This window comes from Papio anubis, chromosome 4, assembly GCF_008728515.1.
Source record: "Papio anubis isolate 15944 chromosome 4, Panubis1.0, whole genome shotgun sequence".
In the NCBI taxonomy this organism is placed as follows: domain Eukaryota; kingdom Metazoa; phylum Chordata; class Mammalia; order Primates; family Cercopithecidae; genus Papio; species Papio anubis.
In genome coordinates, this window is record NC_044979.1 from 140,249,015 (window position 1) to 140,537,372 (window position 288,358).

General features: G+C 43.5%; 9 protein-coding genes across 53 annotated transcripts in view; 5 read left to right on the forward strand and 4 right to left on the reverse strand.

Moving 5' to 3' along the window:
* The first annotated feature begins 25,389 nt into the window (after positions 1–25,389).
* On the forward strand, positions 25,390–37,113 carry LOC103882745 (cytochrome P450 3A7-like). 3 transcript variants are annotated; one of them, XM_021935186.1, is made up of 6 exons: positions 25,390–25,474; positions 29,016–29,078; positions 30,801–31,027; positions 32,091–32,247; positions 34,806–34,886; positions 37,095–37,113. In XM_021935186.1, exons 2-6 carry the CDS (start codon positions 29,052–29,054, stop codon positions 37,101–37,103), a joined length of 501 nt encoding a protein of 166 aa, XP_021790878.1. In that variant the 5' UTR covers positions 25,390–25,474; positions 29,016–29,051; the 3' UTR covers positions 37,104–37,113. The 3 variants fall into 3 exon arrangements, with proteins under 3 accessions (XP_021790878.1, XP_009200924.1, XP_021790877.1); XM_009202660.3 differs by lacking the exon at positions 37,095–37,113 and having other exon boundaries at positions 34,806–35,448; XM_021935185.1 differs by lacking the exons at positions 25,390–25,474; positions 37,095–37,113 and adding an exon at positions 26,212–26,251 and having other exon boundaries at positions 34,806–35,448.
* Positions 37,114–59,172: 22,059 nt separating this feature from the next.
* LOC100997059 (cytochrome P450 3A7) lies at positions 59,173–101,680 on the forward strand. 2 transcript variants are annotated; one of them, XM_003895757.5, is made up of 16 exons: positions 59,173–59,470; positions 63,306–63,399; positions 65,742–65,794; positions 67,665–67,764; positions 70,301–70,414; positions 70,679–70,767; positions 72,054–72,202; positions 73,298–73,425; positions 74,445–74,511; positions 77,111–77,271; positions 78,721–78,947; positions 80,014–80,176; positions 83,049–83,129; positions 88,131–88,418; positions 92,520–92,613; positions 101,374–101,680. In XM_003895757.5, exons 1-14 carry the CDS (start codon positions 59,400–59,402, stop codon positions 88,293–88,295), a joined length of 1,662 nt encoding a protein of 553 aa, XP_003895806.3. In that variant the 5' UTR covers positions 59,173–59,399; the 3' UTR covers positions 88,296–88,418; positions 92,520–92,613; positions 101,374–101,680. The 2 variants fall into 2 exon arrangements, with proteins under 2 accessions (XP_003895806.3, XP_009200919.2); XM_009202655.4 differs by lacking the exons at positions 83,049–83,129; positions 88,131–88,418; positions 92,520–92,613 and having other exon boundaries at positions 59,177–59,470.
* On the reverse strand, positions 80,053–168,273 carry ZSCAN25 (zinc finger and SCAN domain containing 25). Of its 9 annotated transcripts, none has more exons than XR_004183318.1 (8): positions 167,905–168,268; positions 166,242–166,371; positions 164,901–165,333; positions 163,305–163,506; positions 162,557–162,648; positions 160,962–161,085; positions 99,499–99,598; positions 80,053–80,160 (listed from the first exon to the last, which is right to left on the reverse strand). XR_004183318.1 is itself a non-coding variant. In XM_031665567.1 (7 exons), the coding sequence occupies exons 3-7, from the start codon at positions 165,285–165,287 to the stop codon at positions 80,126–80,128; spliced, it is 840 nt and encodes a 279-aa protein (XP_031521427.1). In that variant the 5' UTR covers positions 165,288–165,333; positions 166,242–166,371; positions 167,905–168,267; the 3' UTR covers positions 80,054–80,125. The 9 variants fall into 9 exon arrangements, 6 of the variants coding, with proteins under 6 accessions (XP_031521427.1, XP_021790867.1, XP_021790862.1 ...); XR_002520692.2 differs by lacking the exons at positions 80,053–80,160; positions 99,499–99,598 and adding exons at positions 114,986–116,496; positions 117,984–118,135 and having other exon boundaries at positions 167,905–168,267; XR_004183317.1 differs by lacking the exons at positions 80,053–80,160; positions 99,499–99,598 and adding exons at positions 152,898–153,858; positions 155,211–156,108 and having other exon boundaries at positions 167,905–168,260.
* On the forward strand, positions 106,723–132,492 carry LOC100997418 (cytochrome P450 3A5). Its single transcript, XM_021935177.2, has 13 exons — positions 106,723–106,916; positions 110,522–110,615; positions 112,987–113,039; positions 114,887–114,986; positions 120,151–120,264; positions 120,527–120,615; positions 121,902–122,050; positions 123,110–123,237; positions 124,335–124,401; positions 126,563–126,723; positions 128,303–128,529; positions 130,459–130,621; positions 132,282–132,492. Exons 1-13 carry the CDS (start codon positions 106,840–106,842, stop codon positions 132,375–132,377), a joined length of 1,518 nt encoding a protein of 505 aa, XP_021790869.2. The 5' UTR covers positions 106,723–106,839; the 3' UTR covers positions 132,378–132,492.
* A 5,789-nt stretch (positions 168,274–174,062) lies between the features above and the next one.
* Positions 174,063–187,958, reverse strand: TMEM225B (transmembrane protein 225B). Its single transcript, XM_003895752.5, has 6 exons — positions 187,720–187,958; positions 186,103–186,181; positions 181,585–181,795; positions 178,626–178,772; positions 177,699–177,836; positions 174,063–174,497 (listed from the first exon to the last, which is right to left on the reverse strand). The coding sequence occupies exons 3-6, from the start codon at positions 181,790–181,792 to the stop codon at positions 174,325–174,327; spliced, it is 666 nt and encodes a 221-aa protein (XP_003895801.2). The 5' UTR covers positions 181,793–181,795; positions 186,103–186,181; positions 187,720–187,958; the 3' UTR covers positions 174,063–174,324.
* Positions 174,125–220,784, reverse strand: ZNF655 (zinc finger protein 655). Of its 21 annotated transcripts, none has more exons than XR_001900307.2 (8): positions 220,439–220,565; positions 218,221–218,383; positions 206,641–206,745; positions 204,772–206,190; positions 186,103–186,181; positions 181,585–181,795; positions 177,699–177,836; positions 174,125–174,497 (listed from the first exon to the last, which is right to left on the reverse strand). XR_001900307.2 is itself a non-coding variant. In XM_021935160.2 (6 exons), the coding sequence occupies exons 2-6, from the start codon at positions 218,354–218,356 to the stop codon at positions 204,851–204,853; spliced, it is 1,794 nt and encodes a 597-aa protein (XP_021790852.1). In that variant the 5' UTR covers positions 218,357–218,383; positions 220,209–220,412; the 3' UTR covers positions 202,004–204,850. The 21 variants fall into 21 exon arrangements, 15 of the variants coding, with proteins under 15 accessions (XP_021790852.1, XP_009200902.1, XP_009200903.1 ...); XR_001900308.3 differs by lacking the exon at positions 220,439–220,565 and adding an exon at positions 220,209–220,422; XR_001900310.3 differs by lacking the exon at positions 220,439–220,565 and adding an exon at positions 220,219–220,416.
* A 4-nt stretch (positions 220,785–220,788) lies between these two features.
* FAM200A (family with sequence similarity 200 member A) lies at positions 220,789–232,433 on the forward strand. 4 transcript variants are annotated; one of them, XM_009202650.4, is made up of 2 exons: positions 220,789–220,899; positions 230,593–232,433. In XM_009202650.4, exon 2 carries the CDS (start codon positions 230,692–230,694, stop codon positions 232,411–232,413), a length of 1,722 nt encoding a protein of 573 aa, XP_009200914.2. In that variant the 5' UTR covers positions 220,789–220,899; positions 230,593–230,691; the 3' UTR covers positions 232,414–232,433. The 4 variants fall into 4 exon arrangements, with proteins under 4 accessions (XP_009200914.2, XP_009200913.2, XP_009200912.2 ...); XM_009202649.4 differs by having other exon boundaries at positions 220,839–220,949; XM_009202648.4 differs by lacking the exon at positions 220,789–220,899 and adding an exon at positions 226,172–226,479.
* Positions 232,434–245,057: 12,624 nt separating this feature from the next.
* On the reverse strand, positions 245,058–274,692 carry ZKSCAN5 (zinc finger with KRAB and SCAN domains 5). 7 transcript variants are annotated; one of them, XM_003895748.5, is made up of 7 exons: positions 274,144–274,692; positions 272,422–272,938; positions 266,361–266,499; positions 257,382–257,464; positions 256,989–257,124; positions 252,037–252,642; positions 245,058–247,414 (listed from the first exon to the last, which is right to left on the reverse strand). In XM_003895748.5, the coding sequence occupies exons 2-7, from the start codon at positions 272,833–272,835 to the stop codon at positions 246,273–246,275; spliced, it is 2,520 nt and encodes an 839-aa protein (XP_003895797.2). In that variant the 5' UTR covers positions 272,836–272,938; positions 274,144–274,692; the 3' UTR covers positions 245,058–246,272. The 7 variants fall into 7 exon arrangements, with proteins under 7 accessions (XP_003895797.2, XP_017811692.2, XP_031521429.1 ...); XM_017956203.3 differs by having other exon boundaries at positions 272,422–272,941; XM_031665569.1 differs by lacking the exon at positions 256,989–257,124 and having other exon boundaries at positions 272,422–272,941; positions 274,144–274,689.
* Positions 274,693–278,612: 3,920 nt separating this feature from the next.
* The window catches only part of ZNF394 (zinc finger protein 394), a 13,277-nt gene continuing 3,531 nt past the window's right edge, over positions 278,613–288,358 (forward strand). Inside the window, exons 1-5 of one of the 5 annotated variants that reach the window (XR_002520690.2) lie at positions 278,613–279,330; positions 280,120–280,246; positions 285,570–285,734; positions 287,709–287,799; positions 287,947–288,108. Coding sequence is in view for 2 of the 5 variants with exons in the window: in XM_021935167.2 (XP_021790859.2) it covers positions 278,875–279,330; positions 280,120–280,246; positions 284,142–285,241 (1,683 nt within the window). In the remaining 3 variants the exon portion in view is untranslated. Of the gene's footprint in view, positions 279,331–280,119; positions 280,247–284,141; positions 285,535–285,569; positions 285,735–287,708; positions 288,109–288,358 lie in introns of those variants that run through there. The other 4 variants (XR_002520688.2, XR_002520689.2, XM_021935167.2 and 1 more) reach the window with 4 other exon arrangements.

Here is a 288,358-nt window from a genome sequence, read left to right on the forward strand (position 1 = left end):
ATCTTCTAGGGGTGTTGCAATACTCTTTTTTCAGACCTCCAGAGCTGTTTCTCTGGATCCTTCTCATCTGCATAAAATATTTCTTCATAATATTTTTGAATTTACTTAGTTTATTTATTTATTTATTTTATTTTATTTTGAGATGGAGTCTTGCTCTGTTGCCAGGCTGGAGTGCAGTGGTGCAATCTCGGCTCACTGCAACCTCTGCCTCTCAGGTTCAAGTGATTCCCCTGCCTCAGCCTCCTGAGTAGCTGGGACTACAGGTGCATGCCACCATGCCCGGGCTAATGTTTTGTATTTTACTAGAGATGGGGTTTCACCATGTTGGCCAGGACGGTCTTGCTCTCCTGACCTCGTGATCCATCCCCCCTCGGCCTCCCAAAGTGCTGGGATTACAGGTGTGAGCCACCATACCCAGCCTGAATTTACTTTCATGTGGATGGGATTTTCCCCTGTGATGATGTAACTATAACGTATATTGTGTGGGTTCATTTGGTTTTGGGTCTGGGCTCTTTCAGTGGCAAAGACTATGTATGAGTTCCTTGGGTATAGCTACCCTTTTTGAAGAGGCTTTCTTAAATGTTATTTATAGCAATGATGTGCTGTGTGTGTGAGCGGTCTCACTGCCTCCTGTGGGGCTGGCATGGTGAAGGACTCAGGAAGATTATCTTGTTTCCCGGGCAGTGCACATGTGTCAGCAGGTTTTGTATCAGGTTGTGTAGTTCAACCTGCAAGACAGAAGGTGGCACTTATGGGAAAGAGCCTGCTGTGGCAAAAACAGATGGATAGACACTTTATCTTGGGTTATTGGGAGTAGCTTCCTATTGCTTCAGACTTGAGCTGGGCTGTAAAATACACAGTGACAACTCCTTGCTCAGCCCCTGAGGTGAGGACAAGGCAGGGTAGAGCTAAACTGTAAAGTCTGCCCTTTGATATCCCAATGGCAGATACAAATACCAGCCCTGATGGGGTTGTGGGAGGAGCTCCTAGTGAAATTCCCCGAAGTCTTCAAAGGAGGGGAGGGGGCTTCCCCAGCTCCCCGGCCTGGGCAGGCAGGAATGTGATTCACCTTCCTGTCATTCCTCTGTCCTGGTGCTTGCAACACTCAGATCAGTTGGACACTGTTGTCTATTTCCAGGCTGCATGTAGTCGAGCACTGGGACAGGTGCCTGTCCTGCAGGTCAGCATCAAGATGTCTTCTATGCAAGACATTCTCCCTCAGCACAAATGACACAGCTTTTTGGTTCTCCTGCTCTGTGCTGCAGAAATGCTGCTGCCCCATGTGGAGGAAGAGGGGCCATGCCTTTCATATAAGTCTGGGCCCTGAGGTCTCACTGCAAGTGGGGATGCACTGCCAGTGGGATATGCAGCTACCCTTAATAACCCTAAAATGGCTATCCTCTGGTGTGACTGTGCATCTTCGTGAGCCACCATGGCTGTGCCTGATACAGTAGCTGAGAGGAAAGAGAAGTCCTAATCTCCACTTCCATGCCCAAGCACCAAGGCTGTGGGAGAAAGAAAGAGAGATCAGACTGTTACTGTGTCTATGTAGAAAAAGTAGACATAAGAGACTCCATTTTGTTCTGTACTAAGAGAAATTCTTCTGCCTTGAGATGCTGTTTATCTGTAACCCTAGCCTCAACCCTGTGCTTGCAGAGACATGTGCTGTGCTGATTCAAGGTTTAATGGATTTAGGGCTGTGGAGGATGTGCTTTGTTAAAAAAGTGCTCGAAGGCAGTATGCTTGGTAAAAGTCATCACCATTCTGTAATCTCAAGTACCCAGGGACACAATACACTGCGAAAGGCCACAGGGACCTCTGCCTAGGAAAGTCAGGTATTGTCCAAGGTTTCTCCCCATATGATATAGCCTGAGATATGACCTCGTGGGAAGGGAAAGACCTGACCATCCCCCAGCCCGACACCCATAAAGGGTCTGTGCTGAGAATTAGTGAAAGAGGAAGGCCTCTTTGCAGTTGAGATAAGAGGAGGGCATCTGTCTCCTGCTCATCCCTGGGAATGGAATGTCTCTGTGTAAAACCCGATCATACGTTCTATTTACTGAGATAGGAGAAAACTGCCTTATGGTTGGAGGTGAGACTTGCTGGTGGCAATACTGCTCTTTAATGCACTGAGATGTTTGTGTACGTGCACATCAAGGCACAGCACCTTTCCTTAAACTTATTTATGACACAGAGATCTTTGCTCACATGTTTTCCTACTGACCCTCTCCCCACTACTACATTATTGTCCTGCCACATTCCCATCTCCGAGATGGTAGAAATAGTAATCAATAAATACTGAGGGAACTCAGAGACCAGTGCCGGCACGGGTCCTCTGTATGCTGAGCACCAGTCCCCTGGGCCCACTTTTCTTTCTCTATACTTTGTCTCTGTGTCTTATTTCTTTTCTCAGTCTCTTGTCCCACCTGATGAGAAACACCCACAGGTTGTGGAGGGGCTGGCCCCCTTCAAAGGCCACCTGGCCACTGGAGTGGGGCCATTTTGCTCTCTTGCAGAGCAAAGCACAGTGGCCCCTTATGTACTGGAAGTCACTCTCAGCCCACAAGTGGGGAGTTCTTGAACACAGAAAAGCACATGCTCTGGTCTCCTTTATCTGAATGGGATAGCCCTTGGGGTGCTGCACTCTCCTTTCCCTTACAAGTAGCACTTACTGAAGGCTAGACTACTGGGAACACTGCAAAATCCCCTGGGTCTAGCAGATAAATTTCAGGGCATTTTGTGTGTGGCAGCAAACTAAGCAGATGTCAAGGAATGTCTGCAGGGTTTATGGTGGTGTGGAGACACAACAGGTGAAGTTTCTCGGGTAGGACACTGAAGCTTAACAGAGGTGTACCACTAGTATGATGCTTGCTGCCATAGCTCAGGTCTGAAGGGAGAGCAAGTGACTCAGCCCAAGCTGGCAGTCTGGTGTAATGACCTCAAGAAATTCCATACTCACTGCTCATATCAGTGTTTGCGTTTGCAAATGATGGTTTCCCATTGTTTGGATACTGGCAGTGGTTTCAGGGTTAGGGGAGCCAGAAACAACTTCCACTTACCTTTAAAAGCTCTTTGGTTTAATTTGGCCTCACTTGTCAATTTTTGTTTTTCCTGGTCATAAGTTATTTCCCAAGTCTGGTGTCCAGAATGGTGTTTCCTTAGTTTTCCTCTAAGATTCTTTTTTTTTTTCTGAGTCTAGAAAATATTATTATTATTATTATTTTTTAATTATTATTATACTTTAAGTTCTAGGGTACATGTGCATAACGTGCAGGTTTGTTACATATGTATACTTGTGCCATGTTGGTGTGCTGCACCCATCAACTCGTCAGCACCCATCAACTCGTCATTTACATCAGGTATAACTCCCAATGCAATCCCTCCCCCCTCCCCCCTCCCCCCTCCCCATGATAGGCCCCGGTGTGTGATGTTCCCCTTCCCGAGTCCAAGTGATCTCACTGTTCAGTTCCCACCTATGAGTGAGAACATGCGGTGTTTGGTTTTCTGTTCTTGTGATAGTTTGCTAAGAATGATGGTTTCCAGCTGCATCCATGTCCCTACAAAGGACACAAACTCATCCTTTTTTATGGCTGCATAGTATTCCATGGTGTATATGTGCCACATTTTCTTAATCCAGTCTCTCACTGATGGACATTTGGGTTGATTCCAAGTCTGTGCTATTGTGAATAGTGCCGCAATAAACATACATGTGCATGTGTCTTTATAGCAGCGTGATTTATAATCCTTTGGGTATATACCCAGTAATGGGATGGCTGGGTCATATGGTACATCTAGTTCTAGATCCTTAAGGAATCGCCATACTGTTTTCCATAATGGTGGAACTAGTTTACAATCCCACCAACAGTGTAAAAGTGTTCCTATTTCTCCACATCCTCTCCAGCACCTGTTGTTTCCTGACTTTTTAATGATCGCCATTCTAACTGGTATGAGATGGTATCTCATTGTGGTTTTGATTTGCATTTCTCTGATGGCCAGTGATGATGAGCATTTTTTCATATGTCTGTTGGCTGTATGAATGTCTTCTTTTGAGGAATGTCTGTTCATATCCTTTGCCCACTTTTTGATGGGGCTGTTTGTTTTTTTCTTGTAAATTTGTTTGAGTTCTTTGTAGGTTCTGGATATTAGCCCTTTGTCAGATGAGTAGATTGCAAAAATTTTCTCCCATTCTGTAGGTTGCCTGTTCACTCTGATGGTAGTTTCTTTTGCTGTGCAGAAGCTCTTTCGTTTAATGAGATCCCATTTGTCAATTTTGGCTTTTGCTGCCGTTGCTTTTGGTGTTTTAGTCATGAAGTCTTTGCCCATGCCTATGTCCTGAATGGTACTACCTAGGTTTTCCTCTAGGGTTTTTATGGTATTAGGTCTAACATTTAAGTCTCTAATCCATCTTGAATTAATTTTCGTATAAAGAGTAAGGAAAGGATCCAGTTTCAGCTTTCTATTTATGGCTAGCCAATTTTCCCAGCACCATTTATTAAATAGGGAATCCTTTCCCCATTTCTTGTTTCTCTCAGGTTTGTCAAAGATCAGATGGCTGTAGATGTGTGGTCTTATTTCTGAGGACTCTGTTCTGTTCCATTGGTCTATATCTCTGTTTTGGTACCAGTACCATGCTGTTTTGGTTACTGTAGCCTTGTAGTATAGTTTGAAGTCAGGTAGCGTGATGCCTCCAGCTTTGTTCTTTTGACTTAGGATTGTCTTGGAGATGCGGGCTCTTTTTTGGTTCCATATGAACTTTAAAGCAGTTTTTTCCAATTCTGTGAAGAAACTCATTGGTAGCTTGATGGGGATGGCATTGAATCTATAAATTACCTTGGGCAGTATGGCCATTTTCACGATATTGATTCTTCCTATCCATGAGCATGGTATGTTCTTCCATTTGTTTGTGTCCTCTTTTATTTCACTGAGCAGTGGTTTGTAGTTCTCCTTGAAGAGGTCCTTTACATCCCTTGTAAGTTGGATTCCTAGGTATTTTATTCTCTTTGAAGCAATTGTGAATGGAAGTTCATTCCTGATTTGGCTCTCTGTTTGTCTGTTACTGGTGTATAAGAATGCTTGTGATTTTTGCACATTAATTTTGTATCCTGAGACTTTGCTGAAGTTGCTTATCAGCTTAAGGAGATTTTGGGCTGAGACAATGGGGTTTTCTAAATATACAATCATGTCATCTGCAAACAGGGACAATTTGACTTCTTCTTTTCCTAACTGAATACCCCTGATTTCTTTCTCTTGCCTAATTGCCCTAGCCAGAACTTCCAACACTATGTTGAATAGGAGTGGTGAGAGAGGGCATCCCTGTCTTGTGCCAGTTTTCAAAGGGAATTTTTCCAGTTTTTGCCCATTCAGTATGATATTGGCTGTGGGTTTGTCATAAATAGCTCTTATTATTTTGAGGTACGTTCCATCAATACCGAATTTATTGAGCGTTTTTAGCATGAAGGGCTGTTGAATTTTGTCAAAAGCCTTTTCTGCATCTATTGAGATAATCATGTGGTTCTTGTCTTTGGTTCTGTTTATATGCTGGATTATGTTTATTGATTTGCGAATGTTGAACCAGCCTTGCATCCCAGGGATGAAGCCCACTTGATCATGGTGGATAAGCTTTTTGATGTGTTGTTGAATCCGGTTTGCCAGTATTTTATTGAGGATTTTTGCATCGATGTTCATCAGGGATATTGGTCTAAAATTCTCTTTTTTTGTTGTGTCTCTGCCAGGCTTTGGTATCAGGATGATGTTGGCCTCATAAAATGAGTTAGGGAGGATTCCCTCTTTTTCTATTGATTGGAATAGTTTCAGAAGGAATGGTACCAACTCCTCCTTATACCTCTGGTAGAATTCAGCTGTGAATCCATCTGGTCCTGGACTTTTTTTGGTTGGTAGGCTATTAATTATTGCCTCAATTTCAGAGCCTGCTATTGGTCTATTCAGGGATTCAACTTCTTCCTGGTTTAGTCTTGGAAGAGTGTAAGTGTCCAGGAAATTATCCATTTCTTCTAGGTTTTCCAGTTTATTTGCGTAGAGGTGTTTATAGTATTCTCTGATGGTAGTTTGTATTTCTGTGGGGTCGGTGGTGATATCCCCTTTATCATTTTTAATTGCGTCGATTTGATTCTTCTCTCTTTTCTTCTTTATTAGTCTTGCTAGTGGTCTGTCAATTTTGTTGATCTTTTCAAAAAACCAACTCCTGGATTCATTGATTTTTTGGAGGGTTTTTTGTGTCTCTATCTCCTTCAGTTCTGCTCTGATCTTAGTTATTTCTTGCCTTCTGCTAGCTTTGGAATGTGTTTGCTCTTGCTTCTCTAGTTCTTTTAATTGCGATGTTAGAGTGTCAATTTTTGATCTTTCCTGCTTTCTCTTGTGGGCATTTAGTGCTATAAATTTCCCTCTGCACACTGCTTTAAATGTGTCCCAGAGATTCTGGTATGTTGTATCTTTGTTCTCATTGGTTTCAAAGAACATCTTTATTTCTGCCTTCATTTCGTTATGTACCCAGTAGTCATTCAGGAGCAGGTTGTTCAGTTTCCATGTAGTTGAGCGGTTTTGATTGAGTTTCTTAGTCCTGAGTTCTAGTTTGATTGCACTGTGGTCTGAGAGACAGTTTGTTATAATTTCTGTTCTTGTACATTTGCTGAGGAGTGCTTTACTTCCAATTATATGGTCAATTTTGGAGTAAGTACGATGTGGTGCTGAGAAGAATGTATATTCTGTTGATTTGGGGTGGAGAGTTCTATAGATGTCTATTAGGTCTGCTTGCTGCAGAGATGAGTTCAATTCCTGGATATCCTTGTTAACTTTCTGTCTAGTTGCTCTGTCTAATGTTGACAGTGGAGTGTTGAAGTCTCCCATTATTATTGTATGGGAGTCTAAGTCTCTTTGTAAGTCTCTAATGACTTGCTTTATTAATCTGGGTGCTCCTGTATTGGGTGCCTATATATTTAGGATAGTTAGCTCTTCCTGTTGAATTGATCCTTTTACCATTATGTAATGGCCTTCTTTGTCTCTTTTGATCTTTGATGGTTTAAAGTCTGTTTTATCAGAGACTAGTATTGCAACCCCTGCTTTTTTTTGTTCTCCATTTGCTTGGTAAATCTTCTTCCATCCCTTTATTTTGAGCCTATGTATATCTCTGCGTGTGAGATGGGTCTCCTGAATACAGCAGACTGATGGGTCTTGACTCTTTATCCAGTTTGCCAGTCTGTGTCTTTTAATTGGACCATTTAGTCCATTTACATTTAAGGTTAATATTGTTATGTGTGAACTTGATCCTGCCATTATAATATTAACTGGTTATTTTGCTCGTTAGTTGATGCAGTTTCTTCCTAGCCTAAATGGTCTTTACATTTTGGCATGTTTTTGCAATGGCTGGTACCGGTTGTTCCTTTCCAAGTTTAGTGCTTCCTTCAGGGTCTCTTGTAAGGCAGGCCTAGTGGTGACAAAATCTCTAAGCATTTGCTTATCTGTAAAGGATTTTATTTCTCCTTCACTTATGAAACTTAGTTTGGCTGGATATGAAATTCTGGGTTTAAAATTCTTTTCTTTAAGAATGTTGAATATTGGCCCCCACTCTCTTCTGGCTTGTAGAGTTTCTGCCGAGAGATCTGCTGTGAGTCTGATGGGCTTCCCTTTGTGGGTAACCCGACCTTTCTCTCTGGCTGCCCTTAAGATTTTTTCCTTCATTTCAACTTTGGTGAATCTGGCAATTATGTGTCTTGGAGTTGCTCTTCTCGAGGAGTATCTTTGTGGCGTTCTCTGTATTTCCTGGATTTGAATGTTGGCCTGCCCTACTAGGTTGGGGAAGTTCTCCTGGATGATATCCTGAAGAGTGTTTTCCAACTTGGTTCCATTTTCCCCCTCACTTTCAGGCACCCCAATCAGACGTAGATTTGGTCTTTTTACATAATCCCATACTTCTTGCAGGCTTTGTTCATTTCTTTTTCTTCTTTTTTCTTTTGGTTTCTCTTCTCGCTTCATTTCGTTCATTTGATCCTCAATCGCTGATACTCTTTCTTCCAGTTGATCGAGTTGGTTACTGAAGCTTGTGCATTTGTCACATATTTCTCATGTCATGGTTTTCATCTCTTTCATTTCATTTATGACCTTCTCTGCATTAATTACTCTAGCCATCAATTCTTCCACTTTTTTTTCAAGATTTTTAGTTTCTTTGCGCTGGGTACGTAATTCCTCCTTTAGCTCTGAGAAGTTTGATGGACTGAAGCCTTCTTCTCTCATCTCGTCAAAGTCATTCACCGTCCAGCTTTGATCCGTTGCTGGCGATGAGCTGCGCTCCTTTGCCGGGGGAGATGCGCTCTTATTTTTTGAATTTCCAGCTTTTCTGCCGTGCTTTTTCCCCATCTTTGTGGTTTTATCTGCCGCTGGTCTTTGATGATGATGGTGACGTACTGATGGGGTTTTGGTGTAGGTGTCCTTCCTGTTTGATAGTTTTCCTTCTAACAGTCAGGACCCTCAGCTGTAGGTCTGTTGGAGATTGCTTGAGGTCCACTCCAGACCCTGTTTGTCTGGGTGTCAGCAGCAGAGGCTGCAGAGGATAGAATATTGCTGAACAGTGATTGTACCTGTCTGATTCTTGCTTTGGAGGCTTCCTCTCAGGGGTGTACTCCACCCTGTGAGGTGTAGGGTGTCAGACTGCCCCTAGTGGGGGATGTCTCCCAGTTAGGCTACTCAGGGGTCAGGGACCCACTTGAGCAGGCAGTCTGTCCCTTCTCAGATCTCAACCTCCGTGTTGGGAGATCCACTGCACTCTTCAAAGCTGTCAGACAGAGTCGTTTGCGTCTGCAGAGGTTTCTGCTGCTTTTGTTGTTTACTGTGCCCTGTCCCCAGAGGTGGAGTCTACAGAGACAGGCAGGTTTCCTTGAGCTGCTGTGAGCTCCACCCAGTTCGAGCTTCCCAGCGGCTTTGTTTACCTACTTAAGCCTCAGCAATGGTGGGCGCCCCTCCCCCAGCCTCACTGCTGCCTTGCTGCGATATCGCAGACTGCTGTGCTAGCAATGAGGGAGGCTCCGTGGGCGTGGGACCCTCCCCGCCAGGTGTGGGATATAATCTCCTGGTGTGCCTGTTTGCTTAAAGCGCAGTATTGGGGTGGGAGTTACCTGATTTTCCAGGTGTTGTGTGTCTCAGTTCCCCTGGCTAGGAAAAGGGATTCCCTTTCCCCTTGCACTTCCCAGGTGAGGCGATGCCTCGCCTCGCTTCAGCTCTCGCTGGTTGGGCTGCAGCAGCTGACCAGCACTGATTGTCTGGCACTCCCTAGTGAGATGCACCCAGTACCTTAGTTGAAAATGCAGAAATCACCGGTCTTCTGTGTCGCTCGCGCTGGGAGTTGGAGACTGGAGCTGTTCCTATTCGGCCATCTTGCTCCACCCCCACCTAAGATTCTTATTGTTTTAGATCTTATCTTTAAATATTTCATCTGTTTTGGTTAATTTTTTTTGTGGTAAAAGGTAGGGGTCCAGTTGCATTCTTCTGCCTATAGGTAGCCAGTGTCCCAGCACCATTTATTGAACAGGGTGTCCTCTCCCCGTTGTCTATTTTTGTTGACTTTGTGAAAGATCAGATGTCTGTAGGCATGCAGCTTTATTTCTGGGTTCTCTATTCTGTTCCATTAGTCTATGTGTCTGCTTTTGTACGACTACCATGCTGTTTTGGTTACTTTAGCTTTGTATTATGGTTTGAAGTCAGGTAATGTGATGTCTCCGGCTTTGTTATTTTGCCCAAAATTGCTTTTACTATTTCAGCTCTTTTTTTTTATTCTATATGAATTTTAGAGTAGTTATTTTTTCTAATTATGTGAAAAATGACATTGGTATTTTGAGAGAAACAGCACTGAATCTATTGATTGCTTTGTCCTGTATGACCATTTTGATGATATTGATTCTTCCAATCCATGAACATAGGATGTTTTTCCATTTGTTTATGTCATCTATTATTTCTTTTCACAGTGTTTTGTAGCCCTCCTCGTAGAGATCCTTCACCTCTTTGGTTAAATGTATTCCTGGGTATTTTTGTTTTTCTGTTTGGCTATTTTAAATGGGATTGCATTCTTGATTTGGCTCTCAGTTTAAACATTACTGATGTATAGAAATGCTACTGATTTTTGTACATGATTTTATATCCTGAAACTTTACTGAAGTCATTTATCAGGTCTAGGAGTTTTTTTTGGCAGAGTCTTTAGGGCTTTTCAGGTATACAACCATATTTTTAGCAAAAAGAGATAGTTGGATTCCTTCTTCTTCTACGTGGATGTCTTTTATTTTTTTCTCTCACTTGATTGCTCTGGCTAGGACTTTCAGTACTATGTTGAATAGGAGTGGTGGGAGTGGGCCTCCTTTTCTTGTTCCAGTTCTCAAGGGGAATGGTTCCAGCTTATGCCTGTTCTGTATGATATTGGCTGTGGGTTTTTCATAGGTGGTTCTTCTTATTTTGAGGTATGTTCCTTCTATGCCTAGCCTCTTGAGGGTTTTTATTATAAAGAGATGTTGGATTTTATCAAAAGCTTTTCAGGAGTCTGTTGAGATAACCATGTATATATTTTTTGCTTTTAATTCTGTTTACATGGTGAATCATATTTATTGATTTGTGGATGTTTACCAGTCTTGCTCCCAGAAATAATGCCTACTTGATTGTGGTTGCTTGTCTGGTAAACATTTTATTTCGCTTTCTCTTAAATAGCCTAGTTTGGCAAGTTACAAAATTCTTGGTTGGAGTTTATTTTCTTTAGCAATCCTGGAAATGGATCCTCAATCTCTCCGGGTTTATAAAGTCCTGCTGAAAAGTCTCCTGTGAGCCTAATAGGTTCTCTTTGTACATAGATCAACCTTTTCCTCCACCTACTTTTAAGATGTTTTCTTTAGTGTTGACCTTGAATAATGTGATGAATCTATGTCTTCATGATCTACACTTTTAACAGTATTTCACAGGTATTCTCTGGATTTCTTCTATCTGAATGTCTACCTTTTTAGCAGGATTAGGGAAATTTTCTTTATTATTTTCTCAAATATATATTGCAGGTTGTTTACTTTTCTTCTTCCTCTCAGGAAGGCCATTTGTAGATTTGATCACTTTATATAATCCCATATTTCTTAAAGACTGTTCATTTTTTAAATTTCTATTTTCTTTATCTTTATCTGACTGGGTTAGCTTGAAAGACCAGTCTTCAAGCTCTGACATTCTTTTTTTCTGCTTGGTCTAGTCTTTGATAAATCTTTCCATTGTATTTTGAGATTTCTTAAGTGAGTTTATCAATTCCAGAAGCTCTGATTGATTATGTGGTAAGATGTTTATCTTCCTTCATTTCCAGGGTTGCTGTAGAAGTTTCTTTTTGTTGATATTCAAACTTGTCTTTGACCTTGCTGAGGTTCCTTGCAATCTACGCTTTGAATTCTTTATCTGTTATTTCTAAGTTTCCATTTTGTTTAGGAACCATTGCTGGAGAGTTAGTGTAATTCTTTGGTGGTGTCGTACGTTCACATTTTTCATGGTGCCAGAATTCTTGCACTAGTTTCTTCTCATCTGGAGATACTGGCACTTCTTTTGCAATTATCTTGCAGATAGGATTTTGTTTTATTTTCTTATAATATTTTTGGTTTCTCTTTCTCTACCTCTCATCAGGAATGTGAGGGCAGAGAATGTTGGATAGAGTTTTTAAAATTTTCTTTTTATTTTATTTTATTTTATTTTGAGATGGAGTCTTGCACTGTTGCCCAGGCTGCAGTGCAGTGGCACTCACTGCAATCTCCGCCTCCTGGGTTCAAGCGATTCTTTTGCCTCAGCCTCCCGAGTAGCTGGGATTACAGGCACTTGCCACCATGTCGGGGCTAATTTTTTGTATTTTTTAGTAGAGACGGGGTTTCACAATGTTGGCCAGGCTGGTCTTGAACTCCTGACCTCGTGATCAGCCCTCTTCAGCCTCCCAAAGTGCTGGGATTAGAGGCATGAGCCACCGCGCCCAGCCTAGATAGGGTCTTTTATCTTTGTTTCTATAGCCTTATGCACTTCTGTTGCAGATTTTATATTGGTACATACGCTCTTAAATGTTGTGTAGTTTGACCTTCAGGCCAGTAGAAGGCGGTATTAGGTAAGAGCCGACTGTGGCCAAAGCATCTGGGTCTATTTTTCACTGTCAGAATATCTATGTTGCCTACCGCAATGGGCTGATATGTGGAATGCACAGTAGTCTGAGTGCCTTGCTAAGCCCCAGGGACACTGGGGCCAGATAAGTGCATCTGGACTGGATGGGCCTGCCTACAGGTCCCCCAGTAGCAGACACACGCTCCAGCATCAAGGAAAATCCAGTGGGTGGCCTGGAGAATCAGAGGCGTGCTTGAGCACGGAACTGAGAAATTTCAGTTTTCCTATGTAATCCAAAACCGAAATAAGACTGCACAGGAAAGTATCTTGATAAAATGTGAGATGTTTGTTTTTTAGGGCAATTATTAAGAAGGTAAAGAAAAACCTTCTGCAGTGTGTGTGCTTTTCCTTATGGAAGGCCCCTTTAGGTCATCTGGAAGTCAAACTTGATGAAAGGGTACTTATATTTAAATCAGACATAGGAAGAGTGTGTCCAGGGTTATCAGTGTTCACTGTTATAGAGGAATGTAAACAAGGGAATTCATACCTTGAGCAGAGGACTACATGGCCCTGGGATGTGGATGTGTTTTCTGACATGGGAAAACACATGGCATGGGATGTGTTTTCTGAGTACATAGAACAAAGCAGACACAACGAAAGCCAAGAGTACAGGATAAACTTGTCCTGGAGGAATACGTTGCTTCTGTAGGTCTTTAAGATAAAAATTTTGAAATAGGGCCACAATGGCAGAAAAGCAAAAAAAAAAAAAAAAAAAGATACAGGGGTTGATGAAAAGGTTGAAGGAGAGAGTTATCATCCTGACCAAAGGAATATACCTGAGAAACTTTAATAAGACAAATTTTACTCTAGAAATGAAATTATCATTCTGAATAAAAAAGACAGCACTTTCAACTAAACAGAAAATTAAGTAGATCTCAGGACGAAATGTGGCAGGTATAGAAACTGTCTGCAGTTTCAATGATGGCTATAAAAAAATCAGATTTTAGGATTAAAAATGAAAACTGTTTGCCTTGTTACTGTCACCAAATCAATACTTGAAGAAAATCTTTTTTTTTACACACAGGACCAAATACTTTAATTTTGCATTAGTGTATTTTAAAATTTAAAATCAAACATTAGAGTTAACATAATTTTGAAAAATTATAGCCAACTTGATTGTACACAAACATTTTAAAATAAATTTCTCTTTTATGAAACTTGTCATTACTTCACCAGACTATTAACATGTTTTGACACTTTATTTATTTCTATACATTTAATAACCAATTTTTTATTCTAAGACAAAAATTACACCAGATATTTAAAAGTAAAATTATGTTAACTTTTAAAATAAAAATTCACTTCTATATTTGTAATGTTTTTACATTTTATAATTTCTTGGATTTAAAACATGTTTATTTTTTAAATCCATGTTTTGATACAAACTTAAATTACCTCTGAATTACACACAATTATCTTTTAATTAAAAGCATATTTTAGGCTTGGCACAGTGGCTCATGCCTATGATCTCAGCACTGGGAGGTTGTGATGGACAGATCAGTGGAGGTCAAAAGTTCAAGACCAGCCTGGGCAACATGGTGAAACCCTGTCTCTTCTAAAAATACAAAAAATTAGCTGGGTGTGGTGGTGGGTGCCTGTAGTCCCAGCTACTCAAGAGACTGAGGCACAAGTTTCACTTGAACCCTGGAGGCAGAGGTTGCATGTGTCTTTATAGTAGCATGATTTATGATCCTTCAGGTATATACCCAGTAATAGGATTGCTCAGTCAAATGGTATTTCTGGTTCTAGATCCTTGAGGAATCGTCACACTGTATTCCACAATGGTTGAACTAATCATGCCACTACACTCCAGCCTGGGCAGTAGAGCAAGACTCCATCTAAAAAAAAAAGCATATTTTAGTCTTTTTATAATTTTGAATTAAAAATAAAATTGTAAATCATAGTTTATATGCATAATTATATAAATGTACTAAAATTTTAAACGCTTAGTAACCTTAAGTTTTATTTAAAACCTAGAAAATAAGAAATTTTAATTTGTCTATCACATATCTGTATTTTATAGTTAAGAACCATTTTATGGTTCTTATATTTTTATATATATATATATATCTTTTTTAGTTTTTTTTATTATTATACTTTAAGTTCTGGGATAAATGTGCAGAACGTGCAGGTTTGTTACTTAGGTATACATGTGCCATGGTGGTTTACTGCACCCATCAACCCATCATCTACATTAGATAGTTCTCCTAATGTTATCCCTCCCCTTGCCCCCTACCTTCAACAGGCCCTGGTGTGTGATGTTCCCATCTCTGTGTCCATCTGTTTTCGTTGTTCAATTCCCACTTATGAGTGAGAACATGTGGTGTTTGGTTTTCTCTTCCTGTGTTACTTTGCTGGGAATGATGGTTTCTAGCTTCATCCATGTCCCTGCAAAGGACATGAACTTATCCTTTCTTATGGCTGCATAGTATTCCATGGTGTATATGTGCCACATTTTCTTTATCCTGAATATCATTGATGAGCATTTGGGTTGGTTCCAAGCATTTGCTATTGTGAAGAGTGCAGCAATAAACACACATGTGCATGTGTCTTTATAGTAGCATGATTTATGATCCTTTAGGTATATACCCAGTAATAGGATTGCTGGGTCAAATGGTATTTCTGGTTCTAGATCCTTGAGGAATCGCCACACTGTATTCCACAATGGTTGAACTAATTGACACTCCCACCAACAGTGTAAAAGTGTTCCTATTTCTCCACATCCTCTCCAGCATCTGCTGTTTCCTGACTTTTTAATGATCGCCATTTTAACTGGCATGAGATGGTATCTCATGGTGGTTTTGATTTGCATTTCTCTAATGACCAGTGATGATGAGCTTTTTTTCATATGTTTGTTGGCCGTATACATGTCTTCTTTTGAAAAGTGTCTGTTCATATCCTTTGCCCACTTTTTGATGGGGTTGTTTCTTGTAAATTTGTTTAAATTCCTTGTAGATTCTGGATATTAGCCCTTTGTCACATGGATAGATTGCAAAAATTTTCTCCCATTCTGTAGGTTGTCTGTTCACGCTGATGATATATATATATATATATATTGCTGTGCAGAAGCTCTTTAGTTTAATTAGATCCCATTGGTCTATTTTGGCTTTTGTTGCCATTGCTTTTGGTGTTTTTTTAAATGGAAGTCTTTGCACATGCTTTTGTCACGAATGGTATTGCCTAGATTTTCTTCTAGAGTTTTTATGGTTTAGGTGTTACATGTAAATCTTTAATCCATCTTGAGTTAATATTTTTATAAGGTGTAAGGAAGGGGTCCAGTTTCAGTTTTTTGCTTATTGCTGGCCAGTTTTCATTGCGGGATCTGGCCAGCAGCCCACAATGCAACGGGGCTCTCTTTTTGTTCCCAGGTGGATCAGCAGGTCGAGAAATAATAGACACATACAAGACAGTGAAAGCTGGGTCCAAGGGGGTCACCGCCTTCTGGTCCCACTGTACCAACAATGCACTGGATATGCCAGCATTTATTATTAAGTATAGTGAGGGTGGGGGTAGGTTAGTAAGGGATTTAGGGTCATTTGATTATGAGGTGAGATGGTCACATGGGGATGAAGTAATTCTTTAACATAACATCTGTATGCAGAAGTACTGTATACAGAGATAAGAATTTACAATATAGTGTGTGCATCAGTAATTTCTAACAGAGCCATAAAACAGAAACACAGTCTTTCCATAACCTATGATTAGCAAGATATTAATCAGCCGTAACAGTTGCAACAAAAGCTGGTTACAAACAATCCATAGTAACAGGACGTGAAGCTAGACAATGGGTTAAACCAGAAATTCTCAGAAGTCCGTATGCCTTAACCTAAAAGAGGCCTAGAAAAGCCATGGCAAGATGAGGGCATTTATAGCCCTATCTTATCCATATGGACAGGCGCCCCCCCATGCGTCCGTTTATAGGCTCTCCATAAGGGTTGCATTCCATTCCCAGAGCTATGAACATCTGCTTTTCTGGAATAGGAATCTTGGTGATGTGAAACCTCCCTGACTGCATGTCCATTCATAGGTTCTCTGCAGGGGGAAGCACATCACGTGCTGTTGGCTCATTCTGGCAGTCCAACCTGGCATTGTCTTTACACAATCCTGCATGCAATTTTGTATTTACAATAATCAGGAGCATTTCATCTTTTATTCCATAGCAATAGTTTCAGGGAGTCTCCCTACATTTTCCCAATGCCATTTATTAAATACGGAATCCTTTCCCCATTTCTTGTTTTTGTCAGGTTTGTCAAAGATCAATTGGTTGGAGATGTGTGGTGTTATTTCTGAGGTTTCTGTTCTGTTCCACTGGTCTATATATCTGTTTTGGTACCAGCACTACACTGTTTTGGTTACTGTAGCCCTGTCGAATATTTTAAAGTCAGATAGCGTGATGCCTCCAGCTTTGTTCTTTTTGCTTAGGATTGTCTTAGATATACAGGCTCTTTTTTGGTTCCATATGAAGTTTAAAGTAGTTTTTTCCAATTCTGTGAAGAAAGTCAATGGTAGCTTGATGGGAAGAGCATTGAATCTATAAATTACTATGGGCAGTATGGCCATTTTCACAATATTGATTCTTCCTATCCATGAGCATGGAATGTGTTTCCATTTGTTTGTGTCTGCTCTTATTTCCTTGAGCAGTGGTTTGTAGTTCTCCTTGAAGAGGCCCTTCACATCCCTTGTAAGTTGGATTCCTAGTTATTTTATTCTTTTTGTAGCTATTATGAATGGGAGTTTGCTCATGATTTGGCTCTCTGTTATTGGTGTATAGGAATACTTGTGATTTTTATTTCTTTCTCTTGCCTGATTGCCCTGTCCTGAACTTCCAATACTATGTTGAATCGGAGTTATAAGAGAGTCATGTGCCAGTTTTCAAAGGGAATGCTTCCAGTTTTTGCCCATTGAGTATCATATTGACGTTGGGTTTGTCATAAATAACCCTCATTATTTTGAGACATGTTCCATCAATACCTAGTTTATTGAGTGTTTTAGCATGAAGGGGTGTTGAATTTTATTGAAGACTTTTTCTGCATCTATTGAGCTAATCATGTGGTTTTTGTCATTGGTTCTGTTTATGTGATGGGTTACGTTTGTTGATTTGCATATATTGAACCAGCCTTCCATCCCAGGGATGAAGACTTGATTGTGGTGGATAAGCTTTTTAACGTGCTGCTGGATTCAGTTTGGCAGTATTTTATTGAGGATTTTCAATTTGATGTTTATCAGGGATATTGGCCTGAAATTTTCTTTTTCTGTTGTGTCTCTGCAGGTTTTGGTATCAGGATGATGCTGGCCTCATAAAATCAGTTAGGGAGGAGCCCCTCTTTTTCCATTGTTTGGACTAGTTTCAGAAAGAATGGTACTAGCTCCTATTTGTACCTCTGGTAGAATGCAGCTCTGAATTTTTCTGGTCCTGGGCTTTTTTTGGTTGGTAGTCTATTAGTTACTGCCTCAAATTCAGAACTTGTTATTGGTCTATTCAGGGATTTAAATTCTTCCTGGTTTAGTCTTGGGAGGGTGTATATGTCCAGGAATTTATCCATTTCTTCTAGATTTTCTAATTTATTTGCATAGAAGTGTTTATAGTATTCTCTGGTGGTGGTTTGTATTTCTGTGGGATCAGTCATGATCTGTCCTTTATCACTTTTTATTGTGTCTATTTGATTCTTTGCTCTTTTTTTCTTTATTATTCTGGCTAGCGGTCTACCTATTTTGTTAATCTTTTCAAAAAACCGGCTCCTGGATTCATTGATGTTTTTGAAGGGTTTTTCCTTGTCTCTATCTCCTTCATTTCTGCTCTGATCTTAGTTATTCCTTGTCTTCTGCTAGCTTTTGAATTAGTTTGCTCTTGCTTCTCTAGGTCTTTTAATTGTGATGTTACAGTGTTGATTTTAGATCCTTCCCACTTTCTCCTGTGGGCATTTACTGCTATAAATTTCCCTCTAAACACTGCTTTGGCTGTGTCCCAGAGATTCTGGTACATTGTATCTTTTTTCTCATTGATTTCAAAGAACATCTTTATTTTTGCCTTCATTTTGTTACTTACCCAGTAATCATTCAGGAGCTGGTTGTTCAGTTCCCATGTAATTTTGCAGTTTTGAGTGAATTGCTTAATCCTGAGTTCTAATTTGATTACACTGTTATCTGAGAGACTGTTTATTATTATTTCGTTTCTTTTGTATTTGCTGAGGAGTGTTTTACTTCCAATTATGTGGTAGATTTAGAATTTAGATTTTAGAATAGGTGCAATGTGGTGCTGAGAAGAATGTATATTCTATTGATTTGGGGTGGAGTGTTCTATAGATATCTATTAGGTCTGCTTGGTCCAGAGATGAGTGCAAATCCTAAATATCCTTATTAATTTTCTGTCTCATTGATCTGTCTAATATATACAGTGGGGTGTTAAAAGTTTCCCCCTATTATTGTGTGGGAGTTTAAGTGTCTTTGTAGGTCTCTAAGAATTTGCTTTATGAATCTGGGTGCTCCTGTATTGGGTGCATATATATTTAGTATAGTTAGCTCTTCTTGTTGCATTGATCCCTTTACCATTATGTAATATCAAAAAAGGGTCTTTTTTGATATTTGTTCATTTCAAGTCTGCTTTATCAGAGACTAGGACTGCAACCCCTGCTGTTTTTTGCTTTCCATTTGCTGGGTAAATCTTCCTCCATCCCTTTATTTTGAGCCTATATGTGTCTTTACATGTGAGATGGGTCTCCTGAATACAGCAAACTGATGGGTCTTGACTCTTTATCCAATTTGCCAGTCTGTGTCTTTTAATTGGGAGATTTAGCCCATTTACATTTAAGGTCAATATTGTTATGTGTGAATTTGATCCTGTCATTATGATTCTAGCTCTTTATTTTGCCCATTAGTTGATGCAGTCCTTTCATAGTGTCGATGGTCTTTACATTTTGGTATGTTTTTGCAGTGGCTGGTACTGGTTTTTCCTTTCCATATTTAGTGCTTCCTTCAGGAGCTCTTGTAAGGCAGGCCTGGGGGTGACAAAATCCCTCAGCATTTGCTTGTGTGTAGAGGATTGTATTTCTCCTTCACTTATGAAGCTTAGTTTGGCTGGATGTGAAATTCTGTGTTGATAGGTAAAATACTCTAATTTAAATTTAAATTTTAGTCCATTTTAAAACATAAAATATGTTTTAAATATGTTTTAAAATATGTTTTATATGCTTTATTATTTTTGATTTTTGTGGGCACATAGTTGGGGTAAATACTTATGGCATACATGAGATGTTTTGATATATGGGGATGCAATGCATGATAATCACATCCTGGAAAATGTGGCATCTATCCCCTCAAGCATTTATCTTTTTGTTTTAAAAATAATCCAATAATATGGTTTAAGTTATTTTTAAATGTGTGTTTGAGTTATTACTGATTATAGTCACCCTGTGTGCTATCAAACACTGCCTTTTTGTACCCAGCAACTATCCTCACTCTCCTCTCTACTACCTTTCCCAGTCTTTGTTTACCATCCTTCTACTCTTTATCTCTATGAGTTCAATTGTTTTGATTTTTAATAAATGTACACTGTAGAACAGATGCTGTGCTATTTCAGTATTAGCTTTAAAATTCTACCCCAAACTGTATAGGTGGGTACTCTCATCTCAGTTAGAAAGGCTTACAGAGATTAAATAAACATATACAAATGTAGGAATTTTATGTTTGAGATCACACAGAAGGAAACAAATCATATGGAAAAAGATCATTGGTTCAAAGGTGTTTCTTGAGACATCAGTTTTAAACTTTAAAAAATTGAAACACCCAAGTGTCCAAAATAATAGGAGAATTGCTTGCAAACGATGACATATGCATGATATGGAACACTATACAGACAGTAAAAATGAAATATTGTGTCAATGTCTGGATATGTGCCTAGGAGGTAGATTTTCACAGCAGAACGCATAATAGCATTTACATACAGATGACATCTGTGTCAGAATGTTTGTGCACATGCCAACAAACATAAGATGTCAATTTGGAGGGTGAAGAGAACATTTTAAGGTTTAACTTCCACCAGCTTTTCCCTGATAAGTGGCTTACATTGTTCACAATGTGACAATGAGGTCATTGCAGACAGTCACCCACTCTGCTTCTGGGCCTGTCTTTGCACCAGCAAATATTTTCTGATGTCTCTGCACATTTTAAATGTTAGAAGGGGCTGGAATTGCCGGGTAATGAAATTGCTGGAGAATCCCTCCATTGTAGGTATGAGGGCGGGGCCTGAGTGTTGTTGCTCAGGAATCGAATCTTATGTGGTGTGGGAAGTCTGTACTCTGCTAAAATGATGGGGTTGGATCCCTGGGTAGTTTCCAATGTCCCTTCAGTGTCAGGTTCTGCTTGTCTTGGAGAAGTGGAGAGGATAGAGATGTCTTTGGCTAAGGCATTTCAGAACTTTGGGAAGGAGTGTCTCTTCCTTCCCCTACATGGGCTGAGACCTGTCCAGTTGGTTTGATTTCTGCTAACCCTACCTGAGGCCTCTGCCTCCTCCTGAGTGACTTCTCCTCTCTTAAGAGGGCAGAAAGGTCACAAGCAGGCTGGGACCTGGGAAACAAACCTGGGCCCCATGGAAAGCAAGATGAGAAAACAGGTTGTGGGATTGTGGGAGGCAGGGAGAGGGAGGTGTCTGGGGACAGCAGAGCCTCATTCCCTGGCAGGTGGGCCAAGGAGGGGTGACTGGGCCCACCCTCAGCTTATTTGCAGGGCTGCTCTTGGACGCCATGGAGTAACCTCCAGTGGGTATCGTTAGAAATCAATGTGCAGTAATCGCTTGGGGTCCTGCTGGGCCCATTTCTCCTGGGCTCCAGACACACCACCTCCTTAGGTTTTTTCCACTGGAGAGTGACAGCCTTCCGAGGTTTAATTTGCACTTCTGTCTCCAGGGGAAATCTCCATAATTTCTTACTTTTCTCTTCAGTCCAGGGAATTCATCTTGTTGATTGTATGAGATCAGAACTCCAAAATTCATGTTGATGGCCCCTTTTCAAATTGAGGTAAAAATACACAAAACATAAAATTCACCATCTTAACCATTTTTAGGTAGGTCAATCAACACTGTTAAATACATTCACATTGTTGTGCAACCAATGTCCAGAACTCTTTTCATCTTTCCAAACTGGACTCCTGGATCCCTTAAGAAAAACAACTCCCTATTCCTCCCTGCCCCCAGCCCACAGCAACCACCATTCTACTTTCTGTCTCTATAATTTTGACTTCTCTGAGTACCTCATATGAATGGAATCATACAGTATTTGTCCTTTTGTGTCTGGCTTATTTCACTTAGCATAATATCCTCAAACTTCATCCATTTGTAACAGGTGTCAGACTTGTCTTTCTTTTAAGGCTGAATAACCTTCCATTGTGTATATATATCACATTTCATTTACCCATTCATATGTCAATGGACTCTTGGGCTGTGTCCACCTTTTGAATATTGTGAATAATGCTGCATGAACATGGCTTTAAAAATATCTTTTTGAGATCCTAGTTTCAGTTATTTTAGGTGTATATCCAGAAATAACATCGCTGGATTATACAGTAATTGTATTCTTAATTTTCTGAGGAACTACCACACTTTTCTATAGTGGCTGCACCATTTTACATTCCCACCAAGAAGTCACAAATGTTCCAATTCTTCCATATCTTCACCAACATTTGCTATTTCTTAGTTGCTGTTGTTTTTTTATTGTGGCTATCCTAATGGGTGCAAGGAGGTATCTCATCGTGGTTTTGATTTGCATTTCCCTAATGATTTGTGATATTGAGCATTTTTTTCATGTGCTTTTTGGCTATTTGTATATCTTCATTGGAGAAATCTCTATTGAAGTCCTTTGCCTATTTTTAAAGCCAGGTCATTTGTTTTTGTTGTTGCTGAATTACAGGATATTAACCTTTTCCCAGATATTTAACTTGCAAATATTTTCTTACATTCTACAGATTGCTTTTTCACTCAGTTGATTGTGTCCTTTGTCACACAGATTTTAATTCCAATGTAGTCCACATTCTATATTTTGTTTTGTTGCCTGTACTTTTGGTGTCATATTCAATAACTCACTGCCATATCCGATGTCATAAATCTTTTCTCCTATGTTTCTTTCTAAGAGTTTTATAGCTTTAGCTCTTATACTTAGGCCTTTGATCCATTTCAGTGAATTTTTGTATATAGTGTAAGCTAAGGGCCCAATTTCATTCTTTTGCATGTGGATATCAGTTTTCCCAACAGTATTTGTTGAAAAGACTGTTGATTCCCAATTGGTCTTGGCACCCTTGTCAAAAGTCATTTGACCATGTATACAAAGTTGATTTCAGGGCTCTCTGTTTTGATCCACCAATCTCTATGTCTGTCTTTATGCCAGCACCATACTGTTTTGATTACTGTAGCTTTGTAGTAAGTTTTGAAGTCAGGAAATGTAAGACCTCCAGCTTTTTTTTTTTTTTTTCAAGATTATTTTGGCTATTTGGGGTTCCTTGAGATTCCACATGAATATTTTTATTTCTAACAAAAAACCACCATTTGGATTTGGACAGAAATTGCATTAAATTTACCAATCTCTTTGGGTAGTATTGACATTGTAATGTAATGATATTAAGTCTTCCAATCCATAAACATGAAATGCTTTTCCATTTATTGGTGTTTTCAATTTCTTTAAGCAATGTTTCATAGTTTTCAATGTACGTCTCGTCTCTTCTTGGTTAAGTTTATTCCTAAGTATTTTATTCTTTTTTATGCTATTACAAATGGATTTTTTTCTTAATTTCCTTTTCATACTGCTCATGGTTAGTGTATAGAAACACAAATGATTTTTGTGTGTTGATTTTGCATCCTGCAACTTTGCTAAATTTGTCTTGAACTCCTGACCTCAAGCGATCCTCCCAGCTCAACCTCCCAAAGTGCCTGGGATTATAGGCATGAGCCATCATACCCAGCCATGCTAAAGTTGTTTATTAGTTCTAATAGCTTTTCGTGTGGAATCTTAAGTGGTTACTACATATAAAATCATGCAATATGTGAACAGGGATAATTTTACTTCTTCCATTCTAACTTGAATGGCTTTTATTTGTTTCTTAGTTAATTGATTTGGCTAGTGCTTCCAGTATTGTGTTGAATAGAAGTGGTAAAGTAGATATCCTTGTCCTGTGCCTGATCAAGCCGAAAAAGTTTTCAGTCTTTCATCAATGGAAATGATGTTGTATGTGGCCTTTATTATGTTGAGGTGGTTTCCTTCTATTGTTAATTTATTGAGGGTTTTATCATGGAAGGGTGTTAAGTTTTGTCAAATACTTTCTCTGCATCAATTGAGATAATCAACCAAGTAGTCTTTTTTTCCTCTTCATTCTGTTAATGTGGTGTTAATTGGTTGACTGTCATCTGCTGAATCATCCTTGCATTCCGGGAATAAATCTCATTTGGTTATGGTTTATAATCCTTTTAATGTGCTGTTGAATTCTATTTGCTAGTATTTTGATGAGGATTTTTTGCACCAATATTCATCAGATATATTGGCCCACTGTTTTTTCATAGTGTCTTTTTTTTTCTTTGGTATCAAGGTAACACTGCCCTCATAGAATGAGTTTGGAAGTGCTCCCTCCTCTTCTATTTTTTGGAAGAATTTGAAGACAATTTGGCTTTGACAATTATCCCTTTAATGTTTGGTAGAATTCACCAGTGAATCCATGTGTCCTGGGCTTTTCATTATTGAGAGGTTTTTGATCAGTGATTCAACCTCCTTACCAGCCACAGATCTGTTCAGATTATGTATTTCTTCTGATTCAAACTTGGTGGGTTGTGTTTTCATAGGAATTTGTCCATTTAATCAAGGGTAACCAATGTGTTGTTGTACAATTGTTCATAGTATTCTTTTATAATTCTTTTTACTATTGTAAAATTGATAATCATATTCTCTCTTTCTTTTCGAATTTTCATTATTTGAGTATTTTTTTCTTACTGTATCTAACTAAAAGTTTGTCCATTTTGTTCATATTTTTTTTTTGACACAGGATCTTTAACTTTATTAGCAGCTACTGAGCTACAGAATACAAACCAACTGAAAACATTAAAGGCTGCCTGAAGCAGGTATGTACAGGTATACTACACAGAAGCAAAAGCTGTATCATCCAATCCCAAAGCCACCGTGTGGGGAAGGATGACCTTAGCTATGGGCCAAAGGAGTACAGAAGTTACAATATGAGAGTCCCATCCATCCAGGAAAGCAGTGAACAACTACAGCCGCATGGGCACCAAAAATTTATCTGAGATTAGTTTTAAAGGTTCCATGAATCAAAGTTTTCAAATGAAAACAGGTACCCCTCTTTTCCTGTGGACTTTCCAGCTCACTACTCAAAAGACTTGAGTACTTCTATTAAGGCAGCTGAAAGTCCACCCTAGACTTGAATGGCAACTTGTCCTTTCTCTGCCAGTAATGCAATCCAACAGAATATGCTATGGGGAAAACAATTTCCACAGTGCCGCCCTCTGGTACAAGGGAAATACAGCACTCAAAGCAAAAAGGCCACAGAGGGCTCCCTGAGAATCCAGTACAACTAAGCGAGGCCTTCAACTGTGGAGACAAACTTTGCAACTGGATCCCGGTGGGACAGTGTCCTGCGGCAAGGAGTAGTGTATATGCCAATGAGAGGGCCCAGCTTCCAGGAACAGTTACAATGGCGTCCTGAGTCACTTTCTCTCTCCCACTTGCATTCGAGAGTGAGAAAATACACACTGTGGCCTTGATTCTCATTCACAATCCCCCTGTACAGAGAGGTTTGTTTCTAAGTCTGGAACCTCAACACGAGGCTGGGATGCTTCACGACGTGCTCTCTCCCACTGTCCAGCCATCTTTGGTGGTCTCCCCACAGTGCTTCCCCATCCTCTCATGCTCCTGTGGAGGGACCATGGGACGGGCCAGGAGGAAACCTGGGATCACTCTGACAGGAAACAGACAAGCACAGCTGCCAGGAGTCAGCTGCTCCGGCCTCAGTCTCCAGTTGTTAGTCTCAGGATCAACAGAGAACTGGAAAGCAGCAGGATCTGGAGGAGCAGGAAGAGAGCCCAGAGGAGGAGTGTTGTGCTCAGTGACAGTTAACAGATGAAACGGAATTTCATGGAGATTCTTTGTTACAAGGAGAAATTGCTCAGTCTCAACTCCCAGAATGTGAAAGTTGCCTGGTTTAAGAGACCTATGTTTTCTTTTTCAGCTCTTCAAACCTCCGGGAAAGATCATCAAAGTCAATGTCTTCAGATGCTGAGGTGCTGGCACCAGCAGATGCAGTTGGTAGTGTGGCACAGATGGCAACTCTGGTAGGATAAAGTTGTCATAGTTATCCGCAGGTCTGGAAGGAAGCTTTGCAGAGGCTTCTGGCTTGGGTCCAGGATCTTCAGGACCCGGATCCCTCCTGGCCGGCGGCTCCGGGGGCTCCAGCTGGCCCGCGGGCCCAGGCTCCACCTCCCCCATTGGCGGCCCAGGCTGCACAGGGACGCCAGGCCCGCGCGAGGGCTTGCGGAACCCTGGCAGCCTGCGCGAGCAGCCGGCGGCCCCGCCCTCCGGGGCCCGCCCTTTGTTCATATTTTAATGAACCAACTCTTGGTTTCATTGATTTTCTCTATTGCTTTTCTATTTCCAGTTTTGTTTTTCTTTGCTCTAATCTTTATCATTACCTTACTTTTGCTAGCTCTGGCTTTAGTATATTCTTCTTTTCCAATTCCTTAATGTATAAAGCCAGATTGTAGATCTGAGATATTTCTTTCTCTCTTTATTTTTTTCAGTGATAACAGATTAATTTTAATTCTATACCTGAAGGTGTACAAGAGTATGCTCTTTAAACATTCTATAAATGTTTACAACTGTGCAATACCACTTAAAATCTCAAAAAAGGAACAGACTTTGTTATGCCCAGACCGTTTGTTCCCCAAAGAAGACCACCAGAGTCCAGAGTCAAAGCCAAGCGGCAAGGATCTTTACTACAAGTTCGAACTTGGTCCCTCCATTCCACAGCATACAAGAGGGCCTCGAACAATGGGAGTGCTTGCTTTTTATAGCCCGATGTAAACAGGATATGCAAAGTTACAGGGAACAAGGTAATTCTCTCGGTTACAGCATTACAATTGGTTAACATTCTACATTTAGCATTCCTTATCGGAGATCTCCCAGGTGATGTTTTTCTGAAGTTTGAAAGAAATACGAAGGAATGTGTTTGTGCTGGGCTCAGGAAGTTGGGAGATATATGGGGGATGTGCCTCATTCCTTTCATTCCCCCCTTCTTTTCAGGTAACTCTAGAGCCAATCTTGGGTCTTATAAGTCTGACTCTGTTTCAGCGTTTACAGGTTGGTATTGGGCTCTGAGAACCATGAGCTGAACGGTGTCAAACCTTTCTCTGACAAACTGCAAAATTCTGTTAACAACACAAGGTCCTATGGCTAGCAGAAATAGTAGACTTAGCAGGGGTCCAAGGAAGGGGGCTAACAGAGAAAACAGAGGAATTCCACCATTGGTCTGCAGCTGAAGCAAACTGCCGTGTTTTTACTTCAGTGCTTAACTTGCGTAACTGTTGGACCCGGTCTTCTACAAGCCCTGATTCATTTATGTAGAAACAACAGTCTTCTTTTAGAAACATACATGTACCACCTTTTTCAGCAGTGAGTAGGTCTAGGGCCCTCTGGTTCTGCAAGGTTACCTGAGCTAGGGACGTGAGCTGCCGCTGAAGGGATGCAAGGGACTCAGCTGACTTCTCCATAGCAACGGCAAATTGTTGGTACAACTTGTTGCTTTCTATGAGGCTGTGACCTAGGGCTCCCCCCGCCATCCCGGCCGCAATGAGGGATGCGGTGAGGGAGATTCCCGCAATGAGAGGGAGAAATATGGCTCGTGCAGGTCTCGGTCTAGGGACTAGGTGAATAGCAGTACTAGTCCAGTTACCGGTGTACCCTAGGAACTCTCCAGCAGTTAGTAGAGTCAACCGGGGAACTAATGTGACAGGAAGACACAGTAGGTTGGTAACAGAGGGACTAGATAGGTCCTTAGATAATGTCCCATTACACCAGAAGAATATGCCCGGCGGAGCCCTTAGGGTGATATTAGGGGGCACTGCAGTGATGCTGCAGAGGCTGGAATTGGTTCCTGAGAAGCAGTAGGGAAACTTCTCCTGTGTTTGCTTTTGCTTCTCTAGTTCTTTGAACTATGATGTTAGGGTGTCGATTTTAGATCTTTCCTGCTTTCTCTTGTGGTCATTTAGTGCTTTAAATTTCCCTCTAAACACTGCTTTAAATGTGTCCCAGAGATTCTGGTACATTGTGTCTTTGTTCTCATTGTTTTCAAGAACATCTTTATTTCTGCCTTCGTTTCGTTATTTACTCAGTAGTCATTCAGGAGCAGGTTGTTCAGTTTACATATAATTGTGTGGTTTTGAGTGAGTTTCTTAATCCTGAGTTCTAACTTGACTGTACTGTTGTCTGAGAGACAGTTTTTTGTGATTTCTGTTCTTTTACACTTGCTGAGCAGTGCTTTACTTCCCATTATGTGGTCAATTTTAGAATAAGTGTGATGTGATGCTGAGAAGAATGTATATTCTGTTGACTTGGGGTGTAGAGTTCTGCAGATGTCTGTTCGGTGCACCGGGTGCAGAGCTGAGTGGACATGAACAATTTATCAAAAAAGAAACACAGCTATCAAAAATACAGAAATATTTAACCTTATTAATAATAAAGTGTCCAGCCTCGGTGTTTCATTCCTATAATCCCAGTCATTTGCAAGGGTGAGACAAGAGGATCATTGAGGCCACAATTTCAAGACCATCCTAGGCAAGTCAGTTTGAGACCAGACTTCATCTCTAGCACACATCAAAAAATGAACCACTCACGGTGGTGCATGCCTGTAGTCCCAGCTCCTCAGGAGGCTGAGGCAGGAGGATTCCTTGAGCCTGGGAGGTTGAGGTGGCAATGAGCCATGATTGTGCCATTGCACTCCAGCCTGGGCAGTGCAGCAGGACTCTGTCTAAACAATAAAAATAATGATAAAGAAAAGGATTGGGAAGCCATTTCTTGCTTATTCAATACATAATGTTAAAAGCAATTTCTACTTTTTCTACTTTTTATTACTAAAAAAAGCTGGACCATTCTCATAGCCTGAAATGTTTCTTACCCTCCCTTCTTCTGTCGAAACACTTCTCTGTCAATGATAATGCAAACCGTCATTCCTTTAGGAAGACTTCACCCCAGGTAGTTCCAGATCCCCTCATCTCTGCCTTCCCAGAACTCCTGGTGTCTCCCCAGTTTCCTCCGGGTGGTGAAGTACCCCCATCCTGGGTCTTGGCATGACTGCCTCTGTGAAGGTCTTGTTTCATTTTCCCTTATGGTTCTGTTCCCCTGTGTTGTGTCATAGCACTGGGCAGAGTGGAGACCCATTCACACTGATAGAGAGGGCCCATGGTTCTGGAGATAACCATGTAACTGATCAGAATAGGGCATTGAGGGCTGGGTGTCAGGCATGGGCTGCACTTGGGTGGGCAGGCCCCCTGGAAAGTCACTGGGTTTGGCAAGCTTCCTAGTAACATGTCTCCCTGGGGTCCTCTTGGAACTTCATGCAAAAATGCTGGATGCTAGTTTATTCTGGAGAGTTGGTTCATTCCTCTCATTTGATAGTCAGAGAAACTCATATCCCAACTAAAGGTCATAAAATCCAGTTTTGTAAACTGAGATAATCTCAGCTGAATGAACTTTCTGACCCTCTGCTTTCCCGCAGCCTCTCGGTGCCCTTGAAGTCATGTCAGTTCAAGCAGCCCCATGAGGCATTACAATGTTTAATTATTTCAGTGATTATTAAACCTTGCCCTGTGTTGACCCCAGGTGAATCACAAGCTGAACTTCTGACAACGACAAGTTATGATATTCTTTTCAATTACAGAAAAAGTAAGTTAATTGATAGGATGTTTTTGTTTAAAAAAAGTCACTAATTTTAAAGGTAATTTGTGCACATGGTAAACATTAAGAAGGTATACCAGGATAATGCTTTTATACTACTAAGAATAATGTTTTATCTAACTTTTTTTGGTAGATGCTTTCATCAGATTAAGAAAATTCCCTGCTATTAGTTGTTGAAGGCTTTTTATATCATAAATGGGAGTTGAATATAGTCATATGTTATTAATATATTATTACTGAACTATCAAAGGCTCTTCCTAAAACAATTGAGATGATCTTATAATTGTTCTCCTTTAATCTGTTGATGAAATCATTGGTATTTATACTTTGTTAACTATTCTTGAGCCTCAGGTTTAAATTCAACTTGGTCATGGTGTATCATCTTTGAACACTGCTGTCTCTGACTTGGTACTATTTTGTTCAGGATTTTTGCGCTGATGCTCATGAATGAGACTGGCATGCCATCTTCCTTTGCGGTCCTGATTTTTTTCTGATTTGGATCATGTGGCCCTCATGGAATGAGTTGGGCATGATGCCTTCTTTTTCATGTCTCTGGATAGATGGGACACTTTGGAGTCTCTCCAGATGGCCCTCAATGGTCCCTGCCTCCTCATTGTTAGGTCCCTGGGCAGCCCCTTCTCATTTCTGGTAGGCCCAGGAACCTGTGGGTTTTATGTTTGTTTGTTTGTTTGTTTGTTTGTTTGTTTGTTTTTGAGTTGGAGTCTTGCTCTGTCACCCAGGCTGGAGTTGGGGTGCAAAGGCCTGATCTCCGCCTGGGTGTGGCAGTGAGGTGAACACAAAGGGATGTTCTTCAGAGATTACAGTTCAGCCCTGGAGCAACAACTAGGAGACTGTTTCAGCAAGTGAGGATAGGACTGTGTGGGGTTCTATCCTCTTTATAATTTCCACTAGCACTGAAATCATGGTAGCATCCAACCAGAACCTTCTTTTGTCGTATTTGGGATAGAAGGGACTAGTTGTCTTCAAATTATTGATAGAGATTTTATATAATATAGTGTTTCTCTCCATATTTTATGAATATAACAAAAGTCTTGTGTGTGTATATGTGTACGTATACATTTGTATTGTATATATGTGTGTATATATATACGTGTGTGTGTATATATATACCTGTGTATATATATACATGTGTGTATATATGTGTATATATCGATGTGTACATATATACACACACATATATACAATACAAATCCTGCTTAGTAGCTGTTTTTGTTTGTATATATAACAGAAAGAATTACGAAGCAGGACTTTGACCAATAGTCCTTGTGTGGCACAGAGAATTTGCTTTTAATATCTCTTTTCACTTTCTTGGTTACAGACGTGTGATCTCTTTTTTGAAAGGTGACAATCACTTTGTCATATTTTATCTGATGCTAATGCTCATAGCCTTTTAGTCACGTTTGTTTCCATGAGAAAGAAAAACCACTAGATGGTTATGCTAAGGATTTCTGTCCCTGGAGTGAGAACCGTCCCGAATGTCTCCCACTTTCATAACTCCTCCACACATCTCAGTGGGCCGTGGAGCACATCAATGGGCATGACAGTTATTAAAACAATTTATGAATGTTATGATCCTTTACCAGTATGAGTTATTCTCTGGAGCTTCTAACATGTCAATAGTACTGCGTGGACTGAGTTAAAAGTTAATCCAAAATCTCAGTTTATCCAAATCTGTTTCTTTCTTACCAGGCACCACCCACCTATGATACTGTGCTACAGATGGAGTATCTCGACATGGTGGTGAATGAAATGCTCAGATTATTCCCAGTTGCTATGAGACTTGAGAGGGTCTGCAAAAAAGATGTTGAAATCAATGGGATGTTCATTCCCAAAGGGGTGGTGGTGATGATTCCAACCTATGTTCTTCATCATGACCCAAAGCACTGGACAGAGCCTGAGAAGTTCCTCCCTGAAAGGTACAAGGCCACTGGGAAAGCAGTCCTCCCTGAACCAGCCTGGTTCAAGCATATTCTGCCTCTCTTAATCTACAGGACAGTCGTGGTCTAGTACAATCATTTGCTTGTCTTTTTATTTTTAAAAGTTTTTTTTCATGAAATTGATCATTGTCACACTTTACAAACCATAGACTACATAAAAGAAAACTACAGCCACCCACAGTCCCGAAAACTTAAAATGAAGGTCATCAGTTATGTCCTTATGGGTCATAAGTGTTCAAAATATAAGGACTCTTTTAAAAACACATGATCACAATACTATTATTATGTCCCAGAAATGAATATTTTTTTCTTAATATAATCAAATATTTAGGAGTCAAGTTTGAATAAAAAACATGGGTCTAATCTTCAAAGAATTTATAGCTTAGTGGAACAGATAGACAAAGCAGTGATGATACTGCTTTGCACTGGTACAGTAGCATCATATACCCGTGTAAATTATCTGATGTCAACTATTCTATGGAGGTGTGGGGGAGAAAGAGGGAGAGATGGAGAGAAGAAGAAGGAGCAGAAGGCGGAGAGAAGGAGGGATAAGACAAGGTAGGGAGGAGAAGGAGGAGAATTAGAAAAACAAGAGAGGAGATGAGAAGGAAAGTGCAAAATAACAATTTTGAAATAGTGCAAGGCAATTTCTTCTTCTCCTTCCTCATGACCAACATAAGTGTGACTTGAGGCAGGAATTTACTTTTCCATCAGTCTCATCACTTATGTGCCTTTATAGTGTGAACACATGACCACCCTGAATATAATCTGAGTGTTTAGAAATTAATATTCTTTGCAACACTATTTTTCTCCTCTCAACAAGACTGAAACCTCCTATAGTGTAACGAGAGTAGAAAGGATCTGTAGCTTACAATTCTCATAGTAAAATAAGCATAGCAGGATTTCAATGACCAGTTCACAAAAGTATCCTGTGTACTACTAGTAGAGGAGTGGGCCCTAAGTAAGAAACCCTAACATGTAACTCTTATGGGTATTATGTCATTAACTTTTTAAAAATCTACCAATATGGAACCAATTTCAGTAAGAAGAACAAGGACAATATAGATCCTTACATATATACACCCTTGGGAAGTGGACCCAGAAACTTCATTGGCATGAGGTTTGATCTTCTGAACATGAAACTTGCTCTAACCAGAGTCCTTCAGAACTTCTCCTTCAAACCTTGTAAAGAAACACAGGTCAGTCAATTTTCTGCATAAATAATGTTTTATTAAGAATTATTTTAACTGAAGGGTCTATATATTTAAAAAAGAACACACCCATTTAATCTTCTACTAATTTGTTCTATGGGCCGAGGAATCTATTTGGGCCCATCTGTGATCTTTAAGGGTGCTTCAGTTCTGGCGGTAAAAAGCAGTAGCATTAAAAACATCATGTAACATCAATGTAGATTAGCATGGCATGACTATCTGCAGTCTTCTTGAATTTGAGCAAAGTTTAAATTCAGTTTCAAGTCAATTGGAAAGATGGGGAAGTATTTTGCACAATCATGAAGTGCAATTACTATCTTGTTTTGACTTTTGAATGGTACTATTCCTTCCCAGAACTTGTAGAAGCCCTCTCATGACAGTGGCTCCCAACCACTAGCTGTACATTGGAAACACCAGTGAGCTTTAAAAATTCATGATGCCTGGGACATCTCAGAAATTCTAAACTAATTTTCTCAGAGTGTGGCTTTAAAAGCTCCCCAATTGCTTCTCATGTGAAGCCAAGGTGGAAAATGACTAAGGTATTTCTACTGGATATGAAGGACTACCACAGTCCAAGGCCATCCTTACTGACCTTACCTTCCAGTTGCCTAGCTCTATCCAACTAGGCTCCTTTTCAACCCAATTATACCTCTGTTAATCTTCTTCCCTTTCTTCTCCTCATTCTGTTCTTATCTTTCAAGACCTAGTTCAATTCTCAAGCTCTCCAAGGTGTCTTCTCGACCTAGTCCAGGGCTCATTTACTCCTCTGCTCTGTTATTGGTTACTGGAGACTATTATCATATAATTTCATACTTTGCCATTAAATCATTGAGTTTTGTTCTCTGTATTTTCTCTGTGTCTAAGAATGTCTTCCCCTTATCTATTAACAATATCCTGTCATTTTGTTCCTTTTAAAATATCCCAGTGGTGCCTTGCAAGCGACCTAATCTAATTCAAGCATTTGGTCATTTGGTAAATGTTTAAGGAGTGATGTGCAGTTGATTGGCTTGCATACAAATATTAAGTTTTTTAATGTGAACATTTAACAAATGACATTCATGTATTTGCATGTGTGTTTGTGCTTGCACATGTGCACGTGCCTGTCTGCCTGCAGGGAAAATATATTCATGCCTTTGAAAAGTTTTAAATAATAAGATATTATATTTATAAAAAGATTTGGGATCTTTTCTCTGAAGAAATTAAAGAACAGATGTCATTTATTCATATTAAGCAAGACGCTATAAATCTTATTTCTAGGTCTCATGTATTTATTAAGCAATTCCACCCCTTAAGCAGGCTTTCTACATAGGAGAGGAAAAAGATAGAGATGATTTCCATATTACTTCCATATTCCACATTATTTGTGGCTTTAGGCCAGCTATGTAGCTATCCTGCATGTGTGCTCAGACAGGGGACGCAGCCCTGAGAGAAAGTAGTCCTCTGGCACACCTGGGATGGGAAAGGTACTCACTTGTAAGTTCCAAGCTGGCACTTCTTGATCTCCATGGCAATTTTCTTGCCCATCACTCCATGGAGATCAGAATATCACTCTGTTGTGTTCCCTCAACACTGAAGCAGTGTCTGTCTCCATAAGAATGGGGCTAAAAGTTGAGTCAAAACACTGTAGGAATTGAGAGGTTCCCCACTTGCACTACCCTTGGAAACCAAGAGAAAATGTTAAAAAATAAAATGATGATGCTTCCTGAAGGTGTCTTCCCATCTTTACACTAGATGGATTCAATTGGGAGGAATTACTGGACTCTGGAAGTTGAAGACTGTCCATATAGGTAAAATGTACAACAATTACTCCGGATTACCTTGCAAGTTTCAACATACACAAAATTAACTTTATATGACTCTTCAAAAATAGTTTGTCATCATGCCTAATAATCTGGTTTAAATTTTTAAAACTCATCCATTTTACTTAAAATTTAAATCAAAACGAACATGGATTCCCATGAATTTGTCTGAGGTCAGGCGTTGCACAGAATAGGTGCTCCATAAATATTTTATTAAATGATAGATGATGAATGCTCTCACTCTACAATCTTCACATATCTTATAGAGTAAGTATAAAGAATCCAAGATTTGGCCGGGCGCGGTGGCTCAAGCCTGTAATCCCAGCACTTTGGGAGGCCGAGATGGGTGGATCACGAGGTCAGGAGATCGAGACCATCCTGGCTAACATGGTGAAACCCCGTCTCTACTAAAAAATACAAAAAACTAGCCGGGCGCAGTGGCGGGCGCCTGTAGTCCCAGCTACTCGGAAGGCTGAGGCAGGAGAATGGCGTGAACCCGGGAGGCGGAGCTTGCAGTGAGCAGAGATCCGGCCACTGTACTCCAGCCTGGGCGGCAGAGCGAGACTCCGTCTCAAAAAAAAAAAAAAAGTGTTTAAAGAATAAAGAATCCAAGATTTATAATACTGAAAGTAGTTTTTATATGTTTACAAAGCATTATTGTTATTAATGCATTTTTTTACTTTGATGCTATACTTTCTACTTTTGCTTTATTTATTGCTACTCAATATGCTTATTTAACTGTTTCAGATCCCCTTGAAATTACGTTTTGGAGGATTTCTTCAACCAGAAAAACCCATTGTTCTAATGGCTAAGTCAAGGGATGGGACCGTAAGTGGAGCCTGATTTCCCTAAGGACTTCTGCTTTGCTCTTCAAGAAAGCTGTGCCCCAGAACCCCAGAGACCTCAAATTACTTTGTGAATAGAACCCTGAAATGAAGATGGGCTTTATCCAACGTACTGCATAAATAACCGGGGATTCTCTACATGTATTGAGCTCTCTCACAGTCTATATAGAGTGTTATACTCGGTAATATAAAGGAGATGACTAAATCAGTGCTGGGGAAGTAGATTTGGCTTCTCTGCTTCTCATAGGACTATCTCCATCACCCCCAGTTAGCACCATTAACTCCTCCTGAGCTCTGATAACAGAAAACATTTCTTAAAAACTACATCCACAATCATTAATGAAAATAAGAATTATTTTGATGACTCTAACAGTGACACTTGTATCACATGTTATATCTGGAGTATTCTATACTAAGTTTTATATTAAGCAAGTTGATAAAAACCTCTTTACAAAAGTATTATCAGATAATCTCCCACACATTAATGAGAAATCCATAGAACTGAATGACTGAGAACCAACAAGTAAATATTTTGATCATTGTAATCACTGTTGATGTGGGGCTTTTGTCAGAACTCCAAATTGATTATTAACATAGGTGAGAGTTAATCCACTATGACTTTACCCATTGTTTAGAAAGAATATTCATAGTTTAATTATGTCATTTTTGACCAAGCACAGTGGCTAACACCTGTAATCCCTGCACTTTGGGAGGTCAAGGTGGGTAGATCACCTGAGGCCAGGAGTTCGACACCAGCCTGACCAACACGGTGAAGCCCCATTTCTACTAAAAATACAAAAATTAGCTAGGTGTGGTGGCATGTGCCTGTAATCTCAGCTACCTAGGAAGCTGAGGCAGGGGAATTGCTTGAACCTGCAGTGAGCCGAGATCACAGGACCGCACTCCAGCCAGGGCAACAGAATGAGACTGCATCTCAAAAAAAAAATTATGCCTTTTTGTAGCACATATATTTAAATGAACTAAATATCTAGGAATTAGCTTAATCAAAGAAGAGGGTGATATCTACAATGAATACTGTAAAACACTGATGAAGGAAAATGAAGAAGACACAAAAACAGAAGGACATTCCATGTCTGCATATTGTAAGAATCGATATAGTTAAAACTGTCCACACTACTCAAAGCAATGTACAGATTCAATGCAATCTCTCAAAATACCAATGACTTTCTTCAAAGACATAGAAGAAAAAAATCCTAAAATTTCTATAGAACCATAAAAGACCCAGAACGGCTAAAACTGTCTTCAGCAAAAAGAGCGAAACTGGAGAAATCATATTACCTGACTTCAAATTATACTACAGAGGTATAGTAACCAAAACAGCATGGAACTTGTATAAAAACAGACACATTGACCAATGAAATAGAATAGATCACCTAGAAACAAATCCACACACCTATAGTGAACTCATTTTCAATATTGTTGTCAAGAACATACACTGGGGAAAAGATAGTCTCTTTTGGAGCTGGGAAAGCTGGATATCAATATGCGGAAGAATGAAACTAGACCCCTATATCTCACCAGACACAAAAATCAAATCAAGGTGGATTAAAGACTGAAATCTGGCTGAGTGCGGTGGCTCATGCCTGTAATCCCAGCACTCTGAGTGGCAGAGGCAGGTGGATCACTTGAGGTCAGGATTTCAAGACCAGCCTGACCAAAAAGGTGAAACCTCATCTCTACCAAAAAATACAAAAGTTAGCTGGGCATGGTGGGGCATGCCTCTAGTTCCAGTTACTCATGAGGCTGAGGTGGGAGAATCACTTGGACCCAGGAGGCAGAGGTTGCAGTGAGCCAAGGTCATGCCAATGCACCCCAGCCTGGGCAAGAGAGTGAGACTCTGTCACAAAAAAATAAAAGGGGGGGGGGGAATCAGTTCCAAGATGGCCGAACAGGAACAGCTCCAGGCTACAGCTCCCAGAGTGAGCGACACAGAAGATGGGTGATTTCTGCATTTCCAACTGAGGTACCAGGTTCATCCACTGGAGCAAGTCAGACAGTGGGTGCAGGACAGTGGGTGCAGCCCACCGAGCCAGAGCCAAAGCAGGGCGGGGCATTGCCTCAGCCAGGAAGTGCAAGGGGTAAGGGAATTCCCTTTCATAGCCAAGGGAAACCGTGACACACAGCACCTGGAAAATCGGGTCACTCCCACTCTAATACTGTGCTTTTCCAGGGGTCTTAGCAAACAGCACACCAGGAGATTATATCCTGAGCCTGACTCAGAGGGCCCCACACCCACGGAGCCTCCCTCATTGCTAGTGTGTCCGGAATTGGTGGGTTCTTTGTCTTATGGACTTCAAGAATGAAGCCGCGGACCCTCAGGGTGAGTGTTACAGTTCTTAAAGATGGTGTGTCCGGAGTTCATTCCTTCAGACGTTCAGATGCTTCTGGAGCTTCTTCCTTCTGGTAGGTTCATAGTCTCGCTGCCAGGAGTGAAGCTGCAGACCTTTGCAGTGAGTGTTACAGCTCATAAAGGCAGCGTGGACCCAAAGAGTGAGCATCAGCAAGATTTATTGCAAAGAGCAAAAGAATAAAATTCCCATGGTGTGGAAGGGGACCCTAGCGGGTTGCCTAGTTGGCTGGCTGGGGCAACCTGCTTTTCTTCCCTTATCTGGTCCCACCCACATCCTGCTGATTGGTCTGTTTTACAGAGAGTTTATTGGTCCATTTTGACAGAGTGCTGATTGGTGCGCTTACAATCCTTGAGCTAGACACAGAGTCACAGAGTGCTAGTTAGCTAGATACAGAGTTAGTTAGCTACAAAGTACCAATTGGTGTATTTACAAACCTTGGGCTAGACACAGAGTACTGATTGGTATATTTACAAACCCTGAGCTAGACACAGAGTGCTGATTGGTGCCTTTACAATCCTTGAGCTAGACACAGAGTCACAGAGTGATAGTCCTCCAAGTCCCCACTAGGTTAGTTAGATACATATTCACAAACCTTGAGCTAGACACAGAATACTGATTGGTGTATTTACAAACCCTGAGCTGGACACAGAGTGCTGATTGGTGCACATACGATCCTCCAGCTAGATATAAAAGTTCTCCAAGTCCTCATCCAGTTCAGGAGCCCAACTGGCTTCACTCAGTGGATCCTGCACCAGGGCTGCAGGCGGAGCTGCCCACCAGTCCCTACAGCACCTGCACTCCTCAGCCCTTGGGTTGTCCATGGGACCGGGCAGCACGGAGCAGGGGGAGGCGCCCCTGGAGGAGGCTCAGGCTGTGCGGGAGCCCACCGCAGGGGGGGAGCTCAGACATGGCGGGCTGCAGGTCCCCAGCCCTGCCCCACTGGGACGCAACTAAGGCCCCACGAGAATTTGAGTGCGGGGCCAGCCAGTTGGCACTGCTGGGGGACCCGGCACAACCCCCAGAGCTGCTGGCCCGGGTGCTAAGCCCCTCACTGCCCTGGGCCTGCGGAGCCAGCCGGCCTCTCCATGCATCAGGCCAGCTGCACCCATGGGGCCAGCCATGCCCATGCTTGCCTCCCGAAACTCACACCAGCCTGCCAGCGCAGCCTTGGTTCCCACTGGTGCCTCTCCCTCCACACCTCCATGCAAGCAGCGGGAGGAGGCTCCGGCCTCAGCCAGCTCAGAGAGGGGCTCCCATGGTGCCGTGATGGGTTGAAGGGCTCCTCAAGTGTGACCAGAGTGGAAACTGAGGCTGGAGGCGCTGAGAGTGAGGGCTGCTAGCAAATTGTCAGCTCTCACTAGCACAGCAGTCTGAGATCTAACTGCAAGGTGGCAGCAAGGCTGGGGGAGGAGCGTCTGCCATTGCTGAGGCTTGAGTAGGTAAACAAAGCCTTAGGGAAGCTCGAACTGGGTGGAGCCCCCTGCAGATCAAGGAGGCCTGCCTGCCTCTGTAGACTCCACCTCTGGAGACAGGGCATAGCCAAACAAAAGGCAGCAGAAACCTCTGCAGATTTAAATGTCCCTGTCTGATAGCTTTGAAGAGAGTAGTGGTTCTCCCAGCATGGAGTTTGAGATCTGAGAACGGACAGACTGTCTCCTCAAGTGGGTCCCTGACCCCCAAGTAGCCTAACTGGGAGGCATCCCCCAGTAGGGGCAGACTGACACCTCACACAGTCGGGTACCCTTCTGAGACAAAGCTTCCAGAGGAACAATCAGACAGCAACATTTGCTGTTCAGCAATATTCACTCTTCTACAGCCTCCACTGCTGATACCCAGGCAAACAGGGTCTGGAGTGGACCTCCAGCAAACTCCAACAGACCTGCAGCTGAGTGTCCTGACTGTTAGAAGGAAAACTAACAAACAAAAAGTTCATCCACACCAAAATCCCATCTGTACGTCACCATCATCAAAGACCAAAGGTAGATAAAACCACAAAGGTGTGGAAAAAACATAGCAGAAAAGCTGAAAATTCTAAAAATCAGAGCGCCTCTCCCCCTCCAAAGGAATGCATCTCATCACTAGCAACATAACAAAGCTGGATGGAGAATGACTTTGATGAGTTGAGAGAAGAAGGCTCCAGATAATCAGACTTCTCCGAGCTAAAGGAGGAAGTTCAAACCCATCGCAAAGAAGCTAAAAACCTTGAAAAAAGATTAGACAAATGACTAACTAGAATAACTTATGTAGAGAAGTCCTGAAATCACCGATAGAAGTGAAAACCATGGCACGAGAACTGTGTGGTGAATGCACAAGCTTCAGTAACTGATTTGATCAACTGGAAGAAAGGGTATCAGTGACTGAAGATCAAATAAATGAAACAAAGTGAGAAGAGAAGTTTAGAGAAAAAAGAGTAAAAAGAAATGAACAAACCCTCCAAGAAATATGGGACTATGTGGAAAGACCAAATCTATGGCTGATTGGTGTACCTGAAAGTGACAGGGAGAATGGAACCAAGTTCGAAGACACTCTGCAGGATATTATCCAGGAGAACTTCCCCAACCTAGAAAGGCAGGCCAATGTTCAAATTCAGGAAATACAGAGAATGTCACAAGATGCTCCTCGAGAAGAGTGACTCCAGGACACATAATTGTCAGATTCATCAAAGTTGAAATGAAGGAAAAAGTGTTAAGGGCAGCCAGAGAGAAAGGTTGGGTTACCCACAAAGGGAAGCCAATCAGACTAACAGTGGATCTCTTGGCAGAAACTCTGCAAGCCAGAAGAGAGTGGGGGCCAATATTCAACATCTTTAAGAAAAGAATTTTCAACCTAGAATTTCATATTCAGTCAAATTAGGCTTCATAAGTGAAGGAGAAATAAAATGCTTTACAGATAAGCAAATGCTGAGAGACTTTGTCACCACCAGGCCTGCCCTACAAGAGCTCCTGGAGGAATCACTAAACATGGAAAGGAACAACCGGTACCAGTCACTGCAAAAACATGCCAAAATGTAAAACCATCGATGCTAGGAAGAAACTGCATCAACTAATGAGCAAAATAACCAGCTAACATCATAATGACAGGATCAAATTCACACATAACAATATTAACCTGAAATGTAAATAGGCAAAATGCTCCAATTAAAAGACACACACTGGCAAATTGGATAAAGAATCAAGACCCATCAGTGTGCTGTATTCAGGAGACCCATCTCATGTGCAGAGACACACATAGGCTCAAAATAAAGGGATGGAGGAAGATCTACCAAGCGAATGGAAAACAAAAAGAGGCAGGGGTTCCAATCCTAGTCTCTGATAAAACAGACTTTAAACCAACAAAGTTCAAAAGAGACAAAGAAGGCCATTATATAATGTAAAGGGATCAATTCAACAAGAAGAGCTAACTATCCTAAATATATATGCACCCAATACGGGAGCACCCAGATTCATAAAGCAAGTCCTTAGAGACTTACAAAGAGACTTAGACTCCCACACAATAATAATGGGAGATTTTAACACCCCACTGTCAACATTAGAGAGATCAACAAGACAGAAAGTTAACAAGGATATCCAGGAATTGAACTCGGCTCTGCACCAACCGGACCTAATAGACATCTACAGAACTCTCCACCCCAAATCAACAGAATAGACATTCTTCTCAGTACCACATTGCACTTATTCCAAAACTGACCACATAGTTGGAAGTAAAGCACTCCTCAGCAAATGTAAAAGAACAGAAATTATAACAAACTGTCTCTCAGACCATAGTGCAGTCAAACTAGAACTCAGGATTAAGAAACTCACTCAAAACTGCTCAACTACATGGAAACTGAACAACCTTCTCCTGAGTGACTACTGGCTATATAACAAAATGAAGGCAGAAATAAAAATGTTCTTTGAAACCAATGAGAACAAAGACACAACATACCGGAATCTCTGGGGCACAATTAGAGCAATGTGTAGAGGGAAATTTATAGCACTAAATGCCCACAAGAGAAAGCAGGAAAGATCTAAAATGGACATGCGAACATCACAATTAAAAGAACTAGAGAATCAAGAGCAAACACATTCAAAAGCTAGCAGAAGGCAAGAAATAACTAAGATCAGAGAGAACTGAAGGAGATAGAGACACAAAGAAACCCTTCAAAAAACCAATGAATCCAGTAGCTGGTTTTTTGAAAAGATCAACAAAATTGATAGACCGCTAGCAAGACTAATAAAGAAGAAAAGAGAGAAGAATCAAATATACACACAAAAAAAAATGATAAATGGGATATCACCACCGACCCCACAGAAATTCAAACTACCATCAGAGAATACTGTAAACACCTCTACGGAAATAAACTAGAAAACCTAGAAGAAATGGATAAATTCCTGAACACATACACTCTCCCAAGACTAAACCAGGAAGAAGTTGAATCCCTGAATAGACCGATAACAGGCTCTGAAATTGAGGCAATAATTAATAGCCTAGCAACCAGAAAAAGTCCAGGACCAGACGGATTTGCAGCCGAATTCTACCAGAGGTACAAGGAGGAGCTGGTACCATTCCTTCTGAAACTATTCCAATGAATAGAAAAACAGGAAATCCTCCCTAACTCATTTTATGAGGCCAAAATCATCCTGATACCAAAGCCTGGCAGAGATACAACAAAAAAAGAGAATTTTAGACCAATATCCCTGACATCGATGTGAAAATCCTCAATAAAATACTGGCAAACCGAATCCAGCAACACATCAAAAAGGTTATCCACCATGATCAAGTGGGCTTCATCCCTGGGAAGCAAGTCTGGTTCAACATACACAAATCAACAAACGTAATCCATCACATAAGCAGAACCACCAACAAACACCACATGATTATCTCAATAGATGCAGAAAAGGCCTTTGACAAAATTGAATAGCTCTTCCTGATAAAAACTCTCAATTAACTAGGTATTGATGAAACGTATCTCAAACTAATAAGAGCTACTTATGACAAACCCACAGCCAATATCCTACTGAATTGGCAAAAACAGGAAGCATTCCCTTTGAAAACTGGCACAAGACAAAGATGCACTCTCTCATGACTCTTATTCAACATAGCATTGGATGTTCTGGCCAGGTAAATCAGGAAAGAGACAGAAATAAAGAGTATTCAAATAGGAAAAGAGGAAGTCAAATTATCCCTGTTTGCAGATGACATGATTGTATATTTAGAAAACCCCATGGTCTCAGACCAAAATCTTCTTAAGCTGATAAGCAACTTCAGCAAAGTCTCAAGATACAAAAATCAATGTGCAAAAATCACAAGAATTCCTATACACCAATAACAGACAAACAGAGAGCCAAATCATGAGTGAAATCCCATTCACAATTGCTACTAAGAGAATAAAATACATAGGAATCCAACTTACAAGGGATGTGAAGGACCTCTTCAAGGAGAACTACAAACCACTTCTCAAGGAAATAAGAGAGAACACAAACAAATGAAAGAATATTCCATGCTCGTCGATAGGAAGAATCAATATCGTGAAAATGGCCAAATTGCCCAAGGTAATTTATAGATTCCATGCTATCCCCATCAAGCTACCATTGCCTTTCTTCACACAATTGGAAAAAACTACTTTAATCTTCATATGGAACCTAAAAAGAGCCCGCATAGCCAAGACAATTCTAGATAAAAACAACAAAGCTAGAGGCATCATACTACCTGACTTCAAACTATACTACAGGGCTACAGTAACCAAAACAGCATGGTACTGGTACCAAAATAGAGATATAGACCAATGGAACAGGACAGAGACCTCAGAAAGAACACCACACATCTACCACCATCTGATCTTTGACAAACCTGACAAAAACAAAGAATGGGTAAAGAATTCCCTATTTAAGAAATGGTACAGGTAAAACTGGATAGCCATATGCAGAAAGCTGAAGCTGGACCCCTTTCTTACACCTTATACAAAAATTAACTCGAGATGGATTAAAGGGTTAAACATAAGACCTAAAACCATAAAATCCCTAGAAGAAAACCTAGGCAATACTATTCAGGATATAGGCATGGGCAAGGACTTCATCACTCAAACACTAAAAGCAATTGCAACGAAAGCCAAAATTGACAAATGGTATCTAATTAAACTAAAGAGCTTCTGCACAGTGAAAGAAACTATCATCAGAGTGAACAGGCAACCTACAGAATGGGAGAATATCTTTGCAATCTATTTATCTGATAAAGGGCTAATATCCAGAAGCCACAAGGAACTTAAACAAACTTACAAGAAAAAAACAAACAAGCTCATCAAAAAGTGAGCAAAGGATATGGACAGACACTTCTCAAAAGAAGACATTTATTCAGCCAACAAACATATGATAAAAAGCTCATCATCACTGGTCATCAGAGAAATGCAAATCAAAGGCACAATGAGATACCATCTCACTCCAGTTAGAATGGCGCTCATTAAAAAGTCAGGAAACAGCAGATGCTGGAGAGGATATGGAGAAATAGAAATACTTTTACACTGTTAGTGGGAGTGTCAATTAGTTCAATTAGTTCAACCATTGTGGAAGACAGTGTGATGATTCCTCAAGGATCTAGAACTAGAAATTCCATTTGACCCAGCAATCCTATTTCTGGGTATATACCCAAAGGATTATAAATTATTCTACTATAAAGACACATGCACACATACGTTTATTGCAGCACTATTCACAATAGCAGACTTGGAACCAACCCAAATGTCCATCAGTGATAGACTGGATAAAGAAAATGTGGCACATATATACCATGGAATACTCTTCAGCCCTAAAAATGATGAGTTCATTTCCTTTGAAGGGACATGGATGAAGCTGGAAACCATCATTCTTAGCAAGTTAACACAGGAACAGAAAACCAAACACTGCATGTTCTCACTCATAAGTGGGAGTTGAACAATGAGAACACATGGACACAAGGAGGGGAACGTCACACACCGAGGCCTGTCAGAGGGTGAAGGGCTAGTGGAGGGATACCATTAGGAGACATACCTAATGTAGATGACAGGTTAATGATTGCAGCAACCCACCATGGAACAGGTATACCTATGTAACAAAACTGCACGTTCTGCACATTTATCCCAGAACTTAAAGTATAATTAAATAATAATAATTTGGGGGCATGCAAGTAGCTGTCTTTCAGATTCTACTTTGATGTACATATTCTGAGAGAATTAAACCTGTCAAAGAAACCTTGACTTTCAATGGCAGGCACTGGATTTGACCCTAATAATGTGTTTTGGGGTAAGCCTACTTCATGTTCTCAACGTGTCTGCAGTAGTCATTATAATGTGAACTTCCTAAAGTTCATGTGCAAAGTTGAGTTCATTGTTTAATATTCAACAAGGATTATTGCAGTAAGATGGTATGAAAATATTAGATATGTGTCCTCACTGGTGGTATTATCTAAGTTGCAACACATTTTAACTGGCTGCTGATCTCACCCACCATGCCTGCATTTTATCTCTGTCTCATGGTCTGCAACCTTGGAAGCTTTGAACTTAGCTCAGAATCCTGGGCATCAAAAACATGTGGTTCTAATGGCTAGACAGAGAATGAGAGTAAAAGGATCTTGCCCATGGTCAAGTGAGTAAACGGCAGATTTGGAGGGGTGTCTGGACTCCGTGATAACTTCATTCTGACAATACTGTTCCAGTTGTCCCTTCATTTCCTCCTAATCCCATGTCTGGTCTGATCTGGCTGTTTCCCACCTTCCAATTCCTGCCTTCTCCAATGCTCCCTTCCATAGGTCACTCTGTGGCTCAGAGACCCTGCTTAACAAATGCCCAACCTTTTAATTTTTTGTTCAGTGAAATTTGAACTCATGTCTCCCCTTCTTGATAAAAAGAAAATACGTTATATAATACACGCCTACTCTATAACTCTTGTCCTCTCTCTTGGCAACTACTAAACTATTTTCGTATTGAGCAAACGTTTATGGAAGGACTGCCAAGACTCAGGTACCAGGCTTGGTAATATCCCCCGTTCTCTCTAGTCAAAGCCAGCACCAGCCAGACTTGCAGATCTAGGTCCCAAGCCCACTGCAGGTCACAGGCCAGGGTCTGATCTCCTCTGGGCTCCTTTAGGAGGGAAAGAGAATCATTAACATCCATTTTATAAATGGGGCAACTGAGGCTGAGGGGGTTTAAATAACTCATACACAGCCTACACATCAGTCATATTCTGAGGATCGCTACTTGCTCTCTTCTCTCTGCAGAATGAGAAAAGATGTCTCTGGAGTCCATAGAAAGCCCAGGGGCCTGGCTGGGTGTGGTGGCCCATGCCTGTAATCCCAGTGCTTTGGGAGGCCGAGGCAGGGAGATCACCTGAGCTCAGGAGTTCAAGACCAGTCTCGACAACATGGCAAAACCCCATCACTTCTAAAAATACAAAAAAAATTTAGCTGGGCATGGTGGTGCATGCCTCTAATCTCAGCTACTTGGGAGGCTGAGGCACAAGAACTGCTTGAGCCCAGGAGGCAGAGGTTGCAGTGAGCTGAGATTGTGCCGGCGCACTCCAGCCTGGGCAACAGAGCAAGACTCCATCTCAAAAACAAAAACAAACACAAACACAAACAAAGAAACAAAAGTAGAAAGCCTGGGGGCCACCTTTGTCAGGTTCCCAGCCACACATTTTCTGGTCCTCCTCTGTCTCTGGTATCTTCTCACAGGTTCTTAATTCTTTGTGGTTGCACAAAGTCAAAATCCCAGAAAAGTTACCACTTCACACCCGCTCAGATGGCTATTTTTTTAAAAAGGAAGATAAGAAGTGTTGACAAGAACGTGGAGAAATTGGAATTCTCACCCATTGTGGTTGAGAACGTAATACGGTGCTGCCGCTATGGAAAACATCTTGGAGGTTCCTCAAAAAGTTAAACAGAATTTCTATGTGACCCAGCAATTCTCCTCCAAGTTATATATCTAAGAGGATTAAAAACAGTTACTTAAATACATGGACTCACATATTCCTAACAGTCCAATTCACAATAGCCGAAAGGTCCAAATAGCCCATATGTCCATCGATGGATGGATAAATAAATTGTGGTCTATCCATACAACGGAATATTATTTGGCCATAAACGGAATGAGAGTACTGACACATGCTACAGAATGGATGAACCTCAAAAATATTCTATGAAGTGAAGGCCAGAAACAAAAGTCCATATATTGTATCATATAAAATATCCAGAAGAGAGAAACCTACAGAGACAGAACGTGCAACAGTGCATGCCAGGGTCTGCGGGGAGGGGAGGGTGGGGAGAAACTGCTCAACTGGTACAGGCTTTATTTTGGAATGATGGGAACGTTTTGCAACTAGATAGAGGTAGTGATTGCAGAACACAGAATGTACTGAATTCCACTGATTTGTTCACCTTAAAATGGTTAATTTTCAGTCCTCAGATTGGACAATCATTAAAAAATGGTTAATTTTATGTTATGTGAATTCTACCTCTACACATATTTTAAATCTCAGAAATATACACTAGCAGACATGGGACATGTCACCATGGTGCCTGCCAAGCCCAGTGATGTTATCTGGCGCCCCACCCAACCTAAAGCCTCTTGTTGACTGGTGGAGGGTAAAACATTTGCCCTAAAAGTATAAGATCCACGTGCTGGAATGATTCCTGGCCAGATGGCTTCTTTATTAGCAGTAATTAAAACTGTGTCAGTACAGACAGTGTACCTTGCAACCAAGAAATGACTCAACAATGATAATAAGGGTTAAGCTGGGCCATGTAGGTTTCCTGCACCCACCAACTCATCATTCACATTAGGCGTTTTTCCTAATGCTATCCCTCCCATAGTCCCCCACCCCCTGATAGGCCCTGGTGTGCAATGCTCCCCGCCCTGTGGCCAACTGTTCTTTGTTTGATTCCCACCTATCAGTGAGAACATGCGGTGTTTGGTTTTCTGTGAGAGCTTGCTGAAAGTGAAGGATTCCAGCTTCATCCATGTGCCTGCAAAGAACATGAACTCATCCTTTTTTATGGCTGCATAGTATTTCAAGGTGTACATGTGCCACATTTTCTTAATCCAGTCTATCATTGATGGACATTTGGGTTGGTTCCAAGTCTTTGCTATAGTGAATATTGCCACAATATACATACGTGTGCATGTGTCCTTATAGTAGCATGATTTGTAATCCAGTGGGTATATACCAGTAATGGGATGGCTGAGTCAAATAGTATTTCTAGTTCTAGCTCCTTGAGGAATCGCCACACTGTCTTCCACAACAGTTGAACTAATTTACACTCCCATCGACAGTGTAAAAGTTTTCCTATTTCTCCGCATCCTCTCCAGCATCTGTTGTTTCCTGACTTTTTAATGATCGCCATTTTAACTGGTGTGAGATGGTATCTCATTGTGGTTTTGATTTGCATTTCTCTGATGACCAGTGATGATGAGCATTTTTTCATGTGTCTGTTGGCTGCATAAATGTCTTCTTTTGGAAAAGTCTGTTCATATCCTTTGCCCACTTTTTGATGGGGTTGTTTGGTTTTTTCTTGTAAATTTGTTTGAGTTCTCTCTAGATTCTGGATACCCCTTTGTCAGAGGGGTGGATTGCAAAAATTTTCTCCCATTCTGTTAGGTTGCCTGTTCACTGTGAAGGTAGTTTCTTTTGCTGTGCAGAAGCTCTTTACTTTAATTGGATCTCATTGGTCTATTTTGGCTTTTGTCGCCATTTCTTTTGGTGTTTTAGTCATGACGTCCTTGCCTATGCCTATGTCCTGACTGGTATTGCCTAGGTTTTCTTCTAGGGTTTGTATGGTTTTAGGTCTTACGTTTAAGCCTTTAATCCATCTTGAGTTAATTTTTGTATAAAGTGTAAGGAAGGGATACAGTTTCAGCTTTCTACATACAGCTAGTCAGTTTTCCCAGCACCATTTATTAAACAGAGAATTCTTTCCCCATTTCTTGTTTATGTCAGGTTTGTCAAAGATCAGATGGTTGTAGACGTGTGGTGTTCTTTCTGAGACCTCTTTTCTGTTCCATTGGTCTATATCTCTGTTTTGGTACCAGTACCATGCTGTTTTGGTTACTGTAGCCTTGTAGTACAATTTGAAGTCAGGTAGCGTGATGCCTCCAGCTTCGTTATTTTTCCTTAGGATTGTCTTGGGAATGTGGGCTCTTTTTTGGTTCCACATGAAGTTTAAAGTAGTTGTTTTTTCCAATTCTGTGAAGAAAGTCACTGGTAGCTTAATGGGGGTGGCACTGAATTTATAAATTACCTTGGGCAGGATAGCCATTTTCACGATATTGTTTCTTCCTATCCATGAACATGGAATGTTCTTCCATTTGTTTGTGTCCTCTTTTATTTCGTTGAGCAGTGGTTTGTAGTTCTCCTTGAAGAGATCCTTCACATTCCCTGTAAGCTGGATTCCTAGGTATTTTATTCTCTTATTAGCAATTGTGAATGGGAGTTCACTCATGATTTGGCTCTCTTTCTGTTATTGGTGTATAGGAATGCTTGTGATTTTTGCGCATTAATTTTGTATCCTGAGACTTTGCTGAAGTTGCTTATCAGCTTAAAAGGATTTGGGGCTGAGAAGATGGGGTTTTCTAAATATACAATCATGTCATCTGCAAACAGGGACAATTTGACTTCCTCTTTTTCTAATTGAATACCCTTTATTTCTTTTTCTTGCCTGATTGTCCCTGCCAGAACTTCCAATACTATGTTGAATAAGAGTCGTGAGAGAGGGCATCCTTGTCTTGTGCCGGTTTTTCAAAGGGAATGCTTGTGGTTTTTGCCCATTCAGTATGATTTTGGCTGTGGGTTTGTCATAAATAGCTCTTATTATTTTGAGATACGTTCCATAAATACCTAGTTTGTTGAGAGCTTTTAGCAGAAAGGGCTGTTGAATTTTGTCAACGGCCTTTTCTGCATCTATTGAGACAATCATGTGGTTTCTTTCTCGTTGGTTTCTTTGGTGATGGATTATGTTTATTAATTTGCTATGTTGAACCAGCCTTGCATCCCAGGGATGAAGCCGACTTGATCGTGGTTGATAAGCTTTTTGATGTGCTGCTGGATTCAGTTTGCCAGTATTTTATTGAGGATTTTCACATCGATATTCATCAGGGATATTGGTCTAAAATTCTCTTTTTTTGTTGTGTGTCCACCAGGCTTTGGTATCAGGATGATGCAGTCCTCATAAAATCAGTAGGGAGAATCCCTCTTTTTCTATTCATTGGAATAGTTTCAGAAGGAATGGTACCAGCTCCTCCTTGTACCTCTGGTAGAATTCGGCTGTGAATCCATCTGGTCCTGGACATTTTTTTGGTTGGTAGGCTATTAATTATTGCCTCAGATCCTGTTACTGGTCTATTCAGAGATTCAACTTCCTTCGGTTTAGTCTTTGGAGGGTGTGTGTATCCAGGAATTTATCCATTTCTTCTAGATTTCCTAGTTTATTTGCATAGAGGTGTTTATAGTATCCTCTGATGGTAGTTTGTATTTCTGTGAGAGTGATGGTGATATCCCCTTTATCATTTGTTATTGAGTCTATTTAATTCTTCTCTCCTTCCTTCTTTATTAGTCTTGCTAGTGGTCTATCAATTTTGTTGATCTTTTCAAAAAACCAGCTCCTGGATTCATTGATTTTTTTAAAGGGGTTTTTGTGTCTCTACCTCCTTCAGTACTGCTTGGATAGTTATTTCTTGCCTTCTTTAGCTTTTGAATGTGTTTGCTCTTGTTTCTCTAGTTCTTTTAATTGTGATGCTAGGGTGTCGATTTTGGATCTTTCCTGCTTTCTCTTGTGGACATCTAGTGCTATAAATTTCCCTCTACACACTGCTTTAAATGTGTCCCTGAGACTCTGGTACTTTGTGTCTTTGTTCTCATTGGTTTAAAGAATATCTTTATTTCTGTCTTCATTTCATTATGTACCCAGTAGTCATTCAGGAGCACGTTGTTCAGTTTGCATGTAGTTGTGTGGTTTTGAATGAGTTTCTTAATCCTGAGTTCTAACTTGACTGCACTCTTGTCTGAGAGACAGTTTTTTGTGATTTCTGTCCTTTTACATTTGCTGAGCAGTGCTTTACTTCCCATTACCTGGTCAATTTTAGAATAAGTGTGATGTGATGCTGAGAAGAATGTATATTCTGTTGACTTGGGGTGTAGAGTTCTGCAGATGTCTGTTTGGTGCACTGGGTGCAGAGCTGAGTGGACATGAACAATTTATCAAGAAAGAAACACAGCTATCAAATTTACAGAAATATTCAACCTTGTTTATAATAAAGTGGCCGGCCTCAATGGTTCATTCCTGTAATCGCAGTCATTTGCAAGGGTGAGACAAGAGGATCACTTGAGGCCACAAGTTCAAGACCATCCTAGGCAAGTCAGTTTGAGACCAGACTTCATCTCTAGCAAACATCAAAAAATGAACCACTCACGGTGGTGCATGCCTGTAGTCCCAGCTCCTCAAGAGGCTGAGGCAGGAGGATTCCTTGAGCCTGGGAGGTTGAGGTGGCAGTGAACCATGATTGTGCCATTGCATTCCAGCCTCGGCAATGCAGCAAGACTCTTTCTAAACAATCATAACGATAATAATAATAATAATAATAATAATAATAAAGAAAAGGGTTGGGATGCCATTTCTTGTTTATTCAATACATAATGTTAAAAGCAATTTCTACTTTTCTATTTTTTTATTACTAAAAAAATCGGCACCATTCTCGCAGCCTGAAATGCTTCTCAGCTTCCCTTTTTCTGTCCAAACACTTCTCTGTCTATGATAATGCAAACAGTCACTCCTTTAGGAAGACTTCACCCTGGGTAGTTCCAGATCCCCTTATTTCTGCCTTCCCAGAACTCCTGGTGTCTCCCCAGTTCCCTCGGTGTGATGAAGTACCCCCACCTTGGGTCTCAGCATGACTCCTTCTGTGAAGGTCTTATTCACATTTTCCCTTATGGCTCTGTTCCCCTGTGTTGTGTCATAGCACTGGGCAGAGTAGAGACCCATTCACACTGATAGAGAGGGCCCATGGTTCTGGAGATAACCATGTAACCAATCAGAATAGGGCATTGAGGGCTGGGTGTCAGGCATGGGCTGCACTTGGGTGGGCAGGCCCCCTGGAAAGTCACTGGATTTGGCAAGCTTCCTAGTAATATGTCTCCCTGGGATCCTCTTGGAACTTCATGCAAAAATGCTGGATGCTGGTTTATTCTGGAGAGTTGCTTCATTCTTCTCATTTGATAGTCAAAGAAACTCATGTCCCAACTAAAGGTCATAAACTCCAGTTTGCAAACTGAGATAATCTCAGCTGAATGAACTTGCTGACCCTCTGCTTTCCTGCAGCCTCTGGGTGCCCTTGAAATCATGTCAGTTCAAGCAGCCCCATGAGGCATTACAATGTTTAATTATTTCAGTGATTATTAAACCTTGCCCTGTGTTGACCCCAGGTGAATGACAAGCTGGACTTCTGACAAGGACAAGCTATGATATTCTTTTCCATTACAGAAAAAGTAAGTTAATTGATAGGATGTTTTTGTTTAAAAAATGTTACTAGTTTTAAAGGTAATTTGTGCACATGGTAAACATTAAGAAGGTATACCAGGACAATGCTTTTATACTACTAAGAATAATGTTTTATCTAAGTTTTTTTGGTAGATGCTTTCATCAGATTAAGAAAATTCCCTGCTATTAGTTGTTGAAGGTTTTTTATATCATAAATGGGAGTTGAATATTATCATATATTATTAATATATTATTACTGAACTATCAAAGGCTCTTCCTAAAACAATTGAGATGATCTTATAATTGTTCTCCTTTAATCTGTTGATGAAATTATTGGTATTTATACTTTTTCTCTGTTAACTATTCTTGAGTCTCAGGTTTAAATTCAACGTGGTCATGGTGTATCATCTTTGATCACTGCTGTCTCTGGCTTGGTACTATTTTGTTCAGGATTTTTGCGCTGATGCTCATGAATGAGACTGGCATGCCATCTTCCTTTGCGGTCCTGATTTTTTTCTGATTTGGATCATGTGGCCCTCATGGAATGAGTTGGGCATGATGCCTTCTTTTTCATGTCTCTGGATAGATGGAACATTTTGGAGTCTCTCCAGATGGCCCTCAATGGTCCCTGCCTCCTCATTGTTAGGCCCCTGGGCAGCCCCTTCTCATTTCTGGTAGGCCCAGGAACCTGTGGGTCTTATGTTTGTTTGTTTGTTTGTTTGTTTGTTTTTGAGTTGGAGTCTCGCTCTGTCACCCAGGCTGGAGTTGGAGTGCAATGGCCTGATCTCGTCTTACTGCAAACTCCACCTCCTGGGTTCAAGTGATTCTCCTGCCTCAGCCTCCTAAGTAGCTGGGATTACAGGTGCCCATCACCACACCTGGTGAATTTTTGTATTTTTAGTAGCGACAGTGTTTCACAATATAGGCCATTCTGGACTCTTGGCCAGGCTGCTCTCGAATTCCTGACCTCATGATCTGCCTGCCTCAGACTCCCAAAGTGCTGAGGTTACAGGAGTGAGCCTCCACACCCAGTGAACCTGTGGTTTTTAAAAGCTCCCCATGCATGTGAATGCTGTGAGCATCCTGGGATGACAGCCACTGCGTGTTTGGCTGTTAAAACTGTGAGAAACCACCAGTGGGACCCTCTCCAGAACTTGCCTGCTGACGTCATAGAAGAGGCTTCTTGGGGAGATGATGCCCTGGTTGACCCCTGAAGAATGGTTAGGAATGCAGCAGATGGAAGCTGGGTTTGACCCACTCTATGCTAACGAACAACTTGTATGGACACAAGGAGACATGGACATATCATATTTGTAGAGCCTGAGGAATGGCCAATCACACCATTTGCTTAAAATATTGTGTACATTTGGAGAAGTGGACTGAGACAGGCTAAAGAAGCTGACAGTGGCAAGATGAGAAAGGGTCTTGTGTTACTTCCTAGAGATACTTAGATTTTATCCTGTAGGTGATAGGAGCATTTGGAGGGACTGAAGCCAAGGAAACATGCTTCAAGATCCATGTTTTTTGAGATGCTGTCTGGTGGTTGAGTCAGGAATTCCCTGGATAAGTCCTGCCCAGGGTCAGGCAAAACAAGTTAGGAGGTTACTGAAATAAGGAGTATGAGAAATAGTGTAGGTTTTTCTGATGTTTGGTAACACATCTCATGACGATCTTCATTTCATTCACCAATTTCCTGTTTCATTTATTCCCTTCCATGTGCTCATTTGAGATTTGCCCCACATTCTTATATTTCTCTTTGACATGTTGGTTTCATCACCTTTTACTTTTTGCTTTCCTGGAAACACAAATGATTCTGATTGCGACATGTCGGAATTATTTGCAACATTACCCTTTCTGCTGAAACCATGAACTCACTGAATACACAATTTACTGAAGTGTAGGATGCACATGTTGTTTCCATGGTCACAACTAGCTCTGTAGCATTTTATAACTACATTGGCAGTGTGCTGGGAGGTGTAGAGGGAAATATTTATCTCATGTGTGGCTGACACAACCTGCCAAGTTGTTTTAGGAGCCTCCTTGGAATCCCAGCAAGAATGCCCCTGGCACAATTTGTAATCCCAATGTCCTTCTCCATGCCCTGGCTTCATGGCTTAGTCACTTCTGAAGTCTCTTTCTAACTGTCTGTTTCCACATCTGTAAAGTATGAGTTAAATCATTCTAACACTACTCATCTTACAAAGTTTTCTTGCTGATATTAAGAGTGTTGGGAAAGAACTGTATAAATTGTGAACTGCCATGGCGGTGTTAGTTGTTACTTTATCAAGAAATAGACACTCTAGAGTGAAGTAGAGAGCAAACAGTTATGATTAGGTCCTCCTCTTCTTCGTGTTTTTTTTTTTTTTTTTATTACAAAGAAAGGTTTAATTGACTCACAGTTCCGTATGCTTGGGGAGGCCTCAGGAAACTTACAATCATGTCAGGAGGCAAAGTGGAAGAAGGTACCTTCTTCACAAGGCAGCAGGAGAGAGAGAGCTCCTCTTCTTTTTTGTCATAAAGTCTACAGAAGTGCTTATACTTCAGGGCAAGGGCAGGCATGGAGAAGAAAGGACATTGCTTCACCCCAGCCCTCACTGACAAGTTTGCTAGGGGACTTCACTTTTTCCCAGTGTAGGGGCAGGGCTGTGGCCACTACCCATTCAAAAGGCCTGGGCTGCATTGCTAGTTCCCCACTACCTCTGTGGGACCTTGGACAAAGCTGGGCCTGTGTCAAAGATTATGACCCTGGGCTCTCAAACTAGAAGATCTAAATATGAATCCTGGCTCTGCTAGAGCAATTAGTGATGTAACTTTGGATGGGTCAGTTAACCTTCCCGTGGCTTAGTTTGCTCATCTGCAAAATAGGGATCATAACAATATCAATACCATGGGGTTGTTGGACAGATTGAATCAGTTAATACAGGGCAAGTACTTAGCATGACACATATTCACTATCATTTCCTTGGGTAAGAGCTGTCCGTGAGTGGGTGTGACAATGTGTGAAACCCTTTCTCTGCAATCTCAGTTAAGAAACCAATCCAGAATTTGAAGTTCAGGGTCTAAATGGGTGGCTGTCTTCTCCCAGTTCCATCCTATCCCACCTTGCTCTTCCTCCTGCTCACAGGAGCTGTTGTCCTTGATTAGGCTGGAAGACCTGGTGGACCCTAGGTGATCTATAAGAGAAGGAGAATAGAGGACAGGGAATGTCTTCGAAAATCCTAGAGGGACACAGAGGCTGAGAGGCAGGCAGTCCTGCAGGGGTCTTCTGAAAGGGACAAAGAGGACCTTGGTCTTCATAGGCCAATTCTGGTCAATTTCCCCCATGAACAGATGAGGAAACAGGCCCAGGAATATCCAAGGTCTCACACTTTCCATCTGTCAAGTCCTGTTGATTCTGTTGTGTTCATGTCTTTCAAAGAGAGATACAGTTTAGGGAAAGAAAGGAGGATCAACTGTGTCTGACACCATTAAGAGCTTAAGTAAAGAGTTCTTTTACATTATATCATTTATCCCAATTTGTAATTCAGTATAATTTGTGTGGCTGTTTGCTATCTCTTTCTCCTATTAGAGAGCTAACTTCATAAGGGCAAGGATTCTGATTCTTTAATATTTAGTGCTTGCCACATGCCCTGAATACAGCAAGTACACAGGCTAACCAACATACAGTGGCTTCGAAGTAAGGCACCTACCTCATCCCGTACCTAGAGTACATGTCCATGGACCTGTCACTCTCCTCAACACCACCTCCAAGCATGAGGCCCAAAAGCATTAGCTACTCCCCTTCTCCAGCCACCAAAACTTAAAGGCCAGGTGTGGTGGCTCCCATCTGAAATCCCAGAACTTTAGGAGACAGCAGCAAGAGGATCACTTGAGGCTGGGAATTTGAGATGAGCCTGGGCAACATAGCTAGACCCCATCTGTTCTACAAATTAGCTGGACATGGTCGCAAGCCTGTAGTACCAGTTACTAAGGAGGCTGAGGTAGGAGGATCACTTGAATCAGAAGGTGGAAGCAACAGTGAGCTATAACCACAACACTGAACTCCAGCCTGAGTAACAGAGTGAGACCCTGCCTCAAAACAATTTTTAAAATAAATAAATAAAAACAAAATTTAGATACCACCTGGTCACCCTGACCTGCAAAATCAAGTTTGCCACTACTGAGAAGAATGGCGACTTGAGAGCTGAGTTACAGAGAAATAATCTTCCCCTTCTTTTTTTTGTTTGTTTACATCCTCAAGATCATGACCTGTGAAATTTGAATCTGATACACAAATCATTTCAGAGCAATGTTGCCTCCCCATACCACCAGCAATTCACTTGGCCACTGGAAGTCAGGACAAGCTTCCCAGAAGAGAGGTACCACTTGGGCTACCAATATAAAAGGATGAAAATATTGGAGTGACGGTGTTCCTTGCATCACTGAGTCCCTGGACAGCCTGTCCACTGATGCTTATATCTGAGCCTAGTGCTTCTCTGAATGTGGAGATTTAACTTTGACCCAATGAAACTAGACCAAGAAAGAAGAAAATTCTGTCGTTGTTGACAAGGACATTATATTTTTCATAGTTTTGTGATTATTTTTCCTTAGCTATACTATAATTATCTGCTTATTTGTCTCTTCTCCATGTGCTTAGGGTACAAAGTTGACAAAAACCAAGAATAATGTCTGAGGGCACAGCTTTAAAAAACATGATGAATGCTTTAATGCAGGAAATGAGTATGGGAGAGGCATGTGGTGGTTTCGTGTTCTTCAAATATATAGTATCTTCCTTGACACATTCAGTGCAGCTCTCAGTAGGCAAGTCCCTACATGTTAGAAGATGTTACCTTCTGTGGAATTAAGTGGCAGAACATACCTTCAATTATTTTCCTTTGCAGAACACCACCAATTGCATTAGTTAGGACACAGTGCTGGATGCATTTGAGTTCCAAGCAATGATTAGTCTATCACCATTGGTATAGACTACAAACAGTCAGACCACCTCCTGAAGTGTGTAAGGCAGGTAAATCTTCATCTTAGAATAAAAATCATCTTAGCCAAGTATGTGTTTTAGAGAGGAAAGAAGAAAACATATTCGTTTCCACAAGAGTTTTGTTTCTAAAAAAAAAAAAAAAAATAGGAAAGGCTCTGGGTTTAGGTGAGCTAATGAAGTTGTTGATAGTCATCAGATGACACTGGAATCTTTGCCTCTCTGAGTGTGTTTGTGCACCTCTCAGTGTGGGAACATAGAGAGGGAGATCCTCCAGCAATGCCACTGATATGGTCAGAAACTACATCTTTCTTTCTCCCTGTTGAGATGAGATGGAGTCCTTTGTTCTAGAAGACCACAGGGGTGCTGCTGGGAGTAACCCTTGAGACAGGAACACGAATCTTGACCAATTTGTGGTTGCAGCCTTGAGTCTCACTATTTCCCATGGTGATGCTTAGCAGGGAATGGCAGGTGCACCAGAGCAGCAGAGGACCTTCCATCTCCCTTCCTGTTAGCTTTTTATAATGTTTTATTGTGATCAGTAGCAGCTGGGAAGCTACTTGCAGTCACTGAGCCTCAGTTTCTACATCTGTAAACTGGGGATAGTAGCATGGCCCTATTTAATGTGCTCAGTGAAGCCACTGAAAGGAGACAGATATGTATCAGAATTCTCTGAACTTTCATCCTACTTATGGGGATTGTCAATCACCTTCCCATGTCTGTCCTGTGTTGGTTTGACACTTGTCACTTCTTAGGTACCTCTCTGTAGGGCTCCTTTATTCCAGGGATTCCACAGTTACGGCACATGCCTCCATCCAAGAATGTTTATGTGTCTCCTGCTTCACTAGGCTGTCCCCAAGGAAGATGTGGCTCTCAGCACACACCTGGCACAACACTATACATGATGTTCACGCACTTGGCCTAGAATCTGACACGGAATATGCATGATATTCACCCACTCATCCCAGGTGCCATGCAGCCCTGGAGGCTTAGGGGCCACAGGGATGGGAAAAGGTGCCTTTCTGGGGTGAGTATCAGTTTCTGCAGGAGGGCTGAGTGTGAGAAAGAATAAAGAGAGAAGGAAGTGCACAAGCACAGCTTAAACATCATCTGCTTCTACTGAGTTATAAGAACTCTGAGATTTTGTTTATTTGTCATGTAATCCACCATTCCTCAGGCCAAGCAGACACAGAACTTGGGTCTGAGTGATGATAATGAGCTGATATGATTTTCACTCCCTCATCACTGAGATCTCTCCCATCAGGAATGGGTCAGGGGGCTCACAGGTGGCAGCAACTGCTATTACAGGCCTCATCTCTAGCAACTCCTGGGGCCTGCTCTCCTCGCATTAGAAAATCCTCCACTTGTCAAAAAGGAAGCCATTTTCTTTGAATTCCAATTCCACCCCCAAGAAGCTGGGACCATTTATTGGAGTCCTTAACGCTGTGTGACCTGCAGTGACCGCTGCCCCATCGTTGCTGGCTGAGGTGGTTGGGGTCCACTTGGCCACCTGGGCAGCTGTTCTCTTCTCTCCTTTCTCTCCTACCGTTTCCAGACATGCAGCATATCCAGAGAGAAAGGGCCAGTCTTTGGGAAAGAACCTGTCTAACTTGCTGTCTACGGCAGGACTTTTGAAAGGTTCACAGGAAGCAGCACAAATTGATACTGTTCCACGAAGCCATCAGCTCCATCTCATTCATGCCCTGTCTCTTTTTTAGGGATCCTCTTGCCAACAGAATCACAGTGGACCTGCCTGAAAGTGCAGAGACAGCAGCTGAGGCACAGCCAAGAGATCTGGCTGTATTAATGACCTAAGAAGACGGAGTAGTCACCAGAAAGTCAGAGGAAGTGACACGCATGGGCCCAGCAAGCTCAGCTAAGTCAACTCCACCAGCCTTACTGGTAACCAACTGTGGGTACAGCACCCTGATAGGGACCAGAGCCATGACAGTGAATAAGACCAGACTATGCCCTTGAGGAGCTCACTTCTGCTAAGGGAAACAGGTGTGGAAACACACAATGGTGGTAAAGAGGAAAGAGGACAATAAGACTGCAAGAAGGGGATGGAAAGTACCCAGGAGAGGAAACGGTTAAATGTGTGTGAGGAAGTTGGTGAGGAAAGACTCTAAGAGAAGGCTCTGTCTGGCTGGGTTTGGAAGGATGTGTAGGAATCTTCTAGGGGGCACAGGCACACACCAGGCATAGATAAAAATCTGCAGGCATGGCTTGTTGGGATGAATTTCAAGTATTCTAGAATGAGGACAGCTATGGAGACAAGGGCAGGAGAGAGGAGATATAATAAATTTTATGCCAATGGCTCCACTTGAGTTTCTGATAAGAACCCAGAACCCTTGGACTCCCCAGTAACATTGATTGAGTTGTTTTTGATCCCTCATAGAATATGAACTCAAAGGAGGTCAGTGAGGGGGGTGTGTGTGTGTGTGATTCTTTGCCAACTGCCAAGGTGGAGAAGCCTCTTCCAACTGCAGGCAGAGTACAGGTGGCCCTGCTACTGGCTGCCACTCCAGCCCTGCCTCCTTCTCCAGCATATAAACAATCCAGCAGCCTCAGTGAATCACTGCTGTGCAGGGAAGGAAAGCTCCACGCACACAGCCCAGCAAACAGCAGCACACAACTGAAAGGAAGACTCGGAGGAGAGAGATAAGGAAGGAAAGTAGTGATGGATCTCATCCCAGACTTGGCCGTGGAAACCTGGCTTCTCCTGGCTGTCAGCCTGATACTCCTCTATCTGTGAGTAACTGTCCAGGCTCCTTTTCTCTGTTTCCTTGGACTTGGGCTGCTAATCAGGCCTCTCTTTCCCTTCTCTGTTTTGAAGATCAAAAAGGATGTTCAGGTCGGGTGCAGTGGCTCACACTTGTCATTCCAGCCCTTTGGGAGGCCAAGGCAGGTAGACTGCCTGAGGTCAGGAGTTCAAGACCAGCCTGGCTAACATGGTGAAACCCCATCTCTACTAAAATTACAAAAATTACCTGGGCTTGGTGGTGGATATCTGTGGTCCCAGCTACTTGGGAGGGTAAGGCAGGAGAATCGCTTGAACCCGGGAGGTGGAGGTTCCAGTGAACTGAGATCATGCCACTAAACTCCAGCCGGGGTAACAGAGTGAGACTCCATCTCAAAACAGAAAAAAAAGATTTTCAAGAAGTAGCTTAAGTGTTGGATGCTACAAACACAGGGGGGTTATGATGGATCTTTTGCAGATCTATAAAGGAATAAATAAGCATCTCCCCTGTCCATCTCTAGTGTCAAGAAGGGTTTAGGGACAGCACTGATTGAGGATAATCTAATTAACAATGGTTTGGACCCAGCTTACTAAACCAGAATTTGGATTTTACATTTTTCCCCTTAAGTTGCAGGAGAAGAGGATGAATCTTCTCACCGGTGGGATCCTGACATGCTAGGGCAGGTGGAGAGAAGAGCCACTCCCACTGTGTTTGCAGTGGAGGCTTCCCGCCTGTCACATTTTACTTCTAACTCAATTTCACTGTTATTGAGAGTAGGGAATCATGGTGACATGAAAATAGAAAATACAAACCTTGTTTTAATTCTTTCACCGAAAGGTTAGCAATTCGGTGAGTTGTGGTAACATGGTTTCCTCCTGCTGGCATTTTAACATGAATCGATATGACTTAAATTCATCCTTTTTAAAGCCAGACTTTTTTGGAGATACACTATTTCCAGCATGTTCCTCCTGGGTGATAAAAGAGAGCTATTAGTTCAGTATTGTGACAATAAATGTGTGTAAAATAACCTCACCTTTCCAAAATAACGTCAGGAATATGACTCTAACACACAAATGTATATCTCTATGACAAGATTGCATATGTCTTTTTAAAAATACCTTCCTGACAGTTTATCTTAATACCCCCATTTCAAATAAGCCTGCTTAGCAGGTTTTCTTAAACTCTCAGGACAAGGAAGTAAGCAAGACTGTGAACCAGTGAGGACAGCAAAAGCATCCAGGTAGGATCAAAATGAAGTGAGAAAATATTCCTCATCCCTCAGGGTAGAACTCTAAAGAGATATTCATGGTTCCTGCCCCCCAGTGGAGGTCACTCGAAGGGCAAACATGTTGGCATCTCATCTGCTTCAATCCTGGACACAGGGGCATGATTAGTGTCACTCTGTGTGTTGTTGGCCATGTTGTGGGAATGTCACTTCAGATTCTGGCAGTCAGGCAGACAATACCTGAGCCTTAGATGATGCCGGTACAGCCCAGTTATTCAGAAGCTATAGGGTAGACCATGCCCTTCTTAGGCCTATACAATTACATGCAATAGATGACTGACTTTTCTGTTAGCCTCTTCATTGTAACCGAAAGCAGGATTACTCTGTCAAACAGAGGGAAGCTGTAAAGAAACTAAACAGTTCGCCCAGGCCAGCCTCTGCCTTGACATGGTACCATGTGAGTCTAGACACTCGCCTAGATATGTCCTTGGGGACCAATGCTGCCGACACATTAACTCAATAGTTTGTCCTGGCCTGAGAGATCATGTAACATGTAGAAAATTTAGAAGCAGAGATTAGTGTCATTGATTTGCCATGGCTGTGACAACAAAGGAAGGAATTGGAGTGGGAAAACCCAAGGTCACCCTGGTTTTGGTAGACGATGCACACACTTCCACTAACTGTTCTGAGGCAAGGATCCAAATGCACTATTGGGCCTGGCTATGCTGCCTGTGCTGGATCCTCCAAGCACGAGCCTCCAGGCCATTTCTCAATTGTATTTTTACCACATATTATCAGAGTCACTGGATTTGTACAGAATGTTTAGAACCTATACTGCCTTATGGGAAACCCTTTAAAGAAGAGAAAACAAGGTCTTAATTCAACTGTCTGGAATATTTTATGGTTATTTATGTGGAATACTGCATCTTTTCCTATCAACAGGAAAGTACGTGGACATTAGAAGGTGCCTGTCTTTCAGCACATACATCCATTTATATACACCATACTTTTCAGCCACATTTTCCTAATTTGCCTCTCTGGGGTCAAGCTTGTGGGATTAGGAGATTCATGGTTGAATTGATGGCTGGTGATCTCTTCCATCAACCTTTCTTCTTCCTCCAGTCCTCCACCCCTCAGTAACATCAGACTGGGAAGGTCTTCAGACATCCAGAATCCCCAGTTGGGAGAGTCCATACATGACCCATCAAAGATGAGCTGCAAGCAGGCCTGCCATAGGGAGCAGCAGCCTTAATGGGTTTTCCTACAGAGATAGTTCATGTGCAGAGGCAATAAACTGACTGCCTTGTAATTGATCACCTTGGAAAAAATGAGCATGTCTGGCTGTATTAGTCTTTTCTTCCATTGCTGTAAAGAAATATCTCAGGGTGGATAATTTATAAAGAAAAGAGATTTAATTGGCTCATGGTTCTGCAGGCTGTACAGGAAGCATAGTGACTTCTGCCTCTAGGGAGGCCTCAGGAAATTTACAATCATGGCAAAAGGTGAAAGAGAAGCAGGCAGATCTTACATGACTGGAGCAGAAGCAAGAGAGGGTGGGGAGGAGGTGCCACACACTTTTAAACCACCAGATCTCATAAAAACTCATTGTCACGAGGACAACACCCAAGGGGGATGGTGTAAAACCATGAGAAACTGTCTCTAAGATACAATCACCTCCTATCAGGCCCCACATCCAGCATTGGGGATTACATTTCAACATGAGATTTGGGTAGGGGCACAGATTAAGACCATATCACTGGCACCGTGCTTATCAGGTGAATAGCACCAGTTGGAAGGCTAGATTTCACAAGAGGAGGAATGTCCTGGTTCTTAGTTGTGATTCTTTTGCACACTGTCATTCAGGGAAATATGAGTCAATCATTCTCCAAATAGCTCAAATCAACCAGATCATCTGACCACAGAGACTGAGGTGTAGCTGAAAGGTGCTCGCATTTCTATGAGGCCAATGGAAGCCTGGAGCACAGCTGTCAATCTATAGAAATAAGGACTCTGTGACTCCTCCAAGACCTCTCTGTGAATGACGGTTTAAGAAAGGCCAGATCCTAGAACAGGGTCAGAGGTTAGAGCAAAGGGAGAGCATAAAAGCCTCTGAGCAAACTCTAAAGACAGGGTCACCATAGGCTCTCAGTGACCCTCTGTGATTGAGTGGATGCAGTGACGCAAAATCTCATCATCACTGCAGAAAACAAACAAACAAAAAAAATTGTCACCCTTTCTACCTAGGATGAGAATCCCAAAATCAGAGAAGAATCCACTTACTAAAAAGACATAAGGGAAAGAAGTGCCCTGGAAGAATTCCTGCCTGAATCTCTCAGTATCATTCACATTTGAGGACATTTATCAAGTATTCATTACAGGATTGGGACCATGAAGACTGCTGCTGCTTTGAGCTAATCATTGTGACTTTTTGGGGTCTCCCAGTGGAGGCACCAAACGACCTGATGAACAAATATAATCATTGCCATCGGAGTTACTGTTATCTTTTATTGCCTTAATGTTACCTCCTCTTGAGCATTCCAGTTCCTCTGTCAGTGACTCACCAGTCCCTATATCTATAAAGTCACAATCCCTGTGACCTGATTTCTGTTTCACTTTCTAGATATGGAATGCATTCACATGGACTGTTTAAGAAGCTTGGAATTCCAGGGCCCACACCTCTGCCTTTTTTCGGAAATGTTTTGTCTTTCCGTAAGGTGAGTGTTTTTGAGCTTCCTCTTTTGCTTCTTATGATTGCAAAGAGCAGCTGAGTTCCATCAGTAAAAGTACTTCTCCTCAGAAGGAAGGTCTGAGGTTTTATACTTTCAGAAACAGTGTGTAGGCATCACCCAGAGCACGGCAAAGTTTACCCTGGGGCTCTCTTGCTAACTCTCAGGAACCTCAAGTTTCCCACAGTTGAACAGCCCAAATCTCAGGTAGATCAGCAACTTGATGTGCAGACATTGTGAGCACCATAAAGAGCATTTCCTTTTTGCTCAATGCAGGTTCCCAGGAAGGTACAGTCATACTTAGTTCGTATTAAAAGTAGGAACAGGAGCCCCTGATTGTGGCTTGTTTTCTGTGGACATGAGAGTCAAACTTTCCTCTCTGTAGCAGTAGCTCATGAGTAGCCTTTTTTCCCTTCCTCCTGCACAGCTTTGAAACTCAGTTTATTATTATTAGGGAAATCAAATATTTACCATTGGGTCATTTGCACCTGCTTGAAGCCTCTCCAAAAAATGCTAAATTTCCTGAGGATATTTCCATGGCTCTACCACAGCTCTTACTCCCCATGACATCTTTTGCCACTTTGAGATACAGAACAAAGGTGTTCCGCTTTACTTCTTTTCCTTTGAAGGTTGCATCTTGTGGGTTAGTCTGAGCAGGGAGTGGATGTAACTGAGATGAGAGAGTGGTTGTCTATTAACCTCAGATATTTAAGCACAATATGAATTTGTGGGTTCATTTTTTACACAAAGTCAGAATCACATGCAAAATCGCTAGAAAGGGGATGATTTGACAAAATTATTAAACATTTAATTTCACTAAATAGAATGTCCTATGTGCCACACGGACTGTGAAATTTGGCTGAACATTTGTGTCTAACCTTATCTGATGCTCTGTTCAGGGCCTGGTCCCTGGATGGAAAATTATGAGCTCATCTCCACAGGGCCAGCAACAGCAGTCAGCTCTCTGGCTTAGACAATCTTTTCTGCATACCTGAGGCTTGTTTCTCAGATTCTAGTTCTCCCAAGTGAGGACTTTGTTGTCTAATTACTGCCGAGAAATTTCATCTTTCTTTCCCTCTGCAAAAGCAATAATTTCCCTACTTTCACACACATCCGTGTGAGGAGGCCAGCAAACAGGCTTTGTGTGAGCAATAAAGGTTTTTAATTACTTGGGTGCAGATCGACTGAGTCTGAAAAAGGAGTCAGCGACGGGAGACAGGAGTGGGGCAGTTTTATAGGACTGGGGTAAGCAGACGAAAGTTACAGTTAAAGGTGGTTATCCATTGTCAGCAGAGGAGGGGGCCACAAGGTGCATGGTGGGGAGATCATAGGACTCATTGTCCAGAAGAAGAACGTCATGAGGTCGATCGATCGATCAGTTGGGGCAGGGCAGGAACAAGTCATAATGGAATGTTGTAAGGTTGGTCAATCAGTTAAGACAGGAGCTGGCTGTTTTACTTCTTTTGTAGTTTTTGGTTGCCTCAGGCCATCTGTATATATACATGCAGGCTTGGGCTCAGAGGCCTGAAACCCACCATTTGCCCTATGTCAACTCTTTAGTAGATGGATCCCCAAGATACACGTTCCTCAGACCTTCTTTTTGATCGTTAAAACTTCACCCCTGAAATGTAGAAAGAGGAAGGTTTACTTTTAAGTTTCAGTGCAAACTCCAAGCAAGTGTCATAATTTGCTGTGTCCAATGTGTAGAGGTGACATTCTCTCAGAACTTCCATGTTAAGCTGGAAAATTGGAAAGTGAGTCCACTTTGTCATTCTGTCACTCACTCATTTTTCACTCAGCAAATATGCCTCACACTTATCCAAATCTGCTAGACTAAAAGAGGTCCCTAGTGTCTGTAACTTTCTAATTCTGCTAGAATTCCAGAGCGAGCTCATGAAATAAATGAAAAGGATGAAGAACAAAGAGATAAAAGAGTGCACATTCCCTTCTGAAGCTCACTCACTTTCCCTCAGCCTTAGTTTCCCCACATGCCCCTGGAGGTGATCATTCAGGGATTTATGAGATTTTAGAGACAACACATGAAAAAGCAAAGAGGCATCAGAAAGACAAGGAGTTACTTAGTATTTATACACCAGGATAAGTCATTCAGTATCCACAACAGTTAAAGAAAATTCAAGAATGATTTTATATTTCCCTTTTCAAATACCTCCTGTCTTTTCTCTCCTTTCTCTTGTGACGTCTCTAAATAAGCTTCCTCTAATTGCCAGCAAGTCTAATTTCATTGGATTTGACTGTTTTCAGCCCCAATTAGAGGCAGGGTTAAGTACATTTAAAATAATAATCAAATATTATTTTGTTTCTCCTCCCAGGGCCTTTGGACGTTTGACATGGAATGTTATAAAAAGTACAGAAAAGTCTGGGGGTGAGTATTCTGGAAGCTTCCATTGGATAGACTTGTTTCTATGATGAGTTTACCTCACCACACAGAGGACAGTCTCAGCCCAGAGCTTCTTGGGATGAAACTCTTGCCAACCTAACTACAAACAGAGAAGTTTTCTGAAAGAAGAAGATATGTATTTGGAGGTAGAGTATTAGAATGGGAATCTATGTGCCATTATAAGCTATGTGCAAATTCAAGGAGGGAAAGGAAGACAAAGATGTTCCAAGGAAAATATGAGGAGGACTTCACATGGGTTTTGAAATAGTTCTCCTTCACTACAAAGATCAGTAACAAGGGTGATGCCACACCAAGTTTGGACAGGCAGTTGCTGGGCAGGTGTCCTTGCAGAAATATTTTTGTGTAAGGCTGGGATGGGCTTTCTGCAACTTTGTGGTTTCACAGTCTTTTGTGATAGTTTTGTTATCAGGCACACAAGAATGAGAATCCTCTCTTCATAGCCTTCTGTGATTTATTTGTCAGAGTTTTTAATCACACACATAGGCACACGGACACACTCACACACACACACACGTGCCATAATTTTGGTTCTCACAACGTTCACACTCACTATTGTAAAACTTTTTGAGGCTTGTCCTAACAAGGATCCCCTGTGTCACCAGGTGTTGAGGTCTTTGGTCTAAACTAGGCTGGGAGCATTGTGGTTACCACTTTTCCCCAGACTTTGGTGGCCCAGGGACTCCCAGCATCACGTTCTGTCCAGTGTCTGCCTATTCTCCTCTTCTTTTTTTCTTCCCTTGGTGCCCTTTTATCTCATGCATTGTCTCAGACCCTTCTAATATAAGCTCATATTAGCAGGGCATCATCTCCTTCCCACATTGATTCACTTTCAACTAAAAGCCAAAACTCTTCATTTATACTTTGGATTTAACGTGCTTTTGGAAGAAGGGTTGAGAGATATAGAGAAACAGATTGGGAAACCATTTATGCTCTGCTGTTTGTTTTTTTTTAACTTTCTGTGTAATTGTGGAATTTTTCATTCCGTTTTATTATTAACTTGAAGCCAAGACTTTTTAATAGAAGGATATACAAATATATCTTTGTCTATACCTTTCTGCTGAATTTGAAGAAATGCTGAATATTCTTAAACCATTGTGTTCCCTTGTGGGCTGATGGACTGTGATTTTATAAGGTGACCTCAGCCAACTGCAGCCGCTGTCAGAGGGGCTAGAGATTTGGCAAGAGCAGTGGAAGAGGTGCAGTGGCGTGTTGGTTAACTAGAAGCAAGAGGCAGAAAGCTTTGCCTCTTTGTACTTCATCTTCTCTAATCAAGTCCTCAGAAACCACAGTGCTGCCTGAAGGGTGCTGTGGACCTGGCATGGCCCACACAAGGAACACAACTGAGTAGAAAGAACACACAGCTCTGGATGTCCACGGGCCCCACAGCAACTGCCCTGGAAACACTTAGTCCTTGTGAGCAATTGATGATTTACTTGCCTTCGTTTTTCCATGGACCTAATATTCTTTTTAAAAGTGAAATATTTTAAACATATGAAACATTGTGGAGAATGGCATGGAAAATACCCACATATGCAGCACCCAGCTTAACAAATGCTCTCCTGTCATTTCTAACCATGATCTCTTTGAAGAGCTCTTTTGTCTTTCAATGTCTCCTCCCTGTTTGGCCCACATTACCCTTCATCGTATGAAGACTTGGGTGGCTCCCGTGTCAGAATCTTGCTGTGTGTAATACCTAATGAACTAGAACCTAAGATTACTGTGTATTGTACATTTAGGGTATTATGTAATGTCAGGATTAAAGTCTGGCTTCCTGGGTTGGGCTCCAGCTGTAGAATAAGGCTGTTGATGTTTAATCTCTGTTTTTTCCACACAGTTTTTATGACTGTCTACAGCCTGTGCTGGCTATCACAGATCCCAACATGATCAAAACAGTGCTAGTGAAAGAATGTTATTCTGTCTTCACAAACCGGAGGGTAAGCATCCAGTTTTTGAAATTAAAATACTCATTGATCGATTAAATTTTATTTTAAAATTCTTATATATTCATAGACATTTGCCTAAAAAATGTGCAGGAAGATTCCAGGTACACTTCATCCTACCCAACCCCCTCCCCCCCCAGTGCTGACATCTTGCAATCTTGCATAACTATAAATACAGCATATTCATGTTACGATAGTACAGGAAATTGACATTGATACAGTTCACAGAGCTTATTCAGATTTCACCAGTTTTATGTGTCCCTCATTTCTGTGTGTAGTTTTTTGTTTTTGTTTGTGGTTTTTTTCTTTGTTTGTTTTTTGAGAGGGAGTCTCGCTCTGTCACCCAGACTGGAGTGCAGTGGCATGGTCTTGGCTCACTGCAACCTCCGCCTCCCGGGTTTACGCCAGTTTCCTGCCTCAGCCCCACCATGCCCCGCTAATTTTTGTATTTTTAGTAGAGATGAGGTTTCACTGTGTTGGCCAGGCTGGTCTTGAGTGTGTGGGTAGTTCTATGCAAATTTATCACATTTGTAGATTTGTGCAATGACCAGTATGATCAAGATGCAGACCCATTCCATCTCCATACGGCTCCCTGCTGCTATCCTACAGTCACAAGTCTTCTTCTCTGAGAGAGTCTTTATCAGTGAAAATGTCTTTCTATTTTGAGGAGGCCAATGTATTAATATTTTTTTTATGGATTGTGCTTTTGGTGTCAAGTCTGAAAGTTCTTTGCCTAGCCCTCCTTCCTACATTGCCAATTTTTCTAAAAGTCATAAAGTTTCATGCTTTACTAAATGTAACTCTATTACCTAGTTTGTGTTATTTTTTGCATAAGGTATGAGATTTAGATCAAGGTTCATTTTTTGTGGCTTATGGCTGTCCAGTTGCTCCAATGTCATTTTTGGAAAGTTGGGCATATTGTTAAAAATCAACTGGGCATATTTCTTTGTATTTCTCATTTGCTATTCTGTCCCATTGATCACTGTGTTTATTCTTCCACCAATAACAAACTGGTGACTCTAGTAGCTGTACAGTAACTCTTAACATCATGTAGAGTGAGTCTTCCCACTTTTATTGACTTATTTTTTCAGATTTGTTTTAGCTCTTCCTGGTCCTCTGCTTTTCCATAAAAAATGAGAATGAGTTTCTCAGTGTCTACAAATAAGCATGCTGTTATTTTGAGAAGAATTGAATTAAATGTACAGATCAATTTAGGGAAAGTCTTATCTTTACTATGTTTGGTCTTTCAATTCATGAACTTAGTATGCCTCTCCATTTCCTTAGATTTTCTCCGATTGCTTTTTAACAATTTTTAGTTTTCAGCATAGAGATCCTGTACATGTTTTGTTGGATTTACAGCTAAAGAATTTCATTTTTGTTGGAGTGACTGTAAATGATATTATATTTTTCTTGTGTTTTCAGATATTGATTGTTGGTACATAGAAACATGCTTGGATTTTGTTTGTTGATCTTGTATCACAGAACGTTGCAGAACTCATTTAGTATTTCTAGAAGTCTTTTTGTATATTCCTTGAGATTTTATACATTGACAATTATGTCACTTGAAAATAGAGACAATTCTTTCATTTCCTTTCCAATCTGTATGCCTTTTAATTCTTTTTCCTTGTCTATTGCACTAGGACTTCCCAGTATAATGTCAAGTAAATGTGGTGAATTTTTTAATTGTTCCTAATATTAGGAGGGAGGCATTCAGTCTTTCATCAATAAGCATGATTTAGATGAAGTGGGTTGTTGTTGTTGTTGTTGTTGTTGTTTTTTTGTAGACTCTATCAAATTCAGGAACTTTCTCTCCCTAGTTTGCTGAATTTTTAACATAAAAGAGGGCTGTAAGTACTCATTATAAAACAAAATATGGTTATGGAAGATGAAAGAAAGTTTCAAGCATGTTGGCTTGATAGGATAGTTCTAAGTTGGCAAAAATAATTATCTCTTCCTTTTTTTTTCTATCCATGGAATAAAAAATTAAGAGAAAAGAATGTTCATAGAATTGCATTATTTCTTCAAAATACATTCCTAGTTTTAAAACTATTACCTACCATTTTTTAAAAATCACCACATCAAGGCACCTCTTTTTCATGTTGCCCATGGTTTAGGTGAACATAAAGACAGAGCTCGTCTGAGGCAACATACAGTACACCAAAGCCACCTGCCTCTCTGTCACCACTCTCTCTCTATAGTGCACAAGTGCTAGGTGTTGATCCTGACTATTCCACTGGAAGAACAGGTTCCCTACCATGTGGAGAATTTGTATGTAAAAGGAGACCGGGATATACAGGCTGGAGACCACATCAGGTGGCTGGGTCTCCCGAATGCTGCCCCCACACACAAATACATCCCAGGACACTGGGCATCTGGGATAAATCTCTATTGAGCATCTAGCATAGGGCCTGTCACCTAGTAGACAGTCACTAAATATTTGTTAAATATGTGATGCCTGTTTAACATTTTCTACAACCATGGAGATTTCCACAACTGAAACAGGACAAAATGTTTCTGCTTTGAACGCTAGCCTTTAGGTCCAGTGGGATTTATGAAAAGTGCCATCACTGTAGCTGAGGATGAAGAATGGAAGAGAATACGATCATTGCTCTCTCCAACTTTCACCAGTGGAAAACTCAAAGAGGTATGAAAATAACATTAGTTTTAATTAGAAACTTAAGAATGAATCAGGTGGGGACAGGTAGAAAGTAAGATCACAGTTTCTTTCCAAGGGGTAGTCTGCTGAATTTGAGTTTCCTAAAAATGGTCTTTTATCTTTATGTACAGAAAATACATCACAAAATTCTTTATAAAATGTCACTTACTGCTCCGTGCTGGGGAAAGGCATGTTCTTCTGGGACTAGAGTCTGCACATTTTACTATGGGTGGTGTTGTGTTTTGTGCTTAGATGGTCCCTATCATTGCCCAGTATGGAGACGTGCTGGTGAGAAATCTGAGGCGGGAAGCAGAGACAGGCAAGCCTGTCACCTTGAAGGAGTAAGTAGAAGTGCAGCCATGGGGTTCTGAGCTGTCATGAACCCCTCAAGCTGCCTGCCATGGAGTTGATATTCCCACTGTTGGGTTATTCCAGTCACCAGACAAAAGGAAGGTTGTGGTATTGCAACTTCAATAGGTCTCCCAAGATAGGCCCACTCCCAAGAGGAGGTGGGGTAGCTGGGGGAAAAAGGTCTTCTCCCATATGCACATGGACCAGGATTTACTTATCCATTAAATTGTCAACATAAATGTTCTGGAAGACTAAATGCATACTTTAGGGGGGGAAATGTGTGATTGCACCAAAGTTTTAAGCATGGCGTGTATGGGATGGCGGAAGGGGAAGGCACTTGGTATCTATTGGTTGGCAGTGAGTACGATGGGAAAGTTATAATGGAGAACTTTGAATAATTTTGACCCTTTCATGGTTTTTCTGAGGATATCAGTAGAATACTATATATTAAACATTCCCAACACTGATTTTTTCTCCAGTCTTAAAGAGACAAGGTCCTATAAATGCTATAGGCAGGGTAAGCCTATCATTTGCTGTCTACACTGGTATGTGCTTCAATTATGCAGGAACAACAGGTGCAATCTGCGCCTGTCCTGGGCAGACCAGAGATATGTGGTCACTCAGCTATAGGAATTTCCAAATCAATTTTTAGTGATTTTCTTTAAACCAGGACATTGCTGGTCATTATATTTTACTAAAATGATTCTGCCAACAGGGCAATCTCAGCTCACAAGAACTGGGGATAGTGAGACTTTCCAAATCTTGAGCAGGGAGTGTAGAGAATAAGGATGATATTTCTGGGAGCTCAGAACAGGGTGTTGCTGTTTTGTGAAGTGCTGAAGAAGAATCAGCTCTGGGCGTAGAGTCTGTAGTCACGCAATGTCACCTGTCTTGAGCCCCTTAGGAAAAGTGAATTTTTCTCCTCTTGTTCTGCTGAAGCACACTGCTTACACATCTTGTATCATCCACACTCAACACATGCTACTCCAGTTCTCTGATAGTGGGTCCCTGTCTTCCTATGATGGGCTCCTTGATCTCAGAGGTAAGTATAACTCAGTTCAGAGTCTCCATCACCCCCAGTGTAGGGCCAGCTGTGTCACTGGCACCCGATAACCACCATCTGATGGAGTGCGATGGGACATGATCCATTAGATAGTTCTGAAAGTCTGTGGCTCTTTGTCTGTCTTTACTGGACATGTGGGTTTCCTGTTGCACATATAGTGGAAGGATGGTAAAGAGGTGCTGATTTTAATTTTCCACATCTTTCTCCACTCAGCGTCTTTGGGGCCTACAGCATGGATGTGATCACTAGCACATCATTTGGAGTGAACGTCGACTCTCTCAACAATCCACAAGACCCCTTTGTGGAAAACACCAAGAAGCTTTTAAGATTCAATTCATTAGATCCTTTCTTTCTCTCAATAAGTACGTGGACTACCATTTCCTTTTCTCTTTCTCTCTCTTAAAAATAACTGCTTTATTGATATGTAAATCACCATGTAATTCATCCACTTAAAATATACAGTTTAATGATTTGTAGTACATTTGAAGATATGTATGACCAGCACCATTGTAAACTTTAAAACATTTTTGTCAGTCTAGAGACCTCGTACATTTTTAGTTATCAACTCCCTGCCACAAACCCTGTCGTCATATGCAACCACTAATCAATACTCTGCCGCTATAGATTTGCCTATTCTGGATGCTTCATAGAAATGATATTCATTTGTTACAGTTTTTTTTTTTTTTTAAATTCTCTAGTTCATGAATTTGTACTTTAGTCTGTATTATTTTCTTTCTTCTGCTGGCTTAAGGCTTAGTTTGCCCTTCTTCATTTACTGTGTTGTGGCATGAATGTAGATTATTGATTTGCGACTTTTTGTTCTTGTAAATTTAGACATTACAACTATAAATTTTCTTCTGAGCACTTCTTTGCCAAATACCATCAGATTCTGGCCTATCACATCTTAATTTTTGTTCAGTTCTAAACACATTCTATTTGCCCTTTTAATTTCCACTTTGACTCATTGGTTACTTAAAAGTTTATTATTTAACTTTCACATATGTGTGAGTTTCCCAATTTTCTTTACTTTGATTTTAGCTTTATTCCATGATAGCTGACCGAGATACACTGTGTTATTTCTATCTTGACTACCTGCTATTTCTTGAACAGCATAATTAATTTAAACAGCAGGTTATGATTTGGGTTATCCTAAGAGACTCTAGTTCAATAGATAAAGGCAAAGAGACTAGGGCACTGAATTTTGGTTGTTTCATCATTCAAAAGATGCACAAGGGGCTGCTGATCTCACTGCTGTAGTGGTGGTCCCTATGCATAGACCTGCCCTTGCTCAGCCACTGGGCTGTGACAGGGCAAAACTCATAGAAAGAATGGCTTCCAGTTGAGAGCCTTGATGTATTTTACTCTTCTGATGGGTAGAGAAAATTAGAATTGCTCCAGGTAAATTTTGCACGTTCACAATGGTTTCATTTTGTGGGGATTTTTTTTTTTTCCTACAGAAATCTTTCCATTCCTTACTCCAATTTTTGAAGCATTAAATATCACTGTGTTTCCAAGAAAAGTTACAAGTTTTCTAAGAAAATCTGTAAAGAGGATAAAAGAAGGTCGCCTCAAAGAGACACAAAAGGTAAAACATGGTGGCAGTTATAGGTGGATGTTTAGTTTTTCATAATTTTTTGTTAATATACATATGATTGGTGCACTTCCCTGTCTGTTTTTAGAGAAATATTTTAACATAAAGAGTACTCATGCTTAGAGCAAGATAATTGATTTGGTAGGAATGCAGAAAGCGGAGTTTGGGGAAGGAGATATGAGAACGAGTCAGAGATAGCACTTAAAATTTGATATCAGGTACCACAATTAGTATGTCATGGCATAAATATTATTCACACAAAACTTTATCACACCACTCCCCTTCAATAAATTGCCAAAGGATAAACATTACTGTTTGGAAATATATTTTACTGGTATTATGCTTTCTCTAGATCAGAGATTGCTAAAGAATCATTTCAAGTACAAGCCTGTTATTTCAAATATTCTCCAATGAAAGGCCCTATCAGGCCACCTCCTGAAGTGTAGTGTGTGTTACATTTGAGCCCTCTCACAGCCTCAAGTGAACAGGTGTCTTCTCCGGGAATTGAGGCTGCAAGGCTGGCTAACTCAGCTTTGCCTTCATCAGCCCTAGAGGCCAGCCAAAGGATGTCTGCAGGTCAGGGAGGTAGGAATGGGTAACCCAGGTATCACTGAAGATTGTATAGATTTTGGGAATGTTGGAGTATTTGAAGATGCTCCCACCAAAGCTGCTGATAAGTTCTGGAAATATCAGGAGAATAATCTTTGTGAACATTGGTGAAGAAGAAGAGAGAAGAATAAAACGTCCAGGACTTCCTCATGGGTATGCAGTTAGGACCACAGAAAAGACCAAAAAGCAATTGAACATTTTATCCAGATTTGTTTCAGGAAAACATCCTGCTTTCCAAGGATTTAGATGGATATTTTTTTCACTGGTGACTCAGGCAATACCCATCAGATTTCCAGTCTTCAAGGGGCCATATTCTCAGAAGGGAGGTTGAGGACTGCACTTCCGATTAACTTCTGACTTCGTGAGTCACTTTCTGTCAATAAAATTTCGCTTTTTGCTTCTAGCGCCGAGTGGATTTCCTTCAGCTGATGATTGACTCTCAGAATTCGAAAGACACTGAGTCCCACAAAGGTATCCAAAGAGTGCTTCTGGGGGCTCCTGGTGGGGCACTCAGAGGGAGGTCTGAAAATATACAGGAAGTATTCCAGGAAGATGAGAATTTCTGCCACATAGCAGAATGACACAGGTTTTGGATGTTATAAATGGTAGCTGGAGGCACTTTCTAGAGGCATACAGGCATAGATAGCCATGTTCTAAACTTAAAAGGGCAACCCTGAGGAAACCTGGCATGCCAGAGTCAGCAGTCTGTGAATCACCTACATAAGATCAAATGGCAGTTTCAGCCTCCTCCACATCCACAGAATTAAAATTTCTGCCTGGAAATTTATTAGGTTTCTGCAAAAGTAATTGCGATTTTTGTGATTACTTTTAATCGCAAAAACCGCAATTACTTTTGCAGCAGCCTAATGCATCTAACATCAAATCAGGAGGCATGCTGTCCTAATAAGGATGATTTTAACTGGTAATATTTGGTGAAAGTGTGTTCACCAGGTTAATCTACTACAAAGTTATTTTTTTCTTTGGAAAGGATAAGTAACTTGTGGGGAAAACCTCTGAGATCGTGTAAATATCCTCTTTGTCTTCAATCTTTCACCTACTAGTTTTAAAATCCATGTACAATTTTCACTGAAGTCATTATTACCATGACAGTGGCAAAATGATGTCCATGTTCAATTTCAAGTCACCAAGGTTTGGCAATCATGTCACAAAATTCCCGAATATTTAATCATTGGTTCCAGAGAGCAGGAGTAGGCTGACTTCAGCATACTGCTTTAAATATGTCCATGTCTACAACTACTTCTGTCTATCTATCTATCTATCTATCTATCTATCTATCTATCTATCATCTACCCATCTATCATCTATTTATCTACTTATTGATTATCTACGTATCTATCTCTCATCTGTCTATTCATCTATCTATCCCATTACAACTTGCTGTGATAAACGAAATAGCCTATTGTGTTAGTGTTTCATCTAGAAATCACTAGACACATATAGCTATTGAGCACTGCACATGTGGCTAGTGCCACTGATGAAAAATTTTAAATTGTATTTAAGTTTAATTGACTAAAATTTGATTTTAAATAATCACATTTCGATAGTGGCTACCATATTGGACAGCAGAGCTCTAAACTTTGAGATTATAGTTCAGTTTTGCATCAGTGTCATCAGGTTCATGGTAACTGAATACACATATTAGATAGTTGAATTTGCCCACAACTGCACCACAGAAATCTTCACCGGTAAATCACAGCTTTGTCGACATTTCTCACACTCCTTTCATATGGCTTTTGGTTGTGAATTATGTAGTTGGAGCAGGCGTCATATTTATTTCTGTGTTCCAGGTCTTTAAATGTCCTAATCCAGTCCTGATCAAACAGACCAATGATGGACCACCCTGAGCTTCTCTCAGGAGAAAAATCAAGGGGGGTGCCAACTTGTAATGACAGAAGCTTATGCTATTTTAATGCCATTCATCAGACTACAGTCAATCACCACTCATCTAGCTTTTTGTCCATCTCCAATTGCTGTACATCCTGAGATAGTCAATTCTGAGACCTATAGCCTAGATCTACCAGCTGATGCATCAAAGATATAAGCCATACTTCTCAAGATGGGCTATGCACACAAATTACTGCATCTTGTGAAATTCAGATTTTGAATCAGTAGTTCAATGGTGGAGTTTGAGATTTTGCATTTCTGTTTTTGTTGCTATTGTTTTGCTTTGAGACAGAGTTTTTGCTCTTGTTGCCCAGGCTGGGGTGCAATGGCACAATTTCGGCTCACCACAACCTCAGCCTCCCAGATTCAAGCGATTCTTCTGCCTCAGTCTCCCAAGTAGCTTACAGGGATTACAGGCATGTGCCACCATGCCTGGGTAATTTTGTATTTTAGTAGAGGTGGGGTTTCTCCATGATGGTTAGGCTGGTCTTGAACTCCTGACCTCAGGTGATCCATCCGCTTTGGCCTCCCAAAGTGCTCGGATTATAGGTGTGTACCACTGCACCCAGTTTTGCATTTCTAACTAGCTCCCAGATGTTTATGACCCATAGACCACACTTTGAGTAACAAGAGATGGTCTGTATTCCAATATTGGTCTCTTAAGTTCCCTCAAACATATCTACAGGAAAGGTCCTTCAATTTTCCATACATTTAACCATTAATGTTGCAATTTTTCTCAAAGTTTGTCAAGGTATATTGTAGCTAAAATGAATTACATTTTTCTTGGGAGAGAAGACTACCCCATATTAATTTACAATAAAGTACTTTTAGGATCATTGAAGGAGCACACCCATAATACTGAATATATTAGGCAGAAACGCTCTCTCTGGAAATTACCCAGCTGTGCAGGTGGCAGGGATGGCATGAGGAGGAGTGGATGGCCCACATTTCTGATGACCTCGGGGAAAACTGGATTAAAATTATTTGCCTTGTTGTGGCTCTGTAAGACACACATCAGAGTGAAGCCACCCGCAGTGAGACTCTGAATTGCTTTTCTATTTTTTTCCCCTAGGTATTTGAGGGCTTCATTTAGATTTCTCTTCATCTAAACTGTGATGGCCTACATTGACCTGATTTACCTGAAATGTTTTTCCTCTCCTTTCAGCCCTGTCTGATCTGGAGCTCATGGCCCAATCAATTATGTTTATTTTTGCTGGCTATGAAACCACGAGCAGTGTTCTCTCCTTCATTATATATGAGCTGGCCACTCACCCTGATGTCCAGCAGAAACTGCAGAAGGAAATTGATACAGTTTTACCCAATAAGGCGAGTGGATGATGCATGGAGAAGGAGGGAGGAGGTGAAGCCTTAGCAAAAATGCCTCCTCACCACTTCCCAGGAGAATTTTTATAAAAAGTATAATCATGATTGTTTCACTCACAATATGTAGGAAGGTTCTGAAAATGAAAAAAAAAAGAAACATAGGGAATTGTTGCTATTGGCAGAAGTATAAGATCTTTGTAAAACAGTCCTCTCCCTGGTTCATCTGCTTTCTATTACCACAATAATGCTAAGTAAAAAACATCCAAAAAAACTCAGTGGCATTTAACGATAAGCATATTGCTCACACATCTTGATAGTAAGCTCTGCTGATATTGGCAGGACTTGCTCTGGTCTGGCTGGGGTCTGAGGGAGCCTGGCCCTGGGTGCGCTGTGCAGGCTGACTCAGCTCTGCTGCACAGCTGTCTCAGTCAGGTAGCCACTGGTGAAGAAGCAAAGCTAGAACCAGCGTACCTGACCCTTGAGCTAAACTCTTAAACTCTATAATACTGCCTTCCAAATATAAAATCAAGTACTAGGTGCATATCAACCATACTGTTTTCAGACCTCTGCCAAAACTGGGATTCTTTGTGTATGAAGAGACAAGGCTTTTGGGCTGGCCCTCATATGGCAGTGAGGTGAACACAAAGGGATGTTCTTTAGAGATTACAGTCCAGCCCTGAAGCAACAACTAGGAGACTGTTTCAGCAAGTGAGGACAGGGCTGTGTGGGGTTCTATCCTCTTCATAACTTTGCCTAGCACTTTAATCATGTGCACTGGTAACATCCAATCAGAACTTTCTTTTGTCATATTTGGGATAGAAAGGGACTAGTTTGTCCTCAAATTATTCATAGAGATTTTATATAATATAGTGTTTCCACATTTTATGTGTATAACAAAAGCCCTGCTTTCGTGTGTGTGTGTGTACACACACACACATATATATATAATACAAATCCTGCTTTGTAACTGTTTTTGTTTGCATATATAACAAAAAGAGTTATGAAGCAGGACTTTGACCAATAATCCTTGTGTGGTGCAGGGAACTTGCTTTTTCTATCTGTTTTCACTTTCTTGGTTACAGACATGTGACCTCTTTTTGAAAGAGACAATCACTTTGTCATATTGTATTTGATGCTAGTGGTCATAGCCTATTAGTCACACTTGCTTCCATGAGAAAGAAAAAACACTACATGGTTATGCTAAGGATTTCAGTCTCTGGGGTGAGAGCTGTCCCAAAAGTCTCCCGCTTTCATAACTCCTCCACATATCTCAGTGGGCCATTGAGCACATCAATGGGCATGACAGTTATTAAAACACTTTATGAATGCTACAATCCTTTTCCAGTATGACTTATTCTCTGGAGCTTCTAACACTTCAACAGTACTGCATGGACTGAGTTAAAAAGTTAATTCAAAATCTCAATTTATCCAAATCTGCTTCTTTCTTTCCAGGCACCACCCACCTATGATACTATGCTACAGATGGAGTATCTCGACATGGTGGTGAATGAAACGCTCAGATTATTCCCAGTTGCTATGAGACTTGAGAGGGTCTGCAAAAAAGATGTTGAAATCAATGGGATGTTCATTCCCAAAGGGGTGGTGGTGATGATTCCAACCTATGTTCTTCATCATGACCCAAAGTACTGGACAGAGCCTGAGAAGTTCCTCCCTGAAAGGTACAAGGCCCTGGGAAAGGAGCCCTCCCTGAACCAGCCTGGTTCAAGCATATTCTGCCTCTCTTAATCTACAGGACAGTCATGGGCTTGTACAATCATTTGCTTATCTTTTTACTTTTAAAAGTTTTTTTTTTAATCATGAAATTGATCATTGTCACACTTTACAAACCATAGACTAGATAAAAGAGAACTATAGCCACCCACAGTCCCAGCAATTTAAGATGAAGGTCAAAAATTATGTCCTTAGGGGTCATAAGAGTCCAAAATATAAGGACTCTTTTAAAAACATATGATCACAATGCTACTATTATGTCCTACAAATGAATATTTTTTCCTTAATATAATCAAATCTTCTGGAATCAAATTTGAGTAAAAACCATGGGTCCAATCTTCAAAGAATTCATAGCTTAGTGGAAGAGATAGACAAAGAAGGCAGTGATGATACTGCTTTGCACTGGTACAGTAGCATATGCCCATGTAAATTATCTGACTTAAACTATTCTGTGGAGGAGCTGGGGAGAAAGAGGCAGAGATGGAGATTAGAGGAAGGAGGAGGAGGAGGAAAGTAGGGATAAGACAAGGTAGGGAGGAGAAGGAGGAGAATTAGAAAAACAAGAGAGGAGAGGAGAAAAGGAAAGTGCAAAATAACAATTTTGAAGTAGTGCAAGACGATTTCTTCTTCTCCTTCCTCATGACCAACATAAGTGTGACTTGAGGCAGGAATCTACTTTTCCATCAGTCAGTCTCATCACTTACTTGCGTTTTATAGTGTGAAAACATCACCACCCTGAATATAATCTGAGCATTTAGAAATAAATACCCTTTGCAACACTATTTATCTCATCTCAACAAGACAGAAACCTCCTATAGTGTAAGGAGAGTAGAAAGAATCTGTAACTTACAATTCTCATAGCAAAATAGGCATAGCCGGATTTCAATGACCAGCCCACAGAAGTATACTGTGTACTACTAGTAGAGGAGTGATCCCTAAGTAAGAAACCCTAACATGTAACCCTTAGGGGTATTATGTCATTAACTTTTAAAATATCTACCAATATGGAACCAGGTTCAGTAAGAAGAACAAGGACAACATAGATCCTTACATATACACGCCCTTTGGAAATGGACCGAGAAACTGCATTGGCATGAGGTTTGCTCTCATGAACATGAAACTTGCTCTAATCAGAGTCCTTCAGAACTTCTCCTTCAAACCCTGTAAAGAAACACAGGTCAGTCAATTTTCTGTATTAATAATGTTTTATTAAGAATTATTTTAAGAATACACTCATTTAATCTTTTAATAATTTGTTCTCTGGGCCAAGAAATCTCTTTGGACCCATCTATGATCTTTAAGGGCACTTCAGTTCTGGAGGTCAAAAGCCTCCATTAAAAACATCATGTAAATTCCACGTAGATTAGCATGGCATGATTATCTGCAGTCTCCTTGAACTTGAAAAAAGTTTAAATTCAGTTTCAAGTCTATTGGAAAGATGGGGAAGTATTTCATGCAATAATGAGGTGCAATTATTATCTTGTTTTGACTTTTGAATGGTGCTATTCCTTCCCAGAACTTGAGGAAGCTTTCTCATGACAGTGGCTCCCAACCACTAGCTGTACACTGGAATCACCAGTGAGCTTTAAAAATTTATTATGCCTGGGACATCTCAGAAATTCTAAACTAATTTGCCCAGAGTGTGGCTTTAAAAGCTCCCCAATTGCTTCTCATGTGAAGCCAAGGTGGAAAATGACTAATTTAAGGTATTTCTATTGGATATGAAGGACTACCATAGTCCAAGGCCATCCTTACTGACCTCACCTTCCAGGTGCCTAGCTCCATCCAACTGGGCTCCTTTTCAACCCAATTATAACTCTATTAATCTTCTTCCCTTTCTTCTCCTCATTCTGTTCTTATCTTTCAAGTCCTAGTTCAATTCCCAAGCCCCTCCAAGGTGTCTTCTCCACCTAGTCCAGGGCTCATTTACTCTCTTGCTCTGTTATTGGTTACTGGAGGCTATTATCATATAATTTCATAATTTGCCATTAAATCATTGAGTTTTGTTCTCTATATTTTATCTGTATCTAAGAATGTCTTCCCCCTTCCATTAACAATATCCTCTCATGTGGAGAAATAGGAACACTTTTACACTGTTGGTGGGATTGTAAACTAGTTCAACCATTGTGGAAGACAGTGTGGCAATTCTTCAAGGATCTAGAACTAGAAATACCATTTGACCCAGCCATCCCATTACTGGGGATATACCCAAAGGATTATCAATCATGCTTCTATAAAGACACATGCACACGTATATTTATTGCGGCACTATTCACAATAGCAAAGACTTGGAACCAATCCAAATATCCATCAGTGACAGACTGGATTAAGAAAATGTGGCACATATACACCATGGAATACTATACAGCCATAAAAAAGGATGAGTTCCCGTCCTTTGTAGGGACATGGATGCAGCTGGGAACCATCATTCTCAGAAAACTATCGCAAGAACAGAAAACCAAACACCCCATGTTCTCACTCATAGATGGTAATTGAACAATAAGAACACTTGGACACAGGAAAGGGAACATCACACACCAGAGTCTGTCATGGGGTTGGGGGAGGGATAGCAGTAGGAGACATACCTAATGTAAATGATGAGTTAATGGGTGCAGCACACCAACATGGCACATGTATACATATATAACAAACCTGCACATTGTGCACATGTACCCTAGAACTTGAAGTATAATAAAAAATAAATAAAATTTTTTTAGATAACTACAAAAAAAATAATAAATCCTCTCATTTTATTCCTTTTAAAATATCCCAGTGGTGCCTTGCAAGTGACCTTATCTAATTCAAGCATTTGGTCATTTGGTAAATGTTTAAGGAGTGATGTGCAGTCAACTGGCTTGAATACAAATATTAAGTTTTTTAATGTGAACATTTAGCAAATGACATTCATGTATTTGCATGTGTGTGTATGTGACATGTCCACGTGCATGTCTGTCTGTCTGCAGGGAAAATGTATTCTTGCCTTTTGAAAATTTTTAAATAATAAGGTATTATATTTGTAGAAAGATTTGGAATCTTTTCTCTGAAGAAGTTAAAAAATAGATGTCATTTATTCATATTAAGTAAGACCCTATAAATCTTATTTCTAGGTCTCATGTATTTATTAAGCAACTCCACCCCTTAAGCAGGCTTTCTACATAGGAGAGGAGGAAGATAGAGATGGTTTCCATATTATTTCCATATTCCACATTATTTGTGGCTTTAGGCCAGCTATGTAGCTATCCTGCATGTGTGCTCAGACAGGGGACTCAGCCCTGAGAGAAAGTGGTCCTCTGGCACACCTGGGATGGGGAAGGCACTCACTTGTAAGTCCCAAGCTGGCACTTCTTGATTGCCCATCACTCCATGGAGATCAGAATATCACTCTGCTGTGTTCCCTCAACACTGAAGCAGTGTCTCAATAAGAATGGGGCTAAAAGTTGAGTCAAAACACTGTAAGAATTGAGAGGTTCCCCACTTGCACTACCCTTGGAAACCAAGAAAAAATGTCAAAAAATAAAATGATGATGCTTCCTGAAGGTGTCTTCCCATCTTTACACTAGATGGGTTCCATTGGGAGGAATTACTGGACTCTGGAAGTTGAAGACTGTCCATATAAATAAAATGTACAACAGTTAGTCAGGATTACCTTGCAAGTTTCAACATACACCAAATTAACTTCATAAGATGCTTTAAAAATAGTTTAGCATTATACCTAATAATCTGGTTTAAATTTTTAAAACTCATCTATTTTCTTAAAATTTAAATCAAAAAAGAACATGGGTTCCCATGAATTTGTCTCAGGTCAAGCCTCATACAGAATAGGTACTCCATAAATATTCTGTTAAATGATTGATGATGAATGCTCTCATTATCCAATCTTCACACATCTTATTGAGTAAGTATAAAGAATCCAAGATTTATAATGCTGAAAGTAGTTTTTATATGTTTACAAAGTATTATTGTCATTAATGCATTTTTTTACTTTGATGCTATACTTTCTACTTTTGCTTTATGTAATGCTACTCAATATGCTTGTTTAACTGTTGCAGATCCCCCTGAAATTGAGCTTTGGAGGACTTCTTAAAACAGAAAAACCCATTGTTCTAACGGCTGAGTCAAGGGATGAGACCGTAAGTGGAGCCTGATTTCCCTAAGGACTTCTGCTTTGCTCTTCAAGAAAGCTGTGCCCCAGAACCCCAGAGACCTCAAATTACTTTGTGAATAGAACCCTGAAATGAAGATGGGCTTCATCCAATGTACTGCATAAATAACCGGGGATTCTCTGCATGTATTGTGCTCTCTCATGGTCTGTATAGAGTGTTATACTTGGTAATATAAAGGAGATGACCAAATCAGTACTGGGGAAGTAGATTTGGCTTCTCTGCTTCTCATAGGACTATCTCCACCACCCCCAGTTAGCACCATTAACTCCTCCTGAGCTCTGATAACAGAATAAACATTTCTCAATAATTTCATCCACAATCATTAATGAAAATAAGAATTATTTTGATGGCTCTAACAGTGGCATTTATATCACATGTTATATCTGGAGTATTCTATAGTAAGTTTTATATTAAGCTAATCAATAAAAACCTCTTTACAAGAGTATTATCGTATGCTTTCCTGCACATTAAGGAGAAATCTATAGAACTGAATGACTGAGAACCAACAAGTAAATATTTTGATCATTGTAGTCACTGTTGGTGTGAGGCCTTCATCAGAATTCCAGTTTGATTATTAACACAGGTGAGAGTTAATCCACTATGACTTTGCCCATTGTTTAGAAAGAATATTCATAGTTTAATTATGACATTTTTGACCAGGCACAGTGGCTCATGCCTATAATCCCAGCACTCTGGGAGGCCAAGGCGGGCAGATAACCTGAGGCCAGGAGTTCGACACCAGCCTGACCAACATGGTGAAGCCCCATTTCTACTAAAAATACAAAAATTAGCTACGCGTGGTGGCACATGCCTGTAATCTCAGCTACCCAGGATGCTGAGGCAGGCAATTGCTTGAACCTGGGAAGCAGAGGCTGCAGTGAGCCAAGATCACCCCACTGAACTCCAGCCTGGGTGATAGAGTGAGACTGCATCTCAAAAAAAAAAAAAAAATTACACCTTTTTGTAGCACATATATTTTGTAACATATAACTGAAGCCATTATTATATTATTAGTTTTGATTTAATATTTTCAGCCCATCTCCCCTGATATTTCTGGGAGACAGGAAACATGTTTTCCTACATCTCTTGCATTCCATCCTCAACTCCCAACTGTCTTAATGCAAACAACACTTAATAAAAAACAGTTGATTGGTCAATTGATTGGGCAACAAGGCTAAAAATACTCATTCCTGTTCTTTTCCTATTTCTTCCTTTATTTTCCCTTTCTGAATAATTTAGTCCTAGAGGCATTAGGTGGGTGGCAGCCAGATGGTGGCCACACATTAAGGTAGAGAAGAGAGTCATGGTGGTTCCAAGTCAGAGACCAGGTAGGATGAGGACAAAGTGGGTGTTCATGTGGAAACAACCTGCCTGGGTGTGGGAGTCCAGGAAAGCAGAGAAGGGGTCCATACAGAGGGGTGGCCTACAAGAGCAGCCAGAGCCTAAATATGGCATGGAGAATCCACGTGAGGTGAGGAGGGCATCCATGAGTGGGAACCAATGGGTGAGGTTTGGCTACATAAAGGGAATTGATCAAATAAGTAAATATATTAAGGACGATGGAAGCCAGGCTTCTCACCTTTGCAGAAGGGAGTCATGGATTCAGAAAGGGAGAAAACCAGCATGAATCCTATGAAATTAGATTGGAATGGATGTATTCGTGTATATTCATACCCTTCTAGATAGATAGATGGGTAGATAGGTGATAGATAACAGATAGAGGACAACATCATTAGATAGACATACATGTATGTATGTGTTTGTGTGTGTGTACAAAAAAAACCATATATTTCCTACTTCTCTTGACTGATAGGGCTAGGTAACAATGACATTTCAATACCAATGAGTACACTTAGTGCTCAGATCTTCACTTATGAATACCATTTTCTGCGGAAAGGAACCAGAGCTCTTTAGAGAAATGCCTGATTCCAGGGCCAGGGTTAAGAATGTTCAAGACAAGCCTAGGACACATTCTGTGCCAGGAAGCAAGAAAATGTTCAAATGATTTCCAAGTAATGTTTAGAAATGATATTTGAAAAAGTCTTCCAAATGATAATTCCAAATGATATTTGCAAAAACCTAAAGACTCCACCAAAGAACTATTAGGACTGATAAACATACTCAGTTAAGTTGCAGGATATAAAATCCACATACAAAAATTAGTAGCATTTCTATATGCAAATAGTGAACAATCTGGCAAAAATAAAAAAGTAATCCCTTTTACAATACCACAAATAAAACTAAATACCTAGGAATTAACTTAAAGAAGAGAGAGATCTCTACAATGAATACTGTAAAACACTGATGAAGGAAATTAAAGAAGACACAAAAACAGAAGGATATTCCATGTTTACATACTGTAAGAATCAATATTGTTAAAACTGTCCCTACTACCCAAAGCAATGTAGAGATTCAACGCAATCCCTCAAAATACCAATGACATTCTTCAAAGAAATAAAAGAAAAAATTCTAACATTTCTGTAGAACCACAAAAGACCCAGAATAGCCAAATCTTCAGCAAAAAGAACAAAACTGGAGAAATCATATTACCTGACTTCAACTTATACTACAGAGGTATAATAACCAAAACAGCATGATTCTTGTATAAAAACAGACATGTTGACCAATGAAATAGAATAGAGCACCCAGAAACAAATCCACACACCTACAGTGAATTTGTTTTCGACAATGTTGTCAAGAACACACACTGAGGAAAAGACAGTCTCTTCTGGTGCTGGGAAAGCTGACTATCAATATACAGAAGAATGAAATTAGACCCCTATATCTCACCAGACACAAAAATCAAATCAAAGTGGATGAAAGACTGAAATTTGGCCAAGAGCGGTGGCTCATGCCTGTAATCCCAGCACTTTGAGAGGCTGAGGCCGGTGGATCACTTGAGGTCAGGATTTCAAGACCAGCCTGGCAAACAAGATGAAATCCCATCTCTACCAAAAAATATAAAAGTTAGCTGGGCGTGGTAGTGCATGCCTGTAGTCCCAGCTACTCAGTAGGCTGAGGTGGGAGAGTCACTTGGACCCAGGAGGTGGAGGTTGCAGTGAGCTGAGATCATGCCAACGCACCCCAGCCTAGGCAACAGAGTGAGACTCTGTCTCAATAAAAGGAAAAAAAAAAAAAAAAAAGAACTGAAATCCAAGACCTCAAATGATGAAACTGCTACAGGAAACATTGTGGAAATTCTTCAGGACATTGGTCTGTACAAAAAATGCTGAAGTAATACCCCACAAGCACAGGAAACCAAGGCAAAGCTGGACAAATGGAATCACATCAAGTTAAAAAGCTTCTGTGCTGCAAAGAAAGCAATCAACAAAGTGACGACTCAAACCACAGAATGGGAGAAAATATTTTCAAACTAACACTCCAACAACAGATGAACAACAAGAATATACACAGAACACAAACAACTCTTCAGAAAAAAATTAATAATCCTAATAATCAAAAAATGGGCAAAAGATTTAAATAGACATTTCTCAAAAGAAGACACACAAATGCCACATAGGCATATGAAAAGGTGCTCAGCATCATTGATCATTAGAGAAATGCAAATCAAAACTACAATATCATCTCACTCCAGCTAAAATGGTTTTTATCCAAAAGACAGGCAATAACAAATGCCAGCGAGAATGTGGAGAAAAGGGAACCCTTGTACACTGTTGGTGTAAATTAGTACAACCACTATAGAGAACAGTTTGGAGGTTCCTCAAAACATTAAAATAGAGATATCATAAGATCCAGAAATCCTTGTGCTGGGTATATAGCTGGAAGAAAGGAAATCCATATATTGAAGAGATATCTTCATTCCCATGTTCACAATAGCCACTATTCATAACTGCCAAGATTTGGAAGAAACCTACATGTGCATCAACAGATGAATGGCTAAAGAAAGTACTCTACTCATACACAGTGGAGTACAATTCAGCCATGAAAAAAGCATGAGATCCTGTTACTTGTAATAACGTGGATGGAACTGGAGGTCATTATGTTAAGTGAAATAAGCCAGGCACGGAAATATAGGCATTGCGTGTTCTCACTTATTTGTGGGATATACAAATCAAAACAATTGAGCTAATGTCTGGGTCTTAGTCAATTTTGTACCCTAAGTACTGGGAGCACAGTCTTTAAAATACATGATGAATGCTTTCATACAGGAATGAATAGAGGAGAGGCACAAGGTGGTTGGGGGTTCTTCTGATGCATAGTATCTTCCTTGACACATTCAGTACAACTCTCAACAGGTAAGTCTCTTCATGTTATGTTACCTTATGAGAAATTAAGTGGCAGAACATGTCTTCTATTATTTTCCTTTCCAGACAAGACCAATTGCTGGCTGCATTTGAGTCCCAAGCAACAATTAGGCCGTCGCTATCACCACAGAGTCAGAGGGGATGACACACAGGGGCCAGCAATCTCACCCAAGTCAACTCCACCACACTTTCTGGTCACCCACTGTGTGTATAGAGCCCTGCTAGTGACCAGGGTGATGACAGTAAATAATACCAGACTGTGCCCTTGAGGAGCTCACCTCTGCTGAGGGAAACATGCACAGAAACCCACAATGGTGGTAGAGAGGAAATAGGACAATAGGACTGTGTGAGGGGGATAGGAGGCATCCAGAGGAGGAAATGGTTACATCTGTGTGAGGAGGTTCGTAAGGAAAGACTTTAACAGAAGGGGTCTGTCTATCTGGGCTTGGAAGAATGTATAGGAGTCATCTAGCGGGCGCAGGTACACTCCAGGCAGAGGGAATTGCATGGGTAAAGATCTGGAGGTGTGGCTTGTGGGGATGGATTTCAAGCATTCTGGAATGAGGACAGCCATGGAAACAAGGGCAGGTGAGAGGAGATTTAATAGATTTCATGCCAATGGCTTCTCTTCAGTTTCTGGTAAGAAATCAGAATCCTTGGACTCCTCGATAACACTGATTAAATTGTTTATGATTCCTCATAGAACATGAACTCAAAGGAGGTCAGCAAAGGGGTGTGTGCAATTCTTTGCTACTGGCTACAGCTGCAGCCCCGCCTCCTTCTCCGGCACAGAAACATTTCAGCAACTTGGCTGCAGACTGCTGTGCAGGGCAGGGAAGCTCCAGGCAGACAGCCCAGCAAACAGTAGCACGCAGCTGAAAGTAAGACTCAGAGGAGACAGCTGAAGAAGGAAAGTGGCGATGGACCTCATCCCAAATTTGGCCATGGAAACCTGGCTTCTCCTGGCTGTCAGCCTGGTACTCCTCCATCTGTGAGTAACTGTCCAGGCTCCTCTCCTGTTTCCTTGGACTTGGGGTGCTAATCGGGCCCCCTTTCCCTTATCTGCTTAGAAGATCAAAAGAGATGTCCAAGGAGAAGTAGTACAATTGTTGGACGCTACAAACACAGAGAGGTTATTATTGTTCTTATGCAGATCGTTGAAGGAATAAATAAGCATTTCTCCCATCCACCTTCTATTTTTGGTGACTAGGATGGTTTAGTGACAGCATTTTGTAGTGGGAGTGATCTGATTAGGTTAGACTTGACCTATACTAATCTATGGAAACACAGCCGAGGCAGATTACAAACTACTGAACACAATGGGCAGTGTGATCCTCATCCCCTTCCCGGGCTCTGGGGATTCTGGGGACAGGAGGGAGTGGCTTGCGTTTTTGTCGCTTTATCTTTGTTTTCTGGGTTCTGTGTCTGCTGGAAGGGATGTGCAGATGTATTGTCCCCTGTGGACCTGGTGGTTCCTGCTCCCCTCCCTTCCACCCCACGATATCATTTACATGAGGCACCAGAGAACACCAATACTTCAGGGGAAGCTGTCCCTTGGCTCTTCCCTCTTTCCCGTGCCATGCTCCTGAAAATCCCCTCCCTCCTATGACTCAATCCTCCACCCTGTCACACACAGAACTATTTAACTTGCAATGATTAATTTCTAGAGCAACGGAGACTTAGAGGAAGTTTTTAAAGATTTATTCTTTGCTTTCATCTTTTTCCTCCAGTCTCTGGGAGGCTAGGATTAATATACAGCTTTATTTCTTACCTAATGGGAATCTGCTAGCAGCCTGAAAAGGCAGGAGCCATGAAAGCCAATTTGGATTTTAGACATTTTTTCCCCTTTATGTTACAGTACAGGAGGACGAACCCTCTCACTGGTGGGAATCCTGGCATCCTAGAGCAGGTGGAGAAAAGAGTTACCTTCCACTGTGGGTAGTGGAGGCTCAATCTGTCACATTTGACTTCTACAACAAGTTTATTTTTATTAAGAGTAGGGAACCACAATGACATGAAAATAGAAAATATAAACCTCATTTTAATTCTTTCACGGAAAGCTTAGGAATTCAGTGAGTTGTGGCAACATGGTTTCCATTGTCTAACATTTCAAAATGAATTGATATGGTTTAAATTCATTCGTTTTTAAACCGGAATTTTTTAGAGATAGACTATTTCCAGCATGTTCCTTCTGGATGACAAAAGAGGGCTGTTAGTTCAGTATTTGTGACAATAAATGTGTGTAAAATAACATCACCTTTCCAGAATAATATCAGGAATATTAGTCTAATGCACAAATGTATACTTCTAAGACAGGACTGCATATGTCTTTGTAAATATACCTGCCTGACAAGTTTATTTTAATACCTCATTTTTGAATATACCTGCTTAGCAGGTTATCTTAAACTCTCAGGGCAGGGGAGTAGGTAAGACTGTAAGCCAGTGACGATAGCAAAGGCATTCAGGTAGGATCAGTATGAAGTGAGAAAATATTCCTCAGCTCTCAGGGTAGAACTGCAAAGAGATACTCATGGGTCCTGGCCCCACAGTGGACGTCACTCAAAGGGCAAACAGGTTGGCATCTCATCTGCTTCAAGCCTGGACACAGGGGCACCATCTGTGTCACTCTGTGTGTGGTCTGCCATGTTGTGGGGTGGTCATTACAGATTCAGGCAGCTGGGCAGACAATACCTTAGCCTTAGACAATGCTGGTGCAGCCCAGGAGTCAGAAGCTATAGTGTAGACCATGCCCTCCTTAGGCCAACACAATTAAGTGCAATAGATGACTGGCTTTTCTGTTAGCCTCTTCATTGAAAACGAAAGCAGCATTACTCTACCAGAGGGGAGCTGGAAAGAAACTAAACAGCTTACCCAGCACAGCCTCTGCCTTGACATGGAACCATGTGAGTCTAGACACTCACCTAGATCTTTCCTTGGGGGGCCAATGCTGCTGACACATTAACTCAATAGTTTATCCTGGCCTGAGAGGTCAAGTAACATGTAGAAAGTTTAGAAGCAGAGATTAGTGTCACTGATTTGCCATGGCTGTGACAACAAAGGAAGGGAGTGAGAAAACCCAAGGCCACCCTGGTTTCAGTAGACGATGCACACACTTCCACTAACTGTTCTGGGGGCAAGGATCCAAATGCACTATTGGGCCTGGCTATGCGGCCTCTGCTGGGTCCTCCAAACACGAGCCTCCAGGCCATTTCTCAGTTGTATTTTACCATATATTATCAGAGTCACTGGATTTGTACAGAATGTTTGGAACCTATACTGCCTTAAGGGCTATCCTTTAAAGAAGAGAAAACAAGGTCTTAATTCAACTGTCTGGAACATTTTATGGTTACTTATGTGGAATACTGCATCTTTCCTATCAACAGGAAGGCACATGGACTTTAGAAGGTGCCTGTCTTTCAGCTGAAAGCACATATGAGGCATATAGATCCATTTATGCACACCATACTTTTCAGCCACATTTTCCTAATTTGCCTCTCTGGGGCCAATCTTTTGGGACTAGCAGATTCAAGGTTGAATTGATGGATGGCGACCTCTTCCATCAGCCTTTCTTCTTCCTCCAGTCTTCCATTCCTCAGTAATATCAAACTGGGAAGGTCTTCACACATCCAGAAACCCCAGTTGGGGGAGTCCATACATGACCCATCAAAGATGAGTTGCATGCAGGCCTGCCATAGGGAGAACCAGCCTTAATGAGTTTTCCTACAGAGATACTTGATGTGCAGAGGCAATAAATTGACTGCTTTGTGATTGATCACCTTGAAAAAAATAAGCATGCCTGGATATATTAGTCCTTTCTTGCACTGCTATAAAGAGATACCTGAGGCTGGGTAATTTATAAAGAAAAGAGATTTAATTGTCTCATGGTTCTGCAGGCTCTACAGGAAGCATAGCAACTTCTGCTCTGGGGAGGCCTCAGGAAATTTACAATCATGGTAGAAGGTGAAGAAGAAGTAGGCAGATCTTACATGGCTTGAGCACAAGCAGGAGAGAGTGGGGAGAAGGCGCCACACACTTTTAAACCACCAGATCTCACAAAAACTCGTTGTCATGAGGAAAACACCCAGGGGGGTTGGTATGAAACCATGAGAAACTGCCCCAAAGATACAATCACCTTCTATCAGGCCCTACCACCAGCACTGGGGATTACATTTCAGCATGAGATTTGGGTAGGGGCAGATTCAGACCATACCACTAGCACTGTGCTTATTAGATGAATATCACCAGTTGGAAGGCTAGATTCTACAAGAGGAGGAATGTCCTGGAAATTGGTTCTTTAAGTTGTGATTCTTCTGCACACTGTCATTCAGGGAATTATGAGTCACTCATCCTCCCCAGTAGCTAAAATCAACCAGATTATCTGACCACAGAGACTGAGGTGTAGCTGAAAGGTTCTCGCATTTCTATGAGGCCAATGGAAGCCTGGAGCACAGTTGTCAATCTGTAGAAATAAGGACTCTGTGACTCCTGCAACACCTCTCTGTGAATGACGGTTTAAGAAGGGCCAGATCCTAAAATAGGGTCAGAGCTTAGAGGGAAGGGAGAGCATAAATGACTCTTAGCAAATTCTAAAGACAGGGTCACCATAGGCTCTCAGTGACCCTCTGTGACTGAGTGGATGCAGTGATGCAAAATCTCATCATCACGGATGAAGACAAAAAAAAAAAAAAAAAAAAAGTCACCCTTTCTACCTAGGATGAGACTCCCCAAATCAGGGAAGAGTCCACTTACTAAACAGACATAAGGGACTGAAGTGCCCTGGAAGAATTACTGCCTGAACCTCTCAGGAGCACTCAGGTTTGAGGACATTTATCAAGTATTCATTCCAGGATTGGGGCCATGAAGACTTCTGCTGCTTTCAGCTAGTCATTGCAACTTTTTGGGATCTCATGGTGGAGGCGGGAAAGGACCTGATGAACAAACATAATCATTGCCATCGGAGTTACTGTTATCATTTATTGCCTTAATGTTACCTCCTTCTCTTGAGCATTCCAGTTCCTCCGTCAGTGACCCACCAGCCCCTATATCTATAAAATCACAATTCCCGAGACCTGATTTCTGTTTCACTTTGTAGATATGGAGCCCATTCACATGGACTTTTTAAGAAGCTTGGAATTCCAGGGCCCACACCTCTGCCTTTTTTGGGAACTACTTTGTCCTACCGTCAGGTGAGTGTTTTTGAGCTTGCTCTTTCGCTTCTTATGATTGGAAAGAACAGCTTAGTTCCATCAGTAAAAATGCTTTTCCTCAGGAGGAAGGTCTGAGGTTTTATACCTTCGGAAACAGTGTATAGGCACCACCCAGAGCATGGCAAGGTTTACCCCAGGGCCCTCTGGCTAACTCTCAGGAACCTCAGGTTTGCCTCAGTTGAACAGCCCAAATCTCAGGCATATCAGCAACCTGATGTTCAGAATTTGATGTGCAGACTTTGAGAGCACCATAAAGAAGATTTTCCTTTTGCCCCATGTAGGTTCCCAGGAAGGTACAGTCATATTTAGTTAGTATTAAGAGTAGGAAAAGGACCCCCTGGTTGTGGCTTGTTATCTGTGTACATGAGAGTCAAACTTTCCTTTCTATAGCAAGAGCTCCGGAGTAGCTTTTTTTCCCTACCTCTTGGACAGCTTTGAAACTCACTTTATTAGGGAGATCAAGTATTTACCGTTGGGTCAGTTTCACCTGCTTGAATCCTCTCCAAAAAATGCTAAATTCCCTGAAGGTATTTCCATGGCTCTACCCCAGCTCTTACTCCCCATGACATCTTCTGCAGCTTTGAGAGTCAGAACAAAGAGGTTCTGCTTTACTTCTTTTCTTTCAAAGGCTGTAGCTTATGGGTGAGTCTGAGCAGGGAGTGGATATAACTGAGATGAGATAGTAGTTGTCTATCAATGTCAGATATTTAAGCACAAAATGAATTTGTGGGGTTTTTTTTTTTTTTACACAAAGGCAGAATCACATGTAAAATTAAGGAAGGAGACCACCCCTCATATTGTCTTATGCCCAATTTCTGCCTCCAAAGAAAGAAGAAGTAAAAACTAAAAGGCAGAAATGAAATCCACAGGCAGACAGTCCGGCGCTGCACCTTGGGTCTGGTAGTTAAAGATCGACCCCTGACCTCATTGGTTATGTTATCTATAGATTACAGACATTGTATAGAAATGCACTGTGAAAATCCCTATCTTGTTTTGTTCCGATCTAATTACCGGCACATGCAGCCCCCAGTCACGTACTCCCGCTTGCTCAATCAATCACGACCCTCTCACACGCACTCCCTTAGAGTTATGAGCCCTTAAAAGGGACAGGAATTGCCCACTCGGGGAGCTTGGCTCTTGAGACATGAGTCTTGCCGATGCCCATGGCCGAATAAACCCCTTCCTTCTTTAACTCGGTGTCTGAGGAGTTTTGTCTGCGGCTCATCCTCCTACAAAATCACTAGAAAGGGGATAATTTGATGAAATTATTAAATATTTAATTTCACTGAATAGAATGTAATATGTGCCACGTGGACCGTGAACTTTGGCCGAGCCTTTGTGCCTAACCTGGTCTGATGCTCTGCCCAGGGCCTGGCCCCTGGATGGAAAATTATGAGCTCATGTCCACAGGGCCAGCAGCAGCAGTCAGCTCTCTGGCTTAGATCATCTTTCCTTCATACCTGAGGCTTGTTTCTCTGATTCCAATTCTTCCAAGTGAGGGCTTTGTTATTTAATTACTGGCCAGGAATTTCATATTTTTTCACTTTGCAAAAGCAATAATTTCCCCACCACCTTTTCCAGGTCAGCTCTTTAGTAGATGTACCCTCAAGATACACATTCCTGGGACCTTTGTTTGCATAGCTAAAGTGTCAACCCTGAAATGTAGAAACAGGAAGGTTTGTTTTTAAGTTTCAGTGAAAACATTTAGCAAGTGTTGTAATTTGCTGTGTCCAATGTGTAGAGGCGACATTCTCTCAGAACTTCCATGTTAAGCTGGAAACTGGAAAGTGAGTCCACTTTGTCATTCTGTCACTCACTCCTTTTCTCACTCAACAAACATGCCTCAGACTTACCTAAATCCGCTAGACTAAAAGAGGTCCCTGATGTCTGTAACTTTCTAATTCTGCTAGAATTCCAGAGCGAGCTCATGAAATAAATGAAAAGGATGATGGACAAAGAGATAAAAGACTGTGCATTCCCTTCTGACACTCACTCACTTTCCCTCAGCCTCAGTTTCCCCACGTGCCCCTAGAGGTGATCATTCAGGCATTTATGAGATTTTAGAGACAACACACGAAAAAGCAAAAAGACATCAGAAAGACAAGGAGTGAGTTAGTTTATACACAAGGATAAGTCTTTCAGTATCTACAACACTTTGAGAAAATTCAAGAGTGATTTTAAACTTCCCATTTCAAATACCTCCTCTGTTCTCTCTTCTTTCCCTTATGACCTCTCTAAATAAGCTTCCTCTAACTGCCAGCAAGTCTGATTTCATTGGATTCAACTGTTTTCAGCCCCAATTAGAGGCAGGGTTAAGTACATTTGAAATATTGATCAAAGGGAGCGCTTCCAAGATGGCCGAATAGGAACAGCTCCGGTCTGCAGCTTCCAGCAAGACTGACTCAGAAGGTGGGTGATTTCTGCACTTCCAACTGAGTCTTAGCAACCAGTAGACCAGGAGATACCCTCCCGCCTGGCTCGGCAGGTGCCACACCCATACAGCCTTACTCACTGCTAGTGCAGCAGTCTGAGATAGACCTGCGACGCTACAGCTTGACGGGGGGGAGGGGTGTTGGCCATTGCTGAGGCTTGAGTAGCTCACTGTGTAAACAAAGAGGCCTGGAAGTACGAACTGGGCAGAGTCCACCGCAGCTCAGCAAGGCCTACTGCCTCTGTAGATTCCACCTCTGGGGGCAGGGCATAGTAGAACAAAATGCAGCAGACAGCTTCTACAGACTTAAATGTCCCTGTCTGACAGCTCTGAAGAGAGCAGTGGTTCTCTCAGCATGGTGTTCGAGCTCTGAGAATGGACAGACTGCCTCCTCAAATGTGTCCCTCACCCCCCTGTAGCCGGACTGGGAAACACCTCCCAGTAGAGGCCGACAGACACTTCAAATATGTGGGTGCCCCTCTGGCGCAAGGCTTCCAGAGGAAGGATGAGGCAGAAATAGTTGCTGTTCTGCAGCCTCTGCAGGTAATACCCAGGCAAACAGGGTCTGGAGAGGACCTCCAGCAAATTCCAACAGACCTGCAGCTGAGGAGTCTGACAGTTAGAAGAAAAACTAACATACAGAAATGGCATCAACATCAATGAAAAGGACATCCACACCAAAACCCCATTTGTAGGTCACCAACATCAGAGACCAAAGGTAGATAAAACCACAAAGATGGGAAGAAACCAGAGCAAAAAAGCTGAAAATTCCAAAAAACAGAGCATCTCTTCTCTTCCAAAGGATTGCAGCTCCTCACCAGCAAGGGAACAAAACTAGACAGAGAATGAGTTTGATGATTTGACAGAAGTAGGCTTCAGAAGGTCAGTATTAGCAAATTTCTCCGAGCTAAAGAAGCATGTTCTAACCCATCGCAAGGAAGCTAAAAACCTTTTTAAAAGGTTAGATGAGTGGCTAAAATAAACAGTGTCAAGAACACCTTAAATGACTGGATGGAACTCAAAACCATGGTACGAGAACTTTGTGACACACACACAAGCTTCAATAGCCGATTCAGTCAAGTATAAGAAAGGATATCAGTGATTGAAGATCAAATTAATGAAATAAAGCAAGAAGACAAGATTAGAGAAAAAAGAGTGAAAAGAAACGAACAAAGCCTCCAAGAAATATGGGACTATGTGAAAAGACCAAATCTACGTTTGATTGGTGTATCAGAAAGTGACGGGGAGAATGGAACCAAGTTGGAAAACACTCTTCAGGATATTATCCAAGAGAATTTCCCCAAACTAGCAAAGCAGGCCAACATTCAAATTCAGGAAATACAGAGATCACCACAAAAATACTCCTCGAAAAGAACAACCCCAAGACACATAATTGTCAGATTCACCAAGGTCGAAATGAAGGAAAAAATGTTAAGGGCAGCCAGAGAGAAAGGTCAGCTTCCCCACAAAGGGAAGTCCATCAGACTAACAGTAGATCTCTCAGAAGAAACCCTATAAGCCAGAAGAGAGTGGGGGCCAATATTCAACATACTTAAAGAAAGAATTTTCAACCTAGAATTCATATCCAGCCAAACTACACTTCATACATGAGGGAGAAATAAAATCCTTTACACAGACAAGCAAATGCTGAGAGATTCTGTCACCACCAGGCCTGCCTTACAGGAGCTCCTGAAGGAAGCACTAAACATGGAAAGAAACAACTGCTATCAGCCACTGCAAAACCTTGCCAAATGGTAAAGGCCATCGATGCTATGAAGAAGCTGCATCAATTAAAGAGCAAAATAACCAGCTAACATCATAACTGCAGGATCAAATTCACACATAACAATATTAACCTTCAATGTAAATGGGCAAACTGCCCCAATTAAAAGACACAGACTGACAAATTGAATAAAGAGTGAAGACCCATTGGTGTGCTGTATTCAGGAGACCCACCTCACGTGCAAAGACGCATATAGGCTCAAAATAAGAGGATGGAAGAAGAACTACCAAGCAAATGGAAAGCAAAAAAAAAAAAAAAAAAAAGCAGGGGTTGCAATCCTAGCCTCTGATAAAACGGACCTTAAACCAACAAAGATCAAAAAAGACAAGGCCACTACATAATGATAAATGGATCAATTCAACAATTAGAGCTAACTATCCTAAATATATATGCACCCAATACAAGAGCACCCAGATTAATAAAGCAAGTCATTACAGACCTACAAAGAGACTTAGGCTCCCACACAATAATAATAGGAGGCTTTAACACCCCACTGTCAATATTAGACAGATCAATGAGACAGAAGGTTAACAAAGATATCCAGGACTTGAACTCAAACGAACCTAACAGATATCTACAAAACTCTCCACCCCAAATCAACAGAATATACATTCTTCTCAGCACCACATCGCACATAGTCTAAAATTGACCACATAATTGGTAGTAAAACACTCCTCGCAAATGTAAAAGAACAGAAATTTTAACCAACTGTCTCTCAGACCACAGTGCAATCAAATAAGAACTCAGGACTAAGAAAATCACTCAAAACCACACAACTACGTGGAAATTGAACAACCTGCTCCTGAATGACTACTGGGTAAATAACGAAATGAAGGCAGAAATAAAGATGTTCTTTGAAACCAATGAGAACAAAGTACCAAAGTCTCTGGGACACACTTAAAGCAGTGTGTAAAGGGAAATTTATAGCATTTATAAAGGCCCACAAGAGAAAGCAGCAAAGATCTAAAATCAACACCCTAACATCACAATTAAAAGAACTAGAGAAGCAAGAGCAAACACATTCAAAAGCTAGCAGAAAGCAAAAAATAACTAAGATCAGCGCAGAACTGAAGAAGATAGAGACACAAAAACCCTTCAAAAAAATCAATGAATCCAGGAGCTAGTTTTTTGAAAAGATCAACAAAATAGACAGCTAGCAAGACTAATAAAGAAGAAAAGAGAGAAGAATCAAATAGATGCAATAAAAAATGATAAAGGGGATATTACCACCTATCCCACAGAAATACAAACTACCATCAGAGAATACTATAAACACCTCTATGCAAGTAAATTAGAAAATCTAGAAGGAATAGATAAATTCCTGGACGCATACATTCTCCCAAGAATAAACCAGGAAGAAGTTGAATCTCTGAATAGACCAATAACAAGTTCTTAAATTGAGGCAATAATTAATAGCCAACCAACCAAAAAATGTCCAGGACCAGATGGACTTACAGCCGAATTCTACCAGAGGTACAAAGAGGTACAAAGAGGAGCTGGTATCATTCCTTCTAAAACTATTTCAATGAATAGAAAAAGAGAGAATCCTCCCTAACTCATTTTATGAGGCCAGCATTATCCTGATACCAAAGCCTGGTAGAGACACAACAAAAGAAGAGAATTTTAGGCCAATATCCCTGATGAACATCGATGCGAAAATCCTCAATAAAATACTGGCAAACCAAATCCAGCAGCACATCAAAAAGCTTATTCACCACGATCAAGTCAGCTTCATCCCTGGGATGCAAGGCTGGTTCAACATATACAAATCAATAAACATAATCCATCACATAAACAGAACCAACAACAAAAACCACATGATTATCTCAATAGACGTAGAAAAGGCCTTTGACAAAATTCAACAGCCCTTCATGCTAAAAACACTCAGTAAACTAGGTATGAGAACACTTGGACACAGGATGGGGAACATCACACCCCGGGGCCTGTTGGGGAGTGTGGGGCCGGGGGAGGAGAAATACCTAATGTAAATGACGAGTTGATGGGTGCAGCAAACCAACATGGCACGTGTATACCTATGTAACAAACCTGCACACTGTGCACATGTACCCTAGAATTTAAAGTATAATAAATAAAATAAAGAAAAAGAAGAAAAAACAGCAATATAGGAAGGAGGGCTAAGTAAAGAACTTTCAAACTTGACACCAAAAGCAAAATCCAGAAATGGAAATATTAATATGCTGACCTCCTCAAAAAAAAAAAAAAAAAGTTTGCTCTGATATAGACCCTGTCAGAGAAAAAGACTTGTGACTGTAGTATAGCAGGAGGGAGCCACATGGTAATGGAATGGGTCTGCATCTTGATCATGCTGGTCGTTGCACAAATCTATGAATGTGATAAATTTGCACAGAACTACACACACACATACACACAAATGAGGGCACATAAAACTGGTGAAATCTGAATAAGCTCTGTCAACAGTATCAATGTCAATTTCCTGTACTATCGTAACATGGATATACCGTATTTATAGTTATGCACAATTGCACGATGTTACCATCAGGTGGGACAGTACGAAGTGTACATGGAACCTTCCTGACATTTTTTTTAGGTAACTGTCTATGGATACATAAGAATTTCAAAATACAAATTTAATCAATTAGTATTTAAATTTCAAAAAATGGATGCTTACCCTCTGGTTTGTGAAGACAGAATAATATTCTTTCACTAGCACTGTTTTGGTCATGTTGGGATCTGTGATAGCCAGCACAGGTTGTTGACCCTTATAAAACCTGTGTGGAAAAAACAGAGTTGATTAAACATCAACAGCCTTATTCTACAGTTGGAGCCAAACCCAGGAAGCCAGACTTTGATGCTGATGTTACATAATCCCCCAGTTGTGCAATGCATAACAATCTTAGGTTCTAGTTCATTAGGGTGTGACACAGAGCAAGAGTCTGACATAGGAGTCATTCAAGTCTTCATACGATGAAGGGTAATGTGGGCCAAACAGGGAAGAGACATTGAAAGACCAAAGAGCTCTTCAAAGAAATCAATGTTAGAAACAAAGGGAGAGCGTTTGTTAAGTACGGTGGTGCATACATGGGTATTTCCTATGCCATTCTCCATAATGTTTTATATGTTTAAAATACTTCATTATCAAAAAGAATATTAGGTCCATGAAAAGTTGAAGGCAAGTAAATCATCCAATGCTCACAAGGACTAAATGTCACAAGGGGCAATTGCTGTGGGGCTCATGGACATCCAGAGCTGTGTGTTCTTTCTACTCAGTTGTGTTGTCTGTGTGGGCTGTGCCAGCTCCACAGCACCCCGCAGCCAGCATTGTGGTTGCTGAGGACTTGAGAGACGATGAAGTACAAAGAGGCAAAACCTTCTCCCTCTTGCTTCTAGTGAACGAACACAACACTGCACCTCTTCCACTGCTCTCACCAAACCTCTAGCCCCTCTGTCAGGGAACAGCTGCTGCAGTTGGCTGAGGACACCTTACAAAATCACAGTTCATCAGCCCATCAGGGAACACAATGGTTTAAGAATATTCAGCATTTCTTCAAATACAGCAGAAAGATACAGACAAAGAAATACTTATATATCCTTGCATTAAAAAGTCTTAATTTAATAACAAAAAAGAAAGAAAAATTCCATACTTGCAGAGAAAGTTAAAAAACAAAATAAAACAAAAAAACAGAACAGCAGAGCATAAATGGCTTCCCATTCTGTTTCTCTATATCTCTCAACCCTTCTTTCAAAAGCACGTTAAATCCAAAGTCTCTATGAAAGAGTTTTGGCTTTTAATTGAAAGTGTATTCAGATGGGAAGGAGATAATGCCATGCATTTATGAAGACATATTAGAGGGTCTGAGACAATGCATGTGATAAAAGGGCACCTAAGGAAGAATAAAAGAAGGGAATAGGGAGACACTGGAAAGAACATGATGCTGAGAGTCCCTGGGCCACCAAAGCCTGGAGAAAAGTGGTAACCACAATGCTCCCAGCCTAGTTTAGACTGAAGACCTCAAAAAGTTTTACAATAGCGAATCTGGATGTTATCAGAACCAAAATGATGTCACGTGTGTGTTTCTGTGTGTGTGTGTGTGTGTGTGTGTCAGTGTGTGTTTAAAAATCCTGACAAATAAATCAAAGCAGGCTATGAAGAGGGGATTCCCATGCTTCTGTGCCTGATAACACAACTGTCACAAACGCTTTGCGAAACCACAAGCTTACACAAGGCAATCCCAACCTTACACAAAAATATTTCTGCAAGGGCACCTGCCCAGCAACTGCCTTTCCAACTTTGGTGTGGCGTCACCCTTGTTATGGATCTTTGCAGCGAAGGAGAATTATTCCAAAACTGATATGAAATCCTCCTCATATTTTCCTTGGAACATCTTTGTCTTGCTTTACCTCCCTGAATTTGCACATAATTTGTAATGGTCACCAACTATGTGCATAGTCAGTAATGGATTTTTTTTTTTTTTTTACTTTGATGCTATACTTTCTACTTTTGCTTTATTTAATGCTTCTCAATATGTTTTTTTAACTGTTGCAGATCCCGCTGAAATTATGCTTTGGAGGACTTCTTCAACCAGAAAAACCCATTATTCTAAACGTTGAGTCAAAGGATGGGACCATAAGTGGAGCCTGAATTTCCCTAAGGACTTCCACTTTGCTCTTCAAGAAAGCTGTGCCCCAGAACACCAGAGACCTCAAATTACTTTGTGAATAGTACTCTGAAATGAAGACGGGCTTCATCCAATGTACTGCATAAATAACCAGGGATTCTGTACATGCATTGAGCTCTCTCACTGTCTGTGTAGACTGTTATACTTGGGAATATAAAGGAGACTAAATCAGTACTGGAGTAGTAGATTTGGCTTCTTTGTCATAGGACAATCTCAGCCACCCCTAGTTAGCACCATTAACTACTCCTGAGCTCTGATAAGAGAATCAACATTTATCAATAATTTCATCCACAGTTATTAATGAAAATAAGAATTATTTTGATGGCTCTAACAGTGACATTTATATCACCTGTTTTATCTGGAGTATTCTATAATAAGTTTTATGTTAAAAATTAATAAAAACCTCTTAACAAAAGTATCATCAGATACTTTCCTGCACATTAAGGAGAAATCTATAGAACTGAATGACTGAAAACCAACAAGTAAATATTTTGGATCATTCTAACCACTGTTGGTGTGGGACATTTGTCAGAATTCCAATGTGATTATCAACATAGGTGAGAGTTAATCCACTGTGACTTTGCCCATTGTTTAGAAAGAATATTCACAGTTTAATTATGCCTTTTTTGACTGAGCAGAGTGGCTCACGACTGTAATCCCAGAACTTTGGGAGACCGAGATGGACAGATCACCTGAGGTCAGGAGTTCGAGATCAGCCTGACCAACATGGTGAAACCGCATCTCTACTAAAAATACAAAAACTAGCTAGGTGTGGTGGCATGCACCTATAATCTCAGCTACCTAGGAGGCTGAGGCAGGAGAATCACTTGAACCTGGGAGGCAGAGGTTGCAGTGAGCCAAGATAGCGCCATTACACTCCAGCCTGGGTGACACAGTGAGATTCCATCTCAAAAAAAAAAAAAAAAAAACCAAATTATGCCTTTTTGAAGCACATATATTTTGTAACATACAATTGAATTCCTTATTATATTATTAGTTTTGATTTAATATTTTCAATCCATCTCCCCTGATATTTCTGGGAGACAAGAAACATGTTTTCTTACACCTCTTGCATTCCATTCTCAACTCCCAACTCTCTTAATGCAATGAACACTTAATAAAAAGCAGTCGATTGGTCAATCGATTGGGCAACAGGCTAAACGCGCTGATTCCTTTTCTTTTCCTACTCCTTCCTTTACTTTCCCTTCCTAAATAATTTAGTCCTAAAGTCATTAGGTGGGTGGCAGCCAGATGGTGGCCACACATTAAGGTAGAGAAGAGAGAGTCATGATGGCTCCAAGTCAGAGACCAAGTAGGGTGAGGACCAAGTAGGTGTTCATATGGAGAGACAGCCTGGCCTGTGTGTGGGAGTCCAAGCAAGCAGAGAAAGGGTCGACACAGAGGTGTAGCTTGCAAGAGCAGCCAGAGCCTAAATAGGGCATGGAGAACCCACGTGAGGTGAGGAGGACATCCATGAGTGGGAAGGGATGGGTGAGGTTTCACTACATAAAGGGGATTGATCAAATAAGTAAATATACTGGAAGCCAGATGTGTCACTTTTGCAGAAAAGAGTCATGGATTCAGAAAGGGAGAAAACTAGCATGAATCCTATGAAATTAGATTAAAATGGATGTATCTATGTATATTCATATCCTTATAGATATATAAATGGTTAGATAGGTGATAGAAAGATAACAGATAGAGGACAAGATCATTAGATAGACATACATGTATGTATGTGTTTGTGTGTGTGTACAAAAAACACATATGTCCTACTGCTCTCCACTGATAGGGCTAGGTAACAATGACATTTCAATAGCAATAAGCACATTTAGTGCCCCGATCTTGGCTTATGAATACCATTTTCCACTGAAAGGAACCAGAGTTCCTTAGAGAAATGGCTAATTCCAGGGCCAGGATTAAGAATGTTCAAGATAAGCCTAGGATATATTTTGTGCCAGGAAGCCAGAAAATGTTCAAATGATTTCCAAGTAATGTTTGGAAATGATATTTGAAAATGATTTCCAAATGATATATGGAAACACTTAAAGACTCCACCAAAGAACTATTAGGTCTAATAAGCAAATTCAGTAATGTTGCTGGATACAAAATCAACATACGAAACCCAGTAGCATTTCTGCATGCCAACAGTGAACAATTTGGCAAAAATAAAAAATGTAATCCCATTTACAATAACCCCAAATAAAATTAAACACCTAGGAATAAATTTAATCAAAGAAGAGAAAGATGTCTACAATGAATACTGTAAAACACTGATGAAAGAAATTGAAGAGCACACCAAAAAGGATATTCCATGCTTATATATTGTCAGCATTAATATTGTTAAAAATGTCCACACTACCCAAAGCAATAAACAGATTCAATGCAGTCTCTCAAAATACCAATGACATTCTTCAAAGAAATAGAAAAGAAAATTCTAAAATTTGTATGGAACCACAAGAGACCCAGAATAGCCAAAGCCGTCTTCAGCAAAAAGAACAAAACTGGAGGAATCATATTACCTGACTTCAAATTATACCACAGAGGTATAATAACCAAAACAGCATGGTATTTGTATAAAAACAGACACATAGACCAATGAAATAGAATACAGAACCCAGAAACAATTCCACACACCTACAGAGAACTCATTTTCCACAATGTTGTCAAGAACATACACTGGGGAAAAGACAGTCTCTTCTGGTGCTGGGAAAGCTGGATATTAATATGCAGAAGAATGAAACTACACCCCTATATCTCACCAAACACAAAAATCAAATCAAGGTGGATGAAAGACTGAAATCTGGCTGAGCGCAGTGGCTCATGCCTGAAATCCCAGCATTTTGAGAGGCCAAGGCCAGTGTATCACTTGAGGTCAGGAGTTCAAGACCAGCCTGGCCACAATGGTGCAACCCCATGTCTACCAAAAAATACAAGAGTTAGCTGGGCATTCTGGTGCGTGCCTGTAGTCCCAGCTACGCAGAAGACTGAGGTGGGAGAATCACCTGGACCCAGGAGACGGAGGTGGCAGTGAGCCAAGATCATGACAATGCACCCTAGCCTGGGCAAGACAGTGAGACTCTGTCCCAAAAAAAAAAAAAAAAAAAAAAAAAAGACTGAAATCTAAGACCTCAAATGATGAAACTGCTACAAGAAAACATAGTGGAAACTCTTCAGAATACTGGTCTGGGCTCAACTTTCTGAAAAACTACCCCACAAGCACAGGCAACCAAAGCAAAAATGGACAAATGGAATCAGATCAAGTTAAAAAGCTTCTGTGCTGCAAAGAAAGCAATCAACAAAGTGAAGACACAAACCACAGAATGGGAGAAAACATTTTCAAACTAACACTCTGACAACAGATTAATAGCCAGAATACATAAAGCGCTCAAACAACTCTGTAGGGAAAAACCTAATAATCCAATCAAAAAATGGGCAAAAGATTTGAATAGACATTTTTCAAAAGAAGACATACAAATGCCACATAGGCATATGATAAGGTGCTGAACATCATTGGTCATTAGAGAAATGCAAATCAAAACTACAATGAGATATCATCTCACCCCAGCTAAAATGTTTTTTTGTTTGTTTGTTTAACTTAGAAAACAGTTTCATTGTCAAACTGGAGCAAGAGCTGGTTTTTTGTGTTACCAAAACTGTTTGATCCCAAGCATAACTGGGCCAAAAGAGAGAGAAATCAAACTTTAAAATCCAAAATAAGGAAAGATCTACAATAATTTTATCCAAAAGACGGGCAGCAACAAATGCCAGCAAGAATGTGGAGAAAAGGGAACCCTTGTACACTGTTGGTGTAAATTAGTACAACCACTATAGAGAACAATTTGGAGGTTCCTCAAAACATTAAAATAGAGCTACCATGATATCCAGAAATCCCCATGCTGGATATATACCTGGAAGAAAGGAAATCCGTATATTGAAGAGATATCATCACTCCCATGTACACTATAGCCACTATTCACAAATGCCAAGATTTGGAAGCAACCTAAGTGTCCATCGACAGATGAATGGATAAAGAAAGTACTCCAATTATATACAATGGAGTACAATTCAGCCATGAAAAAAGTATGAGATCCTGTTATCTGTAAAAATATAGATGGAACTGGAGGTCATCATGTTAAGTGACATAAGCCAGGCACAGAAACACAGACATTGTATGTTCTCACTTATTTGTGGAATCTACAAATCAAAACAATTGAGCTAATGTCTGGGCCTTAGTCAATTCTGTACCCTAAGTACTGGGAGCACAGCTTTTAAAATACGTGATGAATGCTTTAATACAGGAATGAACAGATGAGAGGCACAAGGTGGTTGGGGGTTCTTCTGATACACAGTAGCTTCCTTGACACATTCAGTACAACTCTCAACAGGTAAGTCTCTTCATGTTATGTTACCTTATGAGGAATTAAGTGGCAGAACATGCCTTCTATTATTTTCCTTTGCAGAACAAGACCAATGCTGTGGGTTGGGACACAGTGCTGGCTGCATTTGAGTCGCAAGTAACCATTAGTCTATTGCTATCACCACAGAGTCAGAGGGGATGACACACGGGGGCCCAGCAATCTCACCCAAGTCAACTCCACCAACATTCCTGGTTACCCACCGTGTGTACAGTACCCTGCTAGGGACCAGGGTCATGACAGTAAATAATACCAGACTGTGCCCTTGAGGAGCTCACCTCTGCTGAGGGAAACAGGCACAGAAACCCACAATGGTGGCAGAGAGGAAAGAGGACAATGGGACTGTGTGAGGGGGATAGGAGGCACCCAGAGGAGGAAATGGTGACATCTGTGTGAGGAGGTTGGTAAGGAAAGATTTTAACAGAAGGGGTCTGTCTGGCTGGACATGGAAGGACATGTAGGAGTCATCTACAGGGCACAGGTACACTCCAGGCAGAGGGAATTGCATGGGTAAAGATCTGTAGGTATGGCTTGTGAGGATGGATTTCAATTATTCTGGAATGAGGGCGGCCATGGAGACAAGGGCAGGTGAGAGGAGAGTTAACAGATTTCATGCCAATGGCTCTGCTTTGAGTTTCTGATAAGAACCCAGAACCCCTGGACTCCCCACTAACACTGATTAAGGTTTTTATGATTCCTCATAGAACATGAACTCAAAGGAAGTCAGCAAAGGGGTGTGTGTGATTCTTTGCTATTGGCTGCAGCTGCAGCCCCGCCTCCTTCTCCAGCACATAAACATTTCAGCAGCTTGGCTGCAGACTGCTGTGCAGGGCAGGGAAGCTCCAGGAACACAGTCCAGCAAACAGCAGCACGCAGCTAAAAGGAAGACTCAGAGGAGACAGTTGAAGAAGGAAAATGGCGATGGACCTCATCCCAAATTTGGCCATGGAAACCTGGCTTCTCCTGGCTGTCAGCCTGGTGCTCCTCTATCTGTGAGTAACTGTCCAGGCTCCTCTCCTCTGTTTCCTTGGACTTGGGGTGCTAATCGGGTCCCTTTTCCCTTATCTGCTTAGAAGATCAAAAGAGATGTTCAAGGAGAAGTAGTACAATTGTTGGACGTTACAAACACAGAGAGGTTATTATTGTTCTTATGCAGATCTATGAATGAATAAGTAAGCACTTCTCCCATCCACCCTCTAATTTTGGTGACTAGGAGGGTTTAGGGACAGCATTTGCTAGTGGGAATGATCGGATTACCTTAGATTTCACGAAGACTAATCAATGAAAACATGGCAGAGGCAGATTACAAACTACTGATCACGACGGGCAGTGTGATCCTCATCCCCTTCCCAGGCTCAGGGGCTTCTGGGAGCAGGAGGGAGTGGCTTGCGTTTTTGTCGCTTTATCTTTGTTTTCTGGGTTCTGTGTCTGCTGGAAGGGATGTGTAGATGTATTGTCCCCTGTGGACCCGGTGGTTCCTGCTCCCCTGCCTTCCACCCCAGGACATCATTTACATAATGCACCAGAGAACACCAATACTTCAGGGGAAGCTGTCCTTTGGCTCTTCCCTCTTTCCTGTGCCATGCCCCTGAAAATCCCCTGCATCCTATGAGTCACTCCTCCACCCTGTCATACACAGAACTATTTATCTTGCAATGATTAATCTCTAGGGCAAAGGAGACTTGGAGGAAGTTCTGAAGATTTATTCTTGGCTTTAATATTTTTCCTCTGGTTTCTGGGAGGCTAGGATTAATATAGAGCTTTGTTTCTCACCTAATGGGAATCTGCTAGCAGCCTGAAAAGGCAGGAGCCATGAAAGCCAATTTGGATTGTACATGTTTTCACCTTTATGTTACAGTACAGGCGGATGAACCCTCTCACTGGTGGGATTCCTGGCATCCTAGAGCAGGTGGAGAGAAGAGTTACTTTCCACTGTGGGTAGTGGAGGTTCAATCTATCACATTTGACTTCTACCTCAATTTGACTTTTACTAAGAGTAGGGAACCACAATGACATGAAAATAGAAAATATAAACCTCATTTTAATTCTTTCACAGAAAGCTTAGGAATTCAGTGAGTTGTGGGAACATGGTTTCCATTGTCTAACATTTTTAAATGAATTGATATGATTCAAATTCATTCCTATTTAAACCAGAATTTTTTGGAGATAGACTATTTCCAGCATGTTCCTTCTGGATGATAAAAGAGGGCTCTTAGTTCAGTATTTGTGACAATAAATGTGTGTAAAATAATGTCACCTTTCCTAAATGTCAGAAATATTAGTCTAATGCACAAATGTATACCTCTAAGACAAGACTGCACAAATGTCTTTTTAAATATACCTGCCCGGCCATTTATTTTAATACCTCCTTTTCGAAAATACCTGCCTAGCAGATTAGCTTAAACACTCAGGGCAGGGGAGTAAGCAAGACTGTGAGCCAGTGACGATAGCAAAGGCATCCAGGTAGGATCAGTATGAAGTGAGAAAATATTCCTCAGCTCTCAGGGTAGAACTGCAAAGAGGTAGTCATAGGTCCTGGCCCCACAGTGGACGTCACTCAAAGGACAAATCGGTTGGCATCTCATCTGCTTCAAGCCTGGACACAGGGGCACCATCTGTGTCACTCTGTGTGTGGTCTGCCATGTTGTGGGGCTGTCACTACAGATTTGGGCAGCCGGGCAGACAATACCTTTGCCTTAGATGATGCTGGTGCAGCCCAGGAGTCAGATACTGCAGTGTAGACCATGCCCTCCTTAGGCCAACACAATTACATGCACTAGATGACTGGCTTTTCTGTTAGCCTCTTCATTGGAACCAAAAGCAGCATTACTCTACCAAACAGAGGGGAGCTGAAAAGAAACAAGAGTTCGCCCAGCCCAGCGTCTGCCTTGACATGGTATCATGTGAGTCTATATACTCACCAAGATCTTTCCTTGGGCACCAGTGCTGCTGACACATTAACTCAATAGCTTGTCCTCACCTGAGAGGTCAGGTAACATGTTTAAGGTTCAGGAGCAGAGATTAGTGTCATTGATTTGACATGGCTGTGACAACAAAGGAGGGAACTGAAGTGGGAATACCCAAGGCCACCCTGGTTTTGGCAGGTGGTGCAAGCACTTCCACTAACTGTTCTAGGGCAGGGAACCAAATGTATGACTGGGCCTGCCCATGCCGCCCCTGCTGAGTCCTCCAAACCCTGCCCTTCATGAAATTTCTTAGTTTTCTTTTATCACATTTTATAAGTCACTGGATGGTTACAAAATGTTTGGCACCTATACTGCCTTGAAGGCTAACCTCTAAAGAGGAGTAAGCAAGGTCTTAATACAACTCTCTGGGACGTTTTATCATTACTTCTCTTACATGCCATACTGCATCTTTTGCTATCAACAGGAAAGTACCTGGACTTTGGAAGGTCCCTCCCTGTCTTTTAGCTGAAGGTACATATGAGGCATGTGGATTCTTTTATGCACGGCATCTTTTTCAACTACATTTGTGTAGTTTGCCTCTCTGGAGTCAACCTTGTGGGGCTAACAGCTTCACAGCTGAATCAGTGTCTGGTAGCCTCTTCCTTCAGCCTCTCTTCTTCCTCCAGTTTTCCATCCCTCAGTCACAGTAGAGGGGGAAGACCAGAAAGGATTCAGAACCATCAGTTGGAGGAGTTTGCATGACTCATGAAAGATGAGTTGCAGGCAGGTCTGCCATAGTGAACACCAGGCTTAATGAGTTTTTCATCAGAGATACTTCATGTACAGAGGTAGTGAACTGACTGCTTTCGATTGACCACCTTGAAAAAGATGAGTGTGCCTGGCACAGTGCTTCTCACGCGAGTATTACCTGAGAAGTATTAGTTGCTGGTTCTTCTACACACCATCGTTCAAGGACATATGGGTCAACCATCCTCCTCAATAGCTCAAATCAGAGACTGAGGTGTAGCTGAAAGCTGCCCACATTTCCATAAGGCCAATAGATGCCATGAACACAGCTGTCAATCTGTAGAAATAAGGACTCCATGACTCCTCCAAGGCCTCTCTGTGAATGAAGGTTTAAGGGCTAGATCCTAAAACAGGGTCAGAGATGAGAGGGAAGAAAAAGCATAAAAGTTTCTGAGCAAATTGTAAGGGCAGTGTCAGCATAGGCTCTCGGTGACCTTCTGTGATTGAGTGGATACAGCGATGCAAAATCCCATCATCAATGCAGAAGACAAAAAAAGTCTCACCCTTTCTACCTAGGATGAGAATCCCCAAATCAGGGAAGAGTCCACTTACTAAATAGATATAAGGGAATGAAGTGTCCTGGAAGAATTCCTGCCTGAACCTCTCAGGAGCATTTGAGGACATTTCTCAAGTATTCACTCCAGGACTGGGACTATGAAGACTTCAGCTGCTTTCAGCTATGGGACTTTTAGGGGTCTCAGAGTAGAGTCAGGAAAGGACCTGATGAGTGAATGCAATTACTGCCATTGGAGTTGCTGTTATTATTTATCGTGTACATATTACCTCCCTCTCGTAACCATTCCAGCTCCTGAGTCGGTAACTCAGCAGCCCTCCGATCTATAAAGTCGCAAACCTTGTGACCTGATGTCTGTTTCGCTTCATAGATACGGGACCCGTTCATATGGACTTTTTAAGAGACAGGGAATTCCAGGGCCCACACCTCTGCCTTTTTTGGGAAATGTTTTGTCCTATCGTCAGGTGAGTTGTTTGAACTTCCTCTTTTGCTTCTCATGGTTGCAAACATCAGCTTAGTTCCATCAGTAAAAATGCTCCTCCTTGGGAGGGAGTTCCGAAGTTTCACATTTTCAGAAATGGAGTTCTGAAGTTTCACATTTTCAGAAATGGTGGGACTGGGTGCAGTGAATCATGCCTGTAATCTCAGCCTTTGTGAGTCCAAGGCTGGCAACTTGCTTGAGCCCAGGAGTTTGAGACCAGCCTGGGCAACACAGTGAGACCTCCGTCTCTAGAAAGAAAAAATTACCGGTGCATGATATGGTAGCCCATGCCTGTCCCAGCTGCTCTGAATGCTGAGGTGGGAGGATTGCATGAACCCAGGAAGTCAAGGCTGTATTGAGTTGTGATTGCACCACTGCACTCCAGCTTGGTCAACAGAGCAAGACGAAGGAAGGAAGGAGGGAAGGAAGGAAGCAGGGAGGGAGAGAGGGAGGGAAGAATGGAGGGAGGGAGGGAGAAGGAGGGAGGGAGAGAAGTATGGAGGGAGGGAGGGAGGGAGGGAGGGAAGGAAAAAAGAAAAGAAAAAAAGGAAAGAAAAGAAAAGAAAAGATGTGTAGGCTCACAGCCAGGTTTACCCCAGGGCTTTCTTGCTAACTCTCAGGAGCTTCAGGTTTGCCTCAGTTGAATAGCCCAGATGTCAGGGAGTTCAGCACTTGATGTTCAGGACTTGATGTGCAGACTTTGTGGCACCATAAAGAGAATTTTCTTTTTGCTCCTTGCAGGTTCCCAGGAAGGTATAGTCATACGTAGTTAGTATTAAGAGAAAAGCAGGAAGGGGGGCCCTGGTAGTGGCTCATTAGCTGTGTGTACCAGATTCAAACTTGGCTCTTTGTAGCAAGAGCTCATGAGCAGTCTTTTTTCCCCCTTCCTCCTGAACAACTTTGAAACTTTAGTTTATGAGGCAACCTAAATATTCACCATCAGGTAATTTGCACCTATTTGAATTCTCTCAAGAACTGCTAAACTCTCTAGGCATATTTCCATGGCTCTATCCCAGCTGTTATAACATCTTTTGCAGATTTGAGAGAAAGAACAAGAGGGTTCTGCTTTACTTCTTTTCCTTCAAAGGCTGCACCCCATGGGTGAGTCTGAGCAGGGAGTGGATGTAACTGAGATGAGATGGTGGTTGTCCATCAACCTCAGATATTTAAGTAGAAAATGAATTTGGTGTTTTTTGTTGTTGTTTGTTTGTTTGTTACACAAAGGTGCGAACACTTATGCAAAATCATTAGAAAGGAAATAGCTGACAAAATTACTAAGTATTTAATTTTACTGAACAGAATGTCATACATGCCACATGGACTGTAAAATGTGGCCGAGCCTTTGTGGCTACTCTGGTCTGATGCTTTGCCCAACGTCTGGCCCCTGGAGGGAAAGTCACGAGCTCATGCCCAGAAGGCCAGCACCAGCAAGCTGCTCTCCAGCCCAGATTTCCTATCCTGTATACCTGAAGCTTGTTTCTCAGATTCTAACACTCACAACTGAGGCCTCTGTTGTCTGATTACTGTCTGAGAATTCTATACCATTTTACTCTCAATAAAAGCAGTAATTTCTTCTTCATCTTTCCCAGATCAACTCTCATAGTAGATAGACATTTCTGGGACCTTCTTTTGCACAGTTAAAACATCATAGCTGAATCTTAGCAACAGGAAGGTTTGTTTTTACGTTTCAGAAGTGAAAGCTCAGAGCACGCATTGTAATTGGGTGTGATCTGTAGAGGTGGCACTTCTCCATCTTTTCTGTGTTAAGCTAGAAAACCAGAAAGGAAGTCTACTTTCTCATTCACTCACTCATTTTCTCACTCAACAACATGCCTTAGACTTATCTAAATCTGCAAGACTAAAAGAGGCCCCTGGTTTCTTTAACTTTCTAATTCTGCTAGAATTCTGGAGAGAGCACATGAATTAAATGAAAAGGATACTGATGGAGGAGATAAAAAATTATGCATTCCCTGCAGACACTCACTTTTCCTCAGCCTCAGTTTCACCCCTGCCCTTGCAGGTGATCATTCAGGGAGTTAGGAGACTTTTGAGAGAATAAAAGAAAAAGCAAAAATACATCAGAAAGACAAGGAATTACTAGTCATAGATAAGGGTGAGTCCTTCAGTACTTGGAGAAAATTCAAGAGTGACTTTAAATTCCCCACTTCAAATATATCCTCTGTTTTCTTGCCTTTCCCTTAAGACATCTCTGAATAAGCTTCCTCCAACTGCCAGTGAAAGATAGCAGGCCTGAGGCCTGATTTCATTGGATGCAACTGTTTTCAGCCCCAATTAGAGGTAGAGTTCACTCTATTTAAAAAAATAATCAAATTGTATTTTGTTTCTTCTCCCAGGGTCTCTGGAAATTTGACACAGAATGTTATAAAAAGTATGGAAAAATGTGGAGGTGAGTACTCTGGAAACCTCCATTGGATAGACCTGCTGCCGTGATGAGGTTACCCACTGCAAAGAGGATAGTCTCTGCCCAGGGCTTCAGGGGATGAAGCTCTTGCCAACCCAAATAAGAGAGAGGTTCTCTGAAAGAAGAGGATAATTATTTGGGAGTAGAATATTGCAATGGGAATCTGCTTGCCATTATAAACGATGTGCAAATTCAGGGAGGTAAACAAGACAAAGATGCTCCAAGGAAAATGTGAGGAGAATCTCATAACTGTTTTGAGGTAATTATTGTTAGCTACCAAGATCAATAACAAGGGTGACGCCACACCAAGGTTGGACAGGCAGTTGCTGGGCAGGTGTCCTTGCAGAAATATTTTTGTGTAAAGTTGAAATGGACTTTGTGCAAAGTTGTGGTTTTTGTAGAGACTTTTGTAATAGTTTCGTTTCCAGGAACACATGCATGAGAACCCTCTCTTCATAGCCTTCTTGGGATTTATTTGTCAGGGTTAAAAAACAATTAGTGATGTCACTTTGGTTCTGATAACGTTCACACTCGCTATTGTAAAACTTTTCGAGGCTTGTCCTACCAAGGATCCCATGTGTCACCAGGTGTCGAGGTCTTCGATCTGAACTAGGCTGGGAGCATTGTTGTAACCACTTTTCTCCAGGCTTTGGGGGCCCAGGGACTCCCAGCATCGCCTTCTGTCCAGTGTCTGCCTATCCCCCTCTTCTTTTTTTCTTCCTTAGGTGCCCTTTTATCACATGTATTGTCTCTGACCCTTCTAATATGTGCTCATAAATGCATGGCATCATCTCCTTCCCATATCGATTCACTTTCATTTAAAAGCCAAAACTCTTTCATTTAGACTTTGAATCTAACATGCTTTTGAAAGAAGGGTTGAGAAACAGTAGAGAAACAGATTTGGAAACCATTTATGCTCCACTTGTTAAAACTTTCTCTGCAAGTATGGAACTTTTTGTTCGCTTTGCTGTTTAAATTTAAGCCAAGACTTTTTAATAGAAGGATATGCAAGTATTTATTGGTTCATACCATTTTGCTTACTTTGAAGAAGAAATGCTGACTATTCTTAAACCATTGTGTTCCCTGGTGGGCTGATGGCCTGTGATTTTATAAGGTGGCCTCAGCCAACTGCAGCAGCTGTTCCCTGTCAGCGGGGCTAGAGTTTTGGTGAGAGCAGTGGAAGAGGTGCAGTGGTATGTTTGTTCACTAGATGCAAGCGGGAGAAGGCTTTGCCTCTTTGTACTTCTTCATCTTCTCTCATCAAGTCCTCAGAAACTGCAGTGCTGATTGCAGGGTGCTGTGGAGCTGCCACAGCCCATACAGGCAACACGACTGAGTAGAAAGAACACACAGCTCTGGATGTCCGTGGTCCCCACACCAACTGCCCCTTGCAACATTTACTCTTTTGAGCATCTGATGATTTACCTGCCTTCAATTTTTCACTGACCTAATATTATTGATAATGAAGTATTTTAAACATATAAAACATTATGGAGAGTGGCATAGGAAATACCCATGTATGCATCATCCAACTTAACAAATGCTGTACTGTCATTTCTAACCATGATGTCTTTAAAGAGCTCTTTGGTCTTGCAATGTCTCTTCCCTATTTGGGCCACATTACCCTTCATCGTATGAAGACTTGGGTGGCTCCTGTGTCAGACTCTTGCTGCGTGTCACACCCTAATGAACTAGAACCTAAGGTTGCTGTGTGTTCTACAACTAGGGGCATGAGTTACATGACATCAGGATCAAAGTCTGGCTTCCTGGGTGTGGCTCCAGCTGCAGAATCAGGCTAGTGAAGTTTAATCAGCTCTGTTGTTCCCACACAGAACGCAAGATGGTCAACTCCCTGTGCTGACCATCACAGATCCCGACATGATCAAAACAGTGCTAGTGAAAGAATGTTATTCTGTCTTCACAAATCGAAGGGTAAGCATCCATTTTTTGAAACTTAATGATTGATCCATTGATTAAATTTTTATTTTGAAAAAACTTATATATTCACAAAAAGTTACATAAAAAATGGAACCCCGTCCCCTACAATGGTAACATCTTGCAATCCTGCGTTAACTATAAATATAGTATATTCATATTAGGTTGGCGCAAAAGTTAAAATGGCAAACTGAAATAACCTTTGCACCCACCTAATACTATAGTACAGGAAATTGACTTTGATATAGTTTACAGAGCTTATTCAGATTTCACCAGTTTTACATGCCCTCGTTTGTGTGTGTTTATGTGTGTGTGTAGTTCTAAGCAAATTTTTCACATTCGTAAATTTGTGCAAAGACCGGCACCATCAAGATGCAGACCCATTCCATCACCATGTAGCTACCTCCTGCTAGCCTATAGTCACAACACGGAGCTTGTCTTTTTCTCTGACAGGGTCTGTATCAGAGCAAACTTTTTATTTGAGGAGGCCAATGTATTAATATTTCCTTTTATGGATTGTTATTTTGGTGTCAAGTCTGAAAATCCTTTGCTTAGCCCTCCTTTTTACATTGCTTTTTCTAAGGGTTATATAGTTTAACACTTTACAAAATGTAACTCTATTACCCATTTTCTGTTAATATTTGCATAAGTTATCAGATTTAGATCAAGGTTCATTTTTTGCGGACTATGGCTGTCCAAATGTTCCAACACCATCTTGGAAAGGTAGGCATATTGTCAAAAATCAGCTGAGCATACTTTGTGCATCTATTTCTTATTGTTTACTCTGTCCCATTGATGACTGTGTTTACTCCTCCACCAATACCACACTGTGGTGACTCTAGTAGCTGTACAGTAACTCTTAACATCATATAGAGCGATTCTTTCTACTTCATTGATTTATATTTTCAAAATAGTTTTAGCTTTTCTTATCCCTTGCCTTTCCATAAAAATTCAGAATAAGCTTATAAGTGTCTACAAACAAACCAGCCATAATTTTGATAAGAACTGAATGAAAGCAGAGGTATTTAATCTTTTGGCTTCCCTGAGCCACAGTGGAAGAATTGTCTTGGGCCACACATAAAATACACACACACACACACACACACACACAAAAGGTCCGTTTATAGTTTTCATTATATCTACCACCATAGATAAGCAAAAATGTCCTCACATAATAATCCTAATTATTCACTGCCCCATTCAGAGGGTCTTTCAAAATCATTGAACAGTCCCAAGTTTGCAATCACTGATATAGAAAATTTACATATCTAACTAAAAAAAAAACTTCACTACTTTTTTTGATATTTTTTATTATAAAAGAAAAGAGGACAACATAAAACCAATGGAGTACTTGACATTGTTTTTGAGAAACTAATGCATCAGTATCTGGCTTGATGGAAGTAGTTGCAATTCCCAGTGAGTTCTCAAGGTGCTATCAGATATTTTGGTTCTAGTTTTACTCTTCATGTTCTTCATCCTTGAAAATAGTAGCTCACAAATGTAAGTGCTGCCAAAAAGCAATGACATGAATTGTGAAGTGAGGGATATTTGTCATTGGGAAGATAGTATCACAAAAGTCTAGTAAAAAGGGGTGATCAAATTTTTCTTTAAGTTGAAAGTCAGATTGCAGCTCTCGGCATTCCATTTGAAAATTGGCAGGTAACATATTTATGTCAACTGAAAATGGAGTCATAAATATGCCAAAATACTGATTATTTTTTCAGAAATCCTGAAATACCTGTTTTCAAATTCCTGTATCAAATTGAAAAGCAAGGCTGCATATTTTTGACTGTTCACAGGACCATGTTTAGCCAACACATCGAAATGCATTCAATTGTTTGCCTTAATTCGAGCTTGCCATAATTTCAGTTTCATTTGGAATGCTGTTATGGTTTGAAACATTGTATCATTAAGTTGGTTTTTACCTTGAAGACACAGGTTTAACTCACTTAAATGGGCTGTCAAATCCACTAAAAATACTAAGTCTGTAAGCCAGTTTTCATTGGCAAGTTCTGGCACAAATTTTGTGTTTGATACCATAAATGGCTTGATTTCACATCACAAAGCATAAAATCTTTACATTTCGCCTTGACTTAACTGTCCTACTTCTAAAAAGGGAATGACGTTGCTAGAGTCAGCATCCATACTTTTAAGGAATTCCTGGAACTAGCGATGATTCAATCCCTGGGCCCTTGTAAAATTTACAGCCTTCATGACAATTAGCATGACGTTATCCATTTTTAAAGTTTGTGCACATGGATTTTCTTGATGTATTATGCAATAATACTTGATCAAACGTGAGTTTTGTGTGGCAATTGCATCATCTTCTATTAATTGTACAAGCCCCTCTCTTTTACCTACCATCACCAGGGCACCATCTGTAGCTGTATCAGATATGTTTACAATGGACAAAGAAAATCGCTTTAACGTATTTTTCATTGCTTTCTATAAATCTCTTGATTTAGCTGTGTCTTTTAATGGCACAGTGACATTTCCATTTCTTCAGTGACATTATATTCATCATCAATACCTCCAATAAAAATAGCAAGTTGTGCCATATCTGTAGTGTCAGTCAGTGCCTTCATCCATCACCAAAGCATACAATTTTAAATTAGCAGTTTTACTCTCCAAACATCTTTCAATAGATTTCCCAATTTCTTCCATTCTCCTGGCTATAGTCTGGTGAGACAAACTGATTTTAGAAATATCAGTTTCTAAAGGCAAATAATATCTACCACATCTTCCATACATTGCTTAATAAACACACCATCGGTAAATGGTTTTGATTTTTTTGCTAATAAATTTGTTAACACATAACTAGCTTTTACCTTACGATAGAGTTCGTTTGAGCTGTAACTATTTTAAATATCTTTTTTGTTGAAAAGAGACTTTTTTTCAGTTCTGCTATTTTGTCCTTACAACACAAACACACCAAATTTGTCAGCAGGTTTTTGCATATAATGCCTCTTCAAACTGTAGTCTTTGAAAACTCACACAAATTCCATAGAAATTAAGCAGAGTGCTTCGCTATTTGCCTCAACACGAAAAATAGTCATTTGTCCACTTTTCATTGAACAATCTTCCTTCATCCATAATTTTTCTTTTTTAGGGTTCTGTTTTCTTTTTAAGACATTGTGGAAGCCATTCTGGAATTAAAAGCATTATAATAGATAAGCAACTATATTTACTTTTATTATGAAAATTAACAGGAAAATAGAAAGCAAGGTTTAATAATCAAATAAGAATACTTACATGTCTTCTAAATAATATTAAACACCTATCATTTACAAAAGTAGGTTGAAATATTATTGATAATCGCTGTGTTTTACTTGCCAAGTCACCACAAACACACCTAATATCTGATGGTGTCAATTCAACTGTCCATGATTGCTAGATAACACACTGGAAGTCACACACCGCCATAAAACTGAAGCCACACATGCATACAAATGGCGAGAGTGTCTGCTGTACAGCAGCACTCTGCCTTGTCCAGAATACACATTTGAATTCTTTGTCACAATTCACTTCACGTAGCATTGCAATAGCGTCCTCTCGCTCTTTATTTTGTTAGTTAATTTTAAAGGTTTTTCATTTCTTCTAGCTGAACTGTTTGCAATTATAATGCAAATTATGGATACTAGTCCATTATTTGTGGATGTGACATACTCTGATTATACCTTTCCATTCCATTGTCATCTACAAAGTTCACCCTTGAGAATCGCATAGTCAAATTACAAAATTACCAAAAGAAATCGCAAAAAAACTCAAAATGTTTTAAGAAAGTTTCCAAATTTGTATTGGGCTACATTCAAAGCCATCCTGGACTGCATGAGGCCTGCACGTCACAAGTTGGACAAGCTTGAATTAAACCAATAGAACAACCTGGGTATAATCTGTATCTTTATGATGTTCAGTCTCATTCCATGAATATAGTATGCCTCTCCATTTCTTTAGCTTTTGTTTCTTTCCTGAACATTTTGTAGTTTTCAGCATGGAGATCCTGTACATCTTTTGTTAGATTTACACCAGAAATATTTCATTTTTGTTGGAGTAACTGTAAATGATATTGTTCTTCTTGTATTTTCAGATATTGATTGTTGTTACATAGAAATCTGAATAATTTTGTGTGTTGAGTTTGTATCCTATAGCCTTGCAGAACTTAACTTCATTCTAGAAGTCTATTTGTATATTCCTTGACATTTTATACATTGACAATTATGTCACCTGAAAATAGAGACAATTCTATTATTTCGTTTCCAATCTGTATGCCTTTTATTTCTTTTTCTTGTCTAATGTATTAAGACATCCAGTATGCTCTTCAGTAAGAATGTTGAGAGTGGGCATTTTTGAATTCTTCTTGATCTTGGAAAAGCCATTCAGTCCTTCATCATTAAATGTGATTTAACTGATTTTTTTATAGATTGTCTTTATCAAGTGAAGGAACTGTCTCTCTCTTCCTAGTTTATTGAGATTTTATCATGACAGCTGGAACTATACATTTTAAAACAAAACATAGTTGTGGAAGATAAGAGAAAGTTCCAAGCATGCTGGCTTGATAGTCCAGCCCCAAGTTGGGAAAAAGAATTATCCCTTTCTTTTTCCTTCTATTTATGGAATAAAAAATTAAGAGAAAAGAATTTTCATGGAATTGCATTATTCCTTCAAAAGAGGCTTCTAGTCTTAACTATTACCTACTTTTCTAAAAAATCACCACATCATAGCATAACTTTTTCAAGTCGCCCATGCTGTAGGTGTATTAAAGACAGAGCTGGTTTGAGGCAACATACAGTCTGCCCATCTGTCACCAATCCTTTTCTACTCTGCACACTCAGAGGAAGGGCTAGGTCTTGTTCCTGTCTATTCCACTGGAAGAACAGTTCCCTACCACGTGGAGCATTTGCACTTAAAAGGAGACTGAGATAGAGAGGCAGGAGACCACACCAGACGGCTGGGTCTCCCCACTCCCACCCCTGCCCCACATACACTCAGAAGAGGCTAGATATCTAGGATCTCTATTGAGCATCTTGGATGTGGCCTGCCATAACGTCATATACAGTCAATAAATATTTGTTAAATAAGTGATGCCTCTTCAACATATTTTGTGCAACCATGAGGATCACCACAAGTAATGTGAGACTAATGTTTCTTCTTTGAACTCTAGCCTTTTGGTCCAGTGGGACTTATGAAAAGTGCCATCAATATAGCTGAGAATGAAGAATGGAAGAGAATACGGTCATTGCTGTCTCCAACCTTCACCAGCGGAAAACTCAAGGAGGTATGAAAACAAGATGAGTTTTAATTAGAAATATAAAGAATGAATCTAGGGACAGGTAGAAAGTAAGATCACAGTCCGTTTCCAAGGGGTAGTCCACTGAATTCGAACTTCCTAAAAATGGTCTTTTATCTTTATGTACAGAAAAGACATCACAAAATTCATTATAAAATGTCACTTACAGCTCCGTGCTGGAGAAAGCCATGTCCTTCTGGGACTTGAGTCTGCACATTTAACTACAGGTAGTGATCTGTTTTGTGCTTAGATGTTCCCCATCATTGCCCAGTATGGAGATGTGTTGGTGAGAAACTTGAGGCGGGAAGCAGAGAAAGGCAAGCCTGTCACCCTGAAAGAGTAAGTAGGAGCACAGCCATGGGGTTCTGGGCTGTCATGAGCCTTTCCAGCTGCCTGCCATGGAGTCAACAGTCCCACTGTTGGGTTACTGCAGTGACCAGACAAAAGCAGGGCAGTGCTGCAACTCCAGAGAGACACCTAACAGGGAGTGGCTCCCGTGAGAAGGCAAGTCAGCAGGGGAAAAGGGCCTTCTCTCCTGTGCACAGGAGCCAAGATTTACTTATCTGATAACTTGTCACCATAAATATTCTGGGAGATTAAATACATACTTTAGAAATAAAAAAACATGATCGTATCAAAGTGTTGAGTGTAGTGGATATAGAAGTGTGGGTAAGCAAGCATTTGGTACTTGTTGCCTTGCATTGGGTAAGATGGGAAAGTTACAATGGGGAACTTGGAACAATTTCAATCCCTTCATGGTTTTTCTGAGAATATCAGCAAACTACGAACTATTAAACCTTCCCACTACTTCCTTTTCCTCCAATCTCAAAACAGAAAGGGTGCTAGAAATGTTATATGTAAGGCAAGCCTATTATTTGCTGTCTACACCTGTATGTGCTTCAATTATGCAGGAACGACAAGTGTAATCTGAGCCTGTCCTGGTCAGACTTGGGACATGTGGTCACTCAGCTATAGGATTCTCCAAATCAATGTTGGAGAGATCTATTTTTTTTAACCAGAACATTCTTGATTGTCACATCTTACAAAAATGACTCTGCTCTCAGGGCAACTTCAGGTCAGAGGAGCTGGTGATAGTGGGGTTTTCCAGAGCTTTAGCAGGGATTGTAGAGAATAAAGGATGATATTTCTAGGAACTCAGAACAGGGTGTTGCTGTTTCATAAAGTGCTGAAGAGGAATCCGCTCTGGGCATAGAGTCTGTAGTCTGACAACGCCACCTTTCTTGAATCCACGAGGAAGAGTTAATTATTCCACTATTGTTCTGCTGAAGCACAGTGCTTACACATCTTATATCATCCACACTCAATACATGCTACTGTAATTGTCTGATAATGGGTCTCTATCTTCCTACGACTGGGCTCCTTGACCTCAGAGGTGAGTCTAACTCAGCTTGGTGTCTCCATCACCCCCAGCATAGGGCCAGCTGCATCACTGGCACCGGATAACCACCTTCTGAGGGAGTTGATGGGAGATGACTCAGCAGATAGTTCTGAAAGTCTGTGGCTCTTTATCTGTCTTGACTGGACATGTGGGTTTCTTGCTGCAGGTATAGTGGAAGGACGGTAAGAGGTGCTGATTTTAATTTTCCATATCTTTCTCCACTCAGCATCTTTGGGGCCTACAGCATGGATGTGATCACTAGCACATCATTTGGAGTGAACATCGACTCTCTCAACAATCCAAAAGACCCCTTTGTGGAAAGCGTTAAGAAGTTTCTAAAATTTGATTTCTTAGATCCATTATTTCTCTTAACAAGTATGTGTACTATTATTTCTTTCTCTCTCCCTTTCAAAATAACTGCTTTCTTGACATAGAATTCACGTATCATATAATTCATCCACTTAAAATGTACAATTCCATTGTTTATAAGATAATCAAAAATATGTATGACCATTACTGTTGTAAACTAAATGGTTTTGTCAATCTACAGCCCTCATACATTTTAGCTATCAACCCCCAACCACAGACCCCATCACCCTAAGCAACCAATATGGATTTGTCTGCCTCTATACATTTCTCTATTCTGGACACTTCATAGAAATAATATCATTGATTTTTCTGTTGTTTCTTATTCTCCATTTCATGAGTTTGTACTTTAGTCTTTGTTGTTTTCTTTCTTTTGCTGGTTTTAGGTTTCATTTGCTCTTCTTCTTTTAGTGTTTTGTGGTGTAAATGGTTATTATCAATTTGAGATATTTTCTTCTTTTAAATTTAGACATTACAGCTATAAATTTCCTTCTGAGCACTGGTGTTGGCTACATCCTGTGTTTTGCTATATCATGTCTTCTATTTGTTCATCTCAAAACAATTTCTTGTTGCCCTTTTGATTTCTGCTTTGACTCACTGGTCACTTAAAACTGTATTGTTTAACTTCCACAAATGTATGAGTTTCCCAAATTTCTTTCCCTATTGATTTCTAGTTTTATTCCAAGGAAGTTGATGTATATATGCTCTGTATCATTTCCTGAACAGCATGATTAAGTTAAGCAGCAGATTATGGTCTACATTAATCCAAAAACTCTAGTCCAATAGATCAAGGCTAAAAGGTCAGGGAATTTAATTCTATCCCTTTGGTCACTCCAAAGACACAGAAGGTGCCTTTGATCTCACTGCTGTAGTGGTCTTTCCTATGTATAGACCTGCCCTTGCTCAGTCACCGGCCTGAAAGAGAGGCAAACATGATAAAAGGAATGGGTTCCAGTTGAGAATCATGATGTTCTTATTCTTATTACTGGTAGAGAAAATTATAATTGCTCCAGGTAAAGTTTGCATTTTCACTATGATTTCCTTTTGTTTGTTTTGTTTTTCCCACAGTACTCTTTCCATTCCTTATCCCAGCTTTTGAGGCATTAAATGTCTCTCTGTTTCCAAAAGATGCCATAAATTTTTTAAATAAATCTGTAAACAGCATGAAAAAAAGTCGCCTCAACGACAAACAAAAGGTAAAATCTGGTGGTGGTTGAATGACGATGTTTAGTTTTTGATAAACTTAGATTTTATACATATGATAGTGCATGTGTCTGTATTTTTAAACATAAAGACAGAGAACTTATGTTTAGAACAAGAGAAGTCATTTGGTAGAAATAAAGAAGGAGATTGGGGAAGGAGATGAGAATGAGTCAGAGAGACAGCATTTAAAACTTGCTATCAGGCACAAAATTAGTATGTCATGATATAAACAGTATTGAGATATAATTTTACCACTTCTCTTTCTTTCAATAAATTGTCAAAGGATAAAGTTTCCTGTTTGAAAATATATTTTACTGGTATTATGCTTTCCTCATATCACAGATTGGTAAAGAATCATTTTAAGTCCAAGACTCTTATTTTACATATTCTGCAATGAAGGGTCCTATCAGGCTACCTGCCGACTGCTGACATGTAGTGTGTGGTAAATTTGAGTGCTTCACAGCCTGGAGTGAACAGGGGTCTTCTCTGAGAATTGAGGCTGCAAGGTTGGCTAACTCAGCTTTGCCTTCAAGAGCCCTAGAGGCCAGCCGAAGGATGTCTGCAGGTCAGGGAGGTAGGATCAGGTAACCCAGCTGTCACTGAATATTATATAAAGTTTGAGAATGTTGGAGTATTTGAAAATGCTCCCCCAAAAAAGTTGCTGATGAGTTCTGGAAATGTCAGGAGATAAATCTATATGGACACTGCTAAAGAAAAAGGTAGAAGAATAAAAGATTCAGGACTTCTTCCTGGGTAAGCAGTTACGACCAGAGATGGAACCTGGCAACTCTTCGGCCAGAAAGCTGTATCCAAAAGACCGAGAAGATGAGGAACAGGGAGGGCAAAGGCCAAAAACCAATTAGACACGATAGCTAGATTTGTTCAGGAAAACATCCTGCTTTCCAAGGATTTAGATGAATGTTTTTGTTCACTGGTGACGAGGCAACACCCGTCAGCCTTCTGGTCTTCAAGAAACCATAGGGAGGCTGAGGGAGGGAAGTCAAGAAGGGAGGCTGAGGACTGCATTTTTTATTTACTTCTGATTTCATGAGTAACTTTCTGCCAATGAGATCTCTCTTTTTGCTTCTAGCACCGAGTGGATTTCCTTCAGCTGATGATTGACTCTCAGAATTCAAAAGAAACTGAGTCCCACAAAGGTAACCAAAGAGTGCTTCTGAGGGCTACTGGCGGGGACACTAAGAGGGAGGCCCTTGTTCTGAAAATGTGCAGGAAGTATTCCAGGAAGATGAGAATTTCTGCCACATAGCAGAACAACACACATTTAGATGTTATAAATAGTAGCTGGAGGCACTTTCCAGAAGCCCACAGGTATATCCATGTTCCAAGCTTGAAGGGCAACCCCAAGAAAACCTAGAATGTTTGGAGAACAGTCAGTGGTTTGTGGATCACCTACATGAGCTCATATGCCAGTTCTCAGCCCCCTCCAGATCCAACAAGTGAGAACCTCTAATTGGAAATTTATATCAAACATACCGATCAGGAGGCACACTGTCCCAGTAAGGGTGATTTTAACTGGCAGTACTTGATGAAAGTGTATTTGCCAGGTTAATCTACTGTAAAGTTTTGTTTTTCCCTTTGAAGTGGATAAGTAACTAATGGGGGAAACCTCTGAGACCATGTAAATCTACTTCAATCTTCAATCTTTTATCTACTAGTTTTATGACCCATGGATGGTTTTGACTAAAACCATTATTACTAAGACAGTGGCAAAACGATAACCATGGTCAATTTCAACCTACCAAAATTTGGCAACCATCTCACAAAATTCTCGAATACTTAACAATTGGTTCTAGAGAGCAGGGCTGGGCAGACTCCAGTATACCACTTTAAACATGTCCATGTCTACATCTACTTCTGTCTGTCTATCTATCTGTCAATCATCTATCTGTCTATAATCTATCAATTAATCATCTATCTATCTCAATAAAGCTTGCTGTGATAAAGAAAATAGTCTATCATTTCACTGTTTCATACAGAAATCACTAGACACCTATAGCTATTGAGTACAGGACATGTGGCCAATGTCACTGAAGAACAATTTTTAAGAGTATTTAATTTTAACTGAATAAAATTTGAATTTAAATAGCCATGGATGGATAGTGGCTACCAGATTGGATAGCAGAGCTCCCAACTTTAAAATTACAGTTCGACTTCAACTCAGTATAATGGGGTTCAATGTAAGTGAATAAAATAATTGGATGGTTGAATTTATCCATAGCAGCATTCAGAAATATTCACTGGTAAATCAGAACTCTATAGACCTTTCTCACACTCATTTTATATTGTGTTCGGTTGTGAGTTACATGGTTGCAGCAGGCACCATATTTATTTCTGTGTTTTAGGTCTCTAAAGGTCCTAATCTAGTCCTGATCAAACAGACCAGTGACGGATCATCGTGAGCTTCTCTCAGGAGAAATATCAAGAGAGAGGCCAACTTGTAATCATATGAACTTCTGCTATTTTATTAATGCCATTCATCAGACTACAGTCAATCACCACGCTTCTGGCTTTTTGTCTGTCTCTGCTGTCTTGCACACCCTGAGACAGTCCATTCTGAGAACTGTACCCTAGATCTTGTATTGCCTGATGCCTGTCAAAGATGTAATCCATGCTGCTTAAGTGAGGTTGTACACACAAATCACCACATCTCCTGCAAGTTTGCATTTTGATTCAGTAGTTCGATGGTGGGGTTTGAGATTCTGCATTTCTAATACGCTCCCAGATGCGACTGGTGCTGCTGGTCCATGAAACACACTTGGAGTAGCAAGAGGTGATCTGTAGCTCAATATTGGTCCTTTAAGTTCCCTCAAACATATATAGAGAAAAGGTCCTAAATATTGCAAATTCTCTCAAGTTTGTCAAGCTATATTGGAATTCTCTCAAAGTTTGTCAAGCTCTATTGTAGAAAATCAAATTTTTCTTGGGGAAAAGGCTACCCCATATTTACTTACAGATAAAGTACTTTTAGGATCATCCAAGGCGCATACCCGTAACACTGAGTATGTAAGACAGAAATGCTCTCTCTGGAAATCACAGCAGTGCTGGTGCTGGGATGCCATGAGGAGGAGTGGATGGCCCACAATCATGCAGACCTTGGGAAAACCTGGATTAAAATGAGTTTGCCTCATTCTGGCCCTGTGTAAGATACACATCGGAATGAAAACCACCCCCAGTGTGACTCTGAATTGCTTTTCCATTTTTTCCTCTTGGGATTGGAGAGCTTCACTTAGATTTCATCTAAACTGTGATGTTGTACGTTGACCTGATTTATCTAAAATGTCTTTCCTCTCCTTTCAGCTCTGTCTGATCAGGAGCTCGCGGCCCAATCAATTATCTTCATTTTTGCTGGCTATGAAACCACCAGCAGTGTTCTTTCCTTCATTATATATGAACTGGCCACTCACCCTGATGTCCAGCAGAAACTGCAGGAGGAGATTGATGCAGTTTTGCCCAATAAGGTGAGGGGATGACCCCTGGAGATGAAGGGAAGAGGTGAAGCCTGAGTAACAATGCCTCCTCACCACTCCCCAGGAGGATTTTTACAAAAAGCATAATCACTGATTCTTTCACTGACACTATGCAGAAAACCTCTGAGCAGAAAAACAACGGGAGAAACATAGGGAATGGTTGCTACTGGCAGAAGCATAAGATCTTTGTAAAATATTGCTGACCCCGGTTCATCTGCATTCTGTTACCATAATAATGCTAAGTAACAACAACCAAAAAAAATCCGAAAACCTCAGTGGCATCTAATGATAAGCATTTATTGCCCACAAGACTGGACAGTGAGCTCTGCTGATACTGGCTGGATTCGCTCTGGTGTGGCTGTGGTCTGAAGGAGCCTGGCCCTGGGGGCGTGGTGCAGGCTGACTCAGCTCTCACCACACCTCTCTCATCATGTTCCAGTCAGGTAGCCACTGGCAAAGAAGCCAAGCTAGGAACCAGGGTATCTGACTCCTGAACTAAACTCTTAACCTCTACAATACTGCCTCCCAAATATAACACCAAGTGCTAGGTACCTATCAGCCAGTTTTCAGACTTCTGCCCAAACTGGGATTCTTTTTGGTGTGAAGAGACCTGTCCTGTGGCGCTGAACCTGGTGTGGCAGTGAGGCAGACACAAAGGGATGTTTACATCCAGCCCTGAAGATTACAGTCCAGCCCTGAAGCAACAACTAGGGGACTGTTCCAAAAGGAGGGGATGGGGCTGAGTGTGGGGTTCTATTCTCTTCGTAACTTTAACAACTCAAATTGTATACCTTGGTAGCATCCAATCATACATGTATTTTGTCATATTTGTGATAGAAAGGAACAAGTTTATCCTCAATTTTATTTATTTATTTATTTATTTAAGTATTTATTTATTGAGACAGGGTCTCTGACTCTATGACCCAAGCTGGAGGGCAGTGGTGCAATCTCAGCTCACTGCAAAGTCTGCCTCCCAGGCTCAAGCCATCCTCCCACCTCTGCCTCCTGAGTAGCTGGAACTACAGGCGCACGCCGCCACACCCAGCTAGCTTTTGTATTTTTTGTAGAGATGGGTTCTCACCATGTTGCCCAAGCTGGTCTCAGATTCCTCAAAAGAGTTACCAAGAAGGACTTTGCAACCAATAATCCTTGTGTGAACAGGATATTTGCTCTTTTTCCTGTTTTTCTTTCTTGGTACAGATGTATGACCTCTTTTTGAAAGGTGATAGTGACTTTTGTGTATTTTCTTTGGTAGTAATGGTCATAGCCCATTAATCACATTTCTTCCCATGAGAAAGAAAAATCACTATTTGGTCATGCTAGGGATTTCAGTCCCTGGGGTGAGGATGGTCCTGAATATCTCCTACATTCATAACCCGTCCATACATCTCAGTAGGTCACTGAGCACATCAATGGACATGACAGTTATTAAAAGACTTCATGAATGCTATGATCATTTACCAATATGAGTTATTCTCTGGAACTTCTAATACTTCAATAGTACTGCATGGACTCAGTTGAGAGTTAATTCAAAATCTCAATTTATCCAAATCTGTTTCTTTCTTCCCAGGCACCTGCCACCTACGATGCCATGGTACAGATGGAGTACCTTGACATGGTGGTGAATGAAACACTCAGATTATTCCCAATTGCTATTAGACTTGAGAGGGCCTGCAAGAAAGATGTTGAAATCAATGGGGTGTTCATTCCCAAAGGGGCAATGGTGGTGATTCCAACCTATGCTCTTCACCATGACCCAAAGTACTGGACAGAGCCTGAGGAGTTCCGCCCTGAAAGGTACAAGGCTCCCAGGAAATGGAGCTCACCCTGAACCAGGCTGGTTCAAGCATATTCTGCCTCTCTTAATCTACATGACAATCGTGTGGTTGTACAATCTTTTGCTTGTAAGTCTTTTTATCACAAAAAAGTGATAATTATCAAAGTTCACAAACCACAGACTAGAAAAAATGAAACTACCGCCATCCACAGTCCCAGCACCTTAAGATGAAGATCATCAATTATGTCCCTGTGGGCATTTTTCTATGCCTATGTAGATTTTTAAAAACTAGAATGGTATCACTTTTTATTTGAATTCTTGCTTACTTAACAGGAAACTATCCACTGACCTACATTACTATGAATATATATGTATATATTGCATATGCCATAAACCATTTAACCACGATAATTATTTCAGGTGTATAGGCTTTTTATTCCTTTCCGTTTTTTCTATGCTATGCCCTTTAGCTCTCTGAATTTAACAGCAACTTTAAAACATGCTTCCACATTCAATGTGCTTTCAACATTGCTTGCTGTTTCCTCTATGGTAATCATAACAGTGCAGGCTGAGGTCCTGAGAAGTCCTCAGCCCTAATGGTTAGGGCTGTCACTGAGGACACAAGACAGCACAGGTCCTCCTGGTCCTGTTTGTGGCTGCAGTCTTGTGCCAGCTCCCTTATACTCTCAGTAGACATTTATATAAATCTAAATCATATGATTTATGTACATCTAAATCATATGATTTATGTAAATCTATATCATATGATTTATATAAATCTAAATATGATTTATATAAATCTGAATCCATATGATTTATATAAATCCATGAATCCATATGATTTATATAAATCCATGAATCCATATGATTTATATAAGTCCACAAATCCATGATATATATGTGTGTGTGTGTGTATATATATTAGAGAATGTTTGACATATATACAAGTATATTCTATAGACACCAGCCTATAGTATAGTTTTTGTGCATCTCCATGTATCTATCACTGGTTCCAACAGCCATCAATCCATGTTAGCTACCCCATCCAAACGCCACCACCACCCTCCTCCTGCCTATTATGTTATTTTGAAGCAATAGTCTATAAATATTTCAGAATGCTCTCCAAAATATAAGAACTCCTGTAAAAACATATGACAACAATGCCATTACTTTCCTCAGATCAACAATTTTTCCTTACTGTAATCAAATATTTAGAAATAAAATTTGAATAAAACATGGGTCAATCTTCAAAGAATTTACAGCCTAGTGGAACACATCAAGGAAAGCAGTGATGACACTACAGTAGGGTAGCATCATATGTCCATGTAAATTATTCGACTTAAACTATTCAATAAGGGTGTGGGGGAGAAAGAGAGGAAGAGATGGACAGAAGAACCAGGAAGAGAAGGAGGCGGAGAAGCAGGCAGAGGAGAAGGTGGATGGGGAAGGTGGAGAGGAGGAGGAGGGGAATTAGAAAAAAAGAGATGACAGGAGAAGGAAAGGGAAAAATAACAACTTGAAATAGCACAAGACATTTTCTCCTTCTCCTTTCTCATGAATGAGCATGTGACCAACATAAGTGTGAGTTGAGGCAGGAATCCACTTTCGCATCCATCAGTCTTATCACTTATGTATCTTTTACAGTGTGAACACATCACCACGCTGAATATAATTTTAGAGTTTAGAGATGAATTTTATTTGCAACAACATTCATCTCATCTCAAGAAATCTCAATGCTCCTATAGGGTATGGAGAATGGAAAGGACCTGTAGGTTACGATTATTATAACAAAATAACCAAAGTAGGATTTCAATGACCAGCCCATAAAAGTATCCTGTGTATTACTGGTTGGGAGGTGGAGGGGGGTGGTTCTTAAGTAAGAACCCCTAACATGTAACCCTGTGGTTTTTATATTTCATTAACTTTTTAATCTACCAATATGGAACCAGGTTCAGTAAGAAGAACAAGGACAGCATAGATCCTTACATATACACACCCTTTGGAACTGGACCCAGAAACTGCATTGGCATGAGGTTTGCTCTCATGAACATGAAACTTGCTATAATCAAAGTCCTTCAGAACTTCTCCTTCAAACCTTGTAAAGAAACACAGGTCAGTACACTTTCTGTATGTTGTATTAAGAATTTTTTTAACGGAAGGGTATATATTTTTTAAAAGAATATGCGCATCTTTTAATAATTCATTCTATGTACCAAAGAACGTCTTTGGATCCATCTCTGATCATTAAGGATGCTTCAGTTCTGGACTTCAAAACCTGTAGCATTAAGAACATCACGTAAAGTCTATGCAGATTAGCATGGCATGATTATGTGCAGTCTCTTTGAACCTGAGTAAGTTTAAATTCAGTTTCAAGCCAGTTGGAAAGAGGAAGTGTTCTGCACAGTCATGAAGTACAATGATTACCTGGCTGTGACTTAAATGATGCTCTCCATCACCAGAGCCTGTAGACGCTCTCTCATGACAGTGGTTCACAACCACTAGCTGTATATCTGAATCATCAGGGAGCTTTAAAAATTCACGACGCCTGCGATATCTCAGAAATTCTTAACTAATTTACCCAGAGTGTGACTTTAAAAGCTCCCTGATCAGTTCTCACATGAAGCCAAGGTGGAGAATGACTAATTTCAGGCATTTCTGGTGGATATGAAGAACTACCATAGAGCAGGGCTATCCTTACTGTTTGACCTTACGTTCCAGGTGATACATTTATAGAAAGATTTAAAATCTTTTCTCTGAAGAAGTTAAAGAATAGATGTCATTGATTCATATTAAGTAATAGCCTATAAGTCTTATTTCCAGCACCGGTGCATTTAATATGCAACTCCACCCCTTAAGTTCACTTTTTGCTTGGGAGAGGAGGAGGATGGAGATGGTTGCCATCCATCAATGGCTTCGGGGCAGCTGTGTAGCTTTCCTATGTATGTATTCAGGCAGGGGACTCAGCCCTGAGAGAAAGTGGGCCACTGGCACACCTGGGACAGGGAAGATACTCCCTGGCAAGCTCTCAGGCATCTCAGGCTGGTAACTCTCTGTATCCATGGCAACTTGCTTTCCCCTCACTGAACTGAGATCAGAATGTTACTCTGTTGGTGGCTCCCCCAACAGTGAAGGAGCGACTCAGTGACAATAGGGCTAGCAGTATGAGTCACTGTACAACTTGAGAACTACCCTGTTTGCACTATACTTGGAAGCCAAGAGGAGATGTTAAAAAGAAAAGAATAATTCCTTCTGAAGACCTTTCCCATCATTGCACTTGATGTGTTCAATTGGGAGGGGTTACTAGACTCTGGAAGTTGAAAACTGCCCACATAATTAAACTGTACAACAGCTACTCAGGATTACCTTGCAAGTTTTAACCTACAAAAATTTAACTTTATATGGCAATTCCAAAGTAGTTTGCCATTATACCTAATAATCTGAATTTAATTTTTAAAACTCATCCTTTTTACTTAAAATTTAAAAAAACCACACACACACACACACACAAGTCCACAAGAATTTGTCGGAAGCCTGGCACAGAGTCGGTGCTCCATAAATATTTGTTAAATGATGGATGGTGAGGGCTTTTACTATCCAGTATTCACCCAGCTTATAGATTAAGTATGAAGAATCCAAGATACATGGTGTTGAGAGTCGTTTTCATAAGCTTGCAAAGCGTTTTTGTCATTCATATATTTTTTCTACTTTGCTTCCATCTTTTCTTCTCTCATGTCATTTATTAATTCTCCATATGCTTGTTTAACTATTGTAGATCCCCTTGAAATTAGGCAACCAAGGCCTTCTTCAATCAGAAAAACCCATTGTTCTAAAGGTTGAGTCAAGAGATGGAACCCTAAGTGGAGAATGAGTTATTCTAAGGACTTCTACTTTGTTCTTCAAGAAAGCTGTGCCCCAGAATACCAGAGATCTCAATTTACTTTGTCAATAAAACCTTGAAATAAAGATGGGCTTAATCTAGTGTACTGCATGAGTAGTTGGTGGTTTTGTACATTCATTGAGCTCTCCTAGTGCCTGTGTAGAGTGTTGTGCATTATGTAATATAAAGGAGGTGACCAGGTAAGTGACAGATAGGTAGACTCAGCTTCTCATAGGACTATCTCTACCCACCTCTAGTTAGCATTATCAACTCCTTCTGAGCTCTCATCAGAGAATAAATATTTATCAATGATTTGATCCATAATTTTTCAGAAAAATAAGAATTATCGTGATGACTTGAATAGTGACATTTATATCACGTTTTATTTGTAATATTCTATAATAAGTTTTATATTAAGCAAAGAGATAAAATCCCCTTTACAAAAATATTATCTGATGCTGTCCTGCACACTAAAGAGAAATCTATAGAACTGAATGACTGAGAACCAACAAATAAACTTTTTTTTATCATTGTAGTCACTGTTGGTGTGGGGCCTTTGTCAGAACTCCAATTTGATTATTAAAATAGGTGAGAGTTAATCTACTGTGACTTTGACCATTGTTTGGAGAGAATATTCGTAGTTTCATCCTGCCTTCTTTGAAGAACATATTTTTTGTAACACTCAATGAAGCACTTATCATATTATTAGTTTTGATTTATTGTTTTTACCTCATCTCCCCTGACATTTCTGGAATACAGGAAACATGTTTTCTTATAAACATCTTGCATTCCATCTTCACCTCCCAATTGTCTTAATGCAATGAACACTGAATAAAAAATGGTCAATTGGTCAGTTGATTGGGCAGCATGTCTAAAAGCACTCATTTATTTTCCTTTTTTATTCCTTCCTTTCCCCTCTCTTTCTGAATCCTAAAGCCATTAGGTGGGTTGCAGCCATGTGGTAGACACACATTAAGGTGGAGGAGAGAGTCAAGGTGGCCCCAAGTCAGATTCCAAGGGTGCTGGGGAAGGCATCCACATGGAGGGGCAGCCTGACCTGGATGTAGGAGCCCAAACAATCAGAGAAGGGGTCCACACAGAGATGTGACCTTCAAGAGCCGCCAGAGCAAAATAGGGCATGGAGAACCCACGTGAGGTGAGGAGGGCATCCATGAGTGGGAAGGGATGGGTGAGAGTTGGCTACATAAAGGGGATTGATCACATAAGTAAATAAAGTATACTGGAAGAAAGGTGTGTCACTTTTGCAGGAAAGAGCCATAGATTCAGAAAGGGAGAAAGCTAGCAAGAATCCTATGGCGTCAGATTGGAATGGATGTATCAGTGTACATTCATTCTTTTCTAGATAGATAGATGGATAGATAGATGACAGATAGATAACAGATAGCTGATACATAGATAGATGTAAATATATGTGCATGTATTTGTAAGCATGCGTGTGTGTGTGTGTGTGTGTGTAAAACATATATTCCCTACTTCTCTCCACTGATAGGGATAGATAACAATGACATTCTAATAGCAATGAGTACACTTAGTGCCTAGATCCTGGCTTATGAATATCATTTTCCACTGAAGGGAATCAGAGCTCCTTAGAGAAATGGCTGATGCCAGGGCTAGGAGTAAGAATGTTCAAGATGACCGCAGGATACTTTTTGTTCCAGGAAGTAAGAAAATACTCAAATGGTTTCTAAATGGTATTTGGAAATGATTTCTAAATGATACTTCCATATGACTTCCAAATGACATTTTAAAAACCTAAAGACTCCACCAAAGAACTACTAGAACTGATAAACAAATTCAGTAAAGTTGCAGGATACAAAATCAATGTACAAAATTGGTAGCGTTTCTATATCCCAGCAGGGAACAATCTGAAATAAAATCAATAGCCACAAATAAAATTAAATACCTAGGAATTAACTTAATCAAAGAAGTGAAAGATCTCTACAATGAAAACTATAAAACACTGATGAGAGAAATTGAAGAAGACACAAAAACATAGAAAGATATTCCATGTTTATATATTTCAAGACAATATTGTTAAAAATGTCCACAATACTCAAAGCAATATACAGATTCAATGCAATCCCTATCAAAATACCAATGACATTCTTCACAGAAATATTTTTTTAACCCTAAAATTTGTATAGATCCACAAAAGACCAAGAATAGCCAAAGCTATCGTCAGCAAAAATAACAAAACTGGAGGAATCACATTTACCTGACTTCAATAGAGAGCTATAGTAACCAAAACAGCATGGTACTGGTATAAAAACAGACAAATAGACCAGTGGAACAGAATAGAGAGTCCAGAAACAAATCTACACATCTACAGTGAACTCATTTTTGACAAAGGTGCCAAGAACACAGACTGGGGAAAAGAAATGCAAACTATGCATCCAACAAAGGTCTAATAGCCAACATCTATAAAGAACTTAAATTTATAAGAAAAAAAATACATTAAAAAATGGGCAACGGTCATGAACAGACATTTTTCAAAAGAAGATATACATGTGGCCAACAATCTTATTAAAAAAAAAAAAAAAAAAGCTTCACATCACTGATTACTAGAGAAATGCAAATCAAAACCATAATAAGACACCATCTAACACCAGTCAGAATGGCTATTAATAAAAAGTCAAAAAATAACAGGTGTTGGTGAAGATGTGGAGAAAAAGAAAAAAAGAAACACATATACACTGTTGGTGGGAGTGTGAATCAGTTCAACCATTAGGGAAAACAGTGTGGCAATTCCTCAAAGACCTAAAGACAGAAATACCATTTGGCCCAGCAATCCCATTACTGGGTATATATCCAAAGGAGTATAAATCATAAAGACACATGCACATATGTTCATTGAAGTACTATTCACAATAGCAAAGATATGAAATTAACCTAAATACCCATCAATGACAGACTGAATAAAGAAAATGTGGTACATATACACCATGGAATACTATGCAGCCATAAAAAAAGAATGAGATCAGCCAGGCATGGTGGCTCACACCTGTAATCCCAGCACTTTGGGAGGCCGAGGTGGGCAGATCACAAGGTCAGGAGATCAAAACTATCCTGGCCAACATGGTGAAACACCATCTCTACTAAAAATACAAAAATTAGCTGCATATGGTGGCACGTGCCTGTAATCTCAGCTACTTGGGAGGCTGAGGCATGAGAATTGCTTGAACACAGGAGGCTGAGTTTGCAGTGAGCCAAGATCACGCTATTGCACTCCAGCCTTGCAACAGAGCGAGACTCCATTTAATTAAAAAAAAAAAAAGAAAGAAAGAAAGAAAAGGATGAGATCATGTCCTTTGCAGGGACATAGATAGAGCTGGAGGCTATTATCCTTAGCAAAGTAACACAGGAACAGAAAACCAAATACTGCATGTCCTCACATATAAGTGGGAGCTAAATGATGAGAATACATGGATACATAGAGGGGAACAATACATACTGGGGCCTCTCAGAGGGTAGAGGGTGGGAGGAGAATCAGGAAAAATAACTAATGGGTGCTAGATTTAATACCTGGGAGATGAAATAATCTGTGTAACACACCCCCAAAATACAAGTTTACCTATGTAACAAACCTGCGTATGTACTCCTGCACTTAAAAGTTAAAAAAAAATAACTTATTTAAATGTACACCATTCAAAGAACAACAACAAAAAAAAAGACACATGCACACATGTGTTCATCAGAGCACTGAATAGCAAAGACATGGAATCAACCTAAATGCCCATCAATGTCAGACTGCATAAAGAAAATGTACATATATACCATGGAATACTATGCAGCCATAAAAAAGAATGAGATCATGTCCTCAATTTAAAAGGGGGACATCAACATGAACTTTGGAGTTCTGATCTCATACAATCAATGAGATGAATTCCCTGAACTACAGAAAAGCAGAGAATTGTAGAGATGTCCTCTGGAGACAAAAGTAGCAAATTAAACCTCTGAAGGCCATCATTCTCCAGTGGAAAAACCCTAAGGAAATGGTGTATCTGGAGCCCAGGAGAAACGGGCCCAGCAGGACCCCAAGCAATTATTGCACATTTATTTCTAACAATGCCCACTGGGGATTGCTCCCTATATTCCAAGAGTAGCCCGCAAATAAGCCGAGGGTGAGGCCCAGACACCGCTCCTTGGCCAACCCACCAGGGAATCAGGTTCTGCTCTCCCCAGCCACTTCCCTCTCCCTGCCTCCCACCCACCTGCTTTCTCATCTTGCTTTCCATGGGACCCAGGCTTGTGTCCCTGGCCCCAGGCTGCTTGTGAGCTTTCTGAGCTCCTGAGAGAGGAAAAGCCATTCAGGAGAAGGCAGGGGCCTTGGGTGGGGTTTGCAGAAATCAGACCAACTGGACAGGTCAGTGCCCATGCAGGGGAGGAAAGAGAAACACTCCTCCCCAAAGTCCCTAAATGTCTTAGCCAAAGACATCTCCTCCTCCTCCTCCACCTCTCAAAGACAAGCAGAACCTGACCCTGAAGGGACCTTAGAAACCATCCAGGGATCCAACGCCATCATTTTAGCAGAGAATAGACTTCCCACAGCACAAAGGATTTGATTCCTGGACAACCCCTCTCAGCCTCTGCCCTCATCCCTACAATGGAGGATTCTCCAGCAATTTCATTACCCAGCAATTCCAGCCCCTTCTAACATTTAATCTAGGCAGAGATACCAGAAAATGTTTGCTGGTGCAAAGACAGGCCGAGAAGCAGAGCTGGTGACAGCCTGCAGTGACCTGATTGTCACACCGTGAAGAACGTAAGCAGGGAAAAAGCCAGGGGAAATTAAACCTCAAACTGTTCTCTCCGTCAGCCTCCAAATTAACATCTTATGTTTGGTGGCGTGTGCACAAACATTCTGACACAGATGTCATTGGTATGCATAGGTTATCATGCATTCTGCTTTCAGAATCTACATCATAGGCAAATATCCAGAAATTGACACAATCTTTCATTTTTACTCTCTGTACAGTATTCCACATCATTGAGACATCAGAGTCTGCAAAACTATTCTCTTATTATTTTGGAAATTTGGTTGTTTCACATTTTAAAATATTTAAAAATGGTGTTTCAACAGATATCTTTGAACCAAAGATCTCTTTTCATCTGATTTGTTTCCTCCTATATAATCCCAAACATAAAATTTCTACATTTATACACATTTACTTAATCTCTATAAGCCTCTGTAAGACAGACAAGAATATCCGGGGCAGGTGCAGTGGCGCAGACCTATAATCCCAGCACTTTGGGAGGCTGAGGAAGGTGGATCACCTGAGGTCAGGAGTTTGAGACCAGCCTGGCCAACATGGTGAAACCCCATCTCTACTAAAAAAAAAAAAAAAAAAATTAGCTAGGTGTGGTGGTGGGTGCCTGTAATCCCAGCTACTTGGGAGGCTGAGGCAGGAGAATCACTTGAGAGGCAGAGGTTGCAGTGAGCCAAGATCACGCCATTGGCACTCCAGCCTGAGCGACAAGAGTAAAATTCTGTCTCACAAAAAAAAAAAAAAAAAAAGAATGAATACCCACCTATAGAGTTTGGGGTAGAATTTAAAAACTCATATGTAAATAGCACAATGTTTGGTCTATAGTGTATATTTATTAATTGTATTATTAATAATAACATCTATTTCATTCTTTAGGGAGCATAATAATCTGAATATATTTAAACTGTTCAATTAGAATCTATTTTTATCTTATGAATTCCTTAACTTTATCCATTATAAATTTTGGACAATATTTCATTTTTAAGTTGCAATCAAATTCCAATATTCAATTTCATCATTAGTAGAAATAAAATCATCTTTTTACTGCTTTTTAAAATGGTTATTCAGTATAAGTAACTGATATCTGTCTGCCATTATATCCTGCAACTCGGCTAAACTAACATTATTTCTAACAATTGTTTTATTTCTTTCAATAGCTTACTTATCAGAGAAATCTTTTGCAAAACCTTGTTTTCACTCCTTTTGCCTTTTCAGATAGCCATCATCAGCATTTCTAGGAAAATGTTGAAGAACGAACGATAACAGAGAACATTTCTATCTTATTCTTTTAGAGAGAAAGTAGTATTCTTCAATAGACATGATGCTGACTCGTTTTTATTTTTTTATTTTTTAATAGATCCAGAGTCTATGTTGTCCAGGCTAGTTTTGAACTCCTGGGCTCAAGCAATCCTCCTGCCTCGGCCTCCCAAAGTACTGGGATGACAGGTGTGAGTCACCATGCCTAGCCAACTCTTGTTTTTAAATACACAGTTTATCATATTAAGAAAAAATACTCTAATGCTTTGAGAGTTTTCATCTATAAAGTAACAATAAATTTATTTGGATGTCTTATCATGAATGAATTACATTATTTTGATATTTCATTTGTTCACAGATTTCCACTTTTACAGCTAGCTCTATCAATGTGTTTTCTTTGCTTGCAAATATTTTATTTGTGGCATTTGCATCTATGTCTATAAACAAAACTGGACTCCAATCTTTTCATTGTCCTTATTTAGTTTGGTATTAAAATCACATTTGCCTCTAAAAATTACTTGAATAATAACAGCAGCCAGTGCTCACTGTGTGCCTATGTGCAATGCCCTGTTCTTAGCACATATGTGCATTTCCTCATTTAATCCTCACAAGAATGCCTTTAGCAGACAAGATTACCACATTCACTGGATGCTTCCCCTTCTCATCCCCTGCCCAGTTCCGACATGGCCAGAACTCCACCCCACTGCCTTCTCCTATGGATTTCCCATCACCTGTGTCCCATCCCCATTCAGCACACTAACCCTGCACTCTCCTTCTTCCCTTTCTCTTTACAGATTCACTTTATGATAGGACCCACATCCCACCCTTTCTTTTGAAGCCACAAAAAATGCTTTATGTCTAATGCAACATCAGCTGAAATCTCTCAACTATTATTAATTCCAATTGAGTGAGGTCCCTATGTGGCTCTGCTGTGGTCTCCGTGACTCTGGGCAATGTTACAGCTGTAGCTTCTGCTTGGTATCCGCAGGGACAACTCCCACTCCTCCTCGACTACCCTCTAGAGGTGAGGCCCTTCTTGGGCGAGCGCAGACAGAAGGTTGGCTGAGCTGGCCTTGTCAACAGGCTCCTCTGCCCAGGCTTGCCCTGACCTTCAGCCTCAGCAGCATCACCAGGGCCAAGGTGTCCGAAGGTGGGGAGCGGCAGCCACAGACCCCTGAGTCCTGGGCTCTGCCTGGGTCGGGACCAAAGGAGACAAAATCTTAGGGGGAAAGAGGGTGTGTACCCACAGTACCCTGCGGCTCTGCACATCTGCCATTATACTATCAGAATTCCACACAGAAACAACCTTCAGGTGGCCCCCCTTACTGGGAGTGGGAAGAAACTACATTTCTACAGGTCTTTACTTAATCTTGAGACATTATCAGTTGCTCATATCAAAGAATGAAAGTGTGATGAAAACTTGGGGGGTAAAATGCCCTAAGTAACTGCCTCATTGCTGCCACCACTGAATACATGACCATGCACCACCAGGATTCTCCATGGAGGGACAGCAGATGGGGCTTCGTGGGTTCAGAGTAGGCAGAAGTTTAGCAGGGAAGTAACTGAACCCTGATGCCTGGGTATGTTGAGGCCGTAGGGCTCCCTGGCTGAGGCTTTTCCTTTGATAGGCTGACAGCCTGCTTTGGGGTTTGTACCAAATGAACACAGAGATGTGCCCAAAATGAGAGCTGAGGGACTGCAGGAGGCCCAGGAATTCATCTCTCACTGGTCTGCAACTGGTCTGGCTCTCCCCACAGGACCTGTCATCCATAGAGCGCAGAAACCACACCAGTGCCTCGGAGTGCCTCCTCCTGGGGCTCTCCAGCCGGCCAGAGCAGGAGGAGCTGATCTTCGGGTTCTTCCTGGCCATGTACCTGGTTGGCAAGGCAGGAAACCTGCTCATCATCCTGGCCATTGGCTCAGCCTCTCGTCTCCACACCCCCATGTACTTCTTCGTCAGCCAGCTCTCCCTGGTGGATTTCTGCTTCGTCTCTGCCACGATCCCCACGATGCTCGAGAACATCCAGACGTAGACTCAGGCCATCTCCTACGGCACCTGCCTGGGACAGATCTACATCTGCATCCGGCTCGCCAACATGGAGCAACTTCCTTCTGATCGCAATGGCCTATGACCGCTACCTGGCCATCTGCCACCCGCTGCACTACTCCTCCAAGATGAGCCTGCACGGCTGCGCCCTGATGCTGGGCAGCTCATGGGCCATTGCCAGCCTCCATGCCCTGCTGCACACCCTCCTCATGGCCCGGCTGGACTTCTGCGCCAGCAACATCATCCCCTACTGCTTCTGTGACCTCATTCTCCTGCTCCAGCTCTCCAGTTCCGACACCCGACTCGACCAGTTCATGATCATGCTGGTGGGGGGCCTGATTGTCCTCCTGCCCTTCCTTGGCATTCTCGGCTCCTACACACGCATTGCAGTCACGGTGCTCAGAGTCCACTACACCCGGGGTAAGCAGGCGGCCTTTTCCACCTGTGGCTCCCACCTGACCATGGTCATCCTCTTCTATGACACCATCTCAGGGGTCTACCTGAGGCCCTCATCCTCCCACTCCACAGACAAGGACTCACTAGCCTCAGTGATGTACACAGTGGTGACCCCCATGCTGAATCCCTTCATCTACTGCCTGAGGAACAAGGACACGCAGGGGGCTCTAGGGAAACTGTTCAGCCCAAAGGCTTTGTCCCACAGGCTGTGACACAGCAGAGTTCCCCCTCAGGGCCTGTGTGAACCCCAGGGACAGGCTCCACAAACAGGGCAGGAGGAGCACGGCCTGGTTGTCCCAGCTTGTCAGCAGGGCTGGGGAATCCCCCTCACTGCTCTAATAGGTAATACGCAAGCCTGGCACTTCGTGGCCCCTGCACAGGATACTCCCAGGATACCAAGAAGGGAATCACTCTAACCCAAAGACACAGAACCACATCAACAGATGCAAATTCACCTGCAGATCTCCTGGAGAGGGTTGGAAAGGTCACACATTCCATGTGAAAACAATGAACTAGGAGTCAGCAGCCTGTGCCGATGGCCTGTGCTGAGGGGAACCCTCTGAGAGCTTCTGCACAAGCCCCAGTTCCTCCAATCCTCAACCCTCATGCAGCCCAAATTCCAAGCTCCCTGTAGATATCCTCTCGGCTACAGCCCCCTCCTCACCACCATCCCCACATTTTGAAGTGAACCTAGCTCTGAGGCCAGGCTTGATCGTGCTCCTCAAAGCCATCCCGCTCCTGGCCTTGGCTCCTGCTAGATGGGCTTCCATGGCTCCAGGCACTTGCATCAGGAGTGTCTGCAGTGAAGGTCTCATGTCTGACCCTCCTGGCCTCCAGAGCTGACCCCAACCTGTCCCACTATGTGTTCTCTTTTTTCAAAAAAAGAAAGGTCTGTTATGCACATGGAAGACAGGAGACCAGATCTGGCATTGCTTCTCTGTGAGTAAAGAACATGCAGGATATCGGCCATCATAATCCTTAGGAATGGGCTTCTCCACTCATTGACTTGGGAAACGAAACGAATGAAGAAAGGCCTCATAAAAATGAGTCCATGGCGGGAGGAGTTAGACGCAGTTTTCTATCAATTACGGTAATACTCAGGCTGCAAAGGGTGTGGAGGAGGAAACAGAATTACTCAGAGGGTCACAACAACTGCCTTCTAGTCCAAGTCCCTCTCATTTCTAGCCACTGACTCTGCACCAGTCAGTCTGATATTCACCACTCTACCAAACACACCATGCTTTTAGTCCCTGTCATGCTGCCCAGATGACAGTCCCTGTCATCCTGCCCACTTCTATCTATAAACTTCCACTTGTCCTTCAAGGCTCAGATCAAATATCATCTTCTTCATGAAGCCTCCAGTGTCCCAGGCCAGGAGAGGGTCTTCTTTCCCCTCCAGAGCTGCCAGAATGCAAATTCTGTGACAGCCCTTTTCATGCTCTGCTTGGCATCAGTCATGTGCACCCCAAATGCTACCCCAAACAGGACTGTTTGTTCTTAAGTTGTATAAAAGCTTCTGTTTATCCAAATAACCCCATCTGCAGAAGAATCTATCACAGTGCCTGGTGTAAAACAATGACTCAGTACAAAGGTGCTGCTATAGCTAATGATGGTGACGGTGACAATGATGACAAGGACGATGACAGCAAACACTGAAGAAAGAACACTGATGACCTTCTCGCAGAGACTTTGCCTTAACCCATTCCGTTTGTCTCCCTTTGTCTTTCCTGATCCCATCCAAAGAAAAAGAATTAAGTGTGTGCTTGGTCAGAGCCCCAGGATCTCACTGACCCCTATTTTATGAAGGGTGGTGTGCCTCACAGGGTCAGCGTCTGAGATGAAGCTCCCTTCCTTCTCGCCTGGCCCTGAACAGTCTTCTGCTCATGCACCCTCTCAGAGTCCCCATTTGGTATCGGGTTGCCAATCTCCCTCCTGCACAGTGTGCCTGAACCCACAGTCTTCAACTCAGATATGGGGCTGAGAGTGGGGAGCAAGGCAGGCCTACACCATCTCGCAACTCCCTTCCCCAGTGACCTCTATGATGCATGTTACTGGGTGCAACTCCGAGACTAGTACAGTGGGACTGACAGCCCCATCTGCTGTCGTTCCTTGAGCCATCCAGCTTGGGATGATTGGCAGGGCAAGAGTCAGCCTTTCCTGGATCTCTGGCCAAAACACCACAAAAAACTCAACAGAATTTCACCTCAAGCCTGTGAAAATGATATGAAGAGTTGACATCAACATAAAGAAATGTTCAACATGCATTTGCTGTAATGGTGAAGAATATAATGATTTGGCCCAATGGAAAAAAAAAATGAACAAGAAAAAAAACAAACAAAGAGGGGCAGCAATGGGTAAATATGAAAGACCTTTACCTAACCTTGCTCTATGCTGGTTTGTAAGGAGACTTTCTGGCTCACAGTCTTCTAAAGTCCAACAGAGTACATAGGCTAAAATGATCCTTCTTTCATGTCAAATGCCTTTCTAGATGGGCACTGGTCTTGGCCTGCAGGCTGCTTGCTCAGGGGTATGGGGAGAGGAACATTCCCTTTCTCATCCTCCACATAATACGACTATAAAAGGTTCAGAAGCTTAGTCACTGTCACAGACCTGGAAGTGTAAACTCGACCCTATAAACACCAGAATTTGTATTTCTACTTCAAAAATAAACTGTTTTGAAAAAAAAGAGAAAATAACTTCATTACCTCCATTAAAAAAGCATTATTAGGCCGGACACGGTGGCTCAAGCCTGTAATCCCAGCACTTTGAGAGGCCAAGACGGGCAGATCACGAGGTCAGGAGATTGAGACCACCCTGGCTAACACGGTGAAACCCCCGTCTCTACTAAAAATACAAAAAATGAGCCGGGCGAAGTGGCGGGCACCTGTAGTCCCAGCTACTCGGGAGGCTGAGGCAGGAGAATGGCAGGAACCCGGGAGGCGGAGCTTGCAGTGAGCTGAGATCCGGCCACTGCACTCCAGCCTGGGCGACAGAGCGAGACCCCGTCTCAAAAAAAAAAAAAAAAAAAAAATCATTATTAAGAACCCTAATGGGGAAGAAGAATAATGAGAATAATATCTCCTACGTGGTCCTTTCCAAGTTCCACAATACTTTCATGCCCATACTGTCTCTGTTCAACTTGGATGCCTTCTTCACACCACAGACCACAGGTACATCCATTTAACAAAACAATCTGAGCTTGAGTGACTCGTCTGTACCAAGCACCATTCTAGGTAGTGGAGGAAATATCAGCAAAACAAGCAAAGCTTCTACTTTCCCACAGCTGAAATTCCAGGGCATGTGGTAGAACAGGAAACGAAAACAAATATATAATATGTCAAATAATGGTAAGGGCTACAAAGAAAAATAAATCTGGGTAAGAAAATAGAGACTGATGGAGAGTGCTACTGTAGAAGTGCTGTGTTCCAATTATCGATTGCTATGTAATTAAACCACTCATACTTAGTGGCTAAAAACAATAGCATGCATTTATTTTCGTTCACATTTCTGGGGGTGACCAGGCTGAGCTTGGGAGTTTCCCTGTAGGGTCTTTCACATGGTTCCAGTCAAAGAGGGGCTGGAGCTGGAGTCATCTGGAGGGTTCCTTCTCACCTGACTGATGGTCGGTGCTAGGTGTCCACTGTGACCACAGTGAGGACTATTGCTGGAATACCTCTGTGCAGCCTGTCAATGTGGCAGAGGCTTCTTCCCAGCACTGCAGCTCTGTTTCAAGAGCAAGCATCCCACATATCACCTCTTATGACCCAGCACCACTGCCTTCACATTTAGTTTGTTAGAAGTGAGTCACTTTGGTCAGTTTGAAGACGAGAGGAACTAGACTCTAACTCTTGGTGAAAAGAGTGTCAAGAAATTTGCAGACATGTTTTAAAAACATGACAGATAGTTAGAGAAGGTCTCTCAAAATAGGAACTCACATGAAGAGAATGAGAAAGTTGTGTAAAGGGCTTGAGAAAGTAGCTTCTAGGCAAGGAGAACAACAGGAGCTAAAAACAAAAGTGGGAGCGTGCCTGGCGTGATCGGGAAGAACTGTCAGGTATGGAAGGACTCTGTCTGTTACTCTGAGAGGAGAAACCTTTGGAAAGTTCCAAACAAAATGTAAAATCATCTTAGTTCTATTTTTAAAAGATTATCTGGTTCTAGGATAGTGAAGAGAGTATACAGAGGAAAGAGCAGAAGCAGGGAGACAGCTGACAAAGTCGAGGGAGAAGACGGTGGATTGGACCTGAAGCCTTGGAGGGAGTGGGGAGTTGCCTGTCTCTGTCTATATTCTGAAAGTAGGGCCAACAGGATTTGCTGATGGCTTCGATGTAGGGTATAAGAGAGTGACATCTAGGCTTTTTGGACTGAGCAACTGGGGCATCAGAGGGTCCATTCATTAAGATGAGGAAGAATTAGGTTTGGATGGTGGGAGGAGAATGAAGAGTTTGGTTTTGGGGTGGTAAGTTTGAGATGCCTACTTGATCTTTAAGTAAGTAGTTGTGAATATGAGTTAGAACTCAAGGGAGAAATCCACAGCCCCCTGGAATCTGGCTTCCCTCGCACTATGCCACTGAAACTGATCTCACTCATGTCACCAGTGTTGATAAAGCCAACGCACATTTTTTGTCATTATCTTGTTTGACTTCTTGCCAGCATTTCACCCTCGAACTTGGCCTTCTTTAGAAACCACCATCCACCCCCGCCTTCTAGGGCAGCACACACTCAGGACTTGCTACTTCCTCTCTCACTGGTCTTTCTCAGTCTCCCTGGCAGGCTCTTTCTCTTCCCAGCCCTTAAGTGCTGGCATCCCTCAAGATCCTCTTCTCTGCTCACTCTAGGCCTTCTCCCTAGACAACCTCATTTGGTCACAAGGCTCCAAAGGCTATTGTGAAAATAGAAATCACAAACTTTAAATCTTATATGCACCTTAGTTGAAAGGAAAAAAAGGCACAAGCATAACTTATATGAGCTTGGAACCAAAAAAGTCTTACAAGATATCCTGAATTTTTAAAATATGGTCCTGGTAAAATGAGGATAGTTATATTAGGTGATTCTACTTTTATTTTTGGTTTTCTTTATTTTTTATTTTTTAAGAGACAGGGTCTCCTTATGTTGGCAAGGGTGGTCTTAAACTCCTGGCCTCAAGCAGTCCTCCTGACTCAGTCTCCCAAAGGGCTGGGATTACAGGTATAAGCCGCCACACCCAGCCTATTATGTGACTTTAGAAGCACAATAAGCAAAAGAGCTGTCAAGAGACCAAAAGTGTGCCGGGTATAGGGGCTCACACCTGTAATCCCAGCAGGTGGGAGGGATTAGAGGGATTTGGGAGGCTGAGGTGGGTGTATGGTTTGAGGCCAGGAGTTCGAGACCAGCCTGGCTAACATGGTAAAACCCAATCTCTACTAAAAATACAAAAATTAGTCAGGCTTGGTGGTGGCACATGCCTGTAGTCCCAGCTACTTAGGAGGCTGAGGCACAAGAATCGCTGGAACCCAGGAGGCAGAGGTTGCAGTGAGCCGAGATGACACCACTGCACTCCAGCCTCGGTGACAGAGCAAGACTCTGTCTCAAAAAAAAAAAAAAAAAATGAGGGAGAGAGACCAAAAATGGCTTAGCCTCTGTGACTCATGCCTGTAATCCCAGCACTTTTGGAGGCCAAGGCAGGAGGATCATTTGAGGCCAGAAGTTCGAGACCAGCCTAGAAAACATAGTGAGACCCCCCCCCCAACTTTATTTAAAAAAAGAAACAGGTAAGAAATAAAGGCCAGGTGCAGTGGCTCACGCCTGTAATCCCAGCACTTTGGGAGGCCAAGCCGGGTGGATCACCTGAGGTCAGGAGTTCAAGACCTGCCTGGCCAACATGGTGAAACCCATATCTGCTAAAAATACAAAAATTAGTTGGGTATGGTGGCACACGCTTGTAATCCCAGCTACTCGGGAGGCTGAGTCTGGAGAATCACTTGAACCCATGAGGCAGAGGTTGCAGTGAGCCAAGATCACGCTGCTGCACTCTAGCCCGGGCGACAGAGCAAGACTCCATCTAAAAAAAATAAAAAATAAAAAATAAAAAAGGAAGGAAGGAAGGAAGGAAGGAAGGAAGGAAGGAAGGAAGGAGGGAGGGAGGGAGGGAGGGAGGGAGGGAGGGACGGACGGACGGAGGGACAAAAAACAACTTGAAAATGATGAGTTCTGTCTCTTGTGATTGCTAAGAAGTAAATAGTTTCCTGATTGGTACAGGGCTTCCTGCAGCTATTTAATATGACATTCCTCATCATTCTCCTTGGTAGGCAATCTCAGCTGAGCTGCATACAGATCATCACTTATCCCAATAGCACTTTTAAAAAAATCGATCTCTGCCCTAGTGATTTAAGATATCATCTTTATCATATACTAGATTTCTATATAGAACCCAGTTCATTTCTGAAACTATTATTATAATACATTGGTCTATTTATGGACCAGTATCACATAATCTTAACTGTTGATTTTTTCCCATCACTTATTTTCCATTCCCTCCACCAGAAGCTTAGTCTAGACAGCAGGAACAGAAATGAAGACTGGAAAAATGGTGAGAAAACTGGTTGTCAATGATAAACTTATCATCGTACATTCCACTTTCCCTTTTCATATAACAGGCTGAGGCTGTTTTCAGAAGTCAGTGAAATTCTTATAGACCGGGTTTTCCTCCAAATTTTTGCAGCCACAGAGATAGTATAATACTCAAATAGCTCCTGCAGGTGGGAGTCAAGGACAAGAGGTGATATCGTTTGTCTGTGCCCCCACCCAAATCTCATCTTGAAGTTTCCATAATCCCCACATGTTGTAGGAGGGACCTGAAGGAAGGTAATTGAATCATGGGAGTGGTTACCCCCATGCTGTTCTCATGATAGTGAGTTCTCACAAGATCTGACGGTTTTATAAGGGGCTTTTCCCCCTTTGCTAGGCACTTCTTCCTGCTGCCGTATGAAGAAAGACATGTTTGCTTCCCCTTCAGCCATGATTATAAGTTTCCCAAGGCCTCCTTATCCCTGAGGAACTGAGTCAATTAAACCTCTCTCCTTTATAAATTACCAGTCTTAGGCAGTTCTTTATAGCAGCATAAAAACAGACTAATACAGGAGGTAAAGACTTCTACCACCTCTCTCCTCCCAATCTCCATCTAAAAGCTCTTCTACCACCTTCTCAAGAGACTGCACTTTTTGACTAGGAAGGGAAAACATGAAGCTCTTGCGTTTGCCACCATTTCCTGGTCTCTGGCCACTCAGATGATAGCACAGAGCTATGGCTAGTGCGTGTGGCAGCAAAACTATTTGCTCTTCCTGAAAGCCAAATTGCTCCTCCCAAGTCCCTCTACTTCTCAGGGCAAACACATATACTACCCAAGCATTTCCACCCTCCCTCTCCCAGCAGTTTAATTCTCAGTGACAAAGAATATCGCCTCTTGTCCCCGCTTCATAGCCAATTTTCATGGAGATTTTTTATTGAAACACATTGATCCTGGGAATGCGCTGGACAAGATGGCTCTCTGGAAGTATATCTTTCCCTGAGATCATACAGAAAATAGGCAGGACAGGAATTCAAAATTGTGAGAGGACCAAGTTAATTTATTTGGCTTGGAGAACTTCCGGCAAGTGAATACAGTAGAACTGCAATTGGTGTCTCAACAAACAGCTAGAGATCATTGCCTATGAGAGAAGCAAGATTTGCTGATGGTTTGGATGTGGGGTATGAGAGCGGGAATCATATCATTCACTAAAATAAGGGAGAGGCCAGGTGCGGTGCCTCACACCTGTAATCCCAGCACTTTGGGAGGGCAAGGCAGGTAATCACCTAAGCTCAGGAGTTTAAGACCAGCCTGACCAACATGGTGAAATCCCGTCTCTACTAAAAATACCAAAAATTAGCCGGGATACGGCAGGCGCCTGTAATCCCAGCTACTCTGGAGGCCGAGACAGAATTGCTTGAACCCAGGAGGCGGAGGTTGCAATTAAGCCAAGATCGCACCATTGCACTCCAGCCTGGACAACAAGAGCAAAACTCTGTCTCAAACAATCAATCAGTCAATAAAGGAGAAACAGCTTTTTAAGGTGGGAAGAATACAAAGGGTTTGGTTTAGTGTGTGATGTATGAGACGCCTATTTGACCTTTAATTAGTTTTTGTTTGAGACAGGGTCTTGCTCTGTCACCCTGGCTGGAGTGTAGTGATACAACCTTGGCTCACTGCAGCCTTGACCTCCTGGACTCAAGCAATCCTTCCACCTCAACCTCTTGAGTAGCATGCCATGATGCTCAGCTAATTTTTTAACTTTTTGTAGAGATGGGGGTCTCATTATGTTGCCCAGGCTGGTCTTGAGCTCCTGGGCTCAAATGATCCTCCCACCTCAGCCTTCCCAAGAGCTGGGATTACAGGCGGAAGCTACTGCACCCAGCCTAAGTAAGTAGTTATACATGAGTTAGAATTCACAGGAGAAATCTACAACCCACTGGAATCTGGCTTTCCCCCACTATGCCACTGAAACTGCTCTCACCCTAAGTGCCTTCTAATTGCTGAAACAGGTAGAAATCCAGGTCTTCCTTTCATTCAAATATTTACCGTCTCCTGTTATGGAGTAAAGAGCCTGTAACTGCCTGCACTGCCTTAAGTGGCCCTTGCTAAGGGAAGGTTAGTCTACACCCAAGCAGAGGCTCATTGTGATGCAGAGGCATTGGGGCAGGGACCTGCCTGACAGGAACCCAAAGCAGCAGTGCTAGAGCCAGGCTGCCTCCACAGGGACCACCTAGTTTGTTTGCTATAGAATTGCAGGCCCCTGCCCTGAGATTAGACTTCAACAGCTCTTGACTCTGCTTCACAATACTACCTTTACCCCCAAGTGATTTCTAATAAAACTCCTTTGTTTTCTAGGAACTAAGTGGAGACTTTAAACTCCGCAGGAAACAGATCCAGTCCCATGGAGTTCCAGTCCTCCTCTCAATAGCTAAAAATTCTAATTGACATAAGATATTATCCTGAATGCTAAGAGCAGTGATTCTTAGCTAAGGTCAATTCTGCCTCCCCCAGGGGATGTCGAACTGTTTCCTCTTCCTGAAAGCCAAATTGCTCCTCCAGAAACATCTTTGGTTGTTACAGCCAGCAGGTGCTACTGGCATCTGGTAGGTTGAGGCCAGGATTGTTGCTAACATCCTACAATGCATAAAGCAGCCAAGACAGCTGCCAACAGAGAATTATCTGGCACAAAATGTTAACTGTGCAGGGGTTGAGAAACCTAGCGAAGTTTAAGGGCAAGTACATGCTAGAGAAACATGTTGCTGCCTGTCATTTTCCCTGTCTCAAAAGTGGATTAAGTCAATCTGTGCTGTAAAGGGGAGAGGGAGGGGACTTGAAACCAGCTTATTATTATTATTATTATTATTATTGAGACAAGAGTCTCGCTCTGTCACCCAGGCTGCAGTGCAGTGGCATGATCTCGACTCACTGCAACCTCTGCCCCCCGGGTTCAAGTGATTCTCCTGCCTCAGGCACCTGTCACCACGCTCAACTAATTTTTTTTTTTTTTTTTTTTTTTGAGACGGAGTCTCACTTTGTCGCCCAGGCTGGAGTGCAGTGGCGCGATCCCGGTTCACTGCAAGTTCCGCCTCCCAGGTTCACACCATTCTCACGCCTCAGCCTCCCGAGTAGCTGGGACTACAGGTGCCCGCCACCATGCCCGGCTATTTTGGTTTTTTTATATTTTTAGTAGAGTTGGGGTTTCACTTTGTTAACCAGAATGTTCTCAATCTCCTGACCTTGTGATCCACCTGCCTCGGACTCCCAAAGTGCTGGGATTACAGGCGTGAGCCACCGGGCCTGGCCAAATTTTTGTATTTTTAATAGAGACAAGGTTTTACCATGTTGTCCAGGCTGGTCTCGAACTCCTGGCCTCAGGTGATCCACCCGCCTTGGCCTCCCAAAGAGCTGGGATTACAAGCGTCAGCCACTGCACCCAGCCAAAACCAGCTTAATTTTTAAGAAAGAAAGGTTCTCCTTGCCTCTCAGCTGGGATAAAACAGGTACTGAAAGTATTTTCAGCGTAATCAGCCTGCAGACAACACCCATGGCACACATTATGACATGCACCAAACTTTCTTGATGAAGTATTTCCCCAGGACAGACCTTAGGCAGTTACCTGGTTCTACCACCACCCAAGGGAGAAAACAGTTTCCCTTGCAAAGGACAACAGCCTCCCTCATTACCCAGCAGCACAGCACATGCAACCAAACACCGAAGGTGTACAGCATCATCAGGATGTGAGGCAACCACAGATGCCTTGTCATACAAAAGGAGGCCCATCTATGAGTTGACCAAATAACCCTGTTTGACCTGGAGAGTCCCGGTTTACACCACTGTACCTGCATAATAAATAGCACCCACTTTCACTCTCAAAAGGGGCAGGAAATGTGGAACATTTGCCTGGAACATCTTGTCACGCCAGAAAGCAAAGAAGCTGTCAATGAGAATTAGGGTTGTGTCAAAAGGATTCAGGAGCCAAGGTCCAGGGGCCTCCACTGGTCGAAGGTGAAATAATTTGAGCATCAAATTATAACTGCAGTGGACTGACCAATATCAAGTATGTTTAAATCTATGAGTGCAGGCCAGGTGCAGAGGCTCACACTTGTAATCCCAATACTTTGGAAGGCCAAGGAAGGGGGAGCACCTTACCCTGGGAGTTTGAGGCTGCAGTGAGCTATAATTGCACCACTGCATTCCTGCCTGGGTGACAGAGCAAGACCCTGTCTCAAAAAAACCAATAAAAGCAAAAAGCTATGAATGCATTGATTTCTACAGACTTGACTCCCTTTACAGGAAACAAAAAGTAACTAGCTCATTATTCTGAAAACAGGCAAATCAAGAGGAGGATGAAGCATTTTCTTGCCTTCCCTGTATGAACTGTATCTAAGGGTAACCTATGTTAAAGAAGGGAAATTTCTTACAGAAATATTCCAACTACTAAATGATGAAGCATTTACAGAACTAATGAAACAAACAGATCAAGGCTTCTAAAATCATATGAACAGAAACAAGGCATGTCACAATCTATAATGTGTTCTTGCCAAAATGTGAAATATGAATCTGATTACACCTCTAAACACGTCTACATTTTTAGATAATACAGAGGGCACAGAAATATGTTAAATCATGTCACGGGTATGCAAATAGAAAATGCAGAATGATTAGCTGGGCATGGTGGCATACACCTGTAATCCCAGCTACTTGGGAGGCTGAGGCAGGATAATCACTTGAACCCGGGACGGGGAGGTTGCAGCGAGCCGAGATTGTGCCACTGCATTGCAGCCTGGGCAACAGAGCGAGACTTCATCTCAAAAAAAAAAAAAAAAAAAAAAAAAAAAACCAGAAAATGTAGAATGTACAAAACTCTCCAGGATAAACGATCCAGTTTTTTAAAATGAATAAATTTCAAGGAGAAAAGGTTAAGTATTACAGATTATAAGCCTTAAGAGACAAAGAAACAAATTATAATGTATTGAAAAATTAGGTGGGTTCTTAAAATTCACTGGATATTTTGACATTAACGAACTGTTTTGAGAAAGGGTCTTGCTCTGTCTCCCAGGTTGGAGTGCAATGGCACAATCATGGCTCACTGCAACCTCAACCTCTCAGGGTCAAGTGATGCCCCGCCTCAGCCTCCTGAATAGCTGGGACCACAGCATGTACCACCATGCCCAGTTAATTTTTGTTTGTAGATGAGGTCTCACTATGTTGCTCAGGCTGGTCTCAAACTCCTCTCAAGCAATCCCACCTTGGCCTCCCAAAGTGCGGGGATCACAGGTGTGAGCCACCACACCCAACCACCCTTACCTTGTGCAGGTACACACTGAAATGGTCATAAACAACACTTGGGATATACTTCAAAACTTCAGTGGGGGGAAGAAGATGGGGAGGAAGGAGTGGACAGAGATGAAACAAGATTGATTGATTATGAGTTTATAATAAAGTCAAATGATAAATACATATTCATTTATATAGGTTTGAAATTATCTATTATAAAAAATTTCTAAAGAATAGAAAAATACAGAAAACAAAATATTTCTTAACATTTGAATAGATATGAAAAATGAGACTACCACAATCCCATGGGAAAAACCCCCTACTAAGAGGCTTTTCTGAGACACTGTCCTAAGCTCTTGGCCCCACAGGAGACAGGGAAGAGGCCAGATAGGAAAGTCAGCAAGGCCCAGCTCCTACTGAAGCTTAAGATATCCCAACTTGCTGAAACCCAGAGGAGTGCTGGCTGCATATGATTAAACAGCATCCGTGATTCAGGTAAACAGAATGATGAGTGACAATCAGCCCCCGGAGGTCTCCCAAGTCCCCACCTGCCTTTGGAATACCGCCCACTGGGGATGGCCACGCTCAGGCCAGAAGCCTCCCACTGAGTCTGCCTGGCTGTCAGCCCTGTCTAGCTGCTCTGATAATTGAGGGGGGAAAAAAAGGTGATTTTGCACATGGACCTCAGTATCACAGAGGAGCAGCAGCAGCCCTGTGTGGACATCTCAGATACATTTACGATCTGGTCACTGCAGCCTCGTGGGCACAGCTAATGGGCCAGGAAGACCAAGGAGGGCCATTTGCTAAGTCAAAATTAAACACCATGCTGCCTGCCAAGAACAGGTGATAAAACCATGTTTCAAAGTGGACTGAGTAATACAACTTTGTGTTAGTCATTACCATTTACCTTATTTACAACGGAAAATGAAAAAACAAAATCTCAGTAAAAGAATCCGGTATCAAGAGGCATCAGAAGACAAACCACATTTCGCAATTATAGTACACTGTCAACAAAAGACAAACTCACTCACTCAGCCAGGGTTCAAAGGCACAGCACAATGACACAGCAGTCAGTCCATGCTAGTTACGCAGCTTCCAGAACTTTAAACAGAAATGAAACCCTTCAGTGATGGCACAATAAGGAAGTTTCAACAGTTTACAAATATTGCATCTTCTCATTTTTAAAGAAATGTATATATTTTTAATGCCTACAAACAGCTTTATTTTTCCTGACTTGGCACTCATGCAAAACAGGTCGCTACCAGCTCACCATCCCCAGTGGGTGTCCAGGACCCCGAGTGCCTTGATGACAAGGGTCTAGAGGGCAGAGACCATTCCGTAACAAGAGGTAGGTGGCAAATGCATTTCAGGTCAAGATGCTGACAAAGCCATGAATACAGGCCCAGAGGATTTGCAGGAATATCCATGGGTTCTGAAGATCAGGTACATCCACGAGATGTAAGCTCTACGAGGTCAACGGCGTCTCTCCCTATTTTATTCATGGATGTCTCTCAAGCACCCAGAAGAGTTCCTGACATGTTAGGGCCTGAATAAACACTTGGGAAATGGGTCAAATGAGAATGGGGCGAAATTAATTTTATGTACTATAAAGTGCCATCAAATATAGGGCGTTAATACTAGTTCACCTTTCCGACTCATTTTAACAGTTCTTTCTAGAGAACTGTTTTTTAAAATACTCTGATGTTTATTCAGTGATCAATAGCAAAATAGTAACTTCCTAACAGTTGGTGTTGACAGTTGTTATAGTGCAAGGAATAATGGATGGGGAAGTTTTACAAATGAGGATAGAATGTTACAGCCTGACACAGACGAGGCTCCAAATAATGTAAAATTCACACAGTTGCCTGGGAGCAGATCCCAGCTGGGGCAGGAAGTTCCAGCAAGGGGCAGGAGGGCAGGAGTGGTCATGGGAAGATGCTCTCATGAGCACACAGCACAGATACCCTGAGAATGCCTCGGGTCATGGGCTGTTGCATGCATCCCCAATGCACGAGCCTCAGGGGAATGAGGTCTAGTCTCTTATTCACCACTGCATTCCCACGGCCAGGTGCTCAGAGGGTGTTCAATAAATGTTTGTTCAATGGAAAAGAGAGGGGGTGGGGGAAGAGTCTGAGCTAACGACCCTGCAGGCAGGACAGAGCCCTCAGGAAGACGAGGTCCCAGCTACCAACACGTGTCACGGTTATGCCTTTACTCCCAGCCTTGTTCGGCAGGGGGACACAGACAGTCCACTGAAGGAGAAAATCTCAGCCTGAACTGAACCACAGGAGACTGCTTCTCTCAAACATGGGAAGAAAAATTGTTTAGCACCACTTGGGTAAGAGACGGAAGCAGCTATGCTCTTGGAAGCTCTAAGTAAGCCAGGCCTTGCCTTTCCTGCGTTTGCGAATGGGTGGGAAGGCAATGGGACCAGTGCTTTCCTGCAGCCTCACCTTGCGCCCCGCAGGGCCCTGGGGTGAGAAAGATGAATGATGGTGCTGCCTGCCACCTGCTGTGCTCACTGCACCAGCGGCTCCTGGCGGTGCTGGGTCTTCTGGTGCCGGTTGAGGATGGACCTCTGGTTGAAGCTTCGCCCACAGGCAGGACAGTGGTAGGGCTTCTCCCCTGTGTGGATCCTCTGGTGTCGGACCAGCCGCTCCCCTTTGCTGAACCGCTTCCCGCACACCTGGCACCCATACGGCTTCTCACCAGTGTGGGCACGCCGGTGCACCGCCAGGTTGGCATTCCTGCTGAAGCTCTTGCCGCACTCGCAGGTGTAGGGCTTCTCCCCGGTGTGCGTCCTCCGGTGCACCTGCAGGTGCTGCCGGCGGCTGAAGCTCTTCCAGCAGTCCCCGCACTTGTAGGGCTTCTCCCCGGTGTGGCTGCGCTGGTGCACCTCCAGGTGGTGTCTCTGGCTGAAGGTTTTCCAGCACTCACTGCACACGTAGGGCCTCTTTCCCAGGTGGGTTCTCTGGTGCTTCATCAGGTACTCTCTCAGGGTAAAGCCCTTCCCACACTCCACACAGCCATAGGACTTCTCCTCTTCGTGGGTTCGCTGGTGCCTGACAAGATTGGAGCTCCGACTGAATCCTTTCCCACACTCGGGGCACTGGAAAGGCTTCCAGAAGGAGCTGTGGGTTTTGACTTCGTCAGGCAGGGGGATGGCACCGTGCTGGGAAGGAGGAAGCCCGGGCGCACTGCCCGCAGAGCCACCAGGCTCCTGCTCACAGGCCCTTCCGAGCCCAGGGCCCTGGAGAGTGGCTTCCCCAAACCTCTCTGACGTCAGTGCCGCCAGCGCCCCTTTCAGGTCTTCCTGTGGGGGTTTTGCCTCCTTTTCCTTGCTCCCACCGCCTACAGGACAGGAGGAGATAAAGATTGATTCTGTGGTAGCTGCAGGACATTTACAGGTTAGAACTCTGCTTCACAGGGGTCCCATTCACCGTTCCTTCTCTTTTTTCCTTTGACCAACAACCTCAACTCAGGCTTTCCTTACTTCTTTTTCCTTATTTCCACTTCCATGTCTTCTCACAGAATAGTCTGCCAAATTCAGTGCCCGCCCACTTATCTTGCTACTAATCTAGACTTTTATTTCCTTCAAAATGTAGCTCAATAATTTCCTCTAAGACACTCACCGTGATTATTCTCTTACTCTGGGCCTCTACAGCACTGTGCACCTAACTAGCACTTTATTATTCTGTACCTATTTACATGTGACTTTGTTGGAAATGCTGTTTCCATTCATCCAGATGTCCTGCGCCTTCCCCAAACGATTCTACACCTGCTGTAGCACAGGGCAGCATGCAGCTCTCCAGACCTTCCAGGTGCCTGCTCAGCTCCCCGTCCTGCCCACATGCTCCCTCTGCCTAACCAGGGTCTCCTAGGAGCCTGACAGGGGACTGACTCAGGGAAGATGCTTGCTAACTGCTGGCTGAATGAATGAAGCAGGCTTCACTGAGGCTCCTGCAGGAGAAAGCCCCTAGGTAGCACATTTATCAGGACTGAGACCATGATGCTGCTGAAATGCTCAGCCTCACCCTTCCTTCATCCTCACTCTGATCCTTCTTATACTCTCTCTAAATTAACAGAACAGGTGTTTATGGAAGAGTAAGAGGAAGGGGAGGAGAAGAGAAGAAAAGAAAAGGTACTGGGGAAGAAAGAGGCGAAGAGAAAAAAAGAAAAGGAGAAATAAGTGGTGCTTAGAGTCCTTTCAGGCAAGATGACTAGAAGACAAAAAAAAAAACCTGACAGTATATGCCTCCTGGTTTGATAAAATATGAAATACATACATATCAGCTTCGATTTTACTTTGTAAACTTTTCATGAAAGTAAAAGTGTACAAGCCATTTATGTTTTGTATACGCAAAGATTTTATTTTTTTTTGGATCCAGTGCTAGCTAAAAAATGTCAAGTTACCCTTTTTCTCCTTTTTGTGGAGATGGGGGCCTCACTATGTTGCCCAGGCTGGTCTCAAATTCCTCGGCTCAAGTGACCCTCCTGCCTCTGCCTCACTGAGTGCTGGGATTACAGGTGTGCATCACCACACCCTATGCAAATTTTCTTAACAAACCCAACCACGTAAACCGCATTCAGTTCAACAAACAGAACATAACCAGTCCCTAGAAGCCCATTTTTCATCTCCTCCATTACTATACCCTGCCATATATAGTATATACACATATGGTATATATATAATATACATATATAGTACACATATATATTATACCAAGGGGAACACACTGTCCAGACTTTTTTGTCTGTTCTCGAACTTCATGTAATTGTCTCACACATTGTTTCTGGCCTCTTCTGCTCAATACCATGTTTGTAACATACACCTATGTCATGGTGTGAAGCTGTAGTTTATTCTTTTTCACTGGTGTATAGTATTCCACTGTGAGTATGTGTGTGTGTCTGTGTATATATATAGAGATATATAGATAATAGATAGATTGCAACCTACTTATTAATTTGACTGATGTTCATGTGGGTAGTTTTCAGTTTTGAGGTGCTACGAATAGTAAGATTAAAACTAAATGCAATGCACAAACCACTAGATCTTGGGGAAATCTGACTATGCACTAGATGTTACACACATGGAATTTATGTTTATTTTCTTAGATGGAATTATGCTACTGGTCTATGTTGGGAATGTCATTGTGACACAAATGCTGAAGTATTTACAGATGAAAGATTGAGATGCCTCCAACTTCCATATCATTCAAAAAAAAACACACATTATACAGCTAAATATGGCAAACATTAACAACTGGTGAATCTACATAAAGGCCTAAGTGTGTTCTCTGTACTAGTCTTAGCTTTTCTGTATGTTTGAAAATTTGCATAAAAAGAGTTCAAAATATAAAGCTGCAGGAAAAATAAATACAATGAGATACCTAAACATAAACAGAGACACTGGGAGAAAGACACAGTAGTGGAAAAGAAGGGACCTAGCAGTAAGAAACCGGTTTTGAGTGCTGCACTGGCTGCTCAACTGCTGCGTGATCATGGGAAAATTAACCTCTCTGAGCCTTACATTCTTCACCTTCAAAATGGATTGTACACTCATGAAGTTCACTGCACACATGGAGCAGGAATGCAACGGTTCGTGGTATTATTTTAACCTCCAGACCATCTACCTGACTTACAGCTACTTCCAGGGACCATCCACTTAGATCTCAAAGTCAACAAATGGAACTTTCCATTCTTCCTCCCTCTTAGGAAAACGCTTCCCTCCCTTTCTGACAGGAGTAACATAATTTTTCCAGTCTTTACAGGAGTAACATAATTTTTAGTCCCAGCCAGGATCCTAAGACGTAGACTCCTCTCTGACTCTTCTCTTTCCTCCCCTCTGGCCAATCTGTGGCCCATCCTTGGAAGCATATTTCAGTAAACCCTCTTCTTCATGGCCACTGGCCTGGTTCCTGCTCTTACCCCGGTGCCTACATTATTTCAACCCTCCAGACTGGCCGTACCCTGCTGTCGATCCAATTTCCTCAAGTAAAACCTCCATCACATTACTCTGCGCAGAAAAAAATTTTAAAACAAGGACCGCAAGTCCTCATGGCCGGCCTCACTCTCCTCACTCCTGCCCCCTCCTTACTCCTGAGCACTCGTCTCTCACTCCAAGGCCCTCCACCCTGGGAACCAGCCTGCAGAGTCCAGGCCTCCCGCTCGTTTTGCCTCTGTGATTCCAAATCATCTTGTGAGTTCTTGCTCCAGTCCTTGTGGCCATGACTGCAATTACAACTCAGACGACAAGGTCTGCACCTCACGGTCCACTAAGGAGAACAGATGAACAACTGAAAGTGATCTGGGCAGCCACCTAGCTCAACCCTGCCCTGTGCATCCAGCCTCTTTACAGGTGAAGCAGCTCAGGCCCAGCCCCACGCAGCTGTCAGTACAAGCACCAGGACAACCCGAGTGTGAATCCCAAGAAGACCTGAAAGCTGAGACAGCAAGTGAATGGTACACTTGGGAAATGGGCCTTCGTGTCACTTGGCCTCAGCAGAAATTGAACATTTCTGTTCAATTTCAGGTGGGGGCTTGAGTTGCTCTGAGTTCTGAGACACCGAGCTAGTGAGGGGACAAGAACAGAACCAGTCTCCAGAACAGTCAGAAATGGCCAGGAGGGCATGAAAACCTTGTGAGAATCGGGGCGAGGGGCTCCTCGCCCCACACAGCAGCATCACTGGGAGGGGAACACCCCTGAGGGGGACCCTGGCACCAGGACACTGGCACCTTTGTCTGAGGCTTGTCACTCGAGCCCCTGCTTTGTTCTGTCATCCTCTGCCATCACAGCAATCACACATCTCCAAGTAAAGTATGCTGACATCGTTCTGCCACTCACATCACTGTCACGCTGTGCCAACCATGCCCTGGACCCAGGTCTCCCAAGAGCCCAGTGCCCCTTACCCTATCCCACTATTACATGCACATGGCCTCTTCCCCTGAACTCTAAGACCCCACAGGCAAGCACCTTTATTTTTAACTCTTCATAGTGACCAGAACAGCACTGGCCACAGAGCAGGTGCCAAGTCCAGCTCTGTGGTGAACAAATAAGTGAAGGCTGATGGCTCCTACAAGAATCCCTTAGTAATATTTCAGCACTAACTAAACAATCTAACAATACCATGGTCACCACACATTTAGATGTACTGCCTCCCTTCATTCTCATAGCACCATGAGCACAGGTTCCATGAACAGTCTCATTCCACAACGGAGGAAACTGAGACCTGGAAAGCTCAAGGGAGATGCTCAAGGTCAGGGTCAGCAAGTGGAGGGGCAGGATGGATTCTCTTATGTCCTGAAGGAAGCACAGGGATAATCCTGATCATCCTTCAAAGCATTTCAGGATAAGGAAAGGCCAGGTGGGGTCAGTACAGATGGGAGGTCAGTGCATAACCCACAAAGAAGTTATGAAACAAAAAAGAAGAAAATCAAAGAACAAGGAGAGGCTGTTCCAGCCACAGTGTTTCCTCTCCCCGCTGGTGTCCTCATTCCACCCATGCAGACTCTCCATACTGCCCCTCGCCCTGACAGCCCCAAAGCCCTGCAGTGCGCTCTGCTGGCAGCCCCTGTGGGCTCTCTCCTGCTGCTCCTCCTCCCATGAGCTGCTGTCACACACAATGGCTGCATCCCCACAGGCTCTGAGTCCAGGTCAAACCCAGCCACCACCTGAGGCCTAGCGCAGCTCCGCTTCCTCTGTGACTTGGGCCACTCTGACCTCTACCATCACGAAGCCCTCTCATGCCCTCCTACATGCACACTGTGAGCTCTGATGCTTTCATGCACGTTAGTCCTGCCCACTTCCTGCCCCAGGAGAAAACCACTAACACAGGGCCCACATGCAGGGAGCACTCAATAAATATCTGAACAAGCTCAGATGCCCCATCTTTTGCTGTTGGTATCTTGCTCTCAAGCCCTCTTTGTCTTTAATCATGGACACAGTGTAGGTGTTTGGGGGTCCTCATGACTGACCTGTCTCCATACAGCCAGAATAATGGCCTCATGATTTCCTGCTCCATTATTCGGCTCCTCTCTTGACACAGGAAAGCAGCTCCTCGTGCCCCGTGGTCCATGCTGGACCCATTTACCCACCTGCCATGAAGTCTCCTTCCTTTGCCAGGAGTACCAGAGCTACGGCAGAACCCCTGACCTGAGCTTTCAGAACTCCCCAGTTCCTCACCTGTGGGTGGAGACAGTCTTACCTGGGCAGACCCTGCAGTCCTGCGGTTCCACGTACTCCCCAAAGCAGTCTATCTGGGCTGGGGTCACATGCCTCCACTCCTCCTCAGGGAAGGCCAGGGCCATATCTTTAAATGGCCCCAACCCCTGCAACAACAGGAGATTGCTATGAATAAAGAAAGAATCCTAGGCCAGAGACAGTGGCTTATGTCTGTAATTCAACTTCCTCCCAACCAGCTTCCTCCCAACAGTTGAACTGGAGTAATCTACTTGTTTGAGCCACTGTGGTTTTGAGCCTCTGTGGCTGGGGCTCAGCTTGCGCCTAACAACCAAGGCACCTCATTTCCACTCTGCAGCAGCCTCCACTCACACCTCATGCTTGACAGAGCCTGGCAGCCGCTATTTACCGTCTCATCAAGAAGAAAGTTCACATTCAGCCAAGCCCTGTCTTAAGAACAAGGCTGTGATAAAATAAATGCATCCTCAATTTCTCACTCACTGCACCATGAAGAACTATTATGGTACAAGGGAGGGTCCAACCAAATTAAAAAGCACTGATGTCATTCCTCATCCCCTCCAAAGTACGTCCTTGGAGAACAGGAAAGGGAAATGATGCTGGCATCCAGCCTTGCCCAAATATGGCTTGAGCAGGGCCAGAGTTGATCCCCTTCTTTTTTCTGCCAAACACCTTTTCCTCTTCAAAGAACTCTTTTAGACTCGCCTCCTTGACGAAGGTGCCCCACTGGAAAGCCCTCACCTCCCTGGTAGCACTCAGCACCCTGTGGAAGAGAGAGCACCCCATCTATGCTTCAGTTACACCATTTGTGGCAGATGAGTAATGTTAACGAGGTAGTGTGGCCTAGTGTGGCCTCTGTGGCCACAGAGACCACCCTGCTCAATGCTCCTGAAGCCCCAACCCTGAGTCAGCCACATTCCTGCTGAGGTTAGGGGACAGGGAAGTTTCCAAAACAGAAAAAGCAGCAGCAGAAGTATCCATAAAGGACAACCACAAAGGGTTACCTCGGGGCCAACCAGCATGGCCTAGATAGCCCTAGGGGGTTTCTATCTGTAACAGTTATTAAGAGTCCATCTGTTGCCGGGTGCGGTGGCTCATGCCTGTAATCCCAACACTTTGGGAGGCCGAGGCGGGTGGATCACGAGGTCAGGAGATCAAGACCATCCTGGCTAACACAGTGAAACCCCATCTCTACTAAAAATACAAAAAATTAGCCAGGCGTGGTGGCGGGCGCCTGTAGTCCCAGCTACTCAGGAGGCTGAGGCAGGAGAATGGCGTGAACCTGGGAGGTGGAACTTGCAGTGAGCCGAGACTGCACCACTGCACTCTAGCCTGAGCAACAGAGCAAGACTCCGTCTCAAAAAAAAATAAATAAATAGTCCATCTGTGGCTCAGGCTCCACACATAAGGTTCAATGCAAATTAACAACTGGGGCTGGTGGTTCAGCAGAGGAAACCACACCATCAGGTCCACCAGGACTAGGAAGGGAGAATGACTCAACTTGGGGGTGGGGAGGGCGCACTGTTGTGCAGAGAAACTCTGGGGAAGGTGAACCTCAATCAAAGCAACACCATGATCTCTGGAAAGGGAGTCAGAGCTCACCTGCGGTCCAGCGGTAAAGAACCCGGCTGCCATCTCTTGGTCTCTGGGATTCATTGTGGGGAGGCCAGGACCTGCCTGCAGAACAGGTAGTGCTGAGCAGGGACAAAAAGCATAAGATCAGAAGGATCAGTGATGTCATGCTGTTAGCTTGTTCAAAGGTGTGCCCCACCAGATGCACACAACCTCAGGAACCAGGAGACTCCAGACAAAATCACTTTTCACTTTGGTACCATGTTTTCCCATGCACAGGGGCCTGGGTGTCCCCTGCCCTGTTCTCAGCTGGGGCCTGGGTGTCTCCAGCCCTGTTCTCAGCTGGCAAGATTGTCCCAGCCCTGTCTCTTTAGGGCTACCCATGCTCCCCAGTCACACTCCGGGAATAACCCCCTTTGAGATTCAGTAGCAAAATAAAGCTACATATTACTTTGGGGGATACAGTTCATCTGCCCACTGAAAAAGTATTCCTGCAAGTCAGCTGAATATTTCCTGGTAGCTTCTAGAAAGGATCTGAGGGAAAGAAAAGAAAAATAATAGGAAAGCTTGATCCCAGATATCCCCTCCAGACACCAGAGGGTAAAGGGAGAAGAAACAGTTTCACTTCATCTATTTCCTAAGGTGGAGGAAGCAGCCAAGAAAATTCACAATTACACCTCATGGGTAACTTAGTTGCTCCATTGCTGGGTTTCTGAAGAGGGTTGGCTGCATAGCAGTTTCCTGTGCCCTGACATCCCCACTATCTGCTCTTACTCACCTTGCTCCTGGAAGGCCCGCGTCTCATCTCCAGGGTCCTGACTGAGCTGCTCCTCGGTACCCGGGTTTGGACCTTGAACTCCTTCCCCAGGGGGCATCCCCCACTCAGGCTTGACCTCCACTGGCCCCAGCTGGATGCCTGGCTCCCAAGCGCCTCTGCAAAGTGCTGTTTCCTCCTGCTCCCCCTGCCCGTGGCATGGAACCTAAGAACAGTTCCCAACACTGATTAGAATGAGGCCTGGGCAAGGCTGTTACGAAGGGAATTGAATTAAAATCTAAAAAGAGAACCAAGAAAAGAACCACTCCAGCTTCAGGGGAGAGGCAGGAAAAATCAGCTGAGCTCTTCCCCAGGACATCAGTGAGGAAGTGAAAAGGAAGCTAAACTCTCTGCATCAGGCCCTGAGCAACTTTTATCTGTCCATGCCATTTGACAAGGATCCCTTCTACCTGCCATCACCAAGCCCAAATATTATCCTGCTGAGGATTTCAGCACAACATACTCACTACTAGAAAAAAAAAAAAAAATTCTTAATTGAAGAAGCTGAAAATAAAAAATGCAAAGCCTAGACCCCGCAGTGAATAGGCTAGTGAGAAACAGTTGCTTTAAAGAGAGCCAGGAAGCCTGGGCAACACGGTGAGACTCCATCTCTACAAAAAACAAAAAAAATTAGCCAGGCAGGGTGGTACATGCCTGTGGTGTCAGCTACTCAGGAGGCTGAGGTGGGAGGATCAACTGAGCCAGGAGCTCAAGGCTGCAGTAAGCTAGGATTGTGCCACTGCACTCCAGCCTGGGCTGTCGCCTGACCCTGTCTTGCCTCAAAAATAATAAATTAAAAAGAGCAAGGAAAATCAGGAGGACTCTCACACCGAGAAAAACACACAAAAACAAGGCCTTTCTGGTCCACTTTTAAGCTCCTGAGTTGGGAGTAGGAAAAAATTATCTTAGGATTCTGAAGACAGGAAGTAAGGGTGACAAGAGTGTGCACGGGAGGCTGAACTACAGAAGGATGGGAGCTTGTGAGCAAGACGGTGTCATCAGTCCTGCTCTCCTTTCCCAGTCGTCCATCAGGGGGCTGTACCACAGAGTGACCGAAATATGGCTGGAACCTCAAGGAAGCACGTGTGGTGCAAGTCACTTGGTGTCATTACAGCAGCACCAGAGAATTGTTACAGGAGCCCTGTGAGCCACAGAGAAACAGCACTGCTACTGACAACCCTTTTCTGGAAAAAGATTCCCCAGGCAGGATTCTCTGCCTTCCCAGAGGCATCTCTGTCCAAAGCAGGGTCAGTTCTATAAGGGACCCCAAAAACAATCACAACTGCCTTCTTTTTGCCTGATGCCCACAAGGGAAATATGGCCAGGCCTCTGCCCTCAGGACCAGAGGCTTCAGGCCCTTCTGCATTAGAGCATCTCCCCTGGAAATGGCTTTTCTTGCTGAAAACTCCACTGCTCTCCAAAAAGGGCCTCAGGGAGTCTGAGGGCAGAGGAGGGAGGTTCCACACCTCATCCACTCCTACTGCTTCCTCAAATCTTTGGATTCTTTAACACTCCCTGCCCACGCCAAGGGCGCCAGACCTGGATCCCCTCCTCACCCACCGCCTTGGCCTCCAGTGCTCTTTCTGTCAGGTCCTCCACTATGGTAGCCAGAGCCTTGCCACTCTCTGGGCCATGTTCCCGGATCCAGGTGTAGAACTCGCGGGGCAGGATAGTGAGGAACTGCTCCAGCACCAGCAGCTCCAGGATCTGCTCCTTGGTGTGCAACTCGGGCCTCAGCCACCGACGACAGAGTTCCTGGAGCTCCCTAAGAGCTTCCTGGGGTCCAGCTGCCTCCTGGTAGCGGAACTGCCGAAACCTTAGCCGAAAAGTCTCTGGACTAGGGTCTTCCCTTCCTCTACCCCATGGCAACTCTTTCTCCAGTTTCACCACAGGAACACCCAACTGCTGCTGAGGAGCTTCCGCCATCTCTGGATGCTCTTTAAGCATCTTCACACTCCCTCCGAGGAGACTGAGAATGACCACATCAATGACCCTTTTGAGAACAAGAGACATGTAGAAGGTCAGCCCATCCCAGTCTGTCTCTACATCAAGGAATATTCCACTGGAGAACACAGTAATTACCTTTTACAAGGCATTTTCAAAAGACTGAACACAGATCCCAAAAGTCAGGTCAATTCAACATAGTAATCATTTGCTAAGCACCTATTAGGTACAGAGACTAAATAGAAAATGTCTAAGATTTTGCTTATACCCACAAACAACTTAGGATCTCACTGAAGAATAACACTATAATCAGAGAAAAATATATAATGGGTTATAACTGGGTTAGTCGCCGGGGCCTACTCTTCCAATACTAAAGGAAACATACATGCAACACACAAACACACACGTATACACACACAACAGGTAGGCAGAAACAACAAACAAAATAGAGAACAAGACACACTGGGAGCTTGCCCTCTTGAAACTCATATGCTGGTACAGCAGACAGAAAAAGTCAAATGGAAGCAACTTTTTTAAAAACTGCAAGTGGGGACAAGTTCTAGAAAGAAAATAAGTAGAGTGCTCTGTTAACAGGGGGCAAATGACTTGAAAAAGGCTTTTCTAAAGACATGACACTGGGCTCACTTAAGGATGAGAATGAGTCAGTTATTCTAAGAGCATTCCAGGCAAAAGCCCTGAGGCTAAGAAATTACGTAAGGTGTCCAAGAACAAGCCATATTTCAGTGTGGCTTCAGCAGAGGGAGGGGCAGAGCTGCAACAGAAGAGGTGGCAGAGGCAGACAGAAACCACATCACCCAGAGCCTGCGCCACAGTAAGAATTATGAACTTTATTCATATTTCTTACTTTAGCGAGGAACTACATGTTTTATAAAAGTCATTCTGCCTGTGTGTTGACAGGGAATAGGTTAGAGGTGGCAAGAGGGAAATGGCACTTACAGTGATTCAAGCAGGAGATGATAGGGGTTTACATCAGGGTGGTGGCAAAGAGTCAGACAAAATCAAGACGTATTTTGGAGATTAAAACCAACAAACTTGCTGACGGCTTAGATGTGATGGTGCACTCAACCTGAAAAAGACAATGGAGCAACATATATACCATATTATAAATGATCAAAAGATTTCTAACTTGTACAGGTTTTACTATTTAGAAAGCATGTGAACACATACTTCATTTAATACTTAAAACACTTCTGTAGGGTGCGTACTACTCCTCCTACTTTTCAGAAGGAAAAAAAAAAAGAGACTAGATGATAACTACCTCCCAAAATACATGGTATAGATTGAAACAAAAAAAAACATGCGAAGTCAAAAAGAGAGAAAACTAATCAAAGTCCAAGTATTCAAGGAAAACAAGAGGCTTGAAGTAGACTGCAGCATGAGTCCTATTTACTTCCAAGTGGATTAGGTGGAAGACCTAGGCTGGGAAGACAGACTTGGAAGTCCAAAGCATCAGGGGAAGGGGATCCTGCTTGTCAGAAAACGGAAAGATCACCTGACTGGAGCAGACAACGGGCAGCTGGCAGGAGACACACCCCAAAGCATCTGCTAAATATTCTGTTGGGAGTTTGTGTATTTATCTACCCCCACTTAAACCAATTTTATATTTTCAGTCTATTCATTGACTCTGCAACATTAAGATTTCTCTTTCATTCCTTTCTGGCTATTGCATTGGTTCACTCCACTAGTGCATTTCATGCACTATAGTGCAAATGTTTACCCATGTGTCTCCCTCTAACAGACACCCTGGAGGCAAGAAAGATCCTCATTCATCTTTTATCTCTGCCATATGACAAACAGAAGGTGCCCCATTGCTATTCTTTATCTCCCCCCACCCATTGTTACTCTTTTGTTTCTTTTTGAGACAGGGTCTCAGGGTTTTGTCACCCCAGCTGGTGAGCAGTGGTGCGATCACTGCAGCCTTTGCCTCCTGGGATGAGGCGATCCTCCCACCTCAGCCTCCAGAGTAGCTGGAACTACTGGCAAGTACCACCATGACCAGCTAATTTTTTTTATTTTTGTAGAGACAGTGTCTTCCTACGTTTCCCAGGCTGGAGTGCAGTGGCATGAATGTAAGTCACTGCAGCCTTGAACTCCTAGGCTCAGGAGATTATCCTGCCTCAGCCTCCTGAGTAGCTGGGACCACAGGCGCGTGCCACCATGCCAGGCTACTTTTTAATTTTTGTAGAGACAGGATCTTGCTACGTTGACCAGGCTGGCCCATCACTATTCTTTCAATAAGTGTCCTACGTGATTACTTTGACTTTGCAGAGAGTTCTGCTTTGGTTCAAGATCTCTTCGGGTTCGCAGCCAGCCCTGCACTAAGCCAAGCCTGGCAGAACGGGTTCAGCCTCGCTCCTACCTGAGCCTACAACGCGGCGGCCCCTCAGAGTCCGGCCCCTCAGAGTCCAGACCCGCAGGGCCTCGGGGCCGCGGAATGCAGCTACGGAGAGACTTGCCGCCCCCAGCCGGGGCTGAGCGAAGGGAGACGGGCTCTAGTGCAACCCCGCTGCCGCCGAGCCCCGTAGCGGCACCAAAACCCGTGAACGCGGCCGTTTACCACCTCGCCCGCCACCCGCTGCGGCCCTGAAGATGCTCTCACCCGCCAGGGTCGCCAGTGCCCTCCGCGGACCGGAAGTGAACCGCGGACGCTGTCAGACAGGTGCGTAAGGAAAGACTCGCTTCCGTGTCCTCTCTAGGATGCTCGGAGGTCTCGGCGGATGCGCCTCGATGGTCGCTGATCCCAGCCTGCTGTTACGAGCCCGGCGAGGCGAGACCACCAGGGCTTCTCTAAGACTGACTGCTCAGCTCGAGGCGCTCTGTCGCCAGGCCCGTTTCTACCTCCGTGCCTTTGCACCTGCTTGCCCTCCGTGAAGAGGACTCGGTGCATCGCCAGATACACTACTGGACACAGCACCTGCCCCAAGGGGCTTTAGAGTCCAGTCGGTCTGTGCGTGACTATTCCGGCCGCCAGGGCCTTGCGCCGGGCGTAGGAGCAGAGGAGATAGAGGGCGCACTGGGTCTTATGGGGCACACATAAGAGGTGCCTGACCCCGAGTTGTGTGTGTGTGTGTGTGTGTGTGTGTAGTCAGGGAAGGCTTCCTGGAGGAACCAGCATCGGAGCTGTTTTTTGTGGGGGTTTTTTGTCTGTTTTTGTTTTTGTTTTTTGAGAGAGAGAGAAGTCTCGTTCTGTCTGCTAGGATGGAGCGCAGTGGTGAGATCACAGCTCACTGCAACCTCGAAACCCTGAGTTCAAGCATTCCTCACACCTCAGTCTCCTGGGACTTTTTTTCAATTTTTTGCAGAGAAGGGGTCTCTCTATGTTGCCCAGTCTGGTCTCCAACTTCTGGACTAAAACGATCTTCCCCCCTTGGCCTCCCAAAGTGCTGGGATTGCAGGCGTGAGCCACCGCACCCAGCCTGAAGGCAGTCTGCCTCAACTGGATGGCCCAGTGTTCCTCCAGAATCCACTCAGGAAACAGGAAACCCTCTTGTCTGACTCTTCTCCAGCACTTTGCAAAGTGTCTGATACAGTATTTGCTAAAAATATATACTTACAGGATAAATGAACTTCTAGAATATAACATAGGTGTTAGACCATCTCACTTTATCCTCCATGTCTCTGTCCCACTTTCATATTTTTCTTGTCTGCCCATATTTGACTTGGGTTTATTTCTTCGCCTTTTTATTAATAACCCACTTTTCAGCTGTTTCTAATATGCTACAAAATCTACAGTTTTTGTTTGTTTGTTTGTTTTAGAGACAAGGTCTTGCTCTGTCACCTAGGCTGGAGTACAGCGGTGCTATCATAGCTCACTACAGCTTTCAACTCCTGGGTTCAAGCAATCCTCCCACCTCAGCTTTGCAAATAGCTGGAACTACAGGCATGAGCCACCACACCCAGCTAATCTTTAAAAAATGTTTTGTAAGGACGGAGTCTCACTATGTTGCCCAGGCTAGTCTTAAACTCCTGAGCTCAAGCAATCCTCCCCACTTGGCCGCCCATATTTTTGTTTTAATTAATATATTTTTTCATTTCTAGAATTTCTATTGGATTTTTTCCAAATATTCTAGATCGATCTTTTAAAAGAAGAATTTACTATATGTTTAGGCTTTTCTTTATACATAGTAAATAGAGTTGAGCCTGATAATTCTGAGATGTGAAGTCCCCTGAGATCTCTTTCTGTTATCTGCTATTTCCACTGTTTTTGATGGTGCCACTTCCCCAGGAGTACCCGACAGCATCCATTTCCCATATCTCATCATCTCTGCCATTATCCAGCTTTAATCGTTGCCAATTGACAGGTGAAGTAAATGTTACCTCATTTTTTAATTTGCATGTTCTTCATTATGAGTGAGGTCAGTCATTATTCCTACTTTTCATTAACTTCTTGCCTTCCCTTTTCTGTGAACTGACTTTTGTTTGTGTTTCTATTAAGCTGTTTATCTCTTATTGATTTATGAGTTCTGGGGACATTATATAATGTCCCTAGAGCATTGAATACTGTCCCCAGGACATTAACTATGTCTCCAGTACATTAAATAACGTCCCCAGAACATTAATTGGGAGCATTCCTCAAACATATCTTCCTCGAACATACCATGGTACCTGGTTTCCTTGTGTGACAGGCTGCTCATTTTCCTTGGAAACGTTTTTGTGAAACTTGAGTTCCAGGATAAAGTGAATTTATCTAGAGAAGGTTGATATTTTTTTCTTCCATGTAAATTTTTTTCTTGTCAGCATCACCAGTCCAGGGTCATTGTAAACCAAATTTATAAATTGAGGATTTTTGAACCATGCTATAATAGTAATATGAATTTGGGCTGCAAATACTGAGGGGTGATTTGTGGTTGCAACTTCTCAACCACAAATCTTTGTGGTTTTGTGGTTGTTCAGCTTGGCACTAAGACAAATTGCCTTGCTGGCGCCTGGTGGTAGGGGTACGGGATAGGTGACTTATCTCTCACACTTACGTTGATAAGCCAGCCCTTGTCTATGACCATACCACCCTGAACGCACCCAGTCTCTTCTGATAATCCAGCCTTTTGCAGTCCTTGGTTTATGGAGGGAAAGCTCTCCTATCAGATGCCCTTCCTTGAGTAAACTTTACGCATAGTTTTAAAAAATCAAATCTCTGCAAGACGATTTCTCTAGGTATTATTCTTTACTTTGATGTTATCTTATAATGCATTACTATTTTGTTATCTCTCTGATACCTTTAGATTTTATGTATTTTATCATTTCTGTTGTTTTTGGCTGAAGAATCAGCCCAACTATTTAGTCTGCCATGTTATCAGATGCAGGCTTTCTCCAGGCTTCTTTGTTTATATGTTTTTATTTCTTCCAAATAGGACACTTAAAATTACATTTTTAATGCCTGTATAATATTCCATCCTCTGAATATACTATACTTTTAAAAAGTATTTCAACATGGGGAAAATAATCTAGAATATATTCTTTTATTTTTGCTATTGTAAGTAACCTGGAACAAGCATTCTTGTATATAAATACTTGACCTCACCCCTGGTTATTTCCTTAGAATAAATTCCTAAAATTCAACTCCTGGGCCACCAGGTATGAATATTTTTAAACCTATTAATGCATGCTACTATAAAATGCTTTCCAGAAAGTTCATGCCAATTTACATTCCCATCAAATTTATATGAGAGTGCTCAACTCACCAAAATTGGCTAAGACTGGTTTCTAATCTTTGTGGATTTGATTTTCATTTAATTTTTTTATTTGACCAGTTTTATAGGCCTTTAGTAAAAATTCTTTCCAAGTTCTGGCAATAAATCCATCATCAATCCTAGCTTTCACTGGTGGCATGAATATCCATTGTTTGTTTGTTTGAGACAGAGTCTCGCTCTGTCACCAGGCTAGAGTGCAGTGGCGTGATCTCGGCTCACTGCAACCTCTGCCTCCTGGGTTCAAGCGATTCTCCTGCCTCAGCCTCCCAAGTAGCTGAGACTACAGGTGCATGCCACCATGCCCAGCTAATTTTTGTATTTTTAGTAGAGATGGCATTTCACCATGTTGGCCAAGATGGTCTCGATCTCTTGACCTCATGATCCGCCCGCCTCAGCCTCCCAAAGTGCTGGGATTACAGGCGTGAGCCACTGCGCCCGGCTGAATTTCCATTCTTTTCTGGTTATTTATAGGAATTTGGGTGAGAAGTTGGGGGAGGTGAGTCATGGACTACTGGCCTATTCTAATTCTAAGCTGAAATAACTAAAACAGGCTGATTCTTAAATCTTTCCCTCTACAGGCCCCAATGCACTTTCCATGTCTTCACCCCTCCCCAACACACATCCCACCATGTTTGTTCTCTATTGCATTCATAGCCATTCCCCCTCAGGGTGGGTCCTTCTCAGGCATCTGAGGGTTGATATTTGCTAATGATTTGAAATTTGCTACCACTGGAACCCCTATATGTTCTCTAATCTGCCCTACTGTGCCCACCAAGCCAGTCCCCCATCTGTGGCTTCCCAAACTGGTTCTGCTGGATTGGGGTGGTTTGGGCCACAGATATATAAGTTGGAGTTTGTAGATGTTCTCTATTCCTAGTTTCACTGACAATTTCAGTTCCTATGGTTTCTTTTTTAAGATGGAAAAGTGAGACAATTTGGAGCTAGGCTGTTACCATATCCCCATAAGAAACTCCCAAGATACCTTTTGGGGAGAAATGTAATAAGAAATTCCAGGCCGGGCGTGGTGGCTCACACCTGTAATCCCAGCACTTTGGGAGGCTGAGGCGGGTGGATCATGAGGTCAAGAGATCGAGACCATCCTGGCCAACGTGGTGAAACCCTGTCTCTACTAAAAATACAAAAATTAGCTGGGCATGGTGGCATGCACCTGTAATCCCAGCTACTCGGGAAGCTGAGGCAGGAGAATTGCTTGAACCAGGGAGGTGGAAGTTGCAGTGAGTCGAGATCGTGCCACTGCACTCCAGCCTGGTGACAGAGTGAGACTCTGTCTCCAAAAAAAAAAAAGAAAAAGAAAAAGAAAAGAAAAGAAAAAAAGAAATTCCAAAAAAATTAACTAAAGCACCTAGTGACTGTTGGTTGTTCAAGTGTGTATGTCTTAGTTCCTCTGCTTGGGTGTTTGCCTCTAGGAACAGGGACAAATTCTGAAATCTCTTTGTACTCCAAGGTGCACCACATGAGTTCACCTTCAATGAATGCTATTTAATCACTATGGAGTCCACGTGACTCTAGCCATGTCCATGGCATCTTCTCTCCCAAAAGACATCCACAGCTCCCTGCACTTGCTTTAGAAGTTGCACTGCTTAAGTGCTAAGAGCTTTTTCTGCACATCTGTTTTTTGGAGAGAGAAGTGGGAAGCCATTGATAGGTGGTATCTTTGAGATGAAGGATGGAGATTCATATGGTTTGGCTTTGTCCCCATCCAGATCTCATCTTGAATTTGTAGCTCTCATAATTCCCACGTGTTGTGGGAGGGACCCAGTAGGATATAATTGGATCATGGGGGTGGTTCCCCCCTATTGTTCTTGTGGTAGTGAATCAGTCTCACGAGATCTGATGGTTTTATACGAGGTTTCCCTTTTTGCTTGGTTCTTATTATCTCTTGCCTGCCACCATGTAAGACATGCCTTTTGCCTTCCGCCATGATTGTGAGCACCCCCGCACTCTGAGCCATGTGGTACTGTGAATCAATTAAACCTCTTTTTCTTGATAAATTACCCAGTCTCGGATAGGTCTTCAGCAGCAGCATGAAAACAGAATAATACAGAGATGAAGCCAGTGGAGGGCTTGGATTGCTGTTCTAGCTGCCCCACTGCCCCAAGCATGTGTTCTTCCCAGCTACACCCATTCTTGCTGGGAGGCTAAGTGCTCCCCATGATGTAAGCACCATGGGGCTGTGAATGGAGCACACTGGAGGAGCACTCAGCAGGCCTCTGGCTATAGGAAAATGATGGAATGCCAGATATTTTGATTGGCTAATGTGCAGTCCTAATTGTGGAAAAGGAGTCAGGTTGGTGGGAGGAGGGGAAAGCAAAAAGAAGCAGATAAGCTACAAGTCTGCCTTTCTTCATGGTCCAAGACACGAACCCTCCTGTGCAAATAACTCACAATCTTCCTGTGCCCAAACTATCACCAGACACCTGCAAGTTAGCTCACTGCAACGTTGGCATTATCAGTACTGCACAAAGCCCTCTTCAGCATACAGCATAAACAGTATGCCATCAAATCTCCAGAAAGTCTTTGTTTCCTTACAATCAGCTCCTTTTCTGCTGGTTCTGCCTGTTGCTGCCCAGGCTGGAGTGCAATGGCGCAATCTTGGCTCACCGCAGCCTCCATCTCCTGGGTTCAAGCGATTCTCCTGCCTCAGCCTCCCAAGTTGCTGGGATTACAGGCATGCACCACCACGCCCAGCTAATTTTGTATTTTTAATAGAGACAGGGTTTCTCCATGTTGATCAGGCTGGTCTTAAACTCCTGACCTCAGGTGATCTGCCCGCCTCAGCTCCCAAAGTGCTGGGATTATAGGCATGAGCCACCGTGCCCAGCCTGGCAACGTACTTTTATACTTCCTTTAATAAATCTGCCTTTCTTTATCTACTACCGTCTTAGTAAATTCTTTTACCCCTGTACCACCAGCCCAAATAGTTGTCATTCTCCTGAGTATATTCTGTATTCTGTACGGTTTCTGTTTTGCAAAATCCCATTTCACTTGGTTATCTTGTAATATTCCTCCCTCCCCTCCTGCCCTGCAGGCTTTGTTTTTGAGGTATGGATGAACAAAGTAGCCCTTCTTTTTATTGAAAATCCCTGCAAAAATGTCACTCAGGAAGCTCAGAAGAGTTGAAAGGACTTTTAGCAAATTTCACATACAAGCAAGATAGAATTGCTGTGAGTATGGGGAGGTGGAGAGTTGATCTGACATGCAAGAAGCTCCTCAAAGGCACAGATGCTGGCAGAGAAGGTGGGGAGGGCTACAAACAGCTACATGTGTGCACTCACATGGCTTGAAGAAGGGTAGAGAAGCCGTGTCTTGGACTAGATGACTGTTTCTCCCGTCAACTGTGTCTCCTTTTGTACTGAGCTCAGTTCTCCTCCCAAACTCTCCAGATTGTCCAGGTACAGGCTCCCGTGGTCCTCCTTCATCCTCTGGGAAGTGGACAACAAGTGCCAGCAAGGGCAGGCCATTTCTTGAGTAAGGCAGATGGTACCTAGGGAACAGCCAAGGTTTGGGTTAGGTCAGAGAGAGTCCAGAGCTCCACGCCCTGGAGGTCAGGTCCCTCTAGCTCCAGACCCACCCTCCATCATTCTGCACCCCTGCCACCCAGTCTAGGGTATTACAGAGAGAGATTACAGACAGGATGCATCAAAGGACAAGAAATACAAATACATGTATAAAATCACAGACCCATGGTCAGCACCTAGAAGGACATCTCAGCAATCATGTAGTCCCTTAATGGGTGGAAAAAAAAAAAAAAAAAAAAAACACTAGGGTTTAGAGAAAGGAAGTTCCAACACAAAACCCAGGCCCAACTCAAGACCTTCAGTGAAGTAAAAGATAGACAACTGACATGAATACATGAATAAGAACAAATGAGGGATGGACGTGGTAGTTCACGCCTATAATTCCAGTGCTTTGGGAAGCCAAGGCAGGAGGGTCTTTTGAGCCCAGGAGTTCGAGACTCATCATGGGCAACATAGCAAGACCTTGTGTCTACAAAAAAAAAATAAAATTAGCGAGGCATGATAGCATGAGCCTGAAGCCCCAGCTACTTGGGAGGCTGAGGCAGGAGGATCACTTGAGCCCGGGAGGTCAAGGGTGCAGTGAGGTATGATCACACCACTGCCCTCCAGCCTGGGCGACAGAGCAAGACCTTGTCCCTTTAAAAAAAAGAACAAATGGGCCAGGCGTGGTGGCTCAGCCTGTAATCCCAGCACTTTGGGAGGCCGAGGTGGGCGGATCATGAGGTCAGGAGATCGAGACCATCCTGGATAACACAGTGAAACCCTGTCTCTACTAAAAATACAAAAAATGAGGCGGGCGTGGTGGCGGGCGCCTGTAGTCCCAGCTACTCAGGAGGCTGAGGCAGGAGAATGGCAGGAACCCCAGAGGCGGAGCTTACAGTGAGCTGAGATTGCACCACTACACTCCAGCCTGAGCGACAGAACAAATGGCCAGGCGCGGTGGCTCATGCCTGTAATCTGAGCACTTCGGGAGGCTGAGGCGGGCAGATCACAAGGTCAGGAGTTCGAGACCAGCCTGGCCAACACGGTGAAACCCCTGTCTCTACTAAAAATATAAAAATTTGGCCGGGCGCGGTGGCTCAAGCCTGTAATCCCAGCACTTTGGGAGGCCGAGATGGGCGGATCACAAGGTCAGGAGATCGAGACCATCCTGGCTAACACGTTGAAACCCCGTCTCTACTAAAAAAAAAAAATACAAAAAACTAGCCAGGCGACGTGGTGGGCGCCTGTAGTCCCAGCTACTCTGGAGGCTGAGCCAGGAGAATGGCGTAAGCCCGGGAGGCGGAGCTTGCAGTGAGCTGAGATCCGGCCACTGCACTCCAGCCGGGGCGACAGAGCCAGACTCCATCTCAAAAAAAAAAAAAAATATATATATATATATATATAAAATTAGCCGGGCATGGTGATGTGCGCCTGTAGTCCCAGCTGCTCGGGAGGCTGAGGCAGAATTGCTTGAACCCAGGAGGCGGAGGTTGCAGTGACCCGAGATCACACCACTGCACTCCAGCCTGGGTGACAGAGCAAGATTCCGTCTCAGGAAAAAAAAAAAAAAGAATAAATGGAGATATCCTGAGTGAATGATCAATGCTGTGTTAAGATGAAGACTAAGATAAAAGACAACTTATATTTTCAGCATTATAGCAGACTACTCTCCCACTAAAAGCCACAAAAATTTTAAATAAATTGTGAGGGAATTTCAAAGAGTTCATGGAAATCATGAAAAAATGGAATTAAAAGGTTAAAATATAAAATATTGTAACTCTATTTGGTGATGGGGAAAATAAGAAATAAAAAAACAAAAATAAATATGTGGGGTTTGTTGTTGTTGTTGTTGTTGTTGTTGTTGCTTTTTGTTCTGTTTTGTTTTTTGAGATGGAGTCCCGCTGTTGCCCAGGCTGGAGTGCAGTGGTGAGATCTCCGCTCACCACAACCTCCACCTCCTGGGTTCAAGCAATTCACCTGCTTCAGCCTACTGAGTAGCTGGGATTACAGGCACGCGCCACCATGTCCAGCTAATTTTTGTATTTTTAGTAGAAATGGGGTTTCCCCATGTTGGCCAGGCTGGTCTTGAACTCCTAACCTCAGGTGGTCCACCTGCCTCAGCCTCCCAAAGTGCTGGGATTACAGGCGTGAGCCAGCGCACCTGGCCATATATACATATATATATGTATTTATACATATATATGTGTATGTATGTATATATACACACATACATATATATGTGTGTGTATATACATATGTGTGTGTGTGTGTACATATATATATTTTTTTAAACTAGCTGGCCATGGTAGCGCATGCCTGTAGTTTCAGTGATTCAAAAGGCTGAGGCAAGAGGATCGCTCGAGCCCAGGAGTTGGAGGCTGCAGTTGTACCACTGCACTCCAACTTGGGCAACAAAGCAAGACCCTGTCTCTTAAAAAAAAAAAAAAAGGTAGAGACAGGAATAGATAGCCGAAGCAACCAGCATGGTGGAAGGGAGACTATAAAAATTTGAAAGAGTTTACTTCTAAGTCAAGAAGGATGAGAACGAGAAGGCCAAGTATGGGGTTGAAGCTCCAGAGCAGTGCTGTCCAGTAGAACGTTCTGCAGAGAAGGAAATTTCTCTGTCTGCACTGTCCAATATGACAGTGTCCAATAGCCACTGGACATATGTGGTTATTGAACACTGGTGATGTGGCTAGTATGGCTGAGGAACTGAATTCGTCACTTTATATTTTATTTTAGAGATGGAGTCTTGCTTTGTCACCCAGGCTAGAGTGCAGCAGTGTGATCTCGGCTCACTGCAACCTCTGCCTCCTGGGTTCAAGCAATTCTCCTGCCTCAGCCTCCCAAGTAGCTGGGATTGCAGGCATGTGCCACCACGCCCAGCTAATTTTTATATTTCTAGTAGAGACAGGGTTTCACCATGTTGGCCAGGCTGGTCTCAAACTCCTGGCCTCAAGTGATCCACCCATCTCGGCCTCCTGAAGTGCTGGGATTACAGGTGTGAGCCACCACACCCAGCTAATAACTATTTTAATTAATGAAAGTTAAATAGCCACGTCTAGCAGGTGGCTGCAGTTTGGAGCAGTGCAACTCTAGAGAATCCAAAGGGAAGGCCTCCACAAGACAGGTTCCTAAATCCAGACCGAGGACAAGAAGCAGGGCACTGTTCCCTGGACACTCACCAGCCACTATGAACAGAAAGATGCCAAAGCCCAGCACGTAGTAAGGCCATAGCACGGAGAACTGCAGGCGGCTGAGCTTCATCCGCAGAGCCTGGATCTCCAAGGCATGCAGCACCAAAGCCAGGAAGGCACAGGCCCCTGCAGGGTCACAGGGAGGCACTCTCACTCTCCTCCCATGCTGCCCACCTTCCCTCTAAACTTCACCCCTGTGGCTCCTGCCTGGAGGCTCCTTCATCCTTGCCCCCTCTCTGAAAAAAAAAAAAAACTCCCACTCAGATGCCTGTCCCTCCCTCCTTTCTGACTCATCTTCAAACCTATGTGCTTCAACTTGCAGGGAACCATCATCAGAACTCCCTTTCCTAGCACCCTCTGCGTCTGCCCTTAGCTCACTTCAGGTTGCACCCTCTGGGTGCAACACTTTGGATTAAATGCAACCCCATTTTCCCACTGCATGTGCTCGACCTCCACCATTTGCCTGGGAGCCTCTCAGGGTGGAGCCTGGGTCACCCTTTATAAATGTCAAAAGGGGCCGGGTGCAGTGGCTCATGCCTGTAATCTCAGCAATTGGGAGGCTGAGGCAGGAGTACCACTTGACACCAGGGGTTCAAGGCCAGTCTGGGCAACATAGCGAGATCCACATCTCTACAAAAAAAAAAAAATGTTTAAGTTAGCCAGGCATGGTGGCACATGCCTGGAGTCCCATCTGCTTGGGAGGCTGAGGTGGGAGGATCACTTTAGCCCAGGAGGTTGAGGCTGCAGTGAGCTGTGATCACACCACTGCACTCCAGCCTGGGCAACAGAGTGAGACCTTGTCCCTAAAAAGAAAAATTATGCCTCTTTTGACATCACAGAGACTGAGCAACCCTCTTTCTCTGGACTCCTCCCCAGGCACTAGCAAAGGTCAGGGATCACCTAGCTATTCCACACCTGTGAAGAAGCTGACGAAGGCTAACACAAAGTTTTGCTTCCAGGTCCTCGGGAAGAACTTGGATGCAAAGGGCACCATGATGAAGGTGGTGAGGAAAGCCAGGAAAACTGCAGACAGCAGGAAAACCCGGCCGAGGAGGATGTAAACTGCAGGGGAGGGAAAAGTGGGGCTGAAGCTGGGAACCCTGACCCGAAAAGCACAGAGTCCCGCAGAGCCTGGGCAGGGCTGGCCCCCGGAGCCTCCACCACCCTTGGATCCCAAAGCATGGCCTTGGGACCAAGGTTGTGACCATGCCACTTTGGCCCCAAGAATGCTCTGGTCCCACAATTTGATTCCCAATGACATAGAAATATATGAAAAAAATTAAATTGACAATGTCAGACACTGAAATCACCAGTTCTTAATAATGTTTTTTCTTTTTTTGCAACAGGGTCTCACTCTATCATCCCGGCTGGAGTGTGGTGGTGCGATCTCAACTCACTGTAACTTCGACCTCACAGTTTGAAGTGCATGTCTATGGTCCCAGCTACTCTGCAGGCTGACCAAACAATCCTCCTGCTTCAGCCTCCAGAGTAGCCGGGACCATAGACATGCACCACCACACCTGGCTAATTTTTTATTTTTGTTTTGTTGAAACAGGGTCTTGGTCTGTCGCCCAAGCTAGAGTGCAGTGGCACCATCATAGGTCACTGCAGCCTCAACCTCCTGGGCTCCAGCGATCCTCCCATCTTGGCCTCTCAAAGTGCTGGGATGACAGGCGTGAGCCACCGTGCCTGGGCTTAACAAATGTTTTTTTGTTTTGTTTTGTTTTGTTTTGTTTTTTTGAGACAGAGTCTCGCTCTGTCGCCCAGGCTGGCGTGCAGTGGCTGGATCTCGGCTCACTGCAAGCTCCACCTCCCGTGTTTATGCCATTCTCCTGCCTCAGCCTCCCGAGTAGCTGGGACTACAGGCACCTGCCACCTCGCCCGGCTAGTTTTTTTGTATTTTTTAGTACAGACGGGGTTTCACCATGTTAGCCAGGATGGTCTCGATCTCCTGACCTCGTGATCCGCCCGTCTCAGCCTCCCAAAGTGCTGTGATTACAGGCTTGAGCCACGGCGCCCGGCCAACAAATGTTATTTTGTGAATTTGGTTGTACCAAATCATGTATCATCCACTAGGGGAAAATGGTCGTTTTAAAAAGCAACACAAAATCAAACTCTTGTGATAAAATTTGTTGCATGTGCAAATGTGAAGAATCACACCTGTATTGGTTACCCTGAAATAATTCACCTGTGGAAAATCAGAACTTTGTGAGGTCAAAATGTTCTGAACTCCGAAGGAATCCCCACACCCCTATTTAATTTTCCTAGTTAATAGGAGTGAGACTGGGTGCAATGGTTCACACCTATAATCTCAACACTTTGGGAGGCTGACGTGGGAGGATTGCCTGAGGCCAGGAGTTGGAGACCAGCCTGGGCCACATAATAAGACCCCATCTCTACAAGAAATTTTAAAAAGTTTGGCATGGTGGGGCACACCTGTAGTCCCAGCTACTTGGGAGGCTGAGGCAGGATGATCACTTGAGCTGAGGAGGTGGAGGCTGCAGTGAGCTATGATCACACCAGCCTGAGTGACAGAGCAAGATCTTGTTTTTACAAAACCTAAAATTAAAAAATTAGCTGGGAGTTGTGGTGCGCACCTGTAGTCCTAACTACTCAGGAGGCTAAGGTAGGAGGATCGCTTGAACTCAAGAGTTGGAGGCTCCAGTAAGCTATGATCGCGCCAGCCTGGGTGACAGAGCGAGATCCTGTTTTTCACAAAACATAAAATTTAAAAATTAGCTGGGAGCTATGGTGAGCACATGTAGTCCCAACTACTCATGAGGCTGAGGCAGGAGGATCAGGAGTTGGAGGCTGCAGTGAGCCATGATCATGCCACTGCACTTCAGCCTGGGCAACAGAGTGAGGCCCCATCTCCAAAAGCAACAACAGGCCGGGCGCGGTGGCTCATGCCTGTAATCCCAGCACTTTGGGAGGCCGAGGCGGGCGGATCATGAGGTCAGGAGATCAAGACCATGCTGGCTAACACGGTGAAACCCCGTCTCTACTAACAATACAAAAAAAATTAGCCGGGCATGGTGACGGGTGCCTGTAGTCCCAGCTACTTGGGAGGCTGAGGCAGGAGAATGGCATGAACCCGGGAGGCGGAGCTTGCAGTGAGCGGAGACCGGGCCACTGCACTCCAGCTTGGGCGACAGAGCAAGACTCTGTCTCAAAAAAAAAAAAAAAAAAAGAGCGACAACAACAACCAGAGTAGTGAAACAGACCAAAATTAGCAGAGCCAGAGTCTGGTAACAGGGTGATTTGTTCTCTGACTGCTGGCATGATGCAGACCCATGTGAAAATGAGTTTGCATACCCTCCTGAGCTGGCAGAGGTGGGCAGCTGGCAGTGGGACAAGGAGTCAAAGTTGCTGTTGAAGTCCCAGATATCCCAGAGTCTACCCTTGGGTTAACCAAGCCTGGTTAATTTTTTGTATGTGTTTTTTTGTTTGTTGATTGGTTGGGTTTGTTTTGTTTTGTTTTGTTTTTTTGAGACAGGGCCTCACTCTCACTCCCAGGCTGGAATTCTGTGGCGCGATCACAGCTCACTGCAGCCTTGAGCTCCTGGGCTCAAGTGGGAGCCCTCCAACCTCAGCTTTTTGAGTAGCTGGGACTACAGGCACATGCCACCATGCTCAGCTAATTTTTTCATTTTTGTAGCAACAGGGTTTGGCTATGTTGCCCAGGCTGGTCTCAAGCAGTCCTCTCGCTTCGGCCTCCCAAAGTGCTGGGATTACAGGCACAAGCCACTGCATCCAGCCCTGAGCTAATTAGATTTTGTCCTCTCTGCTCCCATTCTGTTCTTTCACCCCTCACCTCTGTCCCGACACTGGCCCCGTCCCCCTCTCTCCCCTCCCCACCTCCATCCCTCCTTACTGGATAAGGGTCGAGGCTTCCAGCATTTGACATGGAAGCAGTTCTCAAATAGGCCACTGAAAAAGACTTCGTGGGACTCCTCGTTCGTCAGTCGCACCCAGAAGGGAAAGATGGAGACCACCAGGATAAGCAGGTAGCCTAGGGAGGTTAAGGCTGGGACTATGGCCCAGGAGAATCCCTTCATGTCCTTGTCCTCTAACATCAGCATCACCTGTGTAAGAGAAAAGTGATCACGGAGGTGGGACACCGACCCAAATTCTCCTGCAGCACAGAGGGAAGGAGATGACGGCTGGGGAAGTGTCAGTGCTGTGTATGGCCCATATGTGAAGCTCAGTAAATGATGATTTCTTTGCTTAACTTTACAGCCTACACACCTCTGCAGCAGACCAAAAAAAAAAAAAATTGCATAAAACGTTTCTGTCGCTAAGTCACTAGGTGATCTTGGGCATGTCAGGTTCCCTCTCTGAGCTCCAATTTCTTCCTCTGGTAAAGTGAGGAGGTTGACCTGGGCCATTCACAAGGCCTCTTCAGCTTCAAAGTTCTCAACTTGCAGCTGTGTGCGGCGGATCACACCTGCAATCCCACCACTTTGGGAGGCGGAGACAGGTGGATGGCTTGAGTCCAGGAGTTTAAGAACAGCCTGGGCAACATGGCGAAACCCTGTCTCTACCAAAAATTAGCCAGGCATGGTGGTGCATGCCTGTAGTCCCAGCTACTCAGGAGACTGAGGTGAGAGGATCGCCTAAGCCCAGAAGGTCAAGGCTGCAGTGAACCATGATCACACCACTGCCCTCCAGCCTGTGTGACAGAGCAAGACCCTGTCTCAAAAAAAAAAAAAAAATTAACTTAAATAATTTAAGAAATTTTTAAAAACTGAAGTTCTAAGCTTTCTTTTTATTTATTTATTTTATTTTATTTTATTTTATTTTATTTTATTTTTTTGAGACAGAGTCTCGCTCTGTCGCCCAGGCTGGAGTGCAGCGGCCAGATCTCAGCTCACTGCAAGCTCCGCCTCCCGGGTTCATGCCATTCTCCTGCCTCAGACTCCCGAGTAGCTGGGACTACAGGCGTCCGCCACCTTGCCCAGCTACTTTTTCGTATTTTTTAGTAGAGACGGGGTTTCACCGTATTAGCCAGGATGGTCTCAATCTCCTGACCTCGTGATCGGCCCGTCTCGGCCTCCCAAAGTGCTGGGATTACAGGCTTGAGCCACCACGCCCGGCCTTTTTTTTTTTTTTTTAGGTGGAGTCTCGCTGTTGTCAGCCCAGGCTGGAGTGCAATGACACAATCTCGGCTCACTGCAACCTCCACCTCCTGGGTTCCAGCAATTCTCCTGCCTCAGCCTCCTGAGTAGCTGAGATTATAGACGCCCGCCACCACACTCAGCTAATTTTTGTATTTTTAGTAGAGATGGGGTTTCACCACGTTGGCCAGGCTGGTCTCGAACTCCTGACCTCAGGTGATCCATCTGCCTCAGCCTCCCAAAGTGCTGGGATTGCAGACGTGAGCCACCGCGCCCAGCCCTAAGCTTTCAGTTCTATCAACAGCCACCTCTACTGGCCATCAGAAGGACAACTCCAGCCTATTTTGCAGTCAGCTGTCTTCCTTTTGGGATTTCAGACTGAGAACCAAGGGGAGATATTCAGACCAGAGCCTTAGGTGCCCTTATTCAGTGACTGGCCTTCTGACCACAGGAACTGTGGGTTTAGATGCGGAGGGGTCCATCTGGGCAGGAGGAGCCTATGCTGAGAAATGAGCAGGTCATGTACATACAGGAAGTTTTACAAAGAGTTCTGGTGTTTCATACAAGCCTCCCGCAGCCCGGGCCCTCAGTGAAGGCTCCCTATCACGTGGAGTTCCTCCCCCAAACCCATCTTCTCTTTCATCACCATCTGTCACTGAGGTGTCTCTTTTGTGGCCAGTCACTGGTGGCTCATGCCTATAATCTCAGCACTTTGGAAGGCTGTCACGGGAGGATCGCATGAACTCAGGAGTTTTGAGACCAGCCTAGGCAACACAGTCAGACCAGTCTCCACAAGAAATTGTTAAAAATTAGCCAGGCATGGGGGCATGTGCCTGTCTGTAGTTCCCAGCTACTTGGGAGGACGAGGCAGGAGGATCTCTTGAGCCCAGGAGTTAGAGACTGCAGTGAGCTATGATCATGCCGTCGTACTCCAACTGAACTCAAAGAAACAAAGACCTTATCAAACTCAAAGAATAAACATTTTCAAAAGATGTCATCTTTTGAATGAGTAATTTCCGTGGTGGAGGCTGGCTTGTCTTGTCTCAGCTTCATCACTTCCTAGCTGTGTGATCTTGGGGGAGTTTGCTCAGGACTGCTTTCCCATGTGGAAAGGAAGGATGCTTTCCTGCCTGTGATGGGAAAGATGTGCTGCAGTGTCCCTGGCCTGGGGACCAAATGGGGCTCACAAGGAGTGTGCTTTGGGGTCACTGAGCACTGGGTGCCAAAGTTGGGGAGAAAAGGAGACAGACAAATTGAATGTGTGGGAGAAGGGGTTGGAGGCCACTGCTCCAGGACAGATCTTTTTCCCCTCAATGTGCTGAAACTGGCATCTGAGGGAATGAGGGATTGTATCCAGCAATGGGAGGAGGGAAGGAAGGAAGGAAGGAGGAAGGGAAGAAGGAAGGAGGGAGGGAGGGAGGGAGGAAGGAGGGAGGGGGGAAAGGAAGTCGAGAGAAAAGGAAAGGGGAAGAGGAAGGAAGGGAGAGGAAGGGAAACAAAGGACATGATGGATTGGAACAAAGTGAAACAGCCGACCTCAGATGCTAATGACGCTGCAGCGGTCTGAAAGAGAACATCAGGAGGAGGTGAAGATAAGGGAGGAGGTGCAGATGAAGTCGAAAGCGACAGGACAAAGAATGGGCAGTTTAAAGCCAGGTGAACCCTGTGGAAACCTTGCTCAGTGCAGAACTGAGGCCTCCTGCACCCAATCCCATGCAGACCCTCCTGCAGCGGGGAAGGGCATGTTTGTAAGACCCGCCAGGGAGAATTTTTGAGAGTTACCGATGGCTATGGCTGAACAAGCCTAATGAGGAGGCAGAGGGTGTGGGTCCCCCACACCCAAATACCCTGGTTATAAACGGGTAAACACATGTTCATCTTCGATGCTGTCAGAGTGACTTGAAAATGTTTGTACTTTCTCTTCCTTTCTGACGTTCTCTAGTTTCTCTTCTTCCCACTTGAAAAATTGAATTCTTCCCTTTCTTTCCTTATTATTTTTTGTTTTTAGATACAGGGTCTCACTCTGTCACCCAGGCTAAACCTCCTGGGCACAAGCGATCCTCCTACCTCAACCTCATGAGTAGCTGGGATTACAGGTGCATGCCACCACGCCCAGCTAATTTTTTAATTTTTTGTAGAGACGGGGGTCTCACTATGTTGCCTAGGGTGTCTTAAACTCCTGAGCTTAAGTGATCTTCCTGCCTTGGCCTCCCAAAAAGTTAGGATTACAGGCATGAACCACCACACTCAGCCTTCCCCTCTCTTTAAATCTCCCTTTTCCATCTCCCATCCACTCTCCAGGTCATACAAGCCACCCCAACCTCAGGGCCTCCGTTTCCTTCTCTCTAAAATGATGAAGTCTGTTGGACCAGAGAGCATTGAGGCATCCTTCTAGTATTAGAACTCAATGGGAAGGAGTCCTGGCTGCATCTAGACCCTGTCCTCTGTATAGATGGGAGAACACTGGGAATTCTTATTTGATAGGGGGCACCTCTTCCTGTCTACCCCATCTCCACCTCAATTTGTCTAGAAGTGATCTCTGTGTCTCCTTCATTTCTACCTTTTTTTCTCTCCTTCACCCAAACCCTAGCCTTGAGCTCATGCTGGTTCTTCCCTCTCCCCAACCCCACTTCCATCTCACCAGCCTTCTTCATCTTCTCAGTTTTCCCTTCATAAAGTTCCCCAACCTTCCATCCTTCCTGTCCCTACGCCTACCACATCTCCCTCCACACCCGGAACATCACTGTCACCCCCAGGCTCCTCTGGCCTCTGTACCTGGTGATTTGGTTTAGCTGTGTCCCCACCCAAATCTCACCTTGCATTGTAATAATCCCCATGTGTCAAGAGCAGGGCCAGGTGGAGATAACTGAATCACGGGGGCAGTTTCCCCCATACTGTTCTCGTGGTAGTGAGTAAGTCTTACGAGATCTGATGGTTTTATAAGTGGAAGTTTCCCTGCTTAAGCTCTCTCCTGCCAGCCACCACGAAAGATGTGACTTTGCTCTTCATTCGCCTTCAGCCATGATTGTGAGGCCTCCGCAGCCATGTGGTGCGAGTCAATTAAATCTCTTTCTTTTATAAGTTACCCAGTCTCAGGTGTGTCTTTATTAGCAGCATGAGAACAGACTAATACACATGGGTTCCTTCCTGGAGGGTGACCGTTCTGCTCTCCTAAATTTTCCAAATCCCACTCCCCTGAAAAGTGCAGCTTGGTCCTGTCCACTCCACACAGCCCTCCCAGCCACTCCCTCAGCAAAAATTCACTGTGCACTTACAGGTCTCCCTGTTCCCAGTGTAGGCCAATGGTGGAGATTCCGAGATGAAAAAAAGACAGGAACTCAGAGGCTCTTGGAACTGTTAGGGAGAGAGACACAGAAACACATCGTGTGATGCAGTGCTTTCATCTTCACAGCCTGGGGTTACTTTGGGGCCAGGCATACTCCAGGGCACTACCCCTTATCTGTCCCTTTCCCACTGCCCCCTCCACTCTCCAGTGATGAGGACCTTGTCCTCCTTTCCCTGGGCACTAGGCCAGGGCCCTCCCTGAAGCAGCCCTTAGTGCCAGCACTGGACAAGGGTATATCTTCGGATACACAACTTAAGATCCGCACGGATATAGGCCAAGCTGAAAGATCATAGATATTTGAATATAAGAGGGGATTTGTATAAGATCCTTTTGTACAGAAGCAGAGATGGAGAGCTGGAGAGAGGGAATAACTGGTGGAGGATTCCACAGCCCATCAGTGCTGGCACAGGGACCAGAATACTGCATCACTGCCAGGCCAGCCTCACCAGCCACCAGTGGCCGGCAGTTCAATTCAGTGATTCCCAAATCTGGAATTCTGTGGATCCAGAGAATGCTTTCTTTATAGGCATGTGCATGTGTGGAAAAGGGAGAGAAAATGGGGGGATATAGGACTGCCAACTTTTTATTTTGCCAAGAGCATTCAAAACAAAGCAACTTATCTACTGTCACCGGTTTGGTTTTTATTTTTTTATTTTTATTTATTTATTTATTTGTATTTATTTATTTTTGAGACAGAGTCTTGTGTCACCCAGGCTGGAGTGCAGTGGTGCATTCATGCCTCCTGGGCACAAGTGATCCTCCTGCCTCAGCCTCCCAAGTAGCTGGGACTACAGGTGTATGCCATTACACCTGTTTTTTGTTTTTTTGTTTTTTTGTTTTTAAGAGATGGGGTCCTGCTATGTTGCCCAGGCAACCCCTAGGTTCAAGTGATCCTCCCACCTTGACCTCCCAAAGTGCTGAAATGACAGGCGTGAGCCCCCACGTCTGGCCAAATTATTATTTTTTAAAGGGTCCACAACACCAGGAGGTAAGAAGACCTGTGTACCCCGTGGTGGTGCCTGGACCAGCATCTGAGGACCATTGGCTTGGCAGGAGGTTCCTGGACTCCCGCCCCTCTTCAGCGCCTGAGCTGCAGCCCCGCACCTTCCAGGCCCTGGCACCTCGCGGGAAAGCCGGCAGCTGCGCTGGGGATGAAGGAAGTGGGCTACCTAAAGGGCATCCTGGTTTGGAATGGGAAAGAGACCTTCCCTTCCCACTGTTTCCTCTGGTCATTTGTGGCAACTTGGACTGCACGTTGACCCAGGGTGGGGTCAAAGTTCCTTCCCGTTGACAACCCTCCTCGGCCCTTTCCCCTGAATGCCAGGACTCCGCCCTTCCATGGCCCCAAAGCCATAGGTATATTTTCAAGACCCCGAGCCTGGCCCTAACCAAGCCATCCGCCCCCAGCCCCTGCCCCGGGCTTCCCACAGCCAGTTGGGTGATGTTCGGCCTTGGGTGGGTAGGGGGACTTCCCCACATCCTCTGCCAACCTGTGGGGCCACCTTGCTTGGCCCCCTACTGGTCTCCCCTCTACCCTTCCCTCCACCTGCGGCACCGTCGTGGGGGGTCTCGCGTCCCAGGACTGGGCTGCCCTCCAGGCGGGTCACGGTGGGACCCTCGCCCGCCCCTCCAGGCTCCACCGCGCTCCTGGAGCTTCCGTTGGCCCCAGAGTCCCCGGCGGGGGGTTGCCCCGACCCGGGACAGAACCCACTGAGCCTGGGCCTCTGGGCCTAGCTCCAGCTCCAGCTCTGCGGAGGAGACGCGGGTTCATCCCCCCCAACCTGCTGCCCCAGCCGCCGCACATCTGGCGAGCGGAGGGTGGGGAAATCTGGCCGGAGGGTGGGGAAATCTGGCCCTGGCGTCTGCCCACAGTACCGGCCTCGCTCACGGGTGGGTGGGGGCGGAGGAATAGAGAGCAGGAGGGATCTGAATTCAAATCCTAGCTCTGCCATTCCCAGTGTGGGGACTTTGAGTAAACTTCCTGTGTCTCATTCCTGAGTCCTGGGCTTCTCATCTGTAAAATGGGAATAATAATAGTATTAATAATATAATGTTAATAGTATTCACACTATTATATTAATATACTATTAACACTATTATATTAGTAATATAGTGTTAATGTTAACACTTTATTAATAATATAGCGTTAATAGCATTAACACTTGTATTAATAATATAGGGTTAGTATTAACACTGCTATATTAATAGTACATGATTACATTATTAGTATTAACACTGCTATATTAATATATGATTAACTACATTATTAATAGTGTTAACACTATTATATTAATAGTACAGTTAACACTATTATATTAATAATATAGTGTTAACACTATTATATTAATACTACGGTTAACACTATTACATTAATAGTGTTAATACTTTATTATTAATATAATAGTGTTAACACTATTAATAATGTAGTAATAGTATCTACACTATAATAATAATATAGTGTTTCATAATATAGTGTTAGTCTGGGCGCGGTGGCTCACTCCTGTAATTTGGGAGGCCAAGGCAGGCGGATCATGAGATCAGAAGATCGAGACCATCCTGGCTAACACGGTGAAACCCCGTCTCTACTAAAAAATACAAAAAATTAGCCACGGCGTGGTGGCGGGCGCCTGTAGTCCCAGCTACTCGGGAGACTGAGGCAGGAGAATGGCGTGAAACTGGGAAGCGGAGCTTGCAGTGAGCCCAGATCGCGCCACTGCACCACTCCAGCCTGGGCAATAGAGCAAGACTCCGTCTCAAATAATAATAATAATCATAATAATAATGTATAATAATATAGTATTAACACTATTATATTAATATATTAATAATATAGCGTTAACACTATTACCTATTATATTAATATAGCGTTAACACTGCGTAATATATTATATTAATAATATAGTGTTAATAGTATTAACACTATTATATTAATAATATAGCGTTAACACTATATTATTAATGGCGTTAACTATTATTAGTTAATAATGTAGTTAACACACTATTATTAACACCCTGGATGTCAGTAGTAATACATTGGATATTATGAATAATATCACAGTGTGTTAACAACAGTGGATATCAGTAGTAATATCGTAGATATTAGGAAGAATATCACAGTGTGTTAACACAGTATGTCAACACTGGATATTAGTGATGTTATGAAAAATATCACTATATTATTAATAGTGTTAATGCTATATTATTAATAGTGTTAATATTATTAACACTATATTAATATAATAGTGTTAAGATTTATATTAGTAATGTAGTGTTAACATCATCATATTAAGAATACAGTGTTAGTAGTATTAACACTCATATTAATAATATAGTATTAACACTCACATTAATAATATAGTGTTAACACTGTTATATTAATAATAGAATGTCAATAGTATTAACACTTATATTAATAGTGGCACACTGTGATATTACTAATATCTGTTATGTTAATGATACCCAGTGTTAGCACACTGTGTTAACACACTGTGGTATTACTAACATCTATGATATTCATAGTATTCAGTGTTAGCACACTGTGATATTACTAATATTTGTGACAATAATATCCAGTGTTAGCACACTGTTAAAACACTGTGATATTACTAATATATATATTATCTATCATATTAGTGATATCCAGTGTTATATTAATATCTATTATAGATATTAGATATTACTAATATCTATGATATTAATAATATCCAGTGTTATCACACTGTGATACTATTTATGACATTAATAATATTATTATCAATGTCACACACTGTGATATTATTCATATCCATGATATTACTACTGTTAACACACATTAGAGATTAATACTAATATCCAGTGTTAACACACTATGTTAACACACTGTGATATTATTCATAATATCCATGATATTAATGCTGATATCCAGTGTTAACACACTATGTTAACACATTGTGATGTTATTCAGAATATTCATGATATTACTACTAATGTCCAATGTTAATACACTGTGATATTTTTCATAACATCACTAATATCCAGTGTTGACATACTGTGTTAACAAACTGTGATATTCTTCCTAATATCCACGATATTACTACTGATATCCACTGTTGTTAACACACTGTGATATTATTCATAATATCCAATGTATTACTACTGACATCCAGGGTGTTAAACTGGGTTAACTCCCTCTGATATTATTCACAATATCCAGTGTATTACCATTGATATCCAGGGTGTTAATACAATTAATATCCATGATATTATGAATAATATCACCCTGTGATATCCAGGATGATATCCTGATACTGATCCACTACTGATATCCAGGATAACGCACTGTGTTAACACCCTGTGATATTCATGTCTATGATGTTACTACTGATATCCAGGGTGTGAACACAGTGTGATATTATTCATAATATCCATGATATTACCACTGACATCCAGGGTAAAAAGGCAATTTTAACACACTGTATTATGTTCATAACATCATCAATATCACTACCGATATCCATTGTTTCACACTGTGATATTAATGAAATATCGCTGTTACATTTATAATATACAGTGTTTCCACACTGTGCTATGTATGAAATATACTATCCAGTGTTTCCACACTGTGCTATGAAATATTATACTATTCAGTGTTTTCACACAGTGCTATGAATGAAATATTATAATATCCAGTGTTTCCAAACTGTGCTATGAATGAAATAATATTCAGTGTTTCCACACTGTGCTATGAATCAAATATTATAATATCCAGTGTTTCTAACATTATGCTATGAATGAAATATTATAATATTCAGTGTTTCCACACAGGGATATGAATGAAATATTATACTATGCAGTGTTTCCACACTGTGCTATGAATGAAATATTAAAATATCCAGTGTTTCCAAACAGGGATATGAATGAAATATTAAAATATCCAGTGTTTCCACATAGGGATATGAATTAAATACTAAAATATCCAGTGTTTCCACAAAGGGATATAAATGAAATATCACCATGATATTTATAATATCCACTGTTTCCACACAGGGATAAAGGTGAAATCTTGCTGTGATATTTATAATATCCAGTGTTTCCACACAGAGGTATAAATGAGATACAGCTGTGATATATATATAATATCCAGTGTTTCCACATTTAGGGCTATAAATGAAATATTGATGATATTTATAATATCCACTCTTTATGCACAGAGATACAAATGAAATATCCCTGTGATATTTATAATAGCCAGTGTTTCCACACTGTTATATGAATAAAATATCACTGTAATATTTATAATATCCAGTGTTTACACATTGTGATATTAATGAAATATCTGTTATGATATTTCTCAGTTTACACACTGTGATATTAATGAAATATCAGTTCTGATATTTTTCATATCACAGTGTTTACACAGAGTGTTTACACACTGTTATTAATGAAATATCACTGCTGATATTTATCATGTCATAGTGTTTACACAGTGTTTACACACTTTGATATTAATGATATATTGCTTCTGATATATCAGTGTTTACACAGAGCGTTTACACACTGATATTCATGAAATATCACTGCTGATATATCACAGTTTTTACACAGTGTGATATAAACGAAATATCCGTTCTGATATTTTTCATATCACGGTGTTTACACAGAGTGTTTACACATTGTGATATTAATGGTATATCGCTTCTGATGTTTATCATATTACAGAGTTTACACACCGTGATATTAATGAAATACCGCTTCTGAAATTTATCATATTGCAGTGTTTACACACAGTGTTTACATACTGTGATAATGAAAAATTGGTTCTGATATTTATCATATCACCGTGTTTACACAGTGTTTACACTCTGATATTAATGAAATAACACTTCTGATATTTATCGTATCAAAGTGTTTACAGTGTTTACACAATGTGATATTAATGAAATATCGCTTCTGATAGTTATCAAATCACAGTGTTTACACCGATCGTTTACTCACTGTGATATTAATGAAATAAAGCTTCTGATATTTATCAAATCACGGTGTTTACAGAGTGTTTACACACTGTGATATTAATGAAATATCGCTTCTGATATTTATCAAATCACAGTGTTTACAGAGTGTTTACACAATGTGATATTAATGAAATATCGCTTCTGATATTTATCATATCACTATTTACAGGAACTTTACACTCTGTGATATTGATGAAATATTGATTCTGATATTTATCATATCAGTGTTTACATGCTGTGATAGTGATGAAATACCCCTTCTGATGTTTATCATATCACAGTGATTACAGGGGGTTTACACACGATGATATTGATGAAATATCACTTCTGATATTTGCCATATCATTGTGTTTACAGAGTGTTTACACACTATGACATTGATGAAGTATCGTTTCTGATATTTGTCATATCACAGTGTTTACACAGCGTGTTTACACACTGTGATATTGATGAAATATTGTCTCTGATATATGTCATACCAAAGTGTTTACATAGGTTTACATACTGTCATATTGATTAAATGTTGCTTCTGATATTTATCATGTAACAGTGTTTACACGCTGTGATATTGATGAAATATTGCTTCTGATATTTATCATATCAGTGTTTACAGGGGGTTTACATACTGTGATATTGATGAAGTAGCCTTTCAGAGTGTTTACAGTGGGAGTATCACCTGTGATGATATTATTCATAATATCTAAAAGACATTACTCCTAATATCACAGTGGGTGTACACCATGTGATGATATTATTCATGGTATCTAAAAGATATTACTCCTAATATCACCTTGGGTGTACACGCTGTGATATTATTTACAATATCTAAAAGATATTACTCCTAATATCACCATGGGGGTACACCCTGTGATACTATTGACAATATCCAAAAGATATTCCTTCTAATAAAACCGTGGATGTACAGCCTCTGATATTATTTACAATATCTAAAAGATATTACTCCTAATACTACCGGGGGTGTAGACCCTGTGTGTACAAAATGTGATATTAGTCGTAATATCTAAAAGATATTCCTTCTAATATCACAGTGGTGCAGTACACTGTGTGTACACCCACTGTGATATTGTTCATAATATCTAAAAAAGATATTACTCCATATATCAAAGTGGGTGTACATCCTGTGATATTATTTGTTGTATCTAAAGAAGGTAGTACACCTAATATCTCAATGGGTACACACCCTGTGTGTAAACCCAGTGATATTATTCATGATATCTAAGGGAGATATTACTCCTAATATCGCAGTGGATGTACACCCTGTGTATACACCCTGTGATATTATTTGTAATATATAAGGGAGATATTACTCATAATATTACAGTGATATTATTTGTAATATCTAAGGAATATATTACCTCTAATATCACAGTGGTTATACACCCTGTGTGTAAACCCAGTGATATTATTCGTAATATCTAAGGGAGACCTTACTCGTAATATCACAGTGGGTGTACACCCTGTGTGTGCACCCCCTGTAATATTATTCATAAAATGTAAGGAAGATATGACTTCTAATATCACAGTGGGTGTACACCCTGTTATATTATTCATAATATCTAAGGGAGATAGTACCTTTAATATCACAGTGGATATACACCCTGTGATATTATTCGTAATAGGTAAGGGAGATAGTACACCTCATATCACAGTGGGTGTACACCCTGTGATGTTAATCATAAAATCTAAAGGAGATGTTATAATATCACAGTGGGTGTACACCTTTTGATATTATTTATAATATCTAACAGAGATACTACTTTTAATATCATGGTGGGTGTACACCTTGTGATACTATTTGTAATATCCTAGGGAGATATTCCTACTAATATCACAGTGGGTGTACACTCTGTGATACTATTCAATTATTTGTAATATTTAAGGGAGACATTACCCCTAGTATCACAGTGGGTGTAAACCCTGTAATATTATTCGTAATATCTAAGGGAGATATCACTCATAATATCACCATGGGTTTACACCTACTGTGTATTATATTACTCATAATATCTAAGAAAGATATTACTCCTAATATCACAGTGAGTGTACACACCCTGCGATATGAGATGTAATATCATCCTTTCCCCACCTTAATGTCACGAACAATATCGCAGAGAAATGTACACCTTCTGCGATATGGGAAGTAATATCATCTTCTCTTCCCTTGGATATTACAAACAGTATCACAGACTTTGCACACACAGGGTGTTTACGATATTGAAAATCATATCATCTTCTTCCCTGAATATTACAAACAATACCACAGTGGGGTGCACCCCCTGTGATATTGGGAGTAATATCATCTTCTCTTCCCCTGAATATTAAAAACAATATCACAGGGTAATGTACACCCGCTGCGATGTTGAGAGTAATATCCTCTCCCCTCACTGGATATTACAAACAATATCACAGGACGTGTACACCCCCTGCGATATTGGGAATAATATCATCCTCTCCCTTTCTAAATATTACAAACTGTATCACAGGGGAGTGAACATCCCCCTGTGATATTGGGATTAATATCATCCTCACCCTCCCTGGATATTAGGAACAATATCACAGGGGGGTGTACACCTTCTGCGATATTGGGAGTAATATCATCATCTCCCCACCAGGATATTACAAACAAAATCACAGAGGTGTGTACACCTCTTTCAACATAGGGAGTAATATCATCCTCTCCCCCTCTGGATAGTATTAATAATATCACAGGGGGATGTACACCACCTGCGATATTGGGAGTAATATCATCCTCTCCCCCTCTGGATATTACTAATAATATCACGGGGGGTGTACACCACCTGCGATATAGGGAGTAATATCATCCTCTCCCCCTCCGGATATTAAGAACAATATCACAGAATGGTGCACACCTCCTGCGATATAGGGAGTAATATCATCCTCTCCCCCCCTTGGATATTATGAACAGTATCACAAGGGGGTGTACACCTCCTGCGATGTTCGGGGTAATATCATCCTCTTCCCCCCTGAAAATTATGAACAATATCACGGGGCGTTGTACACCCCCCGTGATATTCGGAGTAATATCATCCTCTCCTCAGCTGAATATTACGAACAATATCAAAGGAGGGTGTACACAACCTGCGATATTGGGAGTAATATCATCCTCTGCCACCCTGGATGTTATGAACAATATCACAGAAAATGTACACAAAGGGTGTTTACGATATTGGGAGTAATATTATCTCCCCTCTGGATATAATGAACAATATCTCAGTGGGGTATACACCCCCTGCAATATGTGGAGTAATATCGTTTTCTCTCCCCCCAAATATTACGAACAATATCGCATGTGGGTGTACACACCCGGCGATACGGGGAGTAACATCATCCTCTCCTCTTCTGGATATTACAAACAATATCATAGGGGGGTGTACACCCACTGGGATATGAAGAGTAACATCTTCCTCCCCGCTGCGATATGGGAAGTAATTTTATCCTCGCCCTTTCTTGATATTATGGATAATATCGCAGGGGGGGTGTACACCCCCTGCGATACGAGGACTAACATCTTCCTCTCTCTTCCTGGATATTACGGACAATATCACAGGAAGGTGTACACCCTCTGTGACATGGAGAACAATATCATCCTCTTCCCCCCTGAATATGAATATCACAGGAAGTGTCCGCTCCCTGCTATATGGGGAGTAATATCATCCTCCCTGCCCCTGGATGTTAAGTACAATATCACACGGGGGTGTACACCCTCTGCGATATGGGGAGTTATATCATTCCCTCTCCCTCTTGCTGTTATGGACAATTTCACAGGGGGGTGAACACCTCCTGCGATATGGGAAGTAATATCATCCCCTCCCCGCCAGATGTTATGAACAATATTACAGGGGGGTGTACACCTTCTGCGATATGGGGAGTAATATGATCCTCTCTCCCGCTGGATGATAGGAACAGTATCGCAGCGGGGTGTACACATTCTGCAATATGGAGAATAATATCATCCTCTCCACTCCTGGATGTTACAGACAATATTACAGGGGGGTGTACACACCCTGCGATATGGGAAGTAATATCATCCTCTCCACCCTGGATATTACGGACAATATCACAGAGGCTGTACACACCCTGCGATATTGGGAGTAATATCATCCTCTCTTTTCCTGGATGCTACAAGCAATATCACAGGGGGGTGTACACCCCTTGCAATATTGCGAGTAATATCATCCTCTCCCCCCGGATATTACAAACAATATCACAGGAAGGTATACACCCCCTGCGATGTTGGGAGTAATATCATACTGTCCCCCTCTGTGTATTATGAACAGTATCACAGGGATATCTACGACCGCAGCGATATTGGAATTAATATCAACCTCTCCCTCCCTTGATATTATGAACAATATCACAGTGGGGTGTACACCCCCTGAGATATTGGCAGTATTATCATCCTCTTCCCCCCTGAATATTACTAATGATATCATGGTGGGGTTATATTATTCATAATATCTAAGGGAGACATTACTCCTAATATCACAATAGATGTACAACCTTTAATATTATTTGTAATATCTAAGGAATGCATTACTCCTAATATCAAAGTACATGTGCATTGTTTGATATTATTCATAATATTTAAGGAAAATATTACTTTTAATATCACAGTGGCTATATATCCTGTGATATTATTTATGATACCTAAGGGAGATATTGCTCCTAATATCGCAGTGGGTTTATACCCTGTATGTACACCCTTTGATATTACTTGTAATATCTAAGAGAGATATCACTTCTAATATCATAGTGGTTATACACCCTGTGATAATATTCATAATATCTAAGGGAGATATTACTTCTAATTTCACAGTGGATGTATACCCTATGATATTAATCATTTCAGGGAGCTATTACTCCTAATGTCACAGTGGGTTCATAATATCTAAGAAAGATCTTAATGCTACCATCACAGTGGCTGTACACCCTGGGATATTATTCCTAATATCTAAGGGAGATATTACTCCTAATATCACAGTGAATGTACACCCTGTGACACTATTCGTAATATCTAAGGGAAATATTACCTTCATATCACAGTGGGGGTACACCCTTTGACATTATTCGTAATATCTTAGGGAGATATTACTCCTAATATCACAGTGGGTGTACATCCTGTGGTATTGTTCATAATATCTAAGGGAGATATTACACAGTTAGAGAGGAAACATTAGCTGCAGGCTTTACTGACATGGGCTACAGCTTCAGGTTAAAAAAGGAGAAAAAAAAAAGTCATGGCCGGGCACAGTGGCTCACACCTGTAATCCTAGCATCTTGGTAGGCCAAGGAGCGAGAATAGCTTAATATCAGGAGTTCGAGACCAGCCTGGGCAACATAGTGAGACCCTGTCTCTACCAAAAAAAAAAAAATTTAATTAGCCGGGCATGGTTGTGTGGGCCTGTCGTTCCAGCTACTTGGGAGGCTGAGGTGAGAGGATCACCTGAGCCCACAAGGTCGAGGCTGCAGTGAGTGATGATCATGCCATTGCACTCCAGCCTGAGTAACAGAGTGAGACCCTGTCTCAAAAAGAAAAAAGAGAAAGAGGTGGATAAAGGGAAGGAAGAAAGGGAGGGAAAGAGGGAGGGAGGGAGGACGGAAGGGAAGAAGGAAGGAAGGAAGGAAGGGAGGGAGGGAGGAAGGAAGGAAGGGAGGAAGGAAGGAAGGAAGGGAGGGAGGGAGGGAGGGAGGGAGGGAGGGAGGGAGGGAGGAAGGAAGGAAGGAAAGGAAGGAAGGAAAGTGAGGGAGGGGGAAAAAAGTCACTAGTCTTGCACCACAACGCTCCTAAGTGTAAGGCTAATCTTGTCCATCTGATCTGAGAGCATGGTCAGAAGGACAAATAAACTCTAAAGTTTTGTCTAAGCCACAAAGATCAGCCGGCTAGATCAGCTCCTCCCCCTTGCTCTTCCGAGGCCCCTGCCCTGGGGACGGACAAATGGAGTCCGGGGACCTCTCCGTGGGCTGGATCCAATCTCCGACGCTGCTGCAGCGCCAAGATCTCGACACATTCACAACATGATGCAAGAGACAGGCAGTCACTTCAGGAAAGGGAGAGAGAGGGCAGGTACAAGGGCAATGGTAGGCGGAGCTTTCCCCAGAAGGGTGCCCAACCGAGAAGGCGTTAGAAGCTGCGTTCTTTCTCCAGGAGGGGATGGGCGAAAGCGAAGACCCCTGATCATGACTGCAGGAACGCAGCCAGGCCCTTAGAAACCGGCGGCGGGCCCCGCCCCTGCGACCAGGAGCCCTGCAAGCTGGGCCCCGCTGTCAACCGCGTTTCCAGCCGCTACGGTGCGGACCCCGCTTCTGTTCGCACGAGGGCGCGCAGCTCGCCCACTCACCCTAGGGGGCGCAAGGAAACCGCGGGGTCAGCTGCGCGCACTTCGGGGTCTATTCTGGGCGGCTCGGAGGCCTCATCTCGATCGCGGGCCCTCCAAGAACCGCCCTGGTCCAGAGCAGGATAGGATGGGGGTTCCCCAAGGGAGGACTGCAGGAAGATGGAACGGGATTTCTTCACCTGCCCTTCATCGCCTAAGTGGCTGTCCCTTCCGTGTCATCGCCACGGTCCCCATGTGCACCCCGTTTGTCCTCCCCTCTTCCTGCCCTATGTCGCCTCCCCTCAACTTCACCTCCTTTGGTGACCGTTGGCCGGGTTGACCCTGCGGGGCCTGCGCTCTTCACCCTCAGGCCAGCCTATTCTTCTCTCCCTGTGTGCACCCCAACGCCTCCCAGTTTGGCCTGGAGTATGTATTAGGTTGGTGCAAAAGTAACTGTGCTTTTGCAATTTTTTACAAATGGCAAAAACCGCGATTACTTTTGCACCACCTATAAATAGGCAGGGGGAACGGGCAAGAAAAGCCTTAGAGAAGGCGCCAAGAGCCAATCACCTAGCCCGCCAGGAGTATTGGTTTGCCAGAGGCATGAGATATATTGAAGCAGAAAAGGAAGAAAAAACATTAAGGAGACAAATTGTTCATGATAAGGGGTTTCCTGATAAACTCAGAAACAGCAGCTACCAGTTATGAAGCATTTAAACTGACACTCATTAATCTTCACAACGGTCCTGTGCAGGTGGTGTTTTTTTTTTACCACCTTACATTCTGGAGCTGCAGTTGGTATGTAACAAAGGCAGCATTTGAACCCTGGCCTGCTCATACCAGAGCGGGGGCATCTAACTGCACCCACAAAGGACAATGGAGGAAGACTGTGTCATTATAACATGAGCAAATGGGGAAAAGACAAAAACAAATGCTTTTATTATGCCCAGGTTGTAAATTTATAAACATGAATGAAATACACATACAAGAGGCTGAGGCAGGAAATCACTTAAACCTGGGAGGCAGCGGTTGCACTGAGCCAAGATCGCATCACTGCACTCCACCCTGGGTGAGAGAGCAAGATTCTGTCTCAAAAAAAAAAAAAAGTGGTTCCATATGATACAAATGTTAGAAAAAGGACAGATGTTAGTTTGCTGACTCCGGCAAGGAGTTACCTTTTGGGTGGTAGTTCTCACCACAGCCCAGGATGCCAATGTATTCTCTAGTTACACGTTAAGATCTCCAAATCCAGGGCATCCCTCCGCAAACAATGCCAGTCCTACACTGCTAAATGTTTACTGAATGAATGGATGAATGAAGGCAACATTTTTAGATGTGGGAATCCCACAGTGCTTGGTTCTCTAGATTAATCTCTAGGGGCCTCCTTTGAACTTGGTTCTCAACCTCCTCAGTTGCCCACATACTACATCCTAGGGTGAGGCATTTCTCCAGACTTCACTTATTACCTTGAAAGTGCCATACTCTCACATGTAGGCCTTGACATGCTAGCTCTTTTGCTAAAATTCTTCCTGCTCCTCTCCCCATGTTCCCCACCTGTCATCTACTTCTATCCACCCTTTTACTTAGGCCAAAAACCTAGGAATTTTCCCATTACCACTTTGCTCCACTGCTATAACCAGAGGTGACAGTGACTCGTAGCAAGGATACATGTCCACCAGCAAGTTCTGGTTATCAGAAAAATGTAAGAGTAAATTTGGTCACCGTGTAATGGAAATGCAAATCTAGTGATGGCAGCAGCGGTATCTTGACAGGAGATATGAATTTGGGAGCTCTGACCTGTGACCTGTCATTGTCAAAACTGTCCAAACCTGTTTCAGAGCACAGGTTTGACTAGCTCCCTAAAAAAACCTCAGGATATTCTCCCCTAGTATCCCAGAGAGCTCTGGGAGCGCTTGAGATCAGTTGCAAACTAATGACAATGAGTCATCAGCAATGTACTAGGGAATGAAGAGCTATCAAACTTCTCTGGGTTTTGAGATCTGTGTAATACCAACATCACTTTGGGGTATATTGTTGTTTTGTGTGTTTTCTTAAGACAAAGTCTGTCACCCAGGCTGGAGTGCAGTGGCGCAATCTCGGCTCATTGCAACCTCTGCCTCCCAGGCTCAAGCTATTGTTGTGCCTCAGCCTCCCAGGTAGCTGGAATTTTAGGCACACACCACCACGCTTGGCTAACTTTTCTATTTTAAATATAGACCAGGTTTTGCCATGTTGGCCAGGCTGGTCTCAAACTCCTGACCTTAAGTGATCTGCCCGCCTCAGCCTCCCAAAGGGTTGGGATTACAGGCGTGAGCCACTGCACCAGGGCTGGGGTATGTTTACTAAAACATTCATCTGTAAAATGAAGCTAGCTGCTTTGCAGAATTGAGAATAAAGTTTAGATATGTACAAACATACGTGTGTGTAGCTAGGTGGAAAGACAGGTGCCCTCTACTATTCTTTTCTCTTCTCTCCCCTTTCAAGACCAAAATGACTCAGAACACAAACTCATGTATCAGGCCCCTTAAATAGCTGCTTAAAGGATTGCCCTGAAGGACTATTTTGATTCCGCATTTTTTAAAGTTTTATTTTATTTTATTTTTGAGACAGAGTTTTGCTCGTTGCCTAGGCTGGAGTGCAATGGCGTGGTCTTGGCTCATCCCAACCTCCACCTCCCAGGTTCAAGGGATTCTCCTGCCTCAGCCTCCCGAGTAGCTGGGATTACAGGCATGTGCCACCACGCCTGGCTAATTTTTTGTATTTTTAGTAGAGATGGGGTTTCTTCATGTTGGTCAGGCTGGTCTCAAACTCCCAACCTCAGGAGATCCGCCCACCTTGGCCTCCCAAAGTGCTGGGATTACAAGCATGAGCCACCATGCCCAGGAAAGTTTTACTTATTTAAAAAATATGGCTGGACACGGCGGCTCACACCTGTAATCCCAGCACTTTGGGGGACCGAGGCAGGCAGATCACCTGAGGTCAGGAGTTTGAGACCAGGCTGGCCAACATAGTGAAACCCTGTCTCTACTAAAAATACAAAAATCAGCCAGGCAAGGTGGCAGGTGCCTGTAATCCCAGCTACTTGGGAGGCTGACACAAGACAATCACTTGAACCCGAGGCGGAGGTTGCAGTGAGCCAAGATTGCGCCACTGCACTCCAGCCTGGGCAACAGAATGAGACTCTGTCTCAGCAACCCAAGTAGCTGGGATTACAGGCACCTTTCCTAGTTCTACTGAAACCTCAAACTATTTAGTCTTATTTTATATACCAACAACTTCCCAATCAAATCTGCTTTAAGTTCCAAACATTCAGCTTTTGTTCCAGAGGTCTGTGGAAAAGCAAGCTTTGCATCAATGCAAAGGAAAATGATCCATTCTTGCTGTGAAGCAAGTTTCAGGAAGGAAAGGAGTTGCAGCCAGAGGTGATTCCAACATTCCCAAATGCTTCTGGCTGAGACCTTCAGATTTTGTTTGAAACAAATTCTCAGAATACCAAACACATCTTTATTCAAGTGGAAGTACAAAAGCACATTCCTAAACCAAATGCATACATGTGATTTTTACATATTTTGCTTTTTAGGGATTACATAATCCTGTTTCAGTCACCACAGGTGACTACTGGTCTCTATACATAAGGGTATACATGTTTGATAGGAAAAAACACATGCATTTTTCATTTGCTTTTACATTTAGATCAATTCATTTATATATCAATTTCATTTAGATTCCTACCTTGCCTTGATGAGATCCTATTCTTGCTGATGGCAAAGAAGTAAAATATAGTGGCAGAACTATCCTAGAGGTTAGCCATAGGAAGATTACAGAGTGAGCAATATATTTTTATATATTTGTTGAGGGTCCCTACTGAATATTAACACTGAACTATGAAAGCCTCAATTGCTGGACTGACAACAAGAATTTTAAACAACATCTGTCTCACTCACAAAATGTTATAAAGCTTAAGACAGAAAAATACAAAATGTTTTGACATTACCTAAAGAATCATGAACTCTTGTTCGGTGTATGATGGTGGCCCTGAACTTGAGCCAACATCTGTAATCACTTTTATCAATCAAAAAGCCATGTTCTTTTATATAGCCTGTAGAATATTAAAATACAAAAATGTGGCAATGGATAAACAACTGTACACAAAGCCCTCACACTTCAAATACTGTCCTGGATTGATGAGGGGGGAAGCAGAATTCAGTATTTATCTGCAATCCTAATGGTTAAAATTTTACCAGGAACAGACCTGCCACTCTCTTGAAATACTGTCTCTGAGATTAACATAAGAACAGCATCATCTCTGTTGGAAGGCTACATTCCCTTATGATGCTGATTTGTGTGTGTTTTTATTTATTTTATTTATTTATTTACTTGAGACAGAGTCCCGCTCTGTCGCCCAGGCTGGAGTGCAGTGGCGTGACCTCAGCTCACTGTAACCTCCGCCTCCCAGGTTCAGGCGGTTCTCCTGCCTCAGCCTCCTGAGTAGCTGGGATTACAGGCGCAAGCCACCACGCCCGGCTAATTTTTGTATTTTTAGTACAGACGGGGTTTCACCAAGTTGGCCAGGATGGTCTGGATCGCCTGACCTCGTGATCCACCTGCCTCAGCCTCCCAAAGTGCTGGGATTACAGGTGTAAGCCACCGCGCCCAGCCTGTGTATCTTCTTTATGTTTACCCTACCAAAAGCAGACCTGAGCATTTTGCTGGCCTGAGAGGTATATAAAAGAACTCTAAGCTTAGGCATGCAGAATAGGCACTGGATGAATGTAGTGAGGCTACCAGGAGTCTTGGTGGCTCCCTGATGTCCTTATCGTCTCTCTTCTTTGCAGACTGTGGATGCACATAAGACAGCTAAAACCTTGGGCATCATTTGAAAATGTCTGGCTGCCTGCTACAATCTCAGGAGAGAGAATCCTTCACACTTACATTGGACTGGATGTATTTTCAATCCAATTATTTTTCTAAAAAAGATGCTTCGCTTTAGGAAATAAGACACCAGACCAGCAACATCAAGTAGGTATGGAATACTTGCTGGTGAAACGCTTAAAATTAGGAAACTTCTAAATCTTCTAAAGGTGCTTAAGAGAATGGAGAAGTTAATCAACAGGAATCCAAGTGTTGTGGCTGTAAAGCAATATGACATAGGATCCCTAGTAAAGAGCAGGCCTAAGAGTTGGTTTTGGAGAGAACTTAGGCCAAGAACAGCAGAAAAAGCTAAATGAGCTACTTATGTCGATGTGTTTTAACACCGGTGCATTAGCAGTATCTTACGGAAGTTGTGAACACTAAGAACCAATTTCAAAAAAAAAATAAAAATGTTTATAGGGCATATTAAAATAAAAACAGCTTAAATGAGTTCTATGAATAAAATAGGCCCGGCACAGTGACTCACGCCTGCAACCCCAGCACTTTGGGAGGACAGGTGGGAGGATTGCTCGAGGCCAGGAATTCGAGAACAGCCTGGGCAACAAAGCAAGACCCCATCTCTGTTCTTTTTAATATCAAAATTATAATAAAAAAGTAAAAATAAATGTACCTACTTAGAATACATATTAAATAAAGGAACTCCATGAGAAAATGGCACTGCATTTACCAAGTCAACCCTAGATTTTTGTGTAATGAAAAAGATTGGGACTACATATTAACAATTTCATAAACAAATAATCAACAATTTTCTCTCCATTATTTTGATGTTGGGTAAAGCCTGAAATGTGGTGTCAAGTTTTTCCATTTGCATTGCATCAAATTCTTGTCTACTACGGATATTCTGATATGACAAAGACTAAACTCCTATTGAAAGATTTGCCATTTACTACACCCAAATAAGTTATCTTAGGTATAAATTCTTTGATGTTGAATGAGTGTTGGGTTATGACTGAATCTCCTCACACACATACATGTTTATTACATTTATAATCTTTTTGCATGGCATGAATTTGATACTAAACAAGGCAGTTTCTTTGACTGATGGCTTTTTCACATTCACTGCAGCAATGGAATTTTATTCCCGTGTGAATTATCCGAATGTGACTAAGATATGAAAATATTAACAGCATGAAAAATTTACCACATTCAATACATTTATAAGATTTCTCACTGGTATCGATTTCCGGAGTCAATTAGAAGTTTAACACTAATACCTTTTCTTCATTCGTCACATTCAGAGGGTTTCCCTCTGGTGTGAATTATCTGATGCTGAGCAATGGTTGATCTATGACTGAAGGTTTTACCACATGCAGTACATACATGATTTCTCCCTGGTGTGAGCGCTCAGATGCTGAATGAAGCCTGAATTTGACTAAATGTCTTCCCATCTTCATTACATTCATGAGTTCTCTTTGGTATGAATGCTCTGATGTTGAACCAGGTGTGCTCTCTGACTGGAGTTCTTTTCCCATACATCACAATCAAAGGCTTTCTGTCTGGTGAGGACTTCTTGTTGCAGGATAAGATCTGAGCTATGACTGTAACTGCCCTCATACTCATTACATTCATATGATTTCTCTTTCCTATGCATTTTGTGATGCTGAATAAGGCATGAGGTTTGACTGAAAGCTTTTCCACATTCATTACATTCATGCGCTTTCTCTCCTGTGTGAATTCTTTGATGTTGAATAAGATGTGAATTCAATCTGAAGTCTTTTCCACATTCATTACACGTATAGGGCTTTTCTCTGAAATGAATTCCTTGTTGTTTAATATAGGTCAACCCATATTCATCATACTCATAGGCTTTCTCTTCATGATGGACCCTCTGATGTTCAAGTAGGTATGAAGTATGGCAGAAGTCACTGCCACATATAGTACACTTACAGGGCATCTCTTTGTGAATTTTCTGATGTTGAGTAAGGTGGACACTACGACTGAAGACTCTTTCACAACTGCTACATTTGTAAGATTTGGCTCTGGTGTGAATTTTCTTGTGCTGAATAATGCCTGAGCTTGGACTACAGGATTTATCAGACGCTTCACAGGATTTATCAGATGCTTCACATTTGTAAGGTTTTTCTCTAGTGTGTATTCTTTTATGTCGACTAAGACTTGAGCTCTGACTGAAAGACTTCTCACATTCTTTACATTTGTAGGGCTTCTCTCTAGTATGGATTCTCTGATGTCTAGTAAGGGCTGAACTCTGATGGAAAATTTTCCCACATACATCACATTTATAGGATTTCTCAGTGTTAGGGATGCTCTCCCATTTATTAAGGTGGGAGAGATCCATTAAGCTTTCCTTACATTCACTACTCTGAAAATCCTGTGTTAGATTTATGTGTTCATGTTTACCAGAGGCTGAATTCTGGCTGAAGCTCATGTCGTATTTATCACTGTCATCGGTATTCTGTATTCTAAGAACTCTCTGATCCGCATCAATAGTAGAGTCCAGACTGAAGCTTTTCTCAGGTTCATTACATTCATTGTTCTTCTCACTGGTGAAGGTTTCCTTGCTGATTGTTATTTGCCTAAACTCTCTCTCCAGGTACAGAAATTTCCTTAGAATTTCCTGAAGCCTTTCTAATCTGTCCTCAGACTTATACACTTCTCTAGTCTCAGGAACTTGGGTAATATCGTGTTTGAGTCTTCCTACTCTCACTTTGTACGAATGTACTTCTTCCGAAATTTTCTGCTTAGGAATCGACAGCTTGTTTTCTTCTCTGGTCTCTCCATCTGATACAATATATAAATAGAAAATGCAAACGTAATCTGTACCCTGTGCTTAGGAAAAGAAAACTCAGATGAGAAAACTAAACAATGTAGTATCTACAAGGACAAGAAAAGTTTATTTCCTCTGAAAAACAGGCACAAAATCTCAACAGCAGAAGTAAGGGCATAAACAGGAGCAGTGAGGTAAAACAGCGGACATGTTCAGCAGAGTAAGGAGATAACAGGGAAACAGTTGAAAGAATTTTAGATAAGCAACTTCATTAGGGGTCTAGTACGACATATGCACAGGTACTAAACAAATGGGAAAGGTCAGCCTAACTGAAGGGAAAAGGAAGGAACTCTCCATGCTAGCACACACACAGAGCTCTTCATTCTGAGTGCCAAAGAAGCTACAACTTGGCTGAACAACTGAACTTTACTTCCCTACTAATTGATTGATTCTGCCTTACTCACCTGAGCAGTCACCTCTTAAGACTTCTCTAGTCTTAGTTTCCAGATCAAAGACCTGTAGATCCTGTTCCAGCTGGGAGATCCCATCAGGCTTGGAAATTGGAAATCCTGCTCATAGAGAAGGAAATGGAATGTGGCAATGTATCCCCAGGTCCTACACCAGTCACTTTTTCTTTTAACTAATGATTAAGAGAGAGAGGTCAATTCTGAGAAGGCATTAATTAGGAAGGCCTGGAGAGTGAAGAGGGCAAAGATCTTCTACAAGGAGCTCAGATTTGTGCTCTAGAGAGATGTGTGTTAAGGGGCAAGGTGATGACTTGGGAGCAGAAGGATTCATTTAAATATTATTCAGACAACAGAATGTGTGCATGGGTTTGTCTTCACAGAAGTTATCATTATCACTCTCCATCTGTTACCTAAAGATTAATCTTCAGATTAGATCTGGTCTACAAGTATCAAAATGGAGGTCATCAAAATATAATTCTGCTGGACTGGAGAAAGGTGAAACTCAAGCACCTGCTGCATGGTTAGCTAACCTGTAGCAAGAGAATCAGTGAAAACGAAATAAATATTCTAAGGACCAATCTCAAGAAACAATTTGTTTCAGTGCACATAAGAAAAAAAAGAGTAATATGACACATTCTTACCCATTAGGAGTGTAGTATTTATTCGATAAACATTTATGAAGTGCCTCCTCTATGCAAAGCATGCAGGGGAGAAAGAGGCCAAGAAGGTCCCTTCCCTTGAGGACCTCACACTCTACACAGAAACAGCTCTAAACAACTAACTACAATAAAATATAGAGAGTAAAGTGCAATCAGTGCATCTTCACATAAAACAGTCCTTCTATGGCTTGCATAATGCAATGATTGGATATAAATCTCTTTTAAGGCTAAAGCAACACACAGTCAGCTTCCAAAGAGACAGAATTTTAATACTATTAGTATCAAAGGGCAGTTTTTATATTTGTCCATCCCAGAAAGCTTCTAATAGCACACATACAAGGTCTGGCTCAAGCCCCTCATCTCCAAAAACCTTTCTCTTCATTTACTGAATGTGTACCAAATTTGTTAGTTGTTCCTCTTACCCTGACATGTCACATATAATGGTGTTTACATAGATTTTTTTAAAGTGGTTTCAGGCATTATCACTCATACTTGATTTATAAACTCTTTGATAGAAGGGACCAGGTATCTTGTATCTTGTACTTCTTTTCATTAATTTACTTAACAGCTACTTATTGAGTGCCAACTCTGTGCGCCCAAGCATCAATGTATTAACAGCCACCCAATTTTATAAAAAGGGCACTGGGGCTGGAAAATATGAAGAGCTGACAGCTGCCCCGAAAATTCCACGTGAGAGCCTATGAGCAAGGAGATCAGAATAGATAGAAGAAAAGTATTTACTGTGTTTCTGAAATCCTGCTGGACATTTAGAGTCAGTTCTCCTTGTGGATATTTATTTAATTAAGGTCTGCTATATCAAATGAAATCGTTTCGGAAGTTTAAAAAGTAAAGTTAGTGTAACATGAAGCAGCAATCAATATTATTCTCAGAATTCCAATAACATAATTTGCAACTTTTAACTGAGATATTTAAGGTGTCTGTCGATATTTAGTAACTGAAAGAAATTCTGGCTGTTTATTCCATATCTACACTTAAAACACATACGCACAACCAAAAAGGTGGTCTTGATATAGGATGAGGGGTTTGATTTTAGACATCTGTTTAACGTAATGTAGGAAGGTGTAAGAGAAAATGCCCAGCAGATGAGTATGCAAACGCATACAGAGTGATAAAATGGACTTCAGAGAGTAAGAAGGGAAAGGGTGGGAGAAGGGACAAGGGATAAAAAACTACATATTAGGCACAATGTACACTATTCCAGTGACAGGTGCACTAAAATCTCAAAATTCACCACTATGTGATATAATTCATCCATGTAACAAAAAAACCGCTTGTACCCCCAACACTACTGAAATAACTTTAAAAAAAAAAAAAAAAAAGAGAAAACGCTGAGCAGGCACAGATACAATATCACAGTTTAGAAGAGGGAACAGGGTATCATCAGTATCATCAAAATATTATTAAGTTTTACCAAGTATTTGGTAGGTGCGAAGTACCATGCCAAGAGCTCTCTAGGTTTTCACTCATTTAATACCATAAATTTAAAAGGTAGAAACTATTATTATAGCCATTTTACAGATGGGAATACTAAGATTCACAGAGGTTAAGTAGCTTGCCCAAGGTTACAATAACCGGTAATGCTTAGTTTTCAAACCTGTAGAGTCTTATTTCAAAACCTAGCCTTTAAACAATCTGCTAGTAAAAAAAAAAAAATATATATATATATATATATATATGATTTTGCCTCCTAACAAGCCCTGAAAAAAAATAAATAATGATTGTGGACAAAATTCATCCCTTCCTCCAAATTACACACAGAAAGAACATGTAAGTTTTCTTGCCACTAGCCTAAATGCCTGTTTCCTAAATTTAACTCAAAACTTTGCTTTCAAAAATATGTACTTGCTTTACATTTCTCCTGTTTAAAATTAATGTATTAAAACCTTTTGATTTTATTTAAATCTTGAGTTTTCTAATATGATTTATAAAATATTCACAGTGAAGTAAAAGGTAATAATACAAACAACAGAGAAAAAGTGATTAGAATAATATACGGTGAGCCAGGAGCCTAAATAATTGGGAGTTGTAGAAGTGTTACTTAAAAGGGATCTATGGCTGGGCACAGAAGCTCACATCTGTAATTCCAGCACTTTGGGAGGCCAAGACGGACAGATCGCTTCAGCCCAAGAGTCTGAGACCAGCCTGGGCAACATAGTGAGATCCCATCTCTACAAAAAATACAAAAATTAGCCAGGCATGGTGGCACATGCCTGTAGTCCCAGCTACTTGGGAGGCAGAGGCATAATGATCCCTTGAGCTCAGAAGGTCGAGGCTGCAGTGAGCTGAGATCACACCATTGTACTCCAGCCTGGGTGAGAGTGAGATCCTGTCAGTCAGTCAGTCAATCAACCAATAAACCAATCAATGGGATCTATGTACCAGGCATGGTGGCTCACACGTATAATCCCAGCACTTTGACAAGCCAAGGCAGGAGGATCTCATGAGCTCAGAAATTTGAGACCTGACTGGGGAACATAGACTCTGTTGCTACAAAAAATTAAAATTAAAAATTAAAAGTGATCTAAAAGATGATTTATTATCAAGGAAATGCAAATCCCTTTACAATAAAAATGTAAACTCCGGCCAGGCGCAGTGACTCACGCCTGTAATCCTAGCACTTTGGGAGGCCCAGGCGGGCAGATCACGAGGTCAGGAGATCGAGACCATACTGGCTAACACAGTGAAACCCCGTCTCTACTAAAAATACCAAAAGTTAGCCAGGCATGGTGGCAGGTGCCTGTAGTCCCAGCTACTCGGGAAGCTGAGGCAGGAGAATCGCTTGAACCCAGGAGGCGGAGGTTGCAGTGAGCTGAGATCGCGCCACCGCACTCAGGTTGCAGTGAGCTGAGATCGCGCCACTGCACACTAGCCTGGGCGACAGAGTGAGACTCCATTTCAAAAAAACAAACAAACAAAAAAAATGCAAACCCCTAAGCAATAATCCAAACAAAAATCAATTTGAGGAAACTCCACTATAAATAAATAATTGGAACACATTCCTAAAATTTTTATTTGTATTTAAAAATCTGGTCTATAGCTCGTATCACCTGCTGTTCTTTCCAAAATATTAAAGTTACTAGCACAAGCCAGGTACTTAATTTTTTTTTTTTTTTTTTTGGTGGGGGGTGTATGGAGTTACCCAGGCTGGAGTACAATGACACAATCTTGGCTCGCTGCAACCTCCACCTCCCGGGTTCAAGTGATTCTCCAGCCTCAGCCTCCTGGGTAGCTGGAATCACAGGCACATACCACCACGCCTGGCTAATTTTTGTATTTTTAGTAGAGACAGGGTTTCACCATGTTGGTCAGGCTGGTCTCGAACTCCTGACCTTGTGATCCGCCCATCTCACCCTCCCAAAGTGCTGGGATTACAAGCGTGAGCCACCACACCCAGTACAAGCCAGGTACTTATATGCATAATCAAATTCAATGCTGTACAACCCAGAAGGTAGACGTTGTTTTTCATGTTTTATAAATGAAGAAAATGAGTGTCAGATTAAATAATTTGCTCAACATACTGGAACCCAAGTTTGATCCCACAGTTTATATTCTTTCCAACCTACCATACTGCCTATCAAAGAAAGCATTAGTAGCAGGTTCTCTTGACACTGATGTGAATGTCTTTTTTTTTTTTTTTTTTCTGAGACAGAGTCTCACTCTGTCGCCCAGGCTGGAGTACTCTGGAGGCACGATCTCAGCTCACTGCAACCTCCACCTCTTGGGTTCAAGTGATTCTTCTGCCTCAGCCTCCAGAGTAGCTGAGATTACTGGCATGTGCCACTATGCCCAGCTAATTTTATTTTTAGTAGAGACGGGGTTTCTCCATGTTGGTCAGGCTGATCTCGAACTCTCAACCTCAGATGATCTGCCCGCCTAGGCCTCCCAAAGTGCTGGGATTACAGGTGGCTCATGCCACCACGCCTGGCCGACTCTATGCTTTCAAAATATGCACTTGTTTTACATTTTTCCCATTTAAAATTAACGTATTAAAACCTTTTGATTTTAAGGCTGGATGTGGATCACATGAGGCCAAGAGTTCAAGACCAGCCTGACCAACATGGCAAAATCCCATCTCTACTAAAAATACAAAAATTAGCTGGGTATGGTGGTGCATGCCTGTAGTCCCAGCTACTCTGGAGGCTGAGGTACAAGAATAGCTTTGGGCCTGGGAGGTGGAGGTTGCAGTGAGCTGACATTGTGCCACCACACTCCAGCCTGAGCGACAGAGCAAGCCTCTTGTCTTAAAAAAAAAAAAAAAAAAATTTTATTTAAATCTTGAGAGTTTTCTAATAAAATTTATTTTAATCTGGTCTTCAAAAATAACAGTTAAAGCCGAGCGTGGTGTTGGCTCACATGTGTAATCCCAGGACTTTGGGGAGCTGAGGCAGGCAGATCACTTGAGTCCAGAAGTTCAACAGCCTGGGTAACAGCTAAATACCTTCTTTACTAAAAATAGAAAAAAATTACACTGTGGTACAGGCCTATATGCCCCACTACATAGAAGGCTGAGGTAGGAGGATCACCTGAGCCTGGGGGGAAGTCCAGGCTGCAGTGAGCTGTTATTTTGCCACTGTATTCCAGCCTGGGAGACAAGAGGAGACCCTGTCTCAAAAATAGTAATAATAATATTTAAAATCTGCCATATTATATGGTTTGCTGCTTTTACTACAGCTATGCTTTTAGCCATCTGAAAGTTTCACGCTTTTCTTCCTGGTCCTTAATACACAAATAATATCTCTCCATAGCAATATCATTCTTTTGTAGATACCTGCTGGACTGGAATGTGTCCCTAGAGAGTTTTACTTTTTGAGTGCATGTCCTTCTGGTCCCAAACTATAAACTGGCCTGTCTGTCCAATTTGTCATGGCATTTTGAATTTTTCTTGTCATCAGAGTACACACAACTCACCAAAAATATTAAAAACTTCACGTGTAGTTGAACTTATTGTCCTAAAGGCACAAAGTAGTGAAAAAGTGCAGGGGCTTCAGAGGCAGATCTGGTCCCAATCCTCTCACTGATCCTGCAAAGATCACTTAACTTCTCTGAGCCTCAGTTTCCTCAGATATAAAATGAGCAGTATCATCTGCTCACAGGGTTATGGTAAGGATTAAATGAGATATATATATCTCATTTATATATATATATATACCCCATTTATATATATATATGCACACACACATATAAATGTCCTATGTCTGTATGTGTGTGTGTGTGTATACACACACACATATCTATAGCACCCAATAACATACTGGCTGTTCAATAAATATTAAATAGCTGTGACAATGGAAAACATTCTGTGCAAAATCACTGTAATCCTTCATGACATCAAGTTAAAAAAGCAGAGAGTATGTGCCAAACATTCCCAATCTATTGACCCAGTTAGTATCAACTAGAATTTTAACAAGCATGTTTCTGAGGCCAGCATCTAATAGGGCACCTGCCACACTGACCATGTGAAAAGCAATCCGGTCCCCTTTCCCAGTCTTAATCTCCCACACTAAGTAACAGGTAACTTCCCTATGGATAGTGACCCATAAGCAAATTGTTCATTCATCATCAATGGAGTATGTTCCTTTTTAAATTATGTGGTAATGAAAACTACTTATTACCGACTTCTTTACTCAGCTATTTGTACTCTGTATATTTACTGCTACATAGTGGAAGCACTTAAGCAAAGGACCAACATCCTGATGTCTGTGACAAATACAATCTGGAGGCCGGGCGCAGTGCCTAACACCTGTAATTCCAGCACTTTGGGAGGCCGAGGCAGGCAGATCACCAGGTCAGGAGATCGAGACCATCCTGGCTAAGATGATGAACTCCGTCTTTACTAAAAATACAACAAAAAATTAGCTGGGCATGGTGGTGGGCGCCTGTAGTCCCAGCCACTCGGGAGGCTGAGGCAGGAGAATGGTGTGAACCCGGGAGGCGGAGCTTGCAGTGAGCCGAGATCACACCACTGCATTCCAGCCTGGGCGACACAGTGAGACTCCATCTCAAAAACAAAACAAAACAAAATACAATCTGGAGCTCCTGCCATGAGAAAACAATGTAAACTGGAAAGCAGGACTGAATCATAAAGTCTTTGCTGGGTACGGTGGCTCACGACTGTAATCCCAGCACTGTGGGAGGCTGACACAGGCAGATCATGAGGTCAGGAGATTGAGACCATCCTGGCTAACATGGTGAAACCCCGTCTCTATTAAAAGTACAAAAAAATTAGTCGGGCGTGGTGGCGAGTGCCTGTAGTCCCAGCTACTTGGGAGGCTGAGGCAGGAGAATGGCATGAACCCAGGAGGCGGAGCTTGCAGTGAGCCGAGATGGTGCCACTGCACTCCAGCATGGGCGACAGAGCGAGACTCCGTCTCAAAAAAAAAAAAAAAAAAAAAGTCTTACAACCCCAAAAAGTTAAATTAATAAATGTATAAACTTAACCCAGTTGTGCCAGAGGTTGCACATTTTTTTTGTTAAACATCAGACCTTGGCGATGACCTTGAGCAGCAAGATATAAATCATTCCCGCAAGCTTAGTGTTCCAATAATGGAACTCTAGGCATAAATGAGTTAAATTTCAGATGAAGTTTGCTGAATCCACAAATATGAAAATGACTTCCCAATGATTGTAAAAATAACTGCTAAGGAGATGCTGCTAACTTGATCACAAAAGCAAGATGAGTAGAAGGGTCTCTTACATCATGTGTATATCTCTTGTACGTGTAAGTGTGCATGCATGTGGAGTGTGCGTGCAGAGATAAGAGAGGAAATGGGATAAAGTTCAATCTATAGCATACTATGCTACTAGACTGCATTAAACTGCTACAAAGTTTCTTTACTTCAAAAAGTAGACAGGTTAACTGTTGGAAACTCTGTAATTATTAGACAAAATTAACAGTACTTTACAATTATATGTATGTCACTTTACAGTTTACAAAGTTATTAAGTAGATATTCATTTTGATGTGCTGAAATAAATTTAACTTCTTTGCCCTCCCTTCTCCCCTCCATCAAGGACAGAGTAAGGAACACTTAATCAGGAAAGGCAATATAAACACATCAATCTGTACAAAATCACAAAGAATAAAGGGGAAGAAGGTAGGACCTTGAAGAGGGCCACAGGGACTTCAAGGAAGGAGGAAACCAGAATGTTAAACATGAGGAAGGCCCAGGGTTCACAGGAGAGTTAGGCACCATATGGGGCAGGTTGTGTTTGCCACATAAAAGGAGGGGCACACAGCGTAAGTTTCACATTCTAAAATAATACGAAAAGACCATAACTGAAGAGCTGAAGTTGGAATTTCTGGTTTCTCACAACACAAGTAGATGATGACCACAAACCATGGTTTCTGAATGAACTGAGTTCAAAATGCATCTGGTTGCAACAGAGGGCTTCCTTGGACCCTAACATTAGAAATTAAACAGAGGTAATTTGAGGAGCTGCGATTTTACACAGTGGTGGCATCCTGGGGAGCTTCTATTCCATCAGTCAAGTTTAATATCTCACAATCGTGGAAAAGGAGTTTCCGAGCAGGGACGAGCAATATCGATGGGAAGCCGATACTTGGGCCATCTCTTGGAGATTCCTGCTGTAAGGATGGCAAGTGTTTCTCCAGAGAAAGCACTTGCCTGGGTATGACTCAGGGCCGGGCAGGAATTCACACTATGAATCCGGGTGGTGGGAAGGCGGAGAAGTATGCCTACAAAGATTAAAGAGCCGGGAATGGAAAACACACTAAAAACCGTCCCAGTGGGCAGGCTGCCTCCCCACAGATAAGAAGACCTTGAATTCTGAGCATAATCAGCGGGAGACAAAGCAATGCCCTGGATACCACCAGCATAGACAAAGCCAACGGGAAAAAAAATAAAATAAAACGCGTGATTCAGTATTTACACACACAAAAAGAAGAGTGCAGAAGCAAGCAAGAAACTAAAGAAAAAGGAGGCCGGCTGCAGTGGCTCATGCCTGTAATTCCAGTACTTTGGGAGGCCGAGGAGGGTGGATCACTTGAGGTCAAGAGTTCGAGATCAGCATGACCAGCACGGTGAAACTCCGTATCCTCTAAAAATACAAAATTAGCCGGATGTGGTGGCCCACGCCTGTAATCCCAGCTACTTGGGAGGCTGAGGCAGGAGAATTGCTTGAACCCGGGAGGCAGAGGTTGCAGTGAGCTGAGATTGCACCATTGCACTCCAGCCTGGGCAACAAGAGTGAAACTCTGTCTAAAAACAAAATTAAATTAAAAATATAATATAAAAAATAAACTAAAGAGAAAGGAACAATGCTCACACCAAGGGAGCTGCCGACAAACCCTACTGATGCTTCCCGGCAGCACTACAGCTTGCCTAATCCCAGCTTCCTACTATACCTTTCAAAATGACAATGGAGAGACATGAGTTAAGCATTGACCCCACCTCAGCGTGGGGTAAACGTCTGAGATTTCTGCTGCCCTGGGTGCGGTTACGTTGGATTACCATTCTGGGTGACTCACTGAAATGTACTCACAGTGAGTCATGCCTTCAAATGACATCTCAAGTTCTGCCTGCTTGGAGATACATCTGGGGATCTTAAGGGGTGAGGGACTACTCAGCAAGAAGGAATTTAGCCTGTCTTTTTAAACGGCATTTCTTTTTCCTGGAAAAATGGGAAATTCTCCAATTCTCCAATACAGGGACACTGAGATACCAAAGAGGAAAGTGTCCGGTTGGAGGTTGGGAGGCCACCCTGGGGTCTCTCCTACAAAAATGGAAGAGAGAAGAGTGAGAAATCAAGCAAAGCACAAGAAAGTTTCCCTTTGCTAAAAGGGAACAGATGCCCCACAATGGCCAAAAATATGAACTGGGGATGAGGAGAATATCTCCTCTTGGCACCCCCAAACAAACCTTAGTTATCCCTCCCAGAGAAGATGACATGAAAGATAAGGATTCAGAGGTTCTAAGACCTGGAATCTAAGCCACACTCTACAGACCTTCTCAGAGACCTTATACTTATGAAGAAACAAGAAGGTAAAGAAATTCAAATAGATAAACCAAATAATAAGGAAGTCCTTACCCAGTGAGACCACGTTCCCATAATTCTCTAACATCACTTCTCTGTAGAGGTCCCTCTGAACAGGGTCCAGGTATCCCCATTCCTCTCGAGTAAGGTGCACAGCCACATCCTCGAATGTCACAAACTCCTGAAATAACACATCCTGGCTGCTCTGAGGAATGAGAACACTGTAGTACCATGGCCAGAGAATGAAGATCATAGTGAGGGAATGAGAACACTGTAGCATCATGGCCAGAGAATGAAGATCACAGAGAGGGTATCCGGTATGTACTTACGTTGAGGAGGAGGGAGAACAGATTAGAACCTATGGAATAAAGCCCATAACCCTTAAACATCTAATAAGCACCCATCACACAACCATGAACAAAGAAAAAACAGAGTTTGCTCATGGTACTGGGGAGATGGGAAGTTGGTTTATGTGAAGTCCAGGTCTCTGAAGAGGATCAATTCCCAAACTGGATTCTGCTATTGAAAAAAATTCCAGGCAAGGTCTACAGATGGGATGAGTGAGAGGCCACACTCCATCAGTAGCAATAGTCCCTGAGGAAATGCAGAGGGTTCCTCAGCTCACCTGGTACCTGGCTGTCAAGAGCGCAGCTGCCTGGTCTCCTGGGCTTCCCTCACAGGGAAGAGCAGGCACCTGGGGAACAGGTGGAGCTGAGGGAGGAGAAAGGAGTGAAGGGTGAGAGCAGCCCTAACCCAGGACTCCCTTTCAGAGGAGGCCTCTCCAGCCCAAGGGGTGTCAGCAGGACCCTCCTCAATACTCTAGTAAAACCAATGAACATTTTTTAGGTATTGGGTTGTGTCTACTCTGCTTTGTCTCAGTACTTGCATGCCTTATGCAAGTTTAGACCTGTGATACAGGATTTTCTTAGGAAAGCTTGTATTTCACTTTATTTTCATCACATGACAGTCCTCTTACAGAGGAGTAAGACTATACCTGTTTTGCAGATGGGCAAAGCAAAGCATAAAGACTTGTGGGGACTTGTCCTGGGCTAGGGTTATTTAGCAGACTTCTGACCCTTTCCAGGCACTGTTCTAGACACTTGATAAGCCTTTCTCTTGTGAATGGGCACTGTCTCAACCAGTGTGTAAGGCCCCCAAGAACAAGAAAGGGTCATCTGTTTCCTCGAAATCTTTTCTACAGTCCCACAATCCCCCACAGCACTCTACACATTGTGCCACTTGATCTGTGTGGGTGACACACAAGTTATTTCAGGCACTAGGGTTAACCACAGGCAATCTAAGACACAGCTCTTACAAAACAAAGGAAGAAAAAGACCAACCTACCTATACGATACAGAAAAGTGTGACTGCATAGTCAAAATACAGTATATATACATTCATACAGGCATTGTGTCCAACCAAGGAATTAAATGGTTGCTTCCTTGACCAAATTTAGTCTAGTCACAAAAAACTGCAGTTACAACAGAATGGATGGCAGGTGACAAAGCAAAGCAAAACTAAGTGAAGGGAACCAGGGAAGGAAAGGTCCTGAATCTAAGAGGAAGTGAGAGCCAGGAAAGGACTGTGAGATGTGGCAAAAGCAGCATATTTTAGAAATTATTCCGGATGTGAGAACTGGGATGAAGTGAAGGTTGCCTGAAGGAAAAACAACCACAGCGAGTAAGTAGCCATCACTCTGCTTATTTAAGAAAGATGAGCTGTCCTTAATAAAAGGGCTCAGACTAGGACTGAACTGAGTCACACCTGCCCCTGCTTTCATTCCTCCCTCTAGGGACCACGTTCTTATTCCAGTTCTTGACCTCTCTCACACCAGTCCCAGGAGCCCCCTCGGGAGCCCCTCCACACTTCCACTCTCCCGGATAGAAGTGCTGTCTCTGCCTTACCCCCAGCGAGTCCCTGTTCCATGTCGGTGTCCTGCACAAACTGAGGCTCTGGGGACAGACACTCAGACTGGGTCTCCAAAGACTGAAACTGGACCCTTGGTGACCCTGCTGCTTCCTGGGCTGGTATTTCCTCCATCACTGCTCTGGAGGACAATGACCATCACTGCAAGGTGAGATTAAGAGAAATTACTGTAATAAGTTAAAACATTTCATCATTTTATATCATCAGGACTTTACAAAATATCTTACACACTGCGGATATTCAATAAAAATTAGTTGATAATGATTAACCACCCTAAATAAGTTACAGAGGCCTGGCGCGGTGGCTCACGCCTGTAATCCCAGCACTTTGGGAGGCCGAGACGGGCGGATCACGAGGTCAGGAGATCGAGACCATCCTGGCTAACACAGTGAAACCCCATCTCTACTAAAAAATACAAAAAACTAGCCGGGCGTGGTGGCGGGCACCTGTAGTCCCAGTACTCAGAAGGCTGAGGCAGGAGAATGGCGTAAACCCGGGAGGCGGAGCTTGCAGTGAGCTGAGATCCGGCCACTGCACTCCAGCCTGGGTGACAGAGCGAGACTCCATCTCAAAAAAAAAAAAAAAAAAAAAAAAAAAAAGTTACAGAAAAATGGGGCCAGGTGCAGTGGCCTGTAATCCCAGCACTTTGGGAGGCTGAGGCGGGACAATCACTTGAGGTCAAGAGTTTGAGACCAGCCTGATCAACATGGTGCAACTTCATCTCTACTAAAAACACAAAAATGAGCCAGCATGCTGGTACTGGTCTGTAATCCCAGCTATTTGGGAGGCTGAGGCAGGAGAATTGCTTGAATCCAGAAGGCATACGTTGCAGTGAGCCAAGATCTCGCCACTGCACTCCAACCTGGGTAACAGAGTGAGACTCCGTCTCAAAGAAAAAAAAGAGAAAGAAAGAAAAAGAAATATGGATATGCTTCAGCTTTAAATACTTAAGAACCAAATCATATGATCCAAGTATGGAGGAGTCTCTAATTTGGAATTCGTAGCATTAAAAAAAATCAACACAGTACAATTCAATAGTGTAAAACTTACTGTAGAAAGTTTAAAATATTTAAAATTGGCCACGTGGGGTGGCTCGAGCCTGTAATCCCAACACTTTGGGAGGCCCAGACGGGTGGATCCCTTAAGCTCAGGAGTTCCAGACCGTCCTGGACAACACGGTGAAACCCCATCTCTACAAAAAATAAAAATAAATAGCCAAGCGTGGTGGCCCAGGCCTGTAGTTCCAGCTACTGCAAAGGCCAAGGAAGGAGAATCGTTTGAGCTTGGGAGGTAGAGGCTGCAGTGAGCTATGACTGCGCCACTACACTCCAGCCTGTATGACAGCCCGTCTCAAATAAAATATTTAAAATTTACAATTTTCTTTGGAGGCTCAAGTTGGTGCCCAGAGAAAAACGCTGGTTATGATTACTCATTTTAATTTTGTTTTAGTAGAGATGGGAGTTTCCCTATGTTGCCCAGGTTGGACTTGAACTCCTGGCCTCAAGCAATCCTCCCACCTCGGCCTCCCAAACTGCGGGGATTACAGGCGTGAACCACCGTGACAGGCCCGCGTTTACGTAAATAAACTCATTTAAATAAACAAATAAACAGCAGCCCCCTTAGGAATGTCTTGGTAACACCGTCAGCCCACTGATTTACTAAACGGGCTTGGCAAATAAAACTCCACTTCTGGGGCAGGCCCTTCGCTAACCCAGACCAGCTAGGCCGGCCTTTTCCCGCAATCCTGAGAGCAACGCAGGGAAAAGCCGCGGTTCGAACAGGTTTGAGCGGCGTCCTTCAGGCCCAAGGACGCATGAGGGTGCCGTCCCCCTCCCACCACCCTCGCCCTGGGCCCTCGCCGGGCTCCCAGCTCGGTCCTCAGAAGGCCTTGCCCGGCGCTGCCCTCCTCCCACTTCCCTTTTAGGCCAAGGCAAAGTCCCAAAAGAACCAGGGGGGCCATACCGACCAGCTCGCACCAGGGCACGGTCGCCGGCTCCTGACGGCGGGGCCCTAGGTCCGCGAGGTGAATGAACCAGGGCTGAAGAAAAACAAGCCCTCCTCGCACCCGGGCCTCCGCGCACTCTCGGGGAAGCAAACCACCGTCGGCCGCGGACGGACGCCGCCTCCTTCTACTCCCGTGAAGGCGAAACAAGCGGCTACCCCACTGCGACCCCAGAACGGCTTCCGGGTACTCACCGAGGGGAGGGGCGGGCCTGGCAGCTGTCCTGTCACCTACACACCCGCGCTCCGGGCCACCACAGCTTCTCCTGGGCCGCTCTAGACACCCCGGAGGCCGGCGCTTCTCGGTAGCACTTCCGGCGACGGAGTGCAGGGCCCAGAATGAGGGCCCCTTCACCCCGCCGCGGCATGAGGGTCCCGGATGTGGGTAAAAGCCCAGGATGAGGGTCCCGGATGTGAGTGAGGGCCCCGGATGAGGAACTCGGATGAGGAGCTGGGCCCGCGCGTGCAGGCTTCAAAGGCTCGTTTTCGCAGCTTTTCCACGTCTTTTTCCGGTCCTACCGCCCTCCATCCTAACTCACTGGGCTTCTCTAGCCGTTATACCAGCAATGACTGCGACCAATGTTGGGAAAGCGCTCCCGGGGCCTCTCCCTGACGCTAGCCCACCCTTGAGACTCGGAGGCGGCCCGACCCTGTGGGTGCGTGTCGTGGGGTGAGGAGGAATGGCCGACCTAATGGTCCCGCTTCCGTGAGTAGCACAGGGGTGCCTGCTCAGAGTGTGGTACTACGCTGACTCGTAGAAGGCGAGGATTGCGGGGCCTGGGTGAGATGGGACCCACTAAGTCGTGGGATCGAAATCTCAGTAGGTCCTTGGGGAAAGCGGGGACGGGAAGGGAGATGAGCAGATTGGAATGGAACCGAGAGAGACTGAGGAGACTGATAGTTGCGCCCCTGGTGGGAAGACTAAAATCTGTGCAGAAACAGGGATAGGCAAAAGCATGGTGCACGGGCTGGACAGGTAGAGCGCCGGGACAGAAACTCTTAGGACATTGTGACCCCTTGCTGATCCTGGATCCTTAAAGAATATGTTTTGTGGATGGAGCTAATCTGCGAGGCATAGGCATGCGTCTTAGAGAATCCAAAAAGTGATTTGGAAGGAACTTCAGCTATTACTACTTTGTTTAAGCAAATCAAATGCTATTCTTTAATGTTACTTGACATTTCAAATTAAATACAAGAAAACCTGAAGTGTGGCATTTTATATATTTTTTCAAATTGTATCAGCTTCTTGGAGATTCTGATATTCCTTTGCCCTCTTTCCCCCTAAGTATCGACCTAACCTAAATTCATACTATGACACAGTCTCTCTAATCTGCAGTACCCGTCACAGTGGAGTCAGGATCAGAGAAGGAAAATACACGGCTTAGTCCATTTCATGCTGGAGGGCTCCAATTAGAAACTTTTCCTTGTGTTGAATAGAAATACACCCCCGGTGATGTCTAGCTATTGTTCCTATTGACAGGTCCCGAGGACAATAGATGACACAGTACTTCCTCCTCTTCATAACGGCTATTTTAATGTGCTAGGAGAGCTAAAGGTTTGGAGTTATTTCCTGAGTTGCCATTTCCCCACCTCAGAACCCTTCACAGGTTGTACCTATTAGCAAAGTGATGGGAAACCATTTCAGCAGCAGAGGTGAGTGAGCTATGGCAGTGAGGCACACTGCGTCCAAGTTTTAGCTGACTGGGGCTGTTGGCTCCAGTGAGAGGACCACAAAAGGCACCCACTTAAAGAGGCCACTTCCCACCAATACTCATCGAAACATAACAAAGAGTCCTAAGAAACAGAAGCTACTATTTTGCTTTTGAGCAAAATTTTCTTTTAACAGTTTGCCAGATGACACCGGTGGCAACAACTCAGAAAGTTGTTATCTTTTTTCTTTTTTGTTTTGTTGTTGTTGAGACAGAGTCTTGCTTTGTCGCCCAGGCTGGAGTGCAGTGGCGTGATCTCAGCTCACTGCAACCTCTAGCTCCCGGGTTCAAGCGATTTCCCTGCCTCAGCCTCCAGAGTAGCTGGGATTACAGGCGGGTGCCACCACACCCGGCTAATTTTTGTATTTTTAGTACAGATGGGGTTTCACCAGGCTGGTCTCAAACTCCTGACCTCAGGTGATCCGACCACCTTGGCCTCCCAAAGTGCTGGGATTACAGGTGTGAGCCACCGCACCTAGCCTATTTTGTTTTTTTAGTGCAAATTAACAAACTGATTCTAAAGTTTATAGAGAAGTGCTAAGGATTTAGAATTGCCAAAACAATTTTGAAAAAGAATAAAATTGGAATGCTTGTATACTTTTAAGATTTTTTCCTAAAGCTACAATAATCAAGACGATATGGTATCAGCATAAAGATAGACAAATAGATCAATAGAGCAGAACAGAAAGTCCAAAAATATCAGGGTGAATTTCTTAAAGAAGAAAAAAGTCCAGAAATAGGCCTAGATACATACAATAGCTGTTTTATAAATTACTAAGGTAATTCTGCATCTAGCTAAGCTGAAAATTAGGCCGAGGATCTGTTTATAACAGTGACAGTGATGCAAAGGAGACCAATTGTGCATACTCGGCAGGTCCCCTGAGTCAAAGTCGTGGCTCATACAGGGAGAGGGTGGGATCCTGAGACCTGTTCTCTGTCACAGTGTAGTCTGCAGGAACTTTACTCAACCATCATGATGGTCCACATATTGATGACAAATGCTAATAGTACCCAGTGGGCAGCAAGTGACAAGGGTCATAGATATCCTAGTAAGACTTCTTACTAAGGCAGTACAGAAACCTGAAGATATGGGCACTTACCAAATGGATGAAGTTTTGGTGGGGTCCAGTGGTTTGGGGACATCACCCAAAGGTAAAATTTGTTCCACTTTGCACCCTCTAATCCCAAAGAAATTGGTACAGGTCCTGGTGGGACCCTTTGGATTTGGGAGGTAGCGTATTCTGCACCTGAGAAAACTGTTCCAACACATGTATTAGGCGACCTAAAAGGCTTCTACTTTTTATTTATTTATTTATTTATTTATTTATTTTTCTTGACACAGAGGCTTGCTCTGTAGCCCAGGCTGGAGTACAGTGCTGTGATCTCGGCTCACTGCAACCTCCACTTTCTGGAATCAAGCAATTCTCCTGCCTCAGCCTCCCTAGTAGCTGGGATTACAGGTGCCTGACATCACGCCCAGCATTTTTGTATTTTAGTAGAAGAGGAGTTTCACCATGTTGGCCAGGCTAATTTTGAACTCCTGACCTCAAGCAATCCACCCACCTCAGCCTCCCAAAGTGCTGGGATTACAGGCATGAGCCACTATGCCTGGCAGCTTCCACTTTTTATTGAGGCAAGAGAGAGCTCTATAGTAAATTCAAGCAACAGTGCAAGCTTACTTGCAAATTCATTGGTTCCAGAAATATCCTTGATGGATACAGGTGCTATATGCAGTCGCTGGCAAACCCCAATAGGAGAGTACATTTGTGTGCTAGGGCTCCCATAACAAAGTACCACAAACTGGGTGGCTTAAACAACAGAAATCTGTTGGTTCACAGTCTGGAGGCTAGAAGTCAGAAATTAAGGTGTGGTTCCTATTGAGGCTGTGAGAAGCAATCTGTCCATGCCTCTCTCCTAGTTTCTGGGGGTTTGCTGCATGTCTTTTGCATTCCTTGTCTTTACCCAGTCTTTACCCTCATCTTCATTTGGCATTCTCCTTGCTTGCTACGTCCAAACTTCCCTTTTTTATGAGGATACCAGTCATTAGATGAGGGACCCACCCTAATCCGCTATGACCTCATCTTAAGTAATTACGTCTGCAACGCTCCTATTGCCAAATAAGATCACATTCTGAGGTATCAGAGGCTAGAACTTCAACATATTAATTGGGGATGAGGTGGAGGTACAATTCAACCCATAATAGAGTCACAGCAGGCCGGGCGCAGTGGCTCACTCCTGTGATCCCAGCACTTCGGGAGGCCGAGGCGGGTGGATCACAAGGTCGGGAGATTGAGACCATCCTGGCTAACACGGTGAAACCCCATCTCCACTAAAAATACAAAAAAATCAGCCAGGCGTGGTGGTGGGCGCCTGTAGTCCCAGCTACTCAGGAGGCTGAGGCAGGAGAATGGCGTGAACCTGGGAGGCGGCGCTTGCAGTGAGCCGAGATCATGCCACTGCACTCCAGTCTGGGCAACAGAGCGAGAATCCGTCTCAAAAAAAAAAAAAAAAAATCACAGCACAAATTCTGGAGCAAGGTCATGCCTTCTAAGGCAAAAAAAACACGTTTCCAAGCTCCCATGTCACTTACCTCTGCTCTACTGCCACCTCTCCCATAAACTTAACACCTATGGCCTTATAGAAGTTCCCCACAACTAACTGATGGAGACAGAAGAGCCTTGGCCTCTTCACAGATTGGAGATTGGGTCAGTTCCCCATGTTGGCATCTTCCAGAAACAGACTGTTCCTTCATTCCAGCCCCACTTGAGTTGCCCTGAAGCATACTGGTGAAGAGAAATTACCTCAGTGAGCAATGGTACATTTAGTCACCCATGCCATATTTTGGAGAAGGTAGCCTAAGGTACGGATATGCATTGACTCCTGGGCAGTGATGAATGACTTGGCTTGTTGGTTAGGGGCCATCTTATTGTTTATGCAATAGGCTTATGAACAGAGACCATGGTAGCAGGGATAGAGGCTTTGTGTGGTCCCAACAATATGGGCTACCTCTTATTTTTTCATTTTTCTTTTTTTTTTGAGATGGAGTCTCGCCCTGTTGCCCAGGCTGGAGTGCAGTGGTGTGATCTCGGCTCACTGCAGCCTGCTGGGTTCAAGCAGTTCTCCTGCCTCAGCCTCCCGAGTAGCTGGGACTACAGGCGCATGCCACCATGCCCAGCTAATTTTTGTATTTTTAGTTGAGACGGGGTTTCACCATGTTGCTCAGGCTGGTCTTGAACTCCTGACCTTGTGATCTACCCACCTTGGGCTCCCAAAGTGCTGGGATTACAGGCATGGGCCACCGTGCCCGGCCAATATGGGCTACCTCTTACCAAGGCTGATGTAACTCCTACCATGGTGGAGCGTCCAGCCTGCCAGCACTGGAGACCAACACTCAGTCTTGGGGATACCAGCTACCACCAGGTTGAGTGCATCAGATCCCCTTTACCTTGGAATGGGCATCAATTTGTTCTTACCAGAAATGATATATACTCTAAATGAGCTTGTCTTCCCCAACTACTTTGCCTCCAGCAGTACCACCATCTGAGAGCTTACAGGGTGCTTTTTCCATTGACATACCTGAAACTAAGGAACCCATTGATAACCAAGGAGGTGTGACAGTGAACTCGAAGCTACAAAATTAATGGTGCATACTCATCATCCAGAAGCAGCTAGCCAGATAGGACTTTGGAATGGCCTGTTGAAGACTGGGCTAAATTGCCGACTAACATGTAATGCCTTGCAAAGTTGGGAGCAGTTCTTCAGGATATGGTATATGCACTGATACGCATTGGGCCAAAATGGATATATAGTATTGTGTCTCCAGTAGAACTACGTGCATACAGGAGTAGCCTCTATTACTATCACACCCAGCCACTCACTTGTAGAATTTGTGCCTCCTAGCTCTGAAATCTGGAGCCAGCTGGGTTATGATTCTCATTTCCAGGAAGAACATTTCCTTTAGGAGACATTAAATTGTTCCACTGAACTGAAAACAGAACACCACCAGGCCACTTTGAGTTTCTTGTGCCAGCAGGTCCGTAGGCAAAGAAAGGAGTCGTTATAGAGATGCCCACAATTCCTGCCACACACACAACATAAATACAAAATCATATACCCAGTCAGCTGCATTCAGTAATCTGCCTTCCTGGATCCTTTAGGCACTTCAGTGTAGGAATGGGGACAGGGGTGGGGAGGAGAGACTGTTTTAGACAAGAAAAATACAGTGCGTAGCAATGTAATGGCCCTTAGAGATGACTTGGAACACTGGAAGGAAATATGAGGATGTATCTGGAGGAGTAAGTTCTGAGACTATGATGTCATCAAGGAGGACTATAGGTTAGAGGGCCAGCCAGTGATAAAGGAGCAAAGATTGGACTTGACGGTGCCGTAGGAGGAAAAAAAATATATATATATGGAGCAAAGACACAGTCAAGTGGATTACTGAGAAGACTCATGGGGAAGTAGAAAATGGCAACCACAGCAAGATCAAACCCCAAAAGGAATGGAGCATTAGTCAGGGCCTAGAAGGTAATTCGGGATACCACGTAATCAGAGGCTCTGTAGCAGGTAGCAGTTCCTTTTGTGGGCTTTTCTCTTGTTGGGCTGTACCACAGACTTGCCCAAAACTTTTAGAGTCATGTCACAGCATTCAAGGTTTCAGTTAGGTGAAGTTATGCTTGATCCAATCATTGAAGCCTTAATTATTACAATAACACTTTGACAGCAAAAACGCCTCAAATTTCTTCACCGTCGCTAATCTGAAAACTCCCTGGAAACATAAGGCAAACTCAGAATTTTATAACTATTTAGTGTTGGAAAGAACGTCTGTTGCCTGTAGATCAAATATTTGAAAATACTACCTATTCAACTGGCAATACATACATAATCAGCATCTCAAGAGACAACCTCTTGGTTTTGTGAAGCCATTTATTCTTGATCCTGTCTCCACCCTCGTTTCATTCAGCTCCTCTGCCACAGACAATCACTATTTTTATTGTAACTATTAAAATTATTGTCATTAAGAAAAATAGAAGGAATATATAAGTATCTGAGCAGGGCGGTATAAAAGGAAATTCGTCCCTTTTTCCCCACCCCGCGCACCTCCTCAGAGCGGACAAGCCGAGGACCACGACCCCCAAACCCGGGATTAGAGCCCTACACAGGAATGCTAAGTCCTCCCGCGATCCTAGAGAGGACCGCGAAGGGGAGCGCAGCTCCGGAAGGCGGGTGTGACGCACTTCCGGCTTTTGTGACGCTTTCCCTGGGTTCTGACGTCCAGGGGGCCTAGATCTGAGTCCAGCGCTCCTGGTACCCAAAGTCCCAACCGGTTCTATCCCAGCACCCCAGACGTCTCCGGGCGGGGACAGAGTTGGGCGTGCACGGCTGTGTCCTGCAATCCGCTCGCCACGACCGCCCCGGACGGAGTGGAAGCGGGTCCGTGCCCCTGTCCCTCGCGTCAGCCTCGGCGGTGGCAAGCGCTGTCCCTCAGCAGAGGAGTCCCTGGATACAGGTGGGAAGGGAACGAAGTTTTGGTTTCCGGATTGGAATGAGACATTCCTGGGACTGGGGAGAGGCGGTCTGCGTGTCCCTTCTGGACCCCTAGTCCTGGTTTTTTACCCCAAAGACGCGCCGACAAAATGACCCCAGTCAGATATCTCTGCTCCCCAGTTGTCCCCACTGGTTTTTCTTGTGGTGGGGAGGTTTTGGTTTCCTATGTACCCCAAGTTGTAAAATTCGGGCGATCTTACATGATACCGAGTGCCATTGGCGTTATAATTTTTTTTATTCAGATGGGCTTGTTAAGCCAGTGTCCGCGGATGATATGTTCACCCTCAAACCCACCACCATTATGGTGGTGATTAGAGTGAAGGTCGGGCGCAGTGGCTCACGCCTGTAATCCCAGCACTTTGGGAAGCCTAGGCGGGCGAATCACTTGAGGCCAGGAGTTCCAAAATCAGTCTTGCCTCCTTAGTGAAACCCTGTCTCTACTGAAAATACAGAAAATTAGGCGTGGCAACACACGCCTGTAATCCCAGCTACTTGGGAGGCTGAGGCAGGAGAATCGCTTGAACCCAGGAGGTGGAGGTTGCAGTGAGCCGAGATCGTGTCACTGCACTCCAGCCTGGTGACAGAGTGAGACTCTGTCTCAAAAACAAACAAACAAAAAGAACGTTTGAAGCCTACAAAGAAATAAAGAAGTGATTTGGATGTAATAGGGAAAGATTATTTACACTTCACCCTTTCAGTTTCAAGACTACAGGAAGGGTTTTTTTGTTTGTTTATTTTGTGTTTGTTTTGTGTGTGTGTGGTCTTGTTGTTTTGTTTTGTTTTGTTTTGTTTGTTTTTTGTTTTTTGTTTTTTGAGACGGAGTCTTGCTCTGTCGCCCAGGCTGGAGTTCAGTGGCGCAATCTCGGCTGACTGCAGCCTCCAGCGCCAGGGTTCAAGCTTTTCCTGCCTCAGCTTCCTGAGTAGCTGAGATTATAGGCGCTCGCCACCATGCCCGGCTGATTTTTGTACTTTTAGTAGAGACGGAGTTTCACCATGTTGGCCAGGCTGGTCTCAAACTCCGGACCACAGGTGATCCGCCCGCCTTGGCCTCCCAAAGTGCTGGGATTACAGGCGTGAGCCACCGCACCCTGCCAGGAAGGGTTTTAAATGAGCAGTTTCGGGCATGGGAGGTTTTCAGTTGTGGGAAGTATCAGTGCTTTATTTTACACTGAGAGGTAAAGGAGAGAAGGGAATTTGTGGAGGATGCAGCAGACCATTGGCGAATGGTACCAGTTCTGCCATTGATGTTCTTGGGTGGAACACATAGACCCACCAAGTCTCAAACGTGTCCTAAGTAAAATAGATTATCTTAAGGTCTCTTCCAATTTTGGAATTCACTGGTAGACTGAATTTAACATTCAGCTAGGCAAAACCTACTGCCCCATGTTCATTTCCAGTTGTGCCACCAACATACAGAAAGTTACTTGCATTTTTGAGAGGCTGAGTGGTACCAAAGAAAAGATGGGGTTCGTTGTCCAGGTGCGGTGGCTCTCGCTTGTAATCCCAGCACTTTGGGAGGCCAAGGCGGATGGATCACGAGGTCAGGAGTTCGAGACCAGCCTGGCCAACATGGTGAAATCCTGTCTCTACTAAAAAAAAAAAAAAAAAAAATTAGCTGGGCGTGGTGGCGGGCGCCTGTAATCCCAGCTATTCAGGAGGCCAAGGCAGGAGAATCACTTGCACCCAGAAGGCAGAGGTTGCAGTGAGCCAAGATTGTGCCACTGCGCTCGAGCCTGGGCGACAGACCAAGACTCCGTCTCAAAAAGGAGAAGAAAAAATGGGGCTCGTTTAGTAAAGTCAGGCAGTATCTTTAAATCCACTAAGCTCACATGAATGGTGAAATATTGCAGTATACTAAAAGCAAACAAACAAATGAGGGTGTTTTCTCAATCCCGTGTGTTGTAGAAATCTCATTCTCTCTCCAGAATAATTCATGGATCTATGTAACATGAACATGTTTCAGTATTCATAATACTAATTATACAGCTTAATTTCTTATTTTTAAGAAATAAATACAAGTTCTAATTTTTTTCCCTATGCCCCAGTGGATCATATTGTATACCCTACTTTGATGATCATTTTTTTTTTTTTTTTTTTTGAGACGGAGTCTCGCTCTGTCACCCAGGCTGGAGTGCAGTGGCCGGATCTCAGCTCACTGCAAGCTCCACCTCCCGGGTTCACGCCATTCTCCTGCCTCAGCCTCCCGAGTAGCTGGGACTACAGGCGCCTGCCACCTCGCCCGGCTAAGTTTTTGTATTTTTAGTAGAGACGGGGTTTCACTGTGTTAGCCAGGATGGTCTCGATCTCCTGACCTCGTGATCCGCCCGTCTCGGCCTCCCAAAGTGCTGGGATTACAGGCTTGAGCCACCGCGCCCGGCCTTGATGATCATTTTTAAGAGTGACCAGATCAGCCAGGCACAGTGACTCATGCCCCTGTAATCCCAGCACTTTGGGAGGCTGAGGCAGGTGGATCATCTGAGGTCAGGAGTTCAAGACCAGTCCTGACCAACATGGAGAAACCCCATCTCTACTAAAAGTACAAAATTAGACAGGTGTGGTGGCACATGGCCTGTAATTCCAGCTATTTGGGAGGCAGAGGCAGGAGAATCACTTGAACCTGGGAGGCAGAGGTTGCCGTGAGCAGAGATCACGTCATTGCACTCCAGCCTGGGCAACAAGAGCGACACTCCGTCTCAAAAAAAAAAAAAAAAAAAAAAAGAATGACCAGATCACTTTTTAGAGTTGGCAGTGTAGCAGCACATTTAGGACACTGGCTTCAGAGTTGGATTTGAGTGCTAGTTCTGTACTTACTGTGGGTTGTTAGACACATTTAATCTTTCTGAAGTTTTATTTTTCATCTATAATATAAGAATAGTAATTATGTGAACTTCATTAGGTTTCCCTGAGTATTAAATGAGTGGTGTATATAGTATGCCAAATCTCCCTGACACACACAGACAACATGAATGACAGTTACTCATCATTTACCATGTCACACCACTACATTTAGTGAATTGTTTTGTATGAGTTGTTAGCAGCCCAGCCATACCATGTTGCTTTTTAATACTGCTGTTACGTTTTTCTACCTTGCAGGATAGCAAAACCTGATCTCATAAAACCTAGGTCACAAAGGACAGCCCTGCAAAACAGACGCTATTTGGATCAAGTGAGCCAGTTCCTGGAACCTGAATAATGACTCCTGAATCAAGGGATACTACAGATTTGTCTCCACGGGGTACCCAGGAGATGGAAGGCATCGTGGTAGTGAAGGTGGAGGAGGAAGATGAAGAAGACCATTTTCAAAAGCAAAGAAACAAAGTAGAGTCATTGCCACAAGTTCTCAGTCGCTCTACAACCATGAATGAGAGAGCCTTATTATCATCATATTTAGTTGCATATAGAGTGGCAAAGGAGAAAATGGCTCACACGGCGGCTGAAAAAATTATCCTTCCAGCATGTATGGACATGGTACGGACAATTTTTGATGACAAATCAGCTGATAAACTAAGAACTATACCTCTTAGTGATAATACAATATCTCGTCGAATCTGTACGATTGCAAAACATTTGGAAGCAATGCTTATTACACGGCTGCAGTCTGGTATAGACTTTGCAATCCAACTTGATGAGAGCACTGATATTGCAAGTTGTCCCACACTCTTGGTCTATGTCAGATATGTGTGGCAAGATGATTTCGTAGAGGATCTCTTATGTTGTTTAAATTTAAATTCACATATAACTGGATTAGATTTATTTACTGAATTAGAAAACTGCATTGTTGGTCAGTATAAATTAAACTGGAAACATTGTAAAGGAATTTCAAGTGATGGAGCAGCCAATATGACCGGAAAACACAGCAGACTTACTGAAAAATTGTTAGAAGCAACCCACAACAGTGCTCTTTGGAATCACTGTTTTATTCATCGAGAAGCTTTGGTATCCAAAGAAATTTCACCAAGTCTAATGGATGTATTGAAAAAGGCAGTGAAAATTGTTAATTTTATTAAAGGAAGCTCACTGAATAGCCGACTTCTCGAAATACTTTGTTCAGAGATTGGAGTTAACCATACCCACTTATTGTTTCATACAGAAGTTCGTTGGCTTTCTCAAGGAAAGGTATTGAGCAGAGTGTATGAACTCAGGAATGAGATTTACATTTTTCTCATTGAAAAGCAATCTCATTTGGCAAATATTTTTGAAAACGACATTTGGGTAACCAAATTGGCATATTTAAGTGATATTTTTGGCATTCTTAATGAATTAAACCTGAAAATACAGGGGAAAAACAATGATATATTTCAGTATCTTGAACATATTCTAGGATTCCAAAAGACATTATTATTTTGGCAAGCAAGACTTAAAAGTAACCGCCCTAGCTACTATATGTTTCCAACATTATTGCAACACATCGAAGAGAACATTATTAACGAAGACTGCTTAAAAGAAATAAAATTAGAGATATTGTTGCATCTCACTTCTTTGTCTCAAACTTTTAATTATTACTTTCCAGAAGAGAAATTTGAATCATTAAAGGAAAATATTTGGATGAAAGATCCATTTGCTTTTCAAAACCCAGCATCAATAATTAAGTTAAACTTGGAGCCTGAAGAAGAGAATGAATTATTGCAGCTCAGTTCATCATTCACACTAAAGAATTATTATAAGACATTAAGTTTATCAGCATTTTGGATTAAGATTAAAGATGAATTTCCACTGCTAAGTAGGAAGAGTATATCGCTGTTACTACCATTCACAACTACTTATTTGTGTGAACTAGGATTTTCAATCTTGACACGATTAAAAACAAAGAAGAGAAATAGGCTCAACAGTGCACCGGACATGCGGGTAGCATTATCTTCATGTGTTCCTGACTGGAAGGAACTTATGAACAGACAAGCACACCCATCACATTAAATAAAATCTTTACAAAATTCTGTGTTTAGTCGGGTGTGGTGGCTTACGCCTGTAATCCCAGTACTGGGGAGACAGAGGTGGGCAGATCACTTGAGATTGGGAGTTCGAGACTAGCCTGGCCAACATGGTGAAACCCTATCTCTACTAAAAATACAAAACTTAGCCAGGCGTGGTGGTACATGGCTGCAGTCCCTGTTACCTGGGTGCCTAAGGCAGGAGAATCTCTTAAACCAGAGATTGCAGTGAGCTGAGATAATCCCACTGCATTCCAGCCTGGGCAACAGAGTGAGACTCCATCTCAAAAACAAAACAAAACAAAAAAATTATATCTGTACTTTTAAAGGGATTTTGCAGTATATTATATTTAAATGTTAATAAAATTATATTTGCAATTAGGTTTTTATTTTTCTACATAGTATGTTTCATGAAACTCAGTTACATGAATGTGTGTATGTGTAGAAGATGATTATATAAAATATATGTCCTTCTGTGAATTACTGTCAAGAATTTTGAAAACTAAGAGGCCAGCACAGTGGCTCACACCTGTAATCCCAGCACTTTGGCAGGCCAACGTGGGTGGATTGCTTGTGCCCAGGAGTTTTGAGACCCGCCTGGGCAACACATTCAAATCCCATCTCTACAAAAAATACAAAAATTTAGCCAGGCTTGGTGGTGCGCACCTTTAGTACCAGCTTCTTGGGAGGCTGAGGTGGGAGGAGCATGAGCCCAGCAGGTCGAGGCCACAGTGAGCTGTGATCGTGCCACTGCCCTCTAGCCTGAGCAACAGAGCGAGACTCTGTCTTGAAAAAAAGTTTTTTTAAGTACTGCTTTGCTTTTTTTTTTTTTTTTTTTTGAGACAGGGTTTCACTCTTATTGCCCAAGCTGGAGTGCAGTGGTGCAATCTCGGCTCACTGCAACCTCCACCTCCTGGGTTCAAGCGATTCTCCTGCCTCAGCCTCCGGAGTAGTTGGGATGACAGGCATGCGCCACCATGCCCAGTTAACTTTTTTTGTATTTTTGGTAGAAACAGGGTTTCACCATGTTAGCCAGTCTAGTCTCAAACTCCTGACCTCAGGTGATCAGCCCGCCTCGGCCTCCCAAAGTGCTGGGGTTACAGGCGTGAGCCACTGGGCTGGTGTAAATAGTGCTTTTAACACTTTATTTTTATACCCAAATCTGTTCCCCTGTCCACCGCCATCGGCTTGCTTCCTCTTTTCCATCAGAACCTTGTTGACATTCAGTTACTCCCTGTCTATGTGCTTGTCCTTTTTTGTCCTAATTCCAGGAAGTGAGTCCTTTTTTTTTTTTTTTTTTTTTGGACAGAATTTTGCTCTTGTTGCCCAGGATGGAGTGCTACTTTTTTGTATTTTTAGTAGAGACAGGGTTTCACCATTTTGGTCAGGCTGGTCTCTAACTCCTGACCTCAGGTGATCCACCTCGGCCTCCCAAAGTGCTGAGATTACAGGCATGAGCCACCGCGCACCACCGGAAGTGAGTCTTAATGCCCGTCTTGGTTTAACACCATGCTGGGTTTTTTTAGATGGGTAAGTGTTACAATTTAGCTAATGAGACGTTTAGGCCATCTGTTGGGATATTTCTTGACTTCCCCTGTTCTCAAAAAGGACACAAGAGACCAGGTGCGGTGGCTGCCACCTGTAATCCCAGCACTTTGGGAGACCAAGGCGGTGGATTACTTGAGGTCAGGAGTTACAAAAATTAACTGGGTGTGGTGGTGGGTGCCTGTAATCTCAGCTACTCAGGAGGCTGAGGCAGGAGAATCACTTGAACCTGAGAGGCAGAAGTTGCAGTGAGCCAAGATTTTGCCACTGCGCTCCAGCCTGGGCAACAGAATGAGACTTCATCTCAAAAACAAAAACAAAGGCCAGGCACAGTGGCTCACACCCGTAATCCCAGTGCATTGGGAGGCTGAGGCAGGCAGATCGTGAGGTCAAGAGATTGAGATCATCCTGGCTAACATGGTGAAACCCCATCTCTACTAAAAATGCAAAAAAAATAGCCAGGTGTGGTGGCGCATGCCTATAATCTCAGCTACTTGGGAGACTGAGGCAGGAGAATAGCTTGAACCTAGGAGGCAGAGGTCGCAGTGAGTGGAGATCGCACCACTGTACTCCAGCCTGGCAACAGAGCGAGACTCCATCTCAAAAAAAAAAAAAAAAAAAAAAAAACAGGACACAGGAAAGAAGATAGATGATGATGGTGTTTTGTTTTGTTTTGTTTTGTTTTGAGACAGGGTCTCATTCCATCACCCAGCTGGAATGCACTTTGCAATCAGGGCTTACTGTAGCCTTTCCAGGCTCAAGCGATCTTCCTGCCTCATCATTTTTATTTTTTGTAGAGACGGATCTCACTGTGTTGCCCAGGCTGTCCTTGACTCCTGGCCTCAGGTGGTCCTCCTGCCTCAGCCTTGGGAAGTGCTGGAATTACAGATGTGAGCCACTGAGACTGGCCTGAAATCCAATTTTTAATGTTGCCTCAAAGATACCGAAAACATGGTGAGGGACAAATGGTATGTCCGTGGGACACATCAGACAGTGACCGTCGATTTGCTAGTTTAGCCATTCACTGGGGTACAAGGTGAAGCCTGAGGTTTTCTCAACTTCAGACTTGAAGTTAAAGTGCTTCTCTCCACTTCCAGGGATTGGCGCCCCTGTGCCAGACAGAGCAAACGGGAGGTAGGAGGTAGCTGCTCTTCGACCCCTTTCTCCTTTTCCTTGGCCGTCTGCAGCCACACCACACTTGGTCCCCACGCTGACCAGCTAAGGGTGTGTTGAGCCCGCCTGAGGTCCAAGCCTTCCCTCTGCCCAGAGCTGGGGACCCCTGTCCAGTGGGCACTCCCGCTCACAGACCCTTGGTATTAGGTGGCTCCTTCCTAGACCGCGGACAGAACTTGGGCCGCAGAACAGAACCAACACCGGGGCACAAACCACTACTCAGGGCTGCTTCCTGGGATGGGGAAGAAAGGCTTTGGGAGTGGGCACACCAGGGCACAGGGCACTTCTCCTCCAGGTCCTTAGCCCGGCCACCCCGGTCCTTCAAGTGGCAGGAACGACCCAGACTGCCCTTGGCTGAGCACCGTTGTGAGCTGGTGCCTCTGCCTCGGCCACAGTCGCAATGGCGGAAAATCCAGAGCCAGAACTGTAGTTATGCAAAAGACTGTGGTGCTCCATACCCACCCTGGGTGGCGAGGCCTGCAGGCAAACATTGTGTGCATGCGGTTGGCGCCTGCAGTGAACACGTCCATCCCCCACCCCAGGTGCCTCATGCACCTGCCCTACCCAACGGCCTCACCCAGGTGAGCGCGCGGCACAAACAACAGGGACGATGAGGCGCCTGGACCCCAACCCGGAGACGCTGAAATTAGGGTTTTTGACGTGGGACAGGTGGAACTGGAGTTAGAAGGTGAGTGTTAGCAGAAAGTCCCGTAGACAGGAGTCAGGAGACCCAAGTTAGTCATGGGACTGTCACTACCTAACTGAAGTGGCCCAAGATTTCAGTGAGGCTATAGTTTTTTTTTCTTTTCCTTTTTTTTTGGTGGGGCCTGGGGTGGGAGGGTGGCAGACAGACCCTTTCTCTGGTGCCCAGGTGGGCATGATGACAACTCACTGCAGTCTCAACCTCCAGGGCTCAAGTGATCCTCTCACCACAGCCTCCTGGGACTATAGGCATGTGCCACCACGCCCCGCTAATGTTGGGTTTTGTTGTTTTTTTTTTTTTTTTTTCCTGAAATGGAGTCTCACTCTGTCGCCCAGGCTGGAGTGCAGTGGCACCATCCCATCTCACTGCAACCTCCATCTCCCGGGCTCAAGCAATTCTCCTGCTTCAGCCTCCTGAGTAGCTGGGATTACAGGCGCCCGCCACCATGTCTAGCTAATTTTTGTATTTTTGGTGGAGATGCGGTTTCGCCATTGTTGGCTAGGCTGGTCTCAAACTCCTGACTTCAGGTGATCCACCCATCTCAGCCTCCCAAAGTGCTGGGATTACAGGCGTGAGCCACTGCGCCCAGCCTCTAATGTTGGTTTTTTTTGTTTGTTTGTTTGTTTTTTTTGTAGCAATGAGGTCTCGCTGTGTTGCCCAGGCTGGTCTTGAACTCCTGGGCTCAAGCAATCCTCCCACCACAGCCTCCTAAAGTGCTAGGATTACAGGCCTGAGCCACTGTGCCCGGTCCCCAGTCTTTTCCTAACCATTCTTTCTTACATGGATAAAAAAATACCTCCTGATAAATAAACATATATAATAGTACCTATCTAATGCAATTATTGTGTGAAATAACTGAATTAATATATGTCATGCACTTAGGAGACTGACTGATGTTTAGTAAGTGCTACACAAGTAATAAATGTTAAACAAAAGAGGATTATAAATGAGTAATTTCAATTAAATGAGGGACTGTAGAGAAGACTGTGAAAGAATCACAAAGATCTTTGTAGAGGAAGTAAATACATGGCAGGCTGTAAAATGGTCATTCACAAGCAGTCCAGGCCGGGCACAGTGGCTCATGCCTGTAATTCCAGCACTTTGGGAGGCCGAAGTGGGAGGATCAGTTAAGGTCAGGAGTTCAAGACCAGCCTGGCCAACATGGTGAAACCCCATCTCTACTAAAAATAAAAAAATTAGCTGGTCATGATGGCAGGCACCTGTAGTCCCAGCTACTCGGGAGGCTGAGGCAGGAGAATCACTTGAACCCAGGAGGCAGAGGTTGCAGTGAGCCAAGATCAAGCCACTGCACTCTAGCCTGGGTGACAGAGTAAGACTCTGTCTTTAAAAAAAAAAAAAAAATTAGCTGAAGGCAGTGGCGGGCACCTGTAATCCCAGCTACTTGGGAGGCTGAAGTGGGAGAATCACTTGAACCTGGGAGGCGGAGGTTGCAGTGAGCTGAGATCACGCCTCTACACTCCAGCCTGGGCAACAGAGACTCCATCTCAAAAAAAAAGAAGCAGTCCATATGTCCATATGAGCCTATGAAAAAGACCTTGCTCAGGGGTTGTTTCGACAGAGTCACCCAAAGCTACCTTCCTTCTAGCTTTGCCTTTGAGCTCTGTGAATTACTTCATTCAAAGAAACTTGCACTTAAACTGAATCTAATGCAATTGTTCCTGTTATTTTTTTCCCAGTTCCACACCCTATTTCAAGGCTAACACCTTCACTTTGTACTTTTGCCTTTGGATTCTAACATGAAGAAGGAAAAGGCCTTCAAGGCAGAAAACAGTGAAAAAATACCTGCCAGGACATTATGAGGAGAAACCAAACAATAAGCTGGCCATGATTTTGCAAGGTGGGCAAGGCCAGGAAGAGGAGATCAGGAGAGAGAGGTCCAATGTGAAGATGTGCACAGAGATGTCTGGAAAATAAGCCCAGAAAAAAATAGTCTTCATAACCCATATAGGGGAGAGTGGAAAAAACTTGGGCAGAGTTCTAACATGGTGTGCCATCACAAGACACATGCCAGAGAGAAGCCCTACCAGTGTAAAGAATGTAGGCCAGGCACGGTGGCTCACACCTGTAATCCCAGCACTTTGGGAGGCCGAGGCAGGCAGATCATGAGGTCAGGAGATCAAAGGCTAACACGGTGAAACCCCATCTCTACTAAAAATACAAAAAAATTATTCGGGCATGCTGGCGGGTGCCTATATAGTCCTAGCTACTCAAGAGGCTGAGGCAGAAGAATGGCATGAATCCAGGAGACGGAGCTTGCAGTGAGCCAAGATCACGCCACACGGAGCTTGCAGTGAGCCAAGATCACGCCACGCCACTGCACTCCAGCCTGAGCAACAGAGCGAGACTCCGTCTCAAAAAAAAAAAAAAGAAAAAGAATGCAGGAAAAGCTCAGCCAGATCAGAGCTGAGAGTGCATACCCAGGAGAGGCCCCAAACATGTGACAAGTGCAAGAAGAGCTTTAGTTCTAACTCAGGCCTCACCATGAATCGCACCAGGGAGAGGTGATATCATTGCCTTGACTGTGAGAACACTTTACATGCACCACGGGGATGGTGCATGGAAGAATCCACACTGAGACCAAACTGTAACATGTAGGGAGAGTGGCAGAAGCTTCAGGCTGAGCTCAGCTCTCATCACTACCAGGTAGCTCCACTGAAGAGCAATTCCACCCTTATGGCGAGTGTGGGAAAAGCTTCAGGTCAAGCTCATGCTTCACTGTGCACCAAGGATCTGCCTGGGGAGAGATCCTGCAGTGCAATGGGTGTGAAAAGGCTTCCAGCCTCAGCATGACATTTGTGGTAGACAGAAGAGAAGCCCTGTAAATCCTGGAGGTGGGAAAGTTTGGGCCACAGCATTAGCTTAATTTTACATTATAGAATCTACCTGAGAGATAAACCTTATGACTGTCATGCATGGGAGAAGAGATTTGGTGGAGCCCTCATCTTTTAAGGTGCCAGAAAATCCACATCTCAGGAATGATGTGACAGAGAAAAGCTCTAAAAGACTAGATTTCCGCTGGGGGCGGTGGCTCTCACATGTAATTCCAGGACTTTGGGAGGTCAAAATGAATCACTTGAGGCCAGGAGTTCAAGACCAGCCTGAGCAACATAGCAAGACCTCAACTCTACAAAAAATTTTAAAAAGTAGGAAGGCTCAGTGGTGCACCCATAGTCTCAGCTATCCAGGAGGCTGAGGCAAGAGGATCACTTGAGCCCAGGAGTTCAAGGCTGCAGTGAGCTGGGATTTTGCACTCCAGCCTGGGGAACAGAGAAAGACCCCGTCTCAGAAAACAAAACAAAACAAAACAAAAACTAGATTTCCTTGGTCATAAGCAACAATACCCAGCAAAGGAGAGAAACCACTACTTCAAAGGGGTGTGTCTTGTGAATAAAATACTACATGAGCGAAGACATCTGGTGTTTTCCTTCGCCCCAGGATTAATTACATGGTGTTGAATAGATAGCCCAGGCACAGGGGAAAGAGTGTGTGTTTTCACTTCCTGTGTCCTATCTTCACGTGTCAGCCAGTGGAAAAGATACTGAGCAAGGGTCAGGAATGTCAAGACCAAGGGAAGATTCCCTGATAGGAAGGGACATAATCCTTGAAATATAACAGGGTTATCTGAGCCACAAATGCTGATTTTAGGGTGACCTCTGAGAGTTTTCTCTTGACCTCCACTCATCACTCTTTGACTTTATTTGCTGACCCTGGCTAAGCACGTGGGCTCCCTCAGGGAAATATCATTGAGGTTAACAATCATGCCTAGGTTTTTAAGAAATACAAGTGTTTTCTGTACTAGTACTGAATGATTATTATGTAAAAAATGTATATCATCAAAGCAAAAAGAAAATGAGGCCAGGCACAGTGGCTCATGCCTGTAATCCCAGCACTTTGGGCAGCTGAGGCGGGTGGATCACCTGAGGTCAGGAGTTCAAGACCAGCCTGGCAAACATGGTGAAACCCCATCTCTACCAAAAAATACAAAAATTAGCTGGGCATGGTGATGGGTGCCTATAGTCCCAGCTACTTGGGAGGCTGAGGCAGGAGAATCACTTGAAACCAGGAAGCGGAGATTGCAGTGAGCTGAGATCATGCCACTGCACTCCAGCCTGGGGGACAGAGTGAGACCCTGTCTCAAAAAAAAAAGGGAAAAAAGGTAATTTTCTCCTCTCTTTTTTGTTATTACTCTGAGCTGCCAAAGTCTTTTTTTTTTTCATTTTTGCCTACTTTCTCATTTGTAGTGCAGGCTCTATAAACCTGCCTTTTCCCCACTCTCTAACATCCATCTATGCCCCGTAATGCTTTGGTGTTCTCTTACTTTAGGTATGATTGTGTCACTACCCCCAGTGCTCCTGATGCAATTCCCCTCAGCCAATTTTTCCTCTGTGTCCCTTCTTTTGGAATTTTCAGATAGCCCTAGTGGCTCCACAGACATTCTGACATCACGCATCAGACTCTGTAAATATGGACTTTTCTCGGGGGAAGGCCAGTGGATTTCAACAGATTCTAAGAAGGCTACCTTATCCCCAAAATGTTAAGACAAATTGCTTTAGGAAGTCTTTAAAGTTCTTATGGGTTTTGCTTCCTAAAGAGAGAGCAGGGCCAGGTGTAGTGGCTCATACCTGTAGTCCCAACACTTTGGGAGGCCAAAGTGGGCTGAAGTCAGAGGATCACTTGATCCTTTGCCCAGGAGTTCGAGATGAGCCTAGGCAACACGGCAAAACCCCATCTCTACAAAAATGCAAAAATTAGCCAGGCACGGTGGTGTGTGCCTATGGACCCAGCTGCTCAGGAGGCTGAGGTGGAAGGATTGCTTGAGGCCAGGAGTTAACAGACCAGCCAGGGCAACATGTGAGAGCCAGTCTCATCACACAAAAAAATTAAAACTTAGCCAGGAATGACGGTGAGCACCTGTAGTCCCTAATGCTCAGGAGGTCGAGGTGGGAGGATCACTTGAGCCCAGGAAGTCGAGGGTGCAGTGAACCATCATCACACCATTGCACTCCAGCCTGGGTGACAGAGTGAGACTCTGTCTCAACAACAATAACAAAAGCAGATTTTAATCATTTCCCCCTTTTTCACTTTTAACAAATGGAAATAACTCAATGCAAAAATTAACTGCTTCATATTCCAATTGATCGCCTTAGAGCTATACTGTTCCATCGGTGTCAGGTTCACAACTACGCCAACTGTCATGCCCAGGGTCAGGTTCCAACTCATGCTGAGGTTCAAAGGGAGTGGGTGGATGAGCAGATAGCTGAAAGAACACTCAGGAGGCAGTAGGCAGGTGAAATGTTGTTTTATTTAGCAGCTCTCTTAGCAGCTTACTTACACTATTCTCTTATACTGTCCACCTTGTCTCGGCTGCTTAGTCCGGTGGCTCCCACACACAGCTGTGCGGCCGGCTCTTCAATCCCAGCTACTTGGGAGGCTGAGGCAAGACAATCGCTTGAACTCGGAAGGCGGAGGTTGCAGTGCGCCAAGATTGCACCACTGCACTCCAGCCTGGGCGAGAGAGTGAGACTCCATCTCAAAAAAAAAAAAAAAAAAATCCTTAATATGTTAATATTCACAAAGGAGAGAATACACTTGTGCATTCATTTCCCAGGTCTGCTGTAACAAACTGGGTGGTTTAAAACAATAAAAATGTATTGTCTCTCAGTACTGGAGTTCCGAAGTCAGAAACTAAGGTGTCAGCAGGTCTATGCTCCCCCTGAAACCTGCAAGGGAAACTTTGGCTTAGCTTCTGGTGGTTTGCTGGCAATCTTTGGCATTCCTTGGCTTGCAGCTGCATAACCCATCTCTGCCTCTGCCGTTGCCATCATTTGGCCTTCTCTCTTGTGTGCCTGCGTCCACACAGTCAGCTTCTCATAAGGACATCAGTTGCTTTGGATTAGGGGCTCGTCCCATCCCAGTAAGACGAGCCCAGTAAGACCTGGTCTTTTTTTTTTTTTTTTTTTTTTTTGAGACAGAATCTCACTCTGTTGCCCAGGCTGGAGTGCAATGGCACAATCTCAGCTGACTGCAACGTCCGCCACCCAGGTTCAAGCGATTCTCCTGCCTCAGCCTCCCGGGTAGCTGGGACTACAGGCACCCGCCACGCCCAGCTAAGTTTTGTATTTTTAGTAGAGTCACGGTTTCGCCGTATTGGCCTGGCTGGTCTCGAACTCCTGAACTCAAGTGATCCGCCCACCTGGGCTTCCCAAAGTGCTGGGATTACAGGCATGAGCCACCGTGCCCCGCCGAGACCTCGTCTTAACTAATTATATCTGCTATGGTTCTATCTCCAATAAGGTCACATTCTGAGGTACTAGGGGCTGGGGGCTGGGACTTCAACAATTCCTTCTGGGGGAGGGGGTAGCGGAGAAGAGAATACAGTTTATGACAACTTGTAATTTGCATATATCTAATCATACCAAACAGATCTGAAAGAGTTGTCAAAAAGAGGCTAGTATCCTGATAAGGGATGGCCAATATGAATTTATACGAAACATGGTAAGGAGGGGCATAGTTTGGCTTCAAGCCAAACTTGAAGTAAAGTAAAGTAGGACTTCATTTTTAAGGAGGCAAAAATTCCTGCTGAAAGTCTTTGCTTTCACCATCACCCCCAATGTTTTTTTTTTTTTTTTTTTTTTTTTGAGTCTTACTCTGTCACCCAGGCTGGAGTGCAGTGGCACGATCTCAACTCACTGCAACCTCCGCCTGCCAGGTTCAAGCGATCCTCCCACCTCACCCTCCTGATTAGCTGGGATTACAGGTGCCTGCCACCACACCTGGCTAATTTTTTGTATTTTTAGTAGGGGTGGAGTTTCACCATGTTGGCCAGGCTGGTCTTGGACTCCTGACTGCAAGTGATCCACCTGCCTCAGCCTCCCAAAGTGCTGTGATTACAGGCATGAGCCACTGCACCCAGCCCACCCCAATGTTTTAAGGAGATTGGCACAATGCTGCCGAAGAATTCTGATACACCATCCCATTATTTCATTTATTTATTTATTTTTTGAGACAGGGTCTCGCTCTGTTTCCCTGGCTGGAGTGCAGTGGTGCAATCATAGCTTACTGCAGCCTTGAATTCCTGGGCTCACGTGATCCTCCCACCTCAGCTTCCCAAGTAACTGGGAACAGATGCATGCACCACCACGCCCAACTAATTTATTTTCTCTAGAGGGTGGGGCAGAGTAGGGAGGATCTCACTATGTTGCCCAGGCTGATCTTGAACCCTTGGGCTCAAGTGATCCACCTGCCTTGACCTCTCAAGATGCTGGGATTACACGCATGAGCCACAATGCCCGGCCTTATTCTGCCTATTAAAGACAGCACCTTTAATGGCTGTTGGTTTAAAGAGTGTACGAACCAAGCATGATGGCTCATGCCTGTAATCCCAGCATTTTTGGGAGGCAGAGACAGGAGTATTCCTTGATCCCAGGAATTCAAGACCAGCCTGGGCAACATAGTGAGACCCCATCTCTACCAAAAATAGAAAATAAATAGCCTGGTGAGGTGGCCCATGTCTGTAATCCCAGCACTTTGGGAGGCTGAGATGGGTAGATTGCTTGAGCTCTTGAATTCAAGACCAGTCTGGGCAACATGGCGAAACCCTGTCTCTACCAAAAATACAAAAATGAACCAGCCATGGTGGCACATGCCTCTGGTCCCAGCTACTTGGAAAGCTGAGGTGGGAAGATCACTGGCACCCAGGAAGTTGAGGCTGCAGTGAGCTGTAATCGTGCCACTCCACTCCAGGCTGGGGGACAAAGCGAGACCCTGTCTCAAAAAGGAAAAAAAAGAAACAATGGTCCCCATGGCCACATGCCCACTGCTGCACCTCTGGCTGAATGGTCTGGGGTGACGTTATGTAATAATCAGCCCCTGCAAACGAGGATAGCCAATATCAAGCTTCTCAGTGATGCTGATGGCCCCCCAATCAGGGCATTCCTTGGAACCCTGGTAAACAGAATGCTCTCCAGACCCTCCTAAGGAACATAACTGAAGGTGGGTTGTTTGGTCTTATCTTCTAGTTCCATCCTAGTTTATGTATGAATCTTTGGATCCCTTTGTTAAGTCCACCATGGTTTTGTCATCTCTACTTCATTTAATGTGGGCCACTGACTTTTCTAAGCTTTCAGGAATCATTCCAAGGCCAGGCACAGTAGCTCATGCCTGTAATCCCAACACTTTGGGAGGCCAAGGCTGGAGGATCACTTGAGCCCAGGAGTTTGAGACCACTCTGGGCAGCATAGGGAGATACCATCACTCAAAAAAAAATGTTTTTTAAAAATTAGCCACTCGTGGTGGCATGTGCCTGTAGTCCCAGCTACTCAGGAGGCTGAGGTGGCTAGGTCACTTGAGCCCAGGAGGTCAAGGCTGCAGTGAGCCGATTGCACCACTGCACTCCAGCCTGGGCAGCAGAGCAAGACCCTGTCTATAAAAATACTAAAAAGCTACCAAGAAGGTCCTCTGACACACACTTGGCATTAAATTGGTGGTTATTTGCCCTGTCATTTTTTTCTCTTCAAGGAGTCAGTAACTTTCAGCAAGAGCCACTCGATTCCATAATCCTTATTTTCCTGTTAGTCCCAAACCTCCACAAGTCAATAGATCCTTTTCCACCTGTATCCTATCCCAGTTTCCAAGTGAACGACTTAGTGACTGGACAGGTACCACATGCCAGGACTATTAACAGTGACGGCGGTCTTCACTCCCTCCTGGTGAGTGACCAACTCCACAATCCACTCTCACAGCAGCTTCCTAGGACCACTCGTGGCACCAAATGTCTTAGATCAGGTTCTCTAAAGCAGAGCCTGAGACAGGGATTCAGAACCATGTGATTGACAGTGTGATTTATTCAGGAAACGCCTTTGAGGGAGGGAATGAAACAGGATAGAGAAGGGAGAGAGCTGAGCATGGATGAAGGCTCAGAAAAAGTCTAGTTTAGCCTGATCCAAGGGTGCCGGAGCAGTCATAGCACCCTGGGGTTTTCCCTGCTTTAATCAAATGAACCAGGCATTGGGTTGTAGAGCGGAGGTGCCTCCTGGGTAAGGTGAGATGTCTCTCATCTCCTGAGGGTAATTCTCCAGTTTCCGGAGAACAAGAGCTGTGAGCACTTGCGGCCCAAACTCAGAGCAGAAGAGCTGAGGGGTCCCAGCTTGGTAGAGGGGACTGGACAGGGTACCATAGTGTACGACACATACGGTCAACAAATATTTATTAGGCATTTATTGTAAGCCAGGCAAGTCAGCAGAAGCAGGGCCTGAGCAGTGCCCAAGAGCACTCACTCACTGTCCCTGGCAAACAGGCTCAGGGGAACTCTCTTCGTGCATGTCATCTCTTTCCCACTCAAAACTCCCACCCCGACCTTCCTGGAAGGCAGGGCTAACAGGACCTTCTGCCTGCCTGCTCATGACTGATTCCTTTCAATCCTAGCTGCAATGCAAACTGAAACTCATGCTGTATATCACCACTCCATGGGAGAGCTCTATTTCTGGGGCACCCAGGAGTCAGCACACATACTGCTGGGGCCAGGACTCGTAATTCACCTTGCTCCAATTCCTTCTATGGGTTTAGCTGCTCTCATTCCTGTGGGTAATACAAGATCAAACAGTCCACAGCTTTGCCTGTCTTCTCTGTTCCCCTAAGGTCCCTCTCCCTTCACCTTAAGATGTGACTGACCAGCACAGTTTCTTCTGAATTGACAAATTTAACTCTACCTTCTACTGGCTAAACCTTGACGTCAGTAGAATCAAACCAAAAACAAGGTAGAGTGTTTCACAGAGAAGTGGTAGATTAAATAAGGCAGCAGAAACACATACCATCCAGCCCCTGAACCCGAATTTTGCCAAAACAGAGATACTTTAAGTCCGTTTCTTTTCAAAGGGGTTAATGCTCAAAGTGGGAATAGTGACTAGGGTATTCTAGTGGTTGGAATAATAATTTCTAGAAAAGATTAATTGCTGAGGTACCAAAACAGACATCATGCTGAAGAAGTCTTTTACTGTGCGCTTCCCTGAATAGATAGGCCATCAAACGAGGCAGAAGCTACAAATAAAGCTTACTTCTACTGAACTCATGAGGCTGTTCCTAGTGTCAGTTTTGAGTTTCAAGTGAAGACTGAATGTCATCTGAAGGCTTTCTGAATTCCTCGACCATGTCCATCCATGGATTCTCTTCTTGTCTAGATTCCCAAGCATGAAGATGCTAACTAAAGCATTTCTCAGTGGGGAACACGAGCAGATATCTATTATTGTGGGATCTCCGGTGTTCCTAAAGGCTGAGTTCTAACTAAAGGATTTCAACCTATTTGTGATTTTGATGGTTACGCTGGAAAAATGCTTGAAGTTGTTACTTTGCTCATTATAGGAGTACGGTTTCCCTCCAGGAAGGCTTCTCTAAAATTCAGAGCTATTCTACAACAGAGACCCCTCTACACTTAAGGTATTTATGGGATCTGTCCTCTCATGGCTTCTCAGGTGTTTAAAGAGGCTACAACTCCAGCTGAAATTCATTCCACATTCTTTACATTGAAAAGGTTTCTCACCAGTATGGATTCTCTGATGTTGATTAAGATGTGACTTCAGAGTGAAGCCTCTGCCACATTCATGACATTGATGGGATTTTGTGCTCGAGTAGATTTTTTGATGTTGTTTGGTGTGGGAACACTGGCCAACATTTTCTCTACATGTATCACATTGATAGGGCTTCTCTGCCGTATGAGTTCTGTAATGCTGAATGAGGTCTGAACTGTAACCAAAGGCTTTTCCGCAGATATCACACTGATAAGGCTGCTCTTGTAACTCAATCTTCTTGTCTTCAATCACTGTCAAGTTCCAACTATACGCTTCCTCACAGACGCCATGTTTTTCATTTTTCTGACCCATGTGGAGCACCTGATGTTCAATTAGACTAACGTACTGAAAAAAGATTTCCCCACATTCACGGCACTGGTGGGCTTTCTCTCGGGAGTGGAGTCGCAGATGTCCAGCCAGGTGGGAACGCCTCCCAAAGCCTTTCCCACATTCGTTACACTTGAAGGGTCTCTCCCCACTGTGCACACTCTGATGCTGAACAAGGTGGGACCTCACTCTGAAGGCTTTCCCACATAAAGGACAGGTGTAGGGCTTCTCACCTGTGTGGACGCGCTGATGCTGAGTTAGGTGCACGCGTTGGTTGTAGCTTTTCCCACATTCCTCACACCTGAATGGTTTCTCCCCAGTGTGTATTCTTTGATGTTGAATAAGATGTGCGCTCTGAATGAAGCTTTTCCCACACTCGTTACATTTATGTGGTCTCTCTCCAGTGGAGGATTTTTTGTGGACATAAGGGACTTCACTGTAGTTCATCCTCTTTGAAGAGGGTCGTCCTACTATCTCTTTCGTGGGAATTCCCTGCTTTCTATCCAGCTTGCTTTGAAGCTCATAGCCTTCCCCAAAATCTTGAACTTGAGAAACATTTCTTTGGGTTTTTCCAGATAGTTCCATGTCTGCTTCTGAATATTCTGAAATTTTCTTCTTAACACTTAATTTTGTGTTCTTACTTCTTTTGTCACTGCCTAAAAAAAATAAAGAGCAAGTGCAAATGTCATCAGTTCTTTTTTTTTTTTTTTTTTTTTGAGATGGGGTCTTGCTCTGTCGCCCAGGCTAGAGTACAGTGATGTGATCTCAGCTCACTGCAACCTCGGCCTCCTGGGTTCAAGCGATTCTCCTGCCTCAGCCTCCTGAGTAGCTGAGACTACAGGCATGCATGGGCATACCCAGCTAATTTTTGTATGTTTAGTAGAGATGGGGTTTCACCATGTTGGCCAGGCTGGTCTCAAACTCCTGACCTTGGGTGATCCACCCGCCTCAACCTCCCAAAGTACTGGGATTACAGGTTTAAGCCACCATGCGCAGCTCATCAGTTCTTTTATAAAGGAAAAATAAACTGTCATAAAAAATGATCATCAGATGAAACTATGATGTAACAGGAGTAACAGAGCTGGATGCGTGTGTGTACTTGATGCCAACAGGAATGTAAACAACAAACTTTTGGAATTTTCCGATGAAAAGGGCAAGATACAGCCACGGGACGGCAGAAAATATTTACAAACTATGCATCACACAAAGGACTAATATCCAAAATCTACAAGTAACTCAAACAAGTCAACAAGAAAAAAAAAATCCCATCAAAAAGTAGGCAAATGACATGGAGACATTTCTCAAAATAATATATACAAATAACCAACAAACATGACAAAAATGCTCAACATCACTAATAATCAGGGAGGTGCAAATTAAAGCCACAGTAAGATACTGCCTTACTCCTGCAAGAATGGCCATTATTAAGAAGTCAAAAGGCCGGGCACAGTGGCTCACACCTGTAATCCCGGCACTCTGGGAGGCCGAGGCAGGTGGATCACCTGAGGTCAGAAGTTCAAGACCAGCCTGGCCAACATGGTGCAACCCCATCTCTACTAAAAATACAAAAATTAGCTGGGCATGGTGGCAGGCGCCTGTAATCCCAGCTACTTGGGAGGCTGAGGCAGGAGAATCGCTTGAACCCAGGAGGCGGAGGTTGTAGTAAGCCAAGACTGCGCCATTGCACGCCAGCCTGGGCAACAGAGCAAGATTCCATCTCAAAAAAAAAAAAAAGGCCGGGTACAGGTAGCTCACGCCTGTAATCCCAGCATTTTGGGAAGCTGAGGTGGATGGATCATGAGGTCAGAAGTTCAAGACCAGCCTGGCCAAGATGGTGAAACCCCATTTCTACTAAAAATACAAAAATCAGCTGGGCATGGTGGTGGGTGCCCTGTAATCACAGCTACTCCAGAGGCTGAGGCAGAGAACTGCTTGAACCCAGGAGGCGGAGGTTGCAGTGAGCCAAGATTGTGCCACTGCACTCCAGCCTGGGCAACAGAGCAAGACTCTGTCTCAAAAAAAGTCAAAAAACAATAGATGTTGGTATGGATGTGGTGAAAAGGGAACGCTTATACACTGCTGGTGAGAGATAAATTAATACAACTTCTGTGGATAACAGTATGGAGATTTCTTAAAGAACCAGAAGTAGATCTGCCAGTTGATCCAGCAATTCCACTAATGGGTATATCTACACAAAGGAAAAGGCAATACACCAAAAAGACTGTAAGCGTATGTCTTCTGTGGCACAATTCACAACTGCAAAGATATGGAACCAATCTAAGTGCCCGTCGAGCAATGAGTTGATAAAGAAAATGTAGCAGGCTGGGTGTGGTGACTCGTGCCTGTAATCCCAGCATTTTGGGAGGCTGAGGCAGGTGGATCACCTGAGGTCAGGAGTTCAAGACCAGCCTGACCAACATGGTAAAACCTTGTCTCTACTAAACATACAAAAATTAGCAAGAGATGGTGGTAGGTGCCTGTAGTCCCAGCTACTCGGGAGGCTGAGGGAGGAGAATCGCCTGAACCCGGGAGGTGAAAGCTGCAGTGAGTCGAGATCGTGTCACTGCTCTCCAACCTGGGTGACACAGCAAGACTCCATCTCAAAAAAGAAAAACAAAAAACAAATACACAACTGGATGGTGACAACTGACAAAAACTGGAAGAATGGGAGCAAAGGATGATGAAGAGGGTTTGGAGTCAGGGAATATCTGACTAGGAGTCAGGAAATAAGGCAAAATGAGCCAACAGAAGCATTGTCGAGGGTGGGCGATACAGCAATCCCTGCCCCCTTCACCCTTAGCCAACATTCTAGCCTCAGTTTTCCTCCCCCGGCACGTCATCCTTCTCCTTTGGGAACACTCATCACCTTTACTATCTCCTACCCCCACCAGACCATCAACTCCATGAGGGCATGGACTGTATCTCTGTTCTGCTCACTGCAGATCCTGTGCAACTAGCAACAGAGACTCTCAATAATATGGCTGGATGTGCAAAACATGTATTCCCCCTTTGATCCAAAAAATGAGGGAGGACCAGGCATGGTGGCTTACACCTATAAATCCGAGCACTTGGGGAGGCCAAGGCTGGAGGATCGTTTAAGCCTAGAAGTTCAAGACCAGCCTGGGCAACAGAGTCAGACCCCTTCTCTACAAAAAAAATACAAAAATTAGCTGGGTGTGGTGGTGAACACTTGTAGTCCCAGCTATGCAGGAAGCTGAGGTGGGAGGATTAGTTCAGCCCAGGAAGTGGAGGCTGCAGTGAGCTGAGATCCTGATACTTTACCCCACCCTGTGTGACAGAGCAAGACCCTATCTCAAAAAAAAAAAAACAAAAAAACCCAAGAAACAAAAACTGGGGGAGGCAAGTGAGTACTCACTGGGAAACTAGCCATAGAAACAATTGCAGGGAAGGTATAAAACAACAGATAACTTTTAAAGCGATTGCTTTTCAAGTCCAAAGCACTATTGGTGGATTTCCCAAATGAAGGAATCATCAAGTAGAATGGGAAAACACTAGCTGAGAGGATAGCTCAGCTCAACCCAGAACTTTAAAGAGACTTTACTGACTTCTATACCATGGTGGAAGATGCAGCGTGGCTGTAACCATCAAAGGCAGAATTTAAAAAAAAAAAAAGAAAAGCACTTTGGCTGGTCTTAGAATCGTCTGAAGAATATTAGTAAGGGCCTTTAGGTTCACAGCACAGTTTACGATGATCTCATTCACAGATAAATTTACTGTCACTTGAACAGATGTTTAAAAATACTGGCCAGGCATGGTGGCTCACTTGAGGTCAGGAGTTCAAGACCATCCTGGCCAACATAGTGAAACTCTGTCTACTAAAAATACCAGAAAAATTAGCCAGGTATGGTGGCACATGCCTGTAATCTCAGCTACTTGGGAGGCTGAGGCACGAGAATCGCTTGAACCTGGGAGGCAGAGGTTGCAGTGAGCTGAGATCCTGCCATTGCACTATAGCCTGGGCAACAAGAGTGAAACTCCATCTCAAAAAAGGAAAAGAAAAGAAAAAAAGAAAAAGCCACGGGCATAAACAGTTATCAGGAGAAAAGAGAAAAAATCTGAAGTTCAGCAACTGGGAACAGTTGAGGAAATTACAATGCCACCACACAATGGCAGCCTGTCAGAAATAAACAGGAGGGCTGAACAGCACTGGAAAATGTGTACGCTTAACATTTAATTCTGAGTATGACTACATAAACAGACTTATGAAAAAACAAAGGAAATATTCTAAGTAATAACAGTTCTATTAGTTAGTGTGATATGATTACGGGTGATTTATTTTTTTCTTTTTATTTTCTCCAAGCTTCCTGTACTACTGTTATTTTATTGGGTTTGTGTTTGTTTGTTGTTTGAGAAGAAGTCTCGCTCTGTTGGCCAGGCTGGAGTGCAGTGGCTATTCACAGGCACAATTATAGCTCACTGTAGTCTTGAACTCCTGGGCTAAGAGATCCTCCCGCCTCAGCCTTCTGGGGAGCTGGAACTACAGGCACGTGCCACCATGCCCAGGTAATTTTTGAATTTTTTTGTAGAGAAAAGGTCTTGCTATGTTGCCCAGGGTGGTCTTGAACGCCTGGCCTCCAGTAATCCTCCCAGCTCAGCCGCCTCACAAAGCACTGAGATTACAGGTGTGAGCCACTATACCCAGGCTATTGTTTTAAAATAAGTAAAGTAATGGGGGAAAGAGAGAAAAGCATATAAGAGAGCCAAATCCTCACTAGCATAGAAAGCCAATGGATAACATCTAAAATTGATGAGCCAACTTATAATAGTAGTAGTATTTTAAAATGCGGAACTACCAGAAGGAACCACTAAGAGCTGAGAGCACAGACAGCACGGTGGCTCACGCCTGTAATCCCAGCACTTTGGGAGGCCAAGGCGGGTGGATCGCCTGAGGTCAGAAGTTCAAAACCAGCCTGGCCAACGTGGGGAAACCCTGTCTCTACGGAAAACACAAAAATTACCCGGGCGTGCTGGTGCGTGCCTGTAGTCCCAGCTACTTGGGAGGCTGAGGCAGGAGAATCGCTTGAACCGAGGAGGCAGAAGTTGCAGTGAGCCAAGATCGCTCCACTGCACTCCAGCCTGGGTGACAGAGTGAGACTGTCTCAAAAAATAAATAAGTAAGAACCAAACAAACGATAACCTTTGCCTCGGCCTACCCCTCCCAGTATCACCACGCATCCATCCTGCTGTACTGCACTAATAAAACACCTTTTGCTTTTTGCCTCCATTTATCCCCTGGATATAAACTCTTCACACGTACATCTCTGGGATTTCTCCCTGAAGTGGCGTTTTAGGTGTTCGATCAGATGCGAATGGCGACCGAAGTTCTTCCCGCACTCATTGCAGCCGTAAGGCCTCTCTCCGCTGTGGACACTGTGGTGCTGAACCAGGTGGGAACTCACCCGGAAAGCCTTTCCGCACACCTGACATTTGTAGGGTTTCTCCCCCGTGTGGACCCGCTGGTGCTGCGTGAGGTGCACCCGCTGATTATAGCTCTTCCCACATTCTCCGCACTTAAACGGTTTTTCTCCAGTGTGGATGCGCCGATGCTGAATAAAGTTTGAGGCCTGGAGGAAGAATTTGCCACAATCGCTGCATCTGTGCCCTCTCTCGCCATGTTTGCTTTGCTTAGGGCTGAGGTCTGTGATCGCGTCCGGATTCCTTTTCTGGGAAGGATTCTGCCTTGATTTCCCCACGGTGGGGTTGACCTGCCACCTTTGTACCATGCCCTTAAGGTCATTGACTTCTGCAAAGTCTGGATCCTGGGGAACGCTCCTTTCGGTGTGTTCTGGCGCCACCCAGTGTGATTCAGCGTCATCAGAAATCTGCTTCACTATGAGCTCCATATTGTCCCTGGACTCATAACCTGAAATAACAGAGGGAGAATGAAAAAATGAGCTCCTCCTTGAATTTGAAGAAATAAAATGAGGGGATAATGAAGTGAAACTGACAAGTGCTAGGGATCCATGATTTTGTAAAGGGACTTTTACAGTACCGGGATGGGATGAAAAATATTCAAGCAGAAAAGTGGAGGAGGTTAGGGAAGGAAGAGCTGGCAAAGAAGGTTCAAAGGAAGGAGACTGGAAATCAGTCATTCCACTGAACGAAGAGGGTCTCCTCTCAGTATGGCACTTGCAAATACCTGTATCATGTTAAATGTTCTCGTGTGTGTGCGCGCACGTGTGTGTTTTGAGACAGGGTCTCACTCTGTCACCCAGGCTGGAGTGCAGTGGGGCAATCATGGCTCACTGCATCCTCAACCTCTTGGGCTCAAGCGATCCTCCCACCTCAGCCTCCCGGGTAGCTAGGACTACAGGTACACACCACCATGCCCAGCTAATTTTTGTATTTTTTGTGGAGATGAGGGTCTCATTATGTTGCCCATGCTGGTTTCAAACTCCTGAGCTCAAGTGATCCTCCCACCTCAGCCTCCCAAAGGGCTGGGATTACAGACGTGAGCCAACGTGACTGGGCAATATTCTTTTTAATTTTTCTTTTTTCTTTTTTTTTTGAGATGGAGTCTCGCTCTGCTGCCCCAGCTGGAGTGCAGCTCCAGGTTCAAGCGATTCTTTTGCCTCAGCCTCCCAAGTCGCTGGCACTACAGGCGCAAGTCACTACGCCCGGCTAATTTTAGTAATTTTAGTAGAGACAGGGTTTTGCCATATTGGCCAGGATGGTCTCAAACTACTGACCCACTGATCCGCCCACCTCGGCCTCCCAAAGTGCTGGGATTACAGACGTGAGCCACCGCACCCGGTCGCAACTGGGCAATATTCTTAATAAAATTGGATAGTAGGTTATGCAGCTAACTCCATCTTCACCTTCCTCTTCCTGTGAATTCATAGCCTGAGAAGAAAGGCGATCTTTCTAGGTTTCTCAGTGCCCACAGGATTTCAGCTTGGTATGAATTAATCTAAAGGAAAAAAGACATTCTTTCCATATCCAGAGAACCTACTACTTCCAAGAGCTAGGTTAACGTTCAGCAGTCACTGATAAACATGGATGTTTCAGTGGCTAAAATTAGTTTCTTTGTGCAACTGTATCAGCAAGATACTTTACTCAAAACACTGATGTTTAATAAGATTTGCACAGACAGAGCAAGCTCTATCACCCAGGCTGGAACACAGCAGCACAATCACAGCTTACTGTTACTTCTAACTCCCTGGTTGAAGCAGTCCTCCCACCTCAGCCTCTACAGGTGTGCACCACCACGCCTGGCTAATTTTTGTATATTTTGTAAGGGTTTGTCTCACTATGTTGCCCAGGCTGGTCTTGAACTCCTGGCCTCAAGTGATCCTCCTTCCTTGGCCTCCCAAAGTGCTGAGATTACAGGCATGAGTTCCTGCGCTCAACAGGACAGCGTGTTCACTTCCTCCTCCCCTTGTCTCTCTATGGAGTCATGTCTCTCGAGTCAAGGTCAGTCCTTCCTCCTTCCTGTACCCCAGATCTCACCATACCTTCCTGCTTTCCAGGGATCTCCCCACATCACCTAACTGCCCCTCCTTTTTTTTTTTTCTTTTTTTTGAGACAGGGTCTCACATTGTCACCTAGGCTGGAACGCAATCGTGTGATCTCAGCTAACTGCAACCTCCACCTCCCGGATTCAAGCAATTTTCCTGCCTCAGCTCCTAAGTAACTGAGAGTACAGGTGTGTGCTACCATGCCTGGATAATTTTTGTATTTTCAGTAGAGACAGGGTTTTGCCATGTTGGCCAGGCTGGTCTCAAACTCCTGATCTTGTGATCTGCCTGCCTCAGCCTCCCAAAGTGCTGGGATTACAGGCATGAGACACCACGCGTAGCCTATCTGCTCCTCCTTGCTTCCATATTTTACTCTACTAGTTCTTCTCCAGTAGCATTTAAATATGCTGAAAATTTCTCCCATTAAAAAAACATACGGGCCAGGCGTGGTGGCTCACGCCTGTAATCCCAGCACTTTGGAAGGTCGAGGCGGTTGGATCACCTGAGGTCGGGAGTTTGAGACTAGCTTGGCCAATGTGGTGAAACCTCATCTCTACTAAAAATACAAAAAGTAGGCGGGTGTGGTGGAGGGTGCCTGTAATCCCAGCTACTCGGGAGGCTGAGGCGCGAGAATAGCTTGAACCCGGGAGGCAGAGGTTGCAGTGAGCCGAGATCGTACCACTGCATTCCCGCCTAGGTAACAGAGCGAGATCTGTCGGGAAAAAAAAAAAAAAGAGAAACAAAAAACAATCCACCCATCCAACCCATTATTCTTTCAGTGACCAGGCCTCATTTCCCCTTCAGAGACAAAGTCCTTACATTCATCTATGATAGCTTTTTCAAATTCCACTCCTTCGCAATCTTCAAAGAAACTGTCTCTTGTTCCCCAACACCCCTGCCGCTCCACAGAAACTGCTGCCTCCAAGACTCATTTACTTATGTTGTAAAAATCTCACTTCTAAATCTGATGAGTACTTTCTTTAATTTTGACTTTTGGTGATGCTGTAATTAATAGAAATCCGCAGATCTGAAAATAATCTAATATGGCCTTCCAAGAGAAGTGAAGGAGGGAGAAACCACGGCCATGTGATTAATGTAGAATAGTGTACTGAAGTGATAAATACAGATGTTGTAATGAAGAGACAGAGAATGAGAAAAACATCAGAAACTACACATTTAAAACTGCTTAGAGAATACCACAGAAAAGAACTATGCCAAGAACCTCAAACTCTGAAATCCATTAGGTACCTGTAAAGTAACTGAAAAAGATAAAGCAAGAGTAACAGGCTCAAATAAACAAGCAAGCTATTGGTAATTAATTTAAAAAGAAGAAAAATTTTCTAAATTTGCATTAAATATAACATTTATACTATATGAGTAATTCACTGAGATAAAAGGCTCCATGAAAAATCAATAATAAAACTATTGATTTAATCAATAATTTTAAAGCATAAATTTGACTTTTTTCCACAAAAATTCAAACATCAAAATAAAAAAAGACTACCAAGATCCCAATAGATTAATGAACAGAGGCATGCACAAATAAATCAAAAAAGGAAATAAATACAAATAAATATGGAAATTTTAAAAGAGCAGGAGTCAGCTCTATACCTGTTAAATAAAAGCCTGTAAGCAAACTGAAATGGTTAAACAATGTAAACTGACACAGTGCTTTTCAAAAGAAATTTTGCATTGTGGGCTGGGCATGGTGGCTCACGCCTGTTAATCCCAGCACTTTGGGAGGCCAAGCTGGGCAGATCACGAGGTCAGGAGTTTGAGACCAGCCTGGCCAATATGGTGAAACCCTGCCACTACTAAAAATACAAAAATTAGCCGGGCGTGGTGGCTCATGCCTGTAACCCCAGCTATTCAGGAGGCTGAGGCAGAAGAATTGCTTGAAACCAGGAGGCGGAGGTTGCAGGGAGTCGAGATCACACCATTGCACTCCAGCCTGGGAGACAGAGCGAGACTCTATCTCAAAAAAATAAAAAAATAAAATAAATATATTTTGCAGTGTGTATGTTTGCATCTGAAGTCTTCCAGTATGCCTGATAGAGTGGTTCTTCTAAAAGAATTTACTAAAAAAAGACTAAAAGCTATAATCTCCAAAATGTTTGCAGGAGTGCTGAGATTTTTATAACTGCTCCAGACAGTACAATTAAATATTAGCTTCCAGGATTATAACTTAGTTAGAAATAGGGCCACAAAATTCAAGAAGCGATATGACACGTAAAATGTAGGTGTCAAGGCGAACATCATAAAACAGGTATCGGTGACTTAGAATGGTAATGAAGTCCTCCTGAGTAGCTGGGATCACAGGCGCCCGCCACTGCGCCCGGCTGATTTTTGTATTTGTAGTAGCGATGGGGTTTCACCATGTTGGCCAGACTGGTCTTAAACTCCTGACCTCAGGTGATCCACCCGCCTCGACCTTCCAAAATACTGGGATTACAGGCATGAGCCACCACAGCCGGCCCGCTCTTATTTTAAAGTAGTAAAAAGTTAGCATTTGCTGGATTGCAAAAACAGTCCCCCCAGCTACTATCAGTGTCTAATCATACTCTTAAGATGGAAATGATCAGAATAAGCTGAATAAGAAAGTGAAGGTTGATTTATTCTTTTACAAAAAGAAAAAAAAAAGCAAAGTCATAGCACATAAAACATAAATGCCATTATAGGGTGTGCTAGAAATACTCTTTATAATATAACAAAATAAAGATGTCCTAATCCATGCAGATGAAATAATCCTTACCCATGGAAGTAATACTCCCATAGTTCTCCTTCCTGTCATCCCTATAAAGGGACTTCTGGGACTGGTCCAAATGTCCCCATTCCTCCAGGATGAAGGATACAGCCACATCAGCCACCTCTTCAATTTTCACCAACTTCTGAAACAGGAGATCTCCACTAAATTCTCATTCCCTATATCCAAATTTGGAGTGAGGGGAAGAACTGGGCTCATTAAGAAAAGAAACAAGGAGGAACTGTGCCTCAAAGAGGATGGGGAAGGACTAGGCAGAAAGGAAAAAGGCCAAAGGAATGAAGGTACCAACCCAAGATGGGCCTGGTCACTGGCTAAAGAAACTGAACTCCTGGTGAAGGTTCAGGATGGGTCCTCTCTGAGGGCAAAGGGGCACCAGCTCACCTGGGACCCAGTTGAGAGAAGTGAAGCTGTCAGCTCCTGGCTGTCCTTCAGGGGAAGGGAAGGAACTTGGAGAACAGGAAGGGCTAAGGGAGGAGAAAAAGAGGTTTAAGTGAGAACATCTTTGCCCGGTTCTCATTGCCATCATGTTCCTCTTACGCTCAGGAATCCATAATGGCCCCTACTGCACTGAAGCCAAATTCTTCTGCCTGGCTGTCAAGACCCTCTAATTTCTGGATCCTCTCACACTGTGTTATTTCTCCTTTCCCCTAGACTTCCTACGTTGGTCAGGCTAATCCTTGCTTGTCATTCTGCTATAAAGGATGCATTCTGTGGCCAGGCACAGTGGCTCGCGCCTGTAATACCAGCACTTTGGGAGGTCAAGGCGGGCAGATCACTTGAGGCCAGGATTCAAGGCCATCCTGGCCAACAAGGCAAAATCCCGTCTCTACTAAAAATACAAAAATTAGCCAGATGTAGTGATACATGCCTGTAATCCTGGCTGCTTGAGAAGCTAAGACATGAGAATCACTTGAACCTAGGAGGCAGAGGTTGCAATGAGCCAAGATTGCACCACTGCACTACAGCCTGGGCAACAGAGTCAGCCACTGTCTCAGAAAAAAAAAAAAAAGACTGGGTGTGGTGGCTCACACCTGTAATCCCAGCACTGTGGGAGGCAGATCACAAGGTCAGGAGTTCAAGACCAGCCTGGCTAATATGGTGAAACCCCGCCTCTACTAAAAATACAAAAATTAGCCAGTGTGGTGGCAGGTGCCTATAGTCCCAGCTACTCAGGAGGCTGAGGCAGGAGAATTGCTTGAACCTGGGAGATGGAGGTTACAGTGAGCCAAGATCGCGTCACTGCATTCCAGCCTGGGCGACAGAGCAAGACTCCATCTCAAAAAAATAAAAATAAAATAAAAAGTGGGGGCCAGGCACGGTGGTTCACACGTGTAATCCCAGCACTTTGGGAGGCTGAGGCAGGCAGATCACAAGGTCAGGAGTTAGAGACGAACCTGGCCAATATGGTGAAACCCCATCTCTACTAAAAATGTAAAAATTAGGCGGGCATGGTGGCGGGCACCTGTAGTCCCAGTTGCTCAGGAGACTGAGGCAGGAGAATTGTTTGAACCCGGGAGGTGGAGGTTGTAGTAAGCTGAGATCACACCACTGCACTCTGGCCTGGGTGACAGAGCAAGATTCCCTCTCCAAAGAAAAACAAAGGATGCATTCTACTTTGCCACGATCAAATTTTATTAACTTGAAGAACCACCAAAGTCCCACATCTTCCATGAAACTGAAGCATTCCTAACAGCCCAGGGCTGTTCGAGCTTTAATGTACAAATAAATCACCTACATCCCCTAGGGGATCTTGGTACGTGCAGATGCTGACTGAAAAGGCCTGGGGTGAGACCTGAGAGTTTGCATATCTTTAAAAATTTTTTTTTTGAGACAGTCTCACTCTGTGGCCCAGGCTAGAGTGCAGTGGTACCATCTCAGCTCACTGCAACCTCTGCCTCCCAGGTTCAAGCAATTTTCCTGCCTCAGCCTCCCGAGTAGCTGGGATTACAGGTGTGCACCACCAAGCCTGGCTAATTTTTGTAGTTTTAGTAGAGACAGGGTGTCACCACATTGTCCAGGCTGGTCTCAAACTCCGGTAATTCGCCTGCAATGGCCTCCAAAAATGCTGGGATTACAGGTGTGAGCCACGGTGCCCGGCCCCTAGTTGGCATTTCTAATAAGCTCCCAGGTGATGCTGGTGCTACTGCTCCCTGGACCACTCTTGGATTACCATGGCCTCAGAAATCCCTTCCAGAATTTCCATGGTTACTTTCTATTCAGTCAATAAGTGTGTATTAAAACTACTCTCTATCTGCCTATCTCAGGAACAGACAGAACAATTCTTACCTTGAAAAACTACTGTCTAATGCAAGCTTGCCCAACCCGCGGCCCACGGCCCAGGACAGCTTTGAATGTGGCCCAACAAAAATTTGTAAACTTTCTTTTTTATTATTTTTTTTAAGACCAGTCTCACTCTGTTGCCTACGCTGGAGTGCAGTGGTGCAATCTCAGCTCACTGCAACCTCCGCCTCCCGGGTCCAAGTGATTCTCCTGCCTCAGCCTCCCAAGTAGCTGGGATTACAGGCGCCCACCACCGCACCTGGCTAGTTTTGCTTTTTGAGATGGAGTCTCGCTCTGTTGTCCAGGCTGAAGTGTAGTGGTGTGATCTTGGCTCACTGCAACTTCCGCCTCCCGGGTTCAAGAGATTCTCCTGCCTCAGCTTCCCGAGTAGCTGGAATTACAGGCATGTGCCACCATGCCTGGCTAATTTTTGTGTTTTTAGTAGAGACTGAGTTTCATCATGTTGGCCAGGCTGGTCTCGAACTCCCAGTCTCAAGTGATCTGCCTGGTTCAGCCTCCTAAAGTGCTGGGATTACAGGCATGAGCCACCATGCCCGGCTCATACATTTGTAAACTTTCTTAAAACATTATGAAGGGCCAGGCACGGTGGCTCATGCCTGTAATCCCAACACTTTGGGAAGCTGATGCAGGCGGATCACCTGAGGCCGGGAGTACAAGACCTGCCTGACCAACATGGAGAAACCATCTCTACTAAAAATACAAAATTAGCTGGGCGTGTGGCGCATGCCTGTAATCCCAGCTACTCAGGAGACTGAGGCAGGAGAATCGCTTGAACCCAGGAGGCGGAGGTTGTGGTGAACTGAGATCGCGCCATTGTACTCCAGCCTGGGCAACAAAGTGAAACTCCGTCTCACGAAAAGAAATATGGGATTTTTTTTTTTGCAATTTTTATTTTTTTAAGTTCATCAGCTATGGTTAGTGCGAGTGTATTTTCTGTGTGGCCCAAGACAATTCTTCTTCCAGTGTGGCCCGGAGAAGCCAAAAGATTGGATACCCCTGGCCTAACGGGAAGGGCACACAGGCAAGCCTTACAGCACAGCATGAAGAGTGCCATGACGAAAGTTGACCCAAGTTCCCGTGGGACCACAGAGACAGGGGCACTTACAGAGTGGAGCAGGGGAGGCAGGGGCAGCAGCAAAGCCTTTCCCCGGAAAGTGACTCTGGACTGTAGGAATGGAGATGGGGAAGATGGGGTGCTTTCCCCACAGCAGGAACAGCATGCGCAACACCCAGAAGTCTCACCTCTGGAAGCCAGGGACCACCTGACCCCGAGGTCACCTCTGCTTGCTGTTTGTCTAAGATCCACGGCATGTCTGGATCTCACCATCCACCTGTGCCTTGACTTGCACAGCCTGCCTGTGATTAAGCTGTATACTGGACAGTTTAGACCCTGTATTTAGATCTGGAGTCCTGGAGATCTCGGGGCATCCATGGCTTGCTGATTTCCAATGACTAGGGATTAAGGAGCAATGACACAAAAAGGACAGGACAATGGTTACAGATGAAAGCCAAAAGCAGAGAAGGCATCTGAAACCAGGACTGGCTAAAGACTGAATACATAAGTTGATGAAAATGGTGAGTAAGGTCTATGTCCGAATGAAGAGTAATTTTGCTAAAATAAACCAGCTAGGGTCTGGTTAACAGGGCACAGAGGATGAGAAGCAGCTGGAAACAAAGGACAAGAGCCAGATGGAGAGAAACCCTGAAAGTGGACAGAACCCAAGTGACTCGAGGAGGGAGCAGCCTGTGCCTAGGAGAAGTTGGTGCTGAAGCAAAGATAAGATGTGGCCAGGCGTGGTGGCACATGCCTGTGATCCCAGCTACTCGGGAGGCTAAGGCAGGAGAATCGCTTGAACCTGGGAGGTAGAGGTTGCAGTCACACGACTGCACTCCGGCCTGGGCAAGAGTGAGACCCTGTTTTTAAAAAAAAAAAAAGCAAAGACGAGATGGCTCAGAAGATGGGAGGAGGATGGATTCAGTCAGGCTGCTTGGGTTCAAATCCCAGCTCTGTTATTCCATAGCTTTGTGACGTGGGACAAATCAACTAAACCTCTCGAGGCCTCAGCTTAATTTTTTTTTTTTTTTTTTTGAGACGGAGTCTTGCTCTGTCGCCCAGGCGGGAGTGCGGTGGCACAATCTCCACTCACTGCAACCTCCATCTCCTAGACTCAAGTGATTCTCCTGCCTCAGACTCCCAAGGAGCTGGACTACAGGCGCCTGCCACCACACCCAGCTAATTTTTTTTTGTATTTTTAGCAGAGATGATGGGGTTTCACCATGTTGGCCAGGCTGGTCTCAAACTCCTGACCGCAGGTGATCTGCCCGCCTTGGCTTCCCAAAGTGCTGGGATTACAGGCGTGAGCCACAGGCCCAGCCCTGAGCTTAATTTCTAACAGAAGGATAACAGTAACAGCTATTCCACTGAGCTACTGCAAGGATTACCTGTTGGCACATCCAGGTGTACTGTACACAATTCTAGTGTTCCCATTTCTTTCCTGAGCAGTTTTTTTGTTTGTTTGTTTTGTTTTGTTTTTTGAAATGGAGTCTCACTCTGTTGCCCAGGCCTGAGTGCAGTGGCACAATCTCGGTTCATTGCAACCACCGCCTCCCAGGTTCAAGCGATTCTCCTGTCTTAGCCTCCTAAGTAGCTGCGATTACAGGCATGTACCACCACACCTGGATAATTTTTGTATATTTTTAGTAGAGACGGGGTTTCACCATGTTGACCAGGCTGGTCTCAAACTCCTGACCTCAGATGATCCACCCACCTCAGCCTCCCAAGGTGCTGGGATTACAAGCATCAGTCACCGCCCCAGGCTTTTCTGAGAAGTTTTAAATTTCATTTTTAATTTTTTGTTATGGAGACAGAGTCTGACTCTGGCTCCCAGGCTGGACTGCAGTGGCACCATCACAGCTCATTGCAGCCTCGAACTCCTGGGCTCAAGCAATCTCCCACCTCAACCTCTGGTATAGCCAGGACACAGGTGTGTGCCACCATGCCTGGCTAACTTTTTTTTTTTTTTTTTTCCTGAGATAGAGTTTTGCTCTTGTCACCCAGGCTGGAGTGCAGTGGTGCAATCTCGGCTCACGGCAACCTCCACCTCTCGGGTTCAATCAATTCTCCTGCCTCAGCTTCCTAAGTAGCTACTAGGATTACAGGCATCCACCACCATGCCCGGCTAATTTTTTGTATTTTTAGTGGAGATGGGGTTTCGCCACGTTGGTCAGGCTGGTCTCAAATTCCTGACCTCAGGTGATCCACCCGCCTTGGCCTCCCAAAGTGCTGGAATTACAGGCATGAGCCACCGCACATGGCCAATTTTTGTATTTTTTGTAGAGGCGAGTTTTCGTCACGTTGCCCAGGCTGGTCTCAAACTCCTGGGCTCAAGAGATCCACCTGCTTCAGCCTCCCAAAATGCTGGGATTACAGGCATGAAGCTACTTTCTTATATACCAAAAATAAGATCACTAACACCTTTGTTTAGCTCTCATTGAACATGGTTGAGAATTCCGAATTTTTCATTTGCTGCCCACATTGGCAGAGAGGAAAATTTGCAGAGGACGACTATTATCAATCAATTCAGAAGATGACACAGAAAGACAGCTACACTCTCCAATGAGAATGATGAAACTGAAAGTGTAACAGAGCTTCTAGAATGAGTTTCAAATGATAACATCCTAGATGAATTTTCTTAAACTCAAGAATCAATGATGAAAAATGTATTTCTAATTTCAAAATGGAAAACGGCATTCTTATCTTGTGAGTCATTCAACAGGAAGGACTTCATCACACAGTATTTTGCAATAAGAAGAAGATAGTAAGAGATTCTGGACCATCACATTTTGCTAGAAGGACTTTCTAAAAGCATTGTGTGACACTATTCTTTTCTTTTTTGAGACAGAGTCTTGCTCGCTGCCCAGGCTGGAGTGCAGTGCCGTGGTCTTGGCTCACTGCCACCTTTGCCTCCCGGGTTCAAATGAGTCTCCTGCCTCAGCCTCTTGAGTAGCTGGGATTACAGGCGCGCACCACCATGCCCAGCTAATTTTTTGTATTTTTAGTAGAGACGGGGTTTCATCATCTTGGCCAGGCTGGTCTCCAACTCCTGACCTCAGGTGATCCACCCACCTTGGCCTCCCAAAGTGCAGGGATTACAATTGTGAGCACCCAGCCAACAGTATTCTTGTATCTTTTTTTCTTTTTTTTTTTTCTGAGATGGAGTCTCACTCTGCTGCCAGGCTGGAGTGCAGTGCCGCAGCCTTGGCTCACTGCAATCTCCGCCTCCCTGGTTCAAGCAATTCTCCTGCCTCGGCCTCCCGAGTAGCTGGGACTACAGGTGCACGCCACCACACCCTGCTAATTTTTGTATTTTTAGCAGAGACAGGGTTTCACCATGTTGGCCAGGATGGTCTCGATCTCCTGACCTTGTGATCTGCCTGCCTTAGCCTCCCAAAGTTCTAGGATTACAGGCGTGAGCCGCCGTGCCTAGCCGTTTTTTTTGTTTGTTTTTTTGAGGCAGAGTTTCATTCTGTCACCCACGTTGGAGTGCTCTGGCACAATCTCAGCTTATTGCAACCTCCACTTCCCGAGTTCAAGCAATTCTCGTGCCTCAGCCTCCCGAGTAAGTGGGATTACAGGCTCATGCCACCACACCCAGCTAATTTTTGTACTTTTAGTAGAGACAGGGTTTCACCCTGTTGTCCAGGTTGGTCTCAAACTCCTGACTTCAAGTGATCTGCCTGCGTCAGCCTCCCAAATTGCTGGGATTACAGGCGTGTGCCACTGTGCCCAGCCTCTTTCCTCTTTTATGATGTTCATACATAAAAATGTACTTGATATATTAAAGTTTCTAAAAAGTTGTTTTTCACTATCCTTTGATTCTTCTGTCAACTATGCATAAAATGACTCTTAAAATAGAAAAAAATGGCCGGGCGCGGTGGTTCACGCCTGTAATCCCAGCACTTTGGGAGGCTGAGGTGGGCAGATCACGAGGTCAGGAGATCGAGACCATCCTGGCTAACATGGTGAAACCTGTCTCTACTAAAAATACAGAAAATTAGCTGGGCGTGGTGGCGGGCGCCTATAGTCCCAGCTACTTGGGAGGCTGACGCAGGAGAATGGCGTGAACCCGGGAGGCGGAGCTTGCAGTGAGCCGAGATCGTGCCATTGCACTCCAGCCTGGGCGACAAAGCAAGACTCCGTCTCAGGAAAAATAAAATAAAATAAAATAAATAAAATAGAAAAAAACAGAAAAAAAAATTAGAAGGATTCACTGGCCCCACAGGGTCAACCATGAGATCTATTTTTCCTGGTACACTGAGGGTTAAATGAGTGCTTTTAGGGAAAATGCTTAGAACAGTTCCTGCACAGAGCACATGCTATGGAAGCCACATCGCTGCTGCTGCTGCTGTTCTTTTTATCACAGCGAAAGGAAAGCTGGAAATGATTAGGGCAGGGACACATGTCAAGGGAAAGACCTGACCAACAAACGGAGCCTAGAAATCTAGAATTAAACCGAGAAAATACAGTCCCTTATCCACAGTCTCTTATCCACAATGCTGAAATCTGAAAGCTAAAATACCAAAGGTGTTCCTTTCCTTTCATTAAACTTAGGCGTTGAACTAATTTGACAGCAAAATTTGACCTGATGTGAAGGTATTTAAATCTTTATTTAATAAACTTAGTATAAAAATGCACACATTTCACTGCAGAAATATTAATGTGTGTGATTACAGGTACCAACCCAAACCCTGTTGCTAGTTTGATGTGTGGTATATAAGTCATATTATCCAAAAAAAATTAAAATAAAATAAATAAATCATACTACCTTACTAAATCTGCAAAATGCTGAATTCTAAAATATATCTGACACCAAGGGCTTCTGATTAGGGACTGAACACATCATAATATAATACTCAGCTGTTCCTTTTTTCTAACTTGATGTGTATCTAAGACTGGTTAATAAAACTGAGGAGGGGAGGAAAAAAGAGAGAATAAATGTTTTGGCCGGGCGCGGTGGCTCAAGCCTGTAATCCCAGCACTTTGGGAGGCCGAGGCGGGTGGATCACGAGGTCAGGAGATCGAGACTATCCTGGCTAACATGGTGAAACCCCGTCTCTACTAAAAATACAAAAAATTAGCCGGGCACGGTGGCGGGCGCCTGTAGTCCCAGCTACTTGGGAGGCTGAGGCGGGAGAATGGCGTGAACCCGGGAGGCGGAGCTTGCAGTGAGCCGAGATCATGCCACTGCACTCCAGCCTGGGAGACACAGTGAGACTCCGTCTCAAAAAAAAAAAAATGTTTTAAAGGTCACTGTGAAAAGCTACTTTAAGTTAGATTTCAAGGTGAGTGAATGAGCAGCGAGAAATGAATGCAATTAGGAACTGGGGAGCTTTTTTTTTTTTTTAACATAAGCATTAAGACAAGAAAATCTGTGAGGGAGGCTGAGCACAGTGGCTCATACCTCTAATGTCAGCACTATGGGAAGACAAGGCAGGTGGATCACTTGAGGCCAGGAGTTCAAGACCAGCCTGGTCAACATGGTGAAACCCCATCTCTACTAAAAATACAAAAATTAGCCGGGCATGGTGGCAGGCACCTGTAGTCCCAGCTACTCAGGAGGCTGAGGTGAGGGTATCACTTGAACCTGGGAGGCAGAGGGTGCAGTGAACCAAGATCATACCACTGCTCTTCATCCTGGGCAAAAGGGCGAGACTCTATCTCAAAAATAAAAGAAAGACAATCTATGACAGAGAAGCAAAAATCTGTGATACTTTTGTAAAAGACCTGTAGATCTTTTAACAGTCCCTGTACCCAGAGCTGTCATCATTTGCACTGTAGCTTTTTAATGAAACTGGTGTAATTCCTAGACATCCTAGGGATGGCTTTCATGGAACACCAGGGACTCAACTCCAGGTCCCTGGCCTTTCTCTGCTTCTAGACCCTGCAGGCTGTAGAGAGGCTGCTCAGCCTAGAGTCCCTCTCCTGCAGATGGTGCCTGCCACATGGCCAAGACACCCATTCTCAAGCTCTATCTGTTCCACTGCATCACTGAGCCTCACCATTTTCCTCCAGGAGATGAGGCTTCTGTGGCACTTGCTCTGGCTGGGTGTCCACGGTCAGGGGCTGGGGACTGCAGGACTCCTGCACTGCTCCAGGTGGTGCCATCTTCTGAGGAAGCCCGTCAGGGCAGGCGACAATCTAACAACCACAACCACAACCGATCAGTACAGTTACAGAGAAGGCTATGAAAGAAATCAGTAGAGTCACAGTGGACTTTCATTCATTCCTTTGCCAAATATTTAATGTGCATCTACAATGAGCCAGGCACTGATTATGCAGTTATTTAATAAATATGGTTTACTTCTAGTTGGAGAAGACGTTCATCAAACACATCAAAACACAAAAAATACATAATTACGAACTGGGCTGTATGTTGGAAAGGAAAAGAAACTAATTCCATGAGACAGAACAGAGGAGACCTATTTTAGACTGGGAGGCCAGGGAAGGCTTTCCAGAGGAAGTGTCCCTTAAGTAAACACTTAAAGGTTGAGAAGGGCTGGGCTCCGTGGCTCACAACTATAATCCCAGCACTTTGGGAGGCCGAGGCGGGCGGATCATGAGGTCAGGAGGTCAAGACCATCCTGGCTAACACAGTGAAACCCCATCTCTACTAAAAAAAAAATACAAAAAAATTAGCTGGGTGTGGTGGCGGGCTCCTGTAGTCCCAGCTACTCAGGAGGCTGAGGCAAGAGAATGGCGTGAACCCGGGAGGCGGAGCTTGCAGTGAGCCGAGATCAGGCCACTGCGCTCCAGCCTGGGTGACAGAGCAAGACTCCGTCTCAAAAAAAAAAGGGATGAGAAGAAGCCAGCCAGGAAAAACGCAGAAGTGACCCAGGCAGACAGAACACTCAAAAACTCTCTCAGGGCCAGGTAGGGGTAGCTCATGCCTGTAATCTCAACACTTTGGGAGGCTGAAGTGGATCACTTGAGCCCAGGAGTTCAAGACAAGCCTGGGAAACCCAGTGAGATCCTGTCTCTCCAAAAAATTAAAAATTAGCCAGGCATGGTGGCATGTCCCTGCGGTCCCAGCTACTCAGGAGGCTGAGGTGGGAAGATCACTTGAGCCCAGGACGTCAAGGCTGCAGTGAGCTATGATCACACCATTGCACCCTAGCCTTGGTGACAGAAAGAAAAGAAAAGAAAAGAAAAGAAAAGAAAAGAGAAAAAGAAAAAGGAAGGAAGGAAGGGAGGGAGGGAGGGAAGGAAGGAAAATTAGGCAGAAAGAGGATGTCTGGTACAGTCAGGAACCATAAGAAGGCCAGTGTGTGAAGAGGAAATAGAGGTGAGAAGAGAGATTGGAATAGTCATCATAGCACTCAGGAAGTCACACTGGACAGACCAACATCGAGACTGAGGCTACCTCACACCCTGCATGCTACAGTCCTCCCCCTTTCTGTTTTTGGTTCTGGCTCAGCCCTAGGTATACACAATTACTCTGCCACAACCACTCTCTAGAACCTGCCAATTCTGGAAGGTACTAGTTCACTACTAACATATTGGAATGTAGTAAGTTCCTTTCCCGTTTTCTCCCTCCCTTAGGTTTCAAAGCACTTTTTTTCCGAACCCTCCTGGTACTGGTAAAATGTGGTGTAGGAGTTCCGTTAAGAGACAGCTGCAGGCCGGGCATGGTGGCTCATGCCTGTAATCCCAACACATTGGGAGGCAGAAGCAGGTGGATGACTTGAGTTCAGGAGTTTGAGACCAGCCTGGGCAACATGGCGAGACCACGCCTCTACTAAAAATACAAAAATGAGCCAGGTCTGGTGGCATACATCTATAGTCCCAGCTACTTGGGAGGCTGAAGTGGAAGGATCGCTTGAGCCTGGAAGGCAGAGGTTGCAGTGAGCTGAGATTGTACCAATGCACTCCAGCCTGGGTGACAGAGCAAGATTCTGTCTCAAAAATATAAATAAACAGGCCGGGAGCGGTGGCTCACGCCTGCAATCCTAGCACTTTGGGAGGCCAAGGCGGGCAGATCACCTGAGGTAAAGAGTTCAAACCAGCCTGACCAACATGGATAAACCCCATCTCTAACAAAAACACAAAGTTAGCCAGGTGTGGTGGCGCACGCCTGTAATCCCAGCTACTCAGTAGGCTGAGGCAGGAGAATTGCTTGAACCTGGCAGGCGGAGGTTGCAGTGAGCCGAGATTATGCCATTGCACTCCAGCCTGACAACAAGAGTGAAACTCCATCTCAAAAATAATAATAATAATAATTAAATTAATAAATAAAAATAAAAAATAAACAAAATCCATTAACCATAAAATAAAATACTTAACTAACTGTATAAAAATGTTAAAACCTTCAGGAGACTGAGGCAGGAGAATGAACCCAGGAGGCGGAGGTTGCAGTGAGCCAAGATCAGGCCACTGCACTCCAGCCTGGGTGACAGAGCAAGACGCCGTCTAAAAAAAAGAAAAAAATTTAAAACCTAGCTGGGCACAGTGGCTCACACCTGTAATCCCAGCACCTTGGGAGGGCAATGCAGGAGGATCCCTTGAGCCCGGGAGTTCCAGACCAGCCTAGGCAACTTGGCAAGACCTCATCTACAAAAAAAATTTTTTTTAGTTTAGCTGTATGTGGTGGCAAGTGCCTGTAGTCCTAGCTACTCAAGAGGATCACTTGAGGCCAGGAGTTCAAGACTGCAGTGAGCTATGATCGTGCCACTGTACTCCAGCCTGGATAATGGAGTGAGGCCCTATCTCTAAAGAAAGAAAACATTAAAAACAAAAATCTCCACAAGCAAAGACAAACAACAAACTGGAAAAATAACGCTTACAACTCATATGACAGACACAATGCTTATTGTTTCTAATAGGTAAAAAAAAAGATAAGGAATATAAACAGATAATTCACCACAGAAAAGGGCATACAAATAATCCTTAAAAATATATGCTGTGGTCAAACAAAAGAAATTCCAATTGAAATTTCACAGAAATGGCCGGGCGTGGTGGCTCACACCTATAATCCCAGCACTTTGGGAGGCCAAAGTAGGTGGATCACCTGAGGTCGGGAGTTTGAGAACATCCTGGCCAACATGGTGAAACACCATCTCTATTAAAAATACAAAAATTAAGCCAGTCATGGTGGCTCATGCCTGTAATCCTAGCACTTTGGGAGGCAAAGGCAGGAGGATCACCTGAGGTCAGGAGTTCAAGACCAGCCTGGCCAACATGGCGAAACCCCATCTCTACTAAAAATACAAAAATTAGTTGGGTGTGGTGGTGCATGTCTGTAATCCCAGTTATTCAGGCTGAGGCAGGAGAATCACTTGAACCCGGGAGGCAGAAGTTGCAGTGAGATGAGATTGCGCCACTGCACTCCTGCCTGGGAGACAGAGCGAGACTCCATCTCAAAAAAACAAAAATTAAAAAACTAAAAAAATTAGCCAGGTGGTAGTGGCGCATGCCTATAATCCCACCCACTTGGGAGGCTGAGGCAGGAGAATCGCATGAGCCTGGGAGGTGGAGGATGCAGTGAGCCGAGACTGCACCATTGCACTACAGTCTGGGTGACAGAGTAAGACCCTGTCTCAAAAAAAAAAAAAAAGAAAAAGAAAAAAAAAATTTCACAGAAATAAAATATTGAATCTCTTTTTTTTTTTTTTTTTTTTTGAGAGAGAGTCTCACTCTGTCGTCCAGGCTGGAGTGCAGTGGTGCAATCTCAGCTCACTGCAACCTCTGCCCCCCGGGTTCAAGCGATTCTCCTGCCTCAGCCTCCCGAGTAGCTGAGACTACAGGCACATGCCACCACACAGGGCTAATTTTTGTATTTTTAGTAGAGACGGGGTTTCACCATATTGGCCAGGATGGTCTCGATCTGATCTCACGATCCACCTGCCTCAGCCTCCCAAAGTGCAGGGATTACAGGCGTGAGCCACTGTGCTCGGCCAATACTGCATCTTATGTACTGGCAATTATCACAAATTTTGGTAACATTGTGCTATCAGGTTATGGCCACAAAATTTCTCTCATACATTGTTGGTGGTAGTCTAAATTGTTATACCCTCTATGAGGGAACGAGCCTGTCAACAGCTATCAAAATTACAAATGTACTTTTTTTTTTGAGATGGAGTCTCGCTCTGTCGCCAGGCTGGAGTGCAGTGGCACAATCTTGGCTCGCTGCAACCTCCGACTCCCGGGTTCAAGCAATTCTCTTGCCTCAGCCTCCCGAGTGGCTGGGATTACGTGCCACCTCACCCAGCTAATTGTTGTATTTTTAGTAAAGACGGGGTTTCACCATGTTGGCCAGGATGGTCTCGATCTCCTGACCTCATGAACCGCCCACCACGACTTCCCAAAGTGCTGGGATTACAGGTGTGAGCCACCATGCCCAGCCTACAAATGTACATCTAAGCCAACAATTTTGAGTTTCAAGCACTCCTTCTACAGTTAATTTTATACACATATATTTTTTCAATTTAAATTTTTTAACTTTTTACTTTTTTTTGAAATAGGGTATGCCTCTGTCACATAGGCTGGAATGCAGTGGCAAAATCACAGCTCACTGCAGCCTCAAACTCCCAGGCTCAAGGGATCCTGCTGCCTCGGCCTCCTGAGTAGCTGGAAGTATAAGTGCATGCCACCACACCCAGCTAATGTTTTGTTTGGTTTTTCTGGTAGAGATGGGGTCTCGCTACGTTACCCAGGCTAGTGTGGAACTCCTGGCTTTTTTTTTTTTTTTTTTTTTTTTTTTTTTTTGAGACAGAGTCTTGCTCTGTGGCCCAGGCTGGAGTGCAGTGGTCAGTCTCAGCTCACTGCAAGCTCCGCCTCCCGGGTTTCACATCATTCTCCCCTGCCTCAGCCTCACGGTGACTGGGACTACAGGCGCCACCTAAGCCCAGCTAGTTTTCCAGCATTTTTAGTAGAGGCCGAGGTTTCACCAGGTTGGCCAGGATGGTCTCGATCCTGGCCTCGTGATCCGCCCGTCTGGCCTCCCAAGTGCTGGGATTACAGGCATTTTAGCCGGCGGAACTCCACGGTTTTAAGTGATCCTCCCACCTCAGGTTCCCAAAGTGCTGGGATTACAGGTGTGAGCCACCGTGCCCAGCCCATATGTATATATACACATACATATGTATATTACATACATACATATATATATTCATACATAGGTGAGATACTCATTGCAGCAAAGTTTGTTATAATACAAATTTATAAACAATCTCAAGGAACAATTTAAATGGAACAACTCAAACTCCTTCCATAGAAGTTAATACAATGCAATTTCAAAGAGCGAGATAGCTGTAATGGCAGTGGCATGGAAGAAACCAAGATATACGAAAAAAGAGGCAGAAGTGTACAGTGACTTAAAAGACAATTGCGTTTTTCCAAAGTATGAGACATATATATATGCTTATACATACATAATATGGTACAGCTCTGTAAGAATACACAGATGAGAACTAGGCAGTTGAGAGAAATTGGGGATAGGAGGAAAACTTACTTTTCATTATAACCTTATATACCTCTTTGAATTTTGTATCATGTCACTCAAAAAATAAACACAGTGGCCAGGCACGGTGGTTCACGCCTGTAATCCCAGCACTTTGGGAGGCCGAGGTGGGAGGATCACAAGGTCAGGAGATCGAGACCATCCTGGCTAAAACAGTGAAACCCCGTCTCTACTAAAAATACAAAAATAAAAAATAAAAAATAAAATTAGCCAGGCGTGGTGGCGGGCGCCCGCAGTCCCAGCTACTCCGGAGGCTGAGGCGGGAGAATAGCGGGAACCCGGGAGGCGGAGCTTGCGGTGAGCCGAGATTGCGACACTGCACTCCAGCCTGGGTGACAGAGCGAGACTCCGTCTCAACAATCAATCAATGAATCAATCAATCAATACAGTAATTTAAAAAATAAACAAAATCGCAGATTGTCTTCTACAGGTTAACACACTGGATATTGCTTCTCTTTGCTGGAGTGGCAGGAAGTCACAGGGTACCTAATCCCAGGAGAACAAAAGAATATGAATGAAGCACCAGAGGGCTAAGAATCTCACCCCTGCTCAGCAGATCGTTCACTCCTCTCCTTCACTGCTCATATAGCTTCTCTTTGACTCACCTGCTGTCTGCGTTCCTCAAGTTCTCGCTGTATATTTTCTATCACGGCCACTGCCTCTTCTCCACTTTCAGGGTGATGTTCTCTCACCCAGGGCTGGAACTCCTCAGGCAGGATGGTCAGGAACTGCTCCAGCACCAGCAGCTCCAGGATCTGCTCCTTTGTGTGCAGCTCGGGCCTCAGCCACTCACAGCAGAGCACCCGGAGTTGGCTGAGAGCCTCCCGGGGTCCTGAAGCCTCATGGTACTGGAAGTGCCTGAAGCGCTGGTAAAAAGTCTCAAACGTTGGAGGGTTGTACTCCTGCATCCAGGTGCAGTCTTCTTCTTCCACCTTCACTATGAGAAGGTCTTCCTGCTCCTGGGAAGTCTCAGCTGGGGGGTCTAAGTCTATAACTTCCCGGGTTTCGGTCATTATCATTCCAACTCAGAGGGAAGTCCCTTGAGGCTGGCTGTGTTACACTGAACCAATTGGTTTTCTACTCTTTAAGATCTTCTGAAGGACACTTTCAGTAGCATGCAACCTACTGACGTATTGGGAATCATTATTAGCAAAGACAGATGGCAAAGAGGTCATCTATACTAAAGATGACTACTCAACAAAGTAATTACTTAAAAATAAGGACTACAAAGTAGCCATCACTTCACCCACAAAATGATAAGTAATAAGGAATATCGCCAACATTTAAAAAGTGTATTAGAGAGCCATACAAATCTAACATCAGGCCCAACCTAAAACACAGTTTTAGAGTGAAGAACTTTACATTCCATATAAACAACGGGACAAGACTAGTCCAGACGCAGCCGCTCCTTCTCTCTACCATAAGACAAACTTAAGTCGGAATAGGGGTGAAAATCATTATAATGGTCAAAACTGAGCCTGTCCTCTAACCTACAAGAGCTTGACAGGCCAAGGGGAGACTCCATCGGTCCCAAAGAGAAGCAGCGTTTATAAGGTACACATCTGAACCGGGATTCCTCAGAATGGCCCCTGACCCAGAGATACAGAGACTGTGGCCCGGTCAAGGTTAGGGACAGGACCCCCGTCCAGTCACGAAGCCCCTGCCCTCTCCCCTCAAGGCCCCACTCTAGGGGAGCTCTCCTGGAACATCAAGCTCCCCGCAGCCGAGGCTGGGAAGATGCGGTTCTTCCCACGGAGAGAAACCGAAGCCGACACTTCCCAGTACTTCCTCGCCGGAAGTAACCAAGTCCAATCTTGCCCTCTCCAACGGGGTTAAACGGTTAGATCCCACCCCCCCGAAAGCACTTCCGCGTCCTCTCTAGGAATCCCGGAGGACCTCGCCTCGCAGGCGGGGCGGACCAATCGGCGGGGATATGGACGCGGGCCCCAAGTCCCAGCCCACCCTCAGTGACTCGCACGTCCCCAGGGCCCCCGAAGCCGCTCGCACAGCATCATCAAAGCGAGGAGGCAAACGGAGCCACCCTCTCCCCTGCTCCAACCCAAAGCCATTGAAACAGCCCAAGCTCCTCCCCTTTCAGTGGGGCGGGGGAGGGGGAGGGGCCTCCGGGGTTGGGCTGAGGTTGCTCGTGTCTGATTGGCCGGGGAGCTTGCGCCTTCCCCCACCCCCAACGCTCTGCGCCCGGATTCGAAGTAGGTCTGTACCTTGCTGAGAGCTCGCAAACCTCGCTTATGTTGAATTTGGGGCCCTTGGGTTTTCTTCACCCGCATCCTCGCTACTCTCACTACCCACTTTCCAAAGACACCCACCTCTTGACCACCGCAGTAGGCTCAGAAGGCCGATATCTTCAACGTCACACCCGGGAGTCGCGGGGACCATCGGCTCCCAGGACTACATCTCCCAGGAGGGGGCGCGCGGGACTCGCCGGTTGGCCAATGGGGGCGCGGCTCGCTTTGCAGCCTCGGTCTCGCAAGCCTATCAGAAGGTGGCAGAGCCGGGAGTCGTGTCCTCTGGAGCCCCGGCAAGAAGGCTGGGGGTGGGCGGAGGGAGCGGGGCATCCCTTTGAAGGAAGGGGCGTTGCTTACGCAGGGCTTCCCTGGCCAAGGGGTTCTTATCCTTAATGATAACCTCTTTTCAGCCAGACGCGGGGTCCCATGTTTGTAAGCCTGGCGAATAGACAGGCTAAGGAAGCAAGATAGCTTGAGCACAAGAGTTCGAGACCAGCCTGGGCAACATAGCGAGACCCCTGTCTATTTGTAATACCCTCCCTTGGACTTGGACGGGCTCCGTGACTCACACCTGTAATGCCAGCTTTTTGGGAGGCCGAGGTGGGTGGATCACCTGAGGCCAGGAGTTCGAGACCAGCCTGGCCAACATGGTGAAACCCCCGTCTCTACTAAAAATACAATAACTTAGCTGGGCGTGGTGGTGCGAGCCTGTAATCCCAGCTACTTGAGAAGCTGAGACAGGAGAATCACTTGAATCCTGGAGGTTGAGGTTGCAGTGAGCCGGGATCGTGCCATTGCACTCCAGCTTCGGCAACACAGTGAGACCCCATCTCTCAGTAATAATCTCTCTTGATTTTTTTTTCTGAGACAGAGTCTCCCTCTGTTGCCCAGTCTGGAGGGCAATGGCACGATCTCAGCTCACTGTAACGTCTGCTCCCAGGTTCTAGCAATTCTCTCCTGCCTCAGCCTCTCGAGTAGCTGGGATTACAGGCACGCTCACCACGCCCAGTTTATTTTGTATTTTTAGTAGAGACCGGGTTTCCCCATGTTGCCCAGGCTGGTCTCGAACTCTTGACCTCAGGTGATGCTCCTGCCTCGGCCTCCCAGTGCTGGGATTACAGGCGGGAGCCACTGCGCCCGGCCAATCTCTCCTTTTCATATTTTCATATGGTGCCTTATAGTTCCCAAGCCGCACCCCAGTGCCCCGCGCCGTTCACAAAGTTGATGGGCAGGCAGGAGAAGAGTTACTGTTGCCACTGTTTTACAGGCGTGAAGGAAGGAACTGCTGTGAAATTGCAGCATCTGCAAAGAGATGAGAAGATATTTAGAAGTTAAAGGTCTCTTTTCAGGGAACCTAAAATCTTGCATTGTAAGTAGCTTCCTATCTAGGACCGAACCCCAGGTGAATGTTTGCATTGCCTGTACTTTGTGTGTGAGTGAAGTGGTATAGGATTTTGCACCTATGGCTTAATTTCGTTGCCCTTATAAAGTTGTTTAATGTCTATGAAAGTTGCTCCAGATGGGCATGGTGCCTCACGCCTGTAATCCCAGCATTTTGGGAGGCCGAGGTGAGAGGATCACTTGAATCCAGGAGTTCAAGACCGGCCTGCCCTTTTTACCCTGTCTCTGCAAAAAATAAAATAAAATTAGCTAGGCATGGTGGTGCATGCCTGTAGTCTCAACTACTCAGCAGGCTGAGACTGGAGGATCACTTGAGTTCAAGAGATTGGGGCTGCAGTGAGTTACGATTGTGCCATTGCACTTCAGCACCTCAGTGACAGAGACAGCCCGTCTCAAAAAAAAAAAAAAAATTTAAGGTGGATATCCATTCTTTTCTAATATATTTACCTCCATTTGAATTATTTATTTATTTATTTTTATTTATTTAGTTTTATTTATTTATTTTGAGACGGAATCTCACTTTGTTGCCCAGGCTGGAGTGCAGTGGTGCGATCTCGGCTCGCTGCAACCTCCGCCTCCCAGCTTCAAGTGATTCTCCCGCCTCAGCCTCCCGAGTAGCTGGGATTACAGGCACGTGCCACCACACCTGGCTAATTTTTTGTGTTTTTAGTAGAGACGGGGTTTCACCGTGTTAGCCAGGATGCTCTCGATCTCCTGACCTTGTGATCTACCTGCCTCGGCCTCCCAAAGTGCTGGGATTACAGGGGCGAGCCACCGCAACCGGCCTGAATTATTTATAAATACCTTTTGCATTTCAATAATTTATTTCTTAAATAGATAACAGATTTGCATGAGTCAAAATTCAGAAAGGCACTTAAAGTCTTCCTCTCATTCTCTTTCTACATTCATTTTTCTCTCTAGAGATAGCCAAGATGACTAGTTTCTTTCTTTCTCTTTTTTTTTTTTTTTTTTTGAGATGGAGTTTTCCCCGTTGCCCAGGCTGGAGTCAATGGTGCGATCTTGGCTTACCGGAACCTCTGCCTCCCAGGTTCAAGCAAATTCTCCTGCCTCAGCCTCCCATGTAGCTGCGATTACAGGCATAAGCCACCATGCCCGGCTAATTTTGTATTTTTTAGTAGAGACAGGGTTTCTCCATGTTGGTCAGGCTGGTCTTGAACTCCCGACCTCAGGTGATCCACCCACCTTGGCCTCCCAAAGTGCTGGGATTACAGGTGTGAGCCACCACACCTGGCACCATAGGTGACATTTTTATGTCTAGTTATTAAACATGCCTGGATTGATAAATAGTGTTTGGTTTGTTTGGGCGTGGGGTGGAGACGGGGGTTGCTTGAACCCAGGAGGCGGAGGTTGCAGTGAGCTGAGGTCTGGAGTTCAAGACCATCCTGGCTAACATGGTTAAACCGCATCTCTCCTAAAAATACAAAAAATTAGCCGGGTGTGGTGACACGCGCCTGTAATCCCAGCTACTGGCGAAGCGTAATCCCAGCTACTCGGGAGGCTGAGGCAGGAGAATAGCTTGAACCTGAACGAGACTCCATCTCAAAAAAAAAAAAAAAAAAATTTAAATTTTGTATGGAGACACAGTCTCACTATGTTGCTCAGGCTGGTCTGGAACTCCTGGGCTCAAGCGATCCTCTAATTTTATGTAAGTTGCAAGTCACCAGCAGCTTGACATCAACCAAGGCACTTTGTTTTAGAGATAGACTCTTGCTCTGTCACCCAGGCTGGAGTGCAGTGGTCGGATCATATCTCACTGCAGTCTTGACCTCCTGGGCTCAAAGGATCCTCTGACCTCAGCCTCCTGAGTAAGTGGTGTGTCAGAAGTTGGTTCCTTCCGGTGGGTTCTTGGTCTCCCTGACTTCAGGAATGCAGCTGCAGACCTTCGCAGTGAGTGTTACAGCTCTTAAAGATGGCACTGACCCAAAGAGTAGCAGCAAGACTTACTGTGAAGAGCAAAAGAACAAACCTTCCACAGCATGGAATGGGACCCCAGCGGGTTGCCGCTGCTGGCTGGGGTGGCCAGCTTTTAATCCCTTATTTGTCCCCTCCATGTCCTAGTTCTGTCATATCAGAATGCCCTTTTCTCCATCTTCCCTGCGATTGGCTACTTTTAGTATCCTGCTGATTGGTCCATTTTACAGAGCGCTGATTGGTGCATTTTACAAACCTCTTGCTAGCTACAGAGGGCTGATTGGTGCATTTTTACAAACCTCTTGTAAGACAGAAAAGGCCAAGTCCCCACTCCACCCAGGAAGTCCAACTGGCTTCCCCTCTCACTAGGACTACAGATGCACGCCACCACACCCAGCTAATTTTTTATTTTTTTGTATAGATGGGGGTCTCCAATTCCCGAGTTCAAGCGATCTCTACCCCTTGGCCTCCCAAAATGCTGGGATTACAGGCATAAGCCACTGAGCCAGGCCAGGACACATCTTTGAGCCTCAATTTCCTCATCTTTGTTAGGATCAAAGTCGTTAACATCTGATGTACATGGAAGCACTTAGTCTAAAAAAAAAAAACCAAAAAAACAAAAAAACTTTTTCTAACCGGGTGCAGTGGCTCACGCCTGTAATCCCAGCACTTTGGGAGGCCAGGGCAGGCGGATCACGAGGTGTGGAGATCGATACCAGCCTGACCAACAGGGTGAAACGCCATCTCTACTAAAAATACCAAAATTAGCCAGGCATGGTGGCGCGCGCCTGTAGTCCAAGCTGCTGAGGAGGCTAAGACAGCTTGGCGACAGAGCGAGAGTCCGTCTCAAAAAAGAAAAAACAAAAAACTTTGTCCAACCTGGGCAATATAGTGAAACCCCGTCCCTACAAAAAAATTAATAAAGCTGGGCGTGTTCGCGCGCACCTGTAGTCCTAGATACTTGAGAGGCTGAAGCTGGAGAACTGCTTGAACCCGGGAGACAGAAGTTGCAGTGAGCCGAAATCGCGCCACTGCAGTCCAGCCTGGGCGACAGAGCCAGACTCTGTCTATTTAATCCTGAAAGTTCCCGCACTTGCCGGAGCTCGGGCCACCGGCTCGGACGCCTGTATTTCCCTGGGCTGCAGGAAACCGTCAAGACCCACTGCGTCGGGCGGGGCTCCGACGATAAACCAGCGAGATGCACCTCACCCCATCAGGCGCCTAGAGAGGCCCCGGAAATGCAGGGAAGGGTGGCGCAGGGCGTCCGTGACGCACTTCCGGCACGGGATGTTTTCGGTGGCTGGACTGAGGGAGCTGTAGACGCAAAGCTGAGGAAAGGAAGAAGTGTGGGAGAGGGGCCTGGTGTGGTGGGGCCCGGTGTTTGGGACCGGAGGGTTTGAGGGCTGATGAGTTCCTTGGGTTTGCTCTTTCTTCACCTGAAAGGAAGACTCCAGGAAGGGCAGCACATGCCGGAGAAAGATGAATTCCAGCTTGACCGCCCAGAGTCGCGGCAGTGACGCCGAGTTGGGACCCTGGGTGATGGCTGCGAGGTCCAAAGAAGCGGCGCCGTCCCAACGCGACGGACTTTTGCCCGTGAAAGTGGAGGAAGACTCACCCGGAAGTTGGGAGCCCGGCTATCCAGGGGCTTGGCCAGACCCCGAAACTTCTCGACTGCACTTTAGGCAGCTGCGTTATCAGGAGGTGGCTGGACCGGAAGAGGCGCTGAGCCGGCTCCGAGAACTCTGTCGTCGGTGGCTGAGGCCTGAGCTGCTCTCCAAGGAGCAGATCCTGGAGCTGCTGGTGCTGGAGCAGTTCCTCACCATCCTGCCCGAGGAGCTCCAAGCCTGGGTGCGAGAGCACTGCCCGGAGAGCGGGGAGGAGGCAGTGGCCGTGGTGCGGGCTCTGCAGCGAGCGCTCGATGGAACCTCACCTCAGGTGAGAAGCGAAAGACCCATTCTGGAGGTGGGAGTGTGGAAAATAGGCGTGTATGGGGTGCTCTGCGTTTCGGAAGTTATTTCCTTATTACATTTCGTGTGAACGTTGGGGTGTGTATGGACTTCCTTTCCGCAGGCCACAGTGACAGATCCATCCAGGAGATGACTTTATAGACCTCAGCATAAAGCCAACACGGATTACTGATTTTCTTTTTTCTTTTTTTCTTTTTTTTTCCTTTTCTGTTGTTGTTGTTTGAGGTGGAGTTTCAGTCTTGTCGCCCAGGCTGGAGTGCAATGGCGCGATCTCGGCTCACTGCAACCTCTGACTCCCGGGTCCAAGCGATTCTCCTGCCTCAGCCTCCTGAGTAGCTGGGATTACAGGCGCCCGCTACCACGCCCGGCTAATTTTTGTATTTTTAGGAGAGATGGGGTTTCACCGTGTTGGCCAGGCTGGTCTCAATCTCCTGACCTCAGGTGATCCGCCCGCCGTGGCCTCCCAAAGTGCTGGGATTACAGGTATGATCCACCGCGCCCGGTCGTGTGTACTTTTAATCTATGTCATATTTCTATTCCCATACATCACAGTGATACAAGTTAAAGAAATATTTTGCTCTTACCTACCCCCAAAATTAGTGTAAATAGTCCACAGAAAGGCTTTTCAGCATTACAAGAGAATGTCAGCCTCTATCTCTGATCTCTCCAAACTCCCTGGTCAGTCCAAGAATCAAGAAGAGTGATAGTGCTGTACAGGGACAGCAGGTACTGAATTGGGCTCTTGTGTTGTTCCCAGGGGATGGCGACTTTCGAGGACATGGCTGTGTCTCTAACCTGGGAGGAGTGGGAGCGCCTGGACCCAGCACGGAGGGACTTCTGCAGAGAGAGTGCACAGAAGGATTCCGGGAGCACAGTTCCGCCTAGTGAGTGCTGTTGCTCTGCTGGTTTATTGTGGTGTGTGATTTGTGAAGGGGTGGTCCATTACCATCCCTGAGCCATTATGCCATTCCCAGACTTGGGCTGAGAGCCTTCAGGTGTCTATCTGTAACCCAGGCAGGAGCCTATGTACTGCTAGGTGCTAGATTCAGCTTTTTACTTTGGTTCATTTTTAATGTCTTATACATACAGAAAACTATATAAAAAAAAAATAGATAATGACCATCCCCTGTGTCCACCACCCAAGTTTATCCGATCTTAATACTTGGCCACATTGCCAGAGAAATATGTTCCAGCTGGAGGTGAGGCCCCCACATAGCCTCCTGGAAATCCTTCCCCTCTATCCTTCTCAGTAAGCTGACTGTTGTGTTTATGACTTCCATGCATGTCTTATATTGTCTCTACATAGACACGTAGCTCCACGCTGTATATCATTACTGTATGGCTTTTTTTTAACTCAATATTACATTTTTGAGATTTACTCATGTTGATGCATGGAGCTCTACCTGTTTTACTGTCCAGATACTCCAGAATTCTATCCATTTCTGTTAATGGACATCTAGGTGTCTTAAGTTTTAACCATTACAGCGTTGCACCGAACATTCTTGTATATTCTTGCATATTTTTGTGTATTTGTTCCTATGTTGGAGTTTCTGAAGAGAATATGCCTAGAGACAGGCAGTAGTCCCCTCTTCCTGGTTTTGCTTTCTGTGGTTTCACTTACACACAGTACGCAGTACAACCAGATATTTTAAGACAGAGACCACATTCACATGACTATTATTACAGTATAGCATTTGTTTTTCATTTTTTGTCTTTGGTTTTGGGGGTTTTCTTGAGATGGAGTTTTCCTCTTGTTGCCCGGGGGAGTGAGTGCAGTGGTGTGGTCTCAGCTCATTGCAACCTCTGCCTCCCAAGCCAAGCAATTCTCCTGCCTCTGTCCCCTGAGTAGCTGGAATTACAGACATGCCCCACCATGCTCAGCTAATTTTGTATTTTTAGTAGAGACGGGATTTCCCCATGTTGGCCAGACTGGTCTTGAACTCCTGACCTCAGGTGATTCTCCTGCCTCAGCTTCCCAAAGTGCTGGGATTGCAGGTGTGAGCTACCAAACCTAGTTAAGTATATTGTTATAATTGATAGTTATTGTTAATCTCTTAATGTACCTAATTTATGAATTAAACTTGGTTAAAGGGATGTATGTATAAGAAAAAACATTATATATATATATAGAGAGAGAGAGAGGCTTTGGTACTATACACAGTTTCAGGCATCACTGGGGGTCTTGGAATGTGTCCCCACAGAGAAGAGGAGACAACTGTATGTTCATCTTACTCTCCAAAGAGCTCATAACTAATGTATACGCCACCAGCAATATTGAGAATTTTTCTTTCTCCACATTCTCGTCAACATTTGCTGTTGGCCGGTCACGGTGACTCTCACCTGTAATCCTAGCACTTTGGGAGGCCCAGATGGGAGGATTGTTTGAGGCCAGGAGCTCAAGACCAACCTGGGCAACACAGCAAGACCCCATCTTTTTAAAAAAAATTTTTTTAATTAAAAAAATAGTAATACATTTGGCCAGGTGATAGCTCACGTCTGTAATCTCAGTACTTTGGGAGGCCGAGGTGGGCAGATCACAAGGTCAGGAGTTCAAAACCCACTTGGCCAACATAGTAAAACACCGTCTCTACTAGAAATGCAAAAAATTAGTCGGGCCTGTGATGCCTGATGTGCAGGGGCCCTGGCACCTGCTTACCCACCCATCCCTTCCGCTGCCCCTCACCCACTCTGGCCACACTGCCTTGCTGCTCCAAAATATGCCAAGCCCCTCTGCCTCCTGGTCTTTGTGCTATGTGACCGCTCTGCCTGAAATATTCTACTCTAGCTCTGTAGGAAGCAAAGCTTCAGAGCTTTGCTCAAATTGCTCCCTTGTGCCGGGTGTGGTGACTCATACCTGTAATCCCACAACTTTGGGAGGCCGAGGTGGCTCACACCTGTAACCCTAGCACTTTGGGAGGCCAAGGCAGGCAAATCACTTGAGGTCAGGAGTTCAAGACCAGCCTGGCCAACATGGTAAAACCCCGTCTTTACTAAAAATACAAAAATTAGCCACGCCAGTTAATGGGCACCTGTAATTCCAGCTACTCAGAAAGCTGAGGCAGGAGAATCACTTGAACCTGGGAGGTGGAGGTTGCAGTGAGTCGAGATCATGCCACTACACTCCAACCTGGGTGACAGAGTGAGACTCTGTCTCAAAAAAATAAAAAATAGGCTGGGCGCAGTGGCTTACGCCAGTAATCCCACACTTTGGGAGGCCAAGGCCAGGTGGATCACCTGAGGTCAGGAGTTTGAGACCAGCCTGACCAAGATGGTAAAACCCCATCTCTACTAAAAATACAAAAGTTAGCCGGGTGTGGTGGCACGTGCCTGTAATCCCAGCTACTTTCGAGGCTGAGGCAGGGGAATTGCTTGAACCTGGGAGTTGGAGGTTGCAGTGAGCGAAGATCATGCCACTGCACTCCAGCCTTGGCAATGAGCGAAACTCCATCTCAAAAAAAATAAAATAGCTGGGTGCAGTGGCTCACTCCTGTAATTGCAACACCTTGCAAGGCCAAGGTGGGTGGATGACAAGGTCAGAGGAGTTTGAGATCATCCTGACCAAGATGGTGAAACCCTGTCTCCACTAAAACTACAAAAAAATTAGCCGGGCATGGTGGCGGGTGCCTGTAATCCCAGCTACTCGGGAGGCCGAGGCAGGAGAATCACTTGAACCTGGGAGGCAGAGGTTGCAGTAAGCAGAGATCACACCACTGCACTCCAGCCTGGGCAACAGAGTGAGACTCCATCTCAAAAATACAATAAGATACGGTAAGATAAAATAAAATATAAACTGGGTGCTGTGGCTCACCCTGTAATCCGAGAACTTTGGGAGGCCAAGGCAGGTGAATCACAAGGTCAGGAGTTCAAGACCAGCCTGGCCAAGATGGTGAAACCCTGTCTCTACTAAAACTAGCAGAATTGGCACCTGTAATCCCCACTACTTGGGAGGCTGAGGCAGGAGAATCACTTGAACCCTGGTGGCAGAGGTTGCAGTGAGCCGAGATCGCGCCACTGTACTCCAGCCTGGGCAACAGAGTGAGACTCTGTCTCAAAATACATAGCGACAGAGTGAGACTGCGTCTCAAAATAAATAAATAGGGAGACCGAGGCAAGCAGATCATGTGGTCAAGAGATAGAGACCATCCTGGCCAACATGGTGAAACCCTATCTCTACTAAAAATATAAAAATTAGGCCAAGCATGGTGGCTCAAGCCTGTAATCCCAGCACTTTGGGAGGCCGAGATGGGCGGATCACGAGGTCAGGAGATCGAGACCATCCTGGCCAACACGGTGAAACCCCATCTCTACTAAAAATACTACAAAAAAACTAGGGGCCGGGCTTAGTGGCGGGCACCTGTAGTCCCAGCTACTTGGGAGGCTGAGGCAGAATGCATGTGAACTGGGAGGCGGAGGCCATGAGCTGAGATCCCGCCACTGCACTCCAGCCTGGGCAACAGAGACTCCGCCTCAAAAAAAAAAATATATATATATATATATATATATAAAAATTAGCTGGATGTGCTGGTGTGCGCCTGTAACCCCAGCTACTCTGGAGGCTGAGGCAGGAGAATCACTCGAACTCAGGAGGCAGAGGTTGCAGTGAACTGAGATCAGGCCACTGCACTCCAGCCTGGTGACAAAGCAAGACTCCTTCTCAAAAAATAAATTAATTAAAATAAAAAGTAAAAGGGATTTGAGGATTTAACATTCTGCCAGCACTTGCTTATTTCAGTGTTGCACAGAAATGCAATGGCAGGAATTTGTATTTTCATGTTTCAGGTTTGGAAAGCAGAGCTGAGAACAAAGAGTTGATTCCAATGCAAGAAATTTTAGAAGCAGAGCCACAGGGGCGACTACAAGAAGCGTTCCAGGGGAAGCGCCCCCTGTTGTCTAAGTGTGGCAGTACCCATGAGGACAGCGTGGAAAAGCAGTCCAGAAACCCCCTCCCCCTGAAACTTGAAAATTCTCCTGAAGCACAAGGACGCAACAGCATCTCAGATGTCAACAAGAACGGTTCCATAGAAGGGGAAGACTCTAAAAATAATGACCTGCAGAACAGTGCCAGACGCTCCAACCTTGTTCTGTGTCAGCACATCCCAAAAGCAGAGAGGCCCACAGATGGTGAGGAACACGGGAACAAGTGCAAGCAGAGTTTCCACATGGTGACGTGGCACATGCTGAAACCTCACAAGTCTGACAGTGGAGACAGTTTCCATCATTCCAACCTTTTTGAGACCCAGAGGCAGCTCCGTGAAGAAAGACCTTATAAATGTGGTAACTGTGGGAAGAGTTTCAAACAACGCTCTGACCTCTTTAGACACCAGAGAATCCACACAGGTGAGAAACCCTATGGCTGCCAAGAATGTGGGAAAAGCTTCAGCCAGAGCGCTGCCCTGACCAAGCACCAGAGGACACACACAGGTGAGAAGCCATACACCTGTCTGAAATGTGGGGAGCGCTTCAGGCAGAATTCACACCTAAATCGTCATCAAAGTACCCACAGTAGAGACAAACATTTTAAATGTGAGGAATGCGGGGAAACCTGTCATATTTCCCACCTTTTTAGACATCAGAGACTACATAAAGGGGAGAGACCCTATAAGTGTGAAGAATGCGAGAAAAGCTTCAAACAGCGCTCCGACCTCTTTAAACACCAGAGGATCCACACTGGGGAGAAGCCCTATGAATGTTCTGTCTGTGGGAAACGCTTCAATCAGAGTGCAACCCTCATTAAACACCAGAGAATTCACACTGGAGAAAAGCCTTACAAATGTCTTGAATGTGGGGAAAGATTTAGACAAAGTACACACCTTATCCGACACCAAAGAATTCATCAAAATAAAGTGCTGTCGGCTGGGCGCGGTGGCTCACGCCTGTAATTCCAGTACTTTGGGAGGCCAAGGCAGGCAGATCATTTGAGATCAGGAGTTTGAAACCAGCCTGGCCAACATGGTAAAACCCCGTCTCTACTAAAAATACAAAAATGAGCTGGGCGTGGTGGTGTGTACCTGTAATCCCAGCTATTCGGTAGGCTGAGGCAGGAGAATCACTTGAACCCAGGAGGCGGAGGTTGCAGTGAGCTGAGATCACGCCACTGCACTCCAGCCTGGGCAACAGAACAAGACTCTATCTCAAAAAAGAAAGAAATAAAGTGCTATCATTTTGATATGTTTCTGTGTGACTTGGCCTGTTTCTTTTCCTGTCCAGAACGACATTCCTTGCCATTTGGAGTATATCAGTCAATTATGGATCTTCCTTGAGGATCTACTACAAGATAGGTTCAATCCGTCCTGAGCCCCATTACAGACTGATAGTTTCAGTGAGTGAGGAATGAGGAAGTAAGGGGCCTTCTGAAATGTGAGCTGGTGCCAGGTAAGAGACTTCTGATGATAAGAGTGAGGCCAACATGTAAGAGGGTTCTGTCGTTGTCATCTGTGCTCTACCTTTATTTATGTGTTTATTTTTGAGATTGGGTCTTGTCGTATTCCCCCGGCTGGAGCTCAGCGGTGTGATCATGGCTCACTGTGGCCTCAACCTGGGCTCAAGTAATCGTCTGTCTTAACCTCCTGAGTAGCTGGGACCACAGGCACACTACCAAACCCAGCTATTTTTCTTTTTTTTTTAAGAAATAGGGTCTTGCTATGTTGCCCAGGCTGGTCTCAACCTCCTAGGCTCAAGGAATCCTCCTGCCTCAGCCTCCCAAAGTGCTGGAATTACACACATGAGCCACCACACCCAGCCTACCTTTACTTACTTCGTTGTTTTTTTTTGTTTGTTTGTTTGTTTTTTGAGATGGAGTCTTGCTCTGTCACCCAGGCTGGAGTGCAGTGGCATGATCTCAGCTCACTGCAACTTCCACCTCCTGGGTTCAAGCAATTCACCTGCCTCAGCCTTCCGAGTACCTGGGACTGCAGGCGCACCGTGCCACGCCTGGCTAATTTTTTGTATTTTAGTAGAGATGGGGTTTCACCGTGTTGCCTAGGCCGCTAGTGAACTCCTGAGCTCAGGCAATCTGCCCACCTCAGCCTTCCAAAGTGCTGGGATTACACACATGAGCCACCACGCCCAGCCTCTTTATTCACTTTTGAACCAAATCTTGCTCACTACAGTTACTAATACTTCTCTAAGAATGTATTTTAGTCTTTTAAAATTTGCCTTTGTCCTTAGACGGTAGAGAGGGTTTCAACTACTTCATAATCCCCAGAAGACCTGGTAAAGCTCAGTGCTCACAAGAAACACTTTATTTTTCACTTTCCAGAAAACCTAATTTTACATAGTCCCTCTTTCCCATTCTAGGGGCCTAGGAGTTCAGTTTTTTGACTTACTGATTTCTTTTTTTTGAGACGGATTCTTGCTCTGTCACCCAGGCTGGAGTGCAGTGGCATGATATTGGCTCACTGCAACCTCCACCTCCCGGGTTCAAGCGATTCTCCTGCCTCAGCCTCCCGAGTAGCTGGGATTACAGGCACCTGCCACTGCACCCAGTTAATTTGTGTATTTTTAGTAGAGACGGGATTTCACCGTGTTGGCCAGGCTGGTCTCAAACTCCTGACCTCAGGGGATCTGCTTGCCTTGGCTCCCAAAGTGGATTTCTTTTTTTTTTTTTTTTTAAGACAGTCTACCTCTGTGGCCCAGGCTGGAGTACAGTGGCAGGATCTTTGCTCACTGCAGCCTCCACCTGCTGGGTTCAAGCAATTCTCCTTGAACTGGAAGTTCCAATTTTTTTTTTTTTTTTTTTCTGAGACAGAGTCTCGCACTGTCGCCCAGGCTGGAGTGCAGTGGCCAGATCTCAGCTCACTGCAAGCTCCACCTCCCGGGTTCACGCCATTCTCCTCCCTCAGCCTCCCGAGTAGCTGGGACTACAGGCACTCGCCACCATGCCCAGCTAACTTTTTGTAGTGTAGTAGAGACAGGGTTTCACCATGTTGGCCAGGATGGTCTCTATCTCCTGACTTCGTGATCCGCCCGCCTTGGCTTCCAAGTTTCTAATCATGCCTTGGTCTTTCCAGTGACCAGCCCCCAAGTTGAACCCATTGGGAATCCAAGAGTTGCCTTATTAGAACAAAGACATGCATCACTAAGGAAATTCCAGTGGGTTTAGCAGCTCCGTGTCAGGAACAAGTGTCAAAAGACCAAGTATTAAAAGACGCTCTTGGCACCCTTATCCCTCAGGAATTCTCCAAGGTTTGGGGAGCTCTCTGCTAGTCACTGAGGATGAAGACCAAATATATATTTATCATGATATCACAAGGCTTATTATACAAATTTTGAGTATTTCGTGCAGAAATGAATAAAATAGAACATAAAAATCATCTCCAGTAGAGCAAGTGTGCTTGTCCTTTCCAGGTCCTGTGAAAATGAAGGGAAGGGGGTGTCTGCTCAGCTCCACTAGGGGCACCCACCATCACGGTCAGGAGACCACCCTCTCCCGATGCAGGTGAGCTGGGGCACATGTAATAGAGGCCTCTGCTTGAAGGAATATCATCAGGAAGCAGCAGTCAGGGCACTACCGGCCTCTGAAAAACACAGGGCAGAACTGTGGGTCTAGTCTGGGTGTAGGTAATGGTGGCTTCTTTTGCTCTAGGAACTGTCTGGAAACTGAAGAGTGTCTGGCCTGGACAGCATCTACACCTCCCTCTAAGTCTGTAGCCATCTCAGGATGGCTGCGCTTTGGATATGACTACTCAGTGAATTACTGTTCTCTCCTGTTTGTATCTTCTTTAAACATGAGGATTAATCTGAGTGACAAGTGCCTGAATGCCTAGTCATTGGAGAAAATTGTAAATACAAACTATCTTTTTTTAAAAAAAATTAATTAAAAAACAAGGTCTCACTTTGTCGCCCAGTCTGGAGTGCAGTGGCATGATCTTGGCTCACTTGCAGCCTCAACTTCCTGGGTTTAAGCGATCCTTCCACCTCAGCCTCCCAAGCAGCTGAGACTACAGGCACACAACCACCATACCCAGCTAGTTTTTGTACTTTAAAAGTATAAGAGA

What these genes read in the sequence shown, in the direction of transcription:
- LOC100997059 (XM_003895757.5), top strand. Translation starts at nt 59,400, where the DNA reads ATGGATCTCATCCCAGACTTGGCCGTGGAAACCTGGCTTCTCCTGGCT. An exon ending in GCCTCAAAGAGACACAAAAG is followed by an intron (nt 73,426 to 74,444) that starts GTAAAACATGGT and finishes TTTTGCTTCTAG; the next exon opens with CGCCGAGTGGATTTCCTTCA. An exon ending in GAGAAGTTCCTCCCTGAAAG is followed by an intron (nt 78,948 to 80,013) that starts GTACAAGGCCCT and finishes ATATGGAACCAG; the next exon opens with GTTCAGTAAGAAGAACAAGG.
- ZSCAN25 (XM_021935170.2), bottom strand. Translation starts at nt 165,287, where the DNA reads ATGCTTAAAGAGCATCCAGAGATGGCGGAAGCTCCTCAGCAGCAGTTG. An exon ending in GAGCACTGGAGGCCAAGGCG is followed by an intron (nt 163,507 to 164,900) that starts GTGGGTGAGGAG and finishes AACTGTTCTTAG; the next exon opens with GTTCCATGCCACGGGCAGGG. An exon ending in GGACTGCAGGGTCTGCCCAG is followed by an intron (nt 156,109 to 160,961) that starts GTAAGACTGTCT and finishes CCTGTCCTGTAG; the next exon opens with GCGGTGGGAGCAAGGAAAAG.
- FAM200A (XM_009202650.4), top strand. Translation starts at nt 230,692, where the DNA reads ATGACTCCTGAATCAAGGGATACTACAGATTTGTCTCCACGGGGTACC.
- TMEM225B (XM_003895752.5), bottom strand. Translation starts at nt 181,792, where the DNA reads ATGCTGATGTTAGAGGACAAGGACATGAAGGGATTCTCCTGGGCCATA. An exon ending in GAAGCCTCGACCCTTATCCA is followed by an intron (nt 178,773 to 181,584) that starts GTAAGGAGGGAT and finishes CCTCCCCTGCAG; the next exon opens with TTTACATCCTCCTCGGCCGG. An exon ending in CTTCGTCAGCTTCTTCACAG is followed by an intron (nt 177,837 to 178,625) that starts GTGTGGAATAGC and finishes GTGACCCTGCAG; the next exon opens with GGGCCTGTGCCTTCCTGGCT.
- LOC100997418 (XM_021935177.2), top strand. Translation starts at nt 106,840, where the DNA reads ATGGCGATGGACCTCATCCCAAATTTGGCCATGGAAACCTGGCTTCTC. An exon ending in GAGGAGTTCCGCCCTGAAAG is followed by an intron (nt 128,530 to 130,458) that starts GTACAAGGCTCC and finishes ATATGGAACCAG; the next exon opens with GTTCAGTAAGAAGAACAAGG. An exon ending in AACCTTGTAAAGAAACACAG is followed by an intron (nt 130,622 to 132,281) that starts GTCAGTACACTT and finishes TAACTATTGTAG; the next exon opens with ATCCCCTTGAAATTAGGCAA.
- ZKSCAN5 (XM_003895748.5), bottom strand. Translation starts at nt 272,835, where the DNA reads ATGATAATGACCGAAACCCGGGAAGTTATAGACTTAGACCCCCCAGCT. An exon ending in TTGAGGAACGCAGACAGCAG is followed by an intron (nt 266,500 to 272,421) that starts GTGAGTCAAAGA and finishes TGTGGTTGTTAG; the next exon opens with ATTGTCGCCTGCCCTGACGG. An exon ending in TGGGAGTATTACTTCCATGG is followed by an intron (nt 252,643 to 256,988) that starts GTAAGGATTATT and finishes CTGTTATTTCAG; the next exon opens with GTTATGAGTCCAGGGACAAT.
- LOC103882745 (XM_009202660.3), top strand. Translation starts at nt 29,052, where the DNA reads ATGATATTCTTTTCAATTACAGAAAAA. An exon ending in TCTTTTCAATTACAGAAAAA is followed by an intron (nt 29,079 to 30,800) that starts GTAAGTTAATTG and finishes CTTTCTTACCAG; the next exon opens with GCACCACCCACCTATGATAC. An exon ending in AACCTTGTAAAGAAACACAG is followed by an intron (nt 32,248 to 34,805) that starts GTCAGTCAATTT and finishes TAACTGTTTCAG; the next exon opens with ATCCCCTTGAAATTACGTTT.
- ZNF655 (XM_021935160.2), bottom strand. Translation starts at nt 218,356, where the DNA reads ATGGAGGAAATACCAGCCCAGGAAGCAGCAGGGTCACCAAGGGTCCAG. An exon ending in TCTTGACAGCCAGGTACCAG is followed by an intron (nt 216,498 to 216,941) that starts GTGAGCTGAGGA and finishes GTGTTATTTCAG; the next exon opens with GAGTTTGTGACATTCGAGGA. An exon ending in TGGGAACGTGGTCTCACTGG is followed by an intron (nt 206,746 to 216,370) that starts GTAAGGACTTCC and finishes CTCTATGAGCAG; the next exon opens with GATTTCCAATTTCCAAGCCT.